Source organism: Erythrolamprus reginae, chromosome 3 (assembly GCF_031021105.1).
Source record: "Erythrolamprus reginae isolate rEryReg1 chromosome 3, rEryReg1.hap1, whole genome shotgun sequence".
Classification (NCBI taxonomy): Eukaryota; Metazoa; Chordata; class Lepidosauria; order Squamata; family Dipsadidae; genus Erythrolamprus; species Erythrolamprus reginae.
Window position 1 is genome coordinate 2,819,443 of NC_091952.1, and position 250,393 is coordinate 3,069,835.

Genomic DNA, 250,393 nt, shown 5'->3' on the forward strand with positions numbered 1-250,393 from the left:
AACCAAAGAAACCAGACGGTCCCTGCAGACAGCAAGAAAACTGTCATCATTTTCAGCCGTGTGGACTTCAACTCCCAGAATTCAGCCATGCTAGAACTAGAACCAGCAGTGGGTTGTTACCAGCGGGGTAGCGGATGGTGTACAAGTAGGGGCCACTAGATGGTGCAATTTGCGTGCGACTGCTCCAGTGGCAGTTCTATGCGTGCCGCCATCTTTTTTACATATATTTTTGTCGTATATTTTGCTTTTGCACAGAAGCAAAATCTCATGAGGGGAGGGGATGCATGTGTGAGAGATTTTTGGCCATTTTTTTCCTTCCACACATGCGCGATGGCAAAAAAAAAGTTAAAATCTCGTATGTGCGCAGGTGCGGGAGAGATTTCAGTGATTTTTTCCTTCTGTGTATGCATGAAAGCAACAAGATTGTTGAAATCTCACACGACACACGTTTTATTATGTGTTTTGATGTATTGTTTTCCTTTTTTTTCTTTTTTTATATTCTCTTTTTGTATGTTAGCATAGTCTTTGTATTGTTATTTTTTCTGTATCCACAATTGTAAATACAGTGTTCCCTCAATTTCCACGGGGGACGCATTCCGAGACCACCCGCGAAAGTCGAATTTCCACGAAGTAGAGATGCGGAAGTAAATATACCATTTTTGGCTATGGACCGTATCACAAGCCTTCCCTTAACACTTTAAACTCCTAGATTACCATTTCCCATTCTCTTAACAGCCATTTACTCATCATTATTACTGGTACTCACCATTGAATAGTGATCCTGATATTTATAAACATAATTATTTATTAACAATAAAAAAAATTGTGTTATTTATTTGCAAAAATTATTAGTTTGGCAATGAAGTATGATGTCATCGGATGGAAAAAACCGTGGTATAGGAAAAAATCTGCGAAGTATTTTTTAATTAATATTTTTTTAAAAAACCGTGGTATAGGCTATCCGCAAAGTTTGAACCCGCGAAAATCGAGGGAACACTGTAAAACTTTTTTCCAATAATAATAATAATAATAATAATAATAATAATAGACATTCACATCATATCTTAATCTGATTATGATATTATCAATACATATAGGAGGAAGGATTATTATAAAAAAATTTAAAATAGATTTTCTACTCTCCATGTTTAAGCATTTCCCCCTTTTTTTTTGCAAGGAGTTTTGAATTTAAACAAGCAAACAAACAAAGCGTAGAGACCTCCTACCCTGATTTTGTGCCGTTCCTTGAATCCTTCTATGCTTTCTATGTCGTCTTTGGCTTTCTTCTCCTGCGAGACGGGCCCGGCCTGGAAGACGATGCGGGGGGCCGGTTTCTGCCTCAGGCTGTTCTCCCAGCCAGCATTTCCTCGCACCGGGACCTGGGACCCACCCGGGAGGGGGAAAAAACATCAGAATCCGAGGGTCTGTTTCTCCGTTCAACACCACCGACCCAAAAGGAGAAGCTATAAATTCAATCCTTTCTCTCATCCGGAATGGGAAGACTGAGGCCTCACAAACATTATCGGGGTTACTACCAGAATTGAATTGAATTGAATTGAATTAGAAAAAGAATAATTTTATATGCAAATATAAAATTTTGGACTAAGATACATAAATGGATACAGTAAATTACCTATCTACAAACAGAACTCACAGCGGAACTTCTCCTCTTAGGAATATTCAAGAATGACTATACTAAGAGCATTAAATATCTCATACAGTGATCCCTCGATTAGCACGGTCTCGATTAGCGCAAAACGCTGCAACGCGGTTTTTCAAAAAATATTAATTAAAAAATAAGTCCACGCTAGTTCTCTCTCTCTTTCTCTCCCTGTTGCCGGCGTGGTATATGAGAGAGAAAGAGAGAGGCAGAGGTCGGGCGCATTACCGGGAGGTGGAGGCGGCGTGGGGACGCTGGGTGCCGGGGACACCGAGGAGGGGGTGGACGTGGCCTCTCAGCTGCAGAGCCGAACAAGGGCGGAGGCAACGGCGGAGTCCGGCGCTGGGGCCATGCGGGGCCGCTCATCCAGGGAGGCGTGGACTGGCAAGTCGCCCTCCTTTCTCTTTCTTTCTCTCTCTTATACCACACCGGTAACAGGGAGAGAAAGAGAGAGAGCGGAGGGCACCTTGCCGGTCCACGCCCCCCTAGATGAGCGGCTCCGCATGGCCCCAGCGCCGCCCAGGCAAAGGGGAAACCCCAAGATCGCTTGCCGCTTGCCGTATTGCAGCGAAGGAGGCGAAGCAAGGCTCCAAGCTGCAATACGGCAAGCGGCAAGCGACCTTGGGGTTTCCCCTTTGCCTGGGCGGCGGGAAGACCAAGGGAAGGTTCCTTCAGCCGCCCAACACCTGATCCGCTCCGCAGCGCGGCAGCAGCGAGGAGCCGAAGATGGGGTTTCCCCTTTGCCTTTACCCCATCTTCGGCTCCTCGCTGCTTCCGCGCTGCGGAGCAGATCAGCTGTTGGGCGGCTGAAGGAACCTTCCCTTGGTCTTCCCCGCCGCCCACACGCAAACTCCACCATCTGCGCATGTGCGGCCATGAAAAAAATGGCGCGCATGCGTAGATGGTGTTTTTTACTTCCGCACCACTATAACACGGAAATCGATTAGCGCGGGAGGTCTTGGAACGTAACCCCCGCGCTAATCGAGAGATCACTGTACTTCTTTTTTTTAAATTATTATTTATTTTATTTTATTTTATTTTTAAATATTTTATTTTTAAATTGCACAATACAAAAACTAAAATCAAAAACAGATCTAAACACATTCAGAGAAAGAAAAAAAGAAAAGAAAATACATAACAGAAGAAAAGCAAAAAAAAATTAGAATTACTAAAATAAAATAACAATTGGAGAGATATTTGCTCTCTGCTTCCTTCCTTATTTTGTTTTATAAATTTACAATATAATAATGTTCAAACTTGCGGATTACCATATTTATATTTTTACCCTGTCCTTATATTTCTTAATATCAAACAAAACGTTTTCTCTTATCATTATTCATTTTAAAATAATAGCAAAAACATATCATAACAAGAAAAAAATCCCTCATACTTCATATCCCCACAGCAGCTAGGATCTCCTTTGCCCAATTTTGGAAAGATTCGGGAACACCCCCCAGAAAGCACAATACAGTAGTACCTCTAGATACGAGTTTAATTCGTTCCAGAAGGGAGCTTGTATGTCGAACAACTCGTATCTGGAACAAATGGCTTTAGACTTTGTTTTTCCCCTCCGAGATAACCAGAAGCAAGGGTTCTTGCGCCACCTAGTGGACACTCGGCTCGTATCCCGAATTTGAGCTCGGGTCTCGAAAAGAAATTTCTGTCCCCTCCTGGCTCATATCTTGGAATACTCGCATGTGGAGTAGCTCGTATCTAGAGGTACTACTAATCAGCAAACTTTATGAATGCGCATAATTTAGATAGGTTAACAATTGACTTGCGAGGCCAGAAAGACTCAAGAGTCTTTTGAAATATGGAATAGATGTTACCATTGGATCAAGCATAGAAAAACAAAAGATGCTCACCCATGTGAGATTTCACAGACGCAAAAAAAGGATGGTCATGCATGCGCAGCAGCAAAAAAGGATGCTCACCCGTGTGAGATTTTACCGATTTTTGGCGGGGTTTTTTGCTCCTGTGCATGCGCAGAAGCCAAAAAACCACCAAAAATTGGCAAAATCTCACACGGGTGAGCATCTTCGCATGAGATTTTGCTTCCTGCGCGTGTACAGAAGCCAAATCTCATCCGGGCGTGCCCTCCGGTCAACTGGAGCTGTGCACACAACCACACTGGAAACAGCAGCGGCACGGAACTCTTGCCTGACTAAAATGCGCCCTCTCTCCATCTCTAGGCCCAAAGTCACCCAGTCAACCTTCATCCCTAAGGCGGTGCTAGAACTCCCAGTCCTGTCCTTGGCTCACCTTTTTGGCTTGCTTGGGAATGTCCTCGGCCTCCTCTTCTTCTTCCTCCTCCTCCTCCTTTATCTCATGGGTCACAGTGTCCGCTTGGCTGGCGTCTGCGCAAAGGAAGCATTCGTCACTACGGTTTCTGCAGAAATCCCCCCAATGGATTGTCACGCTGTGTATTGACAGCCCCCAGAGACATCCAGAGACATTCAGTAGTTAAATAGTTAACTCATGTATGTTAATTTAGCTCCCCCCATTTATGATGTAAATCCTGTCTAGTCACTTCCTCTCTGTTCTGGGGAAGAAGGAGATAAACTCCATCTTTGAAGAAAACTTTCTAACTATGTAGACGTGTCTGAGAGCCTGTGAGCAGGCAAAATTAATTTCATCATTTTATACTAATAAAAGTAACTTCATTTTGAAGCTTTTCTCTCATCTTATTCATCGACCTCCGCAGTTAGTTTCATTTCAGCTCACGCGGGCTGTGATTGATGATTCTAATCGTGACATGGTAGCAGAGGATGGTTCCGATCCATCGACCTCTGCAGTTAGTTTCATTTCAGCTCACGCGGGCTGTGATTGATGATTCTAATCGCGACAAGGATTCCCATTCCCAAGCCGGTTCAACGGAATTGGCTTCTCCCAAAAGGATTTCAGTGCCCGCGCCCGGCTGCCTGAGGCCCAGCCCGGCAGCCAGAGATCTCCTGATGGTCTCCCCTCTTTCTCTTCTTCCTCTCTGCAGCGGCAAACATCTAGTTCTGAAGCCCATCAGAGGCCCCACGCGCCTCCCACTCTCTGCGGGCACCTGGCCAAGCAAAAACAGCCTTTCCTGGGTTCACAAAATGCAGTCAGCCCTCAACGTATGACCACATTTGTTGCTAAGGGAGATGGTCGTTATCTGAGTTGCACCCAATTGTATAACCTTTCATGCAGCACTTGTTAAGCAAAGAAAGGTTGTGAAATTGGGTGTGACTCAGATAAAAACCATCTGACTTAAAGGTCTGGTCCCAACTGTGGTCGTTGTTAGTACTATGTACAAAAACAGTTGGGTTTGCAATATATAAACAAGCTAACAATGAATGTCTGTATGTATTGAAGTACTATAGCTTTAAGTGGTAGTGTTGCAAATTGCCAGAAGGGGGAGCCAGAAAGCACAATTCTCTTTCTCTGATCTCTCTGTTCTTTCTGCTGATTCACTGTGACTGGTGTAGTAAGCGTTGTGTGTTCGGTGGTAGATAGATGTATTTGTAAGCTGTAAAGTTTGTCTGATATATAAGACAAAGAAAGGTATGTAATATTATTATATTTAGAGTTACTGACTGATTTGAATGTGAATGACCAGACTGTTCAACTCCTCCTTCCTTCTTTTGTTCCTTCCTCTCTTTACTCTCTCTCCCTCTCTCCTTCTTCCCATCTTCCTTCCTTCCCTTTTTACTCTCCCCACCTCCTTCCTTCTTCATCCCTCCCTCTCTCCTCCTTCCTTTCTTCCACTTTATCCTCTCTCCCTTCCTCCTTCATACCTCCTTCCATTCTTGTCTTCCTCCCTCCTTCCTTATCCTCCGTCCTCTCCTTCTTCTCATCTTCCTTCCTTCCCTTTTTACTCTCCCCACCTCCTTCCTTCTTCATCTCTCCCTCTCTCCTCCTTCCTTTCTTCCTCTTTATCCTCTCTCCCTTCCTCCTTCATACCTCCTTCCATTCTTGTCTTCCTCCCTCCTTCCTTATCCTCCATCCTTCTCTCCTTCCTTCCCATATTCCTTCCTTCCTTCCCTTTTTACTCATCCCACCTCCTTCCTTCTTCATCTCTCCCTCTCTTCTCCTTCCTTTCTTCCTCTTTATCCTCCCTCCCTTCTTCCCTTCCTCCTTCATACCTCCTTCCATTCTTGTCTTCCTCTCTCCTTCCTTATCCTCTGTCCTTCTCTCCTTCCTTCCTTCCCATCTTCCTTCCTTCCTTCCTCCTTTCCTTCCTTCCTTCCCTTTTTACTCTCCCCACCTCCTTCCTTTCTTTCTCTTTTTATCCTCCCTCGGAAAGGTACCTGCAACATCGTTCTCCTCGGCCGAAGAGTCCGAGTCACTGCAGTCCCCGTTGACCAAGGGCAGACCCATCGTCCACTTCACGTTCTTTTCTCTTTTCATCTTAACCTGCAGGAGAGATTTTCCAGGAAGACAACTTTGAGCCAAACCAAACTACATCCCATAATCATCTTCATGGCAAGGAGACCTCCCGTTTTCTTGAATCCCAAAGGAGAATATTTATCCCACTGTTGCTATGTTCCCATTTTAAGGATTATTTTTTTGCAGGTTGTGTCAAATTCCCAGAATTCCCCAGCCAATAGGCTTTCAGATAAATGGAAACTTCCAGAATTCCCCAGCCAGTAGTCTTTAAGATAGGTGGATTGCAACTCCCAGAATTCCTCAGCCAATAAGCTTCAAGATGGGTGGAAACTCCCCAAATTCCCCAGCCAATAGGCTTTAAGATGGGTGAACTACAACTCCTAGAATTCCCCAGCCAACATGCCTTAAGATGGATGGTCTTCAACTCTTCAGAAAACATCTCCTTGATTCGGGCCTAGTTAGACCAGTGTTTCCAAATTTGGCCACTGTGAAATATGTGTGGACTTCAACGTACAGCTGGCTGAGGAATTCTGGGAGTTGAAGTCCACCCATCTTTAAAGCCTATTGGCTGGGGAACTCTGGGAGTTTCCACCCACCTTAAAGCTGGCTTATTGGGGAATCCCCAACTATGACCTGCATCCTATACCTGATGAAAGGTCCGTATTTATAAGTCAGCATTTTTTAAACTTAAGAAGATATAAATTGGGTGGACCTCAACTCCCAGAATTCCACATCCAACATGGCCGGCTGGCGGAGGAAGAATTGTGGGAGTTGAAGTCCATTCATCTTAAACATTGGCTACAGAGAGACCTGTTTGCCAGCAAAGTCTGCAAAATTTTGCAAAAGCTAAAACAGGCTTAATTCAATTACCATTCCACACACACGGAAGAAAACCCAAGCTTTTAGTTTATTACTTTAAAGGGGGACATCCAAGAGCCCCCCCTTGCTTGCTTCCTCCCCCCCCCCAATCTTTGCCCCATAGCACAACCCCCTTGTCACAAATGCCAGGCATTAAATGGAAAGACGGAAATGTGGCATTGTGTGTTTTGGAAAAGGGGGGAGGAGGAACAAAGCCTCCAGCTGTTTGCCTTGATCCAGCAAGATCAAAAAAAGGGATCTGTTCAGGCAAGCTGGTAAGCCTGAATGCAAGAGACTAGAGGGGGAAAAACTTTTTAAATGGGTTTTCTGACAGAGAATATTCGGGGAGAGAGAGAGGTGCTTGTTTGTGGGTCTGCAGGCTGGAAACACAGCACAACACACAGAGACACACACACACACACAACCATTTCCATGCAAGGCTGCCCTGCATGCCAACTTCATCAGGTTAAATAGGCATGTAATATCTTTTGTGTGCCAAAAGGGAATTGAACTGAAACATCAAAGCCAATTCTGGATCGGCAGAGCTTTAAAAGTACAGGAGGTCCTACAGATATTAGCATTAAAGTCACTATATTTATACTATATTCATTATACACTCGACCAGTGTTCCTTCTAATTTTTTTGCGGGGCGGGCGGAAAAGTATAGTGTCTGAGCGGCAGTCCCTTCGGGACTGGGCGGCACAGAAATAATAAATAAATAAACAAACAAACAAACAAACAAACAAACAAATAAAAAACCCACCCTGTTTTGCTTCAGAGAATTTCAAAATAAAATATTGTACTGTGTGTCTATAACAGTGAGCTCATAATAGGGCAACTCTATCAATATCAAAATGCCACTTCAATAGTTGAGCTAGTTTCAAACTAGATTTTGATTTTCTTTCTCTCTTCTTACTCCCATTCTTTTTCTTTCTCTTTTCCTTCCTCTCTTTTTTCTATCTGTTTCTCTCTCTTCCTCTCTTCCTCTCTCTCTCCTTCCCTCTCACTCTTTCCCTCTCGGCTTCTGGGCAGGTTTGGAAAACTCTGAGTTGATGATGATTTTTAAGTGAGCGATTGCTCACTGCTCAGCTTAGAGGGAACTATGCACTCGACTATAATTTGCCTCAAGTATATAATTATTAGTACATGCTTTTTTTTCTCTTAACAAAATAATTTCATATATATCATGCAGGCTGTATTACTCCCCTCCCCAAATTGTAAAGTATAGATGTTTGTCTGTCTGTCTCTCTGTGTATCATCTATCTTTCTATCTCTATCATCTATCTATCTATCAATCTACCCATCCATCTATCTCTATCATCTATCTATATCTATCTATCATCTATCTATCTATCTATCTATCTATCTATCTATCTTTCTATCTCTATCATCCATCTACCCATCCATCCATCCATCTCTATCATCTATCTATATCTATCTCTATCATCTTTCTATCTCTATTATCTATCTATCTACCCATCCATCCATCCATTATCATCTATCTATCTATCTATCTATCTATCTACCCATCCATCCATCCATCCATCCATCCATCCATCCATCTATCTATCATCTATCTTAGCCAAGGAGGCACAGTGGTTAGAGTGCAGCACTGCAGTCTCCTTCAGCTAACTGCTAGCTGTAGTTCAGCCGTTCAAATCTCACCACCGGCTCAAGCCTTCCGTCCTTCCGAGGTGGGTCAGTCAAATGAGGACTGAGATTGTTTGGGGGCCAAGAGGCTGATCCTGTAAACCGCTTAGAGAGGGTGGTAAAAGCATTATTAAGCGGTATTTAAGTCTAAATGCCATTGCTATACACACACACAAAACCCCCAGTTCCCAGAATGCTTCACTCAATTCCTCCAGCAAAAAAGGATGTGGCTGGTTGTCTCTCTCTCCCTCCAGGCTTCCTTCCTTCCCCCTTTCCTTGATACAACCACATTATCAGCAGAAGTTCTTCAGCAACAGGAAACGTCTGTTCTCCAGCTTAGTAATTTTGCAGCTTCCCTTCGCTTAGGAAGAAGGGTCACCCGTCTACACCGGGTTTTCCGATTTACTCAAGACCTTCTCCTATTTAAAAGGGATTTTGGCAGGAAACGGACCAGGTTACAGGGGGAAAGAGATGGAAGGTGACTTATCAAAACACGTTGCATTGTCTAAAACTAGTTTTGGCTTGCCACGTTATTAGAAAAAAATAATTCTACGTTAAGGCAAGAAGAACAAAATGCACAGGTACAACATCATCTGTGCTTTAGCATCTTCATCATTGACTTGGACGAGGGGATAGTTGGGGAACCCATCAAATTTGCAGATGACACCAAACTGGCAGGGATAGCCAGCACTTCAGAAGATAGGCTCAAAATACAGAGAGGATCTTGACAGTCTTGAACAATGGGTGCTATCTAACAAAATGAAATTCAAAGGTGAGAAAAGTAAAGTTCTACATTTAGGCAAGAAAAACAAAACACACAGGTAGAGTATATTTGGTACTTTGCTCAACAGTACTAACTGTGAGAGGGACCTTGGAGTCCTGGTGGACAACCATTGAGATAGGAGCCAGCCGTGTGCAGCAGCTGCCCAAAAAGCCAACATAGTTCTAGGCTGCATCAATAGAGGGAGAGAATCAAGATCACGTGAAGGGTTAATACCACTTTATAAGGCCTTGGTGAGGCCACACTTGGAATATGGCATCCAGTTTTTGGTCACCACGATGCAAAAAGGATTTTGAGACACTACAAAGAGTGAAGAGTAGAGCAACAAAGAGGGTTAGGGGACTGGAGGGTCAAACATATGAAGAATGGTTGCAGGAACTGGATGTATCTAGTTTAATGAAAAGATGGACCTTGATAGCAGTCTTCCAATATCTCAGGGGTTGCCACAAAGAAGGAGTCAGGCTATTCTCCAAACCACCTGAAGGCAGAACAAGAAGCAATGGGTGGAAACTAACCAAGGAGAGAAGTAACTTAAAACTAAGGAGAAATTTCCTGACAGTGAGAACAAATAATCAGTGGAACAGCTTGCCACCAGAAGTTGTGAATGATCCAACACTGGAAGTTTGGTGATTTGAGCCACTGAGTCTGGTGGTTTTCTTGCAGACATTTCAACACCCAACTAAGTAACTTCATCAGCACTGGAAGGGCGCAAGGTTTGTTAACTATTGGGTTGGCAACATATTGGCTGCAGGTATTGCAGACTGCCACAAGAGGGAGCTAGCGTTTATAGCTTATTTCTCTGCGTCACCCTCTCTGATTCTCTTTGTTTGGCTACCCAGTTAATCTCTCTAAATTGTAGTCATGTATTACAGCTAAAATGTGCTTAGGCTTGATATCTTTGCTGATTATGACAAAGACAACTGGTAAGAAAGACTATGTACAGTGATCCCTCGATTTTCGCGATCTCGATTTTCGCGAAACGCTATATCGCGATTTTTCCCACCCGATGACGTCACTCTCTTCCTTTCTCATCTTTCTTTCTCTCTCTCTTTTTCTATCTTGCTTCTTCCTCTCTCACACTCTCTTCCTCCCTCTCTCATATCTTTCTTTCCTTCTCTCTCTTTCTCTATCTCTCCCCCTCTTGCTCTCGAGTGGCGGGCGGCGGGCGGACGGGCGAGCGGCGGGCGGGCAGCAACGAGGAGCCGAACATCGGGGTTTCCCCTTTGCGTGGGCGGCGGGGAAGACCCAGGGAAGGTTTCTTCGGCCGCCCAGTAGCTGATCTGCTCGGCAGCAGGGCAGCAGCGAGGAGCCGAAGATCGGGGTTTCCCCTTTGCGTGGGCGGCGGGGAAACCCCGATCTTCGGCTCCTCGCTGCTGCCGCGCTGCCGAGCAGATCAGCTGCTGGGCGGCTGAAGAAACCTTCCCTGGGTCTTCCCCGCCGCCCACGCAAACTCCACCATCTGCGCATGCGCAGCCATGGAAAAAGGGCGCGCATGCGCAGATGGTGTTTTTACTTCCGCACCACTATATCGCGAAAAATCGAGTATCGCGAGGGGTCTTGGAACGTAACCCTCGCGATACTCGAGGGATCACTGTACTTGGTAATATTTGGATTGTTATTCTGACATTATGTGTATGACTTTGGACTGTTTATCTCAAACTAATTCAAGTTAGTATATCTGTGTGTGCCTGAGTAGTTGTTCACAACTAATCTCAATGTAAACATTTCTTTGTGTATACAACCTTGGTAAACAATGATTACACTGCTGATACATTAACAAGGTTCAATTTGCCTATCTATGTCAGAGGTCTCCAACCTTGGCAATTTTAAGACTTGTGGACTTCAACTCCCAGAATTCCTCAGGCAGCATGCGTTGGCTGAGGAATTCTGGGAGTTGAAGTCCACAACTCTTAAAATTGCCAAGGTTGGAGACCCCTGGTCCAAGGAATATGCAAGAGCCTTCGCCAGCACCCCGGCTCAAAACAATTTTCAGGAGGTTGTGAGTTTGATCCTAGATAGAGGCAGGGGGTTGGACTAGATGACCTTCAAGGTCCCTTCCAACTCTGTCTCGCTATGCTGGCTGGAGAATTCTGGGAATTGAAGTCCACAAGTCTTAAAGTTGCCACGTTTGGGGGGCCCTAATCTATGTAGATTCTCAATCAACCAGGTACTGTATTGCTTGTCCCAAGGTGTTTCTAGAGGCAATTGGACTTTGTTTTCCTTGAAAATGTTTGGCTTTTCACCCAAGAAGCTTCTGTTCAGTTCTTTTCAGATGAAAAGTGAAATCTTTTCAAAGAAAGAAAAATGAAGGAAGTCCAGTTACATTTTAAAACTTTGGGACAGAGGTCTGGTTACGAAATGTCCATAAGAAAACCATCCAAAGAGGAGTTTAAAAAAAAAAGATTAGGCAAAGCCTCCTTGAGGCAGGATGCAAATAAATAAAATTAGGAAAAAAATTACACTCCTACCAAGATGGATAGGGCAAGTCTCTGGTATATAAAATAGGGAATAAGCCCCATTCCCTTCTAACACTGATGATGTTACCTAGTTGGTTTATGAAATGTCTGCAAGAGAATAGGAGAGTATCAGTGATCCCATAGTTGCCCAACCTCCTCCTCTTCCTCCACCCTCCAAACCCCCTTCCTTCCTCCCTCCCTCCCTTCCTTCCTCCCTTCCTTCCTTCCAAGGTGGGTCAAATGAGGACCCAGATTGTTGGGGGCAAGAGGCGGATTCTATAAACCACTTAGACAGGGCTGGAAAAGCATTATGAAGTAGTATATGTTGTGGTTAGCTCTGGCCCAGCTCCTGCCCGAAGGACTGTGGATGTGGGGGAGAGATCCACATGCTGCAGGACTGTTTTGCCCCCGGTGGAATCTGCTGATGAAAGTGACAGGGAGGAGGAGAGTGTGGCAGACAGCTCAGAAGGAGATCAATTATCTCTCTCCTCCTTGGATTCAGAACAAGAGTTAATGATACAGCCACGCACGCGGAGAGCGATGCATAGGCAACAACAACTGAGAGATTATTATCAAAGAAAATGAGGCCACCTGTGGTTGGGTGGGGCTGTTGTCATTAGTGAGGCTGCTATAAATAGCAGCCTGTGGGTTTGGCCATTGTGGAGGATTATCTGATCATTGTGTTTTGTGACTGCTTTACTGACTTGGACCTTTTGTGTGCTGATGTTTCCCCGCTTTGAAACTAAACCAGGCAGGCAAAGTGTGTTTCACTTTGTGAAAGAAGGACTGTGAATTGCCTCACAGCTGCAAGCTAAGTATCTCAGAACTGATAAGGGACTTGTACCAATTACCAGTTTGTTTGGAGACGAGTGTTCTTTGCTATACCAAAAGAGGGGTTGGTTTAAGTGAATTTTCCTTATAAAGAACCTTGTTTTGAATTTTCAAACATGTGTGTGTCGGAAATTTGTACCTGTGAATTTTTGGGAGGAGTCTACCCGAGAGCCCGACAGAACAGTATATAAGTCTAAGAGCTATTGCTATTCCTTCCTTCCTACCTACCTACCTACCTACCTACCTACCTACCTACTAGCACTGATGATGTTCCCAAGCTGGGTCGTAAAACATCTGCTAGAAAGCAACCAAAAACTGAAAAGACCACCTGAGTCTTTGTTGTCTTCCTCCCCTCCACAAACCCACATTCCCTTCTATCACTGAAGATGTTACTTAGTTGGGTAATGAAACATCTGCAAGAAATCCCCCAAGTTCAGAGCACCCTAGAGAAGGTCTGTGAACAAACCACACAAACCTGACATATAATATAAAAACGGATGGAAAGACTTAAGTAGATCGACGGTTGCTTTCATTCTCACTGATGGGTCCCTCGCCACAACATCCACTTGGAAGAGATCAAGTGGATCACTTCCAGTCCCTAAATCTCACTCTGAAGAATGCTTGGTGAACTGGCCTGGCAAGAAACAGAACCACGTTTTTAAATGTAGGAAAAGCTAAAGAGACAGCTGTCAATTCCAGAAAAGGCAGGCTAAGCCACACATCACTGCATGCAAATCTAATAAATCAATCAATAAATATTAATAGGAGGGTCACCCAGGAAGTAATGCACATTTTTTTTCTCAACCTACAGTAATAGTATGAATGCAAAACTTTAGATATACATTACAGTGTTCCCTCGATTTTCACGGGTTCGAACTTCGCAAAAAGTCTATATCACGGTTTTTCAAAAATATTAATTAAAAAATACTTTGCGGGTTTTTCCCCTATACCACGGTTTTTCACACCCGATGATGTCATATGTCATCGCCAAACTTTCATCCGACTTTAATAAATATTTTTTAAAATAAACTTTAATAAATAAACATGGTGAGTAATGATCTAAATGGTTGCTAAGGGAATGGGAAATGGTAATTTAGGAGTTTAAAGCAGCGGTCCCCAAACTACGGCCCGCGGGCCGGATGCGGCCCGCTGAGGCTATTTACCCGGCCCGCAGCAGCGTGCAAGATTTTACCATATAATATACTAAGTTCCCGAATCTCCCCTCCACTCTGCTGCTGAGCGTCTGGCAGCGGCAAGGAAGAGGAAAGCCAGGGGGCGGGGAGGAAAGCACCCTATGGCAGAGCAGCAACACTTCCTCTCCCTAAAGGCGAGAAAGAAATTGGCCAATTGCTTTCCTCCCCGCCGCCTGGCTTTCCACCTCCTCTCCAGACACTCAGCTGCAGACGGTCTTGGTCCCTCCTGCTTTTTTTTTTTTTTTCATCGGTGAAGTTTGCGCGCGTTTGGGCACTTTTGGTGTTGGGGGGGTCTGCTGCGGAGAGGGAGAGAGAGAGAGAGAAAGAGGGAGACATAGAAAGGGAGTGAGAGAGAAAAATAAAGCAAGAAAGAGAGGGAGAGAGAGAGCGGGAGAGTGCTGCTTTTTTGCTTCTTCGCTGCCCCGCAGGGAGCCTGGAAGCCCTGCAAGAGCGTCTGGAGGGGGCAGTAAACAATTTATCAGGACCCCCGCGCACTAACTTGTTAACGGCCACACCGTCCCGGCCAGGCAACGGGGAGGCCCTCCCGATGCTTGCCCGCCGCCCAGGCCCCGCGCTTGGGAGCCGGGGGCGACGGGCCTAGCCTCGGCTTACTTGGCCCTGGCGCGGCCGAAGCGCGGGGCGGAGTAGGCGGCGGTGGCTACTTCAGGCCCGCCCCCCGAGCTGAGCTTCCTTTGGCTTCCTTCGAGGCAAAGCTGCAAAGCTCACCTGCCGCCTCGAAGGAAGCCAAAGGATGCTCAGCTCAACGAGGACCGGCTGTTGGTCCCTTGAAGCTGCTGCTGCCCATTGCAGAGATCCCTTCGCCCGAATGGAGGCGGCGACGGCGGGCTCAAGGGACCAAGAGCCGGTCTTTCTCGGCGCTGAATTGTTGCAGCCTCTGAGTCCGCCTCCGGGCGAAGGAATCTCCTCGGGGAGAAAGGAAGGAAGCCAAAGGAAGCTCAGCTGAGGGAGGGCCGGCTGTTGGTCCCTTGAACCCGCCGCCGCCTACGTTCGGGCGAAGGGATCTCCGCAGTGGGCGTTGATGGCGGTGGCAGCTTCAAGGGACCAACAGCCAGCCCTCCCTCAGCTGAGAAAATGATGGAGGGAAAGAACGAGGGAGAGGGACAAAAACAAATGAGAAAGAAGGGAAAAAAGGGAGAGGGAAGAGAGAAGTGGGAAGGAGGGAGGGAAAGAAGGAGAAATGGCAGGAAAAGGAAGGAAGGAAAGGAGGAAGGAAGGAAGAAGAAATGGAGGGAACAAAGAAGGAAGGAAGAATGAAATGAATGGAGGGGCGGAGGAAGGAAGGACTTTTTTGGGCGGGGTGTGTGTGTAAATTTTTTTAAATTTTTCTCAACATACATTCCACCAATACAATGTACCATCTAATTTTCCCTCAATAAAATGCGGTATTTTGTCAGTAACTAATATCAATCATCAAAAAAGTTGCAAAAGTTTTTTTTCTAATGTTGTCATCCATGTACATACTTTTCTTTTAATTAAATTCCCTCCTTAATGTTCCTTCAAGAAGTACAACACCAATTATATTTCCAACTTATTAATCATTATGCCAAAGTGCTTCCTTCTTTATATATTTTTCTATAAATATTTTATACATTTTTCTATAAACCAAGAAAACCTTGTATAGCCAATCAGATGTTAACAAAAGAAAATTAAAAACAAAACATAAACATGTATGAATTTCAGACTTCTTCCCCCCCTCTAAATAGTACATTCCCATTTTGTTTTTTAATGTTAAAATAAGGTATGTGCAGTGTGCATAGGGATTTGTTCATAGTTTTTTTTATAGTCCGGCCCTCCAACAGTCTGAGGGACAGTGAACTGGCCCCCTGTGTAAAAAGTTTGGGGACCCCTGGTTTAAAGTGTTAAGGGAAGGTTTGTGATACTGTTCATAGCCAAAAATAGTGTATTTACTTCCGCATCTCTATTTTGTGGAAATTCGACTTTCGCGGGCGGTCTCAGAACGCATCCCCCGCGAAAATCGAGGCAACACTGTATTTGAATTGTCGGGAGTACATTTTGTGTTTCTTCAGACAGATAGTGTAGCTGAAGCCGTGTTTCGAAATGGCGTCTGTAAGTGATGTATGTTACAAGCAGCGTGTCCATCATTGGATTTCTCACTGTGGAGAAAGAAACTGTTGGGAACATTCACAAACGTTTGTGTACAGTTTATGGAGAATCTGCAGTCGACAGAAGTACGGTTAGTCGCCGGGCACAGAGGGTGTAAGCCATTAGAGGTGATTTGCACAGGGCAGAAATGGTTTCATGACCAGAACCAGGATTGGTACCGACAGGGCATCCACGCCCTTGTGTCTCACTGGAAAAAGGCCATAGATCAGGACAGAGGTTACATGGAAAAATAGGAAGAAGAAACATCCTTCTTTCTTGTGTGTAAGTTTCATTGTGTTCAATAAATAATTGTTGAAGAAAAAAAATGTGGTGCATTACTTTCTGGGCGACCCTCGTATTTCACCTGTGGAGGTGTAATGCTAGCAGCCGTCCAATTTCTGGGTGTGCAGCTAAGAAGTAGGCTGGCTTGGTCACTCAACAAGCGAGGCCCTGGGGAAGCCTGCATTTTCTGTGCCACGTGAGAAACAGGACATCTTCCTCCCACTGTCCTTGCCACTTTTGATAGAGGGGTGATGGGGAGCATCCCGTTATAGGGCATTGCAGTCTGGCTTGGAATAGAATAGAATGGAATGGAATGGAAAGGAATAGAATAGAACAGAACTGTAATATGGAATGGAGTGGAATGGAATGGAAAGGAATAGAATGGGATAGGATAGGATAGAATTCTTTCTTGGCCAAGGGTGATTGGACCCACAAGGAATTTGTCTTTGGTGCAGATGCTCTCAGTGGACATAAAAGAAGAAGAGACATTTGTCAAGAATCATGAGGTAAAAAACACTTAATGATAATCATGGGGTCAAATAAGCAATGAAGAAACAATCAATATGAATTAAAATGGCTTGAGACAGGAAGGTGGTGCAGAGGGTGGTGAGGAGGCCAGAAATGGTATTGCTAGAAGACTTGCAAGGTTCAGTTCGGTTCTATTCCAATATCTATTCTATTCTTTCCTATTCTCTATTCTATTTTCTATGCTATTCTTTATTCTGTTCTATTCTATTTAAATTCTGTTCTATTTAAATTATATTCTATTCCATTATCTATTCTATTTTCTATTCTATTCTTATTTTCTATATTATATTCTGTTCTGTTCTTTTCTGTTCTATTTAAATTCTATTAAATTCTATTTTCTATTCTATTCTATTTTCTATTCTCTATTCTATTCTATTCATTCCATTCATAGATGTATATGTATATTTCATGTGTATGTGTGTGTTATATACATGTATGGGCAGATGTATATACTGCAATGCAGCCTGGATGCATTGGTGAGGACTCACCAGTGTGCTACAGGACAGACAAATGGCAACCATCCGTCCTGTTGCACTGTATGGCACTTAATGCTGGGCAGCAACAAGGAGGAGGAGGAGGAAGAGGGAGAAGAGAAGGAGGAGAACAAGGAGGAAGAAGAAGAGGAAGAAGGAGGGAGAAGGAGCACAAGAGGAGAGAGGAGGGAGAGGAGGAAGAAGAGGGAGAAGAGGAGGAGAACAAGGAGAAAGAAGAAGAATAAGAGGAAGAGAAGGAGGAGATGAGGAAGAGGAAGGAGGGAGAAGAAGAGAAGGAGGAGAACAAGGAGGAAGAAGAGGAGGGGAGGAGAGAGGAGGAAAAGGAAGGTGGAGGGAGAAGGATGGAGAAGGAAGAGGAGAAAGAGGTGGAGGAGGAAGGAGGAAGAGGAGGAGGAAGAGGAGGAGGAAGAGGAGGAGGAAGAGAAGGAGGAAGGTGAGAAGAGGGAAAGGAAGAGGGAAAAGAGGAGGAGGAAGAAGAGGAGGGAGAAGGAGGAGGAGAAGGAGGAGGAGAAAGAGGTGGAGGAGGGAGAAGAGGAGAGAGGAGGAAGAGGAGAAGGAAGAGGAGGAGAAAGAGGTGGAGGAGGAGGAGGAGGAGGAGGGAGAAGAGGAAGAGGAGGGGGAGAAATTCATTTTTCATGGAGGCCAGTGTGCTCACAGTAAAAAAAAAAAGTAGGTCATCTTATCTATTCTAGTAAAGACATCTGAAGAGGGCCACCGCCTTAGACCGAGAGACAAGAGCTTTCCCTGCTCCTTTGGAAGACAGAGAGACCCGGCCTGAAAGGAACAATGGGAGAGAAGGGAGGAAAGGGCCCCTCCTCCTTCGCTTGCAAAACAGAACCAGAGGCACCTGGAGAGCTTGGAAGTTCTAGCTGACCCGAACCTTCCCAGCCAGTTTCTGACTAAGCAAAATTGGCCAAATTCGCTGTGGCCAAAGGGGTCATAAGATCGGGCGTGCTTTGCCTAAACAACCTTTGCCCAAATTGTTGTCTTAGTCATAATGAAGGCATTCATAGGAAGCTGCTTTCTCCAGTCACTCCAGGTCTGGACTCCAGTTCCCAGAATCCCCTGCTTCTAGGGCACCAAGTTTGGGGAGGCCACTGCTTAAGATGTTTTAATAAAAAAGCAAAAATGGCCTGAAATAATTCATCCATTCCTCCATCCATCCATTCAATTCAAATTAGGAATGACTGTATGTATGCATGGTTTTTAGGATATCAAACTATTTACTAAGTCTGCACTACTACTAGTAGTAGTTTTTTCTCATCATTGCTATGCCCCATTTTTCTCATCATTGCTATGCCCCATTTCCTCCAACTTATGACTGTAACTTGTTGCTTGTATGCTTAAGATTGTTATTAATATTGTTTCCTCGTTCCTTATTTGACCCCTATGACAATCATTAAGTGTTGCACCTCCTGATTCTTGACAAATGTCTCTTTTCTTTTATGTCCACTGAGAGTATCTGCACCAAAGACAAATTCCTTCTGTGTCCAATCACACTTGGCCAATAAAGAATTCTATACTATTCTATACTATATACTGCTCAAAAAAATAAAGGGAACCCTTAAACAACCCAATATAACTCCAAGTAAATCAAACTTCTGTGAAATCAAACTGTCCACTTAGGAAGCAACACTGATTGACAGTCAATTGCATTCAACTTTGTACAGAACAAAGGATTCCATGAGAATATTTCATTCATTCCAATCTAGGATGGGTTCTTTTGAGTGTTCCCTTTATTTATTTATTTTAGTAGTGCTGTATACATTTTATTCCTTTGCTGCTTGTTACTACTGTATTTTTACTGTCCAAGTATTTATGACTATTGTTATAGTCCTTTTTGGGAGTGGGCGGCATATAAATACTAATAAATACTAACAAAATACTAATAAATAAATAAATTTAAATAAATAAATTTAAATAAATAGGTAAGTAAATAAATAAGCAAATAATTAAATAAATCAACTCTCTCTCTCTCACACACACACACACACACACACAAACACACAAATCAAGGACAATACTTAAACTTAGTTCCTATGAGAGCTTAGCCATCCTGGGAGTAAAATATTCCTCAGCTCACAACCGTAATTGAATGCAAAATTCATTTGTCTAAACAAAATAATTTTACCCAGTTTACAACTTTCTTGCCACAGTTGCTAAGTAAGTCCCTGACCCAATTTTTTTTTCCTGTACTGAGTGAGGCATTTGTTAAGTTGCGCCACCAGGAGGAGAAATGAATGATTTTACTTAATGGGGTTTAATTGTTTTTATATTGCTCTTAATGGTTGCACACCACCAAGAGTCCAGAAGGAGCTGGGCGGCCAATCAATCAATCAATCAATCAATCAATCAATCAAGTAAGTAAGTAAATAAATTTAGATTTAGATTTAGATTTAATTGGATTTAAGTAGGTAAGTAAATAAATAAATAAATAAATTTAGATTTAATTGGATTTGTATGCCGCCCCTCTCCAGGGCGGCTCACAGCATAACAGTAATACAATACATTACAAATCTAATTTTTAAAAAATCCATTTAAGAAGGCATAAAAAAACCCTAACATTCAACCTAATCCATCATACAGTAAGGCTAAAAACATAATAAAAAGAGGGGGAAAGATGGTAATATTGTTTTTCTATTACTGCTGTGAGTCTACCGAGGGGTGGCATACAAATTTAATAAATAAAATAAAATAAATAAATAAATTATCCCCATGCCTGGCGACAAAAGCGGGTCTTCAGCATTTTACAGAAGGCGAGGAGGGTGGGGGCTATTCGAATCTCTGGAGGGAGTTGATTCGAGGGCTGGGGCCGCCACAGAGAAGGCTCTTCTCCTGGGTCCCACCAGAGGACATTGTTTGGTCAAGGGGACCCGGAGACCGGAGAAGACCAACTCTGTGGGACCTAACCAATCGCTGGGATTCGTGCGGCAGGAGGCGGTTTCGGAGATATTCTGCTCCGATGCCATGAAGGGCTTTATAGGTCATAACCAACACTAGGAAGCGGTACTGTATATAAATGCTAAATGCTATTGCTTCCCTCCAGCAATCTCTTCTCACTAACCCAAAAAAGATGCAATAATATAAGGACAAAAAAAAGCCACACCGGCCCACCACAGATAACACGCAGCCTCTGCGTCCGTTTTGGAATGAGTGGCATATAAATCCAATCAATCAATCAATCAACCTCGATCTTCTTGATTGATTATTATCCCATTATCTTGCTCCCTTCCCCAAACACGAGGCTCTTTGTTGAGGCAGGACTACAACTCCCATCATTCTCGCCTGGGGGGGAGGGGGGCCCCTAACAGCGCAAGACCCTCCAACCAACCAGCCACACCGATGCGGATCTTTGGAGTAAATCCAAGCGGGAGCAGGAGAGATTGCGCAAGAGGTCGTAAAGCGAGGCGAGACTCACGTCCGGCCACACCAGCACGTGATGCGGGTCCAGTTTCGGCCGGTGGGAAAGGAGAGCAGGACCCGGGCTGCGACCCCCACCCCACCCCTATTACTCATCCCTCCCAGACTTCTTTACTGGCCGGAGTGGACATCCTTGGGGGGGAGGGGAGGGGGCCAGGCGCCCCCCTTCCACCTCCCAGAGATTGGGAGGGCTGCCTTTGGACTCTTCCAGCATAAAAAGGAGTCTGGGGTCGCCCGAGGAAAGAAAAAACCCCAAGCAACGCTCCATGATCCACAGCACGCTTTTCTACTCCATCGCCCTCTCCCCTAGGAAATCCGCCCCTCCCTCCGGCGACCTACCTGGCAGAAAAAGGGGGTCTCCTCTCTCGGGTCAGCCACGGCGGGGACCAGCTCGCCCACCCACCCAAAAAAGAACCCACAAGCCGATCCCCACCTCCGGAATGCGCTGATGCCACCTTTGCGTCCCTGGGCAATCGGGAGGGGGGGGGTAGGAGGCAGGCAGGAGGGGAGGGGTCGTCCACAGAGCCTCTCGGTGCCCCTTCCCCACTTTTTCTCTCCCTCTCTCCAAGCAGGATCAAAGGGGGCGCGTGGAGAAGTGGGATCTGGGGAGGGAGGGGTCCCAAGTTGGCACCCCCGAAAGCCGGTCCTCGTGCCCCCCACACCTGGGGGAGGCAGAAAGGGGGGGTTGGAGGCAGGCAAAAGAGGGGAGGGGTCGTCTCCAGAACCTCTCGGTGCCCCTTTCCCACTTTCTCTCTCTCTACAAAGCAGCATCAAAGGGGGCGCGTGAAGAAGCGGGATCTGGAGAGGGGAGGTCCCAAGTTGGCACCCCCCAAAGCGGGACCTCGCGGGGGCCCCCGGCAAACCTGGAAAGCGACCTCTGGGGGACAGAGAGGGGGGGGTTGGAGGCAGGGAAGAGAGGGGAGGGGTCGTCCTCAGAGCCTCTGGGTGCCCCTCCCCACTTTTTCTTTCTCTTTCTCTCTCCAAGCAGCATCGAAGGGGGCGCGTGGGGAGAAAGGGGGGAACCCAAGTTGGCAGCCCTCCAAAGCCAGTCCTGGCGCCCCCCCCCGGCAGAGGGGGGGGTAGGAGGCAGGCAGGCAGGAGAGAGGAGGGGTCCTCCCCACAGTCTCTGGGTGCCCCCTGCCCACTTTCTTTCTCTCTCTCTCCAAGCAGAATGAAAGGAGGCGCATGGGGAAGTGGGATTTGGAGAGGGGGGGTCCCAAATTGGCACCGATCCTCGGCCCCCCCGGCAACCCGGGAAAGCGGCCTCGGGGGGGGGGAAGGGGGGTTTGGAGGCAAGCTGGAGAGAGGAGGGGTCGTCCCCAGAGCCTCTGGGTGCCCCCTGCCCACTTTCTTTCTCTTTTTCTCCCTCTCCAAGCAGGATCAAAGGGGGCGCATGGCAAAGCGGGATCTGGAGAGGGGGGGGGTGTCCCAAGTTGGCTGCCCCCCAAAGTTGGTCCTCGCCCCCCCACACCCGGGGGGGGAGAGCAGACAAAGCCGGTCCCTTCCCCCTGGTCCGCTTTGGGCTACGCTCCGCAGCGCTGCGTGAAAAGTTTCCTCCTCCGCCGGCCGCTCCCCGCCTTCCTTGCCCTTCCTACCTGGCTCTCGCCGCTCCCAGGCGTGACTTTTTTTTTCTTCTTCCCGGGGTTCGAATCGGAAGCGGGCGGAAAAAAAAGCAAAAAGCCCGGCCCGCCTTTGGCCAACCTGGGCGGCGGAGTTTTTAACCCTCTCCGTGCGCCGCGCGCCTCCCGTGCGCTTTTTTGCAGAGCCCGAGCCTTGGTTAGGAGGATGCTCAGGCGACCCCTCCCCGCGGGAAGGAGGGAGGAGGAGGGGATCGGGTAGCAAAGCACGCCCCCCTCCTCCCCCCCCGCCCCTCCCCTCCTTTCCCCAACCTTCCTCCTCCTCCCACCCCCAAGTCCGTAAATCCTCCCTGGTCCGGGGCGAGGACAAAGAGGCGGATCTCCAGGTGAATGGCTTTCCCTCCTTGGGGGGGGGGGGGGGGGGGGGTTGGGGGTTGGGGAGGAGGATGAGGAGAAGAAGGAGCTGCGGGCCCCTGCTCAGGTTTCCTCTCCTCCCCCCTCCCCCCAAAGAGCCTGGAAAGGTGGAGGGGGGGCGAGGCAAAGATTTAGGTAAAGGCAAAAAGGAGAATTTGCATTAAGACATTGGCACCCACCCACATTATTTGCCTGGAGGCCTTCCTCTCTCCCTCCCCCCCAGGACCTTGGCAGAGCCCCCCACCCAGAAGGAGGGTCCTTGCAAAGGTGGAGGGTTGCTTTGCAATCCAGAAAGACGGGCTCCCCCACACACACTTTGGAGAGGTTGAACTCAGGTGAAGTTTTGGGGGTGCAGATTGCAAAGCAGGACCCTGCCAGTGGTTATGTGTTCCTCTCGGCTCCTTGGATTTTTTTTTGGGGGGGGGGTTGACAGCGTCTCTGCTGCTTGGATTTTTTGGGAGGGGGCAGCCTCTCTCCCCCCACTTTGGAGAGGTTTAACCCAGGTGAGGTTTTGGGGGTGCATATTGCAAAGCAGGACCATGCCAGTGGTTATGTGTTCCTCTGGATTTTTTGTGAGGGGTGGGGGCAGCCTCTCTGCTCTGGAGCCTTAATAAGGCAGCAGCCAGAAAAGCAAAGATTCAGCCAAGCCCCCCCCCCCAAAACAAACAAACCCACTCACTCACAAGATTCAATGCTAACCAGGCCCACCAGGTTGCAAAGTCGAAACCGAAAGTCCGTAACTAGGGGGAAATGAAAGGCAGCAACGGTGGGTGCAGCCTGGGGAAGGAAGCTGAGAGTCGATCTCTTTGGGATCCCCTGCAATCAAACAGGATGATCCCCTTTGGATCTCTCCAGATCCAGGGTGGCTGAGAAGCCAAAAGAGGCCTGCAATGGCCTCCTTCTACTCTCCCAGCAGGCTTGGTGTATAAATGCACCTCCGGGGTTGTTTTTTTAAAATCCCACATTCCCAATTAGCGCCCCCGGGCCTGGGGCTAAAAGGGCGAGGGGTTTACCCAATGGTTAGGAATCACCCAGGGCAAAGTTTGGTTTACATAGCCGAGGAAAGGAAAAAAAAACAGCTGGATTCTCCATTGCAAAGAAAGCCGGAATCGGGAGTCTGCGGAGAGGGGCGGCATACAAAGCCAATAAATATTTATTTATTTTATTTATTTATTTATTGGATTTGTATGCCGCCCCTCTCCGGAGACTTGGGGCGGCTAACAGCAATAATAAGACAGCGTATAACAATAATCCAATACTAAAAACAATTAAAACCCATTATAATAAAAAACCAAACATACATACAGACATACCATGCATAAAATTGTAAAGGCCTAGGGGGAAAGTGTATCTCAATTCCCCCATGCCTGGCTGCAGAGGTGGGTTTTAAGCAGCTTAGGAAAGGCAAGGAGGGTGGGGGCAATTCTAATCTCTGGGGGGAGTTGGTTCCAGAGTGCCAGGGCCGCCACAGAGAAGGCTCTTCCCCTGGGTCCTGCCAAGCGGCATTGTTTATTTGACGGGACCCGGAGAAGACCCACTCTGTGGGACCTAACTGGTTGCTGGGATTCATGCAGCAGAAGGCGGTCCGTGAGATATAATAATAATAATAATAATAATAATAATAATAATAATAATAATCTGCAAGCCCTTCCTCGAGAAACCCTTCTGATTAAAAAGCCAGAAATTTCAGTCCTCCCTGATTAAAAAAGGAGAATATTTGTAGCTCGGGGTTGACCAGAGGAGTCCTAGTGTGTTCTCTGAGCTTGCGATGCTAGAATATGAAACCGTCGACAAACATCATTTCTTAGGAGCGCTGATGATATTCCCTTGTTGGGTCGTGAAATGTCTGCAAAGAAAGAAAGCAAACTCCAAGAGCGATCTGGCATTTTTGACGCCAGCTTTTGTTTAGCTTGATCTGCAGATGAAACTCGAAAAATTAGAATATCGTGCAAAAGTTCGAAACATAGAAACACAGAAGATTGACGCCAGAAAAAGACCTCCTGGTCCTAGTCTGCCCTTATACTATTGCCCGTATTTTATCTTAGGATGGATATGTGTTTATCCCAGGCATGTTTCAATTCGGTTACTGTGGATTTACCAACCACGTCTACTGGAAGTTTCTTCCAAACATCTACTTCTCTTTCAGTGAAATAATATTTTCTCATGTAGCTTCTGATCTTTCCCCAACTAACCTCAGATTTGGTCCCCTTATCCTTGTGTTCACTTTCCTATTAAAAACACTTAAACCCTCCTGAACCTTATTTAACCCTTTGACATATTTCAATGTTTCGATCCTGTCCCCCCTTTCCCTTCTGTCCTCCAGACTCTACAGATTGAGTTCATGATGAAGTCTTTCCTGATCAGTTTGATGCTTAAGACCTTCCACCATTCTTGTAGCCCATCTTTGGACCGTTCAATTTTATCAATTTCCAGCAGTATTTAGTACCTGCCCACACTGCCAAAAGCATGGAATGGAATGGAATAGAATAGAATAGAATTCTTTATTGGCCAAGTGTGATTGGACACACAAGGAATTTGTCTTTGGTGCAGATGCTCTTAGTGTACATAAAAGAATAAGTTACATTTGTCGAGAATCATGAAATACAAAAGGATTGTCATAGAGTACAAATAAGCAATCAGGAAACAATATTAATATAAATTGTAAGGATACAGACAACAAAGTTACAGCCATACTGTCATTAATGGGAGGAGATGGGTCATGGGAAAGATGAGAAGACTAATAGTAATGCAGCCTTAATTAATAGTTTGAGAGTGTTGAGGGAATTATTTGTTTAGCAGAGTGATGGCGTTTGAGGGGAAACTGCTCTTGTGTCTAGTTGTCTTGGTGTGCAGAGCTCTGTAGCAACATTTTGAGGGGGCAGGAGTTGAAACGGTTTATGTCCAGGATGCAAGGGGTCAGTCAATATTTTCATGGCCCTCTTTTTGACTCAGAATACAGGTCCTCAATGGAAGACAGGCTGGCAATAATAGTTTTTTTCTGCAGTTCATCACAGCATGTAGTACATAGTCCTGGCTGATGAGTGCTTTGTCTGGGCCATTTCTGATGTAAATTAATTTCATTTCAGGAATGTGATGATTAGGGGGGTTTGAAAGAAGAACATTTGCAGCAATTGATTAATGAAAAGAAGTTCACAAAAGAATAAGGGGGATGTGATAGCAGTCTCTTCCAATGTTTGAGGGTCTGCCACAAAGAAGAGAGGGTGGGGTCAGCTTATTTTTCCAAAGCACCAGAAGGCAGGACAAGAAAACAATGGGTGAAAACTAATCAAGGAGAGAAGCAACTTAGAACTAAGGAGAAATTTCCTGACAGGACAATTAATCAGTGGAACAGCTTGCCACCAGAAGTTGTGAATGCTCCAATACTGGAAGTTTTTAAGAAGATGTTAGATAGCCATATGTCTGACCTAGTATAGGTTTTCCTGCTTGAGCAGGGGGTTGGACTAGCAGACCTCCAAGGTCCCTTCCAACTCTGTTATTCTGTTAAGAAAGCCTTTTAGAACCCACCTGAGCAGGTTTTTGGAGCACAATCGAATTCCTTCTTCCCAGACACACATCTATAGCTACACAGGAAGGGTAGAGTGGTTTGGGGGTCACAAGGTTTAGCCCACTTAAGGACAATGAGCCGCCTTGTCTCCCAAATCAACAGGGCTTATGAAAGTTTAGGTAAATGTTGTCTTTGTAGATAATCATCTATTTTATGCATTCTTCGGAAGCCTGGAGTAAAAATTATGACAGGACTTTTTAATAAGGTCATTATCTTTTATTACATTGTCACCTGCATGGATATTCTCAAATCGTTCTCTTTTTTTCCTTTCTTAATTTGTATGTCAGCCATCTTCATGGTTTATTTGAAAACTCAACATTTTTTTTAATTTGGCTTGATTCAGTTGGTTTTTCTGTTTCTTGGATTGTTGGGCTAGACAATTGAGGAAATAACTGTTCAACTGGATGTAAAAGTTTAGAATCCAGTGGTGCATTTTGCAATTCTATTTCTTTCTTTCTGATTTTATCCAATGTCTTTGGCATCTTTTCCTGCAAAATCACAAAATCAGTGGCCTTTAAAGAAATTTTTTGCAAAATGTTATTGTTGTTGTTGTTGTTGTTGTTGTTGTTATTATTATTATTATTATTATTATTTATTAGATTTGTATGCCGCCCCTCTCTGCAGACTCGGGGTGGCTACAAAAATGTTTTGTAGATGGTATTTAGCTCCAAGCAGATTGGCAAACAATATATCCAAATTTTAATTTGACCTGCTGGAAATGTGAAATAGATTTAGGCACCTTGTTTCACTGGTGGTGGATCTGTCCCAAAGCTAAGGGTTTCTGGAAGACCATACAAAGATGGATTAAGGAAATAATTTGAATAATTTTATTTTTCAAATAAAATTTATTTCAGAGCAGAATCAGTAAGAAACAATAGGAGGGGAAAAGACTCAATATTTAATAATACATATAGCAACTGCAGCTTGGATCTGTTCTGCAGTTTTGGGAAAATGAAACAGTACGTCCAGAAAACATAGTTATAGAAAAGATATATAATTGTGTGGAAATGGACAGACTGAGGATGCAGATCAAAGGACTGGACAACTCAGAATATTACAATCCCTGTCAGAAATGGTATAATTGGATGGAAAATAAAAATTTAAAACTGTGATACAATTGTGAAAGTACCCACAAATATAAGAATTACGTAAGAATGAGTAATCTGTGTGAACAATGTAAAGACCGATAGTAAATAATTGAACAGAGATAAGAGATGGGTTCTGATCTGTGTAAAATTATTGTGATGATATTTCTCTTTTAATTTTGAAAAATTGAATAAATAAATAAAGCCTTTTAAAAAAATAAAAATAAAATAAAATTCTCAAGACCCCTCCCCCCTTTTGCAGGGGATGGATGGTGCTTACTTTGAATCAACAAATAAAAAAAGGGCCCTGCAGGAGAGGAGAGATTGGTTTGGCCCTGGGGTGGGGCCCCTTGCAGGCCAACTGTGCAAGCCTTGGGGCAACACCAGCCCCACCCACAGGCCCTTTGGGTGAGGGGATGGGGTGGGTTTTCTTCATCCCACTCTGGCATTGCAAGAGTCCTTTTCAGGCCCTCCAAGGGGGCTTTCCCCCCTTAATGAGGGTCTTTTGCCTGACAAAACAACCTCAAGGTCACTTCTCTCAATTAGGGACAAAGGGTTTCCAGCTTGGGATTGATTTAAATCTTGCAAAAGCCCCAGGTTTGCAAAATAAATAAGTCCTACCCCTTCTCTTCCTCTTTCTCCTTCTTTTTCTCCTTCTCTTTTATTCTTCATCATTTGTTTTCTTTCTTCTTTCCCTTTCTTTTTCTCCTTTCTCCTTTCCTTTCCCCTTCTCTAATGGCTTTCCCTTCTCTTTTCTCTTTCTTTCTTTCTACTCCCTTTTCTTTCTCCTTTCCTTTCTAAACCTCCTCTGTTGCTCCTCTTTCTCCTTTCTCTCCCTCCTCCTCTTTCTTTCTCCTTTCCCTTTTTCTTCTTTCTCATACTCTTCCTCCTCCCCATCCTCCCCTTTTCTTTCTCCTCCTTGTCCTCCTCATTCTCCTTCTCTTCTTTTTGCTCCCCTTCCTCCTCCTCTCCCCTTCTTCCTTCTTCTCCTTCCCCTTCTTTTTCTTTCTACTTCTTTTTCCCTTTTCCTTTGTTTTCTTCTTTCCCTTTCTCTTCTTCTCCTTCCCCTTTCTTCTCCTTTCCTTTTGCTTCCCCCTTCTCTTTCTTTCTTTCCTTCTTTCTTTTTCTTTCTCCACTCCCTTCTAAACCTCTTCCTCTTCCTTTCTCCCTTCCCACCCTCACCCTCCTTTCCCCTTTTTCTTTCTTCTCTTTCTCACACTCTTCCTCCCCCCCTTTTCTTCCTCCTCGTTTTCCTCTTTCTCGTCCTCTCTTTTCTTATCTTTCTCCATCTCCCATTTCTTTGTCCTCCTCTTTCTCCTTTTTTATTTATTTAATTAATTAATATGCCGCCGGTCTCCAAGGACTCCCAGCTGCTTACAACCTATAAAAGAAACAATATAAATATCCCAAGTGCAATTAATTTAACTAATTAATCTAAAAGCCCTAGTAGCATTAAAAGTCACTCACTGTTGCTTCCCTTCCTCCTCCTCCTCCTCCTCCTCTCCCCTTCTTTCTCCTTCTCCTTTTTTCCAGGCTGCCTCCAGGCTGATCTTCATAACAAAAAACGCCTTTCACGGGGTGATTTCCTGCAGAATCACTCCAGGAAGAGATATGAATACAGGGGGATTATTCCATAGTAATGTAGTCTTTCTGCATTTCAATGCTGGATGAGTAGAGGGTCTTCAGGCAGCCCCCTCCCTTCCTCCCCAGGAAAACACTTGGCTGGGTGCCACACCATCATTTTGCAAAGTTTCCAGGTCCACCCTTTACCTATCTAACCCCCCCCCCCAACATACACAATAGCACACACAGATTTTCCCACTTTTTAATTTTTTTACAAACTTTGCATCCATACAAACACCATAATATCAAACTATTATATACACATGCATACTGATACATACAAATGGACGGCCATTTGTCCAAAGGTCTCCTGCTTTGGCAGGAGGTTAGACTAGATCAGTGTTTCCCAAGCTTGGCAACTTGAAGATATCTGGACTTCAACTCCCATTCGCTGGCTGGGGAATTCTGGGAGTTGAAGTCCAGATATCTTCAAGTTGCCAAGCTTCGGAAACACTGGACTACATGACCTACAAGGTCCCTTCCAACTCAAACAAATAATTAATTAATTAATTAATTTTTTTCAAAATGCGATAAACAAATATCCTAAATTTGCACCTTTTGTCTCCCACCTGTTTTCCTTCTATATTTCATATTATTCCCTTCTTTCTCTCTCTCTCTCTCTCCCTCTTTCCTCTTCCTTCCTTTTTACTTCCTCTTCCTCCCTCTTGTCTTTTCCTGAGTATTTTTCCCTTCTAATCTATTATGTGGTTAACAGAGGAGCAATCCAAAACCCTGACTTCATTCCAACATCAGTGCTATTCTTAAAGTTACAGCTTCACTTTATCCATATTTAAATAATAATAATAATAATAATTATTATTATTATTATTATTATTATGTCAATACATCACAGCAAACGAGATCACTATGCTGGATTTCGTATTTCATCACCAGTCGGGCGCTTCCCAAGCACCTAGGACCGAGTGATGTAGCGGCGAATTATGTTAGCCGATCCCAGTAAAGCGGCCTTTTGCAATTGACAGATGGAGATTTTGTCAATTCCGATGGTTTTCAAATGTCCGCTGAGATCCTTTGGCCCTGCGCCCAGCGTGCCAAGGACCACTGGGACCACTTTCACTGGCTTATGCCAAAGTCATTGCAGCTCGATTTTCAGATCTTCGTATTTCACTAATTTCTCTCGCTGCTTCTCCTCAATTCTGCTGTCTCCTGGGATTGCGATGTCGATGATCCATACTTTCTTTTTCTCCACAATCACAATGTCTGGTATGTTATGCTTCAGAATTCAGTCAGTCATTATTATTATTATTATTATTATATATAATAATAATTAGATTTGTATGCTGCCCTTCTCTGAAGACTCGGGGCAGCTCACAGAATACAAAAAAACAATACAACAACAAATCTAATAATTAAAAAATACTACTAAAATCCCATATACATTAAAATCAATCAACCAACTCATTCACAACCACACAAATATATAATATATTCTTCTCGGTATATCTACTATTATCTAATGCTTCCTCCTTACCTCCTATTTTTGTCACCTGGATCTACCAATTCACACACACACACTAACACACACAATTTTCCCACTTCTTATCCACCCTTAATTCTCACCTAATTCCTCTAACACACACACACACACAATTTTTCCCACTTCTGGCCCACCCTTCACTCTCACCTATCCAATCCCCCTGAAGACACACACAAATACACTAACGCACACAAACTCTGTGTGTGTTGGTGTACCTATCCAATTTCCCCAACCCGCATATACAAACTGTGTATGTGTGTGTTAGGGTGTTTGTGTATGTGTGTTGGGGGAATTGGATAGATGAGATTTAAGGGTGGATCAGGAGTGGGGGAAATAGTGTGTTTGTTTGTTTTATGTTTGAGAAATAAAAGAGCAAGAAAGAAAGAGAGAGAGAGAAAGAAAGAAAGAAAAAGAAAGAGAGAGCAAGAAAGAATGAGAGAGAGAGAGAAAGAATGAGAGAGAGAGAGAGAAAGAAAAAGAGAGAGAGAGAGAAAGAAAAAGAAAGAGAGAGAGAAAGAGAGAGAAAGAATGAGAGAGAGAGAAAGAATGAGAGAGAGAAAGAGAGAGAGAGAGAGAGAAAGAAAAAGAAAGAAAGAAAGAGAGAAAGAGAAAGAAAGAGAGAGAAAGAAAGAGAGAGAGAGAAAGAAAAAGAAAGAGAAAAAAGAAAGAGAGAGAGAAAGAAAAAGAAAGAAAGACAGAAAGAAAGAGAGAAAGAAAAAGAAAGAAAGACACATTTTCCTCACCTCTGATCCACCCTTAAGTTTCCTCTGTCCAATTCCCACAACACACATACACAAACACACTAACACACTCACACACATACAGGTTTTTCCTACTTCTGATCCACCCCTCACTCTCACCTGTACAATTCTCTCACAATTCAATTCAATTTATTAGATTTGTATGCCGCCGCCTGTCCGAAGACAAGGCAAGTGTATGTTTACACACACACACATAAACCAAAAGGGAGATGATTTATTTCCCCCCACTTTTGAGAACAACCCACTCTTCTTTCAAAGCCTGCCTCAGGCTGGGCATGCAAGCCTACCCCTCCCCTATGTTGCCTGGGGGTCTCCCCAGAAGGACCCACCCTGGACTGCCACACAGGAAACCCTCTTCCTCTGCGCATAGCCCCCTCCACCAAGGAATAGGAGACAGGAAGGGGGGGTGCACAAGAAACCTGGATTTAGCTTTCACACTTAAAGACAAAGGGCGGATGTGGCTACCAGGCCTTGCAAAGGGGGGCGGGGGTGTTGATGGCTGGCCAAGATGGCTGCTGCAAGGAAAAGGGGTCTGGGGTCCTGGAACTCAGGGTCTAGGCGTTGGCTCCATGTCCTGTGCATTTGTCCTTGTCCTTTGAAAATTAGTGTATGGCATTCAACATCTGGAGCAGTGATTATTATTGTTGTTGTTATTGTTATTATTGTTGTTGTTTTGTTGTTGTTGTTATTGTTATTGTTGTTGTTGTTATTATTATTATTATTATTATTATTATTATTATTATTATTATTATTATTTAGATTTGTATACCGCCCTTCTCCAAAAACTCGGGGTGGCTCACAGAATAAATATAGAAACAAAGCGTACAAAACAAATCTAATACATTAAAAAACTGCAGCTAAAAACCTAATACAGTGGTACCTCTACTTAACTCACAGTAACTGAATTTAAACATGCCTGGGATAAACATATATGTCTTTACACATATATCCATCCTAAACGTATATATGTTTATACATATATCCATCCTAAGATAAAATACAGGAAATAGTATAAGGGCAGACAAGATGGATCATGAGGTCTTTTTCTGCCGTCAGACTTCTATGTTTCTATGTTTAATAATTAATAATAATCATTTATTAGATTTGTATGCCGCCCCTCTCCGGAGACTCGAGGCGGCTCACACAATAGTGAACAATATATAACAAATCCAATAATTAAAAACTCTGTCTAAAAACCCCTTAGCATTAAAAATAACCACACAACTTAATTATACCATACATAAATCTCAAGAACACCTCTACTTAAGAACTTCTCTAGATAAGAACCGGGTGTTCAAGATTTTTTTGCCTCTTCTTAAGAACCATTTTCTACTTAAGAACCAGAGCCCGGAAAAATTTCCCAGGAACTGCCTGCTACCGCACGAATCCCAGCGGCCAATAAGGTCCCTCAGAGTTGGCCTTCTCCGGGTCCTGTCGACTAAACAATGTTGTCTGGCGGGCCCCAGGGGAAGAGCCTTATCTGTGGCGGCCCCGGCCCTCTGGAATCAAATCCCCCCGGAGATTAGAACTGCTCCCACCCTCCTTGTCTTCCGTAAACTACCTAAGACCCACCTATACCGCCAGGCATGGGGGATTTGAGACACCTTTCCCCCAGGCTTATTATAATTTATGTTTGGTATGTATGTGCTGTTTGGTTTTTAATTATGATAGGGTTTTTAGGGGGTTTTTTAATATTAGATTTGTGCCAGTATAATATTGTTTTTATCGTTGTGAGCTGCCCCGAGTCTTCGGAGAGGGGCGGCATACAAATCTAATAAATTATTATTATTATTATTATTATTATTATTATTATTATTATTATTAAATTTGAGAGCGGCACAAACGCCCGGCCAGTTTCCTGCCATTCCCCCTGGGTTTCTCTCTTAAAGTTTTGGATTTTTTTGATTCCCCTCCCCTTCTTCCTTCGGCAGCGAGTGTCCTCCTCCTCCTCTTCCTCCTCCTCCTCCCACCCAAATCCCGAGCTTTTATTTCTTTCCTAATGGGTTTGCATGCATTATTTGCTTTTACATTGATTCCTAGGGGAAAAATTGCTTCTACTTACAAACTTTTCTACTTAAGAACCTGGTCACGGAACGAATTAAGTCCTTAAGTAGCGGTACCACTGTACATTAAAAAACTACAGCTAAAAAACCAATATATTAATCAATCAAAGAGTCCAATCACACCACGCATCACATTCCCTCAACACTGTCAGACTTTTTACTAAATCTGCACTTCTATTTCTACTAGTTTTTCTCATCCTTCCTATCGTCCTTTTCCTCCCACTTAGAACTGTATGATTGTCATTTGTTGCTTGTATCCTTAAGGTTTTTTTTAATATTGATCGTTTCCTCATTGCTTATTTGACCCCTATGACAATCATTAAGTGTTGTACCACATGATTCTTGACAAATGTCTCTTTTTCTTTTATGTACGCTGAGAGCATCTGCACCAAGACAAATCCCTTGTGTGTCCAATCACACTTCGCCGATAAAATTCTATTCTCTTCTAATCTATTCCTTACTTTTCTTCCTTCCCTCCCTTTTCTCCACAGCCCCTTCTCCCCCCCAGCCCTGATGCTGTTCCCTAGTTGGGCCATGAAACGTCTGCCAACTGCCCCCCCCCCCCCGCCCAGCTCAGAGAGCCACCAAGGCCTCTACAATCCTCTTCCTCCTCCCTTGAAGCAACCCAGGGCCCCCAAACGTATCTGGGGTTCCCAGGGGCAAATGGGGGGGGGGCTCCTCGCCCACTCATCCCTCCCAGCGTGCCAGCAAAGCAGAGGAACTCTTAGCTTGGTGGGTGGGGTTCCTGGAGGGTGGGGTGAAGGATGCCTTGGAAGGGGTTCTCCTTGCACCCCTCCCGGGGAGGCGAGGAAAGCAAGGCAGAGGAGGAGGCGTTGCTGGGGTGGGACGATGATGGACTAGATGACCTTCAAGGCTCCCTTCCAATGAACAAATATGACAATAATTCACCCACTTAAGATTTTGGTATAAGAAACTGGGTATGATATGTGTGTAATATATATATATATAGAAATAAAGATATTTAGGGAGCTAACTACTTAATAAAGAGTACATATAAGGTGGCTAGAAAATAATCTACTATAGATAAATATGGATAGCCAAAATGGATGCCGGTTGTATTTGCCAGAATATAAAAATATTCAATAACAGAAGAAGTTACATTTTCCCTCCTTACACCATGATGTAAATTATACATTGATTGTTATTTGTAACCGTGTTGTTTTATATTTATTTATTTATTTATTTATTTATTTGTCCAACAGGATGATAATTTGTACATATTAAACATTAGATAAGTAATGATCAAAAGTAACAAAAGACCATAGGACAGGGACGGTAGGCACAGTGGTGCGCTTATGCACACCCCTCACAGACCTCTTAGAAAGGGGCAGAGGTCAATGGTAGATAGTCTAAGGTTAAAGGTTTTGGGGTTAGGAGTAGAAACCACAGAGTCAGGTAGGGCATTCCAGGTGTTGATTATTCTGTTGCTGAAGTCTTATTTTTGCAGGGCGTACATAAGTGCCCTGGTGTGCCTTTCGTCCCCTATCCAATTGTCTTTCCTTTCTCTCACTTATATATATTTTCTTTCTTTCATATATCCTCTCCTCTAAGTTCACTTTACCCTTAGTGACTTCCAGGCATTGATAACTCTGTTGCTGAAGTCGTATTTTTTGCAGTTAAGTTTGGAGCGGTTGACATTTAGTTTAAATCGATTTCGTGCTCGTGTGTTGTTGCGGTTGAAGGTTCTTTTTGTTGTTTTGTTTTTGTATTTTGTAAATGTTTGTTTGTCTATTTTTGGTTGTTATGTTTTTAAAGAATCATAATAAAAACTATTAAAAAAAAGTTTTACCAAAATCAATTCATTCACAAATTGTTGAATGACAAATTAAAAAAAAAACCGAACAATCTGTTCAATATGCCCGGGCTCGAAAGTGCGGCCGCCGATGCTCAGCTAAGCCGGGCTTTATGGGGCGGAGCGCAGGCGGGGAACGGGAGGAAGGCCGAGCCGAGCCGGGCCATGGGGCTGCTGAACTTCACCCGCGAGCCGGTGCCCGAGGCGGTCAGCGCGGACTTGCAGCTGCTCAACCAGCTGAGCACGCAGGTGGACGGAGCGCAAGTGGGGGGGGGGCTGATGCGGGGGGGGATCTAGAGAAGGGGAGGGGGACACCCCATCTCAGCCGGGTTGGGGGGGGACGGGAAGAAAGGAGGGGCGGGGGTCCCCCGGGTTTGTCTTCCCATGGGTCCCGGGGGGGTATCGCTTGGCCATGACTGCAAGTCCTGACATCCCCACCCCTTTAAGGAAGGAGTGGGGGGGGCTCCTTCCCTCCGACGCTTAGAAGAAAAGAAACCCCCCCCCAGCTGTGGTTTAACCCAGGGATCTCCCACCTTGGGCACTGGGCGGCCGGGGGGACTTCAACTCCCAGAATTCCTCAGCCAGCGCAAGCTGAGGAATTCTGGGAGTTGAAGTTCCCTCCTCACCCCGAGCCGTCCAGTTGCCCAAGATGGGAGACCGCTGGTTTAAGCAGCCAGGAATAATGCCGAAAGCCCATCTGTGAGATGAAAGTCCCCCGTGCAGGGATTGGACCAGGCTGGTTGCAACTGGAGGCACGTTTCCCCTGAACCTCAGTTGGTTGGCCTGGGTCAGGGATAGGCAAGGTTGGCTCTTCTATGACTTGTGGACTTCAACTCCCAGAATTCCTGAGCCAATCATGCTAGTTCAGGAATTCTGGGAGTTGAAGTCCACATGTCTGAGAAGAGCCAACTTTACCTACTCCTGGTGTGGGTGGATGCAACTCATGGTGGGGATGGAATGCCTTGCCTTGCTTTGTAATAGGGGTCCAGGTCTTTCGTCTGGACTGAATGGGCGGGCTGGTGCCATTTGTGCCAGGCTGGGCCTTAAGTAATAAGTCTGTGGAAAGGGGCAGCATATAAATTTAATTAATTAAGGAAAGGAAAGGAAAAAGGAAAGGAAAGGAAGGAAGGAAAGAGAAAGAAAGAAAGAGAAAGAAAGAAAGAAAGAAAAAGAAGGTTGGACTGGAAGGACTCCAAGGTCCCTTCCAACTCATGTTATGTTACCTTATCTTATCTTATCTTACTTTATGCTATCCTATGCTATGCTATGCTAATTATATGATATTATACTACACTATGCAGTACTATACTATACTATACTATATTTATGATATGATATCATATATATTTTATTATTTTTATATGATATGTTATATGATATGATACTATACTGTACTATACTATATTTATATGATATGATATGTGATATTTTATATATGATATGATAGACTACATTATATTATAGTACACTATACTATATTTATGGTATGATATGATATATGATATCTTATATATGACGGACTATATTATATTATACTATAATGTACTATATTTGTGGTATGATATGATATATAATATTTTATTATAATTTATATGATATGATATATTATACTATACCATATTTATGATATGATGTAATATATATCATTATATTTTATATAGAATAGAATTTTATTGGCCAAGTGTGATTGGACACACAAGGAATTTGTCTTTGGTGCATATGCTCTCAGCGTACATAAAAGAATGTATGATATGATATTTATTATTTATTACCGTAATTAGATTTTTATGCCGCCCCTCTCCAAGGACTGAGGTCAGCTTACAACATATAAAAACAAGAGAATACAATAGCAAATTCAATTAATTAAAACTAAATAAACCCTCTAAAATCCCCATGATATGATACGATACAATATTATACTATACTATACTAGTACTAACACTAATACTAATACTATACTAATACTGTACTATACTTATGATTTTATGATATTTTATTACATTATATTAGATTATATTTATTATATGGTATGTATTATATGATATTTATTATAGTATATGATATGATAACGTTCATTGGTGCTCTCTGAGGTTGGTTGTTTTCTTGCAGACATTTGATTATCCAGCTAGGGAACATCATCAGTGCTAGATGATGGTGTGGTTTTTGTGGGGAAGGGGAGGAGGACTTTGGGGTCCTTGGTGCTCTCTGAAGTAAATTGTTTTCTTGCAGATGTTTTGCAACCCTACAAGGGATCATGCAGAGTAAAATCTCCTCCCTTCTAGTCCTCATGTTGTTACCTAGTTGGGTCATGAAACATCTGGAAAAATAAAACCAACGGCAGAAATAAAGAAAAGTGATGAGAGAAAAAGACCCACTGGCCCATCCATCCAGTCTGCCTTTTGAGTTTTTTGTTTTCTTTTCAATCAGTTTATTTTCATAAATGTATTAAAATTTATTTACATTTTTGTCAGGTGACAGACATGTCTAAAGTCAGTTGTAGAGGATCGAACCTCCGTCTCCACTGGAAGTTGGTAGTCCTCGACTTACGACCACGACTGAGCCCCACACATCTGTTGTTAAGTGAAGCATTTGTTCATTGAGTTTGGCCCTATTTTGTGACTTGCCACGGTTGTTAAGTGAATCCGAAGGTGGCAAATAGGGATCGCATGATCTTCCGCGACGTTGCGACCGCCATAAATACAAGTTGGTTGCCAAGGGTCTTAATTTTTAATCATGTGACCATAGACAGTGATGATGCAATGATTGTTAACTCCTAAGTTGCTTTTAACATTGGATTTGTATTTTGTATTACTGTTGTGAGCCACTCCAAGTCTATGAGCGCCATAGGGGAAGGTTTGCCTATTTGCCGATGACTCTAAAGTGTGCAATAGGGTTGATATTCCTGGAGGCGTCTGTAATATGGTAAATGATTTAGCCTTACTAGATAAATGGTCAAAGCAATGGAAACTGCAGTTTAATGTTTCCAAATGTAAAATAATGCACTTGGGGAAAAGAAATCCTCAATCTGAGTATTGCATTGGCAGTTCTGTGTTAGCAAAAACTTCAGAAGAGAAGGATTTAGGGGTAGTGATTTCTGACAGTCTCAAAATGGGTGAGCAGTGTGGTCGGGCAGTAGGAAAAGCAAGTAGTATGCTTGGCTGCATAGCTAGAGGTATAACAAGCAGGAAGAGGGAGATTGTGATCCCCTTATATAGAGCGCTGGTGAGACCACATTTGGAGTACTGTGTTCAGTTCTGGAGACCTCACCTACAAAAAGATATTGACAAAATTGAACGGGTCCAAAGACGGGCTACAAAAATGGTGGAAGGTCTTAAGCATAAAACGTATCAGGAAAGACTTCATGAACTCAATCTGTATAGTCTGGAGGACAGAAGGAAAAGGGGGGACATGATCGAAACATTTAAATATGTTAAAGGGTTAAATAAGGTTCAGGAGGGAAGTGTTTTTAATAGGAAAGTGAACACAAGAACAAGGGGACACAATCTGAAGTTAGTTGGGGGAAAGATCAAAAGCAACATGCAAAAATATTATTTCACTGAAAGAGTAGTAGATCCTTGGAACAAACTTCCAGCAGACGTGGTTGGTAAATCCACAGTAACTAAATTTAAACATGCCTGGGATAAACATATATCTATTGTAAGATAAAATACAGGAAATAGTATAAGGGCAGACTAGATGGACCATGAGGTCTTTTTCTGCTGTCAGTCTTCTATGTTTCTATTATTATTATTATTATTATTATTATTATTATTATTATTATTATTATTATTATTATTTAGTGACATTGTAACTTCAGTCACTAAATGAACTGTTATAAGTTGAGGACTTCCTGTTTAGCCGGATTAGGACGAAGTTCAGAGACCACCAAGGATCTCGCGCAGGTGGGGGTTGCTACTTACCGCTGCTACCAGTACGATGCGCGCACAGTTCTGTGAGGAGACACATGTGTGAGAGAAATTTCAGATATTTTTTTGCTTCTGCTCATGCGCAGAAGCAAAATCTCACTGGGGCACGCATGCGCACATACGTTGGCGACACAGAGCTGCACGGGGGGCTCCATTTTCGCTAGCAGTACACAGTGTGGCCCAGTTCAACACAGAGCTACCAAAATTGTCTGACTTTAAATTTGAATACAGAACCGTTTCGTGACATTGAAAAAATGTCACGAAAAGAGGGGAAAAGACAAGTGGGGTGGGGGGCAAGAAAAAAGAACCCTTAATGGAGTCTGTCTTCTTCCGGGAACTTAGTGGCACTAATTTCAATGCTTTGACTTTGTGGTTTTTGCAAATGGACTGAGTCATCAACTCTTTGACTGTGTGGTTCTTTTGGAGGCTGGTCGCAACTCGCCGGCAGCCATTTTGTAAAGGCACAAACTTCCTTGCCACCCAGGTGGCCATTTTCTATAATCTCCCACCCACCCACCCCTAATTGCTGCCTTCTTTTTTATATTTTTGCTTTATGCGCAGAAGCGAAATCTTGTGAGGGGACAAGCACACAAGAGAGTTTTCAGCGATTTTTTGCTTCTACACATGCGCGGGAGCAAAAAATTGCCAAAATCTCTCACACGCGTCCCCTCACGAGATTTCAGCCATTTTTGCTTTCTGTTCATGTGCAGAAGTAAAAAACACGATGGGACGTATGCACATAGCTCACATGCGCAAGAGGACCGAAGCTGCCTTCACAGCGCACCGGTAGTGGCGGTGATGGCAATCCACCCCAGTAGGGCAGTGATCAAGAGAACCTTTTCCGCCTCAGGTGCCGAAAGCGTGTGTGTGCGTGTGTGCTATCGCACATGCACAAGTATCCACACCCATAATTCAATGCCCCCTGCACATGCACCCCCCCAGTGCTGCCTTGCCCCCAGTGCTGGTGCGCATGACCCCCCCTCCTCCATTCCTCAACTTCCAGAGATCCCAGTAGGCCTGTTTTTTGCCCTTCCCAGATTCCAGAGCCTTCCCTGCAGCCTGGGGAACATGAAAATGACCCCCCTCATCCCCCCAGAGGCCAGAAACGGCCCATTTCCTGATTTCCGGTAGGCCCCGTAGGCCCATTTTTTACCCTATACAGGCTCAAGAGGCCAAAAAGGCCTGGGACCGTTGAGCTATAGTATTCTGCTCCAGCCTAGAATTTATTTATTTATTTATTTATTCATTCATTCATTCATTCATTCATTTATTTATTTTTTTATTTATTTGTCCGCTACACAAATACATAGGAAGAAAAATAGACATGTGGTAATATATATAAGGGTAAAAGTGAACTTAGAGGAGAGGATATATGAAAGGAAGAGAATATATATGATAGGTGAAAGAGAGGAAAGACAATTGGACAGGGGACGAAAGGCACACCAGTGCACTTATGTACGCCCCTTACTGGCCTCTTAGGAACCTGGAGAGGTCAATCGTGGAGAGTCTAAGGGAGAAATGTTGGGGGTTAGGGGTTGACACAATTGAGTCCAGTAATGAGTTCCACGCTTCGATAACTCGATTGTTGAAATCAAATTTTTTACAGTCAAGGTTGGAGCAGTTCGTATTAAGTTTGAATCTGTTGCGTGCTCTTGTGTTGTTGCGGTTGAAGCTGAAGTAGTCATTGACAGGCAGAACGTTGCAGCATATGATCTTGTGGGCAATACTCAAATCGTGTTTTAGGCGCCATAGTTCTAGGCTTTCTAGGCCCAGGATTGTTAGTCTAGTTTCGTAGGATTTTCTGTTTCGAGTGGAGGAGTGAAGGGCTCTTCTGGTGAATGGGATAAATGTTTTCATATTCGGATATTAATTGTACAAGGGTCGCTCAGAAAAGAATGCACCATATTTTTTTTCTCAGCCTACAATAATGGTACAAATGTGAAACTTTAGATATTTATTCATTCATTCATTCATTCATTTATTAGATTTGTATGCCGCCCCTCTCCGCAGACTCGGGACAGCTCACAGCAGTGATAAAACAATATACGATAACAAATCTAATATTAAAAGTCTGAGATAACAAATCTTACATTAAAAGTATTAAAAAACCCATTATTTAAAAAGCATAAACACAAACATACCATACATAAAACTACATAGGCAAGGGGAGATGTCTCAATTCCCCCCATGCCTGACGGCAGAGGTGGGTTTTAAGAAGTTTACGAAAGGCAAGGAGGGTGGGGGCGATCCTAATAGACATTATTTGAATTGTCGGGAGTGCGTGTGTAAATTTTGCGTTTCTTCAGACAGATAGCGTCGCTGCAGCCGTGTTTCGAAATGGCGTCTGTAAGTGATGTACGTTACAAGCAGGGTGTCATCGTTGAATTTCTCACTGTGGAGAAAGAAACTGTTGGGAACATTCACAAACGTTTGTGTATAGTTTATGGAGAACCTGCAGTCAACAGAAGTACGGTTAGTCGCAGAAGACATTTTGAGGAGGACGAAGAGGTGATTTGCATAGGGCAGAAATGGCTTCGTGAGCAGAACAATGCGGGGTACCGACAGGGCCTACACGCCCTTGTGTCTCGCTGGAGGAAGGCCATAGAACAGGACGGAGATTACAGGGGAAAATAATAGGGAATGTAGAAGAAACATCATTCTTTCTTGTGCGTAAGTTTCATTGCATTGAATAAATAATTGTTGAAGAAAAAAAATGTGGTGCATTACTTTCTGGGCGACCCTCGTAACATATATCACTTACAGACGCCATTTTGAAACACTGCTGCAGCTACGTTATCTGCCTGAAGAAAAGCAAAATTTACGCGCTCCAGACAATTCAAATAATGTACAGTATATCTAAAGTTTTGCATTTGGACTATTACTATAGGGAAAGAAAAAATTGTTTTATTTATGTCCACCGCCTAGAGTCCGCCAGGAGTTGGGTTGTTTATAAATCCAATCAAATAAAAATAAATAAATAAAATGTTCTTCCAGAGCCCCCGCCTGAGCCAAAAGTCAGCAGACGGGCGCATTGATTGATTGATTGATTGATTGATTGATTGATTGATTGGATTTGTATGCAGCTCCTTTCCGTGGACTCAGGGCGGCTAACAACAGTGATAAAAACAGTATGTAGCAATCCAATAATAAAGCAACTAAAAAACCCTTATTATAAAAACCAGACATACATACAGACATACCATGCATAAACTATAGAGGCCCGAGGGAAAGAATATCTCAGTTCCCCCATGCCTGACGGCAGAGGTGGGTTTTAAGGAGCTTACGAAAGGCGAGGAGGGTGGGGGCAATTCCAATCTCTGGGGGGAGTTGGTTCCAGAGGGCTGGGGCCGCCACAGAGAAGGCTCTTCCCCTGGATCCTGCCAAGCGGCATTGTTTAGTTGACAGGACCCGGAGAAAATCCACTCTGTGGGACCTAACCGGCTACTGGGATTCGTGCGGCAGGAGGCGGTCCCGGAGATATCCTGGTCAGGTGCCATGAAGGGCTTTATAGGTCATAACCAACACTTTGACTTGTGACCGGAAACTGATCGGCAACCAATGCAGACTGCTGGTGTGACATGGGCATTTTTGGGGAAGCCCATGATTGCTCTCGCGGCCGCATTCTGCATGATCTGAAGTTTCCGAACACTTTTCAAAGGTAGCCCCATGTAGAGAGCGTTACAGAAGTCGAGCCTCGAGGTGATGAGGGCATGAGTGACTGTGAGTAGTGACTCCCGGTCCAAATAGGGCCGCAACTGGCTATGTGTGCCACCTGTGGCATGTATGCCACAGATTTGCCATCAGTGGTATAGGGGGCTGGACTAGAAGACCTCCAAAGTCCCTTCCAGCTCTATTCCATTCTGCCAGGGGACAAATAGTAGAGGGTAATGTTTGTTTCTTTGCTTATATCTCACTTTTATTATTTTTATAAATAACTCATTTTTCCTTGCAACAACAACCCTGTGAGGTGGGTTGGGCTGAGAGGTTGATCCAAAGTCGGCCAGCTGGCTCTCTACGCCTAAGGTGAAACTAGAACTCGTCATTCTCCTGGTGGATGGGCTCAAAGTCAACCAGTTGACTGGACCTCCATGGGCCCAAAGTCATTCTGCTAATTTTGCTGCCTAAGGCAGGACTAGAACTCGCAGCCTCCTGATGATTTGAGGCAAAGTCATCCAGAAGGCTAGGACTGGACTTGAACTCATGGCCGTCTACTTTCTAGCCTCTGATGGCCAGGGGTTTCCAATCTTGACCACTTTTAAGACTCATGGACTTCAACTTCCAGAATTCCCTCAGACAGCCAACTATGATATTGATTGATTGATTGATTGGATTTGTATGCCACCCCTCTCTGCAGACTCAGGGCAGCTTACAACATGTTAGCAGAGCTAGGCTATTGCCCCCACAATCCGGGTCCTCATTTTACCCACCTCTGAAGGATGGAAGGCTGAGTCAACCTTGAGCCGGTGGTGAGATTTGAACTGCTGACCTGCAGATCTACTGTCAGCTTCAGTGGCCTGCAGTACAGCACTCTACCTGCTGCACCACCCCGGCTCAATATTCCTAACTCTAATCTGTGCTGGCTGGGGAATTCTGGGAGTTGAAGTCCACAAGTCTTAAAATCATCACCTTTGGACACGTCCCCTGCATTTAGATGCGTGCGAAGGTCTCTTGTGCATTTATTTCTTTGTTTATTCAATTCATACACTACTTTTCCTGTTGAATGACAGTCTTCCTTCTTTCCTCCCCAGCAATTTTCTACATTGGTGGAGGTGCTTTTCCAATTCCTGCGAGAACCGAAAGAGGTAATCCACTTAGGGGAAGGGGAGGTGGGGGCAAGGAATGCAAGTTGGAGATTCCCCCTCCCCTTGGATGAAGTCCAGATATTTTTGCGAGTGAAGGTGTCACAGGGACACAATCTAAAGTTAGTTGGGGGAAAGATCAAAAGCAACATGAGAAAATATTATTTTACTGAAAGAGTAGTAGATCCTTGGAACAAACTTCCAGCAGACGTCGTAGATAAATCCACAGTAACTGAATTTAAACATGCCTGGGATAAACATATATCCACCCTAAGATAAAATACAGAAAATAGTATAAGGGCAGACTAGATGGACCAGGAGGTCTTTTTCTGCCGTCAGTCTTCTATGTTTCTATGTTTCTAAGGTGGTTTGTAGGCAACGTGGAAAAAATTAATTCTATATAACCACATTTTCAAGAATAGCATTACAGTAATCCCCCGCTACTTGCGGTTCATCTTTCGCGGATTCGCTACTTCACGGGTTTTCAAAGGGGGCGTAAATCCATTAAATCCATTGAAAATTTTAAATCCATTAAAAATTCATAACATTCTTCTACAGTACTACTGTCCTCTATTAAAGAAAGTGGTAGGATATCACATGTAGTTCCAGCTGAGAAACATTATAGAATGACTGTTTCATGCAAAGGGTGGGTTTTAAAAGTCCAAATACTTGTTAAATACATAAAAAAAGATCTTTCCTTTATTTCACGGAAATTCGTTTTTCACGGGTGGTCTTGGAACGCTTCCCCCGCGAAAAACGAGGGATCACTGTATAGGCAGATCTTGACTTACCACCAGTACCTGGAACCAGAATTTTAGTTGTATGTTTGTGTGTGGCAGTGTGCGTTTGTGCATACACAGAGAAGATAGAGAGATAGAGTGATAGAGATAGATAGATAGATAGATAGATAGATAGATAGATAGATAGATAGATAGATGATAGATAGATAGATGATAGATAGATAGATGATAGATAGATAGATAGATAGATGATAGATGATAGATAGATAGATGATAGATAGAAAGATAGAGAGATGATAGATAGATAGATAGATGATAGATAGATGATAGATAGATGATAGATAGATAGATAGATAGATAGATAGATAGATAGATAGATAGATAGATAGATGATAGATAGATAGATAGATGATAGATAGATAGATGATAGATAGATAGATAGATAGATAGATAGATAGATAGATAGATAGATAGATAGATAGATGATAGATAGATAGATAGATAGATAGATAGATGATAGATAGATAGATAGATAGATAGATAGATAGATAGATAGATGATAGATAGATGATAGATAGATGATAGATAGATAGATAGATAGATGATAGATAGATAGATGATAGATAGATAGATGATAGATAGATAGATAGATGATAGATAGATAGATAGATAGATAGATAGATGATAGATAGATAGATAGATAGATAGATGATAGATAGATGATAGATAGATGATAGATAGATAGATGATAGATAGATAGATAGATGATAGATAGATAGATGATAGATAGATAGATAGATAGATAGATGATAGATAGATAGATAGATGATAGATAGATAGATGATAGATAGATAGATGATAGATAGATAGATAGATAGATAGATAGATGATAGATAGATAGATAGATAGATGATAGATAGATGATAGATAGATGATAGATAGATAGATAGATAGATGATAGATAGATAGATAGATGATAGATAGATAGATAGATAGATAGATGATAGATAGATAGATGATAGATAGATAGATGATAGATAGATAGATAGATAGATAGATAGATGATAGATGATAGATAGATAGATGATAGATAGAAAGATAGATAGAGAGATGATAGATAGATAGATAGATAGATAGATAGATAGATGATAGATAGATGATAGATAGATGATAGATAGATAGATAGATAGATGATAGATAGATAGATAGATGATAGATAGATAGATGATAGATAGATAGATAGATAGATAGATAGATAGATGATAGATAGATAGATAGATAGATAGATGATAGATAGATAGATAGATAGATAGATAGATAGATAGATAGATAGATAGATAGATAGATAGATAGATGATAGATAGATGATAGATAGATGATAGATAGATAGATAGATAGATAGATGATAGATAGATAGATAGATGATAGATAGATAGATGATAGATAGATAGATAGATGATAGATAGATAGATAGATAGATAGATAGATAGATAGATGATAGATAGATAGATAGATAGATAGATAGATAGATAGATAGATAGATGATAGATAGATGATAGATAGATGATAGATAGATAGATAGATAGATGATAGATAGATAGATAGATGATAGATAGATAGATGATAGATAGATAGATAGATAGATAGATAGATAGATAGATAGATAGATAGATAGATAGATAGATAGACAGATCCAGAGATGTAGATGAGAGGGAGAGGGAGAGAATAGAGAGATATGATAGATGATGAATAGAATAGAAAAGAGTAGAAAATATGAAATGGAATCAGAATGGAATGGAATGGAATAAAGTAGAATAGAATAGAATAGAATAGAATAATTGGGGCAATACACATTTTGCTCTTGTGCCTGGCAGGTGGAGAGGTTCCTGGCTCACCTGTCCGACTTTGCAGCGGGAAATAAAATCAGCCTCGGCCCCTTGAAGAGTATTGTCAAAAGCCTCTTGCTGGTGCCCAGTGGTAAGTGTGGGGCAGACCTCCAGGTCTGTGGTAGGTCTCGGGGGTTGGGGCAGAACCACTCTGAAAGCCAGTTTGGTCTCGGGGTGAAAGCATCTATCTATCTATCCATCCATATCTATTAATCTATCACAAAATCTATCTATCCGTCTGTCTGTCTGTCTATCCGTCTATCTATTCATCTATCTGTCTATCCATCTGTCTGTCTGTCTGACTGCCTGCCTGCCTGCCCGCCCGCCCGCCCGCCCGTCCGTCCGTCCGTCCGTCCATCCATCCATCCATCCATCCATCCATCCATCCATCCATCCATCCATCTATCTATCTATCTATCTATCTATCTATCTATCCATGTACCTGTCTATCTATCCATCTATCCGTCTGTCTGTCTATCTATCTGTCTATCCATCCATCCATCCACCCACCCACCAACCCACCCAGGATGGTTTTTCTGAGTCACGGTGCACCACTGGTGCGTACCACCAGTTCTTTCCACTATGTTCAGAAGGTGTCATGTGAAATTCTGATTATAATTGAATTTCTTACCCTCTCATACAATCTACCAGGCATTATCTTGGTAGCTCCAGAGTCCTACTGGAGTTGGAAGTCATATAACTATCACAAAATAAATAAAATAAATAAATTATGAGAAGAAGGAATCAGTCCTGCTGCTAAGAAGAGAGCTGGTAGGAGGCAAAGATAACTGCTGATAGGATTACTGATAGAAGACAACATGGTTAGCACAGGGTTGAACGGTGTGTTCCTTGGCTTTTTCTGCATTGTTTTCTTGCAGATGTTTCCTGACCACACTAGGGAACATCATCAGTGGTAGAAGGAGGGTTTGATCTCTATTTAAAGACAAATGGCTTTTGCTGTTCGTGTTGATGGGAATGGTTTTTTTCCCCCTCTTGGTGGTTCCTGGATTAGCCTATGGCAGGGGTAGGCAAAGTTGGCCCTCCTATGACTTTTGGCCAATCATGCTAGCTCAGGAATTCTGGGAGTTGAAGTCCACATGTCGTAGAAGAGCCAACTTTGCCTACTCCTGACCTATGGTTTATTGTTAGCTTGTTTGTCTGAGTTGGAAGTTCCTTGTTCGGGGTATTGTTTATTACAGTAAAGTAAAATAAAAAATAAAATAAAATGATTACAATAAAATTAATAATAATAATAAAATTAATAATAATAATAATTAAATAAAATAAAAACAAAACAAAACAATATATAAAAGTAAAGTAAGATAAAGTAAAATAAGCCAGGTTTGGAGTAGATTGCAAGCATCCTGATTGGCCAGAATTTAGCATTCTTGTTTTAATTGATTACATTTTGTAGTTTTAATATGATTTTAAATGCCTTTTCATCTTTGGGACTAAGTCAGAGTTCTTTGAAGGTAGACAGCTATATAAGCTTTTTAAATAAAGTAAAAAGAGAGATAACAAAATAAAAAATAGCAGTGAAACAAAATATAGCGTACAATGGAATAACAATGAAAAGTTTTTTTAAAAAAGAAATAAAATATATAAAATACAGTTTCTTTGAAAGATGGCCAGCTATATACATGTTTTAAGTAAATACAAATCAAATATTACCAAATAAAAAATGGAACTCAAAAATATAAATCAAATAAATAAAAATCAAATAATACAATAAAATAAATAGAAATAAAGTAATAAAACTAGAAACAAAATAAAAATAATCTTCAAATAATAAAACAAGAAATAGAAATAAAATAAACTTCAAATAATAAAACAAAAAAATAGAAACAAAATAAAACAAACTTCAAATAATAAAACAAAAAAATCTAAACAGAATTACATTTTAAAAAGCTTCAAATTTAGGCTGCAAACTTGCACGCACCTCTTTGACAGAAGTTAGCTTTTTGCTCCTCTTTGTCCCATAAATTAGCTCTGTGGTCAAGGAGGTCAGTCCCTGTCTTATCTTTCCTTTGTGTATTTATCAACTGGGCTCCTTTTTTTTACACAATGTTTATTCCAGGAGCCTTAAAACGGAGTCTGTCTGCAGAACAAGTCGGAGCAGATCTTATCACCCTGGGTAGGTTTATCCCCTCCGCACTATTTAGTAGTTCTACGGAGGGCCACTGGCTCCACTCCTCCGGTTTGACCTCTCCAATTCCCCCTGCAGGGCTGAGCGAGGAAAAGGCCAGGTATTTTGAAGAACAGGTAAGGCACCTTCGTCCAGGAGGGAGTTCTGCATTTTAAACCGCCACCCCCAGAATTGCAGAGGGAATCCAAGTCTCTTTTCCAAACCTGCAACTTTAATTTTTTAAAAAAATATTTTCTCGCTGTCTTCACACCCACACACGCAAACCACAAAAGCTTCGCCATCACTGTTGCACAAGAGTTTGGACTAGAACAGTGTTTCTCAACCAGTGTGCCGTGAGACATGGTCAGGTGTGCTGTGAAGAAGGAAGCTCAGCTTCTGGTCTCTCAACTTTTTTGCTGAGAGTGCAAAGAGCAAAAAGTTGTGAGACCGGAAGCTGACCTTCCTTCATTGCGCCTTCCAAGTTTTCCGGCAACTACAGCGCCCCGCTGGGCTGGAGCTTCCCTGGCGGCAGCAGCAGGTGATCTTTGGGGCATGGTGGGAGGGCGGCGGCAGCAGCGGCATCGGGTAGTAGCCGCTGGGCGGCGGCAGGATGGTCGGCTGCGAGGCAGAACTCCAGGACAGAGGCACCGACGGCGGCGGCTGGACATGTTGCTGTACGCCGTACATGCTGGCATTGCATGACTGGCACTTGCCTGCTGGCTGGGCCAGGACAGAGGCTCCAGCCCAACGCCCATGCCCAGTGCAACGCCAGCATGTACGGCGTCTAGCAACACGTCCAGCTGCCGCCATCGGTGCCTCCGTTCCGGAGCTCCGCCTCACAGCTGACCACCCTGCCGCCGCCCCATGGCTATTGCCCAATGCCGCTGCTGCGGCGTGGTGTACGAGAAAGAGAGAGAGAAAGAAAGAGAGAGATAGCAAGAGAGAGAGAGAGAAAGAAAGAGATAGCAAGAGAGAAAGAAAGAGATAGCAAGAGAGAAAGAAAGAGAGAGAGAGAAAGAGAGAGAAAGAAAGAAAGAGATAGCAAGAGAGAAAGAGAGAGAGAAAGAACGAAAGAGAGAGATAGCAAGAGAGAGAGATAGCAAGAGAGGGAGAGAGGGGGAGAGAGAGAAAGAGAGAAAGCAAAAAAGAGAGAGAGAGATAGCAAAAAAGAGAGAGAGAGAAAGAGAGGGAGAGAGAAAGAAAGAAAGAAAGACAGCAAGAGAGAGAGAGAGAAAGGGGGGAAGGAGGTTGAGGGAAAGACATAGAGGGAGGGAAGGAGGGAGAAAGGGCAAAAAAGGAAGGAAGGGAGAAACAAAGAGGGATGGAGAGAGAGAAGGAAAGAAAGAGGAAGGAAGGAAGAGAGAAAGAAGAAGAAGAGAGAGAAATAGAGCGAAAGGGAGGAAAAGAGAGATTTTTTTTGTCCAAAATTTTTTTGCCCCCCCCCAACTCAATGTTCCCCAGGATTTTGTAAATGTGAATAATGTGCCGTTGCTCAAAAAAAGTTGGGAAACACTGGCCTAGAAGTCCTGAAAGGTCCCATCCAACTGTTGTGATTCTGTTCTGAAATTGTACCTGCAGCTGCAATGACAGATAATTCACTCATTGGAACCAAACAAAAAATGGCAAATTAGGTCCCAGCTATTACTCAGCTGCAGGGGAATCCCCTTGCAGTCTTGAGCCCCCAGGAAGCATTAAAACCCACGTCACTGATTCCACTCTTATCTTTTTTTGTCTTTGTCCCAGTGGAAGGAAAATTCTCCCGCGCTCTCACGCCTGGCCGTGGGGCAGACGCTGATGGTTAATCAGCTGATAGACATGGAGTGGAAATTTGGAGGTGAGTCCTTCCCTGGGGGTCTGGTGGGGGCAGAGAGGGTTGCCTTTGCCAACGCCTTCCTGTCAATCCCTTTTTTTGATGCATGGTTTCTCTCTCCAATAGTGACGGCCGGAAGCAGCCAGATGGAGAAAGGAGGAAGCATTTTCCTGCAGGTAAGAGGGATTATTTGGGACAAGGAGAACCAGGTGATTGGGGGGAGGATCAGAAGCTGCAGTTTAATGTTTCCAAAGGTAAAATAATGCACTTGGGGAACAGGAATCCTCAATCTGAGTATTGCATTGGCAGTTCTGTGTTAGCAAAAACTTCAGAAGAAAAGGATTTAGGGGTAGTGATTTCTGACAGTCTCAAAATGGGTGAGCAGTGTGGTCGGGCAGTAGGAAAAGCAAGTAGGATGCTTGGCTGCATAGCTAGAGGTATAACAAGCAGGAAGAGGGAGATTATGATCCCACTATATAGAATGCTGGTGAGACCACATTTGGAATACTGTGTTCAGTTCTGGAGACCTCACCTACAAAAAGATATTGACAAAATTGAACGGGTCCAAAGACGAGCTACAAGAATGGTGGAAGGTCTTAAGCATAAAACGTATCAGGAAAGACTTCATGGACTCAATCTGTCTAGTCTGGAGGACAGAAGGAAAAGGGGGGACATGATCGAAGCATTTAAATATGTTAAAGGGTTAAATAAGGTTCAGGAGGGAAGTGTTTTTAATAGGAAAGTGAACACAAGAACAAGGGGGCACAGTCTGAGGTTAAGTGGGGGAAAGATCAGAAGTAACGTGAAAAAATATTATTTTACTGAAAGAGTGGTAGATCCTTGGAACAAACTTCCAGCAGATGTGGTTGGTCAATCCACAGGAACTGAATTTAAGCATGCCTGGGATAAACATAGATCCATCCTAAGATAAAATACAGAAAATAGTACAAGGGCAGACTAGATGGACCATGAGGTCTTTTTCTGCCGTCAGACTTCTATGTTTCTATGTTTCTAAGCTGGCACAGGTCTCAGGAGAGGGGGCCCGAGGAGAATTCCATCTCTTGTATCCAGTAGATTCCAGGGGTTGCTTTTTGGTTTCTAACATCTGCCTCCTTTGCTGTAACATCAGCCAACTTTTCCCAATTTTTCATCCCCTTGTAGCTGAAACTGGTGGTTAAGAAAGGCAGCCGGCTGGAACCCGTGTACCTAGGTGAGTAAACCAGCATTGCCTGTGGGAAAACTCTAAGCCAAGCCACATGCAGGAATTCCTTGAATTACAGTCTGTTCACTTAATGACCCTTCGGAGTTACAAAAGAACTGAAAGAAAGTTACTTATGACCCTTGTGGCATCCCCGTGGTCACATGATCAAAATTCAAAAGCTTGGCAACTGGCATGGACTTACGACAGTTTCAGTGTCCCGGGGTTTCGCGATCAACACCATTTGGGAACTACTCAGCCGGCTTCCGACATGCAAAGGTTCAGTGAGGAAGTTAGATTGGTTTAATGGGACATGATTTTTCTGAACAACTGTCTTGCTTAGCAACCAAAATGTTGTGGTTGTAAATCAAGGATTACCCGCCCTGAGTTATGAGAGCCATGTTTCTTGACAGCCATGGTGGAAAGCCGGGTTTTCGTTCTCAATGTTGAATGTTTTTTAAGCTTTGCAAGTTCTTTTTTTTTTTCAAAAAGACTTTATTAAGTATATACATTAAAACATATAACAAAAAACGACAAAATAATGATATATACAATACATACACCTTTAGAAAGAAGAGAAAAGGAGAAAGAGAAAGGAAATAAAGCGTTTTGCTTTATACATAAAGTGTTTGGTATCATTATTTAGAATTTGCACCACCTAAAGGGTGATGTAATTGGCATGCAGCTTATACCTGATACCCAGAGGTCTTCAAACTTGGTAACTTTAAGACTTGTGGACTTCAACTCCCAGAATTCTCCAGCCAGCTATTCTGGCTGGGGAATTCTGGGAGTTGAAGTCCAAAAGTCTTAAAGTGGCCAAGTTTGGAGACTCCTGTGATACACAAAGGAAAATCTTCCTTTTAATAATTGTCACATATTTATGACATATATACAACCTTTTAATTTACTTGTTATTGTGTCGATCGTATGTCATTTTTTTCAATGGTATAGTGATGCTTTTATTTGATAATATTTTTTCTTGATATTAATTTAATTTTTCTCTCCAAATTTGAATTTGGGGTTCTTAATTTTCTTTCATTTTAGTTTGTTTTTTACAATCCAGGTATACCATCTGTCCCAACTTTTGTGAAAGTCCTCCATGTCCTTGTCCTGTAATTCATATGTCAATTTGGTCATTTCTACTACCTCATAAATTTTAACTATCACACTATATATCCTTGGAGTTTGCAAGTTCTTATTGTTTTTCTTTTGTTTGTTTCTTTGTATTCTTTTAAAATTTATTTATTTATTATTTATACACTGCTCAAAAAAATAAATAAAGGGACCACTTAAACAACACAATATAACTCCAAGCAAATCAAACTTCTGTGAAATCCACTTAGGAAGCAACACTGATTGACAATCACTTTCACATGCCGTTGGGCACATTCCACTTTGTACAAAACAAAGTATCCAATGAGAATATTTCATTCATTCAGATCTGGGATGTGTTCTTTGAGGGTTCCCTTTATTATTTTGAGCAGTGTATTTAGTATGAGAAAATATTATTTTACTGAAAGAGTAGAAACATAGAAACATAGAAGACTGACGGCAGAAAAAGACCTCATGGTCCATCTAGTCTGCCCTTATACTATTTTCTGTATTTTATCTTAGGATGGATCTATGTTTATCCCAGATATGTTTAAATTCAGTTACTGTGGATTTACCAACCACATCTGTTGGAAGTTTGTTCCAAGCATCTACTACTCTTTCAGTAAAATAATATTTTCTCATGTTGCTTTTGATCTTTCCCCCAACTAACTTCAGATTGTGTCCCCTTGTTCTTGTGTTCACTTTCCTATTAAAAACACTTACTTTAGATGTTTGGAACAAACTTCCAGCAGACGTGGTAGATAAATCCACAGTAACATGCCTGGGATAAACATAGATCCATCCTAAGATAAAATACAGAAAATAGTATAAGGGCAGACTAGATGGACCAGGAGGTCTTTTTCTGCCGTCAGACTTCTATGTTTCTATGCCACCCACTCCAATAGGACTCAGGGCGACTAACAATAATTATAAATATTAAAAACAATAAATACAACAGCAATACTATAAAATACATAAAAACCTAAAAACCATACATGCGCAGAGTCATTCTTAATTCTGGGCCTGCCAGAAAAGCCAGGTGTAGTTACTAATAAAAAACTCAAGTGGCAGACATACCTGTTCAGTGCAGTCAGGCGGTAGAGAAAGCAAGTAGGATGCTTGGCTGCATAGCTAGAGGTATAACAAGCAGGAAGAGGGAGATCGTGATCCCGCCATATAGAATGCTGGTGAGACGCCATTTGGAATAATACTGTGTTCAGTTCTGGAGACCTCACCTACAAAAAGATATTGACAAAATTGAGCGGGTCCAAAGACGGGCTACAAGAATGGTGGAAGGTCTTAAGCATAAAACGTATCAGGAAAGACTTAATGAACTCAATCTGTATAGTCTGGAGGACAGAAGGGAAAGGGGGGACATGATCGAGACATTTAAATATGCTAAAGGGTTAAATAAGGTTCAGGAGGGAAGTGTTTTTAATAGGAAAGTGAACACAAGAACAGGGGGGGCACAATCTGAGGTTAGTTGGGGGAAAGATCAGAAGCAACGTGAGAAAATATTTTACTGAAAGAGTGGTAGATTCTTGGAACAAACTTCCAGCAGACGTGGTTGGTAAATCCACAGGAACTGAATTTAAACATGCCTGGGATAAACATTGATCAGCTGGCTAGTGCGTGCATGCCCGTTGGAGCTGACATAGGGCAACGTCACATGTCCCTTCCGATATGGCTCTGCGTGCCACCTCTGGCACCTGTGCCATAGAGTTGCCATTAGGGTTCTAAGGTAGAAACATAGAAGACTGACGGCAGAAAAAGACCTCCTGGTCCATCTCGTCTGCCCTTATACTATTTCCTGTATTTTATCTTAGGATGGATCTATGTTTATCCCAGGCATGTTTACATTCAGTTCCTGTGGATTTACCAACCACCTCTGCTGGAAGTTTGTTCCAAGCATCTACTACTCTTTCAGTCAAATAATATTTTCTCACGTTGCTTCTGATCTTTTCCCCAACTAACCTCAGATTGTGCCCCCTTGTTCTTGGGTTCACTTTCCTATTAAAAACATGCCTGGGATAAATATAGATCCATCCTAAGATAAAATACAGGAAATAGTAGAAGGGCAGACTAGATGGACCAGGAGGTCTTTTTCTGCCGTCAATCTTCTAATTTTCTAGGTTACTATCACTGCCTTAGACCCTTTCAGACAAACTTCAACAGCCAATCCTGAATCTTTCCCTCCTTCTCCTTCTAGAATTAACCCTGCCCCAGTTCTACAGCTTCCTTCACGAGATGGAGAGAATGAAGACCAGCCTGGAGAGCCTCAGCTGATTTTTCCTGACCACCAGGCTCTGCAGGACACCTGGACCTCAGGACCACCGTTTCTTCCTTCCGCTGCCATCCGTCCTGGATTGAGTGGGCGAAATACCGTTTCCTGGGTCAAAACGATTTGTAAAATCCGGCAGAGTCCAGCTCCGTTATCAAAGGACGAGACGGGGAATTGGTTGCGGAAGCAAAACTGTGGATAATAAAAGTTCCTTCTTTCAAGCAAGGAAGTGGGAAGCCCCTCGGCTGGCCCTCCCCACAGCAGGAGGGAAAAACACCAATAAAGGAGCCCGTGTGGAGCGCAGGGTCGAGATGAGGGGGTTTTTTAGTGCTTGGTTGTTGTTTTTTTCCTTGCTGACATTGCATAACCCAGCTAGCTAACATCATCAGGGCTGGAAGGGAGTGAGGTCTGTGTGGAGGAGAAGGGAGGAAGAGGAATTCAATTCAATTTATTAGATTTGTGTGCCACCCCTCTCCGAAGACTCGGGGCGGCTCACAACAACAATAAAAACAATATTCTAGCGAAGACAAATCTAATATTAAAAAGCACATAAAACCCTATCATATTTAAAAAGCAAACAACACATACATATCCAAACATAAATATAAAGAAGCCTGGAGGGAAAGGTGTCTCAACTCCCCCATGCCTGGCGGTATAGATGGTCTTGAGTAATTTATGAAAGACAAGGAGATTAGATTAGATTTATTGGATTTATATGCCGCCCCTCTCCACAGACTCGGAGGGTGGGGAGCCGTTCTAATCTCCGTGGGGAATTGATTCCAGAGGGCCGGGGCCGCTACAGAGAAGGCTCTTCCCCTGGAGCCCACCAAACGACATTGTTTAGTCGACGGGACCCGGAGAAGGCCAACTCTGTGGGACCTTATCAGTCGCTGGGATTCGTGCGGTAGCAGGCGAAGATATAGGGTCCATGGTACTCTGTACTTGATTGTACTGTACTGTACTTTGATTGTATAAGTACTGTACTGTTCTTGTAAACGTTTCATTACCCAACTAGGTAACATCCTCAGGGCTGGAAGGAAGTGAGGTCCGTGGAGGAGAAGGGAGGGAGGCTGCACCAGATCTCTGCTGTGGCTTCTTCTGTCTCTGGCAATTCTCCCAAGTCCCTAAGGTAGAAATAGGACAACAAGATGCCCTCTTTCATCAGTGCTGTCAAAATTCTGTGTGATCTCTGAGTGGTCTCCCATTCTTAGGCCCAAGTTCCAAAGACATCAACACAGTAAGTTCCTTTTGAGTCTAGTTATTTTATTTGCTTACACCCAGTAGACAGAATTTTAAACCTAGACACAGAGTCATAGGGCAGGAAGGGACCTTAGAGGTCTTCTAGTCCAACCTACTACCCATGGCAGGAGTTCTTAATATTTAACCAGGATAAATGCTGGTCTGTTTGTCCTGGATAGTATGGCTGTCCTTTTATCCCCCATTGTTCTGACTAACCCTCTTTTTAAACTTATCAGTTCCTTGTATATTTTTCTGCCAGGTTTGTCTTGGGCAGAATTCAGCAATTTATCTATTTATCCGTCCGCCCATCCATCTATCTATCTGTCTGTCTGTCTATCCATCCGTCTATCCATCTATCTGTCTGTCTGTGTCTGTCTGTCCATCCATCCATCTATCTGTCTGTCTATATCCGTCTATCCATCTATCTATCCATCGGTCTGTCTGTCTATCTATCTATCCGTCTATCCATCTGTCTGTCCGTCCGTCTGTCTGTCTGTCTATCTGTCTATCCATCTGTCCGTCCGTCTGTCTGTCTGTCTTTCTGTCTGATTTTGTTATATACTGTTTTATTGTTGTTGTTAGCCACCCCGAGTCTGCAGAGAGGGGCGGCATACAAATCTAAATAATTAATAAATAAAAAAATTAATAAAAAAATCCAATAAATAAATAAATCCATCCATCCATCCATCCATCCATCCATCCATCCATCCATCCATCTATCTATCTATCTATCTATCTATCTATCTATCTATCTATCTATCTATCTACTGAATTTATATGCCTTGGATTTATATTTATTTATTAATTGGATGTATTCATTCTTAGCCATTGAAAGGCAGCTGCTGAAGCTAATCACTAGGAGGCAGGGAGTTCTAGTCCTTCCTTATGCAGAAAAGCCAGCTGCATGGCTTTGGGTCAATCACCAGGGAAGAGTGAGTTCTAGTCCCGCCTTAGGCATGAAAGCTAGCTGGGTGACTTTGGGCCTATCAGGAGACAGAGGAGTTGTAGTCCTGCCTTATGCAGAAAAGCCAACTGGTTGACTTTGGGACGATCACCGGGAGACGGTGAGTTCCAGTCCTGCCTTAGCCACAAAAGCTGCAATTGAGGCCCTGCCTCTCTCCTACCTGCATCACAGGTGTGCTTCTCCTGCACACCCAACCTTCCCTTGTCTGCACAGATGTGACTGAAGTTCCCAACAGATTATTGGGCAAGTTTTAGAGATGAGAAAAGTGTCATCATCTCCCCATGTGATGCTTGTGTCCAGGTTCCAGGTAACATCCGAACTAAATCGAGGAGTCGTACTCCTCAAAGTTCCAATTTATTGTCGGAGCCATCCTGGCCCCCACACTGGGAAACCCGGATCTCAGTTTCCCACCCAGTTGAAAGTTCACACCCCTTGTCTCCCCCACCCACAACCTTGTCACGGTGCCCACTCAGATTGTGCCAGCGTGGCCAGTCCTGCTTCCACCCAGGTGGGCGGGCATAGGATGGCCTTGAACCACTGGAAAGAATGCTTTGTGGCTGCACCTGCTCCCTCCTGAAAATCCCCCCTCCTAAAGTTCCCATCAACATCAGACCTTCCATAGACAGTGTGGCCAGCCGTTCATTTATCACCAACTTCTGCATTGGCTTGACAGCCTGCATAACCCAGGTCTCTTAGTGACCGAACTAACCCATTTTCTAAGTTTAGCCCTGGTATTGTAAGCTCATCAAAGAAGGCTGATTCACACAGCATGCTGAGACCCAGGAAAAGACACCAAAATACAAGAATCGCTGTCTTTAGAAATCCAGTTACACAAATATGTGTGTGTGTGTACGTACGTACGTATGTATGTATGCATGTACATATTTATTTATGTATTGGATTTGCTGTCCATCTCATTCGGAGGCAACTGAACAGCTTATCAATATATGCCGCCCTGAGTCGATTGAGAAGGATGGCATAGAAGGGCAGACTAGATGGACCATGGGGTCTTTTTCTGCCGTCAGACTTCTATGTTTTCTGCCGTCTATGTTTTCTGCCGTCAGACTTCTATGTTTCTAGAAGTCTAATTAAAATGTCATTTGGCGGGACCCAGGGTAAGAGCCTTCTCTGTGGCGGCCCCGGCCCTCTTGAACCAACTCCCCCCAGAGATCAGAATTGCCCCCACCCTTCTTGCCTTTCGTAAGCTCCTTAAAACCCACCTCTGCCGTCAGGCATGGGGGAACTGAGATATTCTTTCCCCCTGGGCCTCTACAGTTTATGCATGGTATGTCTGTATGTATGTCTGGTTTTTATAATAATTGTTTTTTAGTTGTTTTATTATTGGATTGCTACATACTGTTTTTATCACTGTTGTTAGTCGCCCCGAATCCACGGAGAGGGGTGGCATACAAATCCAATAAATAAATAATAAATAAATAATAAATTTTAGCTTAGGTTTTAATAATTTTCATCTTGGTTCATTTAAATCTTTCAACTTTTTATTAGTTTCTATAATTTGCAAGCCACCCAGAGTCACCTGAGATGGCATAGAAATTTAATAGATAGATAGATAGGTAGGTAGGTAGGTAAATAGGTGGGTGGGTAGGTAGGTAGATAGATAGATAGATAGATAGATAGATAGATAGATAGATAGATAGATAGATGACAGACAAGATAGATGAGAGAATAGATAGCGAAAAAGAGAATAGAAATGATAGGAAGGAAGAAAATATAGCTAATAGTTTGAGATAATAGAGTGAGAGAATAGAGAGAAAGAGAACAAGAAGAAAGAAAAAAGAAATAGATTATTTATTTATTTATTGTTTGATTTGATTTGATTTGTATGCCGCCCCTCTCCACAGACTCGGGGCGGCTAACAACAATGGTAAAACAGCATATAACAAATCTAATGTTTAATAATTTAAAAACCCTTATTAAAACCAAACATACACACAAACATACCATGCATAAATTGTGTAATAGTTTGAGAATAGAGGGAATCGATTGAGAAAGATGAGTGAGAATAGAGATGATAGACAATGGGGAGAAACAAAAGAAGATAATTGGGAGAGAAATAGATTGAGATAATAGGGAGAAAAAATCGAATAGCTAATAGCGGCAATAGATATAGCTAGAGATGATTGATAAGAGATAAGAGGGAGGATAGAGATGATACCAAGAATAGAGAATTCATAATGGAGAAATGATTGATTATTGATTATTTTTGTTTACATGCCCTTTCCAATAGGACTCGGGGCGGCTAACAATCATCAAAAATATTAAACACAGTGAAAGTACAGTGGTAATAAAACAACAGTGCTATAAAATACATTAAAAAACCTAAAAAACCCTACAAACACACAATCACAATAAACAGGGAGAAAGAGAAAGAAATTTTAGAATGCACAGTGAGAAACTTATTTTTTTAAAAAAGAATTGTTTTTCCTTGGATGCTGTCTTGTTCTGCAATTGCTGCAAAGTGATTCTGAGTTTCAGACCCCACTGTTGTGGTTCTGCCACTCAGAACCACAACAGAATACCCTACGCAACTAGACTTACAATCCTAGGTTTAGAAAGCTTAGAACTATGTCGCCACAACAACACTCAAGCACCTAACAGATGCAAACTCAAAGTAAACTGCTCTAAACTTGACTGCAGGAAATACAACTTTAGTAACCAAGTAGACCTGACTCTGTAGTATCATTGCCTAACCCCCAAAACTTCTACATAGAAACATAGAAGATTGACGGCAGAAAAAGACCTCCTGGTCCATCTAGTCTGCCCTTATACTATTTCCTGTATTTTATCCTAGGATGGATTTAGGTTTATCCCAGGCATGTTTAAATTCAGTTACTGTGGATTTACCAACCCCATCTGCTGGAAGTTTGTTGCAAGCATCTACTACTCTTTCAGTAAAATAATATTTTTTTCATGTTGCTTTCTCATGAGTCTTTGGAGAAGGCCGGCATACAAATCTAATAAATTGAATTGAATTGAATTCTGATCTTTCCCCCAACTAACCTCAGATTGTGCCCCCTTGTTCTTGTGTTTACCCTTAGACTCTCCACTATTGACCTCACCTGATTCCTAAGAGGTCAGTAAGGGGCCTGCATAAGTGCACCAGCGTGCCTTCCGTCCCCTGTCCTAATGTTTCTCTTTTACTAGTACCATTTATATAAACATTGTTATATCTGAAACTCAGAACCGCAACAGTTGAAAGACTGTCCAACCCAACTGAACAAGCCTGCATATAATACACACCCAAGTCGCACACAAAGTTGCACAGCACCCAGCCAGATGAAGAGGAACACAAACTGCCTTTTCCGGAAGCCCGACTGCTAATCTCCAGAAAGCAGAAGGCTCGGGGGGGGGGGGGGGGGGGGGGGGGGGGGGGGAGGCCCCCCTCACCCTTCGCAAAGTGCCACCCTCCACAACTTTGCGGTCTCGGCCTGGGTCTGTTTCCTGGGCTGGAGAAGTGGGGGTTGTGCATTCTTCTGCCACCCTTTTGCCTCTTCCCACTGCTGGTCAGTCTTGGCCTTTCTGATTCAGCCCTCCCATCCTTGGAACACCCAGAAAAGAATCAAGTCTGGAAGGGATCTCAGAGGTCATGTAGTCCAACCCCCTGTTCCGGCAGGAGATTTTAATACAGGTGGTTCTTGACTTACAAACGCTTGTTTATTTATTTATACTTCACCAGAAGAGCCCTTCACTCCTCCACTTGAAACAGAATTCCCTACGAGACTAGACTTACAATCCTGGGTCTTGAAAGCGTAGAACTAAGACGCCTTAAACAAGATCTAAGTATTGCCCACAAGATCATATGCTGCAATGTCCTGCCTGTCGGTGACTACTTCAGCTTCAACCACAACAACACAAGAGCACACAACAGATTTAAACTTAATATTAACCGTTCCAAACTTGACTGTAAAAAATATGACTTCAGTAACCGAGTTGTCGAAGCGTGGAACTCATTACCGGACTCCATAGTGTCATCCCCAAACCCCCAACACTTTACCCTTAGATTATCTATGGTTGATCTATCCAGATTCCTAAGAGGTCAGTAAGGGGCGAGTACAAGTGCACTAGAGTGCCTTCCATCCCCTGTCCTATTGCTCTCCTATATCTCCTATTCCTTTCTTCTATTCCTATATCTCTTCTTCTATTCTTTCATTGATATGTTCTATTTCTGTATCTTTTATTCTTTCTTAGATATATTTTACTATGGGTATCTCCTCTATAACCTTCATCATGTATTTTACTATGTGTATATAGATATATACCCACTAAAACCCTCATTGTGTATTCGAATAAATAAATATTTTTATTTATTTGTTTGTTTTGTCCAATACACAATAATACACAATGAGGGTTATAGAGGATATAATCAGGTAGAATGTATTAAAGGGGGAATGAAGGAGAAAATAAAGGAGTGAAATATAACTATGAGAGAATAGCAGGAAATGATATAGGGATAGAAGAGAAGATATAGGAGATATAGGAGAGACAATAGGACAGGGGACGGTAGGCATTCTAGTGAACTTATTCACGCCCCTTACTAGCCTCTTAGGAACTTGGTGAGGTCAACTGTGGATAGTCTAAGGGTAAAGAGAGGGTATAAAGGTATAGAGCGCTGGTGAGACCACATTTGGAATACTGTGTCCAGTTCTGGAGACCTCACCTACAAAAAGATATTGACAAAATTGAACGGGTCCAAAGACGAGCTACAAGAATGGTGGAAGGTCTTAAGCATAAAACGTATCAGGAAAGACTTCATGAACTCAATCTGTATAGTCTGGAGGACAGAAGGGAAAGGGGGGACATGATCAAAATATTTAAATATGTTAAAGGGTTAAATAAGGTTCTGGAGAGAAGTGTTTTTAATAGGAAAGTGAACCCAAGAACAAGGGGACACAATCTGAAGTTAGTTGGGGGAAAGATCAAAAGCAACATGAGAAAATATTATTTCACTGAAAGAGTAGTAGATCCTTGGAACAAACTTCCAGCAGACGTGGTTGGTAAATCCACAGGAACTGAATTTGAACATGCCTGGGATAAACATAGATCCATTCTAAGATAAAACACAGGAAATAGTATAAGGGCAGACTAGATGGACCAGGAGGTCTTTTTCTGCCGTCAGTCTTCTATGTTTCTAAAGTGTTGGGGGCATACAAATCGAAATAATAATAATAATAATAATAATAATAATAATAATAATAATAATAATAATAACCAATTATGCGATTTTGTACATATAAAGAACACTACCGTGATTGAACACATAATTTATATATTCTATATGTCTATATGTTTGTCTTTTTTCGGGTGTGTTTCTTAAATGTACAGTATACATTTAATAAAGATTATTTTTTAAAAAAAAATCATGGAGAGAAGCTACCTGGAATTTAGGAGCAACTTCTTCCCCCAGGACAAACAAAAGGCTCGTTTGCAGAGGAGCTTTCAGGGCCTCAGGTGCAAATAAACTCCCTAGTGGATCCAAGGTCAGAGTAGTTCCACTGGTTTGTGCTGGGAAGGGATCAATTGGGTGGGTGGGGGTGAGCTGAAGTGAAAGCTGTCCCGAACAGGGAGAGTGTTCAAAGAATTCGCCATCCCAGGCCTGGAAGGTCAAAGGTCAGTTTCGCTGGGGAGGGCTTCAAAGGCTGGTTTGTCTTCCCTTTGCTCCTAAAACTGCAGATTCTTTTGGAAAGTCTGCTGTGCTGATCGGAGCCCCTTCCTCATAGGAATGCCCAAAGATCAAAGGAAGCGGGAATAATAGAATGAGCAGAGCGGGAAGGGATCTTGGAGGTCTTCTAGTCCAACCCCTGCACAAGTAAAACACCCGATACCTGTTCCGCTGGTTAATTGTTCTCACTGTCAGGAAATTTCTCCTTATTTTTAGGTTGGGTCTCTCCTTGATTATCCCCTGTTGCAGGACAAATGTGACATCTGAAATGACCCTGTTTAATTATTAGTGGGGTCTGGGATGGCAGAGTTGGTTTTAAAGTGGTATGTTCATATTTTTTTTCTTCTTTCTTTGAAGCACTGATGATATTACATATTGGGGTCATGAAACATCTGCAAGAAAAATGCCAAGCTCAGAGGGCACCAAGAATGTCACAGTCCTCCTTTTCTTCTTCTTCCTCCTTCTTCAACTGCTTCTCCTCTTTCTCCTCCTACTTCTCTTCCTCCTCTCCACAAACTCAACTCCCTTCTATCACTGATAATACATCTCTCTCTCCCCATCATCTATGTCTATCCTCTCTCAACTATCTATCTATCTATCTATCTATCTATCTATCTATCTATCTATCTATCTATCTATCTTCTATCTATCTATCTATCTATCTATCTATCATCTACCTACCTGTCTATCATCTATCTACCTATCATCTATCAATTAATCAATCAATCAATCAATCAATCAATCTACCTGTCTGTCTGTCTATCTCATATATTTGTATATTTGTCCTGTCCTGATGTCTGTCTATATTTTTCTCTCTCATCTATATCTATCCTCTCTCTCTCTCCCTCACTCATCTTACTCTCTCTCTCTCTCTCTCTCTCCCTCCCTCCCTCCCTCCCTATCTATCTATCTATCTATCTATCTATCTATCTATCTATCTATCTAATCTTGATCATCATCTGTCTGTCATCTGCACCTCCATCACTGTCTGGTTTGGTGCTGCAACCCAACAGGACCCACACAGACTTCAGAGGAGAATCAGAACTGCAGAAAAAACAATGGCTGTCAACCTACCTTTCATGGAGGACCTGTAAACTGCACGGGTCAAAAAGAGGGTGGGGAAAATATTGACTGACCCCTTGCATCCTGGACACAAACTGTTTCAATTACTACCCTCAAAATGTCGCTTCAGAGCCCTGCACACCAAGACAACTAGACACAAGAACAGTTTTTTTTCCCCAAACGCCATCACTCTGCTCAACAAATAATTCCCTCAATACTGTCAGACTTTTTATGAAATCTGCACTTCTATTTCTACTAGTTTTTCTTATCATTCCTATCACCCATTTCCTCCCACTTATGACTGTAACTTGTTGCTTGTATCCTAAGATTTTTATAAATATTGATTGTTTCTTCATTGCTTATTTGACCCATATGACCATCATTAAGTGTTGTACCACATGATTCTTGACAAATGTACAAATGTACACTGAGAGCATCTGCACCAAGACAAATTCCTTGTGTGTCCAATCACACTTGGCCAATAAAATTCTATTCTATTCTATTCTATTCTATTCTATTCTATCGTCATTTGCCACCCATCCTGTATCAAAATAACTCTGGCAGGGCTCCTGTAATCCATGTTTCAGCCAGCTCTGGCAAATAGATTGGTGTGACAGCTTTTTAATGTGAATTATAGGCTTTGTGGTTATATTTTTAACCTGTTTTAATTTGTGTATTTCAATGTTGCAAGCTGCCCAGAGCCTTTTGCAGTGAGCGGCCATAATAAATCATAGCAACAATAGTAGCAGTTAAGTTTTTATGGCACAATGTATTGGCAAAGCATGCAATTGGCTTAGTTTACGGCAGTGTTTCTCAGTGATGGGCAAAATTAAGATATGTGATTCTGGGAGTTGAAGTCCCCATAATAAATGAATAAGAAAGATAAATAAGTAAACAAACAAACAAGTAAACAAACAAACTTAGAATTGCCAAAGTTGAGAAAAGTTCATGGATCTCCAACTTTGGCCACTTTAAGACTTGTGGACTCCAGCACCCAGAATTCCTCAGTCAGCCATCTTGGCCATTTTAAGACTTGTTCGTTTCAGCTCCCAAAATTCCTCAGCCATCTTGGCCATTTAAAGACTTGTGGACTTCAGCTCCCAGAATTCCTCAGTCAGCCATCTTGGCCATTTTAAGACTTGTTCGTTTCAGCTCCCAAAATTCCTCAGCCATCTTCGCCATTTTAAGACTTGTAGACTTCAGCTCCCAGAATTCCTCAGTCAGCCATCATGGCCACTTTAAGACTTGTTCATTTCAGCTCCCAAAATTCCTCAGCCATCTTGGCCATTTTAAGACTTGTGGACTCCAGCTCCCAGAATTCCTCAGGCAGCAAGGCTAATTGAGGAATTCTGGGAGTTGAAGTCCACAAGTCTTAAAGTTGCCCAAGATTGGAGACTCTTGGCTTAGAAGACCCCCCACCCCAGAGAGCGAAGCACTTGCACTCATTCCTTTCCTGTGTCTTGAGCTGCTGCTGACTTCCTCGTGACAGGAAATGGTGGTGGGGGGAAATCACCCGAAATGGGGAAGTGACAGGAAAAGCTCCAGACAAGAAATCCACAAACTCCAGGCCTGCTCTTCAGCACAGAAGCAGCAGGACTCAGCAATCTCCCATGTAAAAAAAAAATAATACAATTTCTAACTGTTGAAACGACATTTGCAGGAATTGGGTTTGGCTAGTTTAGAGGAAAGAAAGAGGGGATTTGACACGAAATTGTCATTGCTGTTGTGAGCCGCTCTGAGTCTTCGGAGAGGGGTGGCATACAAATCTAATAAATATATAAATATATTCCACAACTCCTGGAGAGACCTAGAGTGCCAAACCCACCGGTTCATAATTTTAAAAATTATTTTATTTTATCTCTATTGTCTGTCTGTCTGTCTGTCTATCTATCTATCTATCTATCTATCTATCTATCTATCTATCTATCTATCTATCTATCTATCTATCTTATCTATCTATCTATAAATCTATCTATCTATCATCTATCTATCTATCTATCTATCTATCTATCTATCTATCTATCTATCTATCTATCTATCTATCTAGCTATCTATCTTTTTATCTACCTACCTATCTACATATCTTTACTTTACTTTACCTTACCTTACCTTATTTTACTTTACCATACCTTATCTTACCTTATTTTATTTTTTAAAATAATCTTCATTAAGTTTCTACACATAAAAAATTGAAGAGAAAAAAATTAAGCAAACAGAAAAAAGAAAGAAGAAAAAACAAGATAAGCAGACAAATGAACGTATACACTTAAACAACATATAAAACGTATTCAGTTTCAGTAGTGTTCTTTATATACACATAGTTATTTGCTTATCAATATTTTTTTTCCCACTATGTATTTTTTTGTTATATAGAAGACATAATTTGTCAACCATATTATTGACTATCAATATCAAGCGACCTAATATTAGGTATATTTATTTATTTATTTATTTATTTATTTATTTATTTATTATTTAGATTTCTATGCCGCCCCTCTCCGCAGACTCGGGGTGGCTCACAACAAAATAAAACAATTCATGACAAATCTAAATTATAGTTTAAAATATTTTTAAAAACCCATTTACTAAGCAAACATACCTACAAACATACCATGCATAAATTGTATATGCCCGGGGGAGATGTCTCAGTTCCCCCATGCCTGACGACAAAGGTGGGTTTTAAGGAGCTTACGAAAGGCAAGGAGAGTAGGGGCAGTTCTAATCTCTGGGGGGATTTGGTTCCAGAGAGTCGGGGCAGCCACAGAGAAGGCTCTTCCCCTGGGGCCCACCAATTGACATTGTTTAGTTGACGGGACCCGGAGAAGGCCCACTCTGTGGGACCTAATCGGTCGCTGGGATTCCTGCGGCAGAAGGAGGTCTCGGAGATATTCTGGTCCAATGCCATGAAGGGCTTTAAAGGTCATAACCAACACTTTGAATTGTGACCGGAAACTGATCGGCAACCAATGCAGACTGCAGAGTGTTGGTGAAACATGGGCATACCTAGGTAAGCCCATGACTGCTCTCGCAGCTGCATTCTGCACAATCTGAAGTTTTCGGACACTTTTCAAAAGTAGCCCCATGTAGAGAGCATTACAGAAGTCGAACCTCGAGGTGATGAGGGCATGAGTGACTGTGAGCAGTGAGTCCATGTCCAGATAGGGCCGCAACTGGTGCACCAGGCGAACCTGGGCAAACACCCTCCTCGCCACAGCTGAAAGATGGTTCTCTAATGTGAGCTGTGGATTGAGGAGGATGCCCAAGTTGCGGACCCTCTCCGAGGGGGTCAATAATTCCCGCCCCAGGGTGATGGACGGACAGATGGGATTGTCCTTGGGAGGCAAAACCCACAGCCACTCCGTCTTATCCGGGTTGAGTTTGAGTCTGTTGACACCCATCCAGGCCCCAACAGCCTCCAGACACCGGCACATCACTTCCACTGCTTCATTGACTGGACATGGGGTGGAGATGTAAAGCTGGGTATCATCAGCGTACTGATGATACCTCACCCCATGCCCTTGGATGATCTCACCCAGCGGTTTCATGTAGATATTAAATAGCAGGGGGGAGAGGACCGACCCCTGAGGTGCCCCACAAGGGAGAGACCTCGGGGTGGACCTCTGGTATTTGTATCTGGTGCGCAGAATTGTGGGTTTTCTTTAGTTCTGTATACTGTATTATGTTGTGGGTTTTCTTTATTTCTATATATTATGTTGTATTCATTTTGTATATTTGTGAGGAAGGTACGGATTCATTTTTAGAGGTTTTGTTTTCCATCAATTTATGGTGCAATGTTTCTATATTTTCATTTTATTTCTGGACACAAGGAAGGAGTGTCTGGTTTTCTTTTCCTTTAAACTTTTAATGTATTTTTTCTGTTTGAGCCATTTGTACCAATTTTCTCATATTTTGTAGAATTCAGATTTATCTTTTTCCTGTAATTCCAAAGTCATTTTGGTCATTTCTGCAAACTGAAGGACCTTAATTATAAAGCTTAAAGTTGTTATTTTTGCAAGCCTGGCATCTTGAATGGCATTCTACAATCTTTTTCTTTGCAAAAACTGCTCTTCTGTGGTTATTTTCTCTTTCATCAACAACGACAAATGATCCCCTTTCTTCTTGCAAAGTCGCCTCTCTGCAATTTTATTTATGTTATTTATGTATTTATTTATTTTGTCAAGTACGTATTGGTGTTATACAAAGATATAATAATATTTATATACATGATACCAGTAAAAGAGAAATATTAGGACAGGGGAAGGAAGGCACGCTGGTGCACTTAGGCATGGCCCTTATTGAATCGGGAGAGGTCAACAGTGGAGAGTCTCAGGGTAAAGCTTTTGGGGTTAGGAGATGATACTACAGAGTCTGGTAGTGAGTTGCATGCATCAACTACTCAGTTACTATAGTCGTATTTCTTGCAGTCGAGTTTGGAGCGGTTTACTTTGAGTTTGTATCCGTTGTGTGCTCGTGTGTTGTTGTGGTTGAAGCTGAAGTAGTTGTCGACAGGAAGGACGTTGTGGTAGATGATTTTATGGGCTATGCTTAGTTTGTGTTTAAGGCGACGTAGTTCTAAGCTTTCTAAACCTAGGGTATTCTGTTTATTTATTTTATTTATTTATTTATTTATTAGATTTGTATGCCACCCCTCTCCGTAGACTTGGGGCAGCTAACAACAGCAAAAAGACAATATGAACAAATTTAATATTAAAAGTAATGTAAAAAACCCCAATTTAAGAAACCAATCATACATACAGACATACCATGCATAAATTTTATAAGCCTGGGGGAAAGGGAATATCTCAGTCCCCCCATGCCTGACGACAGAGGTGGGTTTTAAGGAGCTTCATTTCATTTCATTTATTCATTTATTCGATTTTTTATGCCACCCTTCTCCTTAGACTCAGGGCGACTTACAACATGTTAGCAATAGCACTTTTTAACAGAGCCAGCCTATGGCCCCCACAATCCGGCTCCTCATTTTACCCACCTCAGAAGGATGGAAGGCTGAGTCAACCTTGAGCCGGTGATGAGATTTGAACCGCTGACCTACAGATCTAGCAGTCAGCTTTAGTGGCCTGCAGTACAGCACTCTACCTGCTGCGCCACACCGGCTTATGAAAGGCAAGGAGGGTGGGGGCAACTCTGATATCTGGGGGGAGTTGGTTCCAGAGGGTCGGGGCCGCCATAGAGAAGGCTCTTCCCCTGGGTCCCGCCAAGTGGAGTGGAAGAGTGGAGGGCTCTTGTCGTAAAGTATCTCTGGACGTTTTCTAGACTGTTGATGTCCGAAATGCGGTGTGGGTTCCAGACAGATGAGCTGTATTCGAGGATTGGTCTGGTGAAAGTTTTGTATGCTCTGGTTAGTAGTGTGAGATTACCGGAGAAGAAGCTACGTAGGATTAGGTCAACAACTCTAGAAGCCTGTATATATTTTCTCTTCCATCAACAATGACAAATGAGCCCTTTTCTTCCTGCAAAGTCGCTTCTCTGCAATTGGGAGCTTTAAAGTGTCCCCCCCCTCGTTGCCCCCCCCCAAGCAATTCCGGGCTGACCTCCGTCTCTCTGGCAAAGAATTTTTTATTTTTTTCTCTCCAATCACAGTACAATAGAAATTATAACAACAACATCAAATTGTTTTACAATAAATCAATTTCAGGAAGTTATAAAATACAATGCTACCACCTGCACTTTTGACATCTGAATAAAAATAGCTGCCCAATTTTTTAATGCTATAGAAATATAATATTAGCTAAGACCCCCTTTAAGCTGTTCCAAATTCTAGTATCGCACATTGAATAGGCTGAAATGTTTCAAATCTCCCCTAATCGCTTCCATATCAATTTTCATATATAATCAATACCCTTTACAAATAGTTAACGCCCATTAATAAAATACCCTTAAAAAAACATTTGAAAAATTCTTAGGGTAGCGTAGTCAGAGGGGGAAAAGTAAACCGAATAATATCACCAAATATTGCCTACTTAATCCAATTACCAGCCTAATTACTAATTGCTTTATATAAAAAATTAAAAATGAAAAGGATAGAGTCAAAATAAATTAAATGTATAAAAAATAAAATGAAATCTCCGATGTTTACCTTGAATTTCCCACAGACCCAGACACACATATACGCCCCAAATTCGCATGTGGATCCTTTACGCACTGTTGTGCATGCATTACAATCGGGAGGCTGCAGGGGGTGCCAGAAGACAGCCTGGGAAGTCTCCTACCCCCCCCCCCAATTCTGTGCATGGGATTTGGACCCCTAGAAAGTAAAGTGAGGAGGGGGCAGGGATGCTCCCTGGCTTTTGAAGGATCTCCCTCTCTGAAACTCAGAACAAGGGACAGGAAGGCAGAAGCCAAAATAAATATAAATAAGATAAATAGATAAATATATCACATCAGAGTTAGTTTTGAGGGATGATGAGACTCTAGAAAGAGGGCAGAGAAGAGCGACAAAGAGGATGAGGGGACTGGAGGCTAAAACATAGGAAGAACGGTTGCAGGAACTGGGCTGGCTAGTTGAATGAAAAGAAGGACCAGGGGGGACATGATAGCAGCCTTCCAGTATCTCCAACATTGGGAGTTTTTAAGATCTCCCTCTTGCCCATGTAGTTTTTGTGTATGATTCGATTGTGTGTTTGTTTTTTATATATTGGGGTTTCTTTTTTTGGACTTTTTAATCTAAAACTGTAATTTAGATTTCTAAATATTGGATTTGTTACTATGTACTGTTTTTTTACCATTGTTGTGAGCCGCCCCGAGTCTGCGGAGAGGGGCGTCATATAAATCCAATAAATCTAAATCTAATCTAATCTCAGGGGTGGCCACAAAGAAGAGGGAGTCAAGCTATCCTCCAAAGCACCTGAGGGTGGAACAAGAAACAATGGGTGGAAACTAAACAAGGAGAGAAGCAACTTAGAACTAAGGAGAAATTTCCAGAGTTAGAACAACTGTTGTTGTTGTTGTTGTTGTTGTTATTATTATTATTATTATTATTAACTGGGCCCATCTAGTTGAATGAAAAGAAGGACCAGGGGAGACACGAGAGCAGCCTTCCAGTATCTCAGGGGCTGCCACAAAGAAGACGGAGTCAAGCTTTTCTCCAAAGCACCCAAGGGTAGGACAAGAAGCAATGGGTGGAAACTAAACAAGGAGAGAAGCAACTTAGACCTAAGGAGAAATTTCTTGACAGTCAGAACAATGATGGTGGTGATGATGATGATGATGAACTGGGCCAGTTTAGTTGAATGAAGAGAAGGACCAGGGGAGACACGATTTCAGTCTTCCAATCTCTCAGGGGTGGCCCCAAAGAAGAAGGAGTCAATCTATCCTCCAAAGCACCTGAAGGTAGGACAAGAAGCAATGGGTGGAAACTAAACAAGGAGAGAAGCAACTTAGAACTAAGGAGAAATTTCTTGACAGTTAGAACAATTAATCTGTGGAACTGCTTGCCTCCAGAAGTTGTGAATGCTCCAACATTGGGAGTTTTTAAGATGATGTTGGATCACCATCTTCTCTGAAGTATTGTAGGGTCTCCTGCCAAAGCAGGGGGTTGGACTGGATGACCTCCATGGTCCCTTCCAACTCAGTTCTTGTTCTTCTTATTATTATTATTAAGAATGGCCCCCCTCTTCCCAGCCCTCTTCCTCCTCCTCCTTTGCCCTGGCTGGAAAGGAAAATCCTTGCCTCAAAGGACCCCCCCCCCTCCCACCACCAGCCTGCCAGGCGCCGCTGGCATCCATGCCAATATCCATCAGCCATGCCCCAGCGTCGTATCCGTCCCCCCCCCCCATCACCACCAAGACTCCAGCAGGGCAACACACACACCCCACGGGCGGTTGCTATGACAGCGGCGAACTGCAAGAGAGAGTTTTTTTGGCCGAGGCTGCCCGCCATCCGTTGCCCAACCCTCGCCTACCAGGCGATGCCCACCCCCCTCTCTCTCTGTTGGTGGGCAAAGCCGGCAGCGGGGCAAAGCAGGAAAGGGGATGGCCGGAGGAGCAGCTGGGACCCCCGGGAGAGAGGGTGGGAAGTAGGGAAGGAAGGAAGGGGGGAGGGTGGGAATGAAGAAGGGAAGGAGGGAAAGAAGGAAGGAGGAAGGAGGGAAAGAAGGAGGTAAGGAGAGAAGGAAGGAAGGAGGGAGGGTGGAAAGGAAGGAAGGAAGAAGGGAAGGAGGGAAAGAAGGAAGGAGGGAAGGAGGGAAGGAGGGAGGGAAAGAAGGAAGGAGGGAGGGTGGGAAGGAGGGAAAGAGGGAGGGAGGGAAAGAGGGAAGGAAAGAGGGAGGGAAAGAAAGAGGGAGGGAAGGTAAGAGGGAGGCAGCCGGGGTCTTTGTCCCCAAGAGAGGGACGAGGGGCGCTGCCTGGGTAAGAAGGGGGGAGCAAGGTGCCTCCTCCCCGCCCCCAGCCCGGTGAATCAGATTCCCCTGCCTGCGGAGCGAAGGTTATTCCGGCCCCCCTCCCCTCCCCACCACGCTTGACAGACCCCCAGAGCTGCGGGAGCGATGCCGGCTCCTTCGTCCGCAGCATTGATAGGGGGGGTTGGGGGGGGAGCTGCCTGGGAGGGGAGGGGAGGGGGAGAGGCTGGAGGGGGCCAAGGCCCCCCTTGATGGGGATGGAGGGTTGGGGGAGGAGGGGTCCTGTCACTCACCCCCACCCACTCACCGCCTCCAAAAGAGCCAAGGGGGAGAATGGGGGTCCTGGCGGGGGGAGGAGGGAGGCTAATTCTGCTGCGACCCCCCTTCCAACTCCGAGAGGGGCGAGGGGGCGGCTGAGCCGGGCACGGTCCCGAGCGGCTGAGTAGTGGGAGCCAGGGGGGCTCCCTCCGGGCTGTGAGGAGGGTGGGGGTCTTGGCTGGGAAGCCAGGCGCATCCTCCTTGGAGGGGTGGAGGGAGGGGGGCGGTAGCTGCCAAGGCCCGGCCTCCTGCCAACCGGGCGGCTTCCCTGGCAGCTGCAAGCGGGCAGGAGAGGAGCCGGGCTGGATGGGGAGGTTGGCGGCCCTCCCTGCCCGGAAGAGAGGATGGAGAGAGAGAAGGAGGGAGAGAAGAAGAAGGAGACGGAGAGGAAGAGGGAAGGGGGAGAGAGGAGGGAGGGAGGGGAAAAGGAAGGAGGGAGAGGGAGAAACAAAGAGAGAAGGAGAGGGGGAGAAAGAGAGAGAGAGAGAAGGAGGGAGAGAGGAAGAAGGAGACGGAGAGGAAGAGGGAGGGGGGAGAGAGGAGGGAGGGAGGGGAAAAGGAAGGAGGGAGAGGGAGAAACAAAGAGAGAAGGAGAGGGGGAGAAAGAGAGAGAGAGAGAAAGAGGGAGAGAGGAAGAAGGAGACGGAGAGGAAGAGGGAGGGGGAGAGAGGAGGGAGGGAGGGGAAAAGGAAGGAGGGAGAGGGAGAAACAAAGAGAGAAGGAGAGGGGGAGAAAGAGAGAGAGAGAGAAGGAGGGAGAGAGAAAGAAGGAGATGGAGAGGAAGAGAGGTTGGAGAGAGAGCAGGGAGGGAGGGGGAAAGGAAGGAGGGAGAGGGAGAAACAAAGAGAGAAGGAGGGGGGAGAGAGAAAGAGACAGAGGAGACGGAGAGAAATAAAGGAAGGAGGGAAAGGGAGAAACAGTGACAGAAGGAGAGGGAGAAGAAGAGAGAGATGGAGAGAAACAGAGAGGGAGAGAAAGAGGGAGTGAGAAGGAGATGGAGAGGAAGAGAGAGAAAGAGACAGAGAGGGGGAGAAAGAATGGAGGGAGGGAAAAGGAAGGAGGGAGAGGGAGAAACAAAGGCAGAAGGAGAGGGAGTGGAAGAGAGAGAAAGAGGAAGAGAGGGAGAGAAAGAAGGAGGGAGGGAGGGAAAAGGAAGGAAGGGCAGGGAGAAAGAAAGACAGAGGGAGAGAGAAAGAGAGTGGGGGAGGGAGAGAGAGGGGGAGAGAGGGGGAGAAAGAAAGAAGTGGGAGAGAATGAGTGAGAGAGAAAGTCAGAGAGAGTGGAGGGAGAGAAAGAGAAAGCAATGGGGGAGAAAGGAGAGAGGGAGGATGAGAGAATGACTTAAGAGAGGGGGAGGGGGAGAGAGAAAAAGAAAGAAAGAAAGAAAGAAAGAAAGAGAAAGATTGCTGGAACAAAGTAGCCAGGCAGGAAATCAAGGGGGCTTTCCCTGGGGGGGGGGGTCTGGCAAGGAGAGGGCCAGGGGCAGAGCTGCTGCCTTTGGGGGAGTCCCACTGTGTCCCCTGTGGCTTTGGAGCTTGGAGGCTCAGCCAGCAGGTGGGGAGGGGAAGGGCAAGAGGCCTTGGAGCCTGCAGGGGAAGAGCCCCTCCCTCCCTCTGGGCTGGGCGGCTGAGTCCTTTGGGGGGAGGCGGGGGGGAGTGGGGGGGAGAGCCCTGAGCCTTGGCCCTGGGGCAGCCCTGGGAGGGCCCTCTGCTCAAGACTGGAGGGGGGGAGAGGAGGCAGGGGGAGGAGGAAGAAGGAGGGCAGGGAAGGGTCAGTCCACAGTGTGGGAGCGAGGGAGGGAAAAAGGAGAGAACGGAGAAGCCAGGGAAGGAAGAAGCAATGGACAGAGGGAGGGAGGGAGGAAGGAGGAAAGGAGGAAAGGAAGGAAGCTCGGGAGGAAGAAGAGGAAAGGAAGGAAGGAATGAAAGAAGGAAGGGAGGGAGAAAGGAGGAAGGGATTGAAGGAGGGAAGGAGGGAGGGGGAAGGAAGGAAAAATAAAGGAAGGAGAAAGGAAGGGAGAGAGGAGAGAAAGCAGGAAGAGAGGGAAGCAAGGAAGGCAGGAAAGAGGCAGGAAGGGAAGGAAGGGAAGAAAGGGAGGAGGAGGAAAGGAAGAAATATTTCCTTCCTTCCCTCTCCCCCTTCTTTCTTTCCTCCCCCCCTTTCTCCTTCCTTCCTTCTTTTTGTCTTCCTTTCCCCCCTCCCTTCTTCCTTTCTTTCCTCCCTTCCTTTCTCCTTCCTTCCTTCTTTTTATCTTCCTTTTCCTCTCCCCCTTTCTCCTTCATTTCTCTTGTTCCTTCCTTCCCCCTCCCTCCTTCCTTCCTTCCTTCCTCCTCCCTCCTTCCTTCTCTGACTCCCTCCTTCCACCCTACCTACATTCTTTTTTAAATCCACAGTCACTGAATTTAAACATGCCTGGGATAATATTTATTTACAGTGTATTTATTTATTTTATTTATTTATTTTGTCCAATAATACACATTGAAGAGAATAGATATGTAATAATATAAATAAAGAAAAGAATAGAAGAAAAGATATAAAAGTATAGGTGAACATATTATATTTTGTATTTTGTAACATTTTGTATTTTATCCTAATATAAAATACAAAAAATAGTATAAGGGCAGACTAGATGGATCATGAGGTCTTTTTCTGCCGTCAGTCTTCTATGTTTCTATGTTTCCTTCCCTCTCTCCGCCCTTTCCTCCCTCTCAAAAATATGGATAAATTAGAATTAGAATTCTTTATTGGCCAAGTGAGATTGGACACAGAAGAAATTTGTCATTGGTGCAGATGCTCTCAGTGGACATACAAGAAAAGATACATTTGTCAAGAATCATGAGGTCCAACACTTAGTGATTATAGGGGGTTCAATAAGGTTCAGGAGGGAAGTGTTTTTAATAGGAAAGTGAACACAAGAACAAGGGGGCACAATCTGAGGTTAGTTGGGGGAAAGATCAGAAAGCAACATGAGAAAAGATTATTTTGCTGAAAGAGTCGTAGATGCTTGGAACAAACTTCCAGCAGACGTGGTTGGTCAATCCACAGTGACTGGATTTAAACATATCTGGGATAAATGTATATCCATCCTAAGATCAAATACAGGAAATAGTAGAAGGACACATTAGATGGACCACAAGGTCTTTTTCTGCTGTCAATCTTCTATGTTTCTATAGGGGTCAAATAAGCAATGAAGAAACAATATTAATAAAAATCTTAAGGATACAAGCAACAAATTATAGTCATACAGTCATAAGTGGGAGGAAAAGAGTGATAGGAATGATGAGAAAAAACCAGTAATAACAGTAGTGCAGATTTAGTAAAAAATCTGACAGTGTTGAGGGAATTATTTGTTTAGCTGAGTGATGGCGTGCGGGGAAAAACTGTCCTTGTGTGTAGTTGTCTTGGTGTGCGGTACTCTGTAGCCACATTTTCAGGGTGGGAGTTGAAACAGTCTATGTCCAGGATGCAAGGGGTCAGTCAATATTTTCCCCGCCCTCTTTTTGACCCGTGCAGTCTACAGGTCCTCAGTGGAAGGCAGGTTGGCCGCCATTGTTTTTTCTGCAGTTCTGATTCTCCTCTGAAGTCTGTGTCGGTCCTGTTGGGTTGCAGCACCAAACCAGACAGTGATGGCGGTGCAGATGACAGACTAATGAAAGATAAAGACAGCGATGAGCCTCGTTTGCTGAGACACTTTGGGGAAAGCGCAAAGAAGAGCAACTAAGAGGATTAAAAGGCCTGGAGACTGAAACATGGAAAGTTGTAAATGCTCCATCACTGGAGGTTTTTAAGAATGGACAACTATTTCATCTGGAATGGTGGAGGGTTTGTTGCAGAGCAGGGGGTTGGACTAGAAGACCTCCAAGGTCCCTTCCAACTCTGTTCTTCTGTTCTGTTCTGTTCTGTTCTGGTCTGGTCTGGTCTGGTCTGGTCTAGTCTACTTTGTCCTGTCCTATCCTATCCTATCCTATCCTTACCCATATTTTCTATTCTATTCTATTCTATTCTATTTTGCATTCTCTTCTCCCCTCCCATCCCATCCTGTGTTTTAGGGAACTGGAAGCTAAAATATTGGAAGAAAACGGTTGCAGGAATTGGGTGTGTCTCGTCTAATGAAAAGAAGGACCAGGAGTGACATAATAGCATCTATGTATGAGTGGTTCTTTAAATTGGGGTTTTTAGACTGTTTTAATATTAGATTTGTTTTCATTGTCTTTTTTGTTGTTGTTAGCCGCCCCGAGTCTTCGGAGAAGGGCGGCATACAAATCTAATAAATACAAATACAAACACCTTCCAGTATTTATGGGTCTGTCATGGAGTTAGAAGGAGTCAAAGCACTTGAAAATACAACAATAAACAATGGATGGAAACTAACTAAGGAGAGAAGCAACCTGGAATTGAGGAGAAAACTTCATGACAGTGAGGACAATTAACCAGCGGAATTGCTTGCCACCAGAGGTTGTGAGTGCTCCATCCCTGGAGGTGTGTATTCATTTATTTTACTTATTATTTGAATTTATATGCCACCCCATTCCCAAAGGACTTTGGGTGGCTTTAAGAAGAGATTGGACAGCCACTTGTCCGAAATAGGACTGGGAGGGGGGGTGTCTCCTATCTTGGGCAATGGGTTGGATTAGAAGCAATGGGTGGAAACTAAACAAAGAGAGAAGCAACTTAGAACTAAGGAGAAATTTCCTGAGAGTTAGAACAATTAAAAAGCGGAACAGCCTGCCTCCAGAAGGTGTGAATGCTCCAACACTGGAAGAAAAACAAAACGCACAGGTACAGTAGATGTGGTACCTTGCTCAACAGTAGTAACTGGGAGAGGGATCTTGGAGTCCTGGTGGACAACCATTGAAATAGGAGCCAGCCGTGTGCAGCAGCTGCCCCAAAAAGCCAACACAGTTCTCGGCTGCATCAACAGAGGGAGAGAATCAAGATCACGTGAAGGGTTAATGCCACTTTCTAAGGCCTTGGTAAGGCCACACTTGGAACACGGCATTCAGTTTTGGTCGCCACGATGCAAAAAGGACGTTGAGACTCTAGAAAGAGGGCAGAGAAGAACAACAGAGGGTTAGGGGACTGGAGGCTAAAACATATGAAGAACGGTTGCAGGAACTGGGCCTGGCTAGTTTAAGGGAAAGAAGGACCAGGGGAGACAGGATAGCAGCCTTCCAGTATCTCAAGTGTTGCCAGAAAGAAGAAGGAGTCAAGCTATTCTCAAAAGCACCTGAGGGTGGAACAAGAAGCAATGGATGGAATCTGAACAAGGAGAGAAGGAACTTAGAACTAAGGAGAAATTTCCTGACAGTCAGAATGATTGATCAGAAGTTGTGAATGCTCCAACACTGGAAATTTTGAAGCAGATGTTGGGTAACCATCTGTCCGAAGTAGTGTAGGGTCTCCTGCCTAAGCAGGGGGTTGGACTAGAAGATCTCCAAAGTCCCTTCCAACTCTGTTGTTGTTGTTGTTGTTGTTACCAGTGGAACTATCTGCCTCCAGAAGTTGTAAATAATTATTATTATTATTATTATTATTATTATTATTATTATTATTATTATGTCAATACAACACAGCAAACGAGATCACTATGCTGGATTTCGTATTTCATCACCAGTCGGGCGCTTCCCAAGCACCTAGGACTGTGTGATGTAGCGGCGAATTATGTTTGCCGATCCCAGTAAAGCGACTTTTGCAATTGACAGATGGAGATTTTGTCAATTCCGATGGTTTTCAAATGTCCACTGAGATCCATTGGCCCTGCGCCCAGCGTGCCAAGTACCACTGGGACCACTTTCACTGCCTTATGCCAGAGTCGTTGCAGCTCGATTTTCAGATCTTCGTATTTTGCAAATTTCTCTAGCTGCTTCTCCTCAATTCTGCTGTCCCCTGGGATTGCGATGTCGATGATCCATGCTTTCTTTTTCTCCACGATCACAATGTCTGGTGTGTTATGCTTCAGAATTCGGTTAGTCTGAAGTCAGAAGTCCCACAGTAGTTTTGCTTGCTCATTTTCCACCACTTTTTCGGGCTTATGATCCCACCAGTTCTTTGCCACTGGTAGATGGTAGTTCCGGCACAAGTTCCAGTGGATCATCTGTGCCACAGCATCATGTCTATGCTTGTAGTCAGTCTGTGCGATCTTTTTGCAGCAGCTGAGTATGTGATCGATTGTTTCATTGGTTTCTTTACAGAGTTTGCACTTTGGATCATCTGTTGATTTTTCAATTCTGGCTTTGACAGCATTTTTATTTTTATTTTTATTTTTATTTTTATTTTTATTTTTATTTTTATTTTTATTTTTATTTTTATTTTTATTTTTATTTTTATTTTTATTTTTATTTTTATTTTTATTTTTATTTTTATTTTTATTTTTATTTTTATTTTTATTTAATTTTTATTTATTTATTTTTATTTTTATTTTTATTTTTATTTTTATTTTATTATTTTATTTTATTTTATTTTATTTTATTTTATTTTATTTTATTTTATTTTATTTTATTTTATTTTATTTTATTTTATTTTATTTTATTTTATTTTATTTTATTTTATTTTATTTTATTTTATTTTATTTTATTTTATTTTATTTTATTTTATTTTATTTTATTTTATTTTATTTTATTTTATTTTATTTTATTTTATTTTATTTTATTTTATTTTATTTTATTTTATTTTATTTTATTTTATTTTATTTTATTTTATTTTATTGTTATTATTATTAATCTCCAAGGTCCTTCCCAGCCTTGGGATTCCGGCCTTTCTCCTGTCTTTCCCTTTGCAGGAATCCGCTTTGCCGACAGGGAGTTAATCTCCGCCTGGGCTAATCTGATGTGGCATGCTGGGACTGAATCTGACAATGCCGGGCACTGGCAGCAGAGGAGAGCCAGGGCTTCTCTTCCCTTTAGCACTGCTAGCCAAGCCACTGGGCAGGAGGAAGAGGCTGTGGGGCCAGTGGGCCGGGGCCGGTCCTCCTCCTCGGGCTCCATCCGCCCCTTGTGTGGGTGGGTGTGAGGGGGGGCAGAGGGCCTGGAAACTGCGGCAGGATGGATGCTTGCAATCTTTCTGCACACTACCCCTTGCAACCATAGCAACAGACACATGTGCTGTCCCAGCCAGCAGTCCGCAACCCAGCCAGGAGGAGAGACAAGCCAAGATTAACCTCTTCCAGGCTGGGCATCTTGAAGGCGGCCAGAGGGAGGCCCTCTTGCCCTCTCCCAAGGCAAAGCAGGCCGGCCGGGAAAGGCCGCCGGGGAACCGGGAATCCACAGCTGGGCCAAAGGGTGCGCCCGCTTACCTAGTCCAAGATTTATTTTTATAAATTTTATAAATCTTCTGCCTCATGTTAGGTCCCACAGAGTCGGCCCGCTCCAGGTCCCATCTGACTGGCAGGGCCTTGGGCAGTGTTTCTCAACCTTAGCCGTTTGAAGATGTGTGGACTTCAATTTCCAAAATTGTGGGAGTTGAAGTCCACACATCTTCAAACGGCTAAGGTTGAGAAACACTAGCCTAGGGGAAGAGCCTTCTCTGTGGCGGCCCCGGCCCTCTGGAACAAACTCCCTCCAGAGATATGTACTGCCCCCTCTGTCCTGGTCTTTCGCAAAGCTTTAAAAACCTACCTTTGCCGGCAGGCATGGGGGCCATGAGTGATGAGATTGTCTTCGGCTGATACGACATATGATTGGATAGGATGATTGGGTGTGAGTGTACATGGGGCCTTTTTAAATGTTTTAGTAAATTTTCATATTTTATAGTGATTAGATTTTCTATATATTGTTATATTTAATGCTGTATGCTGCCCTGAGTCACCTCGAGAAGAGTGGCATAGAAATCAAATCAAATCAAATCAAGTAAATCAAATCAAGTAAATAAATAAATAAATTTATTTTTATAAATTTTATAAATATTTATTTATATAATGGGCATGCATAAGTGCACCATTGTGCCTATGGTCCTACCATGCCTATTGTCTTCTATCATTACTTTTTATCATTACAGTGATCCCTCGTTTTTTGCGGGGGATGCGTTCCAAGACCACCCATGAAAAATGAATTTCCGTGAAGTGGAGGAAAGATTTTTTTTAATGCATTTAACGAGCATTTGGATTTTTAAAACCCACCCTTTGCATTAAACAGTCATTCTATAATGTTTCTCAGCTGGAACTACATGGGATATCCTACCAGTTTCTTTAATAGAGTACAGTAGTACTGTAGAAGAATTTTATGCAGTTTTAATGGATTTAAATTTTTTAATGGATTTAAGCCCCCTTTGAAAACCCGTGAAATAGCGAATCCGTGAAAGATGAACCGTGAAGTGGTGGGGGATTACTGTATTTATCAAATGTTTTATGTGTACAAATTACCATCCTATAATTGTTTGACAAATACATAAATAAATAAATAAACAATCTGAAGTTAGTTGGGGGAATGATCAAAGGCAACATGAAAAAATATTATTTTACTGAACGAGTAGTAGATGCTTGGAACAAACTTCCAGCAGACGTGGTTGGTAAATCCACAGTAACTGAATTTAAACATGCCTGGGATAAACATAGATCCATTGTAAGATAAAATACAGGAAATAGTATAAGGGCAGACTAGATGGACCATGAGGTCTTTTCCTGCTGTCAGTCTTCTATGTTTCTATGTTTCTATAAATAAATAAAATACATACATTTTATTTATATATTTATACATTGCTCAACAGTCGTAACTGTGAGAGGGACCCTGTTGTTTCCCTGAAAATACGTCACCCCCGAAAGTAAGACATAGGAGACGTTTCGTTTCGCAGCATTCCCGAACAAAACATATATAACATATATTTGAAGAAAGTATAATTGGTATACAGTACATGGAAATAATGGCACCGTAGTAGTAAGAAATTCTTGATAGGATTCACAGTTTGTCTGCTTATGCTGGTTTGCGATGACAGCTAATTTATTTATCTATCTATCTATCTATCTATCTATCTATCTATCTATCTATTTATTTATTTATTTATTTGGATTTGTATGCCGCCCCTCTCCGCAGACTTGGGGCGGCTCACAACAAAGTGAAAAACAATTTATAACAAATCTAAATTTCTACTAAAAACATTTAAAACAAATCCATTTTCTAAACACACATACATACACACATACCATTCATAAATTGTATATGCCTGGGGGAGATGTCTCAGTTCCCCCATGCCTGACGACACAGGTGGGTCTTAAGGAGCTTACGAAAGGCAAGGAGAGTAGGGGCAGTTCTAATCTCCGGGGGGAGTTGGTTCCAGAGGGTCGGGGCCACCACAGAGAAGGCTCTTCCCCTGGGGCCCGCCAACCGACATTGTTTAGTTGATGGGACCCGGAGAAGGCCCACTCTGTGGGACCTAATCGGTCGCTGGGATTCGTGCGGCAGCAGGCGGTCTCGGAGATATTCTGGTCCAGTGCCATGAAGGGCTTTAAAGATCATAATCAACACTTTGAATTGTGACCGGAAATTGATCCAGTATATAATAAATGTTCTTTTTTTTTGTTCAGCAATAAATGTGAATTTTTCTTCATTGAAAAAAAAATAAGACATCCCCTGAAAATAAGACCTAGCACATCTTTGGGAGCAAAAATTAATATAAGACGCTGTCTTATTTTCGAGGAAACAGGGTAGTGGACAACCATTTAAATAGAAGCCAGCCGTGTGCAGCAGCTGCCAAAAAAGCCAACACAGTTCTAGGCTGCATCAACAGAGGGAGAGAATCAAGATCATGTGAAGGGTTAATACCACTTTATAAGGCCACACTTGGAATACGGCATTCAGTTTTTGCCAAGATGCAAAAAGGATGTTGAGACACTAGAAAAAGTGCAGAGAAGAGCAACAAAGAGGATCAGGGGACAAGAGGCTAAAACATATGAAGAATGATGCATTTTCCTTTCAAATTGTGTGAGTTCTATCAAACTATTAATCTATCACAATAGTAATTTCCATCTTCTGTCGACTCGACGATTCCAAGGTCTGTTGATTCATTTGAGAAAAACAGGACAACTTTCCACACACACCCCAAAAAAATATCGACCTTTTCCACACCAGGGCCTCCTTATCTGGGCATCTTTTTGTCAAACCAATCCTAGAATACAGCTCACCTGCATGGAACCCACATTGCACATCAGAGTAGTAGTCCTTTAGTGACTACTTCACCTTTAACCGCAACAACACACGAGCACGTAATAGATTCAACTTAACATAAACTGCTCCAAACTAGATTGCAGAAAATACGACTTCAGCAATAGAGTAATTAACATTACCTGACTCTGGTTTCCACTGCTAAGACCAAAATCTTCAACCTCAGATTGTCTACAGTTGACCACCCTCTTTTTCTAAGAGGTTTGCAAGGGGCGTGCATAAGCGCACCATTGTGCCACCATCCCTGTCATATTGTCTTCTTTTATCATTATTTACTACTTATGTTATGCTTATACAAACTACAATCCTATACTTGTTCAACAATATCTCCGGGACCGCCTTCTGCCGCACGAATCCCAGCAACCGATCAGGTCCCAGAGAGCTGGCCTTCTCCGGGTCCCGTCGACTAAACAATGTTGTTTGGCGGGTCCCAGGGGAAGAGCCTTCTCTGTGGTGGCCCCGACCCTCTGGAACCAGCTCCCCCCTGAGATTACAACTGCCCCCATCCTCCTTGCCTTTCGTAAACTCCTTAAAACCCACCTCTGCCGTCAGGCATGGGGGAACTGAGACATCTCCCCCGGGCCTATACAATTCATGTATGGTATGTTTGTGTGTATGTCTGCTTTAATAACGGGTGTTTTTTAAAAATGTTTTTAAATTATTAGATTTCTCTTGAATTGTTTTATTGTTGTTGTGAGCCGCCCCGATTCTACAGAGAGGGGCGGCATACAAATCTAATACATAAATAAATAAATAAATAAATAAAATTAATAATAATAATAATAATAACAACAAGAACAAACAACAAGAACATAACAACAGCAACAACAATTTGGTATACAGATTTGGTATATAGTTGATAATATGAAATATTATATATGCTTATAGATTAGTATGCTTTATAAGGTATGTCTTGTCTTTGTTTTTTAATGTTTTTTAATGTAAATATTTAATAAAGATTGTTTTTAAAGAATAATTTGATATATGGACATATGTGCATAGCAATTTTCCTTTCCCCCCCTAGCGTTACAGACATGTAAAGGAGGAAGAGGAGGAAGAAGAGAAGAAGGAGAGGAGGAAGAGGAGGAGGAGGAAGAAGGGCAGATAGAAGAAGAAGAGGAGGAAGAAGAAGAGAAGTAGTAAGAGAAGGGGGGAAGAGAAGGAGGAGTGGTGGAAGGACTCTGGGGTCCTTGTTGCTCTCTGAGCTTGGTTATTTTCTTCCAGACCTTTCATGGCCCTACTAGGTAATATTATCAGTTCTAGAAAGGAAGAGGAGTTTTTGGAGGAGGAGGAAGAGGAGGAGAAGAGGGGAAGAGGGATGGGGAGGAAAGAAGAGGGAGGAGGAAGAGGAGGAAATGATCTGTGGGGTTCTTGGCGTTCTCTGAGCTCGGTTATTTTCTTGCAAACCTTTCATTACCAAACTAGGTAGCAACATCAGTGCTGGCGCGGAATCAGAATCATAAGGCTGGAAGGCTTAGGATCATCCCATTGTGTTCTGGAAAACCTTCAGCGATGGAGAACCCACCATAAAAACATAGATATACAGCATAGAAGATTGACGGCAGAAAAAGCCCTCCTGGTCCACCTAGTCTGCCCTAATACTATTTCCTGTATTTTATCTTAGGATGGATTTATGTTTATCCCAGGCATGTTTAAATTCAATTCCTGTGGATTGACCAACCATGTCTGCTGGAAGTTTGTTCCAAGCATCTACTACTCTTTCGGTCAAATCATATTTTCTCACGTTGCTTTTGATCTTTCCCTCAACTAACTTCAGATTGTGTCCCCTTGTTCTTGTGTTCACTTTCCTATTAAAAACACTTCCCTCCTGAACCTTATTTAACCCTCTAACACATCTAAATGTCTCGATCATGTCCCCCCTTTCCCTTCTGTCCTCCAGGCCAGTGTTTAACAACCTTGGCAAATTGAAGGTATTTGGACTTCAATTCCCAGAATTCTGGGAGTTGAAGTCCAGATATCTTCAACTTGCCAAGTTTGGGAAACACTGCTCCAGACTATACAGATTGAGTTCATGAAGTCTTTTCTGATAAGTTTGATGCTTAAGACCTTCCACCGTTTTTGTAGCCCGTCTTTGGACCCGTTCAATTTGATCCATCTCTTTTTGTAGGTGAGGTCTCCAGAACTGGACACAGTATTATTCCAAATGGGGTCTCACCAGCACTCTATACAGCGGGATCACAATCTCCCTCTTCCTGCTTGTGATACCTCTAGCTATGCAGCCAAGCATTTGACTCGCTTTCCCTACCACTCACAAGCCCTGGAGTTTTTAGCAATCCTGGCTTACCTGAAGTATGCCACTATTTTTAAATACCTCATTGCTTTTTTCTCGCTCGCTGCTGATTTTTCTGGCAAAATCCAACAATGCAATGCCGAGGATGCCTTTTCTCCACGTCTTCTCCATAGGCACCCATCCAAAACATATGTTCCTTCCCCACCCAGTTCTCACCCTTGGAAATCCAGTGGAGAGAGAGAGGAGAGCATTAAAGCACACCAGCATCACCTAAGCAAGGTGTGAAGTTGGAAAAACGCCAGCCATTTCTCAGCAACAAACGGGTATATATATGTGTGTGTGTATTGTGTCTGTGTGAGATGGAGCCAAGGATTTTGGGCCTGCTGCCTCCTTGCACCCACACAATCCTAGGAGGCGAGCAGAATTGCCTATCCAGCCCCCCAAATTTCAGACGCGCCAAGCCCCCACTCAACGCCGACACCTCCCCAGCCAGATGGAGTTGTGTTGTCATAGCCTGGGGAAGCAACAACCGAATGGCGGTTGTCGGTCGCAGCCAGACGGTGCACGTAGCCGACCGAAGCCGTGTTAAATCCATCCTGGGAGGGTGAATCGATGCGTGCGCGAAGAGCAATTAAAACCTAGTTAAGGAAAACCCTGTTATCGTCGCAGGAATGCCGGATGGAATGCGGTCGCCATTCGGCCTATCCGATCAGAGGTGGTGGGAATTCACGTAATTTATTATTATTTTATTATTATTATTTATTAGGTTTGTATGCCGTCCCTCTCCGCAGACTCGGGGCGGTTCACAGCAATAATAAAAACAATGTACAATGACAAATTTAATATATTTAAAAAATATCTAAAACCCCTTATTTAAAAACAAGACATACACACAAACATACGATACATAAACTATATAGGCCTGGGGGAGATGTCTCAATTCCCCCATGCCTGACGGCAGAGGTGAGTTTTAAGAAGTTTACGAAAAGTAAGGAGGGTGGGGGCAATCCTAATCTCCGGGGGGAGCTGGTTCCAGAGGGTCGGGGCCGCCACAGAGAATGCTCTTCCCCTGGGTCCTGCCAGACAACATTGTTTAGTCGACGGGACCTGGAGAAGGCCAACTCTGTGGGACCTAACTGGTCGCTGGGATTCGTGCGGCAGAAGGCGGTCCCAGAGATTTACCTACTGGTTCTCCCAGCACTGGGAAATGTGAGTGTGCATATACGTCTGCCTTTTGCACACATGTTTTGCTTGAACTGTTTCCCCAGGAAAGAGAAGAGCCATAAAGAGGATTAGGGGACTAGAGGCTAAAACATAGGAAGAACAGTTGCAGGAACTGGGCAGGGCTAGTTGAATGAAAAGAAGGACCAGGGGAGACAGGATAGCAGCCTTCCAATATCTCAGGGGTTGCCACAAAGAAGAGGGAGTCAAGCTACTCTCCAAAGCACCTGAGGGCAGAACAAGAAGCGATGGGTGGAAACTAAACAAGGAGAGAAGCAACTTAGAACTAAGGAGAAAATTCCTGACAGTTAGAACAATTAATCTGTGGAACTGCTTGCCTCCAGAAGTTGTGAATGCTCCAACACTGGAAGTTTTTAAGAAGATGTTGGATAACCAACTGTCTGAAGCAGTGTAGGGTTTCCTGCCTAAGCAGGGAGTTGGCCTAGAGCAGTGTTTCCCAACCTTAGCAACTGGAAGATATTTGGACTTCAACTCGCAGAATTCCCCAGCCAGTGAATGCTGGCTGGGGAATTCTGGGAGTTGAAGTCCAGATATCTTCAAATTGCCAAGGTTGGGAAACACTGGCCTAGAGGACCTCCACAGTCCCTTCCAACTCTGTTGTTGTTGCCTCATGAATCCCAGCAACCGGTTAGGTCCCACAGAGTCAGCCTTCTCCAGTCCTATCAACTAGACCAAGGGTAGACAAATTTGGCTCTTCTATGACATGTGTATTTCAGCTCCCAGAATTCCAGGGCTAACATGATTGGCTCAGGAATTCTGGGAGTTGAAGTCCGCAAGTCATAGGGGAGCCAACTTTTCCTACCCCTGAACTAGACAATGTCATCTGGCGGGGCCCAGGGGAAGAGCCCTCTCTGTGGGGGGCCCGGCCCTCTGGAATCAGCTCCCCCCGGAAATTCGCACTGCCACAACCCTCCTTGCCTTTCGCAAGAATTTGAAAACTCATCTACACCGCCACGCTTGGGGTCATTAGGTCCCAGCCTCTGGCCACTGACTGCCTAGCATGCTTATGGTTTGCATTGAATGAATGATTTTTGATATTTAGCTTTTATAATGTTTTAAACTACAATGGTACCTTTACTTAAGAACTTAATTCGTTCTGTGACCAGGTTCTTAAGTAGAAAAGTTTGTAAGTAGAAGCAATTTTTCCTATAGGAATCAATGTAAAAGCAAATAATGTGTGCAAACCCATTAGGAAAGAAATAAAAGCTCAGGATTTGGGTGGGAGGAGGAGGAGGAGGAGGAAGAAGAGGAGGAGGACAGTTGCTGTCCAGAGCGAAGGGAGCGTTTTCTTTTCTCTGGGCGCTGGAAGAGGTTTATTCCCTGTCCAAGCGCCCAGAGAAAGGAAAATGCTTCGTTCGCTTTGGGCTGCCAAAGCCTCATTAAGTGCCTCCAAAAGGCTCCTCTGGCAGCCCAGAAAAGCCCAAGATGGCCGGGATTAAAGGGGGAATGGCAGGAAACTGGCCGGGCCTTCGTGCTGCTCTCAAATTTCCTGGGAAAATTTTCCGGGCTTGGGTTCTTAAGTAGAAAATGATTCTTAAGTAGAGGCAAAAAAAATCTTGAACACTTGGTTCTTATCTAGAAAAGTTCTTAAGTAGAGGCACTCTTAGGTAGAGGTACCACCGTATTTATATTAATTGGATCCAATTGTATTTTGTACAGTGTTTATTGTTGACCTGTTGTGAGCTGCTCCGAGTCCATGGAGAGGGGCAGCATACAAATCCAATTAATTAATTAATTAATTAATTAAATATATAAATAAATAAACAAATAAACAAATAAACAAATAAACAAATAAAATTAAATTATGATGATGATGATGTCCATGGGGGGAACCAGATTCACTTAACTGTGCCACTAGCTTGACCACTACCGTGATTCGCTTAACCACCCATGGCGAGGAAGGTGGGTCAGAAATGTTCTGCTTCAGTTGGCCACAAAAATTTCGGTCTCAATTGGGGGTTGTAAGTCCAGGACTGCTGTAGAGCACTGAAGGGGTTTCTGTTGGGCTCCGTAGATTGATGGACAGTTTAAGAGGCTGTTCCTTTGAGAGATGTCCAGAATCAGGGGATGCGGGACCAGGCACTTAAGCCCCCCTGAAAATCGTAAAGAAATCGCCCTGTGTGGACAACACCAACTTGACCACCGATATGAATATGACTCTGCATTAACGGTATGTACGTGTGTTGTTGAGTTACTCTGCTATGAGTTTTAATTAGAGAGTTAGAATTTAGAATTTTTTTCTTGACTTCTTTTTATTGTTGTTTGTAATTCTTTTTAAATATTTTTTATTAAATTTCTTCATTAAAAAACATATAACATAAAAATAAAAAACCTCATACAATACACAAATATAATACACAAATATACATAATCAACCCCCCCAACAAACACAAAAAAAGAAAAGAAATCTAATCACAAGTACATAATAACAATATATTAACTTATATTTATTTCATGCTTTGTGAGGAGAAAAAAAACCCCTAAGTCTTTTTCTTGTCCTTCATCTGGCATTGGGTTATCGGTGTTCAATCACTCATCTTGGTTTATTAAAAATTTGTCCATAAATTCATTATTTGCTTACCGCTTTATGTTAAGTTTATATTTAATATTGGTAACTTGTTTGTAATTTTATATGGTAATTTTATATAGATTTAGATTTTTTGTAGATTTAATTGGATTTGTATCCAATACAACCTATATGGTTGTAAGCCAATCTGAAGGCTTTGGGATTGGGCAGCAGAGAAATTGAAATAAATAAATAATAAATATCCCGAGCATCGATTTCTTTCTTTTTTCTTATTTAATACATTTTATTGATTTTTATAATATAAACGAATACACCCAGCAACAATTATTCAGTCACCCTACCAAATGAGAGTGTACTAATTTATAATATTTTAAAGCCAGGAATATCAACATATCTAAAACAATGCAAAGTGATTCCAATTTGTTCTTTGTGGCTGGGACGGAGCATAGATTTATTTCAAGTTTTTTTATCTGATGAATAGCAAAATAACAGAGTTGGAAGGGATCTTCGCAGTCTTTTAGTCCAGGGGTAGGCAAAATGGGCTCCTCAATGACCTCTGGACTTCAACTCCCAGAATTCCTGAGCTAGCATGATTGGCTCAGGAATTCTGGGAGTTGAAGTCCACAAGTCATAGACGAGCCAACCTAGCCTACCCCTGCGGCCTAGCCAGTGATGGCCAACCATTTTTCCCTCAGGTGCCGAAAGCACATATAATTCAGGCTTCCCCCACATGCCCTTCCTGCAGTGAAGGGCTGCAAATTTCTTTTACTACCACACGGTGGGTGTGGCTTATTTTATGGGTGTGGCTTGCTGGCCATGTGGCCAGGAGTGGCTTGACAATCATGTGACTGGAGGGTGGCTTAAAGGTCATGTGACTTGCTTAACGGTGGCCATCTTGACATCACTCACCTCAAGGGTTCGAGTGCCTGGCCTCTCCTCGCCTCAGACAATTTTCCTCTCTATTTACTATCACTCAACTGGTTAGGGCAACAAAGATGGTTGCTGACAAATGCAATATATTCATATTTGAATGAAAGAGAGAATAAAGAAGTACTACTAAGAGAAGAGACAGAATTAGAAACCTAGAAACATAGAAGATTGACGGCAGAAAAAGACCTCCTGGTCCATCTAGTCTGCCCTTATACTATCTCCTGTATTTTATCTTAGGATGGATCTATGTTTATCCCAGGCATGTTTACATTCAGTTCCTGTGGATTTACCCACCACGTCTGCTGGAAGTTTGTTCCAAGCATCTACTACTCTTTCAGTCAAATAATATTTTCTCATGATGCTTTTGATCTTTCCTCCAACTAACTTCAGATTGTGTCCCCTTGTTCTTGTGTTCACTTTCCTATTAAAAACACTTCCCTCCTGGACCTTATTTAACCCTTTAACATATTTAAATGTTTCGATCATGTCCCCCCTTTTCCTTCTGTCCTCCAGACTAGACAGATTGAGTTCATTAAGTCTTTCCTGATACGTTTTATGCTTAAGACCTTCCACCATTCTTGTAGCCCGTCTTTGGACCCATTCAATTTTGTCAATATCTTTTTGTAGGTGAGGTCTCCAGAACTGGACACAGGATTCCAAATGTGGTCTCACTAGCACTCTATATTAGAATTAGAGAAACCTTTAAGAAATAAATATGATAATATAAGATCACAGGCAGGTAATATATATAGGATGTTAACGCAGGTAGACGGGTGTGTAATTCAAAGATTAAGGAGTTGGTGGCAAAGTGAACTTCAAATAGATGCACAAGAAATGAAGAATATAGTGGAGAGTATAAGGAAAATTAAGAATACAAGGGTTAGAGAAATGAGAAGGAAAATATTACATGTGGTATTATACACCTGTACAACCTGCACATATTTCTAAGAATGCTAAGGCACGGCTGTCAGGAGAGAGGGGTGTTTATGCATATGTTTTGGGATCGTCCAGTAGTACAGAAATTTTGGAAAGAGATGCAAGATGAGATTAAGAGGATGCTGAATATAATAATAATAATTTATTAGATTTGTATGCTGCCCCTCTCCGAAGACTCGGGGCGGCTCACAACCTAACAGTAGTACAGTACATTACAAATCTAATATTAAATTTAAAAAGTCAATTAAAAACATTAATTTAAAATGATCCATATCATAAAATCACAACTATGCACTCGTACACTCTCATCCCAGTGAATCATACTACAGAGGTCATAGAAACATAGAAGTCTGACGGGAGAAAAAAACCTCATGGTCCATCTAGTCTGCCCTTATACTATTTTCTGTATTTTATCTTAGGATAGATATATGTTTATCCCAGGCATGTTTAAATTCAGTTACTGTGGACTTTTCAACCATGTCTGCTGGAAGTTTGTTCCAAGGATCTACTACTCTTTCAGTAAAATAATATTTTCTCATGTTGCTTTTGATCTTTCCCCCAACTAACTTCAGATTGTGTCCCCTTGTTCTTGTGTTCACTTTCCTATTAAAAACACTTCCCTCCTGAACCCTATTTAACCCTTTAACATTTTTAAATGTTTCGATCATGTCCCCCCTTTCCCTTCTGTCCTCCAGACTAGACAGATTGAGTTCAAGAAGTCTTTCCTGATACGTTTTATGCTTAAGACCTTCCACCATTCTTGTAGCCCGTCTTTGGACCCGTTCAATTTTGTCAATATCTTTTTGTAAGTGAGGTCTCCAGAACTGAACACAGGATTCCAAATGTGGTCTCACCACAGAGAAACAACGAAGGGGAAGATAATCATCCCCACGCCTGGCGACCGAGGTGAGTCTTCAGCATTTTACAGAAGACGAGGAGGGTGGGGCTGTTCGGATCTCTGGAGGGAGTTGATTCCAGAGGGCCGGGGCCGCCACAGAGAAGGCTCTTCCCGTGGGTCCGGCCAACCGACATTGTTTAGTCGACGGGACCTGGAGAAGGCCGACTCTGTGGGACCTAATCACCTAATAAAATGGGTGATTACAAAGGAGATGGCAGTACTAATAACGAGGAGAGATATGGGCGATTTCAGAGAAATTAAAGAAGTAGCTATAGAAAGCGCCCAAGCGTTAATAGTTTTAGGTTGGAAGGATGCAACAAAATGGACATTACAAAACTGGTATCAGTACATGGTGGAACACATTCAATTTGAAATTATGGAAATTAAAATGAATACGATTGATGAAAATAAAGTGGAAAAAACTGATGAGAAGATGGGAGAGGGTCAGAGGTTTTATGGCTGGTGGAATTCGAGACCGAGCTATAAAGAACAAATTGGGATCCCTCTACACTTTGTAAATATGTTGATGATCCTGGTTTTAAAATATTATAAATTAGTACACATTCATTTGGTGGAGGGACCGAATGATTTCTTTTTGGGTGTCGAGAGCATATTTCACTACGCACTGTTTTGTGTTGTGTGTATTTGTTTATATTATAAAAATCAATAAAATGTATTTTTTTAAAAATTAAAGGTCATGTGACTGCCTTCAAGGTGGCCAACTTGACGTCACTCAAGTCAAGGGTAAAGTTTAGGGTTAGGATGCTTGGCTTCTCCTCACCTCAACGAGATACAATTTCCCTCTCTGTTTACTATCACTCAACATTCAAAATATACTATTTAATTCTATGTATGTATGGCATAGGTCAGTGTTTCCCAACCTTGGCAACTTGAAGATATCTGGACTTCAACTCCCAGAATTCCCCAGCCAGCAAATGCTGGCTGGGGAATTCTGGGAGTTGAAGTTCAGTTATCTTCAAGTTGCCAAGGTTGGGAAACACTGGCATAGGTGTACATACATATTACACACAGGCGCACAAAAATAAACATTATCTACTATATAAACCAGGGGTGGGCTGCTGCCCGGACGAGGGGGGGGGAACTGCAGTGGGGTAGCAAAAATGGAGCTCCACCCCAGAGCACCCAATTTGCACTGAAAGATGTTGAAATAAAATGCAGGGCGCCCTGCATAAGCCGTGCCCACAGGGTGGTAGTCAAAATTTGGGTAGCTCTCTACTGATATAAACTATATGTATATGTACAAACGCACGCACACACACGCACAGCTCTTCTAAAACTATACACATTCAACCTCATTTACTGCGATAGGAAAAACGGTTCAATAATCATGAAGAATCGGAATTTCATATTATTTGGAACAAGGTATATACATGGATAAACAAAAAGAAAAACAAAATGTAAATGACATGGAAAAGTATAAATATATTAAAATGATTTTCTTTTTTCTTTTTTTTTCTTTTCCTTTTTACTCTTCTCATTATAATGTTTGAACAAAATTCTTCTATGTTGATTTAATGAATTAATAGTGTATCCTTTTTCTGTACACAAATAGACTTCTAAGATGAGAGGGGTAATTGTATCTTTATCTTCATCTTTATTTAGATTTGTATGCCGCCCCTCTCCGCAGACTCGGGGCGGCTCACAACAAAGTGGAAAAAAACAGTTTATAACAAATCTAAATTTCTACTAAAAACATTTAAAAAACCCCATTTTCTAAACACGCATACATACACACATACCATTCATAAATTGTATATGCCCGGGGGAGATGTCTCAGTTCCCCCATGCCTGATGACACAGGTGGGTCTTAAGAAGTTTACAAAAGGCAAGGAGAGTAGGGGCAGTTCTAATCTCCGGGGGGAGTTGGTTCCAGAGGGCCGGGGCCACCACAGAGAAGGCTCTTCCCCTGGGGCCCGCCAACCGACATTGTTTAGTTGACGGGACCCGGAGAAGGCCCACTCTGTGGGACCTAATCGGTCGCTGGGATTCGTGCGGCAGCAGGCGGTCTCGGAGATATTCTGGTCCAGTGCCATGAAGGGCTTTAAAGGTAATAACCAACACTTTGAATTGTGACCGGAAGTTGATCGGCAACCAATGCAGACTGCGGAGTGTTGGTGAAACATGGGCATACCTAGGTAGGCCCATGACTGCTCTCGCAGCTGCATTCTGCACGATCTGAAGTTTCCGAACACTTTTCAAAGGTAGCCCCATGTAGAGAGCATTACAGTAGTCGAACCTCGAGGTGATGAGGGCAGGAGTGACTGTGAGCAGTGAGTCCCAGTCCAAATAGGGCCGCAACTGGTGCACCAGGCGAACCTGGGTAAACGCCCCCCTCGCCACAGCTGAAAGATGGTTCTCTAATGTCAGCTGTGGATCGAGGAGGATGCCCAAGTTGCGGACCCTCTCTGAGGGGGTCAATAGTTCCCCCCCCAGGGTAATGGAAGGACAGATGGAATTGTCCTTGGGAGGCAAAACCCACAGCCACTCCGTCTTATCCGGGTTGAGTTTGAGTCTGTTGACACCCATCCAGGCCCCAACAGCCTCCAGACACCGGCACATCACTTCCACTGCTTCGTTGACTGGATATGGGTGGAGATGTAAAGCTGGGTATCATCAGCGTACTGATGATACCTCACCCCATGCCCTTGGATGATCTCACCCAGCGGTTTCATGTAGATGTTGAATAGCAGGGGGGAGAGGACCGACCCCTGAGGCACCCCACAAGGGAGAGACCTCGGAGTCGACCTCTGACCCCCCACTAACACCGACTGCGACCGACCGGAGAGGTAGGAGGAGAACCACTGGAGAACAGTGCCTCCCACCCCCAACCCCTCCAGCCGGTGCAGAAGGATACCATGGTCGATGGTATCGAAAGCCGCTGAGAGGTCAAGAAGCACCAGGACAGAGGATAAACCCTGTCCCGGGCCCGCCAGAGATCATCCATCAACGCGACCAAAGCAGTTTCCGTGCTGTAACCGGGCCTGAAACCCGACTGCTGGGGACCTAGATAATCAGCTTCTTCCAAGGACCGCTGGAGCTGGAGCGCCACCACCTTCTCGACAACCTTCCCCGTAAAGGGAAGGTTGGAGACTGGACAGTAGTTATTAAGTACGGCTGGGTCCAGGGAGGGCTTCTTGAGGAGGGGGCGCACGAGCACCTCTTTATAGGATGATGGGAAGGATCCCCTCCCCAAGGAAGCGTTAATAATCTCCTGGACCCAGCTCTGTGTCACCTCCCTGCTGGCCAAAACCAGCCAGGAGGGACACGGATCCAGTAAACCCCAACTACATGTTTATTTATTTATTTCTTCCTTTGATTTTTATGCCGCCCTTCTCCTTAGACTCAGGGAGGCTTACAACATGGTAGCAACAGCACTTTTTAACAGAGCCAGCCTATTGCCCCCACAATCCGGGTCCTCATTTTACCCACCTCGGAAGGGTGGAAGGCTGAGTCAACCTTGAGCCGGTGATGAGATTTGAACCGCTGACCTTCAGATCTACAGTCAGCTTCAGTGGCCTGCAGTACATGTTAAATGTTTGTACGTTTGTCCGTCAATTTTATGAAAATTAATAAAGTTTATTTTTTTTTTTTAAAAAAGGAAAAAACATACCCAGAGCCCAGTAGGGAAAAAAAGAAAAAAAGATGAATTTTTTTTCTATCGGTTCTGCGTACCCAACTGTACCCGTAGGAGCCCAGCACGGCCATTTCCGGCTCTCCCATTTCCCAACGTCTGGTGGGCTCGGTAGGCCCATTTTTCACCCTGCCCAGGAGAGGGCAAAAACGGCCTCCATCGCTCTCCCAGAGGCGCTCTGGAGGCAGAAAATCAACCTGAGAGAGCCTCGAAAATCAGCTGCCCTGCGCACACATGTGCTCTGGATCTGCGCGAGGGCAATGGCTCGCATGCTGTTAGATATGGCTCCATGTGCCACGTGCCATAGTTTCGCCATCACAGCCCTAGACCCAAAGAAACCCAGAGGCCATGATACGGAACGTCTAGTTTTTAGAATACAAATGGAGAATGGGGTGAAGGATGACAGGGAGGCTGGTCGACCGGAAGCCTCTCCTTCCACTGGGCATATAACAGGGAGGCCTACCCACCCACCCTCCTCCGTTGAATTGGGCAGCTCCCCAAACCCCCACCTTCTTCTGTAACTACCAAACTTGGGTTGTCAAAGGTCTTCTCCCCACAAGTGATGGGGAGGTGTTGCTCTGGAAGCATTGCACCTTCATCCAGAAATTTAATTTAATTTAATTTAATTTAAAATTTCAATTAATTTTAAATTTTATTGTAATATTTATTTATTTATTTTTTTGTCATCTTTCCTTTTAAAAAATATTGTATTTAGATTACTTTTTCATTTCATTTCACTTTGGTATTTTTCTACAATTCTGCTCCTTGTTAATGTTTCTGATTTTTAACAATTGTCTTCCTTTATTAAACATCTTCAGATTCCTTTACTCTTGACACAGATCACGCTAGTTATTAGATGAATTATAAGTACAACCAATAATAATTGCAAAATATACCAGTAGGACTGATCACTAGCAATGATGACGTTCCCTAGTTTGGGTCATGAAACATCTGCAAAAAAACAATCAAGCTCAGAGAGCACCAAGGAGCTCACAGTTGTCTTCTTCCTCTCCCTCTCCCTCCTCCTCCTCCTCCTCTTCTTCCTCTTCCTTCTCCACCTCCTGTTCCACCTCCTCCTTTCACAACTAATGGTCTTCTTCTTCTTCTTCTTCTTCTTCTTCTTCTTCTTCTTCTTCTTCTTCTTCTTCTTCCTCTTCTTCTTCTTGTTCTTCCTCCTCCTCTTCTTCCTCTTCCTTCTCCACCTCCTGTTCCACCTCCTTCTTTCACAACTAATGGTCTTCTTCTTCTTCTTTTCTTCTTCTTCTTCTTCTTCTTCTTCTTCTTCTTCTTCTTCTTCTTCTTCTTCTTCCTCTTCCTTCTCCACCTCTTGTTCCACCTCCTTCTTTCACAACTAATGGTCTTCTTCTTCTTCTTCCTCTTCCTCTTCTTCTTCTTCTTCCTCCTCCTCTTCTTCCTCTTCCTTCTCCACCTCCTGTTCCACCTCCTTCTTTCACAACTAATGGTCTTCTTCTTCTTCTTCTTTTCTTCTTCTTCTTCTTCCTCCTCCTCTTCTTCCTCTTCCTTCTCCCCCTCCTGTTCCTCCTCTTCCTTTCACAACTAATGGTCTTCTTCTTCTTCTTCTTCTTCCTCTTCTTCTTCTTCCTCCTCCTCTTCTTCCTTGTCCTCCTCTTCTTCCTCTTCCTTCTCCCCCTCCTGTTCCTCCTCTTCCTTTCACAACTAACGGTCTTCTTCTTCTTCCTCTTCTTCTTCTTCCCCCTCCTCTTCTTCCTCTTCCTTCTCCCCCTCCTGTTCCACCTCCTCCTTTCACAACTAATGGTCTTCTTCTTCTTCTTCTTCCTCCTCCTCTTCTTCTTCCTCTTCCTCCTCTTCTTCCTCTTCCTTCTCCCCCTCCTGTTCCCCCTCTTCCTTTCACAACTAATGGTCTTCTTCTTCTTCTTCCTCTTCTTCCTCTTCCTCCTCTTCTTCCTCTTCCTTCTCCCCCTCCTGTTCCACCTCCTCCTTTCACAACTAATGGTCTTCTTCTTCTTCTTCCTCCTCCTCTTCTTCCTCTTCCTTCTCCCCCTCCTGTTCCTCCTCTTCCTTTCACAACTAATGGTCTTCTTCTTCTTCTTCTTCTTCCTCCTCCTCTTCTTCCTCTTCCTTCTCCCCCTCCTGTTCCACCTCTTCCTTTCACAACTAATGGTCTTCTTCTTCTTCTTCTTCCTCCTCCTCTTCTTCCTCTTCCTTCTCCCCCTCCTGTTCCTCCTCTTCCTTTCACAACTAATGGTCTTCTCCTCCTCCTCCTCCTCCTCCTGCTCCTCCTCCTCCTCCTGCTCCTCTTCCTCTGTACAAACCCCAGTCTCTTCTAGCACTGATCATATTCCCTAGTTGGGTCATGAGACCCAGTTCAGAGAGCCCCAAGGACCCTACAATCCTCTTCTCCCCCCCTTCCAGCCCTGATGATCTTATCTTCCTGGGTCATAAAACATCTGCTAGCAAACAACCAAGCTGGAGAGAAGCGTGGAGGAGGCCTCGAAAGGCAGCTTCTGTCGGAGGAGGAAGGTCAGGGTTACATCAGGTGGGAGAACACCTGGCGTCCTAATTTGGAGCCCTTCCTCTGGGAAGAGGGGGAACCCCCCCCCCCCACCGGTGATGATGTTGACTAAACACTTTGCAGATAAAATCAATTCTCTCCCACTCCCTGGCCTTGGGCCCACCTGGTGTGCAGAGATGGGACATCATCTCTTCCTCCTCCTCCTCCTCCTCCTCAAGGTCCCTGGGGTTGGGTTTCATTTCGTGGGCTGCAAAGGACACACGGGGTGGGCTGCTCTCCGGAGAAGGAGGTTTATTTATGCATTTATTTATTGGAGTTGGAAGGGACCTCGCAGGTCATCTAGTCCAACCCTCCCCCCACACTCAAGCAGGAGACCCACCCTACACCAGAGATTCTTCAAAGTGGGCTCTTCCAGGACATGTGGACTTCCTGAGCTAGTATGATTGGCTCAGGAATTCTGGGAGTTGAAGTCCACAAGTCATAGACGAGCCAACTTTGCCTGCCCCTGCCCTACACCATTTCCAACAAATGGCAGTCCAGTCTCCCCTTGAAAATCTCAAGTGCTGGAGCTCCCACAACCTCTGCAGGAAACTTCTGTTCCACTGGTTGATCGCTCTCACCACCAGAAAGTTCCTACTTATTTGCTTATTTACTTACTTACTTATTTAATTTTATCTATCTATCTATCTATCTATCTATCTATCTATCTATCTATCTATCTATCTATCCATCTATCTATCCATCTACCTAGCCACCTACCAACCTACCTACCTACCTACCTATCATCTATCTATCTATCTATCTATCTATCTATCTATCTATCTATCTATCCCTCTCTACGGAGAGGGGTGGCATACAAATCTAATTAATAAATAAATAAATAAATAAATAAATAAATAAATAACTAACTAACTAAATAAATAAATAAATCTCTATTCAATTTCTATGCTGCCCTTCTCCGTTTGTCTCAGTTTCCATCCCTTGTTCCTTGCCTGGGTGCTTTGGAAAAGAGCTTGACCCCCTCCCTCCTTTCTGTGGCAGCCCCTCAAGTATTGGAAGACTGCTATCAGTGTTAAAATGCATATGTTAATATGTATAGTTATAACATAATATGTTATAACATAATATGTTATAATAACATAGTGTAACGTAACGTAACGTAACGTAACCTCACATAGTTATAACATTTCAGTGATGGGCTCCTACGGGTACGGTCAGGTAAGTAGAACAGGTAGAAAATTTTTGATTTTTTTTTCTTTTTTTCCCTTTCTGGGCTCTGGGCAGAGGTAGGCAGCAGGCAGGACGGGGTGGAACACAGTTCCACCAGCAGAAATGAAGCTGTGTGCCCAGCTCCTGCTGACTATTCCCCCCTCCCATCCTCTTCCTCCTCCTTGGAAAGCAGGAGTTGCAGGGGGCCCATTTCCTCCCCCCTCTTTTCTCAACCACTAATCGGCACCAGTTCGCCTAGCTACCCAGCCCGAGGCAGGTGGGGGCGACCCAGGAAGGAGAGAGCGGGAAACACCAAGCAAATTGTCACACCAGCGAGCAACACTGGTGAGGTTATAAGTCGAGGACTTAACAGTTCACTTGAACGATGATGATCGTTCAAGCCACTCCCACAAGGTCACATGATCGACAAGCCACTCCTACCCAACCACGTGACCATCAAGCCACGCCCATAAAATAAGCCACACCCACAGTGCGGCAGTAAAATTTTTGGCTGCCCATTACTGGCTCCGGGTGTTTTTCCAATTGCAGTAAATGAGGCTGATTGTGTATAATTTTAGAAGAGCTGTGTGTGTTTACATACACAGTTTATATAGTAAATAATGTATATTTTTGTGTGCCCGTGTGTAATATGTATGTATGCCTATGGCATCCATACATAGAATTAAATACTGTAGTATATTTTGGATGTTCAGTCACAGTAAATAGAGAGGAGAATTGTATCTCTTTGCGGTGAGGAGAGGCCAGGCACCCTAACCCTGACCCTTGAGGCGAGTGATTCTTATCCTAATTCATCTCTTGTCTAACAGACTGATAAACCTGTTCCCATTCACTTTAAGACTAGTGCGACCTCTGGGACTTTAAGAACAGGTGGACTACAAGCTGGCTGGGGATTTCTGGGAGTTGAAGTCCATTACCTGTAATCTTAAAACATGCTGAGTGGGGAATTCTGGGAGTTGAAATCCAGCCATCTTAAAGGGATGGCTGGGGAATTCTGGGAGTTAAGAGGTGGCACCAAACACCTGTAATAGTAGTGAAAATGTCAAATAAAATGGTACACATTTTCATATGCGGTGGACATGTGAGAAGGCAAAAAAGGTTGTGGGTAAAAATTAGGAAAATGATGGAAGAAATAATAAAAGACCGTATTGATTGGAAACTGGAAATTCATCTATTAGGAATTATTACAGGTAAATACGCAAAAGATTATAAATTATGCTTGACAACTGACTCAGATTTTTGACGGTTACATTGTCCCAGGGTCGCACAACCCCCACCCCACCCTTTTGTGATGGTCTGACTAGCAAAGTCAATAATACAACCATATTACTAATTGAATATTCAGGTAACAAATGTGGGCAAGAAAAGTGGGCAAAACCCACCAAATGTTTCATTTTGTGAGTTAAATTTTGGTGCTCAATGATGGTCATAAGCTCCTGGGTTGTTGTTGTTTTTTTGGTGCCTTCCCACATTCTAATTTCTCAAATAAGAGGCATAACCGATAGGTTAGATTATTTACTGGGTACATGCATGCCCGAATTCTAGGTTTTGGTTTAAAAAAAAAATCAAGATGTGTGTTGCATTCCCACCGCAAAGGGAATTATTTGTTTATTTTATTTGTTTCTTTGTTTTGTCAAGAACATCTTGGTGGTATACAAAGATATAATATTTATATATATGATACTAGTAAAAGAGAAACATTAGGGCAGGGGACGGAAGGCAAGCTGGGTGCACTTATGCAGGCCCCTTACTGACCTCTTAGGAATCGGGAGAGGTCAACAATGGAGAGTCTACGGGTAAAGGTTTATTTATTTATTTATTTATTTATTTTTATTTATTTATTGGATTTGTATGCCGCCCCTCTCTGCAGACTCAGGGCGGCTAACAACAGCAATAAAACAGCATATAATAATAATCCAATACTAAAACAGTTAAAAACCCTTATGAAACCAAACATACATACAGACATACCATGCATAGAATTGTAAAGGCCTAGGGGGAAAGAGTATCTCAATTCCCCCATGCCTGGTGGCAGAGGTGGGTTTTAAGCAGCTTACGAAAGGCAAGGAGGGTGGGAGCAATTCTAATCTCTGGTGGGAGTTGGTTCCAGAGGGCCGGGGCCGCCACAGAGAAGGCTCTTCCCCTGGGTCCTGCTAAACGACATTGTTTAGTTGATGGGACCTGGAGAAGGCCAACTCTGTGGGACCTAACTGGTCGCTGGGATTCGTGTGGCAGAAGGCGGTCCCTGAGATAATCTGGTCCGGTGCCATGAAGGGCTTTATAGGTCATAACCAACACTTTGAATTGTGACTGGAAACTGATCAGCAACCAATGCAGACTGGGGAGTGTTGGTGTGACATGGGCATATTTGGGGGTTAGATGATGATACTACAGTCTGGTAGTGAGTTCCAAGCCTCAATTACTTGGTTATTAAAGTTGTATTTCCTGCAGTCGAGTTTGGAACGCTTTACTTTGAGTTTGTATCTGTTAGCTCATGTGTTGTTGTGGTTGAAGCTGAAGTAGTCGTTGACAGGAAGGACGTTATAGCAGATGATTTTATGGGCTATGCTTATGTTGTGTTTAAGGCAACGTAGTTCTAAACTTTCTAAACCTAGGATTGTAAGTCTAGTTGCGTAGAGTATTCTGTTGCGAGTGGAGGAGTGGAGGGCTCTTCTAGTAAAGTATCTCTGGACATTTTCTAGAGTGTTTATGTCCGAAATGCGGTGTGGGTTCCAGACACATGAGCTGTATTTGAGTATTGGTCTGGCTAAAGTGTTGTATGCTCTGGTGAGTAGTGTGAGATTCCCGGAGCAAAAGCTACGTAGGGTTAGGTTCACAACTCTTGAAGCCTTTTTGGTGATGTTGTTACAGTGGGAATAAGGAATTCGAATAAATAAAATACACTGCTCAAAAAAATAAAGGGAACCCTCAAATAACACATCTTAGATCTGAATGAATGAAATATTCTCATTGGATAGTTCATTTGCACAACTATTCCATTTGCACAACAGCATGTGAAATTGATTGCCAATTGTGTTGCTTCCTAAGTGGACAGTTTGATTTCACAGTTTGATTTACTTGGAGTTATATTGTGTTGTTTAAGTGTTCCCTTTATTTTTTATGAGCAGTGTATATTCCCACCACACATGATCAACCCCCGTGTTTTTATTAACAATCCGCACGTTGTGTTGGAAACTTAAATCAGCCCGTTTTATGTGAATTAGGCCCGACTTTGGAAAGTCTGTGCAAGGTGAACCCGAGTTTAGCACATGGCCTGAAGCAGCCTCGGGGGCTTTCCAGGAGTGGCCCCGGATTGGCGTCCTGTGTGAATGGCCCCAGGGGGCAAACCTACTCCTCCCTTCCCTGGGCTGCTAGCCCTCTCTCTTCCTTGGAGGAAGCCCCTCCATTTCCCTCTCTGGGGTTCTTGCAGGCATGGCAGTCCCAGGCGCCTGGGGCAATCTGGAGGCAGGCAGTGGGCCAGCCAGTTTCAGCCAGAAGCTGCAGTGGCCTTTCCTGCTTGGCAAGGCAGGAGGAAGCCCAGCCTGTCGGCGGTAGTTTGGCCGCCTCGGTGGAGCTGAGCCACGTGGTCCAGATAGCCCAGGCTGGGCTAGGGAGGCTTTGCAGGCGGGCTCCAAGAGTTGCTCAATTACAAAAAAAAAAAAAAATCCTCCAAAAAACCCTGGAGACCTGAGGCTTTGCCCCCCTCCCCCAACCCTAGAGGGACCCCCTCCTCCAAAATTGCCCTTAGGGGGAGGCTCGTTAGCAAGGCGTCCCGATTGCAAAAGAGGCCCATAATCCCCTGCCGGCAAGGGAAAAAGGGACCCGAAAGGCTTCCTTCCGCAACAGGTTTATTTACTTGATGCGGACTACAGCCCCCATGCTCCAAAGGCAGGCGGCGTATGGGCAAGCCGCCTCTCCCGGACGCCTGTCTTGTTCGAGGCGGACTACAGCCGCCATGCTCCCCGGCCACGCGGTGCACCGGGCCCCCCTTTCCCTTCCCCGGACGCGTCTTTTTCGGGAGAGACGGACTACAGCCTCCATGCTCCCCGGCCACGCCGTGAATCAGTTCCCCTTCCCGAGACACCTGTCTTATTCGAGGCGAACTACACTACTCCCATCCTCCCCAGCCATGCCGTGCTTTTGCCCCTCCTCCGCGGGGAGGCGGACTACACGGCCCATGCTCCCCGGCCACGCCGTGCCTTGTCCCTCTTCCCTTCCCCGGACACCTGTCTCATTCGAGGGGGAACCCACGGCCCCACCCCCATGTTCCACGTGCATCAGACACCCCTGCCCTTATCGGGGAGGCGGACTGCACGCCCCATGATCCCCAACCCCGCGGTGCCTCGGGTCTGCTTTCCCGGATGCCTGTCTTATTCGGGGCGGACTATACCCCACATCCTTCCCGGCCACGGATTGCATCGCCCCTCTATCTTTTCGGGGAGGTGGACTACACGCCCCATGCTCCCCGGCTAAGCGTTGCTTCGGGCTCCCCGGGACGCGTCTTGTTCGAGGCGGACTACACCCCGCCCCCCCATGCTCCCCAGCCACGCCATGAATCGGGGAGGCGGGCCACCCGCCCCATCCTCCCCGGCCACGCCGTGAATCGGCCCATGCTCCCCGGATAATGGTGGCTCACCCCCTTCCCTTCCCTCATTCGAGGCGGACTACACGCCCCATCCTCCCCAACCACGCCACGCATCGGCCTCCACCTTTATCTTCTGGGGAGCCGAACTACACGGCCCATGCTCCCCAGCCACGCGTTGACCCGGGCTCCCCTTTCCCTTCGTCCGGACACCTGTCTTCGGGTAGAAGCGGACTACACGGCCCATGCTCCCCGGCCACGCCGCGTATCGACCCCCTCCTTATCTTCTGGGGAACCGGACTACAAGGCCCATGCTCTCCGAACACGCAGTGCCTCGGGTCCTCTTCCCGGGACGCCTATCTCATTCGGGGCGGACTATCCGGCCCATGCTCCCCGGCCACGCTGTGCATCGGGAAGGCGGACTACATGCCCCATGCTTCCTGGCAAAGCGTTGCCCCGGGTCCCCTTTCCCGGGACGCCCATGTCATTCAGGGCGGACTACACGCCCCATGCTCCCCGGCCACCCCGTGCATCAGCGGGGGCGAACTACTCGCCCCATGCTCCCCGGCCAACGCTGGCTGACCCCCCTTCCCTTCCCCAAGCCTTGTCTCATTCGGGGCGGACTCCACGGCCCATCCTCCCCAACCACGCCGCCCATCCTTCCCCGTCTCCTTAACCTTCCCGGGGAGCCGGACTCCATGGCCCATCCTCCCCGGCTGGCAAGGGGGCAAAGAAAAAGAAAGCAAGGCCGGGGAGCGAACGGGACGGGCCGGGCCGCGAGGGAGCCGGCGCTGCGGGGCGAGGCGGCGCACGTGGCTCCAGGCTCGGCCGGACCGCGAGGCGGGGCAGGCGGAGGGAGCGGTCCGTCCGGCGGGAGGCGCCCCGTGGCCCAACCCGGCCGCGCGCGCAGAGGTCCCGCGGCGGCGCTTTGTCCGCGGCGGTGGCGGCTGGAGCGAGGGGCGCGCGCGCTCCCGTCCCGTCTGTGTCCCAGGCCGCCCGCCCCGCCCCGTCCCTGGAGGAGGCGGCGGAGGAGGCGGAGTGGAGGAGGCGGCGGAGGAGGCCGGGCCCCCCGAGCGCCGTCCTTGCGCGCGGGCCAGAGCAGGCGGGGAGGAGGCGGCGCGGCTCTAACAGGTGGGATCCCGACGAGGCGCGGCGGCCGAGCGGCGGTGGCAGCTCCCGTCAAGCCTCGCCTGGTGCCGCCGCGCGCCGGACCGCCGCCTCCTCCTCTGCCGCCGCCTCCCCGTCCCCCTCCGCCGTGCGCGCCAGGCAAGGGCGCAGCAGCGGCGGCGGCGTGGTGGCGGCTCGCTCGCTGCGGCCGGCACGGGACTGCCCCGCCATGCCCAAGCCGCCCCCGCCGCCGCCCCCGCCGCCCCCGCCGCTGCTGCGCTCGGCCGCCGGGCACCGCCCCGGGGAGAGCGAGCTGGGCCGGCAGTTCCGGGACTGGTGCCTGCGCACCTACGGCGACTCGGCCAAGACCAAGACGGTGACCCGGAGCAAGTACCAGCGCATCGCCGAGGTCTTGCAAGGCGGCAGCGGCAGCGGCGGGAACAACGGCGGCGAGAAGGGCAAGTTCCAATTCTGGGTGCGCTCCAAAGGCTTCCGCCTGGGCAACGCCGGCGCCCGAGAGCCGCCGCCCGCCGCCAAGATGGGACCCGGGGTGGTCTACGTGCCGGTCAAGACGGGGACGGTGAGTGGGGGGCCACGGGGAGGGCGGGGGTCCCGCAGTGGGGCACACCGGGAAGGGGAGGAAGGCTTGGGGGGGCTGCACCGGGCAAAAGTGGGGCGGGGGTCCCGCAGTGGGGAGAGAAAGGGCCGGGATGGGGGATGGAGAGGGAGGGATGGGGGACTTTTTTGGGGGTGGTCTGCACAGGGACAAGTGGGGAGGGGTCCCGCAGTGGGGAGAGAAAGGCGGGACGGATGCCTGGGGCAGCCTGGCATGGAAAGGGAGGGAGGGTCTTTGCGGGGTGTCTTCCCCTGGCAAAAGTGGGGAGGGGTCCTGCAGTGGGGAGAGAAAGGCCTGGGATGGGGGATGGAGAGGCAGGGAGGGGGGGGCTTTGGGTTGTCGTCTGCACAGGGAAAAGTGGGGAGGGGTCCCGCAGTGGGAGATGGGTGAGAGCTTTGGTGGATTTGCACTGGTCACAAGTGGGGAGGGGTCCCGCAATGGGGAGAGAAAAGCGGGGCGGAGAGGATAAGTCTGGGATGGCGGATGGAGAGGGAGGGTTTGGGGGGGTTCTGCACTGGGCAAAAGTGGGGAGGGGTCCCGCAATGGGGAGAGAAAGGCAGGAGGGATAGGAGGGGGCTTTTGGGGGGTCTGCACCAGTCAAAAGTGGGGAGGGGTCCCAGGCGGGGGTCCCACAATGGGGAGAGAAAGGCAGGAGGGAGAGAATGCCTGGCGGGACAACATGGGATGGGGGATGGAGAGGGACGGAGGGAGGGGCTTTGGCAGGGGGGTCTGCACCGGTCAAGAGTGGGGAGGGGTTGCAGCGTGGAGAGAATTTGAAAGCCCTGCCTATCCCATAAAGGGGAGACTCCCCCGGGGACTGGCCCTCTCCCCCCCTTTTCCCCTTCCCCTCCCCACCACGGTCCTGCCGCCTTGTGGCCCTCCTGCAGGGGGTCTCCCCCAGACACCCCCCTCCCCACCTTGGCCCGGGACATTGCAGCAGCCGGGCTTATCCTGCTTATCCTGCTGGGCTGGCCCTGCCCCCCTCCTCCCAGGGAGGGGAAGGAGCAGCAGAAGGAGGGGAGGAAGGGGAGGGGGTCCCGCCCCTACTTCCCCTCAGCCCCCCTCCCTCCGGCCAGATCCTGGCCAAGGGCAGCCCTCCTCCCCCTCCTCCTCCCCCTCCTCCTGGACGCACCGGCTGGGCGCAGGTTGCTTGGCACGGGGAAGCCGGAGCGCAGCAGCTCATTGTTCCTGGGCTTGCCCGGAGGCGGAGGGGGGGGGGGCGGGACGCCGAGCCGCCTCCACACCCCTCCGAGCCCTCTCGGCCGAGCCCAGCCGTGCTGGGCCACCCCTCCCTCCCTGGCTGCACCCCCTCCCCCATCTCATTGTTCCCAGGTCAACTTTCTCTTGGGGAGGGTTGGCATGTGGGGGGGGGGAGATAAGGGAGAGTGGGGGGGTCTCCCGTTTGCTTCCGAGGGGGGGTCCTCCCCTTGCACGCCCTCCTCCCCTCCATTCTCCAGCCGCCTCTCCCCCCAGGCTGTGCCAGGGTGGGGTTTGGCCCGGGAAATGGGGGGAGGGTGGTCGTCGGCCGGGCTGGGCTGCTTCGTTGCCCCCCCTCCCGCAGCCCGTCCTTTTGCACCATCTGCCCAGGGCGCTTGGCAGACAATTGGCCTCTGCCGTGAACGCGCATGGAGGGGGGGGGCTGGCCTGCCTCTCTCTCTCTCTCGCTCTCTCTCTCTCTCTCTCCACCCTGGGGAGAAGGAAGGAGCCCCCCCCCCCGGAAAAGCTGCTGCCCGCTGGTTGGCAGGGCAGAAGCCTCCCCACGCGGAAGCTAAGTGGCTGTGCCAGCGCCGGAGGGAGGGGGCAGGGGGAGGAGGAGGGGGGAGCTCTGGATGGGTGGGTTGTGTGTGTGTGTGGAGGGGGGGGCTTCCTCCTCCCCCTCCTCCCCCCAGCCCGCAGCTGTTTGGGGAGGGGGCTTCTCAAGGGCACCGCCACAGTCCAGGAGTGGCATATGGGTCCGGGGCAGCCTGCTTGGCTGGCTGCCACCCCGTTTGAGTGTGGGGAGGGGGGGGCGTCGGGAAGCCTTTTGTGCTGAGTTTTTGCTGAGTGTGGTTGCAAAAAAAGGGGGGGGCGCAGCGTGCCTATCGCAGCCAGCCAGGGTTGCTTCCAAGCAGAAGGGGGCTCCATCCGATGTGCGGCTCCCATCCTACAGATGGGCAAACCCAGATGTGGGGCTATAATACACACACACACACACACAAATACATGCACATCGACGTTGTAACCTCTTTGGCTTTGGTGGGCATTGCCCTGAAAATGCCAGCTAATGGGAAGTCATAGTTTTAATTATTAGATTTGCACATATAATGTTTTGTATTGTATGTTGCGAAACGCCCCGGGTCTCCGGGGAGGGGCAGCATACAAGTCTAATAAATAATAATAATAATAATAATAATAATAATAACAACAACAACAACAACAACAATAATAATAATAACAACAACCTAATTCGCCGCTACATCACACAGCTGGATCATGCGAAATCCAGCATAGTGATCTTGTTTGCTGTGTTGTATTGACATAATAATAATAATAATAATAATAATAATAATAATAATAATAACAGCAATAATAATAATAATAATAATAATAATAATAATAATAATAATAAGAAGAAGAAGAAGAAGAAGACGACGATGTGGTAGATAAATCCACAGGGGCTGAATGTAAACATGCCTGCGATAAACATAGATCCATCCTAAGATAAAATACAGGAAATAGTATAAGGGCAGACTAGATGGACCAGGAGGTCTTTTTCTGCCATCAGACATCTATGTTTCTATAATAATAATAATAATAATAATAATAATAATAATAATAATAATAATAACAGCAGCAGTAATAATAATAATAATAATAATAATAATAATAATAATAATAATACGACGATGTGGTAGATAAATCCACAGGGGCTGAATGTAAACATGCCTGCGATAAACATAGATCCATCCTAAGATAAAATACAGGAAATAGTATAAGGGCAGACTAGATGGACCAGGAGGTCTTTTTCTGCCATCAGACATCTATGTTTCTATAATAATAATAATAATAATAATAATAATAATAATAATAATAATAATAATGATAATAATAGTAATAATAATAAGAGGGGTAAGGTAGTAAGTAAAGAAACTCCTTAAAACACATGAATGATGTGGAAATTTGGCATATGTATATGGTTGGATATTGGTATTGGGTTTTGTTACTTACACATATTTTATCTTAAGGTGGAGAAAAATAATAATAATTTTATTCCCATAGAAGAAAATCCCAGCTGAGACGGGGTGACAAATAAGTCCAGTGTATAAGTCGCTGCACTTGTTGTTGGGCAAATTGTGCAGCCAGCTAACATGCTATTTAGGACACGTCCCGATCTCTTGAAAAGTGTGTGTGTTTGTGTGTGTGAGTGTGCAAAGGACCAGCCAGCTGTTGTGGGCTTTCCAAGGGGGGCGCAGAGGGGTAGACAAGACCCACGTTCACACACCTTCGCTTGCTCTCCGGCATTTTTCGCCAAGTCTGACCCAGGTTGCTTTTTGGGTGTGCATTCACACAACCCAGGTGGCAGTGGGGTGGGTGGGGGTGGGGGGAGGCCAAGTGGCCCAGGGCGGGGCGAGGGATGTGACTCAGGCCCTGTGGAAACAGCCCATCTGGTTTGCTCAGCCTCGGTCATCTGCTTCGGGCGCCCCTGGGAAAGTGGAGGAGTTTTCCAGCCGGTGATTCCCGGATACTGGAGAGATGACCCTGAGTGTGTGTGTGTGTGGGTGGGTGTGATTGTGTATGGGTGTGGGGTGTGAGTGTGACCTGGCCTTCTCCGCTGCTCCTGGAGACTGCAGCGGTTTTTATTTTTTGCAATTTTTTGCAAGGCAGCTGGTCAGGAAAAGAGAGAGAGAGAGAGAAAGAGAGAGAGAAACGAAGGAGTAAACCGCCTCCCAACCCCTCCTCCCTGCCCGCCCCCCTCCCACTGCTAGCCCTGCCATCTGCACCGTGTTCCCCCCCCTTAAAAACCCACCTGACCAGTTTTGCAGCTGCCCACATGGTTTCTCCCTTCGTCCCATCGCTCTGGGTTTTGCAAGAATTCTGTCGTTTCTGCAGATAACTTAACGGAGGAGTCGTTTTCCACACGCACCGCCGGTCCGCCCTGTCTCCCGTCCCCCCTCTGGACAGTGGGACCCCCTTGCCCGAGAGAAGCCTGGCGGGGTGGGTGGTTAGGGGGGCATTGGAGTGCCTTTCGGTCCCTCCCCCCGCCTCCCCCAGCATCCTCTTCCGCCCCCCATTATTATTAATTGATTATTAATTCATTAATTATTATTAATTGACTATTAATTATACTGAGATGCCTTCACTGTGCCTAGGGCAGGTCCCTTTCTTTTCAACCCAGGCGGCCCGATCCCTTCCTCCTTTTTAAAAAAATAATAGGTTGTTCCTGGCTGGGAACAATGGGCTTTGTAGTCCATCCCAGGCTGGCTGCATCTCTGGGCTTGGCGCACCGGGAAAGATGCCTCCCACCCCTCATTTGGATGGTGGGACCCCCTTGCTCGAGAGAAGCCTGACGGGGTGGATGGGTTGGGTAGGAGGGCATTGAAGTGCCTTCTCTTCCCTACCCCCGCCTCCCCCCAAGCACCCCCCTCCGCCCCCATTATTATTAATTGATTATTAATTGATTAATTTATTAATTATTGATTATTAATTATATTGACATGCCTTCCCTGTGCTGAGGGCAGGTCCCTTTGTTTTCGACCCGGGCGGCCCGATCCCTTACTCCTTTTGTTTTTTTTTAAAAAAAACATGTTGTTCCTGGCTGGGAACGATGGGCATTGTAGTCCATCCCAGGCTGGCTGCATCTCTAGTCTTGGCGCAACGGGAAGGTGTCTCCTGTCCCTCCTTTGGACGGTGGGACCTCTTGCTTGAGAGAAGCCTGGCGGGGTGAGTGGTTAGGGGGGGCATTGGAGTGCCTTCCTTTCCCCCCCCCCCGGCCTTCCCCGATATCCCCCTCTGCCCCCCATTATTATTATTTGATTATTAATTAATTAATTATATTGACATGCCTTCCTCGGGCTGAGGGCAGGTCCCTTTCCTTTCGACCCGAGTGACCTGAACTCTTCCTCATTTTTTTTAAAAAAAGAAATGTTCTTCCTGGCTGGGAACGATGGGCATTGTAGTCCATCCTAGGCTGGCTCCACCTCCACCGGGAAAGATGTCTCCCATCTATGAATTAATTATACTGACATGCCTTCCCCGTCCCGAGGGCAGGTCCTCCTTTAAAAAAACAAAACATGACGTTGTTTCTGGTTGGGAATGATTGTCCTTGTAGTCCATCCCAGGCTGGCTATTTCTCGGCTTGGCATCTCAGCAGGAAAGATGGAGGCGCACCGCTTCCCCTTGCCAAGGCTGATCTCTTTCCCTGCTTTTGGGGAAGGGGTTTCTTTTCGTTCTAGCCCCCCCCCTATGGTCCTTGGCAACTGGGGAACCCCCCCCCTGCCCCCCCAGTGGCCTGGTCTGGAGGGGCGTCTGGCGTGCGCCTGGGCCCGCCTCTGGCTCAGGGGATGCAGCTAACGAGGGCAATTATAACTGTGCCCAATTAGGGGTCCTGCTGCACCGGAGGGTTGCCATGGAGCTTTCCACCGGCTCTCCCCCCCACTTCAGTCCTCCGGCCCCTCCCCTCCTTCCAGTGCAAAAGTCCTGGGCTGCAGACAAAAGAGGCCCAGCCGGAGCAGCCTGGCTGGGCCAGGAGGGGCTGCCCGGAGACCCCTCTGCCAGGTGCTCCCAGCTCTGCGGTCCGCCAAAATAGAGGAGGCGGAGGAGGGTACCGCCTCTCCACGGGACCAGGCAGGGAGGCCCGGAGAGGGATGACCCCAAAGGGTGGGGCTGCTCGGAGGAGTCTGGCACCTTCAGATGCTCTTGGGGTGCCCCACACGCCCCGTGTCCCCAATCCACAAGAGGAGGAGGAGGGGGGGTTCTTCCCGTGGTTGGCAGCCCCCACGTCTGGCCCAGCAGATGGCTCGGAATGGGCTCCTTCTCTGGCAACGTCCCGAAGGCTGGGTTGGTTGGGGGGGGGGGGCGAGGAGACAAAGAGCTTCCTCTCCCCATGGCTCGGTTCTTCGCCCCCCCCAGCCCTCCCCAGGCAGAGTATCTGAGCCCCCCCCCCCCCCTCGGGCATAAAGCAGAGAATCCAAGGCCGCCTTTGCTGCTGCAAAACCTCCTTGCTAAACTCTTTTTGCTTGGCAGCGATTCCAATCGGCGCGCTTCGTGCATGCTCAGAGGCGCTGCTTTCACATCCTACCCTCGACTTAATAACATTTTATTTAGCAGCGGCTCAAAGTCACGACGGTGCTGGGGAAAAAAGAAGATTGTTTTCCACGTCCCGTCGGCGTCCCGTCGTCAAAATCTGGACTCACGTTTGCGACGGTCGGGGCACGATTCCCCCTTTCACAAAATTATTATTATTATTATTATTATTATTATTATTATTATTATTATTAATAATAATAATATTCTCTGTGGCAACCCCTGAGATATTGGAAGACTGCTATCATGTCTCCCCTGGTCCTTTTTTTCATTAAATGAGACAGGCTTAGATAATATAATAATAATAATAATAATAATAATAATAATAATAATAATAATAATAATAATAATAATAATAATAACAGCAACAATAGTCCTAGGTGCTTGGGAAGCGCCCGACTGGTGATGAAATACGAAATCCAGCATGGTGATCTTATTTGCTGTGTTGTACTGACATAATAATAATAATAATAATAATAATAATAATAATAATAATAATAATAATAATAGCAGCAGCAGCAGCAGCAGCAACAACAACAACAGAAGTGCTGGAAGGGACCTTTGAGGTCTTCTAGTCCAACCCCCTGCTTAGGCAGGAAACCCTACGCCACTTCAGACAAATGGTTATCCAGCATCTTCTTAAAAACTTCCAGGGTTGGAGCAGGTAGTTCCACTGGTTCATTGTTCTAACTGTCAGGAAGTTTTTCCTTGGTAGTTTCCACCCATTGCTTCTTGTTCTACCCTCAGGTGCTTTGGAGAATAGCTTGACCCCCTCTTCTTTTTATTTTATTTTTATTTTATTTTGTTATTAGAGTTGGAAGGGACCTTGCAGGTCATCTAGTCCAACCCCCTGCTGGTGCAGGAGACCCTCCAACTTCGGACGAACAAAACCAAGAGATTTTCCCTGTGAACTAACCTAAACAACGGCTGTGATTCACTTTAATGGTGGTGGCGAGGAAGGGCGTTAAGAGCGGAGCGAAAGCTCACTTCACCAACGTCTCACTTAGTGACATGAATTTGGGGGTTCTATTAATGGTTGTAAGTCGAGGACGGCCCTATAATTTGGGTCAAAGCAAAAACAGTGTCAGAGGATCCAGCAGTTCTGGATAGCGACCTCCGTCGTTCTAGATCCTGTCTTGTGTCTTTCGGGGTTCCTAAGCCTTTGATTAAACCAGCATTGACCAACAATGGTGGCTTCTCCAGCAGGCTGGCTCTGCCATTCGGTGAGGTGACGTTTTGCCCAGCTGGCTGAGCCAAACCCGCTCAGCCGTGCACAGAGGGGATTTCTGTTGGTCAGTGAGGGATGCCGATGTTAGGAGCGAGTCAAGCCGGACAGCTGCAAGAGGGGAGATAACCCGCTGGCTGGAGCTTGACCCGTGGCCTCCAGGAGGGCGGAAGAGGGTTTTTCTGGCCCCTGGCTTTGGAGCTGGGTGGGCAATCTCAGAGTGACCAAGCTGGGAATTATGGTTAGGAAACATCGGTCAGCAGACCGGGATTTACAGGTTTTCCTCTGGTTATGACAACAATTCTAGCCCAAATTAGAATAGAATGGAATGAAATAGAAATAGAATAGAGCAGACAATGGACAAATGGTATGAATGTTTAGTATGCATGCTGGATTAGTTATTATGTTTACTAGGGTTTTTAATTAATGATTTTATAACTTAGTTTTATATTTGACGTATTTTTACTGTTTTGTATTTTATATTGTTGTAAGGAATAAAGAATAGAATAAGGAATAAAGAATAGAATAGAATAAAATGGAATGGAATAGAATAAGGAATAAAGAATAGAATAGAATAAGGAATAAAGAATAGAATAGAATAAGGAATAAAGAATAGAATAGAATAAGGAATAAAGAATAGAATAGAATAAGGAATAAAGAATAGAATAGAATAAGGAATAAAGAATAGAATAGAATAAGGAATAAAGAATAGAATAGAATAAGGAATAAAGAATAGAATAGAATAAGGAATAAAGAATAGAATAGAATAAGGAATAAAGAATAAAGAATAGAACAGAAAAGAATAAAGAATGAAGAATGAAGAATGAAGAATAAAATAGAATCAGGAATAAAGAATAAAGGAATAGAATAGAATAGAACAGAACAGAAGAGAATTATTGGAAGGGACCTTGGAGGTCTTCTAGTCCAACCCTCTGCTTTAAGCAGGCTACCCTGCCTACACCACTTCAGAATTTTATAACGCTAAGCGAGACCTTTGCTAAGGGAGAGTTTCGTCCTGTTTTGCAACCTTTCTCGTCACTGTTGTTAAGTGAATCTCCACCAACGGTCATTAAGCGAATTGATCTTCCTCCTAGTCACAAAGTCACAAACGGGGATAGTGCGGCACACTTGGCGACCCGTCGTAAATATGAACCAGTGGCCGAGCGTCCGAATTTTGATTCCCCTGACCGTGGGGGGAATGCTACAATGGTCGTTAACTGTGGAAGAAAGGTCCCGTCGCTTTTTTCAGCGCCGTTGAAATTCTGAATGGTTGTAAGTCAAGGACTAGCTGTGGTTAGCAAGGAGGTGCGGATTTAGGAATTGGGTGGACAGTTGGCAGCTATATCTATCTATCTATGTCTGTTTGCCTGCCTGCCTGTCTATTAATCTCTGTCTCTCTCTCTCTCAATCTGTCTCTGTCTGTCTGTCTGTCTGTCTGTCTGTCTGTCTGTCTGTCTGTCTGTCTGTCTGTCTGTCTGTCTGTCTGTCTATCATCTATCTATCTATCTATCTATCTATCTATCTATCTATCTCTATTTGTCTACTTGTCTATCTCTGTCTGTCTGTCTGTCTGTCACATATTTTTGCTGATAATGAAAAGGATGGGATACTATAGATCTATTTCAGGCTTATTTGTCTTCATCAGGTGGTCAGACAATGGGATTTGAACTCGACAAAAAAATCTCTCTCTCTCTCTCTCCCCCCCCCCCACACACACAGGTATATATATATATGGACCCAGATCGTTGGGGCAATATATGCTGACTCTGTAAACCGCTTAGGGAGGGCTATAAAGCACTGTGAAGCGGTATATGTCTAAATGCTATTGCTATCTATCCATCCATCCATCCACCTGGCGGTATATGTGGGTCTTGAGCAATTTACAAAAGACGAGGGTGGGGGCAGTTCTAATCTCCGGGGGGAGTTGATTCCAGAGGGCGGGGGACGCCACAGAGAAGGCTCTTCCCCTGGGGCCTGCCAGACGACATTGTTTAGGCGACGGGACCTGGAGAAGGCCAACTCTGTGGGACCTGACTGGTCGCTGGGATTTGTGCGGTAGCAGGCAGTTCCGGAGGTACTCTGGCCCAATGCCATGTAGGGCTTTTAAGGTCATAACCAACACTTTGAATTGTGACCGGAAACCGATCGGCAGCCAGTGCAGGCCACGGAGTGTTGTAGAAACGTGGGCAAATCTTGGAAGCCCCACGATGGCTCTCGCGGCCGTGTTCTGCACGATCTGAAGTTTCCAAACACTTTTCAAAGGTAGCCCCATGTATAGAGCGTTGCAGTAGTCGAACCTCGAGGTGATGAGGGCGTGAGTGACTGTGAGCAATGACTCCCTGTCCAAATAGGGCCGCAACTGGTGCACCAGGCGAACCTGGGCAAACGCCCTCCTCGCCACAGCCGAAAGATGATGTTCCAATGTCAGCTGTGGATCAAGGAGGACGCCCAAGTTGCGGACCCTCTCTGAGGGGGTCAGTAGTTCACCCCCCAGGGTAATGGATGGACAGATGGAGGTGTCCTTGGGAGGCAAAACCCACAGCCACTCTGTCTTGTCAGGGTTGAGTTTGAGCTTGTTGACACCCATCCAGGCCCCAACAGCCTCCAGGCACCGGCACATCACTTCCACTGCTTCGTTGACTGGACATGGGGTGGAGATGTATAACTGGGTATCATCGGCATACTGATGATACCTCACCCCATGCCCTTGGATGATCTCTCCCAGCGGTTTCATGTAGATATTAAATAGCAGGGGGGAGAGGACCAACCCCTGAGCCACCCCACAAGGGAGAAACCTAGAGATCGACCTCTGACCCCCCACTAACACCGACTGACCGACCGGAGAGGTAGGAGGAGAACCACTGGAGAACCGTGCCTCCCACTCCCAGCCCTTCCAGCCAGCGCAGAAGGATACCATGGTCGATGGTATCGAAAGCCGCTGAGAGGTCAAGAAGCACCAGGACAGAGGACAAGCCCCTGTCCCAGGCCCGCCAGAGATCATCCATCAACGCGACCAAAGCAGTTTGGTCATTGGATATTTTTAACCTTCAAATGGACATTGAATTACCCAACCTTGGACAGCATAGAAAATTGGTTTGCAAAATGTGTATTTGTGTGTGCAAATGTGTGTGTTTATGTGTTTGTAAAACTCCATGCAAGGCTGCCCCATTTAAATTTCCCCCTGTCTCCTCCCCTCACATCTGGCCAAGTTTCTTGTTATTGTTGTGAGCCGCTCCGAGTCTCTGGAGAGGGGCGGCATACAAATCTAATAAATTATTATTATTATTATTATTATTATTATTATTATTATTATTATTATTATTATTATTTGCACTAAACTGGATTAGTAGAAGCCTGCACTTGTGTCCACCTGCTCACCTCCGTTGGTTTCAATCTGGGTTTGTTTGGGGGGTGTCAAGAGTGGGTTTATCAGCAAGCGGCTTAATTCAGTAACCGGGTTAATTGCTTATAAACCATTATAGCTAACTGATCATACTTGAAGGAGATTGAGGGCTAGATTGTGGTTCGGTGTGTGTTGTGTGTAAACCTTCAAATCGGTTTATTTGTGGGTCAAATCATGATTCAGGTTAATGACAGGACTTGTCAATTATGGGATGCTTTGAAGTTTATTTTATTTTATTTCTCAAATTCTTTAAAAAGTCCTTTTCTAAAAAGGGAAGGGAAGGAGGATTCAGGCTATTTTAAAATATGGGAGAACTTCTATAATTGGCTAAAAGAAAGAAAGAAAGGATAAAAGAAAAGAAACTATACAGAAAGAGAGTTTAAAAGATTAAAAATAAGGTTTGTAGAAAAGTACACTATTATTATTATTATTATTATTATTATTATTATTATTATTATTATTATTATTATAATATGCTGGATTTCGTATTTCATCACCAGTTGGGCGCTTCCCAAGCACCTAGGACTGCATGATGTAGCGGCGAATTATGTTTGCTGATCCCAGTAAAGCGGCCTTTTGCAATTGGCAGATGGAGATTTTGTCAATTCCAATGGTTTTCAAATGTCCGCTGACATCCTTTGGCTCTGCGCCCAGCGTGCCAAGGACCACTGGGACCACTTTCACTGGCTTATGCCAGAGTCGTTGCAGCTTGATTTTTAGATCTTCGTATTTCACTAATTTCTCTAACTGCTTCTCCTCAATTCTGCTGTCCCCTGGGATTGCAATGTCGATGATCCATACTTTCTTTTTCTCCACGATCACAATGTCTGGTGTGTTATGCTTCAGAATTCGGTCAGTCGGAAGTCGGAAGTCCCACTGTAGTTTTGCTTGCCCATTTTCGACCACTTTTTCGGGCTTATGATCCCACCAGTTCTTTGCCACTGGTAGATGGTAGTTCTGGCACAAGTTCCAATAATAATAATAATAATAATAATAATAATAATAATAATAATAATAATAATAATAGCAGCAGTAGCAGCAGCAGCAGCAACAACAACAAAAATAATAATAATAATAATTATTATTATCATTAATTAGATTTGTATGCCGCCCCTCTCCGAAGACTTGGAGCGGCTCACAATATGCAATATACAGATATGTACAAATATGTAAATATGCAAAGCAACACGTTAACTAAAATAAGGTAAAATGTGCATATCTCCGACTGAAATTCTGAACGAGAAGGGGATGTAAATATCCCAAATGTATGTTTTATTTATGTCTGGGGTTTTTTTCTCTCTTCTCTCTTTCTTAGTTGTTTTTGCCTTTCCTTTTTCCTGTTCTGTTTTTTATTTTCTTAGCATTTATAATGTTTATACAAATTTATTGAAAGTTTAATGTTGTTGCTGCTGTTTAGTGTTTTGTGTTTGTTTTTTAAAATTCAATTTTTTAAAAAAGCCTTTCCTCGCAGAGGGACGTTGGATGTTGGACAAATATATGTAGTCCTCAACTTATGACAACAATTGAGCGACAAATTTACGTTGCTAAGCGAGTAATTTATTGAGTGAGTTTTGTCCCATTGTACGGCCTTTTTCTCGCCATGGCTGTTAAAATCAATCACTACAAGCACACTTAACAATACTATTGTACAACGTCTGGTGGCAAGCTGTTCCATGGATTAATTGATCTAATTGTCAGGAAATTTCTCCTTAATTCAAGGTTGCTTCCCTCCTTGCTTAGTTTCCATCTGTTGCTTCTTTGTCCTGCTCTCAGGGGCCCACTGATTTTGGTCCTGCCTTCTGAAATGGCAGAGAACAAGTTCACCTGAATTCTGTGTAGGATCGATTCTTGGATTTTTGGGATATTTCTCTGAGATCTCCTCTTGGTCTACTGTCCTTTAGATGAAAGCTACCCATTTTCCTTCAAGTGATTCTGTTATGGCTGGGTTTCCGAACTACTCGCCATCTTCTCTCCCTCCCTCCCTCCCTCTATTTCTCCCCCTCTTTCTTTCCTTCTTTCTCTCGCCCTCTCCCTCCTTTTCTCCCTCCCTCTCTTTCTACCTCTCCTTCTCTCTCTTCCTTTTTCTCTCCCTCCTTCCCTCACCCCTCCCTTCTTCTCTTTCTCCCTCCTTCTCTCTCCCTTTCTCTCCCTCTCTCTCTCCCTCCTTTCCTCCCTCCTTCCCTCTCTTTTACTCTTTCTCTCCTCTCTCTCTCTCATTCCTTCTCTCTCTCCTTCCCTCTCTTCTCTCTTTCTTCCCCTTCCTCTCATTCTCTCCCTCCCTTCCACCCTCTCCATCTTTCTCCTTCTCTCCTTCCTTCCCTCTTCTTTCCTCTCCTCTTTCTCTCTCCCTCTCTTTCTCTCTCTCTATTCCTCTGTGAAATACACGCACACACATACACTCTCTCTCTCTCTCTCTCTCACACACACCCTGGTGTGTCTTGCTCCAGTTTGTTAAGGTCATTATTTTTTTAGAAAGTAGAGCCCACACTTCCAAGTAGACTTGAAATGATCTGAATTCAGGGCAATGCTTAATCCCTTTCCAAAATACCATTTTCTTTTAGTTTTTTAAGGAGAATGCCTCACATTGTTTGACTGATTAGAAACCCTTTTTTATATATATACTGCTCAAAATAAATAAATAAATAAAGGGAACCCTCAAAGAACCCATCCCAGATCTGAATGAATGAAATATTCTCATTGAATATTTTGTTCTGTACAAAGTTGAATGTGCACAACAGCAGGTGGAATTGATTGTCCATCAGTGTTGCTTCCTAGGTGGACAGTTCGATTTCACAGAAGTTTGATTTAATTGGAGTTATATTGTGTTGTTTAAGTGTCTCCTTTATTTTCTTTGAGCAGTGTAGATAAACAAGCCAGGGATGACCCACCTGATAATTTTGGTCTTTCCAGGAGATTTGTATGGTCTGTGAATGCAACACCTTCATTCATTCCTCCAATGCAAGCGAATGTAACGCAGGCAGTCCTTGACTTGTGACTGCAGTAGTGGCGCCTGAAATTTCTGTCGTTAAGTGAGACATTGTTTAAATGAGCATCTCGTCTTTTCCACTGTTTTCAGTGCCGTTGTATTATTATTATTATTAATAATAATAATAATAATAATAATAATAATAATATTTGTATGCCACCCTTCTCCAGAGTCTCGGAGTGCTGTTGTAACTTTGAGTGGTCACTAAACGAACTGTTGTAAGTCAAGAACACCTGATGTGCACACCAAGACACCCTGGTTTATTTTATTTTTAAAAAAAATACATCCAGAGGGGGCAGAAATAAAACCCTGAAACATGGCAGCAATTCAGCAGAGCGTAACTACTATGATTAAAAACAACACCGCAAATCCCCACGGGCAGAAGTTACAAACATGTTTAGGTAGGAGCAGGGAGGGAGGCAGGCTACTGTTAGCTGCAAGAGGTATTATTCCTTAAGCCCAAACTACAAAGGGTTTAGCAGGAATTAAAACATCCCGTAAACAGGCAGAGGTATTCATTTCAAGAGTTAAAAAAAATTCAAGAGAAAGAGTGAGAGAAAGAGAAAGAAAGAAAGAAAGAAGGAAAGAGAAAGGGAGAGAGAAAGGGAGAGCAAGAGAAAGAAAGAGAAAGAAGGAGGGAAAGAGAAAAAGAAAGAAAGAGAAGAGAGAGAAAGAAATTGATTAGATTACATTAGATTAGATTGATTGGATTTATATGCCGCCCCTCTCCGCAAACTCGGGGCGGCTCACAACAAGGTAAAAACAATACATAATAACAAATCCAATACCCACCAATCCAATTACAATTTTAAACTAAAAAATTCATAAAAAACAACCCCAGAATATTAAAAAACACGCATACAATCAATTGAGAGAGAAAAGTGAGAGAAAGAAAGAGAAACTAAGAAAGAAAGAGAAAATGCGAGAGGAGAGAGAAAAAGAAAGAGGAGAGAGAGCAAGAAAAAGAAAGAAAAAAGAGAAAAAAATTGAGAGAAAGAGAAAAAAAAAGAAGAGGAAGATAGAAAGAAAGAGAAAAATAGAGAGAAAGGGAAAGAGAGAGGAGAGAGAAAGAAATTGAGAGGAAAACAGCAAGAGAAAGAAAGATAAACCGAGAGTGAGAGAATGAGAGAGAAAAAGAGAAAAAGAGAGAAAAGAAAGAGAAAGAGAGTGAGAGAAGTGAGAATAAGAACGAGAGAAAGAGACCAGAAAGAGAGAGAAAGAGAAAGAGAGACCCCTATTGCAGACCCCTTTTATTCACCTGCCGCATTGAAAGTGGGCAGAGCCTCAATTTTGCAATTAGAAACATAGAAGACTGATGGCAGAAAAAGACCTCATGGTCCATCTGCCCTTATACTATTTCCTGTATTTTATCTTAGGATGGATCTATCTTTATCCCAGGCATGTTTCAATTCAGCTCCTGTGGATTTACCAACCACGTCTGCTGGAAGTTTGTTCCAAGGATCTACTACTCTTTCAGTCAAATAATATTTTCTCACGTTGCTTTTGATCTTTCCCCCAACTAACTTCAGATTGTGTCCCCTTGTTCTTGTGTTCACTTTCCTATTAAAAACACTTCCCTCCTGGACCTTATTTAACCCTTTAGCATATTTAAATGTTTTGATCATGTCCCCCCTTTTCCTCCTGTCCAGACTATACAGATTGAGTTCATGAAGTCTTTCCTGATACGTTTTATGCTTAAGACCTTCCGCCATTCTTGTAGCCCGTCTTTGGACCCGTTAAATATGACCAATATCTTTTTGCAGGTGAGGTCTCCAGAATTGGACACAGTATTCTTCCAAATGGGGTCTCACCAGCGCTCTATACATTGGATGTTTTATTATAGACATTTCATGACCCAGCTAGGTAATACCATCAGGGCTAGAATAGGATAAGGTTTGTGAAGAGGAGGGCTGTGGTGGTCTCTGAGTGGTCTCTAAGTGTTGGTCTCTGAGATTGGATGTTTATTGGTGGTCTCTGAGATTGGATATTGTAGACCAGGGGTCGCCAAACTTTTTACACAGGGGGCCAGTTCGCTGTCCCTCAGACTGTTGGAGGGCCGGACTATTAAAAACAAACCTATGAAAAAAATCCCTATATGTGCACACTGCACATATTTCCATAAATTATACTTTTCTTTAATTTCATTCAATATTTCCAAGCTCAATTAATTTTCAGGCACTTAGGATTTACTGTTATTAACTTTCATCAATCTTCTACATTTCCAAGTATATTTTAAATTCATAATGCAAAGTCATAAAATCATACAGTACATATCATAAACCCCTTGTTTATCATATGTTTACCTATGTAATTCTATATACAGTAGTTATAAAATTCTAATCCAATTTTACGAATTAATACATCCTAATATTAAACAGCACCTAATATATCTTTTCCCAAAATTCCACAGTCAATCCATATTTAATAATCAATCATCCCTCCTCAAATTTCTACCACTGTTCTCATTTCTGGGTACCTCTCCCCTCCTACAATGTAGACATTTCATGACCCAGCTAGGTAATACCATCAGTGCTAGAATAGAATAGGGTTTGTCAAGAGGAGGAGAAGGAAGAGGAAGAAGACAACTTGCAGATGTTTTATGACCCAACTAAGTAATATTATGAGTGCTATCAGACTGGGATTTGTACGGAGGAGAAGGAGGAAGAGGAAGAGGAGGAAGACAACTGTGGGGTCCTTGGTACTCTCTGAGCCTGTTTGTTTCCTCAAAGACATTTCATTACCCAGCTATCTAACATCATCAGTGCCAGGGGGAGTGTAGTTTATGCTCCATTTATACATTAATGGCTTGCCCTGTCAACCTAGGTGGAAATGTTGTGGGTGATCGTTGTTTGCCGGTTGTTAATGGAGCAGCGATTGGGGGCGGGGTGTCCATTGTGTTTTGGGGTAGGTGAGGTAACCCTTTGCTTCAGTTTCCCCTGATGCGATGAGAAAATGAGTTGCTCACGTTTGCAAAGGGCCTGAAATCACAAGTGAGTGATTCTCCAATGTAGTTTTTCTCCGTCTCAGGTCCCTTTAAGACGGGAGGACTTCAACTCCCAGGATTCCCCGGCCAGCTATGCTGGCTGGGGAATCCTGGGAGTTAAAGTCCGCCCGTCTTAAAGGGGCCCGAGACAGGAAATCCCACTTTTTAAAGAAACGGATAAATGCTCTGTTGTTTTGTGATGGTTCTTCTCACCCACCTGATGCCCGTCAGGTCACCCCGGAGGGAGCGCAGAGGGCTGGCTGGGAGGGAGGTTCACCCCGGGGGGAGAAAGGCCTGGGCCCGTTTGCGCTTGGAGCTGGCTCGGGGGCCGGCCGCCTTGGCACTGCCAAGGCAACCCCAGCAGATGGGAGCCAGCTGGGCCTGCCAGGGCCAAACCAGACACACAAACACACACAGAGACACAAACACACCCTTCTTCCCCAACATTGCAGGGCAACCCATTTCTAAGGACTGTGTCACAGGGTATTAAACTGCACATGGTGTTGCATGGTTTTTTATAACTTTATTTATTTATCTTCATTTTTTCTCTTACTTTAGTTTATCATGTATTTATTTTATTTTATTATTTGATTCCATTATTTTGTATTGTTATTTCCTTTTATTATTTCCTTTTATTGTTTTATTTTATTGTTTTATTTCATTTTATTATCTTTAGCGTTGATTTTATTTAGTATCCTATTCTGTTCTGTTCTGTTCTGTTCTACTCTCATTCCATTCCATATTTTCTATTCTATTCTGTTTCAAGTTTCAAGTTTAATTGGATTTGTATGAAACATAGAAGTCTGACGGCAGAAAAAGACCTCATGGTCCATCTAGTCTGCCCTTATACTATTTTCTGTATTTTATCTTAGGATGGATATATGTTTATCCCAGGCATGTTTAAATTCAGTTACTGTGGATTTATCTACCACATCTGCTGGAAGTTTGTTCCAAGGATCTACTACTCTTTCAGTAAAATAATATTTTCTCATGTTGCTTTTGACCTTTCCCCCAACTAACTTCAGATTGTGTCCCCTTGTTCTTGTGTTCACTTTCCTATTAAAAACACTTCCCTCCTGGACCTTATTTAACCCTTTAATATATTTAAATGTTTCGATCATGTCCCCCCTTTTCCTTCTGTCCTCCAGACTATACAGATTGAGTTCATTAAGTCTTTCCTGATACGTTTTATGCTTAAGACCTTCCACCATTCTTGTAGCCCGTCTTTGGACCCGTTCAATTTTGTCAATATCTTTTTGTAGGTGAGGTCTCCAGAACTGAACACAGTATTCCAAATGTGGTCTCACCAGCATTCTATATAGTGGGATCATAATCTCCCTCTTCCTGCTTGTTATACCTCTAGCTATGCAGCCAAGCATCCTACTTGCTTTTCCTACCGCCTGACTGCACTGTTCACCCATTTTGAGACTGTCAGAAATCACTACCCCTAAATCCTTTTCTTTTGAAGTATTTGCCAACACTGAACTGCCAATACAATACTCAGATTGAGGATTCCTTTTCCCCAAGTGCATTATTTTACATTTGGAAACATTAAACTGCAGTTTCCATTGCTTAGACCATTTATCTAGTAAAGCTAAATCATTTACCATATTACAGACGCCTCCAGGAATATCAACCCTATTGCACACTTTAGAGTCATCGGCAAATAGGCAAACCTTCCCTACCAAACCTTCCCCTATGTCACTCACAAATATATTAAAAAGAATAGGACCCAGAACAGATCCTTGTGGCACACCGCTTGTAACCTGACTCTGCTCAGAATACTCGCCATTAACAATAACTCTCTGATGTCTACGCTTCAGCCAGCTGCAAATCCATTGAACTATCCAGGGATTAAGTCCAATCTTCACTAATTTATCTATCAGCTCTTTATGTGGAACCGTATCAAAGGCTTTGCTGAAGTCCAGGTAGGCAATATCCACGGCACCACCTTCATCCAACACCTTTGTGACATAGTCAAAGAAATCAATGAGATTAGTCTGACATGATTTGCCTTCAGTAAAGCCATGCTGATTTGGGTCTAATAAGTTATTGTTTTTTAGGTGCTGATTTATCCTCTTTTTGAGTAGAGTCTCCATCATTTTAACTACAACTGATGTCAAGCTAACTGGCCTGTAGTTACCAGCTTCTTCTCTACTGCCCTTCTTGTGAATAGGCACAACACTGGCCATTCTCCAATCCTCAGGAACTTCTCCTGTTAACAAGGATTGGTTAAACAAATCAGTCAGGGGGGTAGCAATGACAGATCTGAGTTCTTTAAGAACTCTGGGGTGGATGCCATCTGGACCCATTGCCTTATTTATCTTTAATCGTTCAAGTTCTTCTAAGACATCGGCTTCTAAGATCACTGGAGCTGAATCCGTACAGCTGGAAGCAATGCTATATCCCTCTATAGTATTATTTTGTAAGGTGTCTTTTGAGAAAACTGAACAGAAGTAGCTATTAAAATGGTCAGCGATCTCCTTATTCCCATTAATGCATGTATTATTCCCGGTACTAAGCTTCGTGATGCCGCAGTTTTTCTTCTTCTTATCATTAATATATCTGAAGAAGGTTTTATCCCCCTTCTTTACAGATTTGGCAATTTCTTCCTCTTTTGAGGCTTTAGCAGCATATATTATCTGTTTCGCCTCCTTCTGTCTCATTTTATATACCTCCCTATCAGCTATACTTCCAGACTCTTTATACCTCCTATAGGCAGCCTTTTTTTCATTGACTATAGCCCTTACATCATTGCTAAACCATAGCGGTTTCTTCTTCCTTTTACCTTTAGTTATTTGTCTTACATACAGTCCAGTGGCTTTTAAGATGGCCTTTTTTAATACAGTCCACTGGATGCTCGCTCCTGCCATTTTATCCCTCCCCTTTAATTCATTATCTAAATATTCTCCCATTGCATTAAAATTTGTTTTTCTGAAATCCAATACTTTGGTTGCATTATAGGATTGCTCACAATGAGTTTTTACATCAAACCACAAACATAGATGGTCACTGCAACCTAAATTTTCTCCCACCTTGACATCTGAAACCCAATTCCCATTCGTAAAAACTAAATCTAGAATATTCTCCCCTCTAGTTGGTGTCTTAACCAGCTGTGCCAGAGCTGCTCCTGTAAAGGCCTCTACTATATTCTTACTTTTGCATGTAAGGGCACTGGGGATATTCCAGTCAACATCAGGCATGTTGAAATCACCCATAACCACAATATCTCCCTTTACTGCCATTTGGGTAATTTCATCCACCATCTTGTTGTCATATTCCTCGGATTGCCCTGGAGGCCTATAGATCACCCCAATTCTAATGACAGAACCTTCTTTATTTTGCATGCAAATCCAGAGAGTCTCTAGATCTTGACACGTATTTTGAATTAGTGTTGTTTTTAGACTTTCTTTAATATAAATGGCTACTCCACCTCCCCTTCTCTCTATTCTATCCTTCCTATACAGTGTATATCCTGGTATGGATATTTCCCATTCATTAGAATCCTTAAACCATGTCTCAGTTATGGCAACCAGGTCCAAATTATCTCTAGATATTATGGCCATTAATTCACAGAGCTTGTTGCTCAAGCTTCGAGCATTTGTGCACATTACCCGAAGAACATTATTTTCGTTATTAGTTTGCCCCTTATCATCAACAACTACATCTATATTATTTGCAGCTCCCTTTTCATAAGCTTCCAAAAACTGCTTTATCCTCATTGGTCGGGGACAGAAATCACCCACATCAGTTACATCTCTGTCCCCTTTACCTAGTTTAAATGCCTGTCCAAAAAAGTTCTGAATTCCTCACCGAGCACCTGGGTACCTCTGTATGATGGATGCAAACCATCCCTCTTAAACAACTCCCTATTAGACCACCTACTGACATCATGACTTACATAGCCAAAACCTTCAGCTTTACACCACTGCCTTAACCACACATTAAACTCTCTGATACACGTTGTTTTATCCTCTTGGCCACAAACCGGTAACACCTCTGAGAAAGTCACTGAATCAGTTATTTTACCCAGCTCCACACTTAGACATTGAAAATCTCTTTTTACTACATTAACATTTCTCTGGGACAAATCATTTGTGCCAAGATGCACCACCACATCAACGTTATTACCTTTACTCACAGTCTTAACAATGTTTGTAATCCGCCTCCTGTCCCTGCTGGCAGTGGCCCCTGGGAGACACCTCAGCACCTTCACCACATCCTTGCTCTGTCCCAAATCAACACCTCTAACGGTCGAATCACCCACAAGAAAATGTGTCCTCTTTTTATTTCTACTAACTGTACTTGATGGTTTGGTGACATTTACGACAACTTCCCCTTTGAACATCCCCTCATTCTCTGCCTGAGGGACCTTGCTAATATCTCCAACATCCTTACTATTTAAATCCGCAAGAACACTATAGGAATTCGATACAGAGAGACCAAAATTGCTATGTTTTTGCTCAACTGCACGCAATCTTCCTGAACCGACAGTTGTCCACACAGCCCTCCTCCTCGGGGGGCGCTGTGGAAGTGGAGGCTGGACACATGGCTGCATTACAGCACATGGCTGGGACAATCTTTCCACTTCTGACTGCAAGCTACAAACTAAGGACTGCAATCTAGAGATCTCGCCATCTAACCTAGATGTCCTTATGCAAAGAGGGCAGTACCCCAAGTTCCACAAGGTACTACGGAAGACAACAGCCAAACAAATGTTACACTGCACCAAGCCAGTCATCTTAACAATGTATTGAAATACAAGTACTTAGCAGGAAAATCAACAATCCCTATTGCTACCAAACTTTGCTGATTCTGGTTTATAGTTATATGATTCGCGCGCCGTTAGGCGCGCGGGCCACTACCTTCTTCTCCTTCTCTGTGATCTGAAGTGCAAATTAAAATGGCTTTTTCCTGCCTTTTATACTTCCCAGTCTAATCCTGCCCCAGCCTAATCTGATTGGTCTGTGTTTGAAAACAAACTGCTAATAAAATTGTCTGTAACAGCCAGTTATAAATGCCCCTTCTCCTTGAATTCAAAAAATGCAAATGCAAAAAGTAAACAGCACTACCTTCTTCTCCTTCTCTGTGATCTGAAGTGCAAATTAAAATGGCTTTTTCCTGCCTTTTATACTTCCCAGTCTAATCCTGCCCCAGCCTAATCTGATTGGTCTGTGTTTGAAAACAAACTGCTAATAAAATTGTCTGTAACAGCCAGTTATAAATGCCCCTTCTCCTTGAATTCAAAAAATGCAAATGCAAAAAGTAAACAGCACTACCTTCTTCTCCTTCTCTGTGATCTGAAGTGCAAATTAAAATGGCTTTTTCCTGCCTTTTATACTTCCCAGTCTAATCCTGCCCCAGCCTAATCTGATTGGTCTGTGTTTGAAAACAAACTGCTAATAAAATTGTCTGTAACAGCCAGTTATAAATGCCCCTTCTCCTTGAATTCAAAAAATGCAAATGCAAAAAGTAAACAGCACTACCTTCTTCTCCTTCTCTGTGATCTGAAGTGCAAATTAAAATGGCTTTTTCCTGCCTTTTATACTTCCCAGTCTAATGCTGCCCCCTCCGAGAACTGTTCCGTTCTGTTCTATTCTATTCTTTTAATTTCTGTCCTATTCTATTCTATTTTATTCTCATTCTCATTCAATTCCATATTTTCTATTCTATTCTATTAATTTCTGTCCTATTCCATTCTATTCTATTTTCTATTCTATCCTATTCATCTTATCTTGTTTTATTTTTTATTTTTTTAATGATTTTATTTTATCTTATTTTATTTTCTGATTTTATTTTCTGATCTTATTTTATTTATTTTATTTTTTCTTATTTTATCTTATCATTTTATTTTATATATATATTTTAATATATTTTATTTACTTGGTCTTTATTTTATCTTGGTTTAGTGGAGTATTCATAGTATTCAATGAATCCATTAACCAATGAGCGGGAGTCTTCTTTAGGGCTGCCCCCCCACCTTTAATCCTCCTAGTAACCCTGTGAGGTAGTCACGGGGGGGGGGGCTGCCCTTGTGGAAGGACTTTGGGGGATTGGATTCCCCGTCTCCGTGGCGATAGTCAGCCTGGCAGCCCCCCAGGGGTGGGGAGGGTTTGCCTTAACAAGACTTTGGGGAGGAAAATGGGGCAGCAGTGGCCTTCCCTGGGCATCCGCTCCTCCTCCATGGGGCTCCGAAGGCTGGCAGGCCGAAGCCTGGGCTTTTCCTGGGAAAGCGTTTCAATGCAGAAAACACCCGGCCTCTTTGGTCCTGGCTGTTGTCCTGTCTCCATCCTCCTTCTTTCCTTCTTTCCTTTCTCCTTTGCATCCTTCCTGCTCTTTTCATCTTCCTTCCTTCCTCCTCTTCCTCTTCTTCCCCTCCCTCCCTCCTTCCCTCCCTCCTTTCCTTCCTCCCCCTCTCTTCATTTCCTTCCTTCTCTCCCCTCCTTCCTTCTTTCCTTCCTTCCTCCTTTCCTTCCTCCTTTTTTTCTTCCTCCTCTTGTCTCCATTCTCCTTCCTTCCTCCTTTTCCATCTTCCTTTTTCCCCCTCCTTCCTTCCTTCCTTCCTTCCTTCCTTCCTTCCTTCCTTCCTCTTTTTTTCCTCCTCCTGTCTCCATCCTCCTTTCTCCCTCCATGCCTCCTTTCCTTCCTCCTCCTCTCTTCATCTTCCTTCCTTCCTTCCTTCTTTCCTTCCTCCTATTTTCTTCCTCCTCCTCCCTCCTCCTTCTCCCTCCCTCCCTCTTCATCTTCCTCCCTCCCTTTTGCTCTCTTCATTTCTTTCCTTCCTTCCTCCTCCTGTCTCCATCCTCCTTCCTCCTTTCCTTCCTCCTCGTCCTCTTCATCTTCCTCCCTCCCCTCCTTCCTTCCTTCTTCTTGTTTTCATCTTCCTTTCTTCATCCTCTTACTCTTCCTCCTCCAGTCTCCCTCCTCCTTCCCTCCCTCCTTCTTCTCTTTTCATCTTCCTTCCTTCCTCCCTTCTTTCCTTCTCTCTTCCTCCCCCCCTCCCTCCCTCCCTCCCCCCTGCTGCTATGGCAGGGCGCCCTCCCTCCCCCCTTTTCTTTCTCCAGTGCTGAAGATGCCCCAGGCAAGGGATGCCCCTCTGCAGACAGCCTCCCTCCCATTACACACACACACACACACACACACACACACACACACACACACACACGCCTGTTTCCTCCAGCTGGGGACCCTCTGCAGAGACCCCGGAGGACCCGGGGGAGGAGGCTGCACACCAGCAGCGTTCACCCCCCCTCCCACTCGCCCCCCCCCCTCCGCCTTTGGCTCTGGCAGGAGCCCTTGAGCGGGAGGCTGTGACAAAGGTCAGTGTGGGCTGGCAGCACCAGCCTGTTCCTTAGCAACTGGATCCTGCCTCCCCGAGCAGCATCCCTCTCTCGCCCGCCTGCCCGCCCGGGCTGCTGTACCAGGGAAAATGCTGACAGCGAGGGGGGGAGGAATTGGGGGGGGCTCTCCCACGCCTTGCACACCAGCCCTCCCCCCAACAGCCTTCGTGCCCCTTTCCTGGGTGGATGGGGAAGCCCCTTAGTTGGCAGGAGCCTTTGTGCCATCCCAGGAAGGCCCTGCGTGGCACCTCTCCTTGGGTGGCACCTGTCTTTATTTCCGGCTGACCGGCTGACCCTCTTTTCGGGCTCTTCCTCAGTCCGTCTCAGCCTCGTCTGGAGGAGGCGCCAGGCGTTTTTCTAAGGCAGCCTGGCAATTGTTAAGAAGGTGGGCGTCAATTCCCAGACCCCCCCCCTCCTCTGGCAGCCTTGCCAATGCAGCTGGGGTCGGATTCCGCATCACTGGCATGGAATTTGATTTAGGGCAGTGTTTTTTTCCAACCTTGAGCTCTGGGCTTCCACTCCCAGAATTCCCCACTCAATGTGCCTTAAGATGGAGGACAACGACTCCCAGAATTCCCCATGCAGCAAGCTTCCACTCCCAGAATTCCCCACTCAACATGCTTTAAGATTGAAGGGTTGCACTGTGGGATTCTGGGAGTTGAAGTCCCCCCTTCTTCAGGTTGACACAGTTGAGAAAACTGACTCTAATCCACCTTCTAATTAATGACCCAGGAATTGGATCCCCTGGGATCTTGGCTTGTATTTGCACCAAAAGCTTCCTTGCCTGCTGCCAACTTTGGGGCCTCCAGGGTGGGCCAATAGGAGGCAGGTGGCTGGAAGCTGCGGTGGGGGGGTTTGCAGTGGACCCCCTTCCTCAAATCGGGGGTCTTTCCTTTCATGCCTTGGTGGGTGGCAGCTGCTGGGGGCGTTTGGTGTTTCTTCGGTCTCGGACCTGTTCCGATGGAGACTCAGCAGAGAATCTGTGCACTGAGTAGAGACGTTCTCTCTCTCTCTCTCTCTCTCAAACACACACACACACACAAATTTTCTCCCCCCCCCCTTCCTCCTCCTTTTTTCCCAGTGGGACCGGGAAGCTACAAGCAGGTGCAGGAAGGAGGATGTTTTTAGCAGCGGGTGCAATTTTGCCAACCTTAACCCTTCCCCTGCCCTGGCAGGAATCACCGGGATCTGATGCAAGGTCAAAATCTTCCTTCCTTCCTTCCTTCCTTCCTTCCTTCCTTCCTTCCTTCCTTCCTTCCTTCCTTCCTTCCTTCCTTCCTTCCTTCCTGTCTCTTTCTACCTCCTATCTAATCTATCTATCTATCTATCTATCTATCTATCTATCTATCTATCTATCTATCCTAAGATTTTTATTAATATTGCTTCCTCATTGCTTATTTGACCCCTATGACAATCATTAAGTGTTGTACCACATGATTCTTGACAAATGTATATTTTATTTTATGTACGCTGAGAGCATATGCACCAAGACAAATTCCTTGTGTGTCCAATCACACTTGGCCAATAAAAATTCTATTCCATCCTATCCTATCCTGTCTGTCTGTCTGTCTGTCTGTCTGTCTGTCTATCAGTCATATAGCAACTTCTGTCTTTCTCTTATCTTTATTTTTCTATGTCTCTCTCTATCTATTGTATCTATTTCTTTCTATCTATCTTTCTGTCTGTCTTTCTGTCTGTCTGTCAGCCATAGCAGCCACTTCTGTCTGTCTCTTATCTTTCTATCTTTTTATTTACTGTTATATCTATCTATCTATCTATCTATCTATCTATCTATCTATCTATCTATCTCTCTCTCTCTCTCTCTCTCTCTCTCTCTCTCTCTCTCTCTCTCTCTGTCTGTCTGTCTGTCTGTCTGTCACAGCAGTAATGTCTGTCTATCTCTTATCTTTCTTTCTTTCTTTCTATCTATCTATCCATCCATCCATCTACACACACCTATCTTGTCAGTCTGTCTTTCCATCCATCCATTCTTCCGTCTGTCCATCCATCCACCCACCCACCTATCATATCTATGTATCTACCTAGCTACCTATTTACTTATCCAGACAGCCCCCCAACCCCCCCAAGCCAAACCAGCCCCACCACCCACCACCCACCCATTAATCCGGGTTGATGGATGGATGGCAGATAGACAGACGGGTGGCTAGCTAGACGAGTGACTCCTGTAGCCATAGAGGGACCACTAGATATATAAACCCCATTGTATTAATCCATCTTGTGATCATAAAACCAAGGCCCGCTCTTCTGGGGGCTACAGGCCACTTTCCCCCCAACTGGATTTAGCAACCCCTCATTGGCCTCTGCTCCTTTATTTATTTTTATTTTATTTGTTTGTTTTGTCAAGTATGTATTGCTGGTACTGTATACTAATAATATTTATATACATGGTATCAGTAAGAGAGAAACATGAGGACAGGAGACAGAAGGCACTCTGGTGCACTTATTCACGCCCCTTACTGACCTCTTAGGAATCAGGAGAGGTCAAGCGTGGAGAGTCTAAGGGTAAAGTTTTGGGGGTTAGGTGATGATATTACAGAGTCTGGTAGTGAGTTCCATGCATCAACTCCTCGGTTACTAAAGTCATATTTCCTGCAATCGCGTTTGGAGCGGTTTATTTTAAGTTTCTATCTGTTGTGTGCTCGTGTATTGTTGGGGTTGAAGCTGAAGTAGTCGTTGACAGGAAGGATGTTGTAGCAGATGATTTTATGGGCTGTGCTTTCATTGTGTTTAAGGCGACGTAAGTCTAAGCTTTATAAACCGAGGCTTATAAGTCTAGTTGCGTAGGGCAGTGTTTCCCAACCTTGGCAACTTGAAGATATCTGGACTTCAACTCCAAGCATCCCCCAGCCAGCATTCGCTGGCTGGGGAATTCTGGGAGTTGAAGTCCAGATATCTTCAAGTTGCCAAGGTTGGGAAACACTGGCGTAGGGTATTCTGTTGCGAGTGGAGGAGCAGAGGGCTCTTCTCGTAAAGTATCTCTGGACATTTTCTAATGTATTTATGTCCGAAATGAGGTGTGGGTTCCAGACAGATGAGCTGTATTCCAGGATTGGTCTGGTGAAAGTTTTGTATGCTCTGGTTAGTAGTGTGGGATTGCTGGAGCAGAAACCACGTACGATTAGGTTGACAACTATAGAAGCATTTTTGGCGATGTTGTTGCAGTGGGCTTTGGCACTTAGATCGTTGTATATGAGTATTCCAAGGTCTTTGATGGAGTGAGGGTCATCTGCATGGTCTTGTTTATTCAGCTTGTATTTGGTGTTCAGACAGAGCATTTGTTGGTTGAGATAGATGTTTGACCATTCAGACACAAAGTCAAAATCTTTTTGGAGAGTAGCGGTGTGGGTTCCAGACAGATGAGCTGTATTCAAGAATTGGTCTGGCCAAAGTTTTGTATGCTCTGGTTAGTAGTGTGAGATTACTGGAGCAGAAGCTACGTAGGATTAGGTTGACAACTCTTTAACCCCCTTTCCACCTCACACATGCCCCCCAATGCCCCCACCCTGGGAGGGGGGAGAGGTCCTAGATCAACCGGATCTTTTATGTCTGAGTTTGCTAGGAGGTGACTGGCGATGAGGAGGGGATTCTTTTTGACTGGGCCATCTGTTCTCAGCATCTCTCAACTTCGGGCTTTATGAATGTCCCTTTGTTATTCGCACTCCTTGTCCAGTGGGTCCCCCCCCCCAAAGGGAAAAAGCTTTAGTCCTTCATGCGCTGGTAACCGGGTTAAATATTAGTGGGGGGGTGGGCTGAGCCGGGCCCCCCCTCTGTTTTTGCAGCCTGCAGCCGAGAAGGTCATTCTAGGTGCCGCTGGATCTGCAGGGAGACGGATCCATCCCGCGGGGAGGATAATTGGCCTCCCTCCTGGCTGGTGGGCTGGTTGCAAGGCAAGAGGACGACGGGAAGGGCGACAGAGCTAGGAAGGGCGGCTCACCCGCCTCTGCACTCTCAAGGCAAGCCGGAACAAAAGCCGAAAACACCCAGTTTGGCAAAGGTGTGGGTCTGTTTCTCTCCCTGTGTCTCTGTCTCTACTAATGCCCAGCATCATCAGTCCTGTGAGCAGGTGAAATAAATTGGCTCTCGCTTTCTGCCCCTTGTAGCCTTTCCACCTTTTTTCCTTTCCTTTCCTTTCCTTTCCTTCTTTCCTTTCCTTCTTTCCTTTCCTTTCCTTTATTTTTATTTATTTATTTATTTTGTCCAATACACAATAATACACAATGAAGGTTATAGAGGATATAGGAGAGAAGAAATACGAGATATAGGAAAGACTATAGGACAGGGGACAGAGGGCACTCTAGTGCGCTTATGTACGCCCCTTACTGACCTCTTAGGAATCTGGAGAGGTCAACCATGGATAGTCTAAGGGTAAAATGTTTGGGGTTAGGGGATGATACTATAGAATCCGGTAAGGAGTTCCACGTTTCAACAACCCGATTACTAAAGTCATATTTTTTACAGTCAAGTTTGGAGCGGTTAATATTAAGCTTGAATCTGTTGTGTGCTCTTGTGTTGTTGTTGTTGTTGAAGCTGAAGTAGTCTTTGACAGGCAGGACATTGCAACATATGATCTTGTGGGCAATACTTGGATCATGTTTAAGGCGTCGTAGTTCTAAGCTTTCAAGACCCAGGATTGTAAGTCTAGTTTCGTAGGGAATTCTGTTTCCCCTCTTCATCCTGTCCTTTCCTTCTTTCCCTTCTTTCCTTTACTTTCTCCCTTCTCTTCTTCATACTTTCCTCCCCTTCCCTTCCCTTCTTCTATTTCCATTCCTCCGCCTTCCCCTCCCCTTCCTCCTTTCCTTTTTCCTTCTCTATTTCCTTCCCTTCCTTTCCCTCTTTCTATTTTCATTCCTCATCCCTCCCCTTCCATCCCCTTACTCCTTCTTCTCTTCCCCTTCCTCCTTTCCTTTCTATTTCCTCTCCCTTTTTCTATTTTCTTTCCTCCTCCTTCTTTTTGTTTAACTTTTCCCTATTTCCTTTCCCTTCCCAACTTTCCTCTTCTTTCCTTCTTCCTTCTGTCTCATTCCCTTTCACACAATACGTTTCATTCTCTACTCCCTCCCTCCCCTTTCAAACCTTAAGAGAACCTTGAAGAACATTTGGAGACTGCAACTAATCCATCATGCAACCATGAGAGCCCTTTTGGACGTACCCAGGTATTCCCACATTAGCCCGGCACTCCGTGAGCTACATTGGCTGCTGATTGGTCTCCGAACGCAATTCCAGGTGTTGGTTATCACCTATAAAGCCCTACATAGCTTAGGTTATTTATGGGATCGTCTTCTGCTTCACACGTCCTAGCAACTGGTTAGGTCGCACAGTCAGCCTCCTGTGGGCCCCATCGGCCAAACGATGCCGACTGGTGGGTCCGTGGGGCAGAGCCTTCTCTGTGGTGGCCCTGGCCCTCTGGAACCAACTCCCCCCAGAAATTCGTACTGTCCCTACTCTCCTTGCCTTTCGAAAGGCATTAAAAACACACCTATGCTTCGCTCCGACCATTTATATGAAAGAGGAATGATTGTTTTAATAGTGGGTTTTATATTTTTTTAATGTTTTAATTGTCTTATTATTTATTTGTTTGTTTGTTTATTTGTTTATTTGTTTATTGGATTTGTATGCCGCCCCTCTTTACTGTGTTTATCTATCTATCTATCCATGATTGATTGATTGATTGATTGATTGATTGGACTTTTGTGCCACCCCTCTCCAAGGACTCGGGGCGGCTCACAACATATAATAAAACAATATATAACATTGTGAGCCACCCCGAGTCTGCGAGGAGAAATAAAATAAAACCGAAAAAATATAGTAAAATAAAATAGAATAAAATAAGTAAAGTAAATAAATTAAATTAAAATAAAATAAATAAAATAAACAATATAAAATAAAATAACAAATAAAATAATGAAATAAAATAATAAAATAAATCAAATAAAATCAAATAATAAAATCAAATAAATAAAAAATAACTAAAATAAAATAAACAAATAAAATAAAAAATAAATGAAATGAATGAAATAAAATGAAATAAATAAATAAATAAATAAATGAATTGAAATGAAATGAAATGAAATGAAATGAAATAAATAAAATAATAAAATAAAAATAAAATGAAATAAAACAAAATAAAATGCAGCCGCCAGGCTTTTTGCAGGGCTGCCTCATATTAGTGAAGCAGGGTAGTTGGGTGGGGTGGGGGTCCAGTGGGGGGGTTGTAGAGGTCCAAAGGAGGCTCCAGGACTGAGCTGAGCACTGGGGCTGTGGTGGTGGTGGGGCTCCTAACCTCAGGTGTTCTCCTCCTGGGAGGGGCCGAGGGATAATGGCATCAGTCGCAGAGGCCCGGTGGAAGCCGCAGGGGGGTCGGGCCAATTACACAATTGGCATCATCTCCGCGATGATGTCATGGCACAGGGGACATCCTGCCCCCTCCCCCTCCCCTCCCCAGTTCCTGAATGGGTGGATGGAGGTTCACACCCATAGGAAGCCAGAGGGGGAGACCTTTGGAGACCCTGTGGACTTCAACTCCCAGAATTCCCCAGGCAGGAAAGCGTGAGTTTGAGTAATGTATTAAAAGGATGGAAAGGAGGGGGGAAAGAAAAAAAAAGGAAAGAAGGAAGGAAGGAAGGGGAAAATGTAAGGAAAGAAAGAAAGAAAAAGAAAGGAAAGAGAATAGAATAGAATAGAAATTAGAATAGAATAGAATAAAAATATAGAATAAAGAACAGAATAGAATAGAATAGAATTCTTTATTAGCCGTATGATTGCACACAAAAGGAATTTGTGTTTGGTGCAGATGCTCCCAGGAAAGAAAGAAAAAGAGTAAGGAAAGAAGGAGGAAGGGAGGAAGGGAGGAAAAAGAAAATGCAAGGAAAGAAGGAAAGAAAAAGGAAGGTGGGAAAGAAAGAAAAAGGAAGGAAGGAAAGAAAGAAAGAGAAGGAAGGAAAATAAAATGTAAGGAAAGAAAGAAAGAAAAACAGAGGAAGGAAGGATGAAAAGAAAGAAAGAGAAAGAAAGAAAAAAAGAAGGAAGAAAAAGAAAGAAAAGAAAGAGAAAGAAAGAGAAAGAAAGAAAGAAAGAAAGAGGGAGGGAGGAGGGAGAGTGCAGTGGGTTGGACTAGAAGATCTCCAAGAACCCTTCCAGCTCCATTACTCTGAAAGGGCTGACAAAATGTTTGAGAGTCTTAATATTTTATTTTATTTCATTTATTTGTTTTGTCAATTACATATTGGTGGAATACAAAGATATAACAATGTTTACATATATGATACTAGTAAGAGAGAAACATTAGGACAGGGGATGGAAGGCACGCTGGTGCACTTATGCACGCCTCTTACTAACCTCTGTGGAATCAGGTGAGGTCAACAGAGTAGAGTCTCAGGGTCAAGTTTTGGGGTTTAGGTGATGAAACAGAGTAGAGTCTCAAGGTCCAGTTTTGGGGTTTAGGTGATGATTCCATGCATCAACTACTCGGTTACTAAAGTTGTATTTCTTGCAGTCGAGTTTGGAGCAGTTTAACTTGAGTTTGTATCTGTTTTGTGCTCGTGTGTTGTTGTGGTTGAAGCTGAAGTAGTCCTCGACAGGAAGGACGTTGTGGCAGATGACTTTATGGGCTATGCTTAGTTTGTGTTTAAGGTGACGTAGTTCTAAGCTTTCTAAACCTAGGATTGTAAGTCTAGTTGTGTAGTGTATTCTTTTGTGACTGGAGGAGTGGAGGGCTCTTCTAGTAAAGTATCTCTGGATGCTTTCCAATGTATTTATGTCCGAAATGAGGTGTGGGTTCCAGACAGGTGAGCTGTATTCGAGGATTGGTCTGGTGAAAGTTTTGTATGCTCCGGTTAGTAGTGTGAGATTGCCGGAGGAGAAGCTACATAGGATTAGGTTAGCAACACTTGAAGCTTTTTGGGTGATGCTGTTGCAGTGGGCTTGGGCACTTAGATCGTAGTATATGAGTACGTACTCCAAGGTCTTTAACGGAGTGAGAGTTGTTTGCAAGGTCTTGTTTATTCAGCTTGTATTTGGTGGTCTGATTTTTTAAATTAATTAATTAATTAATTAATTTATTAAATTTGTATGCCGCCCCTCTCCGCAGATTCGGGGCGGCTCACAGCAACAATAGAAAACAATATACAATACAAATCTAATATTACAAAGTTAAAAACCCATAATTTACAAAACATGCACACAACATACCATACATAAACTATATAGGCCTGGGGAAGATGTCTCAGTTCCCCCATGCCTGACAGCAGAGGTGGGTTTTAAGAAGTTTACGAAAGGCAAGGAGGGTGGGGGCAATCCTAATCTCTGGGGGGAGCTGGTTCCAGAGGGTCGGGGCTGCCACAGAGAAGGCTCTTCCCCTGGGTCCCGCCAGACAACATTGTTTAGTCAACGGGACCCGGAGAAGGCCAACTCTGTGGGACCTGACTGGTCGCTGGGATTCGTGCGACAGAAGGCGGTCCTGGAGATATTCAGGTCCGGTGCCATGAAGGGCTTTATAGGTCATAACCAACACTTTGAATTGTGACCGGAAACTGATCGGCAGCCAATGCAGACTGTGGAGTGTTGATGTGACATGGGCATATTTGGGAAAGCCCATGACTGCTCTCGCAGATGCATTCTGCACGATCTGAAGTTTCCGAATACTTTACAAGGGTAGCCCCATGTAGAGAGCATTACAGTAGTCGAACCTCGAGGTGATGAGGGCATGAGTGACTGTGAGCAGTGAGTCCCGGTCCAGATAGGGCTGCAACTGGTGCACCAGGTGAACCTGGGCAAACGCCCCCCTCGCCACAGCTGAAAGATGTTTCTCTAATGTGAGCTGTGGGTCGAGGAGGATGCCCAAGTTGCGGACCCTCTCTGAGGGGGTCAATAACTCCCCCCCCCCCCCAGGGTTATGGGCAGACAGATGGAATTGTCTTTGGGAGGCAAAACCCACAGCCACTCCGTCTTATCCGGGTTGAGTTTGAGTCTGTTGACACCCATCCAGACCCCAACAGCCTCCAGGCACCGGCACATCACTTCCTCTGCTTCGTTGCCAATGTTGGGACTGAGCATTTGTGGGTTGAGATTTGGAATTGCCAGGTGTTTGACCATTCAGACATTGGATAGGAGTATTCCAAGGGCTTCTGCCAGGATGCCAGTGTGGATTGAGCCCTGACTCTCTTTGCAATGCGGGATAGAAAGATTTGCATCCTTACCATCCTAGCCGGGTGGACATTTCCAAAACGTGGTCAGAAAAACCCCCACCAGGCGGCTTGGAAGCTGGCCGGAAGAGATCGGTTTGCGGTGGGCAGGAAGTGGTGGGATCCAGCTGCTATCGGCCCCTGCAGCCAGAAGGGACCCATTGATAGCGACAGACCCCAAAGTGCAGAGGCCACCGAGGGGAAAGACGCCAGCCCCTTCCCACCCACCCCCTCACTCCCCCCCAGCCTTAACCTTGTTAGGACCTCCCTTCCCGGGCCCCCTTGTTTCTCTTTTTTTCCCAAGGGGGATTCGCCATCTGTGTCCAGCCCCCCACCCCTCCGGAAGCCCTGCGAGATGGGAGGGGGGAATGGCATCACAGCAGACACCCCCCCCCCGCCTCTCCTGTGGTCCATATTGGGAGGGGGCACCCATTATTCCACTTACCAATATATTACACTCCCGAGTAAAATCTCATGGTGTCTCTTTGTTTTTTGCAACTTGGTGTTTATTTGTTTGCTTGCTTTTCAAACTTACAATCCTGGGCTAGAAAGCTTAGAACTACGTCATCTTAAACACAATGAAAGCATAGCCCATAAAATCATCTGCTACAACGTCCTTCCTGTCAATGACTACTTCAGCTTCAACCACAACTACACCCGAGAACACAACAGATAAAAACTTAAAGTGAAACGTTCTAAACTCGACTGCAGGAAATACGACTTTACTAACCCAATAGTTAATGCATGGAACTCACTACCAGACTCTGTAGTATCATCCCCTAACCCCCCAAAATTTTACCCTTAGACTACCCACTGTTGACCTCTCCCGATTCCTAAGAGGTCAGTAAGGGGCGTGCATAAGTGCACCAGTATGCCTTCCGTCCCCTGTCCTCATATTTCTTTCTTAGTAGTATCAGGTATATAAACATCGTTATATCTTTGTATAGTGCCAATATGTAACTGACAAAACAAATAAATAAATAAAATAAAATATGTGTTCATTATTCACTTATTCACTCACTCACTCATTTGTTTGTTTGTTTGTTTGTTTATTTAATAAGGCAGTATACAGCAATAAAATTGACTGCAATAATATTTTTTATGGTGATATTGTTTTTCATTGCAGTGTTGATTTTATTGTTATATTTGTATTGCTTTTTATTGCTGTTGTATTTATGATTACTGTTGGCCACTCTGAGTCCTTGTTAAAGTGAGTGGCATATAAATACAAACAAACAAACAAACAATAGACAAACAAAGTAAATTAAGCTATAATAAAATAAAATAAAATAACTACAAAAATTAAAAATATCTACAAAATACGTATTATTAAAAAATGAATAAGGAAGAGAACTGTGCAATCCCTGGTATTCTCTAAGGCAGTGTTTCCCAACCTTGGCAACTTGAAGAGGTCTGGACTTCAACTCCCAGAATTCCCCAGCCAGCGAATGCTGTCTGGGGGATGCTGGGAGTTGAAGTCCAGATCTCTTCAAGTTGCCAAGGTTGGGAAACACTGCTCTAAGGGTTGTTTACTTGCAAACATTTCATTACCCAACTACATATCATCATCAGTGCTCAAATGGTGTGGGATTTGTGGAGGAGGAGGAGGAGGAGGAAGAGGAGACGACTGGGAGAAGGAAGAGAAAAAGAACTATGAGGTCCTTGGTGCTCTCTGAACTTGATTGTTTCCTTACAGACATTTCATGACCCAACTAGGGAACATCATCAATGACAGAAGGAGGGTTTGCTTTCTTGTTTATATACTAGTGGCTTTCACTGTTGGTGTTGATGATAGTCTTGTTGCTGATTCGTTGATTAGGCTGTTGTTTAATCTTTGTCTCCTTGTTTTGTTTGTCTGGGTTGGTAGTTGAGTAGATGTTTGGGTGGTGGGTGGGGCATTAAAAAAATATGTGTGGTGGGATGGTCTCTAGGCATCATGTGACATTTATTGTCAACGACAATATCTTATATTAACAATGACAATAAAGTATTTATATATTTATATTTATATATATTTAGTTCCTTGAATGGAGAGTTGTTTAGGCTTGGTTTATTTATTATAGAATAGAATAGAATAGAATTTTATTGGCCAATGTGATTGGACACACAAGGAATTTGTTTTGGTGCATATGCTCTCAGTGTACATCAAAGAAAAAGATACATTTGTCAAGAATCATGTGGTACAACACTTAATGACTGTCACAGGGGTCAAATAAGCAATGAAGAAACAATCAATATTAATAAAAATCTTAGGATACAAGCAACAAGTTACAGTCACACAGTCCTAAGTGGGAGGAAAAGGATGATAGGAAGGATGAGAAAAACTAGTAGAAATAGAAGTGCAGATTTAGTAAAAAGTTTGACAGTGTTGAGGGAATTATTTGTTTAGCAGAGTGATGGCGTTCAGGAAAAAACTGTTCTTGTGTCTAGTTGTCTTGGTGTGCAGGGCTCTCTAGTGATGTTTTGAGGGTAGGAGTTGAAAGAGTTTATGTTTGTTTGTTTATTTATTTCATTTATTTATTTATTTATTATTTATGTTTATATGCCGCCCACTCCAAAAGGATTCCCGTAGGCTAAGATTAACACTAGACTTTTATTTATTTTTATTTATTTATTTATTTTTGTCAAGTACCTATTGGTAGTATACAAACATATAACAATGTTCATACTGTATACTGTACATGATTACTAGTAAGAGAGAGACATTAGAACAGGGGACAGAAGGCACGCTGGTGCACTTATGCACGCCCCTTGCTGACCTCTTAGGAATCGGGAGAGGTCAACAATGGAGAGTCTACGGGTAAAGTTTAGGGAGTTTGTAGTATCATCACCTTACTCCCTAAACTTTACCCGTAGACACTCCATTGTTGGAATGGAGTTCCATGCATCAACTATTCGGTTAGTTGTATTTCCTGCAGTCAAGTTTGGAGCAGTTCACTTTGAGTTTGTATCTGTTGTGTGCTTGTGTGTTGTTGTGGTTGAAGCTGAAGTCGTTGACGGGAAGGACGTTGTAGCAGATAATTTTAATGGTTATGCTTAGGTCCTGTTGAAGGCGATGTAGTTCTAAACTTTCTAGACCTAGAGTTGCATAGGGTATTCTGTTGTGAGTGGAGGAGTGGAGGGCTTTTCTAGTAAAGTATCTCTGGACATTTTCTAGAGTGTTGATGTCCGAAATGCGGTGTGAGTTCCAGACTGATGAGCTGTATTCAAGGATTAACACTGGAATTGCTGGTCTAGTGTTAATCTTGGTGTTGATCTCTGTTCCTATGAATGGTGATTGCTGGGTGGGCAGCTGTTTTTTGATCTTTGGTTTTCTCTTCCGAATGACATGTAGATGTCGTTTGTGTCTATGTGCCTGTTCTTTCTTTCTTTCTTTCTTTCTTTCTTTCTTTCTTTCTTTCTTTCTTTCTATCTTTCTTTCTTTCTTTCTTTCTATATATCTTTACATTTTCCTTTTCCCCCAGCCAGCAATAGAACCTATCCCAACATCTGTGGTATTCTGAGTCATCTTTATTTTTTAATTCAAATGTTAATTTATCCATTTCAGCGCATAATACTTTTTTAAAAAAATTACATCCTTCTCTGTAGGTACATTTCCATTTTTCCAAAATTGCGCAAAAGCTATTCTCACTTCTGTCGTTATGGGTAAAATCAAAATACATTTGACTCTTTTCGAGTTTCTCCCAGGCTATTCCCAATTAAAAAAAGCTCAGTTCCGCCCCCCCCCTCCTATTTTCTTTTCTAGTGTTTCTTCTAGCCACTTCTGAATTCTTTCCCAATAAGTTTTAACTTTCTCAAAACACCATCTCGCAAGTTGCGTTCTTTAGAGGTGGAGGCGTGCAAATCTTTTATATAAACCCATACGTGGTGCTTTTGCTATGAAGATGTTAGCCTGTGTGAGAAACCTTAAAACAAAGGTCTTCAAATTGGCAACTTAATGACTTGTGGAGTTCATGGAGATTAATCTTTGCACAACATTGGAAAAGTGAAAACATAGCAACCAAAGAGGAATTATTCGGAGTCTTCGGAGAGGGGCAGCATACAAATATAATAAATAAAAATAAATAATAATAATATTAGAAAAAAATTATGATCTGTGCAGAAATGGACAAATTAACCATGGAAATGAAAGATAAAGATGAGTTGGAATACTATCAAAGCTGGAATAAAATTTTACCTTTGGTTAGAAAGTCTCGGAAAAACTAAAACTAAAATAAAGACAACCAATTAAATAGTCCCACCAAAATAAATAACAGAAAAAGAAAAGAAAAGAGGATCGGTTGAATATAGGAATAAAAGAGATACCGATGTTAAAACCTATGTAAAATAAAATGTACAGTATATGGTATTAGAAATATTAAATGATGGTAATATAGAAATATCATTATAGAAAATAAGAAACGAGACTGTCACACATCGTCCAATGTTTTTATAATGTTTTGTTTATGTCTGTTTATAATAAAATATATATTTTTTGTAAAAAAAAAAAGGTGTGGACTTCAGAATTCTGGGAGTTGAAGTCCACAAGTCTTAAAAGTTTGAAGACCTCTGCCATAAAGGATGAGTAGGAGCGTGGATATATTTTGTGAAGGTAAAGAGGGTTCTCACATTTACGACTGTGATCTTCTTTAGTGACCTCCTAACAATTAGTGGGGAAGACAGATTAACTTTCTAATTGGGGGAAAGATCAGAAGCAACATGAGAAAATATTATTTTATTGAAAGAGTAGTAGAGGCTTGAAACAAACTTCCAGGAGATGTGGTTGGTAAATCCACAGGAACTGAATGAAAACATACCTGGGATAAACAGAGATCCATCCTAAGATAAAATACAGGAAATAGTATAAGGGCAGACTAGATGGACCAGGAGGTCTTTTTCTGCCGTCAATCTTCTATGTTTCTATGTAACTTAATGACCATGTTATTAACTTATAAACGGCAATGATTCGGTATATCAACTGTGGCAAGAAATGTCGTAAAGTGAGGCCCAGAGATTTTTGGGCTCAATTGCGGTTGTAAGTCGGGGACTTACTTGTACTTGAATTTTGGGTGAGTTATTACAGGATCTTTTCCCACGAGGGATAAAACTATAATATTGTTTTGCCCTCAGCTCTGCAGGTATCTGGATGGATGTTTATTTGTTTATTTTTATTTATTTGTTAATTTTGTCAAGAACATATTGGTGGTATACAAAGATATAACAATATTTATATACATGATAGTAGTAAGAAACATTAGGACAGGGGACGGAAGGCACGCTGGTGCATTTATGCACGCCCCTTACTGACCTCTTAGGAATTGGGAGAGGTCAATAGTGGAGAGACTAAAGGTCAAGTTCTGGGGGCTAAGTGATGATACTACAGAGTCTGGTAGTGAGTTCCAGGCATCAACTACTCAGTTACTAAAGTTGTATTTCCTGCAGTTGAGTTTAGAGCGGTTTATTTTGAGTTTGTATCTGTTGTGTGCTCGTGTGTTGTTGTGGTTGAAGCTGAAGTAGTCATTGACAGGAAGGACATTGTAGCAGATGATTTTATGGGCTATGCTTAGGTCGCGACATATTTCTAAGCTTTCTAAACCTAGGATTGTAAGTCTAATTTTGTAGTGTTTTCTGTTAGGAGTGGAGGGCTTTTCTAGTAACCGCCTTCTGAAACCGCCTTCTACCGCACGAATCCCAGCGGCCGATAAGGTCCCACAGAGTTGGCCTTCTCCGGGTCCCGTCGACCAAACAATGTCGTTTGGTGGGCCCCAGGGGAAGAGCCTTCTCTGTGGCGGCCCCGGCCCTCTGGAATCAACTCCCCCCAGAGATTAGAATGGCCCCCACCCTCCTTATCTTTCACAAATTACTTAAGACCCATCTTTGTCGCCAGGCATGGGGGAATTAAGATATTCTTTCCCCCTAGGCCATTACAAGTTATGCATGGTATGTTTGTGTGTATGTTTGGTTTTATAATGAGGGTTTTTAGTTGTTTTATTAAATTGGATTGTTACATGTTGTTTTTTATCATTGTTGTTAGCCGCCCCAAGTCTGCGGAGATGGGTGGCATACAAATCCAATAAATAAATAATAATAATAATAATAATAATAATAATAATAATAATAATAATAATAATAAAGTATCTCTGGACGTGTTTATGTTTGAAATACAATGTGGGTTCCAGACAGATGAGCTGTATTCAAGGATTGGCCTGGCTGTATTCAAGAACGAGGGAGGGAGAAAGACAAAAGGATGGAAATGTACATTTAATTTAATTTGAAGCAGACTCATTAAGCCCTGCTAATGGGATTACTCTCTGCCGAAGAGGAACAAAGGAAGTCTGGATTTTAGATATTCCATCATTGGGCCAAAATCCCTCCAACTTTTACCGAAGAATTTGCTTTTTGTGCCCCTTAAGGCTGCATGCACACAAAACAGGCACATCCCGTTGAACGAATAACACACAGGACAACTGGGAGAATTTCCATTTCTAAGCAAGGAGGCTGTTAAAATGAACCATGGGGGCTTTTATTCCCTCCCTCCCTCTCTCTTTTTTTGCAAGGGTCTTTCAGCGAAGGGCTAGTGGTTAAGTGAGTCAGCCTGTGCAATTTGGGGTCCACTGGGGACTTGGCTTGTCAGAAGCTGCCTGGGAAGGTTGCAAATTGTGATCACAGGATCCTGGGGCGCTGCATAGTCATAAGGGGGGGGGGCAAGCCACTTTTTTCAAGCCCGTTGCCACTATGAATAGTCACTAAACAAATATTAGTAATTCACGGAATGAAATAGAATAGAAATTAAATAGAAAAGAAAAGAATAGAATAGAATATAAACTAGACGAGAATAGAATAGAAAGAATAGAATAGAAAAAAACTAATGGAAATAGAATAGAGTAGAATAGAATAGAATGAATGAACTAGAACAGAACAGAATAGAATAGAAATAATAGAATAGAATTAATGGAAAATAGAATGTAACTAATAGAAAATAGACAAGGCTAGACTAGACTAGAATAGAATAGAACTAATGGAAAATACAGGGGGTGGACAAAGAAATGGAAACACCTTGCAGCTCTTCTGTGGAATCCAGATTTGTGAAGCTCCTTCGAACAGTTTTTGTGGAAACTGGGTTCTGTACGTGTCTATTGAGCCTGCAGTGATTTCAGGAGCTGCAGTCTTGCGATCCACTCTAACAATTCGACGGTCTCTCTCAGACCACTTCGACTTTCGACCAGACCTGTGCTTGGCTGAGGACCGTTTTCCCCTCTCTTTCAAAAGCAGACATGACTTTTGAGACATGACCCCTGGAAACGCCAAACATCTGGACACTTTCTGTTACACTAGCGCCTGCCCTACGAGCACCAACCATTGGGCCTCTTTGAAAGTCTGAGAGGTCTGCCATTTCTAGAAGGTTATAACCAATTCCCTTAAATTTCTGTAAACAAAAAAAAAAGATAGTTTAAAAAAACATATCAAATAACAGAAGTAAAAAAAAATATGTCAAGTTTTGATTGATAATGTTCAAACATTATGATGCCAAAAAGTCAAGTGTTTCCAATTTTTTGTCCACCCCCTGTAGAATAGAATAGAATAGAATAGAAAATAGAATGGAATAGAATAGAATAGAGTTCAGTAGAGTAGAGTAGAGTAGAATAGAATAGAATAGAATAAAATAGAATAGAATAGAAATTCTTTATTGGCCATGTGTGATTGGACACACAAGGAATATTATTATTATTATTATTATTATTATTATTATTATTATTATTATTATTATTATTATTATCATCATGTATAACAAGCAGGAAGAGGGAGATTGTGATCCCCTTATATAGAGTGCTGCTGAGACCACATTTGGAATAATACTGTGTTCAGTTCTGGAGACCTCACCTACAAAAAGATATTGGTCATATTTAACGGGTCCAAAGACGGGCTACAAGAATGGTGGAAGGTCTTAAGCATAAAACGTATCAGGAAAGACTTCATGAACTCAATCTGTAGAGTCTGGAGGACAGAAGGGAAAGGGGGGACATGATCAAAATATTTAAATATGTCAAAGGGTTAAATAAGGTTCAGGAGGGAAGTGTTTTTAATAGGAAAGTGAAGACAAGAACAAGGGGCCACAATCTGGGGAAAAGATCAAAAGCAACGTGAGAAAATATTATTTTATTGAAAGAGTAGTAGATCCTTGGAACAAACTTCCTGCAGACGTGGTTGGTAAATCCACAGTAACTGAATTTAAACATGCCAGGGATAAACATATATCCATCCTAAGATAAAATACAGGAAATAGTATAAGGGCAGACACTAGATGGACCCTGAGGTCTTTTTCTGCCGTCAGTCTCCTATGTTTCTATCTTTCTATGAGATGGGTGATGGGAATGATGAGAAGACAAATAGTAATAGTAATGCAGCCTTAGTGGATGACAGTGTTGAGGGAAATATTTGTTTAGCAGAGTGATGGCGTTCAGGAAAAAAACCTGTTCTTGTGTCTAGTTGTCTTGGTGTACAGTGCTCTGAAGCGACGTTTTGAGGGTAGGAATTGAAATAGTTTATGTCCAGGATGCGAGGGGTCAGTAAATATTTTCCTTGCCTTCTTTTTGACTCATGCACTATACAGGATTAGCTTTAATCCATTGCACAGGTTAGTGATTTTCCCTAGGACCAATCCAGCTGGTTGAAATAAAGGCAGTCCTTGCTTTACGATGACAACCAAGCCCCAAATTTCCGTCACTAAGCCAGACGGCTGCTAGGTGAGTTTTGCTGCATTGTAGGACTAATCTTGCCCCCATTATTAAGGGAATCACTGTTACTGTAGTAACCCGGTGGTTACGTGAATCCGGCTTTGCACTGTCGGAAGGTCGCAAAAGAGGATCACGTGAGCCCCACCGTCACAAATGTCTGGTCGTAAGTGTGAAAGCAAATAGAATGCTTGGCTGCATAGCTAGAGGTATAACAAGCAGGAAGAGGGAGATTGTGATCTGGCTTTATAGAGCGCTGGTGAGACCACATTTGGAATAATACGGTGTCCAGTTCTGGAGACCTCACCTACAATAAGATATGGATAAAATTGAATATGTCCAAAGAATGGTGGAAGGTCTTAAGCATAAAACGTATCAGGAAAGACTTCACGAACTCAATCTGTAGAGTCTGGAGGACAGAAGGGAAAGGGGGGACAGGATCGAAACATTTAAATATGCTAAAGGGTTAAATAAGGTTCAGGAGGGAAGTGTTTTTAATAGGAAAGTGAACACAAGAACAAGGGGGCACAATCTGAGGTTAGTTGGGGGAAAGATCAGAAGCAACGTGAGAAAATATTATTTGACTGAAAGAGTAGTAGATGCTTGGAACAAACTCCCAGCAGAAAGGGTTGGTAAATCCACAGTCACTGAATTGAAACATCATAATAATAATTAATAATAATTTATTAGATTTGTATGCTGCCCCTCTCTGAAGACTCGGAGTGGACATGCCTGGGATAAACATAGATCCATCCTAAGATTAAATGCAAGAAATAGCAGAAGGGCAGACTAGATGGACCAGGAGGTCTTTTCCTCAAACTTCTATGTTTCTATGTTTAACGGTGCCAAAAGTCCCTTTTAAACCCCACCCCATCCCCCCACAGCGTTGTAACACTGAACGGTCACTAAACGGACCCTTTTATTGGAATCCTTTGCTTAGCAACCGTTTGGAGAGAGGAGGCTGAAGGTCCAACTCCGGACGGTCACTAAACGGATTGGGGAGTAAACCCAAGAACTAGAGAGGGGGGGTGGACCTGGGAAGCCAGGTGCGGGAGGTGGGGCGGGTCCGACAGGTGGCAGGCCAGGTGCGCCAGGTAGACCAGGTGAAAACTTACCTGGAGGGTGCAGCCCCTCCTCTCGCTCTGTCCCGCCTGACATGCCCAGGATGGGGGTGGGGGTGTTTGCTAGTTGCTAGGAAATCGAGGGGGAGTCCTCTACCCTCTGCGCTGGTTGCCATGGTGACCGGCAGATTCTTCCCTCCTGTGGGGGGGGGGGGCCTTCGAGGGCACTGCCCAGCGGGGGCTTCTGCCTGCCTGGATGGAAGTAGTGGGGGGGGGGGGGAGATGCCCCGCCTTCTTTTGCATCTGTCTCGCCTTTGCTTGTCGTCGTCCCCCCCCCCCACCGCCTCTGGCCGCTCGGGGAAAACCTGGAGGAAGAGCCCCGGAGATTTGCAATCGGCCAGTGCTACACATAGTTCTCTCCCCCCCACACGTTGTCTTGAAGGACAGGCGTCTCTGCCTGCCTGCTCTCCCCACCACCACCAAAGGAGACCCCCCCCACTATTTGTAAGGGGTTTCTGGACTCTCCTCTGGCTCTCCTCTCCTCTGTCTGTCCAGCTGTCTGTCACCTCCGTCTGCCAATCATCCAGCCATCTAGAACAGTCAGTCTCTCTCTCTCCCCCCTCTCCCCCCCTCTTCCTTACCTGCCTACCTACCAATCGAAGCCATGTCTCTCTCCTGACCCACCAGCCTCATCTGTCTGTCTGTCTGTCTGTCTGTCTGTCTATCACTATCTACCCTATCTACCATCCATCCATCCATCCATCTATCTAATATCTACAATCCCTCTGTCTATCATCTCTTTCTCCCTACCAACTCTGTCTATCTGTCTATTTACATACCTACCTATCTACCTACCTATGGTACCTACCTATCTGTTTATCTAATATCTCCTGTCTCTCCCTGTCTACCAACTGTCTGTCTGTCTGCCTACCTATCTGTTGTATTAGATTTGTATGCCGCCCCGAGTCTTCGGAGAGGGGCGGCATACAAATCTAATAAATTATTATTATTATTATTATTATTATTATTATTATTATTATTACTACTACTACTACTACTACTACTACTACTACTACTACTACTAACCTATCTATTTATCTAATATCTACTATCATCTCTCTCTCCCTCCCTACCAATTCTGTCTGCCTGTCCGACTGACTGACTGACTACCTGTCTGTCTGTCTCTCTGTCTATCTAGCTGTCTAGCTGTTTATATATCTACTTTCTACTATCTCTCTATCAACTCTCTCCCTACCTCTCCCTGCCTACGGACTCTGTCTGTCTGACTCCTACCCATCCATCCATCCATCCATTTGTTTCCATTTTTTTGTCCACCGCCTGTAGTTCCACTGGTTAATTGTTCTAACTGTCAGGAAATTTCTCCTTAGTTCTAAGTTGCTTCTCTCCTTGTTTTTAGTTTCCACCCATTGCTTCTTGTTCTACCTTCAGGTGTTTTGGAGAGTAGGTTGACTCCCTCTTTGTGGCAGCCCCTGAGATATTGGAAGGCTGCTATCATGTCTCCCCTGGTCCTTCTTTTCATTCAACTATCCAGGCCCAGTTCCTGCAACCTTCATATGTTTTAGCCTCCAGTCCTCTAACCCTCTTTGTCGCTTTTCTCTACCTGTTGCTGCTTTGCCTTGGAGATTCCTGGGGGGGGGGGGGGGGGGATTGAAGGTTGCAAGCTAGAGGTGGGGGCACTCAACCAAGGTAGATAAGGGACCCCCTAGACCAGGAGTAGGCAAAGTTGACTCTTCTATGGCTCGTGAACTTTAACTCCCCGAATTCCGGAGCTGGCATGGTTGGCTCAGGAGTTCTGGGAGTTGAAGTCCGCAAGTCATAGAAGAGTCCACTTTGCCTACCCTGCCCTAGACCTTCAGCTTTTGACCAGTGCAGAGATGGGGTTTGGTGGGGGCTTGGCGTCAGCTGCCTTGGGGGGGGGGCTTCAGCCTCAGGTGGGGAGAGTGGACCAAACAGCAGGTGGCTGGGGGCTGAGCAGGTGGAGGGCCAGGTGGGTGGGCTCTCCCGGTGTTTCCCCTCCCCATCTGTGTGTCAAGGATGTAAGAGGGAGACCAAGGAAAGTGCAAGGAAATCATCATCGGTGTTTTAATTTATTTATTACATGTATATTTATTATTCAATTCAATTCAATTTATTAGATTTGTATGCCGCCCCTCTCCGAAGACTTATGTATTATTTATTACATTTATTAAATAAGTAAGAGGTTTTGGGGGCTTGGTTTTTGTATACGTTTCGTGACCCAACTAGGGATCATCATCAGTACTAGGGACCGCCTTCTGCTGCACGAATCCCAGTGACCCGTTAGGTCCCACAGAGTGGGTCTTCTCTGGGTCCCGTCAACTAAACAATGCCGCTTGGTGGGGCCCAGGGGAAGAGCCTTCTCTGTGGCGGCCCCGACCCTCTGGAACCAACTCCCCCCAGAGATTAGAACTGCCCCCACCCTCCTTGCCTTTCGTAAGCTCCTTAAAACCCACCTCTGCCGCTAGGCATGGGGGAACTGAGATACTCTTTCCCCCTAGGCCTTTACAATTTTATGCATGGTATGTCTGTATGTATGTTTGGTTTTTATTATAATGGGTTTTTAATCGTTTTTAGTATTGGATTATTATTGTATACTGTTTTATTATTGCTGTTAGCCGCCCCGAGTCTCCGGAGAGGGGCGGCATACAAATCCAATTAATAATAATAATAATAATAATAATAATAATAATAATAATAATAATAATAATAGAAGGGAGACAGGTTATGGACGGGAGGGGAGGAGGAGGAGGAGAAGAGAAAAAGAACTATGAGGGTTCTTGATGCTTTCTGAGCTGGGATGCTTTCTTGCAAGACGTTTCATGACCCGACTAGGTAAGATCATCAGTGCTAGTAAAAGGGTGGATACTTTGGATAAGAAATGTTTGCAAGAAACCCACCAAGGACTCCTCCTCCTCCTCCTCCACATACCCCACTCCTTTCTAGCACTGATGATGTTACCTAGATTGGTAATGAAACGTCTGCAGGAACTCAACCAACCTCAGAGAGGACCAAAGACACCACAATCCTCCTCCTCTTCCTCCTCCTCTTCCTCCTCCTTCACATACCCCACTCCTTTCTAGCACTGATGATGTTACCTAGATTGGTAATGAAACGTCTGCAGGAACTCAACCAACCTCAGAGAGGACCAAAGACACCACAATCCTCCTCCTCTTCCTCTTCCTCCTCCTCTTCCTCCTCCTTCACATACCCCACTCCTTTCTAGCACTGATGATGTTACCTAGGTTGGTAATGAAACATCTGCAGGAAATCAACCAGAGAGGACCAAAGACACCACAATCTTCCTCTTCCTCCTGCTGCTGCTACTACTACTACTACTACTACTACTATCCACAAACCACATTCCCAACCCTGCTGTTCTGTTCGGGTCGTATGTGACCCGAAGCCAAGTTTGAGTCCCTGTAAAAAATTTTCCCTGCATATCTGAAACTTGAAATTTCATGACTTTTCATCATTTCAGGGGTTCTCTCTATGAGAATTTTTTTTGGGGGGTGGGGGGCTTAGTTTTTGCTGAGCAAAAAAAGTTACAAATCTTATGTTCGGGTCACATACGACCCGGACCGAAAACACTTCATTTGAAGTGCTTATGTTTGGTCAATTTGAAAACTTTTTTCACTTGGAAAGTAGTCTGAACATTTCTGCACACAATGATATGAAAATTGAAATGAAAAAATTAATCCTTATTGGTTTATTTTGCACATAAATGTGCCCCCCCCCCGTTTTTGTGATTTTTTTTTCAATTTATGGATAGTTTTGCTTGCAAAATCCATTCTATTTTACTGGAGTTGGTGTGGGATTGGTAGCTTGAACATTTCTGAATATAAGAAAAATATAAAGGAACTGAAAAAAATGATTCTTACTGGTTTTTTAACATCAGAAATAAGCCCCCCCCCCTCGGCTGCTTGCAATCATTTTCACTTTTTATTTTTTTATGCTCCAAATCCGAAATATTCTTTAAAATCTTAGGCATTCATTTACTCAATTTAACAATGCTGGTCATCAAAAAATATTTTTGGGGTGGTGGCTAATTGTTTTCTGGGCAAAAAAAAATCATAACTTCAAATCTGTTTCTGTTCGTATATGACAGGACCAAAAATATTTTTTTTAGGTACTTGAATTTAATCTTTTTGAAAACTTTTTCAACTGGAAAACTAGTTTGAACATTTATGAACATAATGATATGAAAATTGAACTGGAAAAATTGAGACTTATATTTTTATTTTGATCAAAAAGCCCCTCCCTCCCCCCATCCTTTCTGAATTTCGTGTCAATTTATATTTTTTAAGGCTACAAATCCCTAAGGAATTTTCCCCCAAAAGGTTTGATATACTAAATTGAACATTTCTGAACATGAGAAAAATATAAATGAACTGAAAAAAATGGTTCTTATTGGTTTATTTTTGCCACAAAAGGGCCACCCCCCCCCGGCCTTGCTGTGTGCCATTATTGTCACTGTTTATACATATTTGTCTATAAATATTTGGAATATCCTTTTGAAAATCAACCACATTGTAGCCAGATAACTAATTTTATGAAAGAAATCCATTTTACTAAAAAAAAGTATGTAAGTTTGAAATTAACAGCATAATTTTTATATAAATTGAAATAAATTTATATGCAAAATAAACCAATATGCATCAATTTTTCCAGTTCAATTTTCATATCATTATGTTCAGAAATGTTCAAGCTACAAATCCCACACCAACTTTAGCAAAATAGAATGCATTCTGCTAGCAAAACTATCCATAAAGTAAAGACTATTTCACAAAAACGGGGGGAGGCACATTTATGTGCAAAATAAACCAATAAGGATTAATTTTTTCAGTTCAATTTTCATATCATTGTGTGCAGTAATGTTCAAGCTACCAATCCCACACCAACTTTAGTAAAATAGAATGCATTTTGCAAGCAAAACTATCCATAAATTGAAAAAAAATCACAAAAACGGGGGGGGGCGGCACATTTATGTGCAAAATAAACCAATAAGGATTAATTTTTTCATTTCAATTTTCATATCATTGTGTGCAGAAATGTTCAGACTACTTTCCAAGTGAAAAAAGTTTTCAAATTGACCAAACATAAGCACTTCAAATGAAGAGTTTTCGGTCCGGGTCGTATGTGACCCGAACATAAGATTTGTAACTTTTTTCGAACAGAACAGCAGGGTTAAAGCACTGATGATGTTCCCTGGTTGGGTTTTGAACTGCTCTTTCCAGTAGTATGAATGATTGATGGCTGTATGTTTCTTTTATACGGGGTTTAATATTTTGTATTTGTTGTTATTGCATGCTATTTTGGGGTTTTTTAATTTTTGTATTATCTTATTGTTGTGCACCACCCTGAGTTTGTTTTTTTTAAATATTTTTTATATTTTATATTTTTATAGTTTGGTAGTTTATATTTTGATACTTTGATATCCTTATATCTTTATAGTTTTATAGTTTTACAGTTTGATATTTTTATATCTTTCTATTTTTATATTATTTTTATATCTTTCTATCTTTATGTTTTTGCATTTTTGTATTATTTTTATTTTTTTTACATCTTGATATTTTGATGCCTTTATACCCTGCTCAAACAAACTGAAGGGGACACTTACACAACACAATACAGTATATAGCTCCAAGTCAATCAAACCTCTGTGAACTCAAAGTGTCCACTTAGGAAGCAACACTGATGGACAATCCATGGAGAATATTTCATTCCTTCCGATCTAGGGTGGGGTCTTTGAGGGTTCCCTTCGTTTTTTTTTTGAGCAGTGTATTTTTGCATTTTTGCATATTTCTATTTTTCTATTATTTTTCTATTTTTATTTTTGATATTATTTACCTGTCTGTCTGTCTGTCTATCTATCTATTTATTTATTTTCCAAAAAACAAATAGATACAATAAAAATCAAGGAAGCAAGCTGGCCTTTGTCTGTTGGCATCTTGGAGTGGAGGCGGGGAGGGAGGGGTGGGGTGCCAGCCTTGCGATGCTCCCCCCCACCCCACCCGGCCCTCGCCCGCCCGACCCGCCGTGTCCCGCAGCCCAGCCCCCCCCCCCCCACTTGTCCTGGTCCCTTCCTGAGCCTAACGCGACTTGTCTCTTGCAGGGGGCCGATGGCCTGTCGGAGCCCGAGGGCATCGCGCTCAAGCGGGTGGCGGTGGTGGAAGACTTCTTCGACATCATCTACTCCATGCACGTGGAGAGCTCGGCCGAGCCGGGCAAGGCCCCCAAGCACGCCGGGCAGAAGAAGACCTACCGGGCGGTGAGACAGACGGCCCTTCCCTCCCTCCCCCCTAGGAAGAAGAAGGGAGGGGAGGAAAAGGAGGGGAAGGGGAGGAGGAGGAGGAAAGGGGGAAGCTGATGGACAAGGAGAAAGAGAGGAGAAGAGGAGCAGGTAGAAGACGGGAAGAAGAAGGGATGATGGAGAAGGATAAGAAGTATAGGGGGAGGAGGAGAGAAAGAAGGAGAAGGGGAAAAAAGTGGAGGAGAGAAGGAGGAGGAAGAAGAGGGGAAGGAGAAAGGATGATGGGGAGGAGGAGGAGCAGGAGGAGCAGAGAAAGAAGGAATGGAGAAGGAAATAAGGAGGAGAGAAGGAGCAGGAATAGAAGGAGAAGGAGGAGGAGGAAAAGGGGAAGAGGAAGGAATGATGGGGCAGGAGGAGGATAGAAAGAAAGAATAGAAAAAGGAAAAAGTGGATGAGGAGGAGGAATAGAAGGAGGAGGTGGAAAAGGGGAAGGAGAAGGGATGATGGAGAAGGATAAGAAGTGTAGGAGGAGGAGGAGAGAACGAAGGAGAAGGGGAAAAAAGTGGAGGAGAGATGGAGGAGGAAGAAGAGGGGAAGGAGAAAGGATGATGGGGAGGAGGAGGAGCAGGAGGAGCAGAGAAAGAAGGAATGGAGAAGGAAATAAGTGGAGGAGAGAAGGAGCAGGAATAGAAGGAGAAGAAGGAGGAGGAAAAGGGGAAGAGGAAGGAATGATGGGGCAGGAGGAGGATAGAAAGAAAGAATGGAAAAAGGAAAAAGTGGATGAGGAGGAGGAATAGAAGGAGGAGGTGGAAAAGGGGAAGGAGAAGGGATGATGGAGAAGGATAAGAAGTGTAGGAGAAGGAGGAGGGAAAGAAGGGGAAGGGGAAAAAGTGGAGGACAAAAGGAGGAGGAGGAAAAGGGGAAGGAGAAAGGATGATGGGGAGGAGGAGGAGGAGGAGGAAGAGAGGAGGAAGAGGAGAAGGAAAAGGGGAAGGAATGATGGAGAAGGAGAAGAAGTGTATGGGCAGTGGAGGAGAGGAGGAGGAGGAGGAAGAGCAGGAAAATAGGAGGAGGGCAAGAAGGAGGCGGAGGAGTGGAGGGGGAGGAATGGTAGAAAAGGGGAAGGGGAGGAGGAGGAGGAGGAGGAGGAGGAGGAGGGGAATCTGATGGACAAGGAGAGAGGAGAGGAGGAGCAGGGAGAGAAGGAGGAGGGATGATGGGAAAAGGGTAAGAAGTTTATGGGTAGGAGGAGGAGAGAAAGAAGGAACGGAGGAAGAAATAAATGTGGAGGAGAGGAGGAGGAGGAAACGTAGAAGGAGAAGGAATGAAGGAGAAGGAGAATAAGTGTATGGGGAGGAGGAGGAGAGGAGCAGCAGGAGGAGAGAAAGAATGGAGGAGGAAATAAAAGTGGAGGACAGAAGGAGGAGGAATACAAGGAGGAGGAAGAGGAGTAGCAGGAGAAGAGGAGGAGGACAAGAAGGAGGCAGAAGAGAGGAAGAGAAGGAATGGTGCAAAAGGAGAAGGGGAGGAAGAGGAGGGGAAGCTGATGGACAAGGAGAAAGAGAGGAAAAGAGAGGAGGAGGGGGAGGAAAAGGGGAAGGAGAAGGAATGATGGAGGAGGACAAGAAGTGTGTGGGGAGGAGGAGAGAAAGAAGGAAGGGAGGAGGAAATAAAAGTGGAGGAGGAGGAGGAGGAAAAGGGGAAGGAGAAGGGATGAAGGAGAAGGAGAAGTGGAGGAGGGGAGGGTCCTCCCTGCAGATGTGCTGAGCAAAGGGGGGGGGCCTGCCCTGGACAGTCACAAGGCTGGGTGTGTGTTTGGGTGTGTGTCGATGTGCGTGTGAGCGTGTGTCCAGACAGCTCCGCGTGGCTGCTAAACCGCTGGGCCTCCTGGGCCTTGACACAGCTGTAAAATTCACCCTTTACCCCCAAAACAGGGACTTTGTTTGCCCCCCCCTCTTGCAGTGGGATGGGTGGGCTTTGATCTGATGTGGGGAGATCCTGGGGGGAAGGGATACGTTTGGATTTGGGGGAGGCAAGAAGGGGGGAAGGCTGAGCTGAGGACTAACTCCCCCCAATCTGTAATGCTAGCCAGATAAATGGGGCTCCCCTTAGCAACTTGGAAGCCTGCTGGACTTCGACTCCCAGAATTCCCTTGGGCTTCCCATGGTTCCTTGGAGATGTTTCTTGACCCAATGAGGGAGCATCATCACGTGCTAGAAAGATGCACATCCCATTCCTTGCTAATACTGATGTTGTTCCCTAGTTGGGTAATGAGATGTCTGTCAGAAAACTAGCAAGCTCAGAGAGCACCAAGGACCACACAGTCCTCCCCCTCTTCCTCCCCCTCCCTCCCCTCCTCTTCCTCTTCCCCCTCCTCCTCCTCCTCTCCACAAACCACACTCTCTTCTAGCACTGATGATGTTCCCTAGTTGGGTAATGAGATGTCCACAAGAAAACTACCAAGCTCAGAGAGCACCAAGGACCACACAGTCTTCCTCCTCTTCCTCTTCTTCCTCCTCCCTCCCTCCCCCTCCTCCTCCCCTCCTCCTCCTCCTCCTCCTCTCTGCAAACCTCACTCTCTTCTAGCACTGATGATGTTCCCTAGTTGGGTAATGAGATGTCCACAAGAAAACTACCAAGCTCAGAGAGCACCAAGGACCACACAGTCTTCCTCCTCCTCTTCCTCCTCCTCCTCCTCCTATCCACAAGCTACTTTCCCTTCTTGCACTGATGATGTTACGTAGTTGGGTAATGAGATGTCAGCAAGAAACCAAACATGCTCAGAAAGCAGCAAGGAACCCACAATCCTCTTTCTCCTCCTCCTCTTCCTCCCTCCTCCTTTTCCTTCTTGCACTGATGATGTTACTTAGTTGGGTAATGAAATGTCTGTCAGAAAACTACCAAGCTCAGAGAGGACCAAGGACCACACAGTCTTCCTCCTCTTCCTCTTCTTCCTCCTCCCTCCCTCCCTCCCTCCTCCTCCTCCCCTCCTCCTCCTCCTCCTCCTCCTCTCTGCAAACCTCACTCTCTTCTAGCATTGATGATGTTCCCTAGTTGGGTAATGAGATGTCCTCAAGAAAACTACCAAGCTCAGAGAGGACCAAGGACCACACAGTCTTCCTCCTCCTCCTCTTCCTCCTCCCTCCCTCCTCCTCTTCCTCCTCCTCCTCCTATCCACAAGCTACTTTCCCTTCTTGCATTGATGATGTTCCCTAGTTGGGTAATGAGATGTCCTCAAGAAAACGACCAAGCTCAGAGAGGACCAAGGACCCCACAGTCATCTTCCTCCTCCTTCTCTCTGCAAACCACACTCCCTTCCAATACTGATGATGTTCCCTAGTTGGTTGATGAACCGTCTGGAGGAAACCGACCGCTCTGTCTCTTCCACACCAACCAGCCAGTCGGGCTCAAAGCGAGGAAGATGGCATCATTTATGGATTATTAGGTGGAGGATGAGGCGTAAATTAGCCTCGTGGGCAGCCTGAAGTAAGGAGCGTGATGCGTTGAGTACTTGTCAGCCGGGAGTCCTTAATACAGAGAGAAAGGAGGGAGAAAAAAATACTCCTTCAAGTAAAACCAGACTTAGATGTGAGGGGAAATTAACTCTTCCGGGAAAAGCAGGGGGTCTTATAGAAGCTGGATTGCAAGTGGAAAAATCCTCCCCCCCCCCTTTTTTTTTGGCTGGATGTGAAATTCAATCACTGCTTCACATCCACTGGATTTTAGTTCCCAGAATTCCCCAGCCAGCATGATTGACAACCTTGCAAATGAGCTAGGTGGACTTCAACTCCCAGAATTCCCAAGCCAGCATGATTGACAACCTTGCAAATGAGCTAGGTGGACTTCAACTCCCAGAATTCCCCAGCCAGCATGATTGGCAACTAAACTACAGGGGGTGGACAATAAAATGGAAACACCTTGCAGCTCTTCCGTGGAATCCAGATTTGTGAAGCTCCTTCGAACAGTTTTTGTGGAAACTGGGTTCTGTACATGTCTATTGAGCTCTGCAGTGATTTTAGCAGCTGTGGTCTTGCGATCCGCTCTAACCATTCGCTTTAGAGTCCGACGGTCTCTTCTCAGACCACTTCGAATTGTGACCACTCAGACCTGTGCTTGGCTGAGGACGTTTTCCCTTCTCTTTCAAAAGCAGCCATGACTTTAGAGCAGTGTTTCCCAACCTTGGCAAGTTGAAGATACCTGGACTTCAAGTCCCAGAATTCCCCAGCCAGTGAATAACAGAATTTTTTTAAAAATTAAAATATGTCAAGTTTTGTTTGATTTGAACATGTTCAAATATTATGATGCCAAAAAGTCACGTGTTTCCATTTTTGTGTCCACCCCTTGTAGGTGGACTTCAACTCCCAGAATTCCCCAGCCAGCAGACTCAAGCTCAGTGGCTGTGGGTATTGCCTCCCAAGGACACTTCCGACTGTCCGTCCATTACCCTGGGGGGGAGTGGGAGAACTCTTGACCCCCTTCAGAAAGGGTCCTCCTCGATCCACAGCTGAGCTTAGAAGACCATCATGTCTCGGCTGTGGCAAAGGGGGCGTTTGCCCATGTTTGCCTTGGTCGGAGTGATGGGCGGATATAGTCAGGTACGCAGTACCGGTAGCAAAATTTTGGTCAGGTACACAGTACAGGTACAAAATTTTGATTTTTTTTGTTTTCTTTTTCCCCCTTTTGGGCTCTGGGTATGTTTTTCCTATCACAGTAAATGAGGTTGGATGTGTATAATTTTAGAAGAACTGTGCGTGCATATGTATGCGTGTGTATATACACATGCAGTTTATATAGTAGATAATGCATATTTTTATGTGCCTGTGTGTCATATATATGTACACCTATGGCATATATACATAGAATTAAATAGTATATTTTGGATGTTCAGGAATAATAAATAGAGAGGGAGATTGTCTCTCTTTGAGGCCAAGCACCCTAACCCGAACCCTTGATGTGAGTGACGTCATGTTGGCCACTTTTAAGCCAGTCACATGACCTCTAAGCCAACCCCGGTCGTCTAGCTACGCCCACCTGATCACATGGCCGGCAAACCACACCCATAAAATAAGAAACATAGAAACATAGAAGATTGACGGCAGAAAAAGACCTCATGGTCCATCTAGCCTGCCCTTATACTATTTCCTGTATTTTATTTATCTTAGGATGGATCTATGTTTATCCCAGGCATGTTTACATAAAGTGACTGTGGATTTACCAACCACGTCTGCTGGAAGTTTGTTCCAAGCATCTACCACGCTTTCAGTAAAATAATATTTTCTCACGTTGCTTCTGATCTTTCCCCCAACTAAGCTCACATTGTTCTTGTTCTTGTGTTCTCTTTCCTATTAAAAACACTTCTCTCCTGAATCTGGGGAAGCCAGATTCACTTAACAACCAGGTTGCTAACTTATCCACTGAAGTGATTCACTTAACAACCGTGCCGAGAATGGGACTTAACTTTTAACTCTGGGAGTTGAAGTTCACAAGTCTTAAAACGGCCAAGCTTGGAGACCTTCTCTAAAATAATCCTGCCAGATGCAAATCTGGAAGGCCACTAGAGGGTAGCCAAGAGCTATCAATCCCAGTCTCTCTTTGCTGCCACCTAGCATTCATCGGAGGTTTTGCAGGACAGCCCAGCTAAAAGGAAAAAACAAAAAACAAACCCAGAGCTCAGGAATTTCTGAGCCTCTGGAAAAAAGGAAAGAGGCAGGTGTGATGCAAAATTGGGGGAAATTTGGGCCCCGAGGAAAAAAAAAATCCAAGCCAGGCAGGCAACCATCTTAAGCTTCTCCTGAGCTATAAACTCTAGTTCTCTTTATCCCTATGGCTCCCAGCTTTGCTAAGCTGGTCATCATAAACTAGGTTATACTGCCACGTAGTGGAGAAAGAATCACCTTTAGGAAGATCTGAACTTCCTGCTTTGCAAAAAAAATATATCCTGTTTCAAAACAAGGGGATTTTTAGATTGCACGTGTCTGGTCTCTCTTTTGTGAGTCAAACTGCTTTAAAAAGATTTTTGGGTTTTTAAAGAAAGAGAGGGCTCATGTGATCTCGTCCCGCCATGTTTTTTTTTAATTCTGTGGAAGTGAAAGCTTTCTTTTTGAAAACATATATAGTTTTTTTCTAAGCATGCAGCCTGGAGAGGATTAATTGGAGCAGGAAACAGAAGGAGCCCTCTGCAAAATTGCTAAGAATAGACTGGGTGGCTGATTAAATTTGAAAAGCTTGGAGAATGTTCTGGAGATGGTGGTAATGACACTGTTGTTGTTGTCTTGTGCTGAGACACTGACCTAAGGACTTTCATTGTCACAAGCCACACCAGCTGAGTCCCATTTGGGATTGGACGGCAAAGAAATTGAATCAAATACATTTTGCAAAACCAAAAAATATATATAATATAATAGAATTCTTTCTTGGCCAAGTGTGATTGGACGCACAAGGAATTTGCCTTTGGTGCAGATGCTCTCAGTGGACATTAAGGAAAAGAGACATTTGTCAAGAATCATGAGGTCCAACACTTAATGATTGTCATAGGGATCAAATAAGCAATGAAGAAACAATCAATATTAATACAAATATTAAGGATACAAGCAACAAGTTACAGTCATATAGTCATAAGTGGGAGGAAATAGATAATAGGAATGATGAGAAAAAACTAGTAGTAATAGTAGGGCAGACTTAGTAAATAGTTTGACAGTGTTGAGGGAATTATTTGTTTAGCCGAGTGACGGCATTTGGGGAAAAACTGTCCTTGTGTCTAGTTGTCTTGGTGTGCAGGGCTCTGTAGTGACATTTTGAAGGTAGGAGTTGAAGGAGTTTGTGTCCAGGATGCGAGGGGTCAGTCAATATTTTCCCTGCCCTCTTTTTGACTCGTGCAGTCTACAGGTCCTCCATGAAAGGCAGGTTGGCAGCCATTGTTTTTTCTGCAGTTCTGATTCTCCTCTGAAGTCTGTGTCGGTCCTGTTGGGTTGCAGAAGGTTTTCTCTTGCTGGGAATTACAGTCCCTCTAAGGTTGCCAGATTTAATGGACGGGAGGTCTAATTAAATATTTGTAGCTCAGGGTACTTGGTACTCTCTGCGCTTGCAGAGGCTTCGTCCCCCAGCTAGGGAACATCCTCAGTGATAGATGGGAGTGGAGTTTGGGGAGAAGAGGAGGAAGGGTGTGTGTATGGGGTCCCTGGTGTTCTTTCTTTCTTTCTTTCTTTCTTTCTTTCTTTCTTTCTTTCTTTCTTTCTTTCTTTCTTTCTTCCTTCCTTCCTAATTTCCTTCCTTTCCTTCCTTCTTTCTTTCCTTCTTTCTTTCTTTCCTTCTTTCCTTCTTTCTTTCTTTCCTTCTTTCTTTCCTTCTTTCTTTCCTTCCTTCTTTCTTTCTTTCTTTCTTTCCTTCTTTCTTTCTTTCTTTCTTTCCTTCTTTCTTTCTTTCTTTCCTTCCTTCCTTCCTTCCTTCTCCTCTGTCTTCTTCTCCTCTGGGGGGTCAAGGAAGCCTGAGGACGAAATGGCCTTTCCTAAGGCCGAAAATCAGCTGGCTAGGCCACGTATGCACGCAGGACACTGGGAAAAGTCTCACGTGCCCTTCGATATGGCTTCGTATGCCACCATAGGTTTGCCATCACATCTCTAGACCAGTGTTTCCCAACCTTGGCAACTTGAAGATATTCGGACTTCAACTCCCAGAATTCCCCAGCCAGCATTCGCTTCAAGTTGCCATGCTCTAAACTGTCTATCTAGTCTAACTCTCTGGAGTAGGATGAGTCAGGAGTATGAGATATAGGTGAGCTAATGTCCTTCTGAGCATCCTCAGAAGATGCCTCATAACCAAGGAAAGGTGTAATCCTTATTCATCTGCACCCAGCAAGGATGAGGTCGCTTCTGGGGACCTGGGAAAGGTCCTGGCACCCCACTTCCAGCATGACTGCAGAGGATTCAGGAGAGGCGTACAGGGCACAGGATCCAAATTCAGATTCTAGGCCTATAGCTGACCTTCGCAGCCACCCACGGGATTCCCGCTTGCGAACCTTCCAACAAACAAAGTCCATGGGGCAGCCAGATTCATTTTACAGCCGTGGGAGTAATTAGGGCTTATTTTGGGGGGTAGGCTTACATTAAGTGCATGCATAAAACATTCTAGGGCTTATTTTGGGGGAAACAGTAGCTAGCTAGCTATATATTATCTATCTATCTATCTATCTATCTATCTATCTATCTATCTATCTATCTATCTATCTACCATCTTCCTTCCTTCCTTCCTTCCTTTCTTCTTAGCTATCCTCTATCTGGCTATCTATCATCTATCTACTATCCATCTCTATCTATCTATCTATCTATCTATCTATCTATCTATCTATCTATCTATCTATCTATCTATCTATCTATCTACGTCTCTGTCTTTCTCTCTCTCTGTCTCTTAATCTATCTATATATCTATCATCTATTTTCTTTCTTTTTTTTCTTTTTTTTCTTTCTTGCTTTTCTATCTAGCTATCTATCTCTCTGTTCTCTATCTTCTCTATCTATCTATCTTATCTGTGTCTCTCTTTCTCTGTGATTCACTTAACAACGCTGGCAAGGAAGGTCCTAAAACGGGGCAAAACTCACTTAACGGACATCTGCTTTAGTAACAAACGTTTTGCTCAACTGTGCTCGTAACTTGAGAGCTCCCTGTAGGCAGAGCTATGTCTTTGAATGGAAATCCGTAGTGAGTTTATTTATTATTTATTTATTACTTAGATTTGTATGCCGCCCCTCTCCGAAGACTCGGGGCGGCTCACAACATGTAGAAACAAATCATAAGCAATCAGACAAATTTAAAATATTTAAATATTTAAAAAACCCCATATGCTAACAGACACACACACAGACATACCATGCATAAATTAAACGTGCCCAGGGGGGAGATGTTTCAGTTCCCCCATGCCTGACGGCAAAGGTGGGTTTTAAGGAGTTTACGGAAGGCAGGAAGAGTAGGGGCAGTTCTAATCTCCGGGGGGAGTTGGTTCCAGAGGGCCGGTGCCGCCACAGAGAAGGCTCTTCCCCTGGGGCCCGCCAACCGACATTGTTTAGTTGACGGGACCCGGAGAAGGCCAACTCTGTGGGACCTAATCGGTCGCTGGGATTCGTGCAGCAGGAGGCGGTCTCGGAGATATTCTGGTCCGATGCCATGAAGGGCTTTAAAGGTCATAACCAACACTTTGAATTGTGACCGGAAATTGATCGGCAGCCAATGCAGACTGCGGAGTGATGGTGAAACATGGGCATACCTAGGTAGGCCCATGACTGCTCTCGCAGCTGCATTTTGCACGATCTGAAGTTTCCGAACACTTTTCAAAGGTAGCCCCATGTAGAGAGCATTACAGTAGTCGAACCTCGAGGTGATGAGGGCATGAGTGACTGTGAGCAATGAGTCCCGGTCCAGATAGGGCCGCAACTGGTGCACCAGGCGAACTTGGGCAAACGCCCCCCTCGCCACAGCTGAAAGATGTTGTTCTAATGTGAGCTGTGGATCGAGGAGGACGCCCAAGTTGCGGACCCTCTCTGAGGGGGTCAATAATTCTCCCCCCAGGGTAATGGACGGACAGATGGAGTTGTCCTTGGGAGGCAAAACCCACAGCCACTCCGTCTTATCCGGGTTGAGCTTGAGTCTGTTGACACCCATCCAGGCCCCAACAGCCTCCAGGCACCGGCACATCACTTCCACCGCTTCGTTGACTGGGCATGGGGTGGAGATGTAAAGCTGGGTATCATCCGCATATTGATGATACCTCACCCCATGTCCTTGGATGATCTCGCCCAGCGGTTTCATGTAGATGTTAAATAGTTGCCGGGTGGAGTTGGGGGGCAGGGGCTTCCCCTTGAGTCCTGCCTTGGCAAGGTCACAGGGGTCATTTGGGTTTCTTCTTCTTCCTCCTTCAGATTGCGGAAACGTACGCCTTCCTCCCACGAGAAGCCGTGACCCGGTTCCTCATGAGCTGCACCGAGTGCCAGAAAAGAATGCATTTTAACTCCAACGGCGTGGAACCTAAAGGTAAGGGGCTGCGGACGTAGCTTCCTCTGCGGGTTTTCATCCCCTGGCGATGTGGATACTGGGGTTCCCCTGCAGAGCGCAGGGAACTCTGTGTCACCACGGCACATGGCCATGCGCCCTCCCCTCTTAAACACATATATACAAACACACAAAGTTTAGGGAACCAACAGGCTGAACTTGCCACTGGGGGTTCCAACTTACCGCTGATGCGCGTGCAGCTTCGGGTGATTGGTGGCGTGCGCATGGATCGGAACGAAATTTGGCTTCTGCTCATGCGCAGGTAGCAAATCTCGTGGGAAGATCCACGGGTGCATGAGACTTTGGCAAAAGACGCGTGCAGAAAAAAATTCACCAAAAATCGCCAAAATTTGACACTTATGTACGTCCTCTTATGAGATTTTGTTCCCTGTGCATGCATGCGCAGAAGCCAAATCTCTCTCTGATATGTGCGCCTGCCCACCAGTCACCCAGAGCTGCGCGCAGAGTTCCGTTTCCGCTACCGGTACTGGTTTCAAGCCTCAGAGGAAGGTTGGCCGTTCCTTGGGGGTCCAGTCCGGGGATGAGCAAAACATCACTTTCGGCCCCATCTATGAAAAAATGGCAATGGCGCCATTAGCTTGAGTCACGGCATCAGATGGGAGTCTGCAAGGAGAGGGGCCTTTTCTTTTTAAAAAAAATATATTATTGGTTTTTACAAATAGAAATTTTAGAATAATCATATTCAGCCTTCCATCCTTCCGAGGTGGGTCAAATGAGGACCCGGATTGTGGGGGCGACAGGCTGGCTCTGTGAAAAACTGCTATGGCTAACATGTTGTTAGCCCCCCTGAGTCTAAGGAGAAGGGCGGCATAAAAATCGAATAAATTTTAAAAATAAAATAAAATAAAAATATGCATCCCAAAGGTCATTTACAGATCATAACCCATTTCCATTACATTTCTTGTTTACAAATCTTTATGCAATATGTTCAATTCAGAAGAATTTGGAAAGAAAGGAAAAGGAGTATATAGAAACATAGAAACAGAAGATTGACAGCAGAACAAGACCTCCTGGTCCATCTAGTCTGCCCTTATACTATTTCCTGTATTTTATCTTAGGATGGATTTATGTTTATCCCAGGCGTGTTTAAATTCAGTGACTGTGGATTTACCAACCACGTCTGCTGTTCCAAGCATCTACGACTCTTTCAGTAAAATAATATTTTCTCAAATTGCTTTTGATCTTTCCCCCAAGTAACTTCAGATTGTGTCCCCTTGTTCTTGTGTTCACTTTCCTATTAAAAACACTTCCCTCCTGAACCTTATTTAACCCTTTAACATATTTAAATGTTTCAATCCTGTCCCCCCTTTCCCTTCTGTCCTCCAGACTATACAGATTGAGTTCATGAAGTCTTTCCTGATACGTTTTATGTTTTAAGGCCCTCCACCATTTTTGTAGCCCATAATGTATGTATAGTAACGATAGTATATAGTAGTAGTGTAAGTAAGAAGTAAATATATTTTTCCAAGACTTCCTACTGCTGCTGTGTTTCATTGAAGACTTCAACTCCATATCTACTGGTCTGTGGCTGGCTGCTTGGGTTAGTTAGCTGCTTGGGCTGGCTAGCTTCCAAAAGTGCAGCTCTGGTAGTAGGGTCTCCTGCTTGGGTGGAGTGGTGGACTAGATGACCTCCAAGGTCCCTTCCAACTCTCTTATTCTATGCTCTATGCTTTCTAGAGTAGACCACCCACCTCCAGGATAGCTTAATCTGGTATGCTAAATCAGAAAGTAGCCAGGTGAAGCATTGTTGCTGGCTGTAGCCATAATAATAATGATGATGATGATGATGATGATAATAATAATAATAATAATAATAATAATAATAATAATAATAATTTATTAGATTTGTATGCCGCCCATCTCCGAAGACTTGGGGCGGCTCACAACAATAATAAAAAACAATATAACAGTGAACAAATCTAATATTAAAAGAAAAAGATATATAAAACCCCAGCAATTAAAACCATACAACACATACATACCAAACATAAAATATAAAAGCCTGGGGGAAGGTGTCTCAACTCCCCCATGCCTGGTGATATAGGTGGGTCTTGAGTAATTTGCGAAAGACAAGGAGGGTGGGGGCCGTTCTAATCTCCGGGGGGAGTTGATTCCAGAGGGCCGGTGCCGCCACAGAGAAGGCTCTTCCCCTGGGGCCCGCCAAATGACATTGTTTGGTTGACGGGACCCGGAGAAGGCCAACTCTGTGGGACCTTATCGGCTGCTGGGATTCGTGCGTTAGAAGGTGGTTCTGGAGGTATTTTGGTCCGATGCCATGTAGGGCTTTATAGGTCATAAACAACACTTTGAATTGTGACCGGAAACTGATTGGCAGCCAGTGCAGACCACAGAGTGTTGTAGAAACGTAGGCAAATCTAGGGAGCCCCACGATGGCTCTCGCGGCCGCGTTCTGCACGATCTGAAGTTTCCGAACACTTTTCAGAGGTAGCCCCATGTAGAGAGCGTTGCAGTAATCGAACCTCGAGGTGATGAGGGCAGGAGCGACTGTGGAGATTTTCGGTCATCCAGTTCATGTTAAATTAAATTAAATTAATGGTTGTCCCAGAGGTCCTTTTTTTCCACCAAAAAACCCCAACTGGACTCAAAGCGTTTTTTCCCTTTGAAAACATTTGGCTTCTCCTCCATCCGCTTCTTCTGTTCAGTTCTTCAGCATCACCGAAGAAGCTTTGTGCATGAGAAGCAAAAGATTTTCAAACCAAAAAAAACCCCCACCTATCAAGAAACCCTTCTTGCAGGCAAATTCTGCCCACAGTCAGCCCACAGGAGTTCGATCCTGACTGGCTCAAAGTTGACTCAGCCTTCCGTCCTTTTGAGGTGGGTAAAATGAGGACCCGGATGGTCGGAGGCAAGAGGCTGATTCTGTAAACCAGGGGTCCTCAAACTTGGCAAATTCTCCAGCCAGAGAATTCTGGGAGTTGAAGTCCACAAGTCTTAAAGTGGCCAAAATTTCTGGCTGAGGAATTCTGGGAGTTGAAGTCCATAAGTCTTAAATTGGCCGAAATTTCCAGCTGAGGAATTCTGGGAGTTGGAGTCCACAAGTCTTAAAGAGGCCAATTTTGAAGACCTCTGCTGTAAAACGCTCGGAGTGGACTGCAAAGCCCTGTGAAATGACAAAGAAGTCTTAAGTGCTATTGATGGGGTCCTAATTCAAGGCCTCCCTGTCTGCGAGGGATGCTCGGCTACCCGAAGGGAGGGGAGGACGACCCAGGGCTATATTTAAACGGGTGCAGGGGTGGGGGTGGGGGGAGGCTCTTTGCAAAAGAAGAGTTGTGCTTCCAGCTCTGAATGGCTCTTCTGTCCTCGCTGGCCTTCCTTGGGTCGGTCACAAGGACAGCCTGGCTGTGGAGGTTATCGCCAGGAGCCGGAAGGGACTGCCGGGGAGTCTTGGACAAGGGGGCTCTTCACACCACACCAGATTAGGACTTTTAAAGGACCCCCACCGTGCAAATAGCACCAATATTTTTTTTTAAAAATAAATTTTATGGAAACATAGAAGATTGACCGCAGAAAAAGACCTCCTGGTCCATCTATATTTTTTATATTTATTAAATTTGTATTTTTGCCCCTCTCCGTAGACTCGGGGCGGCTCACAACAGCAATAGAACAATTCATAACAAATCTAATAATTTAAAAACATTTTAAAAACCCCATTATTAATCAGACATAAATACAAACATACCATACATAAATTGTATAGGTTTAGTCTGCCCTTCTACTATTTCTTCTATTTTATCTTAGGATGGATCTATGTTTATCCCAGACATATTTCAATTCAGTTACTGTGGATTTACCGACCACGTTATCGAATATAAATGTTAAAAAATACATTGAACCACAAATATTTTTATTTTTATTCATTTTATTTGTTTGTTTTGTCAAGTACGTTTTGGTGGTATATAAAGATATAACAATGTTTATATACATGATGCTAGTAAGAGGGGAAACATTAGGACAGGGGACGGGAAGGAACAATGGTGCACTTATGCACGCCCTTTACTGACCTCTTAGGAATCGGGAGAGGTCAGCAGTGAATAGTCTAAGGGTAAAGTTTTGGGGGTCAGGGGATGATACTACAGAATCTGGTCGTGAGTTCCAGGCATCAACTACTCGGTTACTAAAGTCGTATTTCCTGCAGTCGAGTTTGGAGGGGTTTACTTTAAGTTTGTATCTGTTGTGTGCTCGTGTGTTGTTGTGGTTGAAGCTGAAGTGGTCGTTGCCAGGAAGGAGGTTGTAGCAGGTGATTTTATGAGCTATGCTTAGGTCATGTCTAAGGCGACGTAGTTCTAAGCTTTCTAAACCTAGGATTGTAAGTCTAGTTGCGTAGGGGAGAGTGGAAGTTGTGAGTGGAAGAGTGGAGGGCTTTGCTATCATCTTTGAACCCTCTCCTCCTGCCCTTGGAGGAGAGATTTTAAACAACAAAATGGTTAGGGAGCTGGAGGATAAAATACCCGATGAATGATTGCAGGAATTGGGTACATTTAGTTTAATGAGAAGGAATTGATTAGATTAGATTAGATTAGATTTGATTTGATTAGAATAGAATAGAATAGAATAGAAAATAGAATAGAATAGAATAGAAAATAGAATAGAATAGAATAGAATTCTTTCTTGGCCCACAAGATCATATGCTGCAACGTCCTACCGGTCAATGACTACTTCAGCTTCAACCGCAACAACACAAGAGCACGCAACAGATTCAAACTTAATACGAACCGCTCCAAACCTGACTGTAAAAAATATGATTTCAACAATCGAGTTATCGAAGCGTGGAACTCATTACCGGACTCAATTGTGTCAACCCCTAACCCCCAACACTTCTCCCTTAGACTCTCCACGATTGACCTCTCCAGGTTCCTAAGAGGCCAGTAAGGGGCGTACATAAGTGCACTGGTGTGCCTTTCGTCCCCTGTCCAATTGTCTTTCCTTTCTCTCACATATCATATATATTTTCTTCCTTTCATATATCTTGTCCTCTAAGTTCACTTTTACCCTTATATATGTTACTACATGTCTATTTTTCTCCCTATGTATTTGTGTATTGGACAAATGAATAAATAAAAATAAAAAAAAAATAAGTGTGATTGGACACACAAGGAATTTGTCTTTGGTGCAGATGCTCTCAGTGTATTTAAAAGAAAAAGACATTTCTCAAGAATCATGAAGTACAACAATGATTGTCATAGGGGTCAAATAAGCAATGAAGAAACAATCAATATTAATTTAAAAAACCTTAAGGATACAAGCAACAAGTTGCGGTCATGCAGTCATAAGTGGGAGGAAAAGGGTAATGGGAACGGTGAGAAAAAACTAGTAGTAATAGTAGTGCAGACTTAGTAAATAGTTTGACTGTTGAGGGAATTATTTGTTTAGCAGAGTGATGGCGTTTGGGGAAAAAACTGTTCTTGTGTTTAGTTGTCTTGGTGTGCAGGGCTCTGTGGTGACATTTTGAGGGTAGGAGTTGAAACAGTTTATGTCCAGGATGTAAGGGGTCAGTCAATATTTTCCCCGCCCTCTTTTTGACTCGTGGAGTCTACAGGTCCTCAATGGAAGGCATATAGAAATACAGAAATATAGAAATATAGAAATACAATACGAATCGCTTGCAAAGCATGTGAATTTTGATCAGTGTTGAGAAACGATCACAAGTCACCTTTTTCAGTGCTGTTGCAACTTTGAATGGTCATTAAATAAGCCATTGTAAGTCGAGGACTGTTTGTAAGTGGAACAGAAGGTGTGGGTGCTCTACCCCTGGAGATTTCTGTTTTTTAAAAAATCAGACATTAATTTGTCCCAAATGATATTGGGCAAAAGTATAGAAGGTGCAAACTAGGAGAGTGGTCCATCTTCTATTAAATAGAAATGTATAACTGTGTGGCTGTAAAAGCACTATGAAGTGGTATATGCTAAATGCTAATGCTATTCTTCCATCCTTCCTTCCTGTATCAGGAAAGACTTCATGAACTTAATCTGTATAGTCTGGAGGACAGAAGGGAAAGGGGGCACATGATCGAAACATTTAAATATGTTAAAGGGTTAAATAAGGTCCAGGAGGGAAGTGTTTTCAATAGGAAAGTGAACCCAAGAACAAGGGGTCACAATCTGAAGTTTGTTGGGGGAAAGATCAAAAGCAACATGAGAAAATATTATTTTACTGAAAGAGTAGTAGATCCTTGGAACAAACTTCCAGCAGACATGGTAAATAAATCCACAGTAACTTAATTTAAACCTGCTGGGATAAACATATATCCATCCTAAGATAAAATACAGAAAATAGTATAAGGGCAGATTAGATGGATCATTAGGTCTTTTTCTGCCGTCAGTCTTCTATGTTTCTATGTTTCCTTCTTTATTTCTTTCCTTCCTTCCTTGGTGGGCAAAATGAGGACCCAGATTATTGGGGGCAAGAGGCTGATTCTGTAAACTGCTTAGAGAAGGCTGGAAAAGCACCAGTGTATAAGTATAAATGCTATTGCTAAATGCTGCTCGGTCTTGGAGAACTTTGAAAGAGACCTGTTTTTCTTTCTTTCCTTCCAGAAAACGAGTCCCCTTCCTCGCTGGTCTCGGGAATCATCGATTACAACATGCCTCTCACCTCCACTTACCTGAAGCAGATGAAGCTCCGAGTTATGAACTCCCAGGAACAGGTGAGCTGCTTTTTCCCCTTGCTGGGTGGAAATCTTGGTGACCTGGAAGCTTGCAAGGGGCTCTGTGAATTTGGTGTTCTGAAAACTCTCGCCTTAATTCCGCTTCCCCCTCCCTTGTGATCGGTGCGTCTTGTTCCAATACGCGCATTTTTAAAAGACGTAGCTGCCTTTGGATATTTAGTTAATCACTTGAGGATGAAATTTGAAATTTTTCATTGAACCGATCAGTAAAAAGGGATAATTTAGGAGGGGCTGGACTGTTAAATCCTGAATTGGAGTGGAAGATATGATGGTAAGCAAATTGAGTTTTATCTATGGGGTCTCTAGTGTTCTCTGAGCCTAGTTGTTATCCAGGCAGATGTTTCATGACCCAACTAGGGAACATCATCAGTGCTAGAAGCAGGGGTGGGCTGCTGCTTGGACCCGGGGGGTGGGGGGAGAAATGCAGTGGGGTAGTGAAAACGGAGCTCCAGCCCAGCACACCCAATTTGCACCAAAAGATGTTGAAAGAAAGAAATGTTCTTGTGTCTAGTTGTCTTGGTGTGCAGTGCTCTCTGGCGACGTTTTGAGGGTGGGAGTTGAAGCAGTTTATGTCCAGGATGCAAGGGGTCAGTCAATATTTTCCACACCCTCTTTTTGACCTGTGCAGTATACCGGTCCTCAATGGAAGGCAGGTTGGCAGCCATTGTTTTTTCTGCAGTTCTGATTCTCCTCTGAAGTCTGTGTCGGTCTTGTTGGGTTGCAGAACTGAGCCAGACAGTTAAAACCTCAGAGAGCATCAAGGAGCCATTTGTTTCTTTGGAAATATGGGTGGTGGGGAGATAAAAACCAACCCCAAGGATCAGCACTTCTGTTTCTGCAAAAAAAAAACCCCTTCCCTCCCAAGCTGGTTCTGAAATTGTGTTGGAAGATGGAAGAAAAAATGGATTATCCCAGATTAGAGGTCTTCAAACATGGCCACTTTTTTGGACTTTGACTCCCAGAATTCTCCAGCCAAGTTGGCTGGAGAATTCTGGGAATCGAAGTCCACAAGTCTTAAAAGTTGCCAGGTTTGGGGATCTCCTGACCTTGAGAGTCACAAAGCTTGAAAATCATTGAAGAAAGTCACAGAACTGCTTGGTTTGAAGGTAGAACAGTGTGTGTGTATGTGTGTTTGTATTGTCGTGTTGTAAGGGGGGCAAACTCACACTTCTCTTCTTCAGGAGCCCAAATCGAAGCAATAATAATTTTGTGGCTGTTGTGAATCCATCTTCAGCATCTGTTCTGGGAACTTAATTTCAGCTTCCCTCGAACTCGGGACCTCACTTGAAGAAGTGATACCCGGAGTGTGTTTCAAAACAAGGAAGTGGAAGTTTAGTTCTAGTTTGGGAAACGTAGAAACATAGAAGACTGACGGCAGAAAAAGACCTCCTGGTCCATCTAGTCTGCCCTTATACTATTTCCTGTATTTTATCTTACAATGGATATATGTTTATCCCAGGCATGTTTCAATCAGTTACTGTGGATTTACCAACCACGTCTGCTGGAAGTTTGTTCCAAGCATCTACTACTCTTTCAGTGAAATAATATTTTCTCACGTTGCTTTTGATCTTTCCCCCAACTAACTTCAGATTGTGTCCCCTTGTTCTTGTGTTCACTCTCCTATTAAAACCACTTCCCTCCTGAACCTTATTTCACCCTTTAACATATTTAAATGTTTCGATCATGTCCCCCCTTTTCCTTCTGTCCTCCAGACTATACAGATCGAGTTCATGAAGTCTTTCCTGATACGTTTGATGCTTAAGACCTTCCACCATTCTTGTAGCCAGTCTTTGGACCCGTTCAATTTTGTCAATCTCTTTTTGTAGGTGAGGTCTCCAGAACTGAACACAGTATTCCAAATGTGGTCTCACCAGCGCTCTATATAAGGGGATCACAATCTCCCTCTTCCTGCTTGTTATACCTCTAGCTATGCAGCCAAGCATTCTACTTGCTTTTCCTACTGCTCTCTGCATTTCGGCTTCTGTTTGGAGAAGGCAAAAGTAGAATTTAGCATTTATTTATTTGGTCACATGGGAAGAATTTTGGGGCAGGGAAATGCTGCTAGACCTCTTGAAAGGTGGTTGTTGACGATGACTCCAAATCCAGCCTCTGTCCTAATTGTGTTTCTTCCCAAAGGTGGCGGGGGGAATAAATAAATAGGCCCCCTTACTTGTCCACTGCAGAAATTATTATATTTTTTGCAGACAGCGTCTTAGCTGCATTTTTCCTCCAAAGTTTTTAAAATTATTTTTCTCCACATTCAACATGCAACTTCATGTACCTTCAATGCATCTTAATGCACCTATATTATTCAAATAAAATGAATTGGGTTGCATTCCAGATCTGCTTTATATTATTTCATCTGTATCCATCTTTCCACTTCTCTCTTTTCATCTTAGCTGTATCAGTTAATTATAATAATAATAACAATAGAGTTGCAAGGGACATTCGAGGTCTTCTAGTTCAGGGGTAGGCTAAGTTGGCTTTTCTATGACATGTGGACTTCAACTCCCAGAATTCCTGTGCTAGCATGATTGGCTCAGGAATTCTGGGAGTTGATGTCCACAAGTCACAGAAGAGCCAACTTTGCCTACCCCTGTTCTACTCCAACCCCCTGCTTAGGCAGGAAACCCTACACTACTTCAGACAGATGGTTATCCAACATCTGCTTAAAAACTTCCAGTGCTGGGGCATTCACAACTTCTGGAGGCAGGCTGTTCCACTGGTCAGTTGTTGTAACTGTCAGGAAATTCCTCCTTAGTTCTAAGTTGCTTCTCGCCTTGTTTAGTTTTCACCCATTGCTTCTTGTTCTGCCCTCAGGTGCTTGGGAGAATAAGTTGACTCCCTCTTCTTTGTGGCAACCCCTGAGATATTGGAAGATTGCTATCCTGTCTCCCTGGTCATTTTTTTCATCAAACTAGTCATGTCCAGTTCCTGTAACCGTTCTACATATGTTTTAGCCTCTAGTCCCCTAATCCTATCTATCTATCTATCTATCTATCTATCTATCTATCTATCTATCTATCTATCTATCTATCTATCTATCTATCTATTACATTTGTATGCCGCCCCTCTCTGAAGACTCGGGGCGGCTAACAACAATAAAGAAAACAATATAAACAAATCTAATATTAAAAGTAATTTAAAAAACCCCAATTTAAGAAACCAATCATACATACAGACATACCATGCATAAATTTTATAAGCCTAGGGGGAAGGGAATATCTCAATTCCCTCATGTCTGATGACAGAGGTGGGTTTTAAGGAGCTTGCGAAAGGCAAGGAGGGTGGAGGCAACTCTGATATCTGGGGGGAGCTGGTTCCAGAGGGTCGGGGCCGCCACAGAGAAGGCTCTTCTCCTGGGTCCTTTGTCGCTCTTCTCTGCACTCTTTCTAGAGTCTCAACATCCTTTTTTGCATTGTGGCAACCAAAGTGTTAAAGCTCTGTTGAAGTGTTGTATGTGTGAAAGAAAGACAAGAGGAGGCGGTGTTTAGAAATTTGTAATTTGCTGTTGGCTGGCATTGCTGGGAGAAAAAAAAGAAGGGGGAGGATGGGAGGAACACAAACCAGAAAGTCCAGTTATTTTTTTTGGGGGGGGGGGGGGGATTAGCACCTTTGGGTCAATGGAGAAACCTGGATTTTCATTAATGGCCACATGACTGACTTCATAGCTGCTGGAATTTTACCTAGCAACCATAGGGGTGGGTGGGGGAAGGTTGTAAAATCAGCTGTGACTCACTTAACAACGCCCATGCGTAGCAACCAAAGTTTCTTCCTTGATTGTGGTCATCAGTCTACCTGTAGGAGAAGTGTGAGAATGAACTACTGTATTTTCTGGAATATAAGGCGCACCTTAGTTTTTGGGGAGGAAAATAGGGAAAAGAATCTGCTTACCAGGTATTCATCTGGCTAGTGTCCTTAGTCTGGTCAGTTTCAGCACATTATTTTATCCCCTGTTATAGCTTTAAAAAAAGCTTTATTTGGAGAGAGTAACAATGGAAGAGCTTGCAGGCTGGTAACAGCTGGGAATATCATTAGCACCTGGAAAGAAACATTTGGAGCAAGTAGACTAATGGAAACAACCCTGCAAAGACTTAGGGCTTGGGAAACATTATTTGCAGAGAGTAACAATGAAAGTGCTTGAAAGCTGGCAAAAGCTGGAAACATCATTAGCACCTAGTTAGAGTTAGAAAGAAATTCATTCGGAACAATTTAGAGGAATAAAAAAAACCCTGCAAAGACTTGGAAAACATTCTTCGCAGAGAGAAACAATGAAAGAGCCTGCAAGCTGGGAACAGCTGGGAACAACATTAGCACCTGGAAAGAAACATTTGGAGCAAGTAGAGCAATGGAAACAACTCTGCAAAGACTCAGGGCTTGGAAAACATTCTTTGCAGAGAGAAACAATGAAAGAGTCAGCAAGGTAAGAGCTGGGAAGATCGTTAGCAGCTAGTTAGGGCTGGGGGGGGGGGAGCTACATTCAGAGCATAAGACGCACCCAAATTATCAGCCTCTTTTAGGGAGGAAAAAACTGTGCCTTATACTCTGAAAAATATGGTACCTGCATGAGAAGAGGAAATAGGTAAATTTTCAGCCGCTTTGCGTCATGCGCTAGGCGATCAATTGCTTTAATTTGGGTAAATCTGTGGGATGATGTAGCAACATACACACAGATGGCTTTGCTGGCAATCGTACCTGTGTTTATTCCACTCCTGTGGGGCGTGGGCTGACTTTGCAATGCAGCAAATTGCCCCTATTTATGACCCCTCTGGAGCAGGGGGTCTCCAACCTTGGCAACTTACTTTATTTATTTATTTATTTATCTATCTATCTATCTATCTATCTATCTATCTATCTATCTATCTATCTATCTATCTATCTATCTATCTATCTATCTATCTATTGGATTTGTATGCCGCCCCTCTCCGAAGACTCGGCTAACAGTAATAATAAGACAGCATATAATAATAATCCAATACTAAAAACAATTAAAAACCCATTATAATAAAAACCAAACAGACATACAGACATACCATACATAAAATTGTAAAGGCCTAGGGGGAAAGAGTATCTCAGTTCCCCCATGCCTGGTGGCAGAGGTTGGTTTTAAGTAGCTTACGAAAGGCAAGGAGGGTGGGGGCAATTCTAATCTCTGGGGAGAGTTGGTTCCAGAGGGCTGGGGCCGCCACAGAGAAGGCTCTTCCCCTGGGTCCCGCCAAGTGGCATTGTTTAGTTGACGGGACCCAGAGAAGGCCAACTCTGTGGGACCTAACTGGTCGCTGGGATTCGTGCAGCAGAAGGCGGTCCCGGAGATAATCTGGTCCGATGCCATGAAGGGCTTTATAGGTCATAACCAACACTTTGAATTGTGACCGGAAACTGATCGGCAACCAATGCAGACTGCGGAGTGTTGGTGTAACATGGGCATATCTGGGGAAGCCCATGATTGCTCTCGCAGCTGCATTCTGCATGATCTGAAGTTTCCGAACACTTTTCAAAGAGCCCTTCAACTCTCCAGCTCAACCCAGACGAGACCGAGTGGCTGTGGGCATTTCCTCCTAAGGTCTATTTGATCTGTCTGTCCATTGTGCTGGGGGGGGAGAACCTTTAACCCCCTCAGAGAGGGTTTGCAACTTGGGTGTCCTCCTGGGTCCACAGCTGAGCCTTGACCACCACTTGACCGCTCTCTGCTGTGGCCAGGGGGACCTTTGCCCAGGTTCGCCTGGTTTATTTAATTTATTTATTTTTATTTATTTATTTATTTTGTTCAATACACAATAATACACAATGAAGGTTATAGAGGATATAGGAGAGAAGAAATATGAGATATAGGAGAGACTATAGGACAGGGGACAGAGGGCACTCTAGTGCGCTTAGGTACACCCCTTACTGACCTCTTAGGAATCTGGAGAGGTCAACCGTGGATAGTCTAAGGGTAAAGTGTTGGGGGTTAGGGGATGATACTACAGAGTCCGGTAATGAGTTCCACATTTCAACAACTCGATGACTAAAGTCGTATTTTTCACAGTCAAGTTTGGAGTGATTAATATGAATCTGTTGTGTGCTCTTGTGTTGTTGTGGTTGAAGCTGAAGTAGTCTTTGACAGGCAGGACATTGCAGCCTATGATCTTGTGGGCAATACTTAGATCATGTTTAAGGCGTCGTAGTTCTACGCTTTCAAGACCCAGGATTGAAAGTCTAGTCTCATAGGGTACTGTATTCTATTTCGAGTGGAGGAGTGAAGGGCTCTTCTGGTGAAGTATCTTTGAACATTTTTGATGTCCAAAGATACTTCCCTCCTGGACCTTATTTAACCCTTTAACATATTTAAATGTTTTGATCACGTCCCCCCTTTTCCTTCTGTCCTCCAGACTATACAGGTTGAGTTCATGAAGTCTTTCCTGATACGTTTTATGCTTAAGACCTTCCACCATTCTTGTAGCCCGTCTTTGGACCCGTTCAATTTTGTCAATATCTTTTTGTAGGTGAGGTCTCCAGACTGTGTCTCACTTAAGAACTTGCAGTGTATGAAAATGTGGCAGCCAAATGGGGCAAAATTCACTTAACAACCGCTTCACTTAGCGACAGAAATGCTGGGTCAATTGTGGTCGCAAGTTGAGGGCTACCTGTCCATGAGATGAAGTGCTTTCTCATTTGCCTAGTTATGGTGTGTGTGTGGTGGGGGTGGAATATTAGAAATATAACAAGTGGTGATCCATGAATGAACCTCGAAGAAACATAAGTGTCCATGGAAGTCACAATGATAGATTTCCAGAGCTGAGGTGCTATCGTAGCTATATGCGGATATTTATTTATTAATTGGATTTATTTATTTATTAAATTTATATGCTGCCCACGCCCAACTCCCACCGACTCTTCGTTAGGAAAGGGAATATAAATCTTCATTAGGAAAGGAAATCCTTCTTTCTTTCTTTCTTTCTTTCGTTCTTTCTTTCTTTCTTCCTTCCTTCCTTTCTTACTTTCCTTCCTTCCTTCCATCCATCCTTTCTTTCTTCCCTTCTTTCTTTCTTTCTTTCTTTTCTTCTTTCTTTCTTTCTTCTTTCTCTTCTCCTCTCCCCTCTTCTCTCTAGCTAGTTCTCTGCCCTTTGTTTCTCTCCTTTTCTTTCTTTCTTTCTTTCTTTCTTTCTCTTCTCCTCTCCTCTCCTGCTCTCCTCTCTAGCTAGTTTTTTTCTCTCTCTCTCTCTCTTTCTTTCTTTCTTTCTTCTTTCTCTTCTCCTCTCCCCTCTTCTCTCTAGCTAGTTCTCTCCCCTCTGTTTCTCTCCTTTTCTTTCTTTCTTTCTTTTTTCCTTCCTTCCTTCCTTCCTTCTCCTCTCCTCTCCTGATCTCCTCTCTAGCTAGTTTTCTCTCTCTCTCTCTTTCTTTCTTTCTTCTTTCTCTTCTCCTCTCCTCTCTTCTCTCTAGCTAGTTCTCTCCTCTCTGTTTCTCTCCCTTCTTTCCTTCCTTCCTTCCTTCCTTTCTTTCTTTCTTTTTTCTTTCTTTCTTCATTCTCTTCTCCTCTCTCTAGTTAGTTCTGTCCTCTCTGTTTTCCTTCCTTCCCTCCCTCCTTCCCTCCCTCCCTCCTTCCCTCCCTCCCTCCCTCCCTGCCTCCCTCCCTCCCTCCCTCCTTCCTTCCTTCCTTCCTCTCTTTCTCTCTTTCTCCTCTCTGCCATTGTCTCCCATGCAGTAGAAGGATAATTAATTAAATAATTCCACCTGAGAAAATATCCCTGGGGGAATGAGTCAGGAGAAACGAGCCTGGGACTGCTTAGATCGGATTAATTAACCTGGTTTGATGGAGATTGAGTTTGATTAGGTCTCCCTTAATTTCTGCCCAGGACAATCTGCGCTCATGATAACAGAGTTCTGGAGTAGGAGTAAGTAAAGACAATTCTTTGGTGCTCTCTAAGCTTGGTGGTTTTCTTGTGGACGTTTCATGACCCAGCTAGGCAACCTCATCAGTGCTAGAAGGGAGTGTGGTTTGTGGAGAAGAGGAGGTGGAGGAGGAAGAGGAGGACTGTGTGGTCCTTGGTGCTACCTGAACTTGCCTGTTTTCTTGCAGGCGTTTCATAACCCAACTAGGGAACATCATCAGTGCTCTGATGTCTAGGCCAGTGTTTCCCAACCTTGGCAACTTGAAGGTATTTGGACTTCAACTCCCAGAATTCCCCAGCCAGCGAAGGGAGTTGACGTCCAGATATCTTCAAGTTGCCAAGGTTGGGAAACACTGGACTAGACAGAGGATGGAGGTCATAAAAATAAATGGGGAAAAAAATAAAAATTAACCCAGACCTGTTGATGACACCTACTCAATAACTGACGGATGAAAGAAAGAAAGAAACTGGCCATTTCAGTTTATTCAGTCGATTTAGGTTCGTTTTGCAGACTTCAGCCTCACTACTGCTGGGAAATAGGAGTCGCCTTAGCCCAGCTTCCTGCGCTCTTTTCTCGCGCCTGTTACCTGATCTTTTTAAGCAGCCAATTCTGGGGCCGAACCTGAGACTTACCTGCATTCAGAACAGGTGTGTGCCATCCTATTAGGTGACAGTCCCCTTTGCCGGTGGCTCTAAATTATTCCTGCTTTGAACCTCTCCACTAAGTCAGGAGGCTGTATATTGAAAAGGCTGCTCCTAATTTCCAGTCTCAAAATGGGGTGAACCGTGCGGTCAGGCGGTAGGGAAAGCGGGTAGGGTGCTTGGCTGCATAGCTAGAGGTATCACAAGCAGGAAGAGGGAGATGGATCCCGCTGCATAGAGCGTTGGTGAGACCCCATTTGGAATAATACTGTGCCCAGCTCTGGAGACCTCACCTACAAAAAGGGATGGATCAAATTGAACGGGTCCAAAGACGGGCTACAAGAATGGTGGAAGGTCTTAAGCATAAAACATATCAGGAAAGACTTAATGGACTCAATCTGTAGAGTCTGGAGGACAGAAGGGAAAGGGGGGACATGATCGAAACATTTAAATAAGTGAAAGGGTTAAATAAGGTCCAGGAGGGAAGTGTTTTTAATAGGACGAGGGGGCTCAATCTGAAGTTAGTTGGGGGAAAGATCAGAAGCAAAGTAAGAAAATATGATTTGACTGAAAGAGTAGTAAATGCTTGGAAGAAACTTCCAGCAGATGTGGTTGGTAAATCCACAGGAACTGAATTTAAACATGCCTGGGATAAACATAGATCCATCCTAAGATAAAATACAGGAAATAGTAGAAGGGCAGACCAGATGGACCAGGAGGTCTTTTCCTGCCATCAATCTTCTACCTTTCTAAATGAGGAATATCCCCATTGGAATGATTTTAAATTTATTTTAAATTTTCTGGCTTATAAAAACCAACAATTAGAAACTTAGAACATTGACGGCAGAAAAAGATCTTATGGTTAAGGTTAAGGCTAAGAAATATTAGCTCTGCTTTGGGAATTCTGGGAGTTGAAGCCCATCTAGCTTCAGTTCACTAAAGTTGAGAAATACTGGATCTGTCCAGGGGAATTCTGGGAGTTGAAGTCCATCCAGCTTCAATTCACTGGAGTTAAGAAATATTGGATCCATCCAGGGATTTCTGGGAGTTGGAGTCCATCTGGCTTAGAGGGGCTAAGAAAGGCCACTTTTCTGTGTATATGAAGCAATTTGTCGCTTTTATAGTAAATAATTTCAAGACCAGGGTAGCCCATGGCCACCTGCCAGCCAGCAAAGGAAGATGGGTTTTTGAATCCTTGGCTTGGAGTCTTGGAGCCCACTTCCCACTCTGGTTCGGAGAAGTATATTACAAATAGTTCTTGATTTGTGACAGTTTGTTTAGTGATGGTTCAAAGTTACGACGCTGAGAAGAAGTGCCTTATTATGGCTGTTTTTCGCACTTAACAACCGTTGCCGCATCCCCATAGGGTCGGCGTTCCGATGCTTGGCAGACAACCTATATTTATGAAGGTCCCAGGGTCACATGATCCCCTTTTGCGACCACCTGACTCAGAACTGCGACGGGGAAGGGAGGTTCACTTAATGACCATGGCAAAGAAAGTTTGCAAAGTGGGACGAAACTCCCTCCACCAAGGTCTCACTTAACAACATGAATCTTGGGCTCTGTTGTGGTTGTAACTCGAGGACTTCCTGTAATTAAGGGGCTTTTTTGCCCCCCGTGATTTTATCAACCTGGGGTCTGCAACATTGGCAACTTCAATGCCCAGGATTCTGCTGGGGAGTTTTGGGAGTTGAAGTGTGGGCGGCTTAAAATTGCCAAGCTTGGAGGCCCCGGTTCTATAATCCTCCATGGATCAAGTTCTAGGTCCAATGGTGACTTAGCTCTTGGTTTTAGAGAGGGGGCAAGGCAGGGGCTCACCTGTATGGGCTTCCACCAAGGCTGTGCCAAGGCCCCTGTGGGGAGGGGTCCGAATGACGGATGTTGCTGGACAGACACCCCCCCTCCCACCCAGACTGGAGAAGACAATCCCACCCACTCCTTATTCTTGCCATCCCTGGGCAGAGTTGGGGTGTGTGTGTGTGTCTTACAACATGTTATAAGACCCAGGGTGGGTTTAAGGGTGGGGGGGGGGGAAGGGGGCTGGGATCTTCCAGAGTCGTCCCCCCCCTTTACACCCCCTGCCTCCTTCCTTCCCATCTCCTGCTCCCCCCCATAAAAATCCGTGCAGCCCCCTTCCCCCTTGGCGCCCCCTTTCCTCTCTCTTCCCCCCCCTCCCCTCCCTCTGCCTGCGCTCCCCACCTCCCCCCCATCCCTGCTCCCTCCTCGGTCCGCTCCGGTTGGGTGGGCGGGAGGGGGAGGAGGCGCTCCGCCAGCGGGCAGCCCCCCTCCCCGAGCCTCCTCCGCGCGGCCGGCTGTCAGAGACCCCCCCTTCCTCCCTCCTCTCAGCGGGGCCGACCCCCCCCCCGCAATTCCTCCAGCGCCGCAGCAGGTAGGCGAGGGCGGGGTCGGGTGGGTGGGTGGGGGTCTCGGCGGGGGGCTTTTGTCCCTTTCGGGCCGGGAGGGGTGGGGGGCTTGGCGGGCGGGGGAGCGGGGGGCGGGGCGGGGGGGGTTGGAAGGGAGGGGAGGGGAGGGGGCGTTGGGCGGCTCGCTCCCACCTGGCCAACCGGCCTCTCCCCCGCCCTCCATTCCCTCCCTCCCTCCCGGGGGGGCCGCTCCGAATGCACGTGGGGCGCAACGGTAAGAGCCGCTTTGACAGCCCGGCCGGGAAGGAGCGGCGGCGGCGGAGCCCGAGCGGCGGCCGGAGGAGGAGGAGGAGGAGGAGGAGGCGGCGGCTCGGAGGGGTACAAAGGGGGAGGCGGGAGAGGAGAGGATGTGGGGGTCTGCAGGGTCAGGGGCTCTTTCCTCCCTCGCCCCCCCCTCCCCGGCTGCAGGGGCTGCGCGGGGGCGGGGGGGGGGGGTCCCAAGCGGCCCGTTTGAAAGTCCCCTCGCGCGTTCGGATTCCAGGCTCCACCGGCGACCCCTCCTCCTCCTCTTCCTCCCCCCCCCGCCCCCGAACTGCCTCTCATTAGTGTCTCTTAACGAGCTTTGGGAGGCTGGCAAAGGTTAAGGTTGGCGCGTCCTTCGCCCCCCCCCTCCTCCCCCTTCTCTCTCCCCCCCCCCCGCCGGTGGCAGCTTCAACCTCTTCTTCGTTTTCTCACCACCCCCCCATCCACTTACAAAAGCTGGGGAGGGAGAGAGAGAGAGAGCACGAAAGAAAGATAGAAAGAGCAGGGAGAAAGAGAAAAGGGAGAAGGAAAAGAAGAGAGAAGGAAGAGACAGGAAGAGAGAGGAAGGAAAGAGGAGGGAAACAGAGCAAGAGGAAGAGGGAAAGAGAGTGCGTGAGAGAGAGAGAAAGAACAAGAGAGAGAGAAAGAGAAAGGAAAGAGAGAGAGAGAAGGAAGGAAAGGGGAAACAGGGGAGAAGGAGAGGAAGAGAGAGAGGAAGGAAAGGGAAACAGAGGGAGAAAGAGAGAGAAGGAAAGAGGGGGAGGGAAAGAGAAAGAAAAGAAAGATAGAAGAAATTGAGAAAGGGGAGGGGGAGAAGAGAGAGAGAAGGAAAGAGAGAGTAGGAAAGAAAGAGAGAGGGGGGGATGGAGTGAAACATAGAGAGAGAGAAGGAAGGAGAGAGAGAAGGAAAGAGAGGGGAGGGAAAGAAGAGAGAGAGAAAAAAAGAAAGGAGGAGAGAAACGGTGGGAGAGGGAGGAAAACCAAGAGAGAGACATGGAGAGAAAGAGAGACAGAGAGGGAAAGTAACCAAGAGAAGGAGGGAGGGAGACAGAGGGGGCATGTCCACAGAGAGAGGGAGAGAGGAGGAAAGGAGAGAAAGAAACAGAGTGAGATAGAGAGAGACACAGAGAGAGACAGAGAAGGGGAGCGGGAGGGAGGAGGGGCGGAGGGGATGGTGTGGATCAATGGGGGACCTCCAGCCCCATCAATTCTCCCAGGGGGGGGGGAGAATGAGCTGCCTCTCTTCTCTTGCCTATTGATTTCCCTCTCCCAGCCTCGGCTTCCCACCTGGGGCGGAGGGAGGGAGGGAGGGAGGGAGGGGAGGGCTGGGAGGGGAGGGAACAGCAGAGGGGGGGGCGGAGGGGAGGTGTCTCTTCTGCAGGCAAAGCAGGCAGGGCTGCAGCCAGCCCCTCCAGCTTTTGGAGATGGCAGGGTGGGGGCGGACTGGAAATAGATTCCCTCCTTGGGAGGGGGGGGAAGGAAGGAGGGGAGGTCAAGCCAGGGCTTATGGGTCAATCCCGGCTTTAAAGCCGCCACCTCCAGGGCATCCAACTCCTGGCCAAGACTTGATTAAGATGGGGGGGGAAAGCGCTGGCTAAGTGGGGGGAGGACAGAAGGGGGAGGATAAGAATTCCCGGGGAGGAGGAGGAGGAGGAGGAAAGGCACCATTGCTGGTCCCCGGAGGAAAGTTCTTCCCAAAAAACTCCCAAGCGGTGTTTTCGTGTCCTTGTGGCTCCCGTGAAGCTTCCTTCCCTTCGCCTGTTCCAAGCAGATGTTCCAAGCAGATGTTTACTTCCTGCAGCCCTTTCGTTCCTCTCCCCCTGCGGGGCGGGCAAACAATGGAATTGGCGTCAGCGGCTCCTCCAGCCTCCTCGCCAGTGTCACTTCCTTGAAGATCTCCTGCGGCCAAAGCGGGCTGGTGGCGGGTCACAGGTTGACCCCAGGAGAGAGCGAAAGAGAGAGAAAGCAAAACACAGAGAGAGACAGAGAGACAGAGAGAGAGGGACCCTCGCTGGCACTGGCTTGGCTGCCAGGATAGAGCTGGGTGAGTCTCTATTGGGAGAGGGGTGGGTTGAGTCTTGTTCTCACCCTCCAAGAGCTTGGAATTGGGTACGAAGAAGACCTTGCCGCGAACCCAGAACCTGTGCCGCGCCTGACCAAAAGGTGGCCAGGTTGTGGGGACCAGCGATGGGGGTGGGGGGGTTCAAAACCTCGAACTGTGACTGAACTAAACTGCCAACACGGCTTCTTTTGAGGTTCCTCTTAAAAGCGCTTCTGGGTTTCGAACCCGCGGAGTCGGGGTTTTGAGCCAGCCACGCGACGGTGTTTTAACCCCGGGCGGCTTAAATGCGGATCGTAGGGGTTTGTCGTTCCTTGGCTTTTATTTTAGTTGGGTTCTGTAGCCGCCCGAAAGACTCTAAGAGGCTTCACCGCGATGGTTTGATCCTCTGGGGGTTTCTCCATCGCTCGTCTTTCACAACAGCCCTGCGAGGTGGGATCGTAAATTTCTGGGATTTTCACCAGAAAATAACGGCTAGTGGGGGGAATTGTCCGTAAGGGTGGAGTGCAATAAGATCTCCAGAAAGTCTTTTTAGATCTGCTAGAATATAGATAGGCAAGAATAAATCAAATGTTAGACATTCCAAGATTAGGAAAGATGCATTTATTTGATTTAGAAGGATTTTTATCTGCTACTAACAATTAAGTCTTTGTTGCGAATCTAAGTTATTAGTACTACTATTATAAGAAATAGAGTTAAATTCTATAAGCATGTATCATATCAAAATGAAAACCTGCAAACAATCTAGAATTGTATAAGTGAAAACACGTAAAGAAAGAAAGAGCAATATCATCTCTCTTGTTTTTAATGTTGTGTGTATATTTTTGTGTGTTACTCATATTTGTATATAAACTTACTTTTTTCTAATAATTTTTTTTTTAAAAATTTTTTTAAACGATCTCCAAAAATAAGCCCTTAATTATTCACAAGGAGGCCCTTTTCGCCAGGAAAATAATCTAACACAGGGGTCTCCAACCTTGGCAAGTCCTAGACCAGTCCTAAAGTTGTCAAGGTTGGAGACCCCTGCCCTAAGACATTTTTTTATGAGACGGTCATCCCTTCCTGTATGGAGACACCAAAACAGGATTTGAGGACCCAGGCGAATTTTGCTGCAGAGCATTTAGCAAACTAAGTATAAATTTAATTATTTGGGGGAGGCTGTCTGTTAGTTTGTCTGTACTCAACCTGGAAACGGGACAATATATGTATATTTATTTTATACTCTTTTGTTACTCCTGCCTGCTATTTAAAAGACGTCCAGTTTCCTGGGGGGGGTCGAGAGGGAAACGGAAGACACGAGTAGGGAGGAACCCATCGTCCTCGGCCTTAATGGACTTTGGAACAGCCTCACCAGTCCCCTCCTCCCCAGCCGGGGAAGTGTGAGCCATGACTTTGGGGAAGAGCCTCTTAAGAGCTCACCTGGAAGCCAAAGTCGGTGGCTGCTGGCATCGTTTTTTTAAAACAGGGCCCAGAGGCGACAAATTCAGAAAATGCTCCTTTTTTTTCTAGAGCGTTTCGCCTCGAGCGGCGACGTATGGAACACAACTGCCAGGTTTAAATAAACTGCCTCTTTTAGATCTTGGGGAAAAGCAAGGATTGAAAGTGACAAGACCATTGGTGGCACATCAAAGATGTTCATCTGTGGGTTTTTTTACCCTTGATCCATGGCCTTTGAACACTGTTTGTTCAAAGGGCTGATCAGACAGGTATCTCTGTGTTGGTTATAAAGCGGGACCATCCATCAGCGGAGAGTTGTTAAGGGTTTATTATTATTATTATTATTATTATTATTATTATTATTATTATTATCATCATCATCATCATCATCATCATCATCATCATCAATACAACATAGCAAACGAGATCACTATGCTGGATTTCGTATTTCATCACCAGTCGGGCGCTTCCCAAGCACCTAGGACTGAGTGATGTAGCACCGAATTATGTTTGCCGATCCCAGTAAAGCGACTTTTTGCAATTGACAGGTGGAGATTTTGTCAATTCCGATGGTTTTCAAATGTCCGCTGAGATCCTTTGCCACTGCGCCCAGCGTGCCAAGGACCACTGGGACCACTTTCACGGGCTTATGCCAGAGTCGTTGCAGCTCGATTTTTAGATCTTCGTATTTCACCAATTTCTCTAGCTGCTTCTCCTCAATTCTGCTGTCTCCTGGGATTGGGATGTCGATGATCCAAACTTTCTTTTTCTCCACGATCACAATGTCTGGTGTGTTATGCTTCAGAATTCGGTCAGTCGGAAGTCAGAAGTCCCACAGTAGTTTTGCTTGCTCATTTTCGACCACTTGTTCAGGCTTATGATCCCACCAGTTCTTTGCCACTGGTAAATGGTAGTTCTGGCACAAGGTCCAGTGGAGTAGTAGTAGTAGTAGTAGTAATTGTTGTTGTTTATGTTGTTGTTGTTCTTCATCATCATCATCGTCATCATCATCATCATCATTATTATTATTATTATTATTATTATTATTATTATTATTAAGTCTAATGAACATGAAACTCAGTCAACTGAGCATTTAATAAAGCATCACACATACCGCTGACCGGTGCTGATGGTTGATACAGGTTGTTGCCAGCATCCTAGGTATGAACCAAGTATCTTATTAAAATACAGGATGTTCTGAGCAGTGCAGTTTTTAGCAGTTCCGCTGGTGTTATTATTGCAGGAAGCTGCCATTTCTTCATGCGTTTTGTCAAATTCCCTGTTGTGGTACCAAGGGCCCCGATGACAATGGGCCTTACTGTTACGTGTTTCATCCATAGCCGTGTAGTTTCAATGGCCAGCTCGCTATATCATATTATTATTTTATTCACGCACAAAGAAACCAGTAATACACAAGCAAACATGCTGCATTTTGTATCACAATATCCCAAGTCGAACACTTCCCAAGCGTCTAGGACTGTGCAATGATGTGCGCGGATCCAAGTACTGTGGCCTTTCGCAACAGACAGATTGTGATAGGGTTGATATTCCTGGAGGGGTCTGTAATATGGTAAATGATTTAGCTTTACTAGACAAATGGTCAAAGCAATGGAAACTGCAGTTTAATGTTTCCAAATGTAAAATAATGCACTTGGGGAAAAGGAAACCTCAATCTGAGTATTGCATTGGCAGTTCTGTGTTAGCAAAAACTTCAGAAGAAAAGGATTTAGGGGTAGTGATTTCTGACAGTCTCAAAATGGGTGAGCAGTGTGGTCGGGCAGTAGGAAAAGCAAGTAGGATGCTTGGCTGCATAGCTAGAGGTATAACAAGCAGGAAGAGGGAGATTGTGATCCCCTTATATAGAGCGCTGGTGAGACCACATTTGGAATACTGTGTTCAGTTCTGGAGACCTCACCTACAAAAAGATATTGACAAAATTGAACGGGTCCAAAGACGGGCTACAAGAATGGTGGAAGGTCTTAAGCATAAAACGTATCAGGAAAGACTTAATGAACTCAATCTGTATAGTCTGGAGGACAGAAGGAAAAGGGGGGACAGGATCGAAACATTTAAATATGTGAAAGGGTTAAATAAGGTCCAGGAGGGAAGTGTTTTTAATAGGAAAGTGAACACAAGAACAAGGGGACACAATCTGAAGTTAGTTGGGGGAAAGATCAAAAGCAACATGAGAAAATATTATTTTATTGAAAGAGTAGTAGATCCTTGGAACAAACTTGCAGCAGACATGGTAGATAAATCTACAGTAACTGAATTTAAACATGCCTGGGATAAACATAGATCCATTGTAAGATAAAATACAGGAAATAGTATAAGGGCAGACTAGATGGACCATGAGGTCTTTTTCTGCCGTCAGTCTTCTATGTTTCTATGTTTCTATGATTATTGTTTCAAATGCCGGCTGAGGTCTTTTGGCCCAGCACCCAGTGTGCCAATTACTAGTGGGACCACCTGTACTGGTTTATGCCAGAGTCGTCATAGTTCGATTTTAAGATCCTGATTTGTACCCTGTGTATTGTATTGTTGTTGTGAGCCGCCCCGAGTCTTCAGAGAGGGGTGGCATACAAATCTAATAAATCTAAATCTAATCTAAGTTTTTCTTGTTGTTTTTCATCAATTCGGCTGTCACCTGGTATCGTGACATCAATGATCCTCATTTTTTTTTCTTTTCCACAATCGTGAGGTCCGGTGTATTGTGTTCCAAAACCTTGTCAGTTTAAATTCAAAAGTTCCAAAGTATTTTGGCCTGTTTGTTTTCAGCTATTTTCTCAGGTTTATGGTCCCACCGGTCCTTTACCACTGGTAGGTGGTAGTTGTGGCACAGACGTTGGTGGTCTCTAAGCTGGGTTGCTTTCTTGCTGATGTTTCATTACCCAGCTAGCTCACACCATCAGTATTAGGTGAGGAGGAAGAATCTGAGAAGGGGGTGGAGGAGAGGGAGGGGGAGCAGGAGGAGGAGGATAGCTGTGGAGTCGTTGGTGGTCTCTAAGCTGGGCTATTTTCTTGCAGTCGTTTCATGACCCAACTAGATAACACCATCAGTGCTAGAAGGGAGTGGGGTTTGCAGAATGGAGGAGGAGGCGGAAGAGGACGACTGAGCTTGGATGTTTTCTTGCAGATGTTTCCCGACCCAACTAGGTAACGTCATCAGTGCTTCGTATCGGTTTCTTAACTATATGTTGGCCTGAAGTGATAATTATTGAATTAGTGCCTGAATCATTCATTCATTCATTCATTCATTCATTCATTCATTCATTCATTCATTCATTCATTCATTCATTCATTCATTCATATTTATTATCTATCTATCTATCTATCTATCTATCTATCTATCTATCTATCTATCTATCTATCTATCTATCTATCTATCTATCATTGCAATTTATGAGCTCCCCAACTTCTTCTGGACTCTGTAATTAACTAAAAAAAGTAATTAAGATTTATTTATTTTTTTTAAACCCATCTCTATCAGAGTGGAATTTTTTTTTTAATTAAAGAAGTATGTAACAAAAGGCAGCATAGCTGTGATGGACAAGTCATTTAAAAATATAATGGTGATGATGATGATGATGATGATACCATTCGGTCATGTCCAGCTTGTGCTGCTTTCTCTGGGCCAGGCGGTCACTTCATGCCTTCCGATCTTGTGTGGATTCCTTTGAGTTTTCCGATTCTTTGGCTGGGGTCAGATTTGGCGCATGTCCACCCACCAAGTTCTTTGGCGGCCTGGTTTCCTTTTTACCACCAGGATGCTGGGCATGGCATAGTGGTTCGAGTGCAGCACTGCAGGCTACTTTAGCTGACTGCTAGCTGTAGTTCAGCAGTTCAAATCTCACCAGGCTCCAGGTTGACTCAGCCTTCCCTCCTTCCGAGGTGGGTCAAATGAGGACCCGGATTGTGGGGGCAATGTGCTGATTCTGGAAACCGCTTAGAGAGGGCTGTGAAAACACCAGGAAGTGGTATATAAGTCTAAGTGCTATTGCTATTCCTTCCTTCCTTCCTTCCTTCCTTCCTTCTTTATCTTGGGTGCTTCCCAAGCACCTAGGACTGCGTGATGTAGCCGCGAATTATGTGTGCCGATCCCAGTAAAGCGGCCTTTTGCAATTGACAGATGGAGATTTTGTCAATTCCGATGGTTTTCAAATGTCCGCTGAGATCCTTTGGCCCTGCGCCTAGCGTGCTAAGTACCACTGGGACCACTTTCACGGGCTTATGCCAGAGTCGTTGCAGCTCGATTATTATTATTATTATTATTATTATTATTATTATTATTATTATTATTATTATTATTATTATTATAATATAGGCTGTCCTCAGCTTATGACCAAAATGGAGCCCCCAAATTCACCTTTGCTAAAGGAGATATTTGTCAAGCGAGTTTTGCCTATCCATTTTTATGGCCTTCCTTTGCCACCGTTGTTAAGCAAATCGCTTCAGTTGTTATACGTTAATAACATGGTCGTTAAGCGAATCGGACTTCCCCATTGACTTTGGCTTGTCAGAAAAGTGGGATTACGTGTCTATGTGGCAGAGGGAGATTGTGATCCCACTGTATGGAGCGCTGGTGAGACCCCATTTGGAATAATACTGTGTCCAGTTCTGGAGACCTCACCTCCGAAAAGAGATGGATATTATTTAACGGGTCCAAAGACGGGTTACAAGAATGGTGGCAGGTCTTAAACATAAAACGTATCAGGAAAGACTTCATGGACTCAATCTGTATAGTCTGGAGGACAGAAAGAAAAGGGGGGACATGATCGAAACATTTAAATATGTTAGAGGGTTAAATAAGGTTCAGGAAGGAAGTGTCTTTAATAGGAAAGTGAACACAAGAACAAGGGGACACAATCTGAGGTTAGTTGGAGGAAAGATCAGAAGCAAATATAAAAATATGATTTCACTGAGAGAGTAGTAGATGCTTGGAACAAACTTCCAGCAGACGTGGTTGATAAATCCACAGTAACTGAATTTAAACATGCCTGGAATAAACATAGATCCATCTTAAGATAAAATACAGGAAATAGTATAAGGGCAGACTAGATGGACCAGGAGGTCTCTTTCTGCCATCAATCTTCTAGGTTTCTGTGTTTCCACCCCAGGACACTGTGATCATCATAAATATGATTAAATAACACTTATATACTGCTTCATAGTGCTTTTATATCCCTCTCAAAGAGGTTTACATAATCAGCCTCTTGCCCCCAACAATCTGGGTCCTGATTTTACCCATCTCGGAAAGAAGGGAAAGAAGGAAGGAAGGAAAGAAGAGAAAGAGAGAGAAAGAGAGAGGGGGGAGAGAGAGAGGGAGTGAGAGAAAGAAAGAAAGAAAGAAAGAAAGAAAAAAAGAAAGAAAGAAAGCCTTACTTACAACCAGTGTTCCCTCTAATTTTTTGGGGGGGTGGGCGGAAAAGTATAGTGTCTGAGCAGCAGTCCCTTCGGGACTGGGCGGCACAGAAATATTAAACAAACAAACAAACAAACAAATAAAAAACCCACCCTGTTTTGTCTATAACAGTGAGCTCATAATAGGGCAACTCTATCAATATCAAAATGCCACTTAAATAGTTGAGCTAGTTTCAAACTAGATTTTGATTTTCTTTCTCTCTTCCTTACTCCCATTCTTTTTCTTTCTCTTTTCCTTCCTCTCTTTTTTCTATCTGTTTCTCTCTCTTCCTCTCTCTCTCCTTCCCTCTCACTCTTTCCCTCTCGGCTTCTGGGCAGGTTTGGAAAACTCTGAGTTGATGATGATTTTTAAGTGAGCGATTGCTCACTGCTCAGCTTAGAGGGAACTATGCTTACAACCTCATCAGCCTCCTCGTGGGCAAAGGATCCAAAGTTGGACTCTTGGCAATAACCACATGACTAACTTAACCAACTGTGGCAAGGAAGGCCATAAAATAAAGCCAAACTCACTTCCAAATTCCCTTTGCTTTGGGCTCAATTGTGGCCAACCTGGAACCTACTGGGATTCGATCTGCCAAACTGCTGGCAGCCGGCGATCAGCAGAAGTTGCTTGCAGGACTGCACTCTAACCACTACGCCACCGAGGCTCAAGTCTTTGGTGGCATCGCATTTCTTGGGTTTCGAACCCTGAGCTGCCCAGCTTCCAATGCGCCCCTGTGATTTTTTTTAACACTGACGCTGGCAGCCGAGCTGCAAAATCTGGAAGCGAAGCGGCTGGCCTGGCATTCCTGGCATTTCTTCCCTTGGCGGTTGACCCTGCCATTTGCCCCCCACGCGGACCCCCCTCCCCCATCTCTGTGGATGCCGCAGCGGGCCATTCCCCCCCTCCCGGCCGCCTCTGGAATGGGGAGGGCACGGCTGGGAAGGGTGGGCTGGGATGGAGCTCCCCGGCTGGGGGAGTGGAGTGGTCGTCCCACGGCATGCCGGCGTTGGCAGCTGTCCAGGCTGAGCTGGTAGTGACAGGCAGCCTCGGGATGCAACAAAGACACTGCACAGAGACTGGTGGGGTTGGGAAGCTGATTTGTCAGCTGGGCAGCTCGCCCTGGGACGGCGACGTTTTCTGCAAACTAACCATGGTTTAGGTCGGCGATGGTGAACCTATGGCACACGGGGCCATATTGGGGCTATGTCAGATCCAGCACGCGCACTAGCCAGCTGATTTTTGGCTTATTATTATTATTATTATTATTATTATTATTATTATTATTACTATTATTACTATTATTACTATTATTACTACTACTACTACTACTACTACTATGCCCAATAGTATAAGGGCAGACTAGATGGACCATGGGGTCTTTTTCTGCTGTCAATCTTCTAGGTTTCTAGGTTTCAATAATAATACTAATAGTAATAGTAATAATAATAATAATAATAACAACAACAACAACAACAACAACAACAACAACAACAACAACAGAGTTGGAAGGGACCTTGGTGGTCTTCTAGTCCAACTCCCTGCTTAGGCAGGAAACCCTACACTGCTTCAGACAGATGGTTATCCAACATCTGCTTAAAAACTTCCAGTGTTGGAGCATTCACAACTTCTGGAGGCAGGCTGTTCCACTGGTTAATTGTTCTAACTGTCAGGAAATTTCTCCTTGGTTTTAAGTTGCTTCTCTCCTTCTTCAGTTTCCACCCAAGGTCCCTTCCAACTCTGTTGTTGTTGTTGTTGTTGTTGTTGTTGTTGTTATTAAATCAAGGCCATGGTATGTTTGTGTGTATGTTTGCTTTTAATAATGGGGGTTTTAGTGTTTTTTAAATTATTAGATTTGTTCTTACATTGTCTTTGTTATTGTTGTGAGCCACCCCGAGTCTATGGAGAGGGGCGGCATACAAATCTAATAAATAATAATAATAATAATAGTAATAGTAATAATAATAATAATAATAATAATAAATAATAATAATAATAATGCCATGATTGTGTTCGCATGGCTCTTGCAACCCACTTACTTACAAACCGAGCAGCTGTATTTGCCCAAGGCGGTTTGGTGGTTTGAAACTTGGATGGCAGTGACGGTGGTTGGGTGATTGGTGGTTGGTTTGGCGTAGTATGTTGCCCAAAATTAAGCCCGTTTGGTGAACTCGCAATTCAACCCGTTGTGCAAACAAGGAGGTGGATTAATTCAGATTCCGCCTGGGCGTGGACGTAGCTGCAAAGCCTTCCCAATAAAATGAGCAAAGCTCATATAATATTGATAGTTAACCGATTGCTGACCTTGATAGGAATTGTGTTCACTCCAGAATTGGAGGGCTGTGCTGGCTGGGGGATTCTCGAGTGGCTTGCCTCCAGAAGTTGTGGTTGCTCCATCTCAGGAGCTTTTAAGAAGATATTAACAACAACAACAACAACAACAGAGATGGGAGGGACCTTGGAGGTCTTCTAGTCCAACCCCCTGCTTAAGTAGGAAACCATACACTACTTTAGACAGATGGTTCTCCAATATCTTCTTAAAAACTTCCAGTCTTGGAGCATGTACAACTTCTGGAGGCAAGCTGTTCCACTGATCAACCATTCTGACTGTTAGGAAATTTCTCCTTAGTTCTAAGTTGCTTCTCTCCTTGTTTAGTTTCCACCCATTGCTTCTTGTTCTACCCTCAGCTGCTTTGGAGAATAGCTTGACTGCTTCTTCTTTGGGGCATCCCCTGGGATATTGGAAGATTTTCATGTGTTTCAGCCTCCAGTCCCTTAATCCTCTTTATTGCTCTTCTCTGCACTTTTTCTAGAGTCTCAATATCCTTTTTGCATTGTGGTGACCAAAACTGAATTCCGTATTCCAAGTGTGGCCTCACCAAGGCTTTATAAAGTGGTATTAACCCTTCGTGTGATCTTCATTCTCTCCCTCTGTTGATGCAGCCGAGAACTGTGTTGGCTTTTTTGGCAGCTGCTGCACACGGCTGGCTCCTATTTTAACGGTTGTCCACCAGGACTCCAAAATCCCTCTCGCAGTTACTACTGCTGAGCAACTTATCACATAAACTGTACTTGTGCATTTTGTTTTCCTTGCCTAAATGTAGAACCTGACTTTTTTCACAATTGAATTTCATTTTGTTAGATGATGATGATGATGATGATTATGATGATGATGATTATTATTATTTAGATTTGTATGCCGCCCCTCTCCGGAGACTCGGAGCGGCTCACAACACATAGCATCCAATGTTCAAGTCTGTCAAGAACCTTCTGTATTTTGTGCCTGTCGTCTGGAGTGTTGCCTATTCCTGCCAGTTTGGTGTCATCTGCAAATCTGTCGATTTCCCCATCTATCCCCTCGTCCAAGTCATTGGTGAAGATGTTGAAGAGTCCTGGGCCTAAAACAGAGCCTTGGGGTTCTCCACTGCACATATCCCTCCATGTAGATTTAATTCCATTGAGCACCACACGTTGAGTGTGGTGGGTCAGCCAGTTTTGAATCCATGTGGTGTTGTTGTTGTCCGTCCCACATTTTTCTACTTTATCTAGTAGTAGGTTATGGTTTAGTTTGTCACATGCCTTACTGAAGTGAAAGTAAACCACAACGACAGCATTCCTCTGGTCCACTAATTTTGTCCCTTTGTCAAAGAATGCTATCACATTAGTCTGGCATGGTCTGTTTTTGACAAACCCATCTTGGCTTTTGGTTATGACTTTGTTTGCTTCTAGGTGTTTGTTGACTCGCTGCTCGATTATCTTTTCCAAAATCTTCCCTGGTATTGAAGTCAGGCTGATAGGTCTGTAGTTTCCTGGGTCTTGTTTCCCCCCCCCCCTTTCTTTCTTGAAGATGGGACCTCCATCAGCTCTTTTCCAGTCCTCTAGCACAGTGTTTCCCAACCGTGGCAACTTGAAGATGTCTGGACTTCAACTCCAGAATTCCCCAGCCAGCATTTGCTGGCTGGTGAATTCTGGGAGTTGAAGTCCAAATATCTTCAAGTTGCCAAGGTTGGGAAACACTGCTCTAGCAGTTCCCCGGTGCTCCAGGGTCTTTGAAAGATAAAGTTCAGTGGTTCTGAGATCTCGACTGCCAGGTCCTTCAGAACCTTGGGGTGTGATCCATCCGGTCCTGGTGATTTGAATTCATCTAGGGTAGACAGGGGTTCCCTTCCCATTTTCTTCCCTATTTTAACTTTTTTGTGATGCTGTTTTTGATAAGTTGGACTGTTTTTTCCCCCTTGTGTAAAGACAGATGCAAAAAAATATGTTAAGTATCTCTGCTTTCTCCCTGTTGCTTGTCCCCTTCTCACCACTGTCTCCCTGCAATCGACCAATTGTTTCCTGGACTTTTTTCTTGTTTTTAATATGTTGGAAGAAGCTTTTTTTTAGGTTACTTTTTAACTTTTGTTGCAAGCCTTTGTTCACTGTGAGCCTTAGCTTTCCTCACTTCCTCACTTCAGGAGGGAAGTGTTTTTAATAGGAAAGTGAACCCAAGAACAAGGGGGCACAATCTGAAGTTAGTTGGGGGAAAGATCAGAAGCAACCTGAGAAAATATTATTTGAGTGAAAGAGTAGTAGAGGCTTGGAAGAAACTTCCAGCATACATAGTTGGTAAATCCACAGGAACTGAATTGAAACCTGCCTGGGATAAACACATATATCCATCCTAACATAAAATACAGGAAATTGTATAAGGGCAGACTAGATGGACCAGGAGGTCTTTTTCTGCCGTCAATCTTCTATGTTTCTATGTTTCTTCTTTACAGACTCAAGCTATTTGCTGGTATTCTGCCTTAGTTATTTCCCCTTCTTTCCATTTTTTATACTTGTCCTTTTTGTCTGTCAATTTGTCAGAGAGTTTTTAAAGAAGAGATTGGACAATTTGAAATGGGATAGAGTTTCCTGCCTAGGCCGAGGGCTGGACTAGACGACCTCCAAGGGCCCTTTGGACTCAATCTGTTACAGTTAATTAATTAATGAATGGCACAACTTGCCTGCAGGAGTTATGAAATGCCCCATCTCAGGAGGCTTTTAAGAAAAGACCGGACACCCATTTGTCTGGAATAGAGTAGGATCTCCCGCTTTGAGCAGGGGTTAGACTATTTATTTTTATTTATTTATGTTGTTTGTTTGTTTTGTCAAGTACATGTTGGTGGTATCCAAAGATATAACAATGTGATGCAGCTTCAATATACCAGGATGATTCCACAGAAAAAACATATAACCCTTCCCTGGTACAAAGCTTAAGGGATTAGATACTGTAGCCTAGGGGTTAATTCTCTGCCTTACAAGGCCAAGGTTGCAAGTTCAAATCCTAGTGAGAGGGCATGGCTAGCTGATGAGGCCAGAACAAGGCCGAAATAGATCTATCCTAGTCTCCTTTAATTTTCAAATTCAGCAAAAACATGTGACAGATATAACAATGTTTATATACATGATACTAATAAGAGAGAAACATTAGGACAGGGGACGGAAGGCACGCTGGTGCACTTATGCAGGCCCCTTACTGACCTCTTAGGAATCAGGAGAGGTCAACAGTGGAAAATCTAAGGGTAAAGTTTTTGGGGTTAGGAGATGATACTACAGAGTCTGGTAGTGAGTTCCATGCATCAACTACTCTGTTACTAAAGTCGTATTTCCTACAGTCGAGTTTGGAGCGGTTTACTTTAAGTTTGTATCTGTTGTGTTCTTGTGTGTTGTTGTGGTTGAAGCTGAAGTAGTCGTTGACAGGCAGGACGTTGTAGCAGATGATTTCATGGGCTATGCTTAGGTCGTGTTTAAGACGATGTAGTTCTAAGCTTTCTAACCATAGGATTGTAAGTCTAGTTGTGTAAGGTATTCTGTTACGAGTAGAGGAGTGGAGGGCTCTTCTCGTATAGTATCTGTAGACGTTTTCTAATGTATTTATGTCTGATATGCATTGTGGGTTCCAGAGAGACGAACTGTATTCAAGGATTGGTCTGGCGAAAGTGTTGTATGCTCTGGTTAGTAGTGTGAGATTACCGGAGCAGAAGCTACGTAGGATTAGGTTCACAACTCTTGAAGCCTTTTGGGCGATGTCGTTGCAGTGGGCTTTGGCACTTAGATCGTTGTATATGAGTATTCCAAGGTCTTTTATGGAGTGAGGGTCGTCTGTAAGGTCTTGTTTATTCAGCTTGTATTTGGTGATCTGATTCTTTTTACCAATGTGCAGGACAGAGCCTTTGTTTGAGATTTGGAGTTGCCAGATATTTGACCATTCGGACACAAACTCAAGATCTTTTTGGAGGTTAGCGGCGTGGGTTCCAGACAGATGAGCTGTATTCAAGAATTAGTCTGGTGAAAGTTTTGTATGCTCTGGTTAGTAGTGTGAGATTACCAGAGCAGAGGCCACGTAGGATTAGGTTCACAACTCTTGAAGCCTTTTTGGCGATGTTGTTGCAGTGGGCTTGGGCACTTAGATCAGTACTTATATGAGTATTCCAAGGTCTTTTATGGAGTGAGGGTCATCTGTAAGGTCTTGTCTATTCAGCTTGTATTTGTAGTTCTGATTCTTTTTACCAATGTGCAGCACAGAACATTTGTTGGTTGAGATTTGGAGTTGCCAGGTGTTTGACCATTCGGACACAAAGCCAAGGTCTTTCTGGAGAGTAGCTCTGTTATCGGTGGTGCCGAAAACTTTTACATCATCAGCGATGTAAAATTATGGAGTGTAAGGTCTCGTAAGGACTAGAGGACCTCCAGGGTCCCTTCCCACTCGTGCTGTTCTGAGATCTCTAATTGAGAACCCCTCCTGATGGGGCTCCACAAACACAACACAACCCGCGTGGCTAATGGCTCACCATCTCCCAGGCTCCTGTGGCACCATTTACGAGAGAGTCTCGGAGGCTGTGCAGCCGCCATAAATAAATTCCCGGAAATTCCCTGCAAGGAGCATCTCAGGGTTGGATGGAGCGCGGGGGGGGGGGGGCAGCTGGGGGGCTGGGAGAGAGAACTCGGCAGGATGAAGGCCAGTCCTTCCTTCCTTCCTGGTGTGTGCGAGCAGATTTGTCCACAGCCAAAGAGGGCAGGAAGAGGAAGAGGGAGCGGGTTCGGGAGATGTTTGCCTGCCTGCCATAAATACTGGCGGGGTGGAGGAGGAGGAGGAGGAGGAGGGAGGCAGCGCCCGGCTCTTCCGAAGGGAAGCAGATCTCCGGGGAAGGGAGGCCGAGCGAGCGCCTCGGCCCCTTTGGCGGGTCCAGGATCCAGGATGGTGGGCTTGCCAGGAGAAAAGCAAGACAGGTAAACCCCCCCCCCCCCCATTCCTGGTGCTTCCCCATTTCTGACCCGGTTGTGCTTGGAACCGGGGGGGGGGGAGCATGGGGGGCATGCAATTGCCAATGTTTTACTGGAATGGGGCAGCAATGGGGAAACTGAGGAAGGCAGGCACTGGAGGCTGAACAGTGCGGTCAGGCGGTAGGGAAAGCGAGTCAAAGGCTTGGCTGCATACCTAGAGGCATAACAAGCAGGAAGAGGGAGATTATGATCCCGCTATATAGAGCGCTGGTGAGACCCCATTTGGAATAATACTGTGTCCAGTTGTGGAGACCTCACCTACAATAAGATATGGATAAAATCAACGGGTCCAAAGACGGGCTACAAGAATGGTGGGAGGTCTTAAGCATAAAACCTATCAGGAAAGACTTCATGAACTCCATCTGTAGAGTCTGGAGGACAGAAGGGAAAGGGGGGACACGATCGAAACATTTATTATTATTATTATTATTATTATTATTATTATTATTATTATTTAGATTTGTATGCCGCCCCTCTCCGTAAATATGTTCAAGGGTTAAATAAGGTCCAGGAGGGAAGTGTTTTCAATAGGAAAGTGACCACAAGAACAAGGGGACACAATCTGAAGTTAGTTGGGGGAAAGATCAGAAGCAACGTGAGAAAATATTATTTGACTGAAAGAGCAGTAGATGCTTGGAACAAACTTCTAGCAGACGTGGTTGGTAAATCCACAGGGGCTGAATGTAAACATGCCTGGGATAAACATAGATCTGCACTAAGATAAAATACAGGAAACAGTATAAGGGCAGACTGGATGGACCAGGAGGTCTTTTTCTGCCGTCAATCTTCTAGGTTTCTATGAGGGCTGGAGTGATGCCAGGGGAGGTTCGTGGTGGAAGAAAAGGGAAGTTTTCTAAGCCTTTGAAAAACGCCAGTTTTCAGGACCACCCGTGGAAGCCCCAGCCAAAAGGAAGCGCCTCTTCTCTATCCGTTGGTGCAAGCTCACGAGTGTGCAAATGTAGATGCCTGGGCAGGGAGAGCTTTTTTGCATGAGCCCTTCCCTCTCGAGGCCTGACGGAAAAAGTTCCCTGTTTGTTTTGTGACTTCCTTCATGTCGTTGTTGGTTTTTTTCCAAGGAGGTTGAGGAAACGGCTCCTTTCTTTGGTGTTTGGGGGGGGGGGTTTATTTCAAGGGCTGTGTTTTGCAGGGAGCCTGGTGCCCCCCCCCCCCCCGGCTGCTGAAATGTTCACACACTCTGGGCATGGCGGCTGCCTGTGCCCGGTGCCCAAGAGCTGCCTCTGGATGGTAGGGGATGGTGCCAGGCGGGCGAGCATGGGCCGTGCGCATGCGACGGGTTGCTGAAAGTTCCAGCGATAAAGGAGAAGAGTTGTAGGTCAGGGTTGAAATGAGGAGGGAGGAAATTGGGTTTGTCTTGCAGATGTTTTGTGTTTCGGCTAGGGAACATCAGCAGTGCTAGAAGGGGAGAGGAGGAGGAGGAAGAGGAGGAAGAGGAGGAGGACTGAGGGGTCTTTGGTGGTCTCGGAGATTTGGAATTTTCTTGCAGACGTCTCTTGACCCAACTATGTAATATTATCTGTGCTGGAAGGGGAAAGAAGAAGGAGAACTGAGGGGTCTTTGGTGGTCTCGGAGCTTGGGAGTTTTCCTGCAGATGTTTTTTGACTCAACTATGTAATATTATCAATGCTGGAAGGGGAAAGAAGAAGGAAGAGGAGGAGAACTGTGGGTCCTTGGTGGTATCTGAGCTTGGGAGTTTTCCTGCAGACGTTTTTTGACCCAACTAGGTAATATTATCAGTGTTAGAAGGGGAAAGGAGGAGGAGGAGGAGAACTGAGGGGTCTTTGGTGATCTCTAAGATTTGGAGTTTTCCTGCGGATGTTTTTTGACTCAACTATGTAAAATTATCAGTGCTAGAAGGAGGGAAGGGGAGGAGGAGGACTGTGTGATCTTTGACGGTCTCTGCGTCTGGTGGCTTTCATGCCGACGTTTCATTGCCAAGCTTGGTAACCTCATTAGTGTCAGAAGGGGGCTGAGTTTGCGAAGAGAGAGACAGAGGGAGAATCGCGGTGTCCTTGAACCCTCCCTGAGCTCGGTAATTTCCTCGCAGATGTTTCACTACGTGCCCCAGTTTGGACCATGAAAACATCTGCCAGGACCCCCACCAAGCTCAGAGACCCACGAAGACCTCTCTTGGTCGGTCAGAGGTATCCCTTCCATCCGAGAGCGAGGGAGGAATACCATCACCATGTTGGGAAGCAGGGCAGGGCTCCACGCATGCTTCAAGACCAGCGGAGGCCTTTGCGTTGGGCACAGCTGCCCGGAGCCCCCCCCCCCTTTTCCCTTTCGCCTCTACCGCCTCGGTTTTTGCAATCTCGCGGCTGACCTTTCCGGCTCTGGATGCTGTCCAAGGCCCTCCCGAGCTGCTCCCGAGCGAGGCCAGGAAAGGGACAAGTGGGGGGAGAGGATGGAGGGTGACATGCCAATGTCTCCCCCCTCACTCCTCCTTGCCTGCCGGAGTGGGAGGTAGGAATGCGCTCAATGCCACAGGAAGCGCCGAAAGAGATGCCAGGCCAACGGGCTCCCCCCCCACTCCTTCTTTAATTTTTTTTAAAAAAAATATTAATCATTTACATTAAGAAAATTTACATCCTTGATGGGCAACTCTATGAATGGCTTTTTAATGGGGTTTTAGTTTTAGATAATGTTTTAGTTTTGGATAATGTTCGACTTCTTTTTATCGCTTTGTATCTATTTATATTGTATTTTTATTATTGTTGTAAGCCAGTGTTTCCCAACCTTGGCAACTTGAAGATATCTGGACTTCAACTCCCAGAATTCCCCAGCCAGCAAAGAGAAGTGTTTTCAATAGGAAGGTGAACACAAGAACAAGGGGGCACAATCTGAAGTTAGTTGCGGGAAGGGGGTTGAACTTGATGGCCTTCATGGTCCCTTTTAACTCTAACAATAAATAAAGATCAGAAGCAACGTGAGAAAATATTATTTTACTGAAAGAGTCGTAGATGCTTGGAAGAAACTTCCAGCAGACCTGGTTGCTAAATCCACAGTAACTGAATTGAAACGTGCCTGGGATAAACATAGATCCACCCTAAGATAACATACAAGAAATAGTATAAGGGCAGACTAGGTGGACCAGGAGGTCATTTTCTGCTGTCAATCTTCTGTGTTTCTAAGAATGATTGCAGGAAATGTGCTAGTTTAATGAAAAAAAGAACCAGTGGAGACATGAAAGCAGCCTTCTAATATATGAGGGGTTGCCACAAAGAATAGAGTAGAATAGAATGGAATTCTTTACTGGCCAAGTGTGATTGGACACACAAAGAATTTGTCTTTGGTGCAGACGCTCTCAGTGTACATAAAAAAACCCACAAATTTGACTTCGAGTGGTTGCTAAACGAACCGTTGTAAGTCGAGGAGCACCTGCAGATCAAATTCCCTGAATCACCCACACGTCTTCCCCTGCGTTTCTGCCCCACCCCGACGCTGACCTGAATGCCACGCGGGGGGGGGGCACCGTTTGCACTTCGCTACCGAAGGCGAGAAGAGAGGCAGGGGGGTGGGGAAGCCATTAAGCGAGGGAGGATCTGGAGGGACCGATTCATAGGCCCACAAGCCAGACTGATGGACTATAAGGACAGCTTGATCGGGTTTCAGATGATGAAGGCTCCGGAGCTGCGGGATGGGATCTAATTCCTCCCGCCCTTCGCTTGGAAGCTGCCTCAGGCACATTGTCCTCTCTCCTGGGAATAATATCAAAAGGATCAATTGGAATAGAGCTGGACGGTGCCTTAGAGGTCATCTAGTCCAGCCCCTTGCTCAGGCACGAGACCTTATAAAGAATTACAATAATAAAAAGAGTTGGAAGGGACCTTAGAGGTCATCTAGTCCAGCCCCCTGCTCAAGCAGGAAGACCCTTATGGAATTACAGATTGACAAGAGTTGGTTGGAAGGGACCTTAGAGGTCATCTAGTTCAGCCCCCTGCTCAGGCAGGATACCTTACACCATTTGAGACCAATAGTTGTCCAAAGTCTCTTCTTGAAACCCTCCAGCACTGAAGCAACCCCCAACTTCCATAGGATTTCCTTTCCTAGGCAGTGGGTTGGACTAGAAGACCTCCAGGGTCTAGACATAGAATACAACTGCTATTCTACTATATTCCGGTGGCAAGCTGTGTTCCACTGGTTAATTGTTCCAGCTTTCAGGAAATTTCTCCTTAATTCCAGGTTGCTTCTCTCCTTCTTGTTCTGCCTTCTGGTGCTTTGGAAATAGATTGAACCCCTCTTCTTTAGGGCAGCCCCTCAAATTTTTGTTATGTATGTGGTTTCTGTGTGTATGATAGTTCATTAGGGTTTATTATGGGTTTTACTGTCCTTATTACTAATTGTTTGACCTATTGCATTGGCAGTTCTGTGTTAGCAGAAGGATTTAGGGGTAGTGATTTCTGACAGTCTCAAAATGGGTGAATAGTGCGGTCAGGCGGTAGGGAAAGCAAGTAGGATGATTGGCTGCATAGCTAGAGGTATAACAAGCAGGAAGAGGGAGATTGTGATCCCCTTATATAGAGCGCTGGTGAGACCACATTTGGAATACTGTGTTCAGTTCTGGAGACCTCACCTACAAAAAGATATTGATAAAATTGAGCGGGTTCAAAGACGAGCTACAAGAATGGTGGAAGGTCTTAAGCATAAAACGTATCAGGAAAGACTTCATGAACTCAATCTGTCTAGTCTGGAGGACAGAAGGAAAAGGGGGGACATGATCGAAACATTTAAATATATTAAAGGGTTAAATAAGGTTCAGGAGGGAAGTGTTTTTAATAGGAAAGTGAACACAAGAACAAGGGGACACAATCTGAAGTTAGTTGGGGGAAAGATCAAAAGCAACGTGAGGAAATATTATTTCACTGAAAGAGTAGTAGATCCTTGGAACAAACTTCCAGCAGACGTGGTTGGTAAATCCACAGTAACTGAATTTAAACATGCCTGGGATAAACATAGATCCATCCTAAGATAAAACACAGGAAATAGTATAAGGGCAGACTAGATGGGCCATGAGGTCTTTTTCTGCCGTCAGTCTTCTATGTTTCTATGTTTATTGTATGTACTATTTATTATTGCAAGCTGCCCTGAGTCCCATTGAGATTGGGGGGCATAGAAGTCAAATCAATTGACTTCTATGTTGTTTAATTTAATTTAATTTAATTTAATTTAATACTGTAATTCTGCTCTCATGTCCCCCTCACTCCTTCTTTTCTCTGGATTAGCCAGACCCAAATCCCACAATTGTTCTTCGCCAGACCAATCCTTGAATACAGCTCATCTGTCTGGAACCCCCACCGCATTTCGGACATAAACACTCTAGAAAATGTCCAGAGATACTTTACTAGAAGAGCCCTCCACTCGCAACAGAATACCCTACACAAGTAGACTCACAATCCTAGGTTTAGAAATCTTAGAACTATGTCGCCTTAAACACCACCTAAGCATAGCCCATAAAATCATCTGCTGCAGCTACAACGATGTTCCTGTCAACGACCACTTCAGCTCCAACCACAACAACACACGAGCACACAACAGATACAAACTGAAAATAAACCACTCCAAACTCGACTGCAGGAAATACGACTTTAGTAACTGAGTAGTTGATGCATGGAACTCACTACCTGGCTCTGTAGTATCATCACCTAACCTCCAAAACCTGACCCTTAGACTGTCCACTGCTGACCTCTCCCGATTCCTAAGAGGTCAGTAAGGGGCGTGCATAAGTGCACCAGCGTGCCTTCCGTCCCATGTCCTTATTTTTCTCTCTTACTAGTATCATGCATATAAATATTATTATATCTCTGTATACCACCAATATGTACTTGACAAAACAAATAAAATAAATAAAAATAATGACGAAATTTGCTCTAAACTCGACTGCAGGAAATACAAGTAGTTGATGCTTGGAACTCACTTGCAGACTCTGTAGTATCACCTAACCTCCAAAACTTGACCCTTAGACTGTCCACTGCTGACCTCTCCCAATTCCTCAGAGGTCAGTAAGGGGCGTGCATAAGTGCACCAGCGTGCCTACTGTCCCTTGTCCTAATGTTTCTTTCTTACTAGCATCTTGTATATAAATATTATTATATTTTTGTGTACCACCAGTACATACTTGACAAAACAAACAAACAAACAAACAAATGTTTTAGTCTGCAGGCCTATTAAACATTGTATGTAACGTCCTTCCTTCCAGCGTGATGACAATAAACCTTGGAACTCTTTTTTTAAAAAAAATAGTCTTTATTGGTTATATACATTAAAAAAGACAAATAATACATGTATAACAAAGAAAAAAAGAAAGGGGAGGAAAAGAATAAACCATTTCCATAATGTAATTGTATGTGGTGCACATCATAAAAGATAGAAATAATAATGCCGAGTATATTAGATTATTTTACAATAACTTCGAGTTTGTTTGTGATGGCTTATCACTGTATGGCCAATATACGTATAAATATATAAATTTATAAATATATAAATATATAAATATAAATTTATATAATTTCCATTTCCCCTCATATTCTTTTGTATACAGGTTATATATAGTCAATTTTAATCTTCATAGATTTACCATGTTGCCGTCTAATCCTTTCACATATACAACTAGATTGTCAACCGTATTGTTGACCGTTAATTTTGTGACTTTTAGATTTTATTTTTATTTTATTTATTTATTTATTTTGTCCAATACAAATACACATTGAAGAGGATAGACAAGTAGTAATATATATACTGTATAAAGAAAAGGATAGAAGAAAAGATATAAAAATAGAGGAGAAGATATATGAAAGGAAGAAAAGATAAAGGAGATAAAGGAGAGACAATTGGACAGGGGACGGAAGGCACTCTAGTGCACTTATGCACGCCCCTTACTGACCTCTTAGGAACCTGGAGAGGTCAATTGTGGATAGTCTAAGGGGAAAATGTTGGGGGTTAGGGGTTGTTACTACTGAGTCCAATAAGGAGTTCCACGCTTCGACAACTCAATTGCTGAAGTCATATTTTTTACAGTCAAGTTTGGAGCGGTTAATATTAAGTTTGAATCTGTTGCGTGCTCTTGTGTTGTTGCGGTTGAAGCTGAAGTAGTCATTGACGGGTAGAACGTTGCAGCATATGATCTTGTGGGCAATACTTAGATCGTGTTTTAGGCGTCATAGTTCTAGGCTTTCTAGACCCAGGATTGATAGTCTACTTTCATAGGGTATTCTGTTTTGAGTGGAGGAGTGAAGGGCTCTTCTGGTGAAATATCTTTGGACATTTTCAAGGGTGTTGATGTCCAAGATGTGGTATGGGTTCCAGACAGATGAGCTGTATTCAAGGATGGGTCTGGCAAAAGTTTTGTAGGCTCTGGTGAGTAGTGTGAGATTTCCAGAGCAGAAGCTACGTAGGATCAGGTTAACAACTCTAGAAGCCTTTTTGGCGATATTGTTGTGGTGGGCTTTGGCACTTAGATCATTTGATATTAGTATTCCAAGGCCTTTTACTGAGTGGGGGTTGGCTGTGAGATTTTGTTTATTCAGTTTATATATGAGGTTTGGATTCTTTTTGCCGATGTGGAGGGTGAAACATTTGCTAGTTATATTTGAAGTTGCCAGGTTTTACACCAATCTGAGACAAAGTCCAGGTCTTTCTGGACCTTTAAATCAAAGTATTTCAAACTATTTTAGTTTTGTTCTCTCTTTTTTTTTTTGGAAACATTTTGGAGTCATCTGATGATATGTTGACAGTTCCTCTTATCTGTGTTATAATAGTTGATCCTTTTGGGATAATTCTGTTGAAGTTTCAGTTTGATTTGACTTCTTACTCTCTAACACAGTGTTTCCCAACCGTGGCAACCTGAAGATATCTGGACTTCAACTCCCAGAATTCCCCAGCCAGCATTCGCTGGCTATGGAGTTCTGGGAGTTGAAGTCCAGATATCTTCAGGTTGCCAAGGTTGGGAAACACGGCTCTAACAAACCTCAGCTGAGCCGGGAGCGAAACCCTCTGGTGGCCACTGGCAGAGTCTTAATGGCCGCGCGTCCTGCCTGCATTTTTAAATGTCTTTCCTTTCGCTGCTCTTTCCCAGCGGCGTCCGGCATTTCCGTGGCCAGTCGTGACGTGGACAGCGTTTCTCCTTAGCAAAGATGCTCCGTGGAGGCTGATCCAGCTGAGAAGGATTTAAAACGGCTCTGGCCAAAGGGCCTGGCTTGCCCCCCATAACTGCCGGAGAGCCATTTCCCCCCCCCCCCCCCCCACGCCCTTTGCCTGATTGCAAAGCCCCTGGGGATTATTAAAAAAATATTATTATTATTATCACGGTTATTATTTATTTATTTATTTATTTATTCCGCTTTTTTAGCAAGTTGGGGGGCTGCCGTAGCACCCTTGAGGGATGGAGCTCGGTTGCAACGGCTGCTAAGGTGCAACTTTTCTTGGCAATTCTGTTTCCTTTTCTCTTATTACCTGGTCAGGTGCCAGCACCTGCGTCTCCCTGCCCTCCCCACCTCTAGTTAGTTCTCTCCCTCTTTCTTTCTTTCTTTCTTTCTTTCTTTCTTTCTTTCTTGTTCTCTTTCTGTTCCTGTCCTTCTATTTTTTATCTCTCTCTTTATTTCTCTCCTCTAACTAGTTCTCTCCCTCTTTCTTTCTTTCTTTCTTTCTTTCTTTCTTTCTCTTTCTTTCTTTCTTGTTCTCTTTTTGTTCCTGTCCTTCTATTTTTTATCTCTCTCTTTATTTCTCTCCTCTAACTAGTTCTCTCCTCTCTCTCTCTCTCTCTTTCTTCTTTCTCTTCTTCCTCTCTTCTCTCTAGCTAGTTCTCTCCCGTTTCTTTCTTTCTTTCTTTCTTTCTTTCTCTTTCTAGTTCTCTCCTCTCTGTTTCTGTCCCTCTATCTTTTATCTCTTCTCTCTTTATTTCTCTCCTCTCTAGCTAGTTCTCTCCTCTGTTTCTCTTCTTTATATTTGTATTTCTCCCTCCCTCCTTCCTATTTTTCTTTTTTCTTTTTCTCTTCTCTGTGTTTCTGTCCCTCTCTGTTTATCTCTTCTCTATTTCGCTTCTTTTTCTCTTCCTCTCTACCTCTTCCTCTCTTTCTTTCTCCCCTTCTTTCTTTCTCTCTCTCCCTCTTTCTTTCTTTCTTTCTTCTCTTTCTCTATATACTTCTCTCCTCTGTTTCTCTCTCTTCATCTTTCCATTTCTTCTCTCTATATCTCCTTCTCTCTCCCCTCTGTCTTTTTTTCTCTTTCTTTTTCTATTCATCTAATCTCTGCCCTGTCTCTCTTTATCTCTTTCCCTTTATTGCTCTCTCTATCCTTTTTTTCTCCTCCTCCCTCTTCTCTTCCTCTCCTCTCTCTCCTTTCCCTCTCTTTCCCCTCCTCTTCCTCCTTCTTCTTTTTCCCTTTTTAAATCTGATTATTGATATGTGGCGGCCTGGCCTTGGCCGAAAGCAGCCATCTTCCCCTGCTGGCTCCTATATCTTTACTACTACTACTACTACTACTACTACTACTACTACTACTACTACTACTACGGCTCCCCGGAGTAGAGATTCTCTCCCACGCTGTGGGCATCAAAGCCCTGCAGGAAATGGACGATGGAGCCGAAGTCCGGAGGGCTGAAGCCTCACCTGGCGTCTGCAAGGAGGGGGGGGCCCTCAGGTGACCCCCCCCTTGCACACCTGCCTCTTGGGATCAGAGGATGAAAGAGAAGGGTTCGAATCTCTTGGCAGGTGTTGGCTGGAGAAGCCAGATTGTGTGTTTGTGTGTCTTGTCATCTTCTGGCCCCCTTAGCCCAGGATGCCCGGATGGAGAGGCGTGGCAGGGAGCGACAACAATCTCGGTTATTTCCCCCTTAATCACTTTCTATATTCTCTCTCTCTCTGTTGTTTCTTTCCAGCTGAGATTTGTTTGGGGGGGGGGGAGGAAGAAAGGGGGGGAAGTAGAGCTGCCGTTGGTGGGGGTGGGGGTGAAAAAGAGCAGGGGGTCTTCGTCCTCCCCACCACCACCCCTTGGTCCTTCCCCGCCCACAAATTCCTTCCTCTCCAGTTTAACCCTTTCTTCTTCTTCTTCTTCTCGCCCCCCCCTCCAGGATGAGACCTCTGTCAGCAGCAGCGAGGAGTTTGACATGAATGACTCCACATGGATGTCAGCTGATCAGCCGCTCCAGGCCAACCTCAGCCCCCCCCAGGAGGAAACGATGCGGAGCCCCCCAAATACCCACAGCCAGGAGGATGGTGAGTGACAGGCCGGCCCCCCTCCCTCTCCCCTCCCTCTCCCCTCCCTCTCCCCTCCAGGAGGGCGAGGGGGGTCCCAACTGGCCATACAGGGAGTTATTTATTTATTTATTTATTTATTTATTTATTGATTGATTGATTGATTGATTGGATTTGTATGCCGCCTCTCTCCGGAGACTCGGAGCGGCTAACAGCAGCAATAAAACAGTGTACAATAGTAATCTAATACTAAAAACAATTAAAACCCATTAATATAAAAACCAAACATATATACAGACATACCATGCATAGAATTGTAAAGGCCTAGGGGGAAGAGGATCTCAATTCCCCCATGCCTGACGACAGAGGTGGGTTTTAAGAAGCTTACGAAAGGCAAGGAGGGTGGGGGCAATTCTAATCTCTGGGGGGAGCTGGTTCCAGAGGGCCAGGGCCACCACAGAGCAGGCTCTTCCCCTGGGTCCCGCCAAGCAGCATTGTTTAGTTGACGGGACCTGGAGAAGACCCACTCTGTGGGACCTAACTGGTCGCTGGGATTTGTGCAGCAGAAGGCGGTCCCTGAGATAATCTGGTCCGGTGCCATGAAGGGCTTTATAGGTCATAACCAACACTTTGAATTACGATCGGAAACTGATCGGCAACCAGTGCAGACTGCGGAGTGTTGGTGTAACATGGGCATATTTGGGAAAGCCCATGATAGCTCTCGCGGCTGCATTCTGCACTATCTGAAGTTTCCGAACACTTTTCAAAGGTAGCCCCATGTAGAGAGCATTACAGTAGTCGAGCCTCGAGGTGATGAGGGCATGAGTGACTGTGAGCAGTGACTCCCGGTCCAAGTAGGGTCGCAACTGGTGCACCAGGCGAACCTGGGCGAACGCCCCCCTTGCCACAGTTGAAAGATGTTTCTCTAATGTGAGCTGTGGATCAAGGAGGACACCCAAGTTGTGAACCTTCTCTGATGGGGGCAGAGAATGGGCTTCTATTCCCATGGGTGGGAGACGCAGTGGCGGTAGTAAGTTTATGCACTATTTATTTATGTCTGCCTGCCTGCCTGCCTGCCTGCCTATCTATCTATCTATCTATCTATCTATCTATCTATCTATCTATCTATCTCTCTATTAGATTTCTATGCCGCCCTTCTCGAGGTGACTCAGTATTTATTGAATACTTGATCGTTTTTTAAATTGTCCTTCCTTCTCTGGTACCTTAGTCTGATCCTTAATGACTTTTAAAAGAGGAAATCATTAAATAATATGTTTTACCCATAAACGCTTTAATCATTTAAATCATGATCTAAAAACCGAACTTTTATAGCAATGAAAGAAAATCGAGCTACTTGCCTAATCTGTTATCGTACTGACCCTTGCGGGTTCAGTGCAAAACCTTAAAATGTTACTGTTTATGCACTATTTATTGAATAATAGTTTTTTTTATTGTCCTTCCTTCTCTGGTACCTTAGTCTGATCCTTAATGACTTTTAAAAGAGGAAATAATTAAGTAGTATGTTTTGACCCGTAAACACTTGAATCATTTTAATCATGATCTAGAACTGATAGCTTCAAGGCAGCATTGGACAGATTCATGGATGCCAAGTGTATCAGTGGTGATTGAAACAGATGTCCAAGTGCCACCTCTGTGTTGATTGAGGCAGGAAGGGTTCCCTTGGGTCCCATTTGTTGGGGGTCGAGGGAAAGGGGGGGGGTCTTGCCTTCTCCTTCTGCTCAAGATCCCCATGGACAATTGGGGGTCCACTGTGGGACACAGAATGTTGGACTTGATGGGCTTTGGCCCGATTCAGCAGGGCTCTTCCTAGGTTCTTATGTTCTTATGTTAAGCCCGGAAACGTTATACCATTGTAGGCAGAGGCCCATCAGAAGGGATCCTGCAGAAACCACTCTGTTTAGCTTTAAAACCTTGATTTCTTTATGCAGAGAGATGGAGTTTTAGTGCAATGTGAATATCCCTACACACACACGTGTGTGTGTGTTATCTACTAGCCATTTTCCCGATTAAAAATTTAGTACTCGCCTGCTAAAGTTGTTGTGTGAACCCCTGCACTTAATAACATGGTTGTTAAGTGAATTTACCTTTGTTAAATTTATAAGCCGCCCAACTCTTTGCAGACTCTGGGTGGCGACTTCAAACGGTCATTAAATGAACGGTTGTAAGTTGAGAACGACCCGTATAAGTGCCTTGGGCATATTTTCTTGGAAAAAATAAAGGAGAATCCTGGAAAAAAACAAGGAAAGTTTAAAGAGGTTGTTGAGAATAGGGGGAAAAAACCACCCGTATCCTGAATTTCTCTTTGCTTCGCGAAGAGAAATTCAAGAGCCAAGCCGAAAACTATGCAAACGTGCATTTTTATTTCCTAGTCAAGGGCCAACTTTCTGAACTAAAAGACTATCCTTTGTCATAACAAAAAAGGTCATTTGGTCTCGGGATGGATGTGCACAGCTGACGCTGGACGGGGTCAGTTCAGGATGCTGGTACAGAAGGGGATAAAACTGTAAGCAGAAATTGAGCAGATCAGGAAAGAGGGTCTAATTTCTACTCTGTTCTTTGATATATTATATTTAGATATATCTTGGAGTTTTTTCTGGCAGGCAATCTTCGGAAAATAATTCCAGAGCAGCAATGCAGAGGTGTTATTTTCAAAACTGGACTATAGAATAGAATAGAATAGAATAGAATAGAATAGAATAGAAGTAATGGAATATAGAATGTTCTGTTGGGCTCTCTGGTAGAATCCTCCCAAAAATTCACAGGTACAAATTTCAGACACACACACGTTTGAAAATTCAAAACAATGTTCTTTATAATGAAAATTCACTTAAACCAAGCCCTCTTTTCATATAGCAAAGAGCCCTCGTCTCCAAACAAACTGGTAATTTGTACAAGTCCCTTATCAGTTCTGTGATACTTAGCTTGCAGCTGTGAGGCAATTCACAGTCCTTCTTCTTTCACAAAGTGAAACACACTTTGCTCTGGTTTAGTTTCAAACCGGGGAAAAATCAGCACACAAAAAGTCAAAGTCAGTAAAGCAGTCACGAAACACAAGGATCAAATAATCCTCCACAATGGCCAAACCCACAGGCTGCTATTCATAGCAGCCTCACTAATGACCACAGCCCCACCCAACCACAGGTGGCCTCATTTTCTTTGATAATAATTTCTCAGTTGTTGCTGCCTATGCATCGCTCTCCGCATGCGTGGCTGTATCATAGAAACATAGAAGTCTGACGGCAGAAAAAGACCTCATGGTCCATCTAGTCTGCCCTTATACTATTTTCTGTATTTTATCTTAGGATGGATATATGTTTATCCCAGGCATGTTTAAATTCAGTTACTGTGGATTTATCTACCACGTCTGCTGGAAGTTTGTTCCAAGGATCTACTACTCTTTCAGTAAAATAATATTTTCTCATGTTGCTTTTGATATTTCCCCCAACTAACTTCAGATTGTGTCCCCTTGTCCTTGTGTTCACTTTCCTATTAAAAACACTTCCCTCCTGGACCTTATTTAACCCTTTAATATATTTAAATGTTTCGATCATGTCCCCCCTTTTCCTTCTGTCCTCCAGACTATACAGATTGAGTTCATGAAGTCTTTCCTGATACGTTTTATGCTTAAGACCTTCCACCATTCTTGTAGCCCGTCTTTGGACCCGTTCAATTTTGTCAATATCTTTTTGTAGGTGAGGTCTCCAGAACTGAACACAGTATTCCAAATGTGGTCTCACCAGCATTCTATATAGCGGGATCATAATCTCCCTCTTCCTGCTTGTTATACCTCTAGCTATGCAGCCAAGCATCCTACTTGCTTTCCCTACCGCCTGACTGCACTGTTCACCCATTTTGAGACTGTCAGAAATCACTACCCCTAAATCCTTTTCTTTTGAAGTATTTGCCAACACAGAACTGCCGAAACAATACTCAGATCATTAACTCTTGTTCTGAATGCAAGGAGGAGCTAGATAATTGAACTCCTTCTGAGCTGTCTGCCAGACTCTCCTCCTCCCTGTCACTCATGTCTTCTTGGGCAGATTCCACCGGGGGCAAAACAGGCCTGCCGCATGTGGATGTCTCCCCCACATCCACAGTCCTTGGGGCAGGAGCTGGGCCAGAGCTAAGTACAACAATAGAATAGAATAGAGTAGAAATAGAATAGAACAGAAGACAGAATAGAATAAAAATAGAGTAGGGATAGACTAGACTAGACTAGAATAAAATAGAATAGAATAGAAAGAATAGAATAGAAAGAATAGAATAGAATTCTTTATTGGCCACACAAGGAATTTGTCTTTGGTGCAGATGCTCTCAGTGTACATCAAAGGATAAGATACATTTGTCAAGAATCATGAGATACAACACTTAATAATTGTCATGGGGTCAAATAAGCAACCAGGAAACAATCCATATTAATATAAATCGTAAGGGTACAAGAAACACTTGCTTAATGTACATCGACTGAATCCAGAGATTGTGGATGTGACTGTTTATAGAGGGAGAACTGAGTTTCCGACAGTGTTTTTCCCCCTAAATTTTACTAAAAGGGGAAACTTCTGCTTGTTGGAAAACAAACTGCCGGATTCCTTCTGAAACTATGATTCAATAAACTGTGGATTAGCTTAGCTATAATTATTTTCTCTGCCTTCTGAAAGGGAGTTCAAAGTCGCCTTGAGCAGTGTGACGGGCAGCAAATAAATTTGATGAACAGTTGAGATAATTGCCGTGAGACGGGCAGCAAAATAAATCTGATGGCAATAGGAACAGAACGACTGTGGCAAAAGGGAACAGTTCCAATTATAACAAGCAAATTTGGGGAATCCCAGAACAAGTGGAGCACCAATGGAGTGGCATCGGCATCGAACACATTGCCCATCGGTCAATTGCAACAGGCAGCTTTCCACCGAACAGCTTACATCCTGTGAGGATGCCTGTGACATCAACCAAGACCGACATTTGCTTACCATATTTTTCAGAGTATAAGATGCACCTTTTTCCTCCCTAAAAGAGGCTGAGAATTCAGGTGTGTCTGATACTCTGAATGCAGCTTTTTTCAAAGCTCCCCCACCCAGCCCTAACTAGGTGATAACGATCTCTTGCAGGTTCTTTCATGGTTACTCTTTGCAAAGAATGTTTTCCAAGCCCTAAGTCTTTGCAGAGTTTTTTCATTGCTGTACTTGCTCCGAATGTTTCTTTCCAGCCCTAACCAGTGTTGTGGTTGGCTCTGGCCCAGCTCCTGCCCCAGGGAATGTGGAGGTGGATGCAGGGGAAACTTCAACATCTCACAGGCCTGTGTTATTGCCGACAGAGTCAGTTCAGAGTTTAGTTTCCTCGGACAAAGAAGAAGGTAGGAGTGACTTGGCAGAGGGGGGTTTGGCACACAGCCCAGAAAGTCAATCTCCCTTATCTTCCATTGATTCGGATGAAGAAGTCTTGGACCCACGCAAGTGCAGAATTATGCGTAGAAGAGACCAAGTAAGGACATATTACAGGAGATAAGAGAGGCCACCTGTGTTTGGGTGGGGCTCCAGTAATTAGGGCTGCTGCTATAAATAGCAGTGTGTAGGTTTGGCTGTTGTGGAAGAGTATCTGATCGCAGTTCTTCAGGAATCGTGTGTTGCTGTTTTCTGGACTTTGTTGATTTTTCATGCCTTTGAAACCAAAGCAGAGCAACGTGTGTGTGTGTGTGTGTGTGTGTGTGTGTCTCACTTCTTGGAAGAAGGAGGGGTGTGAAGTTTCTTCACAGCTGCTAGCTAAGTACTTAATGACTGCTTAAGGGAAATTGTACAGACTACCCGGTTGTTTTGGGAAGAGTGCTCTTTGCAATACGAAAAGAGTGCTTAGTTTATTTTGAATTTTGTGATAAAGAACATTGTTTTGAATTTTCAAACACGTGTGTGTGTGAAATTTGTACCCTTGAATTTTCGGGAGGCTCCTACCAGAGAGCCCGGCAGAACAACCGGGTGCTAATAATGTTCCCAGCTCTTACCGTCTTGCAAGCTCTTTCATTGTTACTCTCTGCGAAGAATGTTTTCCAAGCCCTAAGTCTTTGCAGGTTTTTTTTTCATTGCTCTACTTGCTCAGGCTGTTTCTTTCCAGGTGCTAACGATGTTTCCAGTTCTTACCAGCTTGCAAACTCTTTCATTGTTACTCTCTCCAAATAAGGTTTTTTTTAAGCCCTTAACCAGGGGATAAAATAATGTGCTGAAACTGACCAGACTAAGGATGCTGGCCAGATGAATACCTAATAAGCAGATTCTTTTCCCTATTTTCCTCTCCAAAAATTAAGATGCATCTTATACTCCCAAAAATATGGTATCTCAAATTTTTGGGAAAGACTCAAAAGGTGGACAAAAGTGCAAATCCAGTTTTAACATCTGACTGGCTGTATTGAAATAATAATAATGATAATGATAATAATAATAATAATAATAATAATTATTATTATTATTATTATTATTATTATTATTATTATTATTATAGTAATAGTAATAATAATAATAATAATAATAATAATAATAATAATAATAATAATAATAATAATAATAATACCTTTAAGACCCCCAAACAGCCACATCTGCTCATTCCGGGTCTTTTGGAAGAATTTGATAGGCAGATAAAAATGCCGAGTCCAGTCTGAACATACAGCTGGCTGTGCAACCAACTATAATTGACAAAATTGAACGGGTCCAAAGACGGGCTACAAGAATGGTGGAAGGTCTTAAGCATAAAACGTATCAGGAAAGACTTCATGAACTCCATCTGTAGAGTCTGGAGGACAGAAGGAAAAGGGGGGACATGATTGAAACATTGAAATATATTAAATGGTTAAATAAGGTCCAGGAGGGAAGTGTTTTTAATAGGAAAGTGAACACGAGAACAAGGGGACACAATCTGAAGTTTGGTTGGGGGAAGATCAAAAGCAACATGAGAAAATATTATTTTACTGAAAGAGTAGTAGATCCTTGGAACAAACTTCCAGCAGACGTGGTAGATAAATCCACAGTAACTGAATTTAAACATGCCTGGGATAGACATAGATCCATTGTAAGATAAAATACAGGAAATAGTATAAGGGCAGACTAGATGGACCAGGAGGTCTTTTTCTGCCGTCAGACTTCTATGTTTCTATAATAACAACAAAAGTCGCACTAATAGCGCTGGTCGGATTATTTATTATTTGTTCCACTTGTTGTGAGCCGCCCCAAGTCTTCGGAGAGGGGCGGCATACAAATCCAAATAATAAATAAATATATAAATAAATAAATAAAACATCTGGAGCGCCACTTGAACACCCATCATCATTGACAGATTTACCACCCGTCAATTGCGAGAAAGGCAGTTTCAGTTGGAAGAAACATAGAAAAATAGAATATTGACGGCAGAAAAAGACCTCATGGTCCATCTAGTCTGCCCTTATACTATTTTCTGCATTTTATCTTAGGATGTATCTATGTTTATCCCAGGATTGTTTCAACTCAGTTCTTGTGGATTTACCAACCACGCCTGCTGGAAGTTTGTTCCAAGCATTTACTACTCTTTCAGTCAAATACTATTTTCTCCCGTTGCTTCTGATCTTCCCCCCAACTAACCTCCGATTGTGTCCCCTTGTTCTTGTGTTCACTTTTCTATTAAAAGCACTTCTCTCCTGAACCTTATTGAACCCTTTAACATATTTCAATGTTTCGATCATGTTCCCCACTTTCCCTTCTATCCTCCAAACTATGCAAGTTGAGTCCATGAAGTCTTTCCTGATAAGTTTTATGCTTTAAGACCTTCCACCATTCTGGGGGGAGTTGGTTCCAGAGGGCCGGGGCCGCCACAGAGAAGGCTCTTCCCCTGGGTCCCGCCAAGCGACATTGTTTAGTTGACGGGACCCGGAGAAGACCCACTCTGTGGGTCCTAATCGGTCGCTGGGATTCGTGCGGCAGAAGGTGGTCCTGGAGATATTTCTTGCTTCGCTGATACATTTTACACAGTTAAACCTTTCTGATGCTAAATTATTAGGATTCCATTCTTAAATCTTCTCAAAACCGTGTGTGTGGACCTATTTCTTGGGGGGCTCATCGCTTGGATGTAACGGATTCTAGGTGTGGTCTTACTAAGGCTTTATAGAGTGGTACTAGTACCTCCCTGGTCCCAGATTGTATCCCTCGATTGATTGATTGATTGATTGATTGATTATTTATATGCTGCTCACTCCTAAATGGATTCTGAGCGGCTAACAACGGTTATAAATATACAATAGAAGTAAAAAAACAGTAAAAACATCACTAAAATCACATATATCATAAAAGCCATACATACTAACAATCAATCTTAATTCCAGGCCAGGGTTTAACAGCATTCCGTAAAAGTAAAATTAAAATAAATAAAATTAATGCAGCAGAATGCTGGAGCAGAAGCTCCCAAGCCCCCCTTACAACACACACACACAATCACACAAAACACGACCACGCAAGCCAGTGTTATGTCCAAGGCCGTTGGGAACAGGCGGTCAGCGGTGCCAGGCCCGGGCAGGGAATAGGAGGGAGCCGCGCAGGATTCGAACCCGGTCAGAGTCTCTCACTTTGAACCCACCCAGAGTTGCAGTGGGAGGGGCGAGAGGAAGGGTCGAGAGGAAGGAAGCCAAGCTGGCCTTCTCAGATGCAATGGGGGTGGGGGGGGGCAGAGGTCCCCTGAAGAATGGCAGATGGAGGAGGCAGGGAAGAAAACCCCTTCTGTGCTTCCAGGGAAAAAGGAGGATTGTTCGCAAAAGGGGCCTCGCCCGTCCCTCCACCCGGCCAGTCCCGAAGGAGGAAGGCGCTGGGTGCTTCCTGGTTTTTTTCCCCCCCTTAAGGGATCCAGTTCTGGATGAGCTGCCCCTCGGCTTGGGGTGCAAGGATGTCGGTTAAGGGCCAGGGCATGAACCGAACTTAGTAAACAAAGCTTTGAATGAACCAGGATAGTAATTTCTAATCAAGCTGCACTTAAGATGGGTGGACTCCAACTCCTAGAATTCTCCAGCCAGCAAAGCTATTCCTAGTCCTTGTTCTGTTCTGATGGTGATGATGATGATGATAATAATGATGATGATAATAATAATAATAATAATAATAATAATAATAATAATAATAATAATACAGTATTTGAAGGGACCTTGGAGGTCTTCTAGCCCAATCCCCTGCTTAGGCAGGAAACCTTACACTACTTCAGACAGATGGTTCTCCAACATCTGCTTAAAAACTTCCATTTTTGGAGCATTCACAACTTCTGCAGGCAACTTCTGTTCCACGGATTAATTCCTACCCATCCATCCATCCATCCATCCATCCATCCATCCATCCATCCATCCATCCATTTGTTTCCATTTTTTTGTCCACCGTCTGTAGTTCTGCTGGTTAATTGTTCTAATTCTCAGGAAATTCCTCCTTAGTTCTAAGTTGCTTCTCTCCTTGTTTAGTTTCCACCCATTGCTTCTTGTTCTCAGGTGCTTTGGAGAATAGATTGACCCCCTCTTCTTTGGGGCAGCCCCTGAGATATTGGAAGACTGCTATCGTGTCTTCCCTGGTCCTTCTTTCCATTAAACTAGCCATGTCCAGTTCCTACAACCGTTCTTCATATGTTTCAGTCTCCAGTCCCCAAATCCTCTTTGTTGCTCTTATCTGCACTTTTTCTAGAGTCTCAACATCCTTTTTGCATCGTGGTGACCAAAACTGAACACCGTATTCCAAATGTGTCCTTACCAAGGCCTTATAAAGAAGCATTAACACTTCATGTGATCTTGTTTCTATCTTTCTGTTAATGTGGCCTAGAACTGTGTTGGCTTTTTTGGCAGCTGCTGCACACGGCTGGCTCCTATTTCAATGGTCGTCTACTAGGACTCCAAGATCCCTCTCATAGTTACTACTGTTGAGCAAGGTACCACCTATGCTATACCTACATTACTTCAGACAGAAGGTTGTCCAACCTCTTCTTTAAAAACTTCCAGCGTGGGAGCATTCACAACATCTGGTGGCAAGCTGTTCCACTGGTTAATTCTTCTCACTGTCAGGAAATGTCTCCTTAGTTTTAAAGTGTGGAAATAAGTCATGTAAATTTTTCAAAAGAACTCCAAAGTCCATCTTTCGTCTTCCATGGCTTGTTCCAGAAAACCAGCGGGTGATCTGGGATTCTGACCTGGGTGACCTTCGGTAGAGACGCATCCGGGTCATCTTTGCGCCTTTATTCCGAAGAGCAAAGGTCAACCCAAATAGAGGGAGGGAGCAAGCAAACTTCAAAATGCAGGTCGGTTGGCAGAATTCAAGGCAATGCCCTCCTTCCAGAGTGCTCAGGGCGTGGAACGGCACTCCTTGTCTGTGTGTGTATTTGTGTGTGTGTGTGTGTTTGTGAGTGTGTGTGTGTCTCTTGTGTGTGTGGCCCTTGCAGCTGCCATCCTTTCGCCCCCAATTCAACTTGGACTTTGGCTTGAACGTTGCACCTGCTGTCGTCCCAACCCTTAAATGTACAATTTATTCAAAAAACACACACACACACACACTTGGAGAGTTGCGCAATGAACAACCGTCGTGTTCTGCGCTCACGTGATCAAAAATTCAGACGTTTGGCAACTGACTCACCTCTATGACGGTTGCATCGTCCTGGTCCTCTTTTGCGACCTTTGGGTAAGTGAAGGGTTCGTTAAAAAAACCGATCCCTTTAAAATAAAATAAAAATAGGAATGTGCAAGATGAGGTTGCAGCTTTTGACGCGATGATCCCTTTTAAGGATGGTCCTTGACTTGCAACGGTTTCATTTAGTGATCGTTCAGGGTGGGGGGGACAAAAGTGACTTATGAACTGTTTTTCACAGTTACTGATCTTTGTGGCAGCCCTAGTGGTCATAGACACCTAGAAGATTGACAGCAGAAAAAGACCTCCTGGTCCATCTAGTCGGCCCTTGTATTATTTCCTGTATTTTATCTTAGGATGGATCTGTGTTTATCCCAGGCATGTTTCCATTCAGTGACTGTGGATTGACCAACCACGTCTGCTGGGAGTTTGTTCCAAGCATCTACTCCTCTTTCAGTCAAATCATATTTTCTCATGTTGCTTCCAATCTTCTTGGGCTGATCTGGTTGGGCTCCGTTGTGGTCGTGTGTTGAGGTCTCCCACTCCTCCAACCTGCTGCCCTGGGGACAGAAATCCGCCAATAGAGGAGAATATTTGTAGCTTGGGGCTGAAATGAGGGGCTCCTTGGTGCTCTTTGAGCTTGGTTGTTTTCTTGCAGATGTTTCATGACCCAACTAGGGAACAAGATCAGTGCTAGAAGGGAGGAGAGAAGGAGGATAAAGAGGAGAGGGAGGGAGGGAGGGAAGGAAGAAAGGGAGGGAGGGTGGGAGGGAGGAAGGGCGGAATAGCAATAACATTTAGACATATACCACTTCACAGTGCTTTTCCAGCCCTCTCTAAGTGGTTTATAGAATCAGCCTGTTGCCCCCAACAATCTGGGTCCTCCTTTTATGAACGAACGAACGAACGAACGAACGAATGAACGAACGACTGTGGGATCCTTGGTCTCTCTGAGTTTGGTTGTTTTCTTATAGACATAACATCATCAGTGCTAGAAAGGAGGAGGAGGAGGAGGAAGGGGGGGGGGGACTGTGGGGTCCCTGTTGTTTGGTTCCAGACATTTCACAACCCAACTAGGCAATGTCATCAGTGCCAGAAGGGAGTGGGGTTTTCAGAGAGGAGGAGGAGGAGGAGGACCGTGGGGATCCCTGGTGCTTTCTGAACATGGTGGTTTTCCTGCAGACATTTCGTGACCCAACTAAGGACCACCATCAGTGCTAGAAGGCATGGGTTGGAGGAAGGGGAGGAGGAAGGAAGGGGACGAAGGGGTCCTTGGTGCAGGCCCGTCCTATTCTCCACGCTAGAGAGCCTCACCAGAGCTACGGATAGCCACATTCCGGCCGTGGAGGGCCAGCCACCACCCGGACATCCGGACCAGCCAGTCCCCTCGGCCCTTTTCCCCTGGGGCTTTTCGCGAGGCTTCCTCCAATTTCCATGGGAACCCAGCAAGCTTCACGGCCTCCAACATCCCCCCCCCAAAACCTCCCTCCTCCCACCGGCCTGAAGGGAGGGCAGTCACGGGATGCGCATACAAGAGGAGGCGCTGGCGCTCGGTTGCTGTGGCAATGCCCACTTGCACAGCCGCTCTGGCCTTTCGGGTGCCCGGAGGAGTTAATCCTCCAGAGAGAGAGGAGGAGGAGGAGGAGGAGAGAGACAGGCAGAGGAAGATGGACAGGCTCTTAAAGCAGGAGGGGAGGGGGGGCTCTCCAAAGGCCTCCCCCTCATGCAAAACCCGCTAAAGCGGCACAAATTCCTGGGCATCTTTACAAATTCAGGGCAGTTGGGGGTTTTCCTTGTTTCCAGAACTGGGCATGCAAAATTCTCGCTGCAGTTAGAATGAGAAGAGTGATTGTACTGATCTTCTTTTTTATAAAAATAAATAAATTTTATTTAAATACATATATACATCCAGCAAACAATACAAAACATAAACATTTAAAAAGGAAAAATGGACGAGTGTGAGGTACATCTGTATGACACATTCTGTTGCCAATTTTAAATAATAATTCAATTTTTTTCCTTTAAAAGGTAGCCGCCCTGAGTCTACGGAGAGGGGCGGCATACAAATCTAATAAATAATAATAATAATAATTATTATTAGTAGTAGTAGTAGTAGTAGTAGCAGCAGTAGTAATAATTAATAATAATAATATTAGTATTGTTAGTATTATTTATCTTTTTCTTTTATGTACGCTGAGAGCATATGCACCAAGACAAATTCCTTGTGTGTACAATCACACTTGGCCAATAAAATTCTATTCTTCTTCTTATTATTATTATTCTTATTATTATTATTATTTAGATTTGTATGCCGCCCCTCTCCGAAGACTCGGAGCAGCTATTATTATTATTAGTAATTACTATAGATAATCTTAGATCTCCATATTTCCATTGAACATTTCCACCAAGTAATTACTCTTTATATTTGTTAATTTCTTCTTTTTTAAAGTTTTTGTCTAACGATTCCTAAGAGAAATAACTCCGGTGTGAGATGGATGGCCAGGGAGGTCATTTGTTCTAAAACCTTCTTCATTTGGGGCAGACTTTCCAATCAGATCCGCTCTGCTCCTAACGTTGGTACAAGACGGGCAGAGGGTTTTTTGCCCACCTGGGCAGAAGTCTGGACTGCTTTGTGCTGCCCAGGCGATTTGCTCCTTCCCTGCCAGATACAAACACACAAAACCACACACACACACTGCCCCCCATCGTCCCCCGTCGCAGGCTTTCTCCCTCTCATCTGGGTCAGTGATTAACCGAGATTAAAGAGATCCGGCAGACGAATAGATCCTCTCCACTGGCAAAGCTTTTCAGGGGGAGACGGAGGCGCCATGGGATACTTCCACCCACCTCTCACTACCCCGAGAGGTGGCACACCCTGTGGACTACAGTGCCCATCATCCAGCCTTAGTGGCCGATGGGTGCCTGGCGTCCGTGCAGGGGGGGGGGGGTCTTTCCTACCCACCTGTACAGAGAAATCCTGCCCCAGCCTCTCTTATTGTCCCTCTCTGCCCTCCACCAGGAGTAGCTTGACCCCCAATTGCCGACCCCCTGGAATAGAGGGGGGGTGATGAAGGCGGGGAGTGGGCGTATTTGCGGCCAGGCGGTAGGGAAAGCGAGTAGAATGCTTGGCTGCATAGCTAGAGGTAGAACAAGCAGGAAGAGGGAGGTGGTGATCCTGCTGCTTAGAGCACTGGTGAGACCCCATTTGGAATAATACTGTGTCCAGTTCTGGTGACCTCACCTACAAAAAGAGATGGATAAAATTGAACGAGTCCAAAGACGGGCTACAAGAATGATAGAAGGTCTTAAACATAGAACGTATCAGGAAAGACTTCATGAAGTCCATCTGTGTAGTCTGGAGGACAGAAGGAAAAGGGGGAACATGATCAAAACATTTAAACATGTGAAAGGATTAAATAAGGTTCAGGAGGGAAGTGTTTTTAATAGGAAAGTGAACACAAGAACAAGGGGACACAATCTGAAGTTAGTTGGGGGAAAGATCAGAAGCAACGTGAGAAAATATTATTTGACTGAAAGAGTAGTAGATGCTTGGAACAAACTTCCAGCAGACGTGGTAGATAAATCCACAGTAACTGAATTTAAACATGCCTGGGATAAACATAGATCCATTCTAAGATAAAATACAGGAAATAGTATAAGGGCAGACTAGATGGACCAGGAGGTCTTTTTCTGCCGTCAGTCTTCTATGTTTCTATTTCTGTGGCTTCTTTGTTTGCAATCCGGCTTTTGGTCTGGAGAGAAAGCAGCTGCTGGGTGGAAGCCCTTGGCACAGGAGGGGAGGGCCAGAAGTGTGGGGGGGGAGGGTCTGCAGAGAGGGGGGGACCATGGGGGGGGGCTGGAAGGTCACAGAGGTCAGCAATCGCAGATGGAGGAAGAAGAGGGTGGGTTGGAAAGGGGCAACCAGGAGAGAACTGGCTGGAGGGGTGGGAGAGATCTCTTACACAGAGAGGGAGAGAGAGTGGGGGGGCAGTGCAAGCTTCCCCCCCCCGCCCCCATGTGTCCTTGGTAGAGTGGATTCCATTGGGGGGAGAGCACACGGAGTGATGTGAGGGGGGGAGGATGTTGCTTGGCACGTGGGCAGCCTCAGTGGGGAAGCAGCAGAGCCTGGTGACCGTGAGATGGGGGAGGAGGGAGGGGGATAAGGGGAGGAGGAGAGGAGGAAGGAAAGGGAAGGAAGGAAGGGGAGGAGGAGAGAAGGGAAGAAGGGAAGGGAGGGAGGAATGAAGGGGAGAAAGGAAGGAAGGGAAGGAGGAGAAAAGAAAGGAAAGGGAGGAGGAGAGAAGGGAAAGGGAGGATGGAAGGGAGGAAAGAGAAGAGGAGAGGAGGAAAGAAGGGAAGGAAGAAAGGGAGGAAGGAAGGGAAGAAGGAGAAAGGGAAGGAAGGGAGGATGGATGGAAGGAAGGGAGGGGAGGAGGAGAATTTAATTGAAACCTGCCTGGGATAAACATAGATCCATCCTAAAATAAAATACAGGAAATAGTCTAAGGGCAGACTAGATGGACCAGGAGGTCTTTTTCTGCTGTCAATCTTCCGTGTTTCTATATTTCTATGAAGGAAGGGAAGGAGGAGAAAAGGGAGGAGATGGAGGAGGAGAGGAGGTAGGAAGGGAAGGAAGAAAGGGAGGGTTGATGGATGAAAGGGAGGGAGGATAGAAGGAAGGAAGTGGAGGAAGGAAGGGAAGAAGGAGAAGAGAAAGGAAGGAAGGAAGGGGAGGAGGAAAGAAGGGAGGGAAGGAGGAGAGAACGAAGGATCAAAGGAAAGAAGGAGGATACAGACAAAATAGGAAGGAAGGAAAGAAGGAAGGAAGGAAGGAAAAGAAAGGTATTACAGCTAATGACCTATGTTTACAACCACCCTGGAAACAGTGACCCGTGACTCTTTTCCACACTTACAGCCTCATCAGCCTCCTTGTGCGCAGGGGAGAGAAATTTTGTCCGGTTTTTGCTTCCACACATTCACAGGAAGCAAAATCTTGTGAGGAGTTATTTTGGCTATTTGTTTTGCTTCTATTCATGCACAAAAGCAAATTTTTTTCCTGAAATCTTGTGCACGCATGCCCTGACAAGAGTCTGTGGAGAGGGACGGCATATAAATCCAATTCATTCATTTATTTATTATTATTTTACTTGACTTCTATGTTGCCCAATCCCAAAGGACTCAGGGCGTCTTACAACAGTATAAAGTTACAAGTAACAGCAATGATAAAAAGAAGTGAAGAAAAAAATGAACTAGTTTCTAAAATCCTAATTAAAATTTAAGATTAATAACAATAACAACAACAACAACAATAATAGTAGTAATAGTAATGATATTATTATTATTAATATTATTATTATTATTATTAATAATAATAATAATAATAATAATAATAATAATAATAATAATAATAATAATAGGGAGATTGTGATCCCCTTATATAGAGCGCTGGTGAGACCCCATTTGGAAGACTGTGTCCAGTTCTGGAGACCTCACCTACAAAAAGATATTGACAAAATTGAAGGGGTCCAAAGACGGGCTACAAAAATGGTGGAAGGTCTTAAGCATAAAACGTATCAGGAAACACTTCATGAACTCAATCTGTAGAGTCTGGAGGACAGAAGGGAAAGGGGGGACATGATTGAAACATTTAAATATGTCAAAGGGTTAAATAAGGTCCAGGAGGGAAGTGTTTTTAATAGGAAAGTGAACACAAGAACAAGGGGACACAATCTGAAGTTAGTTGGGGGTAAGATCAAAAGCAACATGAGAAAATATTATTTTACTGAAAGAGTAGTAGATCCTTGGAACAAACTTCCAGCAGACGTGGTTGGTAAATCCACAGTAACTGAATTTAAACATGCCTGGGATAAACATAGATCCATCCTAAGATAAAATACAGGAAATAGTATAAGGGCAGACTAGATGGACCAGGAGGTCTTTTTCTGCCGTCAGTCTTCTATGTTTATAATAATAATAATAATAATAATAATAATAATAATAATAATAATAATAATTTGTTTAGTGTGCATGCGCAGAAGCAAGTTCTCACTCGGACGCATATGGGTGTGCGCCAGGGTTGTGAAACTCCACGGGAAGTGCGCCAGTAGGGGCGGTAAGTGGAGTCCCTCCCTGGTGGTGGTCACTCTCCAGTGAGCAGCTTTTCTCTCTCGCTTGCAGACGATTCCTCCTCCGAGAGCTGCAGTGGGAACGGCTCGTCCACCTTGAACCCCTCCACCTCCAGCAGCACTCAGGGCGATGCCGCCTACACTGAGGTGAACGGCAACGGGGCAGGCGCCCCCATGGATTTCAGCGCCTCTTCCGAGGACCAGCCCATCAACCTCTGCGACAAGTTGGCCCCGGTTCACGTCGCCAACGCCTACCAGTCGGACAGCTGCAGTGCCGATGGCCTGCGCAGCCGGACGAAGTACGGAGCCAAAAGCACAACGGAGGTGGGTTCAAGATGCTTCCCCCCCCCCCCCGGTGCCCAGGTACCACTGCCATTAGTATGCAGCTGTGAATTCCCACGACCTGTCGTGGCCTGTCGGCCGTTGGCCCCTCCAAGAGTCGACTTGGAGGAGGAGGCGTGGGACAGCCCCTGTTCAGCCTGGCGTGACAGCTGAGCAGTAATTAAGGTCAAAATAAAACACAGAGACTGGAGTTTCAGAAACACCACAATACACTGCTCAAAAAACCAAAGGAACCCTCCAAGAACCCATCCTAGATCTGAATGAATGAAATATTCTCCTTTGTTCTGTACAAAGTTGAGTGTGCACAACAGCAGATGAAATTGTCCATCAGTGTTGCTTCCCAAGTGGACAGGTTGATTTCACAGAAGTTGGATTTCCTTGGAGTTATATTGTGTTGTTTCGGTGTTCCCTTTAATTTTTTTCCTGCAGTGTATATTTCCTTCAGAAGGTGGCTGAGAGCCGCGATTACGGCAAAATAATGTCTCTTTACTGCCAAAGAGGCTGAGTTAACTTCAAGGCCGATATCAAATGTCCAAACCCCCCCAAGGTTTATAAATAATGTCTCCGAACTGGGCTGAAGGAAGGGCACTCCCTATTTTTGCAATCGCTACAGTCTTCCCTAAAGCCCATGTCCAAAGGCTGGGTTTCTCCAAGGAAGCAGGGATCTCGATTTAGAGAACACTCTGGATCTGTTTCTCTTTCTCTGTTAAACCACCACAGATAATTCTGCAGTGGCCCTAGAGCTCCCAGCAAGGCCTAGGGGGCGTCTGTCCATCTATGAAGGAGACACCACCAGGAGATATTTTGGTCCTCCTTGAAAGACCTAGAGCCGTAATTTATTTATTTATTGGATTTGTATGCCGCCCCTCTCCGCAGACTCGGGGCGGCTAACAACAGTAATAAAAAACATCATGTAAATCCAATACTAAAAACAACTAAAAAACCCTTATTATAAAACTAAACATCCATACAAACAAACAAACAGACCATGCATAAAATTGTAAAGGCCTAGGGGGAAAGAGTATCTCAGTTCCCCCATGTCTAACGGCAGAGGTGGGTTTTAAGGAGCTTACGAAAGGCAAGGAGGGTGGGGGCAATTCTAATCTCTGGGGGGAGTTGGTTCCAGAAGGCCAGGGCCGCCACAGAGAAGGCTCTTCCCCTGGGCCCCGCCAAGCGACATTGTTTTGTTGACAGGACCCGGAGAAGGCCGACTCTGTGGGACCTAACTGGTCGCTGGGATTCGTGCGGCAGAAGGCAGTCTTGTAGATACCCTGGTCCGGTGCCATGAAGGGCTTTGTAGGTGATGACCAACACTTTGAATTGTGACCAGAAACTGATCAGCAACCAATGCAGACTGCAGAGTGTTGGTGTAACATGGGCATATTTGGGGAAGCCCATGACTGCTCTCGCAGCTGCATTCTGCACGATCTGAAGTTTCCGAACACTCTTCAAAGGTAGCCCCATGTAGAGAGCGTTACAGTAGTCGAGCCTCGAGGTGATGAGGGCATGAGTGACTGTGGGCAGTGACTCCCGGTCCAAATAGGGTTGCAACTGGTGCACCAGGCGAACCTGGGCAAACGCCCCCCTCGCCACAGCCGAAAGATGTAATGGTGATCCTATGGCACACATGCGTTTTCTGAACTTCTGGATTGCCTGTGCAGTCTTTCAAACCCAGGAAGCGTCCCTAAGCCCTCCGGAGTGCAAAAAACAGCATAATGGCAAACCGGAAGTGTGTTTTCTTGAACTACCGGTGTGCCCATTTGGGCATTTTTTTCACCTACCAGGCTTCAGGAAGGTCTGTGCACATGCGCAGGAGGGCACTGCATAGGGGTGCACATTCGTTGTCGGGAGGAGGGAAGGTGCGTGGGCAGGTACACGCAGTGATGGGCTCCTACAAGTTAGGGTCAGGTAGGCAGAACCGGTAGAAAAATTTTGAATTTATTTTCTTTTTTCCCTCTTCTGGGCTCTGGGTCTGTTTTTCCTCTCGCAGTCAATGAGGCTGAATGTGTATAATTTTAGAAGAGCTGTGTTTGTGTACATATGCATAGAGTTTACATAGCAGATAAGGGATATTTTTGTGTGCCTGTGTGTAATATGTATGTGCACCTATGGAATATCTACATAGAATTAAATAGCATAGTTTGGATATTCAGTCATAGTGAATAGAGAGGGAAATTGTCTCTCTTTGAGGCGAGGGGAGGCCAGGCATCCTAACTCAAAATCTTGACGTGAGTGACAGTCAAGTTGGTCACCTTAAAGCCAGTCACATGACCTTTAAGCCACCCCCAGGTCACATGGCCAGCAAGCCACACCCACAAAATAAACCACGGCCACAATATGGTAGTAAATTTTTTTTGCAGCCCTTCACTGGTCTGTGCACATGTGCGCGGGGCATCGTGGCAGGCTGCACATGTATGGGGGGGAGGGAAAGAGTGTGGGCACGTTCACACATGCTAGCGCACCCCCACCCCCCCACATGCACAAGGTTGGCCGTCATTGTCCTAGAGGCAGGCCTAATGAGGGTGAAAGCTGAAAATCCTGGCAGGATGATGGAGATGACTTACCGCCGCTATTGGTGTGATGTGCGCATAGCTTTGGGTTGCCAGCGTCTCACCATGCGCCTCCCAGCGAGATCTTGCTTCTACACATGCGCAGGAAGCGAAATCTCCCGAGAGGACATGCGTGCACCTGGGATTTCAGCGACCATGCGCAGAAGCAAAAAAATTTCCACATCTCGCACGCGGATTCCATTGTGAGATCTTCTGCGCATGCACAGAAGCAGAATCTTGCTGGGATGCACACAAACGCACACCAGCGACGTAGGGCTGCGCGTACAGCTCCATTTTAGCTACCAGTGCACCGTGTACCGGGTAGCAACCTGATACTGGTATTAAATTTGTCCCCTCTTGGCAGTCCCCTCCCTACAGCTCCGGCAGCTACGACTCGGTCAAGACGGAGGTCAGCGGGTGTCCCGAAGACCTGACAGTGGGCAGGGCTCCCACCGCCGACGATGACGATGACGACCACGATGACCACGAGGACAACGACAAGATGAACGACTCGGAGGGCATGGATCCCGAGCGGCTCAAGGCTTTCAACGTATGGGCCCCCGAGAACGGTCGCGCACGGTGATAACGTCTGGGTGGTTGTGCTCCATTGTAATGTTCACCCGTGGACGGAATCTTGCCACACTGCAAAGCTTTTACACAGAGAGTCCTTCTCTGCTAATAATCACAGGGAGAACAGGAGGCCCAGGTGCCAAGCAGTGCGGTCAGGCGGAAGGGAAAGGGAGTCGAAGGCTTGGCTGCATAGCTAGAGGTGTAACAAGCAGGAAGAGGGAGATTGTGATCCCATTATATAGAGTGCTGGTGAGACCCCATTTGGAATAATACTGTGTCCAGTTCTGGAGACCTCACCTCCAAAAAGATATTGACAAAATTGAGTGTGTCCAAAGACGGGCTACAAGAATGGTGGAAGGTCTTAAGCATAAAACGTATCAGGAAAGACTTAATGAACTCAATCTGTATAGTCTGGAGGACAGAAGGAAAAGGGGGACATTTATTATTTATTTTTATTTATTTATTTATTTATTACTTAGTTTTGTATGCTGCCCCTCTCCGAAGACTCGGGGCGGCTCACAACACGTGGAAACAAATCATAAATAATCTAAACAGATTTAAAATATTTAACGATTTAAAAAAGACCCCATATACTAACAGACATACACTCAGGCATACCATATATAAATTAAACATGCCCAGGGGAAGATGTTTTAGTTCCCCCATGCCTGACGGCAAAGGTGGGTTTTAAGGAGTTTTTCGACATGATCGAAACATTTAAATATGTTAAAGGGTTAATTAAGGTCCAGGAGGGAAGTGTTTTTAATAGGAAAGTGAACACAAGAACAAGGGGACACAATCTGAAATTAGTTGGGGGAAAGATCAAAGGCAACATGAGAAAATATTATTTGACTGAAAGAAGAGTAGGTGCTTGGAACAAACTTCCAGCAGATGTGGTTGGTCAATCCACAGTGACTGAATTGAAACATGCCTGGGATAAACATATATCCATTGTAAGATAAAATACAGGAAATAGTAGAAGGGCAGACTAGATGGACCAGGAGGTCTTTTTCTGCCGTCCATCTTCTAAGTTTCTAAGCAAGGGAGTCGTGAGTGAGTCTTTTTTTTTTTTGCCACGGTTCTTTTTAAAAAAATCGCTGCAGTTGCTAAGTGAATTGTGCGGTTGTTAAGGGACGTTTGACTTTGCTGGTTGGAAGCTCACCTGGGGAGGTGGCACATGGGGACTTTATGACGCTGCAACCAGGGGGGGCTTCTAACGTACCCCACCGCCGGTTGGCCTCCTCCCGCACCGTTGGGGCTTCCTTCACAAGTGCGTGTATTTGCAGTGGTGAATTTTTTTTTATTTTTTTAAAAAGCTGAAAACATGTTGCCAGTGCATGCGCAGTGCTGGAACACTGGCTTATGCACATGTCTGCAAAAATAAATTTTTTAAAAAAATCCCCCCCCCCCCCCCCCCCCGCCAAAAAAACCAGGGTTTCTTGCTTGGACAGGGGATTGGGCTAGAACAGTGTTTCCCAACCTCGGCCACTTGAAGAGATCTGGACTTCAACTCCCAGCATTCGCTGGCTGGGGAATTCTGGGAGTTGAAGTCCAGATTTCTTCAAGTGGCCAAGGTTGGGAAACACTGGACTAGAAGACCTCTAAGACGTCTCACACTTGTGACAGTTGCAGCCGCCTTGTTGTGACCACACGATCAAAATTCAGACGCTTGACATGTATTTATGATGGTTGCAATGCCCCAGGGTCATGTGACAACCCCCCCCCCCCAGCGCAGTGGTTAGAATTAATTGTTTCAGGCAAACCTCTGCCCACAGAATGGAGTTCGATCCTGACCAGCTCAAGGTGGACTCAGCCTCCCGAGGTCTGTAAAATGAGAAGGTAGATAGTTGGGGGCAGGAGGCTGATGCTGTAAATATGTCTGTATGTACGTGTAATCTTTCTAGCTCTCATCTATCTATCTAGTCTGTCTGTATTTATTTATTCGATTTTTATGCCGCCCTTCTCCTTAGACTCAGGGCGGCTTACAACATGTTAGCACTTTTGAACAGAGCCAGCCTATTGCCCCCACAATCTGGGTCCTCATTTGACCCACCGCGGAAGGATGGAAGGCTGAGTCAACCTTGAGCCGGGGATGAGATTTGAACCACTGCCCTATAGATCTACAATCAGCTTCAATGGCCTGCAGTACAGCACTCTACCTGCTGCGCCACCCCGGCTCTATGTCTGTCTGTCTGTCTGTCTGTGTATCTCTCTCTCTCTCTATCTCTCTATCTCTCAATCTACCTATCTATCAATCTACCTATCTATCATCATCATCATTATCTTTCTCTCTCGGTCATCTTTCATCTATCCGTCTATCTTATCTATCTATCTATCTATCTATCTATCTATCTATAATCTATCTATCTATCTATCTATCTATCTATCTATCTCTATCTATCTATCTATCTCTATCTATCTATCTATCTATCTATCTATATCTATCTATCTATCATCTAACTATCAATCTATCAATCTCTCTATCATCTATCTATCTATCTATCTATCATCTATCTATCTATCTATCTATCTATCTATCATCTATCTATCATTCTATCTATCATCTATCTATCTATATCTATCTATCTATCTATCTATCTATCTATCTATCTATCTATCTATCTATCTATCTATCATCCATTCTGTATCTGGTGCTGCAGTGGTTAGAAGTCAGTATTGCTTGCACACTCTCCCCACAGCCAGGAGTTTGATACTAACTGAAGATTGACTCAGACTTACGTCCTTCTGAGGTCAATAAAATGAGGACCCAAATGTTAACCAGTCTCCGCGTCTGATGGAAGAAAGGATTGAACGAAGGGAATGCATTTTGAAACGTTGGTATTTCACGAATAAGTTGAGTTGTTTTAAATTTAGAATTAGATGATACCCCCCCCCCCCCCCCGAGGCTTTGGGTACCATGAAAACAATTGAGTAGAACCCTTGTCCTCTCTGATCCGGGGGAATCGTTTCTATTGCCCCGATTTGGGGGCCGGATGGTGATTCTATGAAGTGATGTATAAGTTTGCCGTTTCGTGACCTTCCTAGCCAGCTTCCTTCCAGCAAAGTCAATAGGGGACATCATGTTCACTTAGCAACTGCAGCGATTCTCTTAACGACTGTGGCAAAAGAAAAAAGCTGTAAGATGGGGCGCAGCTCACTCAAGCCCTCTCTGGCCAAGCAACGGAAGCGTTGCGCTCATTTGCGGTCCGAAGCCAAGGACCGACCCCCTCCCCCACGAGGCTTCCCTCCCAGGCCTCGCGAGAGGGAAGGGCTGACCGCATTCTCTCCGCAGATGTTTGTGCGCCTCTTCGTGGACGAGAACCTGGACCGGATGGTGCCCATCTCCAAGCAGCCCAAAGAGAAGATCCAGGCCATCATCGAGTCCTGCAGCCGGCAGTTCCCGGAGTTCCAGGAACGCGCTCGCAAACGCATCCGCACTTACCTCAAATCTTGCCGTCGCATGAAGAAGAACGGCATGGAAATGGTGAGGGAGGGAGGGAGGGTCTTCTCGGCAGCCCCCTGCCCCCTTTTCACTGCCTTTCCCCCTCTTTCCCTCCTTCAAAACGTCAGCTGGGTCTTTGGGCCAGCTCTTGGGTGGTCTTTTCCAGAGGAAGTTCAGACCCTCCAGCGGCCCAAAGCCCTGCTGTTGTGGCAATGAAACATCTGGAGCAGCGGTGGGCGACTCTGACCACTTTACTACCGTGGACTTCAACTCCCAGAATTCCTGAGGCGGCATTGCCGGCTATGGCCCCTTTATGGCTTGTGGACTTCAACTCCCAGAATTCCTGAGGCGGCCATGCCGGCTATGGCCCCTTTATGCCTTATGGACCTGCTCAAGAATTCTGGGAGTGGAAGCCCACAAGTTACAACAGGTCCATAGACAGCATGGCTGGCTCAGGAATTCTAGCAGTTGAAGCCCACAGGGGATAAAGTGTCCAGAGTTGCCCACAGCTATTCCACAACAGTGGCTGGGATTTGGTAGTGGGATTAAGTTGGTTCTATTGGATTTGGGGAAGTAGCTTCAGATCCGTGTCTTTCCACTGTGGGCCCTGGGGCTGGGAAATTGAGGAATGGAGAGTGCACCCCACCATTAATTGCTTTCTTTGATTGACGGATAGATCCCAAAGTGGGGTTTTCAGGAGGGAGGAAGGAGAGGGGAAGGGGGATGAAGAGGAGGAGCAGGAGGGAAGGAGATGAAGAGGAAGCTGGACGAGGAGGAGGAATCTTGGACCTTTGGTGCTCTCTGAGCTGGTGTCTTTTCTTGCAGACATTTCATGACCCAACTATGGAACATCTTCAGTGCTACGGGGGGTTATCCGGAAAAGAAGGTTACAAGGCCCATAGCTCTCGTGGGGAATGTTTGCAGGGGAAGTTGGTATGACTATCGTGTAGCGGGAAGCCAGTGGAAGAGAACAAGCGGTGCCAGGGGTCAGTAGATCATCGACTGGCGTTGTGGCGAAGGTTAGAGATGAGTGTCCTCATTCCGTTTCCCTCTAAGGGCGAAGTGAGTGCTGTCATGCGCTAGCTGAATGCGAAGGGCAGGAACGCTGCTGCGATGAGGTCCCAAGATGCTGACTGAAGCGCACAAAATCGTCAGAGTCGGTGCCGCTCGAGAATTTCTTGACCATTTCGAGATGGAAGGCGAGGCATTTCTCAACTGTAGAGTGACAGGAGATGAAACTTGAGCTTATCTCCCCAGTCCAGAGAGCAAACATCAATCAATGCAGGGGCGCCACACCCATTCTCCTTCAGCCCCAAAACATTCAAAACTCAGCAATTGGCGAGAAAAATCTTGGGCACCCATCGCGCACAAAAATTGAGCACCCATCGCAGCAGCATTCATGCCCTTAGCATTCAGGTAGCGCATTACAGTGCGCACTTTGCCCTCGGAGGTGTTCTGTCGGGCTTTCTGGTAGAATTCTCCCAAAAATTCACAGGTACAAATTTCAGACACACACACGTTTGAAAATTCAAAACAATGTTCTTTATAATGAAAATTCACTTAAACCAAGCCCTCTTTTGGTATAGCACAGAGCACTCGTCTCCAAACAAACTGGTAATTTCTACAAGTCCCTTATCAGTTCTGAGATACTTAGCTTGCAGCTGTGAGGCAGTTCACAGTCCTTCTTCTTTCACAAAGTGAAACACACTTTGCTCTGGGTTAGTTTCAAAGCGGGGAAAAATCAGCACACAAAGGTCAAAGTCAGCAAGGCAGTCACGAAACACAAGGATCAGATAATCCTCCACAATGGCCAAACCCACAGGCTGCTCTTTATAGTAGCCTCACTAATGACCACAGCCCCACCCAACCACAGGTGGCCTCATTTTCTTTGATAATAATCTCTCAGTTGTTGCTGCCTATGCATCGCTCTCCGCATGCGTGGCTGTATCGTTAACTCTTGTTCTGAATCCAAGGAGGAGCTAGATAATTGATCTCCTTCTGAGCTGTCTGCCACACTCTCCTCCTCCCTGTCACTCATGTCTTCTTGGTCAGAGGAGCCTTCATCAGCAGATGCCACCGGGGGCAAAACAGGCCTGCAGCATGTGGCTGTCTCCCCCACATCCACAGTGGGGCATGAGCTGGGCCAGAGCTAACCACAACAGGAGGGAAACGGAATGAGGACGCTCATCTCTAACCTTCCCCACAACGCCAGTCGATGATCTACTGACCAATGGCACCACTTGTTCTCTTCCGCTGGCTTCCCGCTACACGATAGTAATACTAACTTCCCTTGTGCATATTCCCCGCGAGAGAGCTAGCCTTCCTTTCTGGATAACCCTGGTAGAAAGGAGGGGGAGGTTGAAAAGAGGAGGGCGACTTGCTCTACTCGTCTTAATATTTCCAAAATTGAAGACCGTGGCTTTAGATCTTTCTTTTCTTCCGCTTTCTTGCTCTCGCGGGCTAGCGTTACTCTTTTTTCTCAATGGCATAGCCATAAACAGAGCCGCGTTCCGTCGTTCCGACTTTCCTGGAAATGTTTCTCTTTTCTTTCAGACCAGGCCGACCCCTCCTCACCTGACCTCAGCCATGGCCGAGAACATCCTGGCAGCCGCTTGTGAAAGTGAGACACGGAAAGCAGCCAAGCGGATGCGGCTCGAGATCTATCAGACGTCACAGGTATGGGGGCCGGCATCGGGCTATTTGCTGGCTTTGGATAGCCGGATAGGTTACGCCTGTACCGCTTGCAACAAGAATCCCACCCTGGATTCTGTACACTGGTTTCTTACATGATCAGAGTTGAAATTCATGCCTCTTCGCTCCTAAAAACGACTTCGCTATAATAATAGTCTTCAACTTACAACCGCTGTAGAAATCACAGATGTTGAGAGATGACTTCTTGAGGCAAAGCTTGTCCGGGCCAGGAATCTCTCTGTGTGAGCAGCTTCTGATTGGAAACTCTCATTTTCTTGGACCTGCAGTTTATTTTTTTGTTGTGGTTCAGCCTGAGTCAGATCAAAGACCAGCTGCGTCTCCTGGCTCCATGCCCGGGGGAGGCTGAGAGCGAAGAGGAGAGTTCTTGGCAGCCAGACAGGGGAGATTACAGTGAGGAAAGTGACGAGGAAGAAAGGCCTGGGAGCCCTGGGGAGGGGCTCTCTCAAGCAAGTAGCTTGAAGTCTTTGGAGTCATTGGATGATGAAGCACAAGCTATCATTAGTATGCAACAGAGACGCATAGATCAAAGGAGGAATCAACTGAATAGATATTATCAGTGTTAAATGAGGAACACCATGGCTTGGGGGTGGTCCTCATTAGCAGGGAAGGGTTTATAAGGCATGAGAACCATTCCAGCAGCGTGGAGTGTTATCAAAGTGGAGTTGGAGTTATCTGCCTTTTCTCTTAGCGTTTTGTTCCTGGCTCATGGCCCAGCAGTCTTGAAGAGCCATGGGAGGTTTGTGCCTGTTAGCAACAGCCACGTTTGTCATCAAGGATCCTGTGTTTTTGTATGGACAATTGCCTTCGTGTATCTATTTGGAGTTCCAGTGTTTTCCTGACTTGTAAGGACATTTTCTGTTGGTTATTTTTCTCTTTCTCATTATAAAACTGTGTTTGCATTCAACCGGTGTGTCTGGCTTATCTTTTTGGGTTGGTCATAGCTTACGGAGTGACCCAGACAGAACATTTTTTATAACAAAATTCTTGTGTTTACAAGTATAAAACATTTCTGAAAATAAGATGTACCGGTGTATAAGATGCACCTTAGTTTTTGAGGAGAAAAATAGGGAAAAGAATCTGCCTACCAGGTATTCATCTGGCTAGCGTCCTTAGTCTGGTCAGCTTCAGCACATTATTTTATCCCCTGGTTAGGGCTTTAAAAAAACTTTATTCAGAGAGAGTAACAATGAAAGAGCTTGCAAGCCAGTAAGAGCTGGGAACATCGTTAGCACCTGGAAAGAAGCAGTCTCAGCAGGTAGAGCAATGGAAAAATCCCTGCAAAGACTTGGAAAACATTGTTCTTTGCAAAGAGTAACAATGAAAGAGCTTGCAAGTCGGTAAGATCTGGGAAGATTGTCAGCAGCTAGTTAGGGCTGAAAAACAACAACAACAAAAAACACCACCACCACCACCACCCCACATTCAGAGTATAACATGCACCCAAATTATCAGCCTCTTTTACGGAGGAAAAAGATGTGTCTTATACTCCGAAAAATACAGTATTTTTGTCTCCCTCGCATTCTTCTTACCCTAGCGTCTACTATGGGGTCCACAATATCTGACTCCCCCATTAGCACAGCTGCGGGCTCTGCAGTTTCTGGAGGTTCCCCAGGCCCTAACTCTCCCTCACTCTCACTTTCCGATTACTATGGTAAACACACTGACCTATGATGCCCAGATGAAACCGGTTCAACCTCCTCAAACTCCATGATTAAAAGAACCGGATGCAAGCCAACCACAACATTTACTGCACATGATGTGGCACTCACTAAAAAATGCTTGACAGCAGGACCGATAAACTTAGCCACATACACATCTGTCAGAAATACGTTTATCTCTTAAGGTAATATTACAGTCCAAGAAAATGGTTTGTAACCATAGGAAAGGCTGATTGTTAGCCATAATTAGTATGTCATGGGTTTGCTAGCTGTGTTGCAACCTCATTGGCTGTAACCTATATATAAGGAGTGACACCCTTTCATGAGTATGGTTTGTTATAGTGGCTTGTGACTTAGTGGTTTGTTATAGAGTGGTTTGGAGTTAGCGGTTTGGTGATTTGGTGGTTTAGTTCTTAGTGGTTTGTGGGTGGTTGCAGTGGTGGATGTAATAGTAGTGTATGATGCACACATGGGGGAATTGAGATACCTCCCCCAGACTTATAGTTTTATGTATAGTATGCTTGTGTTGTATGATTTTAATGACGGGTATTTTAGATGTTTTTAAAAATATCAGATTTGTCACATTGTTATTGTTCTGCCGGCGTGTCCCAACCGCCTGTAATTACAGGGCAATTAGTCCAAAAAGACACACACCACACGATAGAAGGAAAACCAAAAGTCTTTATCAACAGAAAAGCAGAAAAAAACTCCCTTTTAAAATGTCAAAGGGATTTTCTGGTACACACAAGGCACAGGTTAAATGCAATCCAATTTCTCACCCAGTAACTGGGAAATTGAGTCCAATTCCAAAGTCCAGAAGGCCACACACAGTCTTGAACAGGGAAACAGGAAAACCACGATCTTGACGAAACGATGAATCAGATAAACTTCCACAAGGCTAAACCAACACGCTGCTCTTTTTATCTGCAGCACTAATTACAGCAGCCCCACCCAACCACAGGTGGCCTCACTTATCTCCTGTAATAATCCTTCAGTTGTTGTCTCCTATGCATCACTATGCATGCGTGGATCTGTCATAAGTTCTTGTTCAGAATCCAGGGATGATAAGGATGATTGATCTCCTGGGCTGTCTGCCAAACTCCCCCCTTCCCTGCTACTCACGCTTCCTTCGTCAGAGGAGCCTTTGTCGGGAGATTCTATCGGAAGCAAAACAGACCTGTGGCATGTGGATATTTCCTCCACCTCCACCTTCCTTGGGGCAGGAGCTGGGCCAGAGCCAACCACAACAGTTATATTGTTATTATTGTTGTGAGCCGCCCCGAGTCTGTGGAGAGGGGCGGCGTACAAATCTAATAAACTATTATAAATTATTATTTATTGTGATAGTTTATTTAGAGAAAAGAATTATTATTCTTTTTTTATTATAATTATTATTAAGAAGAAAAGTAAAATATATTTTTACAAGGAAGCCTGCTGCAGTGTTTTTCATGGAAGACTTCAATTAGGTGTAGTGGTCAACTGTGGCTAGTTGGTGGGGTTGCCTTCCGAGTGCGCAAAACTCTCCCCCAACAACATCTACGTTGCATGCGCTGATAACCCTATTAATTTTAGATTGCTGGGGAACAGAACTGTTCTGTGTCGATTAATTCTCTGTCCCTGCTGTTCGATTTACCCAGGAAATCTGTGAATTCAATGCCAAGTCCCTTTCTTTGATGGATACACAAGAACAAGGGGACACAATCTGAAGTTAGTTGGGGGAAAGATCAAAAGCAACGTGAGAAAATATTATTTTACTGAAAGAGTAGTAGATCCTTGGAACAAACTTCCAGCAGACGTGGTAGATAAATCCACAGTAACTGAATTTAAACATGCCTGGGATGAACATATATCCATCCTAAGATAAAATACAGGAAATAGTATAAGGGCAGACTAGATGGATCATGAGGTCTTTTTCTGCCATCAGACTTCTAGGTTTCTATGTTTTTCATTGGTCCTGCTGCAGACATAACAGCTAAAATAGCTTCTCCTCCAAACCCCTCCCCCCAGTTGATGGCAGGATGCCAGCCTGGCGCACAGCTGAAGGTGACAGCTCTGACGCAGGCCGCCCCCTTACGCACCTGCCCTCCGTTTCTCTCTCCTCGCAGGACGAACCGGTGACCCTGGAGAAGCAGCACGCCCGGGATTCGTCCACCTCCGTCACGCAGTCCTCCTACTCACTGCCCGCCTCCTCCTTCTCCCAGGACCCCGTCTACATCAACGGGAGCCTCAACTACAGCTACCGCAGCTACGGGACGCTGGGAGGCAACTTGCAGCCGACTCCTTCGCTCCAGACAGGAAATCACAGTAACGGTGAGGAGGGGCGGCTCAGTCGGAAGAGCGCTGGCAGGAAACGTTAGAGGTCTTCTAGTCCAAACACACACACATCCGCTCAAGCAGGAGGCCCCAGACCAGTGATGGCAAACCTATGGCATGGGTGCCACAGGTGCCAGGCGGAGCCATATCTGAGGGCACGCAAGCCATTGTCCTATCTCAGCTCTAGGATGTATGCGCGTGCCGACCAGCTGATTTTTGGTTCACACAGAGGCTCAGGGAGGGGATTTTTTGGCTCCCAGAGGGCCTTTGGGGGATGTGGGAGGGCGTTTTTGCCCTCCCCAGGCTCCAGGGAAGCACAAATCCCAGCAACCGATAAGGTCCCACAGAGTTGGCCTTCTCCAGGTCCCGTCAACTAAACAATGTCGTCTGGTGGGTCCCAGGGGAAGAGCCTTCTCTGTGGCGGCCCCGGCCCTTTGAAATCAACTCCCCCCAGAGATTAGGACCGCCCCCACCCTCCTTGCCTTTCGTAAGGCGCTGAAGACCCACCTTAAATGATGGGCTTTAGATGTTTTTAATATTAGATTTGTTACATTGTTATTATTATTGTTGTGAGCCTCTCTGAGTCTACGGAGAGAGGCGGCATACAAATCTAACAAATTATTATTATTATAATTATTATTATTATTATCAGGCCCACCAGAAGTTGAGAAAATGGGCTGTTTCTGGCCTCCAGAGGGCCTCTGGGGAGGGAAGGGGAGGCAATTTCCATCCTCCCCGGTCATTGAATTATGGGTGACGGAACTCGTAGTGTGTGCGCGCACGCTTTGGCACCAGAGGGAAAAATGGGTCGCCCTCACTGCCCTAGACCAGTGATGGTGAATCTTTTTGGGTTCACATGCCAAAATTGTATGTCCTACGCATGCACCAGTAGTGGGCCACTCCCTGAAGGTTGGGATTGCCATTCCAGTGTCGGAAATGCCAATGCGCATGCCCGTCCCCATTTGAGACATGCGCAGTGAGCAAAATCTCGCGTGTTTCGCCCGCGTGAGATTTCAGTGATTTTTCGGCTCTTTTTGCTTCTGCAAAACAAAGCAATCGGTGAAAATAGAAACATAGAAAATGTTTCTGGAAACCTGCGCATGTAAGCATCCTGGTGCGAGTTTTCGCTTCTGCGTGCATGCACAGAAGCCGAATCTCGCACTGGACATGCGCGCACCAACGGACATGCGTGTGCCGGTGCCCGCCACCAGGACTGGAGCAATAGCGCCGACGGCAAGCGGCCCCTCACTGGCGCACATGCGCAAATACCCATTCCCTTCCTCCCATGCATTTATATCTCCTCCATGCTGTGCATGCGCATAACCTGCTCCCTGTCCCCACGCATGTGCATAGGCCTCACCAAAGCCTCGGACGGTGAAAAAACTGCCACATGTGCAAACAGGAAGTTTGGAAAAGCAGCATTCCAGTTTGCCTGTTGTGCTGTTTTTCTTCCGGAGGGCAAAATGTCCTTTCCCAAGGCCTTGCATTACAGCGCTCTCTAGGGTCACCTCAGATTGAAGGAACACTGAGTCAGCCTTGAGCTAGTCAAGATTAAACTCCAAGCTGTGGGCAGTTTGGCCTGCAATACAACTACATTCTAGTCTTCGGAGAGGGGCGGCATACAAATCTAATAAATTATTATTTATTTATTTTATTTATTAAATTTGTATGCCGCCCCTCTCCGTAGACTCGGGGCGGCTCACAGCAGTGATAGAAACAATGTACAATACAAATCTAATAATATGAAGTTAAAAACCCATAATTTAAAAAACATCCACACAACACACCATACATAAATTATATAGGCCTGGGGAAGATATTTCAATTCCCCCATGCCTGACGGCAGAGGTGGGTTTTGAGAAGTTTATGAAAGGCAAGGAGGGTGGGGGCAATTCTAATCTCTGGGGTGGAGTTGGTTCCAGAGGGCTGGGGCCGCCACGGAGAAGGCTCTTCCCCTGGGTCTCGCCAGACGACATTATTTAGTCGACGGGACCCGGAGAAGGCCAACTCTGTGGGACCTAACCGGTCGCTGGGATTCGTGCGGCAGAAGGCGGTCCCGGAGATATTCTGGTCCGATGCCATGAAGGGCTTTATAGGTCATAACCAACACTTTGAATTGTGACCGGAAACTGATCGGCAACCAATGCAGACTGTATTACATTCTAACTACTGTGAAAAAGAAGGAAGAGAGAAAGGGAATAAGGAAGGAAAAAGAAAGAAAAGGAAGGGAGGGAGGGAGGACGGAGAGTGTTATGCCGGGCTATTGGCAATAAGCCCCCAGTGAGTTCGGAATAAGTTTCAAACACACACAGTCAAAAGGAAGAAAGCAAGTTTATAAAACAGTCGTGAAACACAAGCTGCGAGAGGAGTCAAATTACTCTCACCTGAATGCGGAAACCAAAACAGAGGAGCAGATAAGAAAGCTGTAAATCCACGCAGCCACACATGCCGTAGTCCTCTAGAGTTCTTTAACCATGAAATATCCAAAGTTCGCTAAAAGTCCTTGAATACTACAAGCTCTCCACGCTGTAGCAAGCTTCTTTCAAGTCTCTCTTTCCCAAACGGGTAAATGCCCACAGCTCACGCTTCCCAACGCCCGTATTTATCACAAACTCATTAACATAATTACCCCTTGAACAGGTGTGGTCACTTATCTTCTGAGACGCCTGCGCAACTGTTCCCTTCGTGCCACAAGCCTGTGCACATGGGCATCCACAAGTGGGTCCTCCTCCAATTCTGATGACTCACTAATTGGAGCACTGACTGGTGGGCTGGCTGCACCCATCTCCCCATTTGTCCCTGACTGTGAGCCAACTTCACTGTCCGATTCCGCTGGCAACAAAACAGGTCAACATCAAAATTCCGCACTGCAGGAGCTGGCCCAGAGCCAACCACAACAGAGCAAAGGAAGGAAGGAGGAAGGAAGGAAGGGGGGGAGGGAGGACAGAGAGATGGAAGGAAGAAGGGAGGGAAGGAAGAAAAGATGGAAGGAAGGAAGGGAGAAGGAAAGGAGGATGGAGAAGACAGAAGAAAGGAGGGAAGGAAGGAAAATATAGCAATGGTATGTTTTTCTTTTATATCTCCTCTTCCTCCGCTCTGCAGGCCCCACTGACCTCAGCATGAAAAGTGGCACGTCCAGCACCAGCCCCCCAGCCAACAGCACGAACCGGGGGGTGCCGTCGGCCCAGCTCAGCCCAACCGAGATCAGCGCCGTCCGACAGCTGATCGCCGGCTACCGGGAGTCAGCGGCTTTTCTCCTCCGCTCGGCGGACGAACTGGAAAACCTCATTTTGCAGCAGAACTGACTGCCGGCCTCCTTCAGGCTCCTGTGCCGCCGGAAGCGCCCCTCGTCCAACGGGCTTTCTTGATAAAAAAATCTGCTCAGGACCGGCCAATCCTCTGCCTACCGTCACCCACCCGCCCACCCACACCTGGCACAGGTTGGAGACCCCCCACCCACCCAGTCCCAACCCCGAGAGATCCTTCTGCTCTTCGACCTGGAGCCCCGGGGCGGCCTCTTTCCGGCCCCCCGGAAGCCGTTCTGCCTTTGAAAGCTGACCTCTCCGGCGCCCCCTGCCAACCGGAGGCCAGCCTTGCAGCCTGGAAAAAATGATGGGGGACCGCAGTGGGTTTTTTGGGGAAGCCAGGAGGAGGCTCGGGCCGGCAGAGCGCTTCAAGGCAGTTCAGGATTTTTCTCGCCCAGATCCCGGCAAAACGGTAGAGCCCTCTTCGTCCCCCCCTCCGCCTCTCTTTTCCTCCCCGTCTTCGGAATTGCATATTTATTGAGAAATGCCACCCGTCCCCCTTTAATTCTTTCTCCCGCCTCCCCCGTAATTTATTTTTTTTTCTAAAAAAACAAAGCGTTCTTTGAGTTTGTACAGAATTGCCATTTTTTTTATTTTTTAGCGTGCGTGTCTTTCTCTCCGAGGGAAGGGGGGGGGGGGTCGATCTTGCAACAGGGACCAGGCAGACTGTGAAGGCGGGTAACACAGGTTTTTTGGGTGTGTGTGAAAGGAGTCCCCTCCCTCCTTTGGGCCACTCGACCCCCACACCGCTTTTCCTGGTGGGGGAACCACACCGGGGCCTGAAGCCCATCTTTGTCGGAATTGCAGGCCTCAATTTTCGGGCCAACGCTCTCCGTAGCAGCAGCAGCAGCAGCCTTCCTCCTCCTCCTTCTCCTCCACACTCTACCTCACTCCTGGGCGCTCCCTGCTAACCCCGGCTCTCTTTCGAGGGGGGGCCGAAGTGGCCCCTGGCTGGCGAGAGAGCAGCAAAGCAGCCCCCAAACCAGAAAGCGTGTGGACGGGGGTGACCGGAGGGGAGGCCCATTGGAGTCGTGTTGGCAGGAGGCGTCAAACGGCCGCTGGAACCTGAATTTTTTTTTTTTTTGCGATCTGTGTGGGTGTAACGGGTTCGAGACCCCCTCCTCCTCCAACTCCCCCCCCTTGCAAAATGCAAATGCACTTGCTGTTTTGCTCAGTGCAATATTGACCGTGCTGCTATATATATACATATATATAACACGAGCGGGACAGAGGAGCGATTTCTAAGCAGGAAGAGACCCTGGCCCAAACTTGCTCTACCCCGTCCCCAACGGAAAAACCACCCCTGTGAGGTTGGCCCGAAGAGGGCACTAACCTTGGATTCTTGGCTTAAGAGGCAGCTGGTTATTTCCAGCCGGGGAGCATCTTTTCAATGTAGGTTAATCGTAAGCCGAGGAAAGCGGACTTCGACTCCCAGAACCCCCCAGCCGGCAAAGGAATTCTGGGAATCGAAGTCCGCTGGGCTTAACATGTGACTGAGTTGGTCACGTCTTCCCGCTCCAGCTGGGCTGGGATTTGAACCCGGGACCACCTGCTCCCCAAGGCTTTGCTCTCAGGAGAAGGGGTCGGCTTCTCGTGTCCCCCCCAAAAAAACCGAGGGTGTGTGTGTCTACCAGGGGGAGGACAGGATTCCTTGATGTGACCATACACCAGCCCCGAGGGTCCAAACCGACTGTGTAAATAGTTACTCGTGTCAGGCCTGACGCCCAACCACCCTTGTGCAAATACCCTCAGGGGTGTGTATCAGCGGCAGGGACAATCGCCGTCCGGAAACATGTAAATGTTCCCACTCACCTCTTTTCCCCATCTGCAAATTTGGGGGGAGGGCATCAAAATTTGGGTAGGGAGGGCGTCCGTTGCAGTCAATGGGCCAGACCGGAGGCAAAACAGCTCCCTTAATGTAATTCGGGGTTAACCCCTTAGCGCCATTCCCTTTGTCTCTCCCCCCCCCCCATTTTTACACGTTCCGAAGGGGCTCCCCGAGATCGTCAAGAGGTGGCACTGTTCCCCCCCCCCCCCGCCTCGAGTTATGACTTTTTTAGCCATCCGTCTTTTGGATCTGAAAAGGTCGATCCTACAAGCCATGTTTTTTCTAAGATTCTTAAGGGCATCCAGGGAGGGGGGGGTCTGTCTGGGATTCTGACTCCCCCCCCCCATCTGGAGACTCTCTTTTCCGGGGTGTATTTGTGGGAGGGACTCGGCCGCTGCCCCCTTTGGCACTTGCACGGGTAAAGGGCTCGGAAAAGCGAGCCACCCCTTTCCCGCTCTCCGACAGCAGCATTTGGACCCCGGAGAAAGGCGTCGGCGAGACCTCCCACTCACCCCAAAGCCCCCCCCCCCCCAATCTTTTACAGGCCTGGGTTTTTTGTGTGTGTTTCTTCTTTGCTGGCCGTCCCCCTCGATAATTAACCGTCCCGAGGAAGGAAAAAAAAATGCTGCTTTGAACTCAGAGGGTTGATAAAAGAAAAATGAAAAAAAAAATACAACTTTTGCTTTGTATTTTGGTTTTTTTTTTCCTTTTTGTAAGACTTTTTACAAAGGTAGTCTTTAGCGATTTCCACCAGGAAAAAAAGAAAAAGAAAAAAAAATAACCAATTTAAAACAATCTGTCCATGGTCTGAATGATTTTTTATACCATTTTCGTGGTGCTTTTAGAAAAGAAAAAAAAAGGGGTGGGGTTTTTTTTCTCTCTCAGTGGTTGTTTCTGAGCGGATCTGCCGCTCCGTTTTTTTCTTCTTCACCTGTAATTGTACCTAAGACCAATGTGAATTCTTTGTACTTTTTTTCCTCTGACTTTTGGACTCAGTGAAAGTGTACTGTTTACATGTACAGAAAAACTCCCGGTGCCCCCCCCCCCGTGTTTGGCGAGAACCTCGTCTTGGAGGGGGAGGACCCCACCTCACCCCCTGCCTCATCTGCTTAGCACGGCCACAGATCCACTCACCTGTTTTCCCACAGACACACACACACACACTGACGCCCATGGGGCTGGGCCTGCTGGGAAGGGCTTTTTAAGCAGCCGGCCACATTTTGTCCCACCCGGAATGGCTTAAATGCCAACGGAGGTTCAATCTCGGCAACTTTTCAGCCTGGTGGACTCCAACTCCCAGAATTCCCCAGCTGAGCCATGCCTGGTTTTGCTTTATTTTTTCCACGCTCTTTAGAGCAGAGATTGCAGAGCAAAGGGTCCTAAGAGAGTAAAACAGAACAGAGCGGAGAGATTGCAGAGCAAAGGATTGTTAGAGACTACAGCAGAACAAGAGCAGAGAGATTGCAGAGCAGAGGATCGTAGGAGAGCAAAGCAGAACAGAGCACAGAGATTGCAGAGCAGAGTATCGTAAGAGAGTAAAGCGGAACAGAGCAGAGAGATTGCAGAGTGATCGTAAGAGAGTAAAACAAGCCAAAATGGAGTTACCTGCAAAAAGGAATAATATTAACGCTAATGAATTCAAGGAGTTGGAAGTACCAGTCTTAAAAGTTGCTGAGTCTGGACACCCAATAGTTAAAGCAAAGGCCAGGTAACAATGCAGCCTATTTTATTCATGTGGCTTGTAGAACCTCAAAAACCCACACAAATGGGGGTCGATGGGCCGCTGGTGAAGCACCAGGCATCTTCCTAAATGAAACGGCAGGAGGGGATCCGGGGGATTTAATGAGTGGCCGACGAGACCCCCTCTCCACCAAACTGCCAGGTGGAGGGTGGCCAAAGCAGTAGCCCTCTTGGTGCAGTTACAGAGCTGATCCAAGCCCCCCCCCCCCCCCAGTTCCCCCTTAACCCAGAAATTGGGGACGAGTACCAAGGCACTTAAAAGCAGCGGGCAAAGGCGACCCTCCCCTGCGCCAGTCCGTCCAAAACCTTCAAAGGAAACCTTCGTTCTTCCTAACGGACAACCTATGCAAATTTTCACGTGGCTCTCTCTCTTAAGCAGATGAGGGGGATGGTGGTTATTTCGTTTTTCTCCCCTTCCTCAACATGCGACGGAAATCTTATTTTTTTTCCTAATTTTTTTTGGTGTGTTCTAGACAGTGGATCCTTTTTAATTTTATTATTATTGTTGTTATTGTTATTATTATTTTTGGGACCCCTTTCTTCCCAGTAAACGTGGCTTTAATATTTTTAAAATTCTTTAGCTCGCAGTGGTTTTTAATGTGACGCGACTTTCGATTCTGTTGTTTTGTGAAATGAGTAGCACAGGCCAATCTCCTCGTCCTATTCACTTAAAAAAGAAATACAAAAAACAAAAAGGAAAGGAAGGGGGGGGGGGAAGAAAAAAGACCGACGAGCTGTTTTAAAAATCAAAGCAGTTCCTTTCCATTCATGGTATTACTTGCTAAATGCACTGATTTCATAAGTATGTGGAATATTTTTTTTTGAGTCTGTATATGATATGAGACTGAAATCTACTTAATAAACACTGTATAACAAAACTGGAGAGCATATCTCAACCCCTTTTCCCAACACGAGGGAAGAAGAGAGTCAAAAATTGGAATCCCTGAATTGATAGAAGGGAATTGATTGTCCTCGACTAACGACAGTTCACTTAGCGACAGACGTGATCATGGCACCGAAAAAATTTGGATGCTTGTCAACGGACTGGTATACAGTGGTACCTCTACCTAAGAACGCCTCTACTTACGAAATTTTCTAGATAAGAACCGGGTGTTCAAGATTTTTTCCCCTCTTCTCAAGAACCATTTTCCACTTACAAACCTGAGCCTCTGAAACTATAACTGGAAAAGGCAGGGAGAAGCCTCCGTGGGGCCTCTCTAGGAATCTCCTGGGAGAAAACAGGACCGGAAAAGGCAGGGAGAAGCCTCTGTGGGGCCTGTCTAGGAATCTCCTGGGAGGAAACAGGAGCGGAAAAAGCTTGGAGAAGCCTCCGTGGATCCTCTCTAGGAATCTCCTTGAAGGAAAGAGGGTGGCCACCCTCCCTGTTTTCCCCAATCAAATGCATTATTTGCTTTTACATTGATTCCTATGGGGAAAATTGCTGCTTCTTACAAGCTTTGCTACTTAAGAACCTGGTCGCGGAACAAATTAAGTTCGTAAGTAGGGGTACTACTGTACGAGGTCATGTGTTGAACTTTTGTGACTTCCCGACAAGCAGAAAGTCAATGGGGTAAACCAGGTTCTCTCAGCGACGGTGTGACTTAATTTAACAAAGGCAGTGATTTCACTTAACAAATGTGGCGAGGCTGGTCGTAAAATGGGGCGAAGCCTAACCCATTTCTCACTAGGCAAGTGAGGGCCTAGGATGGCCCTCACTAAATGATATAGATGAAGGAATTGAAGGAACTTATCAAATTTGCTGATGACACCAAACTAAGTGGTGTTTCTAATGCTAAACAAGATAGAGATAGGATTCAAAAAGATCTAGACAAGCTTGAACAACGGGCTGAAACTAACAGAATGGTATTTAACAGAAACGCAAGATCCTACATCTGGGCAAAAATAATGAAGACAGCACATAGAATGGGAGGAATAGGTCTGAGCAACAGCACAGGTGAGAAGGACCTGGGTGTATTGGTAGATGACAGATTAAACGTAAGTCAAAGAATAGCAATAGCATTTAGACTTCTATACTGCTTCCTAGTGCTTTAACAGCCCTCTCTAAGCAGTTGACAGAATCAGCCTCTTGCCCTCAACAATCTGGGTGGATGGATGGATGGAAGGAAGGAAGGAAGGAAGGAAGATCCATAGTATTGAGACTTCTATACCGCTTCATAAGTGCTTTGACAGCCCTCTCTAAGGGGTTTACAGAATCAGCCTCTTGTCACCAACAATCTGGGTCCTCATTTTACACACGAAGGAAGAGGGAGGGAAGGAAGGAAGGGAGAGAAAGAAATAAAAGAAAAAGGGAGCAAGGGAAGGAAGGAAAGATAGCAATAGCACTTACTTATATACTGCTTCCTAGTTCTTTTATAGTCCTCTGTAAGCAGTTGACAGAATCAGCCCTCTTGCCCTCAACCCCACCCCCCCCCCCGGACAATCAGGGTCCTCATTTGGCCCACCTGAGAGAAGGATTGGGAAGGCTGATTCAACCTTGAGCTGGTGGTCAGTTTTGAACTGCTGAACTACAGGTAGCAGTTGGCTGAAGTAGCCTGCAGTGCTGCACTCTCACCACTGTGCCATCCCGGAAGCATACTCACAATCGGAGGACATGAAATAGGGGCCTTGTTTCCCCTGTCCAAGAGGGAAGGGGTTTTTTTTTTGTGGGGGGGGGGGGGGGTGACTAAGCGCGTATATGTCCACTGTTGGGTTGCCATGTTTGTCACACACACACACACACCCGCTTTGTCCACAATACACACGCAGGGAAAAGAGCCTTGCAAAACCCAGGCTTTGAGCTGTTCCAAATGTTTTTATTATTTTTATTCTCCATACCACAAGGGACATATAACATCAGGGATATGGACCAGGGTCTGCCCCTCACGCCCTCAGCCCAGGCTCCATCTGTACACAGCTCCTCCCTCCCAGGCCTTCTCGGAGGATGGAGGGGAGGTCAGAGGGTCAGTGGGGGGGTGGGGGTCAGAAGAGGGGGCAGGCTTTTCGGAAAGCCCCTTCTTTGGTAAGCAGGTTCGGACTATTCTGAGGTTTCACCCTTCCCAAAGAGCGCTGCGCTCTCAGGCTTAACTCACCCTCCCTGCTCAGGGTTGATCTGATCTCTCACTGGTTTGGGGACCGAACTCACCTGCCTGCACAGGTGAGAACCCAGATTTCGACGCTGCTTTCTATCGCTTTTGAGCAGGGAGTCTAAGAAAGGTAACGGTGAAAGCCAAGAAAGGAAGAGGTAGGTAGGTAGGTCGAGGGAGGGAGGGAGATGACAACAGGGGCCTTTGGGCTCTTCCCCGGGGGGGAAAGGGGGAGATGGACTCGCTTCTTGGAGGGGGGGGCCTGGGGGGGGGGGCTTCAAGAGGAACCCAGGCTGGCCGTTGGGCTGCCCTCTTCCCCCTCTTGCAGGACGGAGCAACAGCTACAGCCGTCTGGTTGGAGAGCCATTCCTTAACTGACACTACAATGCAATACTGTGGGTAGCATTGGAGGGTGGGGGTGGGGGGTCAGGAGGGAGGAATTAAACAAACAATCCCCCACCCCACGGAAAAGGATTTTAAAAAACCAAAATGGAAATAAAAGAGGGTTTTTTTATGTACAGAGCGTCCATGTTACAAAAGTCTGGCCGAGCGCTGTGTACGGCGGACGATGAGGAGGAAGAAGGAGACGACATGATGCATAGAAGATACGGGGAGGAGCCAACACTTCCACTGGGTTTTCTTCCTTTTGCTTTACACCCAAGGACAAAAAAATATAAAATTAAAATTAAAAACAAGAAAAAAAAATTATATTATAGATTTATATTTATATATACGTTATGGGTTTCTTAAAAAAAACGACAAAAGATGACACTGCTTCGGAAGTGAAAAAGTCGCTGGAGGCCGCCGCTTCCGTCTCTCTCTGCGTCTCTCCGGCCCGACCCCAGCCCAGCGCTTAGGGGAGGGAGGGGGCGGGGGAGGAAATGGAAGACAGATTCAGCTGGGCCTCTTTTCACTTGGCCTCCCCACTAGGAGGCCAGCCCTCCCCCTAGGCCCAGCCCACCGAGAATGGGGCTCACGGCACAAGCAGGGTCCAAGGCCGGGCGCCAACGGGCCGAATCTCCACTAGTTCCTCAACGACGGTGGGGGGGAAATCGCCCCTCCGAAACCAGCCTGTCTCCGTGAGCGGCTTGTGAAACATTACAGCGTCCACGTTGGCTTGGTTAGGAGAAGAATCGTTTACATAGATGGCCGTTCTTGGTCGTCGGCCTCCT

General features: G+C 44.6%; 4 protein-coding genes across 9 annotated transcripts in view; 2 read left to right on the forward strand and 2 right to left on the reverse strand.

Moving 5' to 3' along the window:
- Positions 1–21,029, reverse strand: part of DNMT3B (DNA methyltransferase 3 beta) — a 47,464-nt gene extending 26,435 nt beyond the window's left edge. For both annotated transcript variants that reach the window (XM_070748732.1, XM_070748734.1), the window contains exons 1-4: positions 20,976–21,029; positions 5,941–6,046; positions 3,923–4,017; positions 1,227–1,379 (exon numbers count right to left, since the gene is read on the reverse strand). In XM_070748732.1, the coding sequence (XP_070604833.1) occupies positions 1,227–1,379; positions 3,923–4,017; positions 5,941–6,040 (348 nt within the window). In that variant the 5' untranslated portion in view covers positions 6,041–6,046; positions 20,976–21,029. The remainder of the gene's footprint in view (positions 1–1,226; positions 1,380–3,922; positions 4,018–5,940; positions 6,047–20,975) is intronic.
- A 14,118-nt stretch (positions 21,030–35,147) lies between these two features.
- On the forward strand, positions 35,148–55,211 carry COMMD7 (COMM domain containing 7). 2 transcript variants are annotated; one of them, XM_070744345.1, is made up of 9 exons: positions 35,148–35,284; positions 43,710–43,763; positions 46,375–46,477; positions 48,464–48,520; positions 48,611–48,648; positions 50,255–50,345; positions 50,448–50,497; positions 51,483–51,531; positions 54,821–55,211. In XM_070744345.1, the coding sequence occupies exons 1-9, from the start codon at positions 35,201–35,203 to the stop codon at positions 54,895–54,897; spliced, it is 603 nt and encodes a 200-aa protein (XP_070600446.1). In that variant the 5' UTR covers positions 35,148–35,200; the 3' UTR covers positions 54,898–55,211. The 2 variants fall into 2 exon arrangements, with proteins under 2 accessions (XP_070600446.1, XP_070600447.1); XM_070744346.1 differs by lacking the exon at positions 35,148–35,284 and adding an exon at positions 35,955–35,981 and having other exon boundaries at positions 54,821–54,980.
- A 49,592-nt stretch (positions 55,212–104,803) lies between these two features.
- Positions 104,804–243,143, forward strand: NOL4L (nucleolar protein 4 like). Of its 4 annotated transcripts, XM_070744391.1 has the most exons (11): positions 104,804–105,088; positions 154,467–154,622; positions 164,513–164,624; positions 171,219–171,328; positions 208,818–208,962; positions 225,732–226,003; positions 228,935–229,120; positions 232,433–232,624; positions 235,136–235,258; positions 239,058–239,262; positions 242,368–243,143. In XM_070744391.1, the coding sequence occupies exons 1-11, from the start codon at positions 105,047–105,049 to the stop codon at positions 242,568–242,570; spliced, it is 1,746 nt and encodes a 581-aa protein (XP_070600492.1). In that variant the 5' UTR covers positions 104,804–105,046; the 3' UTR covers positions 242,571–243,143. The 4 variants fall into 4 exon arrangements, with proteins under 4 accessions (XP_070600492.1, XP_070600493.1, XP_070600494.1 ...); XM_070744392.1 differs by lacking the exons at positions 104,804–105,088; positions 154,467–154,622 and adding an exon at positions 160,533–160,593; XM_070744393.1 differs by lacking the exons at positions 104,804–105,088; positions 154,467–154,622; positions 164,513–164,624; positions 171,219–171,328 and adding an exon at positions 184,330–184,572.
- Positions 243,144–250,194: 7,051 nt separating this feature from the next.
- Positions 250,195–250,393, reverse strand: part of ASXL1 (ASXL transcriptional regulator 1) — a 25,869-nt gene continuing 25,670 nt past the window's right edge. Inside the window, exon 4 of the mRNA XM_070744267.1 lies at positions 250,195–250,391. Coding sequence (XP_070600368.1) covers positions 250,195–250,391 — 197 coding nt within the window. The remainder of the gene's footprint in view (positions 250,392–250,393) is intronic.

Excerpts from the sequence above, each read along its gene's own strand:
- NOL4L (XM_070744391.1), top strand. The coding sequence starts at position 105,047 with ATGGGACCCGGGGTGGTCTACGTGCCGGTCAAGACGGGGACG. Across the intron at positions 208,963-225,731 it reads TACCCACAGCCAGGAGGATG|ACGATTCCTCCTCCGAGAGC; the intron begins GTGAGTGACAGG and ends TCTCGCTTGCAG. Across the intron at positions 229,121-232,432 it reads AGCGGCTCAAGGCTTTCAAC|ATGTTTGTGCGCCTCTTCGT; the intron begins GTATGGGCCCCC and ends TTCTCTCCGCAG.
- COMMD7 (XM_070744345.1), top strand. The coding sequence starts at position 35,201 with ATGGGGCTGCTGAACTTCACCCGCGAGCCGGTGCCCGAGGCGGTCAGC. Across the intron at positions 35,285-43,709 it reads TCAACCAGCTGAGCACGCAG|CAATTTTCTACATTGGTGGA; the intron begins GTGGACGGAGCG and ends TTTCCTCCCCAG. Across the intron at positions 51,532-54,820 it reads GCTGGAACCCGTGTACCTAG|AATTAACCCTGCCCCAGTTC; the intron begins GTGAGTAAACCA and ends TTCTCCTTCTAG.